The 258085-nt window shown below is 42.6% G+C and overlaps 4 protein-coding genes and 1 long non-coding RNA gene across 9 annotated transcripts; all 5 read right to left on the bottom strand.

The window, feature by feature from the left end:
- Nucleotides 1-5686: 5686 nt before the first annotated feature.
- On the bottom strand, nucleotides 5687-44240 carry LOC146692565 (endothelin-2). The gene is made up of 4 exons (XM_085432698.1): nucleotides 43759-44240; nucleotides 26151-26307; nucleotides 8288-8407; nucleotides 5687-8205 (listed from the first exon to the last, which is right to left on the bottom strand). The coding sequence occupies exons 1-4, from the start codon at nucleotides 43817-43819 to the stop codon at nucleotides 8103-8105; spliced, it is 441 nt and encodes a 146-aa protein (XP_085288824.1). The 5' UTR covers nucleotides 43820-44240; the 3' UTR covers nucleotides 5687-8102.
- A 26355-nt stretch (nucleotides 44241-70595) lies between these two features.
- On the bottom strand, nucleotides 70596-72268 carry LOC146692564 (uncharacterized). Of its 2 annotated transcripts, XR_014915019.1 has the most exons (3): nucleotides 71877-72268; nucleotides 71677-71787; nucleotides 70596-70963 (listed from the first exon to the last, which is right to left on the bottom strand). It is a non-coding gene; the product is annotated as an uncharacterized LOC146692564 (long non-coding RNA). The 2 variants fall into 2 exon arrangements; XR_014915018.1 differs by having other exon boundaries at nucleotides 70596-71787.
- Nucleotides 72269-78194: 5926 nt separating this feature from the next.
- adgrg6 (adhesion G protein-coupled receptor G6) lies at nucleotides 78195-179755 on the bottom strand. Of its 2 annotated transcripts, XM_085432697.1 has the most exons (29): nucleotides 179501-179755; nucleotides 171746-171846; nucleotides 145319-145666; nucleotides 142540-142679; nucleotides 142041-142320; nucleotides 141366-141542; nucleotides 125386-125451; nucleotides 110462-110550; nucleotides 109551-109603; nucleotides 109100-109138; nucleotides 108842-108987; nucleotides 108508-108598; nucleotides 107360-107448; nucleotides 106362-106426; nucleotides 106135-106268; nucleotides 104685-104850; nucleotides 104455-104595; nucleotides 104269-104382; nucleotides 103850-103895; nucleotides 103274-103383; nucleotides 102928-103055; nucleotides 101689-101957; nucleotides 100961-101045; nucleotides 100256-100406; nucleotides 99864-99996; nucleotides 99565-99666; nucleotides 97884-98036; nucleotides 97072-97113; nucleotides 83399-83461 (listed from the first exon to the last, which is right to left on the bottom strand). In XM_085432697.1, coding segments are annotated over exons 1-28 (3438 nt in total). In that variant the 5' UTR covers nucleotides 179503-179755; the 3' UTR covers nucleotides 83399-83461; nucleotides 97072-97093. The 2 variants fall into 2 exon arrangements, with proteins under 2 accessions (XP_085288822.1, XP_085288823.1); XM_085432696.1 differs by lacking the exon at nucleotides 97072-97113 and having other exon boundaries at nucleotides 78195-83461; nucleotides 179501-179754.
- Nucleotides 179756-185660: 5905 nt separating this feature from the next.
- Nucleotides 185661-244074, bottom strand: vta1 (vesicle (multivesicular body) trafficking 1). Of its 3 annotated transcripts, none has more exons than XM_085432693.1 (8): nucleotides 243821-244074; nucleotides 229416-229510; nucleotides 221643-221770; nucleotides 216159-216234; nucleotides 209407-209521; nucleotides 198698-198949; nucleotides 196238-196315; nucleotides 185661-187378 (listed from the first exon to the last, which is right to left on the bottom strand). In XM_085432693.1, exons 1-8 carry the CDS (start codon nucleotides 243909-243911, stop codon nucleotides 187233-187235), a joined length of 981 nt encoding a protein of 326 aa, XP_085288819.1. In that variant the 5' UTR covers nucleotides 243912-244074; the 3' UTR covers nucleotides 185661-187232. The 3 variants fall into 3 exon arrangements, with proteins under 3 accessions (XP_085288819.1, XP_085288820.1, XP_085288821.1); XM_085432694.1 differs by having other exon boundaries at nucleotides 196238-196312; nucleotides 243821-244073; XM_085432695.1 differs by lacking the exon at nucleotides 196238-196315.
- Nucleotides 244075-251430: 7356 nt separating this feature from the next.
- On the bottom strand, nucleotides 251431-254929 carry gje1a (gap junction protein epsilon 1a). Its single transcript, XM_085433494.1, has 4 exons — nucleotides 254855-254929; nucleotides 254333-254515; nucleotides 253385-253582; nucleotides 251431-252194 (listed from the first exon to the last, which is right to left on the bottom strand). Exons 1-4 carry the CDS (start codon nucleotides 254927-254929, stop codon nucleotides 251997-251999), a joined length of 654 nt encoding a protein of 217 aa, XP_085289620.1. The 3' UTR covers nucleotides 251431-251996.
- Between the last annotated feature and the right edge of the window lie 3156 nt (nucleotides 254930-258085).

Raw genomic sequence — 258085 nt, 5'->3', positions numbered from 1 at the left:
ACTGTGCAATATTTGCAATATTTGTTTTTTGTTTTTTGTTTTGTCTTTTTTCTTGTATTTGACTGTGCAATAATCACTGTGCAATATACTCACTCAAATGAGCAGCCAGGGGTTTCCGCACCCGCTGGCCCTACAGCTGTGGCTCCGTCACCCCCCGCTCCCGTGCCGTCGCCTGGTCCAGCTTCAGCCTCAGCTTCTGCTTCGCCTGGTCCTGCAGCTGCTCCTCAGCCACCGCCGGCGCCCACGCCGCCTCCTGCAGCTGCTCCTCAGCCACCGCCGGCTCCCATGCCGCCTCCCATGCCGCCTCCTGCAGCTGCTCCTCAGCCACCGCCGGCTCTCACGCCGCCTCCTGCAGCTGCTCCTCAGCCACCTTCTCCTCGTCGCCAGCGTGGTCGACCACCGGACCGGCTCAGTGGCCGCCGCCGTCCTCCTCGCGGCCGCCCGCCGGACCTGTCCCATCTCGGCCACCGGCCACAGGGCCGCCCGCCAGACCGGTCTTTGTTTTGGACTCCGTCCCTCCGTCCTGGGCCCCCTCCGCCCGCCCTGTTCTGGTTTTTCTTTTCTTTTGGCCATCGGGTGCCGGCCTTTGAAGGGGGGGGGGGGGTACTGTCAGGGTTTCTGGGTCGTTGACCCAGTATTTTCAGTTCACGTTCACTGTTTATCTACTGCCTGTTCCACTTCCTGTTTTATTGTGTTAGCCTTGGCCTGTGTGCATTATGTTCAGTCCTCTTCCCATTTATCATTAGTTCATTAGGTTCAGCTGTTCACTCACCTGTCTCCAATCGTTGCATTGTTAGTCGTGTATTTAAGCCCTCTGTCTGTGAAGGTTCTCAGTCATCCAGGTCATCGTAGTCAAAGGAGCTTGCAAAGAAAAGCGTCTGGACTTCTTTAAGTTGCTTGAAGACGTTTCACCTCTCATCCGAGAAGCTTCTTCAGTTCTAAGGTCAAATGGTGGAGAGTCCCAGATATAAACCTAGTGGGAGTATTCCCCCACAGAGGGACAAAAGGACCCCCTGATGATCCTCTAATCGCCTGAGCCAAGGTGTGAAACTGGGTGTGGGTCCCAATCAGCCAGAGTTTCGGGTGTGTACATTGTGAAACCTGGCCCCACCTTATCATGCGAATTCCTGAGGTCAGATGGCCCAGGATGTGAGTGGGCGTTAAGGCGTCTGGGAAGGGATCTCAAAACTGGATTATAGATGGCAGAGAGTTGGTGTCGTAAACCACCGCCTCTGTTCAAAGATGGTCGCTCACAGTGGACATAGATGGCTTCTTTCACTCCTCTTTCAAACCATCTGTCCTCTCTGTCCAAAATGTGAACATTGGCATCCTCGAAAGAGTGTCCTTTATCCTTAAGATGCAGATGGACAGCTGAGTCTTGTCCTGTGGAGGTGGCTCTTCTGTGTTGTGCCATGCGCTTGTGAAGTGGCTGTTTGGTCTCTCCAATGTAGAGGTCTGAGCATTCCTCGCTGCACTGTACAGCATACACCACATTGTTAAGTTTGTGTTTTGGCGTTTTGTCTTTCGGGTGAACCAGTTTTTGTCTGAGCGTGTTGCTGGGTCTGAAATGCACCGGGATGTCATGCTTGGAGAAAACTCTCCTGAGTTTCTCTGATACACCGGCTACATAGGGGATGACAATGTTGTTGCGTCTGTCCTTCTTATCCTCCCTCGCTGGTGTCTGGACTTCTTTTCTGTGCCTCTTTGCTGACTTTAAGAACGCCCATTTAGGATAGCCGCACGTTTTGAGTGCTTCCTTTACATGTGTGTGTTCCTTCTTTTTTCCTTCAGGCTTAGAGGGAACATGTTCTGCCCGGTGGTGTAGGGTCCTAATTACTCCAAGCTTGTGTTCCAGAGGGTGATGGGAGTCAAAGAGGAGGTACTGGTCCGTGTGTGTGGGCTTCCGGTAAACTTCGATGTTGAGGTTGCCGTTCTCTTCAATGTGCACGACGCAGTCCAGGAAAGGCAAACAGTTGTCCTTTGTGTCTTCCCTGGTGAACTTGATGTTTTTATCCACCGCGTTAATGTGCGCAGTGAAGGATTCCACTTCTTGTGTCTTGATTTTGACCCAGGTGTCGTCCACATATCTGTACCAGTGGCTGGGTACTCTTCCTTTGAAAGAGCCAAGAGCCTTCCTTTCCACTTCCTCCATGTAAAGGTTGGCTACAATAGGTGACACGGGGGAGCCCATGGCACAGCCATGTTTTTGTCTGTAAAAGCCTTCGTTGTACTTGAAATATGTAGTGGTGAGGCAGAGGTCTAACAGTGTGCAGATCTGATCGGGTGTGAAGTTGGTCCTGTCCTCCAAGGAGCTGTCTTCTTGTAGTCGTTTTCTGACAGTCTCCATGGCCTCCATGGTGGGTATGCAAGTGAAGAGAGAGACTACATCAAAGGACACCATGGTTTCATCTGGATCCAGGGTAAGTTTCTGGACCTTGTCGGTGAAGTCGGTGGAGTTCTTGATGTGGTGTGGGGTGTTCCCCACAAGAGGAGCAAGGATGGTAGCAAGGTGTTTAGCAATGTTATAAGTGGCTGAGTTTATGCTACTGACTATGGGTCTGAGTGGGACAGCTTCCTTGTGGATATTAGGAAGTCCATAGGTGCAGGGTATGGTATCCCCTGGGTAAAGGCGGTGATATGTAAGGCGGTCAATAATTTTGTCCTTTTCAAAGTCTTGAAGGCAAGCTATAACTTTCTTTTTGTAGCTGCTTGTGGGGTCTCGCTTTAGGGCTTCGTAGGTATTGTTGTCACTGAGGAGAGTAGTGATCTTTGTATGGTAATCTGTAGTGTTTAGGACCACGGTGCATCTTCCCTTATCAGCTGGTAAAACAGTGATGTTGTGGTCTTTGCTCAGGGAAGCGACAGCCTTCTTTTCCTGTATTGTGAGGTTGGATGGAGGGACTTTGGCACTGGAGAGCGTGGCTGAGACTTTCATCCTGATTTGCTCTGCTTCTGTCTGTGATAATTTATTAATCCGTATGGCAGATTCTGTGGCTGTGATGAGGTCCACTATGGGCAACTGTTGTGGAGAAATGGCAAAATTGAGTCCTTTGGCTAATACTCTCTTTTCAGGTTCAGTGAGAATCCTGTCTGAAAAGTTCTTAACCCATTTCTCCTGACTGACTTCAGGTGTGTTTTCTTCTCTGGGTTGTGTAGGTTCAGGATGAGGAGTGTGTGTTTTTGAAAGCAAGGTGTGAAATTTCCTGCGTTGTCTTTCTTTTCCTTTAGAGTGTTGGGCCCGCTGAGCCTTGTCCACAAACTTGTAAACCTCTTCTAAGATTGGAGAGGGTAGAAGGATTTCCAGTTCCTGCAGGGTCTGGCTGATCTTGATCTGGAGGGCATCTATGGTGAAATGGACCTGTCTTATCCTTTTACTTAAAAGGTGATTTTGTGCTCTCTGTAGAATCAAGTCTGTTCTGTATCCCCTGACAGTGGATCCAAGGCGCAGGCTCTTAGGAACAACTCTGCTTTGTCTACATCTTAGGTTGAAACGGAGATGGTTCCTATAATCCGCTAGTTTCCTTGATTCCCTTTCATACTCCCGCACCAGTTGAAGGGTGTTCCTCCCAAAATGTACGGCAATATGTCTGTGAAGGTTCTCAGTCATCCAGGTCATCCGGTGGTCGACCACGCTGGCGACGAGGAGAAGGTGGCTGAGGAGCAGCTGCAGGACGCGGCATGGGAGCCGGCGGTGGCTGAGGAGCAGCTGCAGGACCAGACCTCTGCCTCACCACTACATATTTCAAGTACAACGAAGGCTTTTACAGACAAAAACATGGCTGTGCCATGGGCTCCCCCGTGTCACCTATTGTAGCCAACCTTTACATGGAGGAAGTGGAAAGGAAGGCTCTTGGCTCTTTCAAAGGGAGAGTACCCAGCCACTGGTACAGATATGTGGACGACACCTGGGTCAAAATCAAGACACAAGAAGTGGAATCCTTCACTGCGCACATTAACGCGGTGGATAAAAACATCAAGTTCACCAAGGAAGACACAAAGGACAACTGTTTGCCTTTCCTGGACTGCGTCGTGCACATTGAAGAGAACGGCAACCTCAACATCGAAGTTTACCGGAAGCCCACACACACGGACCAGTACCTCCTCTTTGACTCCCATCACCCTCTGGAACACAAGCTTGGAGTAATTAGGACCCTACACCACCGGGCAGAACATGTTCCCTCTAAGCCTGAAGGAAAAAAGAAGGAACACACACATGTAAAGGAAGCACTCAAAACGTGCGGCTATCCTAAATGGGCGTTCTTAAAGTCAGCAAAGAGGCACAGAAAAGAAGTCCAGACACCAGCGAGGGAGGATAAGAAGGACAGACGCAACAACATTGTCATCCCCTATGTAGCCGGTGTATCAGAGAAACTCAGGAGAGTTTTCTCCAAGCATGACATCCCGGTGCATTTCAGACCCAGCAACACGCTCAGACAAAAACTGGTTCACCCAAAAGACAAAACGCCAAAACACAAACTTAACAATGTGGTGTATGCTGTACAGTGCAGCGAGGAATGCTCAGACCTCTACATTGGAGAGACCAAACAGCCACTTCACAAGCGCATGGCACAACACAGAAGAGCCACCTCCACAGGACAAGACTCAGCTGTCCATCTGCATCTTAAGGATAAAGGACACTCTTTCGAGGATGCCAATGTTCACATTTTGGACAGAGAGGACAGATGGTTTGAAAGAGGAGTGAAAGAAGCCATCTATGTCCACTGTGAGCGACCATTTTTTAACAGAGGCGGTGGTTTACGACACCAACTCTCTGCCATCTATAATCCAGTTTTGAGATCCCTTCCCAGACGCCTTAACGCCCACTCACATCCTGGGCCATCTGACCTCAGGAATTCGCATGATAAGGTGGGGCCAGGTTTCACAATGAACACACCCGAAACTCTGGCTGATTGGGACCCACACCCAGTTTCACACCTTGGCTCAGGCGATTAGAGGATCATCAGGGGGTCCTTTTGTCCCTCTGTGGGGGGATACTCCCACTAGGTTTATATCTGGGACTCTCCGCCATTTGACCTTAGAACTGAAGAAGCTTCTTGGATGAGAGGTGAAACGTCTTCAAGCAACTTAAAGAAGTCCAGACGCTTTTCTTTGCAAGCTCCTTTGACATTTAAGCCCTCTCTTCCCTTCAGCCCTTGTCGTGTCATTGATGTTATGTTGTCGTTTCCCCCTGCGTTCAGCCAGCCAGCCATTGAGTCTTTCAGTCAGTCGTCCAGCCAGCCATTCAGTCTTTCAGTCAGTCGTCCAGCCAGCCAGCCATTTTCTACCTCTGTTCTGTTCACCCACTCCTTATAATAAACCTTCACCAGTCTTCACCTACCTGCGAGTCCTGCGTTTGGGTTCCTTCTTCCTCGCCTCCACACAACGCCTGACAAACCTGACCATTAGCTGAACTCACAGGTCCTCAGGTGTATGACAGGTCACTGCCTGTCATACACAGCTGCAGCTTACAGAGACATGTGTGTTTAAATGATTATTCATTGTTCTTCATGTGTATAGAAGAGCATCATAAAGGGTAAACATTTCTCTTTTACAGCCAAATGTGTTTGCATCACTTCTCAGGTTTTCTTTAACATGATGGAGGAATAAGTACTGCAGTGTGGTTTCATGCAATCACATGAAATAAAGGACAAAGAGAGTCTACAAAAGTATAAAGATATAGGTTATTATTCACATTCAGGCATCCATATCGAAAACTCTAACATTTCAACTCGAGTGAGTCCACCACTGTGCAATATCACTACAATATGTTACAATATGCATGTTTCTATGTACTGAGTATTTACTGCCATGAATTTTCAAATACTTGATAGGTGTAGGTACCATGAAGTATCTACTGTTTTTGTATTTTAAAATCACAGGCATTACAGCCTCAGAGAGAGCCAACAGTGAGCAGCACTTTCTGAGAGTGGAGAGAAGAAACTTCCTTAAACAGGAAGTGACCTCTGGGAGAACCAGGCTGCATCATTCCCTCACCCAAACAGGCTGTGGTGATTTCATTTGGGGTGCCGCTGCCACGACCAACCACAAAAACGGGAGTGAAGTAAAAGATGTTGGCAGATTATATTCATATTTGAATCTCTGTGGGTCGACCAGAACACCTGCCCAGCCTGAATCCCCACAGTGAAGAACAACGGTGCAAGTCAATGAGTCAAACTCCCAACGTTAGTTTGTTAGACCTGGGCAAGTATGATGACCTTTGCTCTATTTTAAGAAAAAATAGAGTAACACAAGAACACAGACACTCAGTTGAATGGAAATGGTGGTGACTTCCATTTAGAGGACTGAATCTGTCCCACATCCTCCACGTACACAGATTTCATTTATTTATTTATTTTTTTGCTTTCACAGTTGGCCTCGCTGCAAACGTGGAAATAATCATATGATGTTTCTCATTCTGTACATTCACCTTTATTTTAAAGGTGAATGTACAGAATGTTAATAATAAATATATAATAATAATGTTTGTAATCTGAACAGTCTATCATTGTTTTCGCACCTGCTCAGCTTCACTTTTATTACCTGATAGAGCACGGCAGTGACCTCACTCTATACCAAAATCTCACAACTCCAAAATATTAAAGAAAAACTGTTCATTTTATACTTTATAACCACATTACACAAAAAGAAAAACAGAGCTGTTCGCATATTTAACTGATTAGAAAGCAGACTCTACAGCTGAAGTTCAAAGCTTCAAAGTCAGACACATCGTTTCCTGTTAGAACAAACTGGCCACTCTGTGTGCTGAACTAAAATTATAATAATACATGAAAACACTTCACATTTTACACTTCATGATGTTCATAACAGCTCATTCGTAATCAGAGAGAAACTCTGAGAACAACACGAGGCCACGAGGAAGACTCCGACAAATCCAGGAGCTCAGGATTAAAGCTAAAATATGCTGCTTTGTTTTAAGATAAAAGTCTGAATATTATAAAGTGATGCTAAGTTGTGACATATTTAAGAATAAGTTAGCATTTTTACAAGAAGAGTCAAAGCATTTTACTGTTTTGCTGAAGTTCTGACATATTTCAAGAATAAAATTGTAATTTTATATCTGAGTCTTTATATTTTTAGATTAAAAATTTGTAGATTAAATAAAGTTTATACAGATTAAAACATTTGACTTTTTGATTAAACCACTGAAGCTGTAACTCAGAGTCATAACACTGTGAATATGGTGTTTTTGTCCGAAAGCTTTTAATCCACAGCTATTGTTCAAGCTGAAAGCTGCAAAAACAGGAACTGCTAACACAGACGTCTTGTGGTTGTACGAGTAACTGCAAGTAGTTTAGAATTTATCACCATTGTATCCATGGAAACAAGCTCATGAACTCATTTTTTGCGTCGTGGATTGCTGAGGTCGACACACTCACGGTTGATCAGATTTGTTGTGCTCATCAAGTCTTTCTCTAAATAATAAAAATTCACCACTTAGTTCAGTTTGATCGAATGAAATGACGACTTTGTTCTGACGTGATTTCATTGTGTTAAAATTGACCTGAAATTGAAGTTATCTCTTCTACTGGCCTCGGGGTTTTGCTTCATCGTTTTCTCAGATCGACCCAGCCTGAAACCCTCGTGAGATTTTATGATCGTATTTGACTGTTAAAAAAACCAACCAAATGAATCTACTTTAGATGACCCATAACCTCCTTCACAGAGGTAGCAACCCTATGTAGCTTCTGTGGATGACATATTTGAAACTCATTTGGAAAAACTCTAAACTTTGGACGATTTCAGAGATGTGAGGTTTACACACACTGGCCGGTCTGGAGCGGTTTCTGGTCCAGCCTGGATGGAGATGTGCTCCATCTTTCTGTGCTATAAATAAGCTGTAATCATCAGGTAACAGAAAAGTCAACTCCCTCAGCTCTAAAGAATCTGAGCAGGGCAGGATGCCAGCTAAATGTTAGAAAGATGAGCTTGTAAGTGATCAGCACTCCTGTCCTAACGCTTCACTGTTGTTACATTTACACAAACACACACTGTACATGTCCATGCCGAGTCCATTTGTTCTCATTCATAAATCAAGGACTTTCATCCAGAGGGGCTGGTGTCACTGGTTGGCCTCCTCTTCCTCAGGTCTGTCTGAGTGCAGGTCTGCTCCTCTTTTCCCAGAATGCAGTCTTGTATCCTCTCAGCTGTTTGTCCTTCTTCCTCTTCACAGGAGCGTTCTCAGCTCTGAGGACAAAGAGAGGACACGTCTCTGAGTGTTCTCAGTCCACAATGTGTCTTCAATAGTGTGTGTGTCACATGTGCTTACTTTGGTTTCTCCTGGACGCTGCAGAACTTCATGCACTCAGCATCCTCTGAATCCGTGCAGCGGCAGCGGCTCAACTCCCTCCTCACTCGCACCGATCCGAACCCGTAAGGCACCAGCTGGCTGGAAGAGTCAGAGTCAGATATTCACTGTCAGATATGATGGAGGCACTGCAAACATGCATTAAACACACTCGCAGTTCTCCTGTCCGTCATCAGATATGTGCAGAGTCTGTGCAGCGGAGCATGATCACGCCAGCAGCCACACTGGCTTCAAGTTAAATCACTGCCTGATGGCATTTCTGACATATTTTGGTGTTTTCTGTTCAGAGGGAGGAACTGATGATGTGCCCACAATCTTCCTATAAGACTGAGTAAACAAACTCCTAAAAGTTCTGGTTCCATATACATCTGCACCTTCAAATGTGCAACAGATAGGTCTGACACAGGAGGCAAGTTCTGCTGTCCTGCAGGAAGGACCTGCTTACAGATTTCCTTGTTTAGATTTAAGGGAATTTTTAGAAGAGAGGTTGAACAGGGTTTCATGCACTGGTGCTTGTAATAAATCCCAGTCTGTAGGCAGAGTAGTTAAAGCTAATCAGAGCCTTTGGATGACCGCAGTAATAAACATGCCGTTTACACTGCTCTCCAGGCAGCACGGCAGAAATCCACAGGCGACAATGTTCAGTCAGACTTTCATGGAACTTATCAGCATTTTGATTTTGAGCCGAATCAAATCCAAATAAATGTCACACTGAAGAACACATATAGTATAGACTGGACACTGAAAGCTCCAAGTCTGTATAGTCACATGGATTCTGCTTTGCGTTTTGGACTGCTGGTATGTTTGTAGAGAATATCACAGCCATTATAACAAATCCATCCTGGTATGGCCTCTTGAAGAGATGGCAGTTGTTAAGCTTTAGCATCACAACCAAAGTAAGACTGTGTTTCCAAATCTTACCGATACTTAGCGTCAGTTTGTTTTGATTTGAAGTGTGTAAGAGTATTTTTACTGTTGCAGCTGTTGCAGGTGAAGCTAAACTGAGTTAGAGAGTTTGTCCACACTAGTGACAGGTATCAAGCTCAACAAATTATGATATTCACTTAGTTCACCACTAAACTAACATGATGACTGAGGACGGTGATGATGGTGGCTGACATTTCCAGATGTGTTGGGAGCAGATCATCCTGTGCGGTCGTTGAGCAAGGTCACAGGTGAGAAGAGTAAGAAAGAGGTCATCCGTCGTCTTTGGTGAGCGATCTCAGTCGGTGACTCCAGCTTTCTCAGTGTATTATTTACTCTCTGTTATTTAAGAAAGGTTATTATTGTTATCATTGTCATTTTTGGGCACTTTTCTGATTGCAGCTATATTTATCTGTGAGCATGGTGCTGATATATAAGAGCCATAGTGCTTTCACACTTTGGCTTAAAGGATGCTGCCCTTTAGTTCTGTTTGTTTGCACTGATGTGTCTTCAGATTATTTACTGTTCGTCTCAAACCTTTGCTCTTACTGGCATGTGGCATGTGAGTGTGAACTCTGTGCATACATGACAGTGAGCACACCTCTGTCAGTTTTTTCTTTCAATAAACATGAACATTAGACATAATTGTACAAAATCTCTGGAAGTCGCACCTTTTATATCACTTTTATAATGAACATTATGCTATGACACGCTCTCTGTCAATACTGTCGGCATTTCACAGTAGTTTCAAAACTTCTGATGATGCCCTTCCAAGCGGTCGGAGGATAAATCTGCAAGGTAATGTGATAAATGAAGTCGTGGAAGGCAGACATGAATGTGATGCTGTGGGTGTTCTGACCTTGTGCTAAAAGTAGCTCAATTTTATAGTTTCGTGGATTAAGACCTCACTCTTCCAGGTGAAAGCTGGCTGTGTGGCTCGGCTTAATTTTTTTTGCACTTGTTACCTTACTCAGGCCCTGAAAAAATGACTCTCACTCCCTCTGTGGAACACATGCAGACAGCTGTTGGTACACTGCTCCAGAGTTCAGCTGTTCATAATTATCTATCACTGAAACAAACATCAAGCATCTGCACCACATTTATGGCCAAAGACACAACAATGCTGCTTTTTTTTAAATACGCATTGAAACTGATATATCTCTCCACAACCCTGAAATCCGATCAAATATGTGCGCATGTAACTTCCTTAAAAACGTGTTTCAGCCATTGTTTTTACTGTGCAACTGCTAACTCGTGTACAATAAAGGAATTAAGCAAAAACCACAAACAGTTAAATAAATAAGTCAGCAGTTTTTATACAGATGTACCATTAACTCGTGTGCTAATATTTTAAAGGTGAGCAATTTGATCAAATGTAATAACATATTCAAGTGTCAGTCACTCAGACAGTAGCGGACACGGCGGTTGCCCGGGGCGGCAGCGTGGTGGGGGGCGGCATCACGGGAAAAAAAAAAAAGAAAAATTACTCGTACTCATGCCGCTCCGACGTCATGCCAGCGCATATTGGGAATGGCATAGACACCGATCGGTTTTCTATCGCCCATTTGCTGTGAGTAAGGGCGCCCTCCGTTTGCGAGGTGCGCCTGCTGCTTGCGGCACAGGGAGGAGAGGGCGGGGCGGCGGGGGATTCTCTGGCTGGCTGGAGCAGCATCTAATAACCAACCCGCAAAATAAAACAAACAAACAAAAAAACAACAAACACGAAAACACCAGACATTATGATACAGACATATAATTTGCACCGATGGTTTTTCGAAATTCTATATAGTGAGCGCTAGAGCCCTCGGTGCGCCTGCTCGCTGCTGAAATCAAAGTAAACTTTATTGTCATCTCCGCTACATACAGAGAGACGAGACGACGAGGCTCCAGTTACAGCAGTGCAAGTAAACAAACAATGTATATAAGAAGAGTAAGAAAATAATATACACTTAAGACTAGGGGTAAAGGCATAGCCAGAGGAAGTGTTCGGCCAGGGCGCCAAACAGGCTAGGACGGCCACTGCGCTCAGATATGTGTTTGCTTGTGTGGAGTTTTATTCTGCAGCTCAGACAAAGAAGAAGATGACCTATGCTACACTAATAAGGCACACAGGTGAGATCATCACATACAGAGGCTGCAGAGCACAATGGTAATGATTCTCAACACAGCACACTGAGTTTATATCTGAAACTCAATACAACATTATAAAACTAAACCACGTACAAGTGGGCAAGCCCAACCTAGCCCTGCTTTCCTTTTGTCAGATTTTCTAATGCCCACCTGGCCTGGTCTGAAACGACCTGTGATTGGCCAGAATCTCACATCACAGGGTGCTCCCCCTGCTGGTCTAAAATCAGGGCTGGGAGGGGGAGCGAGAGTGTAGTCCCCTCTGAGACTGCTTCATTTACAATTTGCTGAAACACTACTGAGGATTTTGTCTGTCGAGAGATGCCAGAAATATGTCTGCTAGAAAAATGAAGAATGAAGAAACACAATTTCGCTGAAGAAATTTATGTTTGGTGTTTAGATTTGGGCCAGACTTTTTGCGAAACAGTGTATATTTTTAACTTTCTGGATCAAAATAAAATGGCACACGGAGTTAAGAGAGATATATCTCCTTTGTGGAACTAACAACAACCCACAGACGTCGGAAAGATGACAAACTCCCCTTCTAGTTCAGCCAAGAGTATGAATAGCTATCTTAATCTTTAACAGTTCAATCCTTTTTGAGGTTAAGCTATCAGGCAACGTTCACAGACCATCAGCCAGAGCTTCATGTAAGCAACCTGTAGAGATCAGTAACCACTGATAAATAATTCAAACAGATAAACCAGGGAGCATTCGGCTACAGCAGTGGTTCCCAAACTTTTTTTGCTGGGCCCCCCTTCGTTTTACACAAAAAACGTTTGCGCATTAACACATCCTCCAACCACACACACCCATATTTTGCTCCATTGCGGTTTATTTCACACCTCAAACATTTAGTAAACAATTAAGTAAATACAAGTAAACTGGTAAGCTGCAATAAATGACAGGTAGTAATAAAATAAACTACTAACTCTTTTACGCTGTCCGCACCTACACGGGTATTTTTGAAAACGCAGCCGTTTCATCCACACGTAAACGGCGTTTCGAATCACCGAAAATGGAGGATTTTTAAAACTCCTTTTTTGCGGATGAGGAATACAGGGTTTGTCTGGCAACGTCAAAGGTATGTGCCTCTTTTCACGTCAGGCTGTGCGCCATGTTATTGTTTACATGAGATGAATTGCAGAATGGCAGATGGAATTCTGTTAATCTGACTGTCTTCAGGTTTTACAAGCAGTTACTGTCCCTCCATTTACAAAGGCAGAAGCTTCTTATTTTACATGTAGTTGTTTTTTTTTTCTTCTGTGTAATAATTTTCAACATTGCTATCAATACATTTTTCAAAAAAATGCCTCTCTGTGCAAAATGGGTTTAAACAGCTGTGGGATACTGTTTGTCCATGATTTGAACAGGGAACAAATTGTGGCAGGATCAGCCTGATATTATTTTTATCTCGCTGTAACTTTACTGTATAAAGAGCTGACGTCTCCAAAATGTCAGGAGTAGTTAGTCATTACAACAAGTGTTTGTGAACTAAAAATCAAGAATGTGGGATCCTGTTTGTCCGTGATTTGAACAGCCCAGCGCTACTCTCAAGAAGGGAAAACCAATTCTGCAGGGGAGACCTACCTCGGCACTTGTGCAGGTGAAACCAAAGGGCAGATATGCTTCACCATATTTTCTAGTCTTTGGCTTAGAATGAAGTTGGTTTGGAAACATATTCAGCTATGCTTCATCTCCTGCTTTGCGTTTCTGTGGGCGCCCGTGTAGCGTCCAAGCGTTTTGTTTTTTTCCTTTTCATACTGCGCCCCCCCTGCCATGGCTCTGCGCCCTCCCTAGGGGACGGGCCCCGCACTTTGGGAAGGTCTGGGCTACAGCATGCACATTGATGCTCTGCGGTCAGAAGTGAGTCCCTGCTTCAGACCCGCAATCAAAATCCTCGTCTCTGCTGCTAGTTTGCTATTCGTTAGTATTCCCTGGGCATGTTAAACGTTTGGAACATATTTCCCAGCAATCCATCAGTTACTTCCAAAAATGTACTCTCAACCAGAGTTTCATTTAACTGACTTTCAGACCTGTATTACAGCCAGACCACAAACATGACTTCGAATGACTGAGGGCGTTTATTTTCCAATTATGTCCATGTTAGTGCCCCTTATTATGTTCCACGCATCTCGCTATTTAAGTAGCGTCTCTGCAAACAGCCGCAGGAGTTAGTTTTCCTGCAGTGATTCAGCCCGCTGCTCATCCGTCTGGTGCCAGCGAGACCGCCAAGACGGACTTCGGCTAGGCAGCAGGTTTGAGGAGGCTCTGCTGCTGGATTAGTGGCAGAATTAACTAGACCACTGGAGGAACAGCAAGCAGATGCCGGTGGCTCACCAGCAAAACACTTATCTCAAAACAAGCGGGCGCATCCGAAAATAAACCTTCACTGATGGTAAAAAACATTCTCTGTGTCTTAATATTACAAAGATTTGGATTTACATTTCAGTCTGAATTATCCTGACTGGAGACCTGAATGGCTTCCCCTTTTTCCTTTTCCTTAATTAAATGGCGACACATCTGGCTCTCGTTGCTCTATGTTACCCTTTCATCTCCCAGCTTTCCACTGCTTCTCGCCTCCTCCATGAGCACTCCTGTCTACTCATTTCTAAAATATCATTGACTTTCCTCTTTACTGCTTATTGACCTTCATGTTGTTTTTATGAGTCCGTTGGCTGCATTTGCTCATTTTTTTCTTTCCTTATGTGTCAAAGGGTTACTGAGCTCCTTTCTTAAGTTACAAGGATGAATAAATCTGAGTGACCTGAACTGTTGAACTGCTGCGATATGAGTTATGGCTCCACTGTTCTGCATACCTGCTGAACTCTTCTTTTCTACTTAAGGCTGTATTTATTCCTGGCTATCGATCATATAGATTCCCTATTGGCAGATAATGTAGTGCAGGTCGAAGGTTTTCTTATATAACTCTTATATAATAGTATATGTATTTTTTGATATTAGTAGTAGGGTCCAAACACTGAAAAACCTGCAATAACGCAACACTTCACTCTTGATTGCAGTGTTTGCTCACAGAGCATTCCTGAGTGTTTGGCTTATTTCTGCTGCTCCATTTCCCACAGCATGTCTTTGTCTTGTCTTTCTCCCCTCACACGTAACCAGTCATGGCAGATGGCCACCCCTCCCTGAGTCTGGTTCTGCTGGAGGTTTCTTCCTGTTAGAAGGGAGTTTTCCTTTCCTACTGTCGCCAAAGTTCTTGCTCATAGGGAGTCATGTGATTATTGGGGTTTTGTGTGTGGCATTGTAGGCTCTTTACCTTTCAATATAAAGCCCCTTGAGGCTGTGATATGATGCTATATGAATAAATCGAATTGAAAAGTGAATTAAGCGATTTAACTGTAATTTCTGTCATCATGTCTCTAAAACAAGCACCCAGTCTCCATACCCAACCTCTAATCCTCTCACTCCTACTTTGTTATTGTGACTTTCTTTATTTCTCTTTCAGACTTTCCCTCATGCACAGCATCTTCACCTTACTCCTGACTTTCAGACAGTCTCAGCCACGTTTCCATCTTCCATCTTCTGCATCATCACCAGCTGTCTCTGCCCTACATCACTTCAGCTTGGAGTCTAACCACCAAATACTTTATTACTCAATCTCTGAACAATTTCAGTTAACCTGTGCTTAAAACTGATTTAATGAAATTGTTAGACTTTCAGGTGTTTAAAAAACATCAATGATAACTGTTTAACTTACTTAGTTTAGTACAAACGTATGGAGGGAAAAGAATCAAGATTAAAACAATAGAAAGTTTCATTGCACTTTTATTTATTTGCATATCGCAGGCTCTGCTTCTGTGGCTGTCATTTGTTACAGAAGATACTTTTTCTTGAACAGACACCAAACAGCTTCTTGTCTGATAACTAATTCTTCCTGCATTATAAATCTGGAGGACATTTAGAGTTGGCGGAACAACATGTGCTTACATATGAAGTTTGTATTTCCAGATCTCATCACAAAAAGATGATCAAAAAAGTTAATTTTCTCAGTTTCAACGTTTGATTTAAAAAAAACATTATTTTTTTTTACTGTTCTTATTAAACACAGGTTTTAAATAATTTACAAATTAGTGCATTTTTTTGTACATTGAACACATGGGCTCAGTGTTTTGGTACATGAATTAATCTGTCTGGAGTCTTTTATTGTTAAGAAAACCAGATTTTACTTTCTTGTAATACTTAATGAGGTTTAGAAAGCCTCTGACTCTCCAGAAGTCCGTGAGTCCCAATTATCTACAATCTTTTTGTTCTCCAACTACTGGGAGTAAACGTTACGTCCAGATGGACAGAATCAACTTTTGGAGATTTACTTACCTGGATGATCAAGCATGCATCAAGACATCTGTAAGTGAAGCATAGAGCTATAAGTGAAGCAGAGCTATAAGTGAAGCATAGATCTATAAGGGAAGGTATTTGTTTTTACCCTGTTCAATTCATCGTGTGCAATAAGCAGCAATGATGGATGAACCAGAGAGACTGTCTTTGTTATGTTTCCCTCTGTTTTAGTTCCAATCACTCACATGTGTGGAACTGAAATAACAAGTCAGCCCTAAAATATGAGGAGTGGAAAGAGATGTTTGTCTTCAGGCGTAGGAAGTAAAATGCAGATTGGCTGAAATCTGTTGAGACACACAGCATCAGCGTTTCATGGCCCATCTGCAATGAAAGTGTTTGGTGTGTTTTGGTCTTCTCTTCATTATTAAATATCTTCTGATTTTCACCTTTCTGTATTCCAATAGTGTTTCAGTCTGGTGTGTTTAATGTGTTCCTGTTCCACTTCCTGTTTTATTTTGGTACAGTTCTGTCTTGTGTATATTGCGTTCAGTCTTTATTGGTCCCCTGCCTCACTGCTTCGTCTACACTTGTGTTGATTTGCTCTTCATCTTTGCTGTGACGTCTGTTATCCGTCTTCCTGTTTTCATCCCGTGTTACTTATTTATATTTATGAACTTTGCTTTCTGCTGTCTTCTTGGACTGGTGCTATGTCTCAATAAAGATTTGCCTTGTTTGAAAAAAAAAAATTACTGTGTCCTCAGCAGAGATGGGCAGTAACGCGTTACTTGTAACGCGTTACTGTAATCTGATTACTTTTTCAAGTAACAAGTAAAGTAAGGGATTACTATTGCAAAAACGGTAATTAGATTACCGTTACTTTCCCGTAGGAACGCTGCATTACTGCATTACTAAAACCGTGATTTTTTTGCTAGAATGTCTCATGACAGTGACGTAAGCGAGTGTGACGTTCGTGACAACAGCTGCGTGCAGATCAACAATGGATCATATATCGAGTGCGGAAGAGAGTATGAGCGTGCAGCGTTTAAAGCGTGGAAGTACTGACCTTACTTTAAGTTTGATTCCATAAAAAGTGACAAAAACATTAGTGTCCGTTGTGCGTGGGAAGAAAACTTCTTTTTACAGTGAAAAAAAACCCCTAAACTTCCAAGCAAGCACCGAGTGCGCTACGACGTAATGGGAAATTCACAGAGAAACTCGCGGATTCTTCCACTGACCGCCGCGGCACACCTGCACCAGGGTAAACCTCCGCTTACCCTACTCCTTCTTTACAGGTGAAAATAGAGCAAAAGGACCGCTAGTGTTAGGTTTTGTATTGTTGATTGTCATTTATGCTTAGAAATATTTAACCATATATGCTTAGAGGTGTATAATCAATTGTGTAGTGATAGGATGTGTGATCTGCAAAGGCTTGGTGTGCATTCCAGGAATGCACACCTACATCCTGGGAGCATGGGAAGAGGTCGTACCTTGTTTTATTGGTTTACGGTAGGATTAACGTAGCTATGTCAGTTTTAGACTAAGTGCTTTTTTACATATAGATGAACTGTTGGATTTTCCAGACCAGCAGGTTAAGGGAAGTTGTCTATGGGGCCACGCTCTGACACCCCCCCCCCCCCCCCCACACACACACACACACACACACACACACACACACACACACACACAGGCAAGGTACTCTTTGTTTGTATGTAGACGTCATATGTTAATGAACCTATGCATATTCATGTAACCTGGGGTCAAGCGAAGGAACGGCTTTTGTCCGGTTCTCTCCCGTGCACGAGAAACATGAAGAACTTTGCCTACTTCGTGTCTTGCTTGCTGTGTAATTAAATTGTCTTCAACGTTCCAGTGAATAGGTTCAAGCTACAAACCTATCAGCTAGTCTTTGACTTTATTTATTTTCTGCTGTGTTTTACTTGCATCTATTTGAAAGAGTGAGTGTAAACACACACAAAAAAAATATTTTATGTGCTGGAATGTGCAGAAAATAGGTTTAAATATTAAACAAATTTCTTCCAGTTAGAGAATGTTGCATATAATTAAATTTTTGCTTGATGCATAAAGTTAAAAGATTAAAACTAATAAAACAAGTTTTAAAAAGAGACTTTTCCATTTGATTACATTTTGTATGATGGATTATGTAGAAAAAGTAGAATTGGGCTGAAAGATCTATCTGTCAGGGTCCTGGGTCTCCTGACCCAGCGTTTTAGTTCTTTGTGATTTTTGTATTATTGTACTTGGTGTGAGTTATTCTATGGTTTCTAGTTTCGATCCCTTGCCCTTCTCGTTTCTCTGTGTCCCCTCTGTTCTGTAAGTCTGTGTCTGCATGTTTGAGTTCCCCTCTGTGTCTCTCGGTTCTTAGAGTCCTCTGCCTTATGGTTTATGTCTCTGTGTTTCTTAGTTGCTGTCTCCACTGTGTCAAGTTCGCGTCTCTGTGTGATCCTTCCTGTTTTACTTTGAAGGTCCGTGTCTTATGTGAATGTGTCCTGCTTTGCTTGTCTCGTCAGTTCTAATTTCCCCCAGCTGTGCTCTCCTTCTGTGTCTCATTCTCCTCGTTACTTCCCAGTGTATTTAGACCCTGTGTTTCTCTGAGTCAGTGTTGCGTCGTACCCTCAACAAGCTGTGTGTGTTTTGCCTCTGTGTTACCAGTGTTTTGTTTCCAGCTCTAGCTCCAGTTCAGTATTTCTGCTTCAGTGTTTTAGTCCACCAGCGTTTTTGTTTGTCTTTTGGTGAGTTTAGTTTAGTAAGAGGTTTTCCCAGCAATAAAGCTGTGCTTTAAGTTGAACTTCTGTGTCTGAGTCCTGCATTTTGGATCCACCACTCCTGCTTGCCCGCCTGCCACACAGCCAACCATGACAGAACGACGCAACCATCAAATGGATCCTGCGGACTCACGGTCTCAGTATCTCGCGCAGTTGTGGAATTACTGCCGGGGCGTAATCCACGCTGAGGACACCCCCAAGAGACTCATTCAGGTGGTCTTTTTTTGACAACTTTTTGTCGTCCACCCTCTGCACAGCTGGTTTTTTGGACATTAACAGATTAAAACAACTAATAACAGCTGTTAGGGCTAGGATTTGCTTCGAACTGTTTGGCATGGGCGGTCCAGGCAAGGAAGGGTCAGCTGCCCTCCTGGAAGCCCTCGCTGCCTGGTATTCTCAGCATCAGCATCCTTTCCCATCAAGATTGATCACTAAATCATTCGATCCTCCCTTAAGAGAGAAACTGCATCCTCGCTGCATCCTCCCCAGTACACCAGTGTCACCTGTGTCTCCAGTAGCTCCAGTGCCGCCTGTAGCGCAGGCCCCAGTAGCTCCAGTGCCGCCTGTAGCGCAGGCCCCAGTAGCTCCAGTGCCCCCGCTACCCGTAGCTCTGGCTCCAGTAATAGCGGTCTCACACATTCACTTTTTGCAGGGAGAAAATTTAAGGTCCAGTCAGGGAGTTTCTCGCGCTTTAGCTGCTTCAGCCACTGTTCTGCACTCCAGGGCTTCCCCAGAGGCTAGGTCTCGGTCCCCAGCTGATTCTGGACCCCTGAAGATTGAGCAGCCCTCAGAGAACAACTCCGTGTCAGTGCTGTCTGAGCAGGGCCAGTGCTCAGCACAGCACCCATTGCCTTCGTGTCTGCCAGAGGACTCCATGCCTGCTGGCTTTGTGATGGCTTCTGCTGGAGGGTCCAAGGGGCCCGTCCAGCCTTCATCTCGTGTCTCCGCTGGAGGGTCCGAGGGACCGCTCCGGCCTTCGTCTTCTGTTTCCGCTGGAGGGTCCGAGGGACCGCTCCGGCCTTCGTCTTCTGTTTCCGCTGGAGGGTCCGGGGGGCCCGTCTGGCCTTCGTCTCCTGTCTCCGCTGGAGGGTCTGAGGGGCCGCTCCGGCCTTCGCCTCGTGTCTCCGCTGGAGGGTCCGAGGGACCGCTCCGGCCTTTGTTTCCTGCCTCGTCGGCTGGGGGGCCCGAGGAGCCCGTCCAGCCGCCTGCTGCAGCTCCATCATCATCCTCGCCTGCTGCAGCTCCATCATCATCCTCGCCTGGCCCAGCCTCCGTGTCTTCAGCCCCGCCATCGCCTGGTCCGGCCCCGCCATCGCCTGGTCCGGCCCCGTCTGGTCCTGTGCCCACCGGGCCTCAGCCAGTACGCTTGACACTGGAGCGCCGCCGCTGCCTTCCGCGTGGCCGGCCCCCTGAACTGCTCCGTCGTCTCCTTCGTCGCCGCCGCTGCCTTCCGCGCGGCCGGCCCCCTGAACTGTTTGGCCTCCTGTGCTGTCGGCCCCCTGAACTGTTCTTTTTTGGACTCGTGTTTTGTTTTGGGGCTTTCTTGTGCTTCGGTGTTTTTGTTTCGCTTTATCACCTATTCAGGTTGTAAATCGTGTTTTTTTTTTTTTTTTTTTTTTTTAAGTAACTAAGTAATTAATTACTTTTGAAAATAAGTAATCAGTAAAGTAATGGGATTACTTTTTGGGGCAAGTAATTAGTTACTGATTACCTTTTTCAAGTAACTTGACCAACACTGGTCCTCAGTCTGCGTTTGGGTCCAGGCATTAAGATGGGCCAAGACTGTCCTGGCCTTTTGCCAAACTGTTTCCAAGTTCAGTCTCATAGATGCATCTGAAGAACGATCAGATTCATGACGAGCACGTTTTCTACAGCCAAATGTGAAGCTAGGAAATGACCAGTGTTGGGTAAGTTACCTTAAATTAGTAACTTAGTTACATTACTAGTTAGTTCTATCAAAAGTAACTCAGTTACTTCAAGTTACTCGTTACTTTCAGAGTAACTAGTTACTAGGGAAAGTAACTTTGGTTTTACTCAGAATTCTCTTAATGTGTTGCTTCCGTAACTAGATACCCAGCAAGATTGCTAGTCTTCTAGCTTGCTTACTTGCCACAGTGCACTGTGCCACCTACCAATTAAAGGAAAAGATAATGTGCACATTTCCACGAGAGAAATCCCACGCCTGATTCTATCCTAGCCTGCTTTTTACATCCAACACAAACTGCAGTCGTGGTGCTTTCGATTGTACTCAGAACTCGGAAATTCTGCCTTCTGAATAGGAAGATGTAGGTAACACCAGACTGCAGATGAGCTGCATACAGGGCTGGACTGGGACAAAAAAATCGTCCCGGGCATTTTGACTAGAGACTGGCCCACCATTATAGGAAAAATCATAAAGCCTTTGAATGAAAATAAACACTGTTGTGACAGTGATGTACACTGTTCTGATGGTATATATGCATTAATCTATCAATTGTTTGTTGTAAGATAATTATTTTTTAAAAAGTGAGACATTTTAAATGAGAATAAGAAAGTGTTTCCTTGTGCCCCCCTTTCCCTTTTAATGCCCTACATGGACCCTGGCAACACTTTGCTAGACCCGCCCCTGCACAGTTACCAGCTGTCAGCTACTTAGAAAAGGATCCTGGTGTTATTTGTCTCTCAGAAACAGTTCATAACTTCCCTTCAACTCATTCATGTTAACTAAAAGGTAAACATGTTTCTCCATCACAGCTCTGGTGATTCAGTAAGGACATCTCCTGGTTTCATCTTCATGTTTCCCTCTCACCAGATAACCAAACAGACATCATGACCAGCAGGTTTACAGCTGTGGCTCCAGCAAACATCAGCTGATACTAGAAATTAATATTAAATAAATTCTAACAACAGCTGATCAAGCTTAAAAGTGCTGCCATTGTTTACCGCGACATCGGCTGGTTTCCTCTTTCTGGCGCAAAGTGGGTGATAAATAAACAAGAGAGAAAAGCCAATCAGCTGATCATTGATCAGTTTCATGATTGAAGTAGAAACAGGAGAGGGAGGGTGAGAGGATGAGAGGAGAAGAGGCAGCTGTGCAGCAGAGACACAGAATAACTTCAGCTTTGTGTCCGGGACAAACTGTTCCTTTTCACCTCAATAAGAAACGCGTAATATTTTCTCTGAATACGAGATGATTCTGTTTTTTACGGAATGGTTGGCAACTCTAATAATTAACCTTATGAACAAAATAAAGTTCAACATCAGTAACATAGCACCCACCCAGCTGTATAGAAACTCCGTCATGCTAGCTAGCACCCAGTACGAAAAAGTCAGCATAACGAAAATAAACTCCACCTAAACTTGGTTCATATCTGACCCAGATGGACTGCAGGTTATAACTTCTTGTGTTCAGTTCACCTGACACTCGGCCCAGCGGCCGCTTCGGGTCTCTCCTCTTGCCTCCCTTTTCCTTCATCCACCTGCTGGCCTCCACCACTTGTTAATGTTATTGAATCTGTGGAAGCTCCGCGATAGCCACCACACGAAGTAACAGATAACGAGCCTATCTAAATCCCAGTAACGAGTAACGCGTTCCCGGTTTTGGCATAATAACTAGTTACCGTGCTCGTTACCACAATAATAACGTAGTTACTGTAACGCGTTACTTAATAACGCGTTAGTCCCAACACTGGAAATGACTGAGAGTGAACCTTTACTTTCTTCTTGTCTACACGAAGCTACACGACCAGAGTTCTTGCAGCATTAGACCTGGAGGAAGATAAATCCTTTATGATACTGGAGGTACTGAGAGTGATTTAACAGGAAGAAATATAAAAACAAATATCCTCTCATTCAGATGTTGTGCATCTGGCCTGTTGTGTTGTGCAGAGATCACGACAGAAGCAAAGAAGGATATAATGTGATGTTCGAGTGGATAGGAGGCTGGTGTGGACAAAACTTTGGGCTTCAAACTGTCACGGTCCTGGGTCGGTGACCCAGTGTTTTGTGTTATTGTTAATCTTTGATTTCATCATGATTTATCACTGCTAGTTTGTTGGTTTCTGTTTCAGTATTTATAGCTCCCTCAGTTCTTTAGGATTTGTACAGCTGACAATAAAGGCTCATTTTTTGTTATCATTCCACCCTTATTTCCATTTGCCTGCACTTGGGTCCCCAGTCTCCCCACGCCTCACCGTCTGCCTCGCCAGATGTGACACAAACATCAATCCCTGAAACTTTCAAATCATTCCCATAGCACAATTTTCTGTTTTCTCCGCGGTATATGCCTACAGGTCACGCGTGTGGAGGGGCGGCTGATAACACGTTACATTTGGACTTTTTTAAAACTTTTGAATAAAGTCTATTCAGCAGCACAACTCATATCTCACACTGTGTCCTCCCATTAAAATATGACCACGCCATCCCTGACAGCATGTCATGCCGGCAGGCACTGAGTTTGACAGTTAATTATTGGCTCATATTGTCAGTGACAGTGCCAAAATAATAATATGTTTTCTGTTGTCTTGCTGTCAAATAAATGAGTCCAAAAATGAGCAGATGTTAAATAAATTGCGTTTGTTTGAGTTCACTGAAGGTGGTTCTGATCCTGGCGTCTCTCTCTTTAGTTTGGATCACTGCCTTTTTGGATGATCAGACACATCCATCTGTAACTGAGAGGGAAACTCCTCACTGACTTCACTGTTTGTTTGAACACTTGCGAAGGTGAAAATCGGACTTTAAAAACAGCCTTTGTGCTTCAAGTACTCCGAGATTTCTGTTTTCTTCTGGTGTAAAATAGCAGGGAGCCAAAGGATGTCCTTTAAAGGTTACACTGGTGTTACTCGATATTTTCTCTTTAAACAATACAACACGAGTAGAAAAAAACCCAACATTATTTCAGCTTGTTCTGATCTTCTGTCTGTTGCTCTCCTACCGACAGTGTGAACCTTCAAGCGCTGTTCTCAAATGGATAATTTTGTTTAGGTCTACAGATGTGGTTATTTGCAAGAATAAAACATGTTGTTCACTCTGTCGCGTACATGTTAGCAAGGTTACATATTTTAAATGACGCTGTGTGTGAAGAAAAAGGAAATGCACTCGGGACTCCCCAACGCTCTTTAGTGGCATCATTAGTGACAGCGGGTGCTGGCAGTGCTCTTTAAAGCGTCTTTATAGTGAAAGCAGGAAGATTGCATTTTACCACATGGCTATATTTAGAGTGAGCTAACAGTCTGAGACGGTCCCACCACCACTGGAGCCGTTTTTGGCTAACCTCTGGAAGCTATTTTGGTGACTTGTCTTTTTCTACACCAATTAATTTGGAGTGTGACTTACTGGCATGACATGAAACAGCTTACAGTGCAGTAACCAATTCAGGGAAACACTGAACAGCATAATTGCACTTTATCAAAAGGGATGATGCTGTAAATACATATAGTAAAGCTCAAACCAGACTACTTTTTCCATTTTATTATTATTTTATTCTAAGATTTCTACACTATCTTCCACATTTTTACCTTTAAATCTTTTCATCTCATTATTTTGAACAGGGGTAAATTGAGTTATTATTATTATAACTGCGTCTCATTTCTAGAAACAGTTGAGGATGAAATGTCAACACACAAACTGGAGCAGGCTGTGAGGAGTTAAGCAGCTGTGGGCAGATAAAGGTCCGACCATGATTTCAGACTCTCTGTTGAGTTGGTGTTAAAGGGTTAAAAAAAGCTCTTTTGAAACACGGAGAGGAAACTGAGCAGAAACAACCCTTCTTTAGGAAAGGTGTGCTTTCTCATTAGCTCCACCACATCTAAGCGGTTACTCGTTGCTTGTGCATACTGAACTAAAATGAAGTTAATTGCTACCAATTGTGAAGGGAGCTGCACGCCTACTTCTTATTTGAGGCCAGCCATTTTAAAAAATATGAACAACTGGACTAGAAAAGACATTCAAGTCAACCCGACATGGCTGTTTCAGGGAACCTTTGTTACTCACTTGTCTCTTCACAGAGTTAAAGAAATGTAGTATTAGTATTAAAGCTCAAATAATCAGGCCCCATTTTATCTTAATGACCTTGTAGTACCATCACACTTGTTGTTTCTAGAGTATTTAAAAGTAGAATGGGAGGGAGAGCCTTCAGTTTTCAGGCCCCTCTTCTGTGGAACCAGCTTCCAGTTTGTATTCAGGACACAGACACTATCTCTACTTTCAAGATTAGGCTTCAAACTTTCCTTTTTGCTGAATCATTAGGGCTGGACCAGGTGACCCTGAATCCTCCCTTAGTTATGCTGCAATACGTGTAGGCTGCCGGGGGATTCCAATGATACACTGTGTGTTTTTTCTTCTCTCACTATGTGTTAATAGACGTCTATGCACTGAATCATACTGTTATTAATCTCTAGCTCTCTTCCACAGTATGTCTTTTATTCTGTCTTCCTTCTCTCACAGCAACTGGTCGCGGCAGATGGCTGCCGCTCCCAGAGCCTGGTTCTGCTGGAATTTTCTTCCTGTTTAAAGGGAGTTTTTCCTTACCACTGTTGCCAAAGTGCTTGCTCATAGGGGGTCATATGATTGTTGAGTTTTTCTCTGTACGTATTTTTGTAGGGTCTACCTTACAATATAAAGTGTCTTGTGTGTTGTTGTGATTTTGGCGCTGTATAAGTAAAACTGAATTGAATTGAATTGAATTGAATTGAAAGGTGAACCAGGCATTAATTAAAGACTTGTTGCAGTGGATGTGACTAAGGCTGAGGAGCTGTTCTGGGGGAACTCTGCCTTTTGCTCTGACCACCTCACATGACCCTGATGTGGATAAGTGGTTGAGTGTACACATGTATGCTCAGTAGGACGGGTGCTGCAGAGTCCGACTCTCTTAAGGAGAAATATGGAAATGAAATGAGAAATGTAGAGAAAATTTCTAGCCTCACCAACCATTCAAGTCTCTGAATGGTTGGTGAATGGTTGCTCCATGTCACCACTTTATCTGCTTCAGACTCAGCAGTGAAGCTAATGTGCTACTGTGCATGTCTTTGGTCTGAGGCAGAATAAGGGGAAAATCACTGAAAATTCAGAAAATCACTGCCTTGACAAAACAGTGAAAGTTAATCTTATTCATGGACTGAAGCTGCTGCAGAAGCCTCCCACCCACGGCCCTGCTAAAGCTGCACGCACAGAGCTTTGTTTATCCTTTGGACAGATTATAGACAACTTCTTTTCTCGGTTTTGTTTTGTCATCACATTTATGGCAGTAAACTTTATCGCAACACTCCAATGTTTCATTACAGAGGAAACAAATCCATAAAATGTTTAACCCTTGTATGGTGTTCGGGTCTGTGAGACCCGTGTTCAGTTTTTTTCAAAAGAAAAATTAAACAATTAATTATTTTTTCACGTGTAAATGTGTTGTGTCTTTCCACTCACTCCACTTGATTATAACTGATTTATTTATAACATTTTATATAAAAGAAAAACGAGAAGCACATTAATTCATAAATGTGATCTAACAAAGGTAAAGGGAAAAAATTAACCATGTTTGCTGTTCATATGTCTTGTAATTGGGATGAAGTAAACATCTGTTGAGTAATTTAACATAAAATTGTTTGACAGTGTTAATTTGGAAAGCCAAAACTCTAGCGGGTCCACCAGACCCATGAACACTGGCTGTGTAACAAAAATACGAACACCACACAAGGGTTAATTTTGTTCTCTCGCAGACTCACCTCGGGGTGTTGATCCAGACGATGCCAATGTGACAGAAAAAAATGCACTCTTTGTCTTTCTGGTTCTCACAGGAGCAGCGTTTCTCTCGCCGGTGAGCCATATGGGGGAGCTGCACTGGGGGGCCATCCTCCAGCACAGAGCTCGAAACAGAGAGGGCTGGAACACACAGGCAGGGCAGGGTTATCGGCTATTAATGATCATCTACTCAAGTATGCAGCGATTCTGCTGCTTTGTCATGAGTGGATGAATGAGAGATGTTTGCATTAACTTGAGATTTGAGTTCAGAATTCAAATTTTTACTGCCAATTCTGTTTAGATCAATATTAATGAAGAAGCCGTGTGAAGCAGTTCTCATCTAAAGCTGGTGTTGAGGAGAGAAGCAATCATATTTTATCCACATGTCAGTCTCTTTGTCTCTTTTCTTTACATTTTTGCTGATGATGATCTGTTGTACCTCGAGGTGGAAACATACATTAAAAACTGCCTACACAGCACGTGAATTCCTACAGGTATGTACGTGTTTCAAATGCAAAGAGACGTGAAGCATCAACAGGAAGAGTGGGAATACTGTGGGATCCTTACACTGTGAGCTTGCATGTGCAATTGCCACTGATAATTTGCAAATGCCTAAAAACAATAGACTGTATATAAAATCTGTAGTCATTTTAACAGGACCCATTGGGCAGGTCCAGTGCAAAAAAGCATACGCCCCCTAGTCTGAAATACGAGCATGTATTAAATAAGCATGGCCACTGGGACACGTCAGGAAAGTGTTTACTGGGGCCGTGTATCAACTGAGCAGTAGGGTCAGTTTCTCATAGACCTAAAGAAAAAATGGACATTGCATCCAACTTTCATTCCTATATACTTCCAGTTATTATATCCAGAAACTATAACGCCAGGGTTTGCTCACATCACCAGCCCTGGGGCAGATTGGAAAACTGGTAAAACATGAGACTGAAAATATTGGTTTTAAGATCTAGACTGGGTACAGATATTAATGTTTAAATTTGTATGGTGGTTTATTATTCATTTTATTTTCATTTGCTGCTAATAAGAAATGTCAACATAAATCAACAGGATACAAACGATGGATGGTGAAGACGGTAAACATTAAGAAAGTTCAGATACCCACCATGAGCAGCTTCAAGAGCGGCTTGCATGGCAGTAGAGCCGACTGCAGGATTATAAGTTAATGCATCAACAAAGAGATCCAGCCTGTTGGGGCCATGAATGCCTTTTAGAAATTTCATGGCAATCAATCCAGTACCTGTAGAAATAGCTACTCTTAACCTAACTAGTTCATTCACTCACAGGTTTTCCTTGGGTGCACAACAAAGGAAAGTCTGTGTGCAGCTTTTACTTTGTTAAAGTCGGAAATTACTTTATTCAATTTTATAGTCTCAAGATCTTCATCAACACCCCAGAAAAGCACATTCACAGCTACAGTCACATGACACCATGCCCTCCAACGGGCCTGGTGTGTTTCTGATAAGAGAGCCAGAGCCGTCATTGCCTTTGTTTTTGTCACCGGAGCGTCGGAACAACTCCCTGTTCCTTCCCACTTAACTTAACACAACTCCCTTAGCATGAATGACATGTAATATTGTACCTGAACATAGACTTACAAACACAAAGACACATGTTTAAAAGCACACGTACACACAGAGAGCCCATAAAGCAGGCAGAACCCACAGACGGCCTTTGATCTTGTTCTCGATGCGCATGGGAGAACGTTTAGGCGTCCAAGAGGGATTTACACGATTTACATGTGGGAGCAAAATAACACCTTTTCTCACAATAAACTTAGGTGTTGCTCTGTTCTTCACCCGGCTGTGTCCCAGAGAATCACATTAGGTTTTTATTCATGCACATTTTCAAAGAAAGTTCATAAAGGTTCACATTTCAACTAGAGATGGCACGATACCACTTTTTTATGTCCGATACCGATTCCGATATCATAAATTTGGATATCTGCCGATACCGATATGAATTCGATATAGTGTTTTTTAATCAACAAAACTGTTTTTTAATATCTTGCTGCATTTTGTATATGTTCATACTCAAGTTTAAAACAACAACTACACTAAAGCTATTCTGTTATACCTGTATGCAAAAAAAAATATTTCATAGTTCAGCAATACTGATCAATCTAATAAACTTAAACCTACACCATCCTCCCTATTCTGGTATTTTAAAGAGTACTTAGCGTAAATATTAAGCAACCTAACTAATAGGGTTCCAACTCCCAGCAACAACAAAAATAAATAAATAAAAAATAGGGAACCACCCTCCACCTCATGATGCTTAATCGACGTAATCAACCTTAATTTGATGTAGTGTGAAAAAAAATGCACAGAAATCAATTATTTCTCAAGAAATATTAAATAGATTCAACATCTTTCTTCAACAAAATTGCAGACTGCACAGATGGTACCTTCCCAAAGGAAAAAGTACTATAGCTTACTAGGGTATATTAGACTTAATAGTTACTATATAGGCAAGGCAAGGCAAGGCAAGTTTATTTGTATAGCACAATTCAACAACAAGGTGATTCAAAGTGCTTTACAGAGACATTAGAAACAAGAACAAATAAAAAGCATGATTTAAAATTGATTAAAACAAGCAAATAAACTAACTAACTAATTAACAAACAAACAAACAAACAAACAAACAAACAAACAAACAAACAAACAAACAACAGTATATAAAATCAAAACAGATAAAATCAGAACAGTAGATAAAATCAGTAGTTAAATGTAAGTTTTGAAATTTAAGCTTAAAGTGTGGATTTGGTGCTTTATTCAAATGCAGCTGAGAATAAGTGAGTCTTCAACCTGGATTTAAATAAACTGAGTGTTTCAGCTGATCTGAGGCTTTCTGGGAGTTTGTTCCAGATATAAGGAGCATAAAAGCTGAATGCAGCTTCTCCGTGTCTGGTTCTGACTCTGGGAACTGATAAAAGACCGGATCCAGATGACCTGAGGGATCTGGATGGTTCATACTGGGTCAGGAGGTCATTGATGTATTTTGGTCCTGAATCATTTCAATGTAAGCAGCTATCTCCTGGAAGTTTTCAGTCTTTTGAATATGTGGCTTTACAGCTGAAGGCCCCATCCAAAGTTGTGTTTCTTAATGTTTACAGGCCTCCCAAATACTGCACAGACTTTTTTAATGACCTCAGTGAACTGCTGTCTGTGATCTGTGTTGATTTTGACTGTGTAATTATTGCTGGGGATTTTAACATTCATGTGGACAACCCTCAGGACAAAGGGACTAAAGACCTGAGTAACACTCTGGGCAACTTTGGGCTGACTCAGCATGTAACAGAGGCCACACATAATAGAGGACACACTCTTGACCTACTGATCTCCAAAGGCCTGAGCATTTCAAAGGTTACTGTGTCTGATGTGGGCCTGTCTGATCATTACTGTGTTTTCTTTGAAAGTAAAATCTCAGCCCACACAAATATATCAACAACAGTGATCACAAAACGGTGTATAACTGAACACAGTAGTGCAATTTTTAACCAGGTCTTCCCATTAACACCTGACCTGCCCAGAGGGTCAGTCAATGAGCTCGTCAATAGCTTCAATGCTAACATGTTAAATGTAATGGACACTATTGCTCCCATTAAGGTGAAGGTTATCTCTGGAAGGAAAAAGTCTCCATGGAGAAACTCCACACTGGTGAAAAATGAAAAAAGAGAGTGTAGGAAAGCTGAGCGCAGATGGAGAAAAACAAACCTCCAGGTTCATTATGACATTTATAAAGAGAAACTTCACAATTATAATTTACAACTGAGGAATGCAAGGAGGTCCTACTTCTCTGACATCATCACTAAAAACAGCCATAATGCTCGGGTCTTATTTTCTACAGTTGACAGGCTAACAAACCCCCCTGTGTCAGTGGCAGCTGAACTTCATTCGACCATGGCCTGCAATGACTTTGCCAAATTCTTCACTGAAAAAATCCAAAAAATTAGACAAGCAATTGGTACATCAACAGCAGATCCAGGATATGTACTGTGTCCACCAAAAAACTGTTTAAACACCATGAAACAGTTTCAACCTATTAACAGCAAAGACCTGGAGGACATCTTAGGTCAACTGAACTCCTCCTCCTGCTGTTTAGATGTCCTGCCAACAAGTTTTTTCAAAAAGGTCTCAAAGACTTTAGAGTCAGACCTGTTACAGATCGTCAACTTTTCTTTATTATCAGGTGTGTTTCCAGAATCACTAAAAACTGCTGTAATCAAACCTATACTGAAAAAGGACAATCTTGACAAGACACAAATGAACAACTACAGGCCGATCTCAAATCTCCCGTTTTTAAGTAAGATCATTGAAAAAGCAGTTTCTCAACAGCTCAGTTACTTCTTAAAACAGAATAATTGCTACGATGCCTTCCAGTCAGGTTTTAGACAGAACCACAGCACTGAAACCGCTCTGACCAAAGTGTTTAATGACATATGTCTGAATACAGACAGTGGAAAAATGTCAGTCCTAGTTTTACTGGATCTCAGTGCAGCATTTGATACAGTTGACCACAACATATTACTCAAACGACTGGAGAACTGGACAGGTCTTTCAGGAATTGTACTAAACTGGTTCAAAACATACGTAGAAAACAGGAAATACTTTGTATCAATAGGTAACTTCACATCTGAGCAGACAAGTATCACATGTGGAGTTCCCCAAGGTTCCATCTTGGGACCCCTTCTGTTTAACATCTACATGCTCCCACTGGCACAGATTATAAACAACAACAAAATAAACTATCACAGCTATGCAGATGACACACAAATATATATCACAATGTCACCAGGAGACCGAGGCCCTGTACAGGCTCTTGGTAAATGCATTGAGGAAATCAATGACTGGCTGTGCCACAATTTTCTTCAGCTAAACAAAAACAAAACTGAGGTAATAGTCTTTGGCGCCAAAGAAAAACGATTACAGGTCACCAGAGAACTTCAATCTATACATCTAAAAACCACAAACCAGGCGAGAAATTTGGGTGTAGTGATGGATGCAGACCTAAACTTAGAAAAACACATTAAGACAATAACAAAGTCAGCTTACTATCACCTCAAGAATATATCAAGGATAAAAGATCTGATGTCTCAACAGGACCTGGAAAAACTAGTCCATGCATTCATCTTTAGTAGGCTTGATTACTGTAACAGCATCTTTACAGGTCTACCTAAAAAATCAGTCAGACAACTACAGCTCATTCAGAACTCTGCTGCTCGAGTCCTCACTAAAATACTATATACAGTAATGGACTTCTATTCCTTTTACATCAAATTAAAACTTTGGGTGTCAGATAATTATTTATTAAAAGCTCGACATTTTAAATGAAAATAAGAAAGAAAAGTATGTCTTTGTGCCCCCTTTTCCCTGTTCATGCCCTATCGGCCCCCCTAGCTAAACTTTGCTAGATCCGCCCCTGCACAGTTACCAGCGTCAGCTACGTAGAAAAAGATCCTGGTGTAAAAATTAATATTAAATAAATTCTAACAACAGCTTATCAAGCTTAAACGTGCTGCTGTTGTTCAGCCACTGGTTTCCTCTTTCTGGTGCAAAGTGGGCCAAAAACAAACAAGAGAGATGGACTCGCGACAGAAAAGCCGATCAGCTGATCATTAAGCCGTTTCATGATTGAAGTAGCAGCAAGAAGAGGCAGTCGCTTGTTAAGCTTAACGCAGGAATGCTTTACATTCAGAGATGGACTTACACACTTGCTTTACTTCTCTCGGGGATAACTTTGTCGGAGATGAAATGCCGGGTTGCTAGCGAAGCTCCACATGCTATCCAGACCACCGACAGGTCCCGCATGCCACAGCCGCTCTATCACGTGATGCATACTGCTCCGACGTGCTAACGTTCTGAGGTGAGTTACGGCGTGTTGCAAGTTTTGTGAGGTGCTTTCGTGATATTTAATGGATCGGATTACATTTTTTATTTTTCTCCGATATCCGATCCAGTAATTTAGGTCAGTATCGGACCGATACCGATACGTAACATCGGATCGGTCCATCTCTAATTTCAACTAACCCCAGCCGTCATCAGCAGGATGAGCATTCTCAGACACACCAGTCAGTGGAGGCCCTTTTACTACAATAAGCATCCCAGTAAAACACTTCTCAAGCAACATTTTCAAAATACTTTTGGGGGATGCTGAGATTTATAATCTCTCCAGGATTTTCTGGGACTACCCGGAGGTAAACCAGCACGGAAAACCTCCAATAAAAGGCAACATTAAATGGCTCTTTTTAAGTGGCAGATTCCAGATGCCAAAACTTCTTGCTCTGTATCTGAGACTGAGCCTAGCCCGCCTACGCTCAAATCTAATTTTGCGTCACATTTTTAACACATATGCATGCACTTTGCACTGATACAGAGCATTTTGTATATTCTGGGCAGCAGGGTGCTGTCATGGAGGAGTGAGGAGGTTTTATTTAGGCAAGTACAGACCGGGAACCACACAAAGCTACCTGCTGCTGTTTGCAACGTCATGTCGAAGTTATGTGTGTGTTTTTGCACACCTGAATGCTTCAGTGCCAGACAGACACATCTGTCAGCACAGCAGCTTTCTGCCAGACATCATTACGATATCAGACACAACACGATGAAGAGGATAATGGATCTCCTGTTCTGCTTTACTTCACAGTGCTCGGATCTTATTTTTAACCCACGGTCTTTGTGGTAATGCCAAAGTATATTCTGAAAAGGATCTGTGATAACTTTCTTTAAGAGGAAACCTTCGGACTGATTGAAACACTGAATGTGAATAAAATGCCTTGACAAGAAAACTCTACAAAATGTAAAATGATTTTAATCCCAGCTTAGCTTCAACTTCCTAATAGCACTTCAGGCTTGATCCAGACTTCCTGACCTCACAGTGGGGTCGACACCACAGATGTTTCACATCACCTTACTGGTTGGTAGAAACTGAGCTGAGGCGTGATCAGCGGAGTTTCAGTCAAAGCAAGAATGTCAAATAAAAAACTGAATCTTTGTTTAAAGATAAAAACAACTGTTAATCTGACAGAAGAAAAATGACCTGTAAAGTGTCCTTCCTCTTTATGTAACTGAAGCTGGTGCAAGTACACCAGGAATTATATTTATTATTAGTTATTAGTCAAGGTAAAATAAAAAATCAGTTCTGCTTCGGTTAAAAGTTTTTGGGAAACTTCACGTCTCAGTGTTTCTGCATCTGGAGTTTTGCAGCAGGAAGGCACATTAAACAAACACATTTTCCAAACTGGTTTGCACAGTTACTTCTCGGGCAGCCAAGTCCAACTCACCTGAACTGAGGGACTTTCTCGATACTGAGGCTTGAATCCATTTGGCATGGAGATTTCACACTTTTTATCCATGGTCCTCACATTTCCTCCTAAAAACACACATGCTTGAGTGTGACCTTTACGTACTGTACATAGACGAGGTTAGACAAGCAGCTTAGAGGTTTCAATCCTGGCCTGCATGAGGAAACAGTCAAATAATGCTGTCTCTCAGATGACTTCAGAGATTTGTCAGGTTAAATCTCTGTCATCAAAACTAAATTCCTCAATAAAGACTTTCAACTGCTTGAAAGGCCACTCATTTGCATCGAAAGCTAAAAAGACAATATGACACTAACCAGTTTCACATTTTGTGATATTGAATTATCATGTTCCTATTTAGTCATTATTATTCATCTTTTCCGAGGCTGTGCCAGAGGATGACTGAGTGAGTGTTGCTTCCAAAATGTCACTTTGGAGCACTGATGTCGAGTCCAAAGGCCAGAAATATGCCAGAAAAAAAACAAACTGGCATCAACGTCGACCTTGCCTCTCTCAGTTTGAACACGTGGCACCCAGCTGTGCGGTGGCTCGAGTTTCTCCATCATTGCTTTTATATTCTTTAACAGAATATATAATACACATGTTTTATGTGTATGTACAGCATCAAAGATTGATGTACAGATGCAACCAGCCTCGCTGGTTTGCATCTTTTGAACAGGGAGATGTCTCCATCGCTCATTTGTCCTGTAAACCTCTGATTAAGTTAAGACATCTGACTGAAGACAAAAGAAGCAGCTTGTTGTAATTACTGCAAAATCGGAGACATGGACACTGATTGAGCGGTCTGCAGAAAGGATAGAATAATACTAATAATGACAGAGTGCAGCGTGCAGATGTTTGCAGCACTGAGCGTATCGCGAATCCTCAAGTTTGTCGGGGGAAAAAAAAGTGAACTTTTCAGTGCCACCACCTGTCGGTGCCTTTCGCTTCATCCTCACTAACGTTTTGATTTCAGGGCTGAGATCTGTCAAGAAGAAAATTGAAATATCATTTATCATTTTTATTTTATCATCGCAGCCTTCTTTGAACTTATCACCTTATTTAATTAAATACTCCTTTTTGTATGACAAAGGCCAAGATTTTATGACTATATCATAAAGACAAAATGACCTCTGCTGAATGAGGTAAGGACAACCTCCTGGGGCAATTTTAGGCCACCTAAGGGTTATAGTTAGGGGTCTGATATTGACTGATGGTAGACACTCAATGGATCACTCACACTCACACTGGGTTGGTGCACAGTCCCAAAGACGTTTGTGTTAATTACAATGCTCACAAACCTGCAGAGACAGAGGAAATACAGGGACTGCTAAGTCTGCTTAGGCTGAGCATCTTTAGTTGATTCCAGATGTTTTTCAAGCCTTCAAGTTTCAGGTTTTGTTTGTCTTGGGCAGAAGCCAATGAGAGCTAAGCATCTAACTGTGCCAGAAATAAACGAACAAAAACTGGGTGGGCATCAGAGCTTCTCGTGTTAATTCAGTCACAAGCAGAAAATATCTAAGAGGAACGTGTCATAGAGAACAAAAGTAAAATGAAAAGACAATTTAATTCACGAGCTGGGTAAGAAGTCACATCATGTATCACAAAAGTCACGCAACACCACTTTGAGTTTATTCTTCCTGCAGAGCTCACTGTGTGGAACAAGGTGCCAAAATGTTCAGTCAGCACCTTGGGTTCGGTTCTTGTCTGGTTAGTGTCATTTCCAGAACCTGAGTTGCAAACTGATGCTTTCTGCCACTAAAACATCATAATGTGAGCTTTGAGAATCTTAATATCAGTCTTAGTAAACATTTGAATCGATAATTCAGATCCATCAGTCGTTTGCATATCAGGGAACATTTCAAAGCAGCTGTGACAGATAAAAGTAACACAAATACAATACAAAAGAGACCATGAACGTGATGCTCTTAATGAATGCCAGAACAATACTACTACTACTAGTTATAATAATAATGATAATAATACTAATAATAAGAAGAAGAACAACAACATATCAGACTGATCTTGAGCTCGGCATAATAAATTTTACACACACTATGGGGGAAGCACTGTCCCTGAAATCTTACTTGGATATTTGCCAGTCTTGTTCTCTATAGGAGCATGAGTGATATCAGACTTCAAGCTGAAAGTTGGTTCTTTATTGTTTCCTTGCCACAGGCAGTGAATTACACTTTATGGATGTAAACATTTAAACTTTTCCTGGACCTTATGATTTCGTCTCTGTATTTGGCACCCTTTCAGTCCTTTAAGCAGCTCTCAGTGTGATGCACATTTCCTTTCCCATAATTTGCATTTAGTATTTTGTGATCCTTTAGCACAGGTATCCACATGCCTGTGCATATGAACCTGCATACTTTACATACATGTGCAAGTATTCATGCAAGCTCGTGTGCTATTTTGCATCTTTGGCTTAAGAACAAAAATAAAATCATGGGAAATACCAAGAGGCAAACCCCCTGTTCAGGGTCCTGCATCGTGTGCGGACTGCTGAGCCAAAGTTTAATTTCTTGCCCCTGTTATGAGAGGGTCTGGTAGGCTCCGCGGGGTTTGACAATATTTGACAATATACACATGGATCAGCTGCTAATCCACGAGCTGGTTGTTTGGACTGGCAGAAGTCAGTGCACAGGTACAAACCTCTCAGCCAGGAAAAGACTGTAACATTCAGTCCTTTGAATTCTTCAGCATTCATAAACACTTGAAAAGAAACAGAAGGTATGCAGTGGTTTTGTGTAAGAAGTAAAACACTGTATTTAGTTTGAGCGCACTCTTGGGCATTGTCTCTGAACATTCTACCCTTGGCGGGCACAACGTTCGGAGATTATAAAAATGTACTGAGGCCAACATTAAAGCCAGAGTAAACTCCCAGCCTAATTTGGGGCCGTTGAAGCCCCAGTGTCTCCAGTTTTATGTCACGAAAGGCAGAATAAAATTACACTTGAGAGTTTAAAAACAAAATACACTTTCCATCAACCATCCCTGATGAAACTCTGACGTCCACCCTGGACATGTTGCTTTGTCAGAGACCTTCTGACCTCCCGACTGAGCACAGGTGAGCACAGAGCGAAGAACAGCGAGCATCAAGTTAGTGATTATGATGACACCTGAGCTCCAGAAGGTAGCCTGACTTTATCCTTGCGTTGACGCACAGGTTGCAGTTTGACGGAGAAATTAACCCTTTCATGTTATTTGCCAAAACATTAGAGATTTGTGACTTTTTGAAGATTGTCTTTGTAGATTTTTAAGCTTTTTACCAAACAGCTGTTTGACAGCTGATGGCTTGTTTCATTCCAAAATATTTGGGATAGGAAATGTAAACGAGGGTTACATAGTGGCATGAAGATTGTGTTCAAGGATTAGTAAAATGAATAAAATAAATGAAAAAATAAATTTTTTAAAAATTCCCAAATATTTTAGTAAAGTGTTGTGCCCTTGCTACCAGAACAGTTGATCTGCTCTTAGCTACTGACTGTCCAAATCTGCTGATCTCTGTTGGAGACACCAACACCATTCTTCCAAATTCTTTTACTTCATTTGTTTCATTCTAAAGTCAGCTGGCCTGAAATCCGGTGAGTGCCCAGGGTACAAGTCCAAACATTTCTTCCTAATCTAATCATTTAGTGGACTGGGGCATCATTATCCCAGGAGAGAAAGGTGATATGAGTTATTACTTTGCATTGATTTGCAGTGACCAGTCTCACTATAAGGAAAAATGGACAGGAACAGAAAAGTAGGGCTCAAACTGTAAGGGTCAGGGTTGTAGTTTTTCTTTCAAATTACCACCCATCTGCACATTTTCAACCAGCTCAGGCTGTTTCTGTTGTTATACAGGCTGTTAGGTTTTATTTAGTGTCCTCAGTGCTCGAAGACAAAGGCTGTGTCATGGTCCTGGGTCGTTGACCCAGCGTTTTGCGTTTTTTCTGATCTGTATTAGTTAGGGTTAACCTGAAGTTTGGTGTATTGTCAGCCCTACCTGTGTCTGTCCTTGGTGCTCTGTTCATGTCCCCGTGTTGTGTTGTACATCAGTCTGTTTCCTGTTTTATTTTGAAGGCTCGTGTTCTGGATTTCCTGTTCTGTTCTGAAGGTCTGTGTCTGTTATTGTGTTCAGCTTGTCTCCTCCGGTCCCCAGGTGTATTAGGTTCAGCTGTTCTTCCCTCCTGTGTGTGATTACCTGATTACCTTGTGTGTGTATATTTAGTGGGTGTCGGTCTGTGTTCGTTGTCGGCTCGTCTGCACTCATCCGTGTATTTCTGCGTATCTCTGCATTCATCTGCGTTCCATGGTGTCCTGTCTCTGCGTCCCTCTGCCCCGCACCCCCTTTGTACGGTCTCAGGTTTGCTATTTAGTTTCTCCCAGTTTAGGTTTCCGTTTGTAAAGTACTCATACCTCGTTGCCTGTTTTTGTCACCACCACCTTTGTAAATAAAACATCACTCGTATCATCAGTTTGCTGCATCTTGGGTCCTCCTTTTCCTCCACACCACACGGCTCCCTCCGCCAGCCGTGACAGGCTGTGGTGTTGTCTTGTGATTTCAAAGTGCTGCTTTCTCCAGCAATCCCTAATAAGGCTCAGATGTCTGGCTGTGATAGACAAATACAAAACACGCAGCACAGATTAAGACCAACGGGAAGGTGGAGATAGAGACAGAAAAATGGCAAGAAAAACGGTAGACAGTTTGGTAAGTGGAAAAAAAGACAGCGGCAGCCAGAAAAGTAGAGAAAGAGAAGGGACAACATGTTGACAGAAAGGTGCTTTAAAAATTCTCTGAGGTCCTCACGCTAACAAAGACTCTACCCAAACTATATTTGTTTAAGATGATGGAGGTAGCATGTACCCAGTAATTCAGTATGCTAAATATTTCATGGAAAAGGCAGCTCCTCGCCTCACCTCAGTCATAAGTAGTACCCTGTGACAGTAATGAGCATGCACACTGCTGAACAAGAGGAAATGAGTAGATTGAGTGTTGGTCAGGACACCCGAAACCACAAGTACTATTTCATAATGACGATTTCAACTGATGTAGAAACAGGAAGAACGCTGGTGTTTCTCAGAATGTGCTCACACTTTATGACAAACCTCAGTAATTCTTGTTTCATAGAGAAGATGTTCAGCCAACTTCCATTTATATTTTCCTTTTAACTGCACACTGCTCGAAATGATTACAACGGTTAGCTCTAGCTTGTGGTGTGTAAATGTAAAAGAAAACTTGCAACTGCAAGTAGCCACCCCGTCCCTTAACCTTTAAGATCTACCTGAGGATGTGGGTTTTCATTCAGCAACACCAAGAGGGTCATACTGTAATGCTGCACCAAATCCTGTTCTTACCAGGATTACACATAAATGTGCCCAGCTGTACTTCAGCTGGCTGGCCTGTGGCATGCTAAATTAGACTTGGTGTCAGGCTTCTTTGACACGTACTGTACATGTGACAACATTTTTATTATCACAAATATAAATTCATCATGCAAGAATGAGCATAAAGTATGATTTAAATTTGTTATGCTTGTAAATTCTTTTGAGAAGATCGGCTCTGTAAGCCATTGTAAGCACTGCGTGTGGTTCAAGCCAACAAACCTAAAGACCAAACCAGGAATGTTATCTTTGAGAACAGAGGGGTCACTGGTCTGCTGCTACCTAGACTGGTTATTCCACTTTATGTCTTTGGTGTTTCAAAAGTTTAAATGAGTTCAAATCACAAATAACTCTTTAAAACACCCGATAATGTGTTTGTCCTTCATCGCCTGCACCATGAAATGAGTCTGTTTGACAAACCATGATTTTTTTGCCAGTGTTTCAATTCAATATTTGTATATTAAAATAATTAATGAATTTTTATTCACTTTGTAGGCACCTTTATCAAGCCTACAAAGCTTTCTTTGTAAATGACTCTTCTATAATAGAAAGCCTGGTTTAGACTTGTGCAGGAAATTTAGGAGTATGAAAACACAACACAGCCCTGGTTTTAGAAATGAAAGATCCACAATCCAGTTCTGCAGGTAGACCTATTCAAAAAGTTAAATATCCCAGCCTGCTTCGATTTTTAAAGTTCCTGGCAGGCTCAAACTATACCTCGGGCTAATGTGAAATAATGTCCTTTTGTATTTTTTAAAATTACTTCTTCCTTCTGTGAGGGCCTTACCATCAAGGTTTCTGAAAACATTTTATTAGCTGCTTCACAAAGATATCTGGGGATTGAATGTGCTAACAGTCTGAAGAACACCTAAACCAGGCATTGTTACCCAAACTCAGCTAAAGACCAGATTATACCAGCTTTCATTAAATCCACAGTTTTACTTGACTCATCAGTCATTTGAAAAAGAATTAATTTTCAATGAAAAGGGTTTTACCGCACAGTCCTTAGCATGTACAGCTGTAAGACTTATTTCCTCAGCAGCCCTCAGGTATGTTAGCTGGAGGCTACAAGAGGTCGTTTTGTGTTCATGGTTGGATTTCTGTGTGGCTCAAACTCAGCTTCACAGACTAAATCGTCCCATCTTACCCGTCTATGGTGATTTTTCATTTTTATGGGCCAATGATTTTTTTATTTTTTTTGGTAACGGTATAAACAATGAAAGGTGGTGGATTGGCCAGATGCTGGCCGGTGTGTAAAAATAACTCAGTTGTTTGGTGGTGGCTATCGCGGAGCTTCCACAGATTCAGTAACATTAGCAAGTGGTGGAGGACAGCAGGAGGATGAGAGAAAGGGGAGGCAGGAGGAGGAGAGACCCGAGGCGGCCGCCGGTCCGAGTGTCAGGTGAACTGAACTTCAGGTAAGAAGTAATGACCTGCAGTCTATCTGGGTCAGATATAAACCAAGTTTAGGTGGAGTTTATTTTCGTTGTGCTGACTTTTTACAGTCAGTTACAATAACTCTTACTGCGTACTAGCTAGCATGACGGAGTTTCTATACAGCTGGGTGGGTGCTATGATGTTACTGATAGTGAACTTTATTTTATTCATAAGGTTAATTATTAGAGTTGCCAACCGTCCTGTAAAAACTGGAATCGTCCGGTATTCAGAGAAAATATTACGCATTTTGTATTGAGCTGAAAAGGAACACAGTTTGTCCCGGACTTCAGCTAGGATGGAAAAAGACACAAAGCTGGAGTTATTCTGTCTTTACGCTGCACAGCTGCCTCTTCTTCGCTCATTCTTTGCCCTCCCTCTCCTGTTTCTACTTCAATGAACATGATCATGAAACTGATCAATGATCAGCTGATCGGCTTTTCTCTCTCGTTTGTTTATTGCCCACTTTGCGCCAGAAAGAGGAAACCAGCGGATGTCGCGTTAAACAACAGCTGCACATTTAAGCTTGATCAGCTGTTAGAATTTATTTAATATTGGTGTCTTATACAGCACTCCTCTACTCAGAGCACTTTATATGGCTTGCCTCATTCACACGAAAACATCTTCTATGTATTCCCTAACTACGTGCTATCTATCTGTCTGTCTACCTATCTATCATTCAAACTCCAGTGCAGGAAACCTGGGGTTATTACTAGGGATGGGTACCGGTGTCCGGTGCCATGATGGCACCGGTTCTGACATAAACGGTAGTAACCAGACCGAAAAGCAGCGCACATTTCGGTGCTTTATTTCGGTGCTTTTTTTTCCTGAGCTGTGATACACTTTAGATTCTAGCCAATCATTTTACGTTTCCGAGGATAGTAGGCGGGGCCAGGTACGTACGTTCTGTTAGAGCAGAGCTACAGATTAAAAATGTCCAAGGCGAAGCGGTCAAAAGTCTGGCTGTACTTCACAGCAAAATATGCAAACTCAGCAGCAACAAGTGCTTTAAGTTGATACTGTGATACTGTCAAAGGAGGTAACACCTCAAATCCGATGAAACACCTGGCGACGCATAGCGTTTTTTTTAAAAGCCCAGAAATGCGCCGTATTTGATAGCTTGCTGCGAGACCTCACACGAGCACATCTACTGCGGGTGGGTTGCCTGTTATGCAACATCCCCCAAAAACACGAAGAGGAGAGTCCTGGCCCCTAGCCCTGCCAGTGTAGCAGAAATGATGACGGATGATGGTGGCAGCAGCCGTTCTTCTCTGCGTGAGTAGCTAATTTACGTTGAGTAGGCTAACCACGTTATTACATTAATGCATGTAAGGTGAACTAGCAAACATCATCATAGCTACATGCGGCTGTCCTCTTGTTTGATGGCAGATACTCCCTTCACCCTGGCTAAAAAGGCTAAAATGACCAAAGAAAAAGTGGAAAACAGTTAAACATGAGAGGTTTAGGACAAAGTTTGTGTTTTTTCCATTGTTTAAGCACTGCTTCCAGCCAAGAGTGATACCATATATGCCCCATAGCTGCAGAAAAGGCTAACATTGTTATATTTTTACAAAAACCAGCTGAACATGAGAGGTTTTTGGACAAAGTTTGTGTTCTCCATTCTTTAAGCACCGTTTGAGCACCGGCACCGTTTCAAAAGTACCGATTTGGCACCGGTATCGGATAAAACCTAAACGATACCCATCCCTAGTCATTACCCAAAGATATTTGGCATGCAGACTCGAGCAGACAGGGATCGAACCACTAACCTTCCAATTAGAGGGTGATCTGAGCTACAGCCACCTCCAAGTGAACAGCTCTCTGAACTGAGAAAGAGTGAACAGGTATGGCTTATTTATAAGGGTTCCCAGGAGAAAGCCTCTTCTGTAAAAGAAAGTACTTTGCTTGGAGAGCACTAACTGTGAAGCATGGTGGTAGAAGGGTGACAGTTTGATCTTGATTTGCAGCAACAGGCACTTTGCAGTCATTGAATCCACTGTGAACTTACCTACATAGCAATGTATTCTAGAGTCAGTGTGAGGCCTAAAGTTTGGACTAAAGCTTGGCCTAAAACAGACAGTGATCCCAAGCACAGCAGCAAATCTCCAACAGAATGTCTGAAAAAGAAAAGTACTGAGGTAATGCAATGACCCAAGGTCTGCAATGATCCAAAGTCCAGACCGCAACCTGACTCTAATGCTGTGGTGGGTCCTTAAGAGTGCTGTGCATGAATGAAAGCCCGGCAACTTCAAAGACCTGAAGCAAGTCGACAATATGCAAAGAAAGGTGAAACCATCGTGATGCTGCTCACTGGGGTTTCGTATTTTGAACCTACAGTTTATTCCAGTATTATTCTCATTGGTGTTTTGGTCCCAGAAAAGATCACATTTGGCGGTGTTTTACTATAACCAGACCAGCCGTTTTAAAACACAAAGCAATCCTGTGTTGGAAGATGGTGACGTTGGAAAGTTACTTTTAGTTCCAGTTTCATCAACATTGAAGAGTGAGAGAAGTATAAATGCACTTTTGACATTTTTAGCCTGAATTAGACATATTCTTTTTAAATTTGACCTCTATCATGTTTGAAGTGTGAGGCGGCCTTCCACAGCTATCTGTTCGTAGGACCTTCAACACAGGAATTTGCTGAAAGAGCAAGGGTATGATTATATACAGGTCACAGGGTGCCGTGACACTGACACTGTAAAACTTCATCATCCAAGAGCTAGAAAGCGACAACAGAGGGAGTCCTTACACGCTACGTGACCTCTGATTGCTTTTTGAATAATAAAATGTCACGATGAGCTCGACTGTGGAAACCAGAGAGCAGAGCGCCTAGCTGCAGATCTCATTATACAGCCTCACAGTCCTGATGTTGTTTCTGCTTTCAATTAAAATATGAATAATGTGAACATTAAAATATTGAGGTTGCAGTGCTTTCATGTCATGAAAAATAACGTGTAGTGCTGTGGATTTTTCCTTCATGAAAATGAATAAATTCATAATTTATTGACATCTCAAACACTGTTTAAATATTCCTAATCGATTTTTGATACTTGATTTGCAGAAGCTGTGACGGTATTAAAAATGAGCAGTATTTATGTAAGAGATACAGAAAAAGGTCATTATTTTTTATTTAACCACTTTTGTTTATTATTTTTGTAAGCTTGATAACTCTTTTCTACCTTTTATTAATTTCAGGGCTCCAAAATTAACAAGTTGCCATGGTAGTCCACAAACCTGTTTATTAACTCACTGGCTAATAAAATCAAACTGAGTCCTGAAAGGGGAATAAAAATTTATCAGCGTCTGGAGAAATACTTAGATCTCAAAGAATAACATATTCCTTAATTTGCTTAGTGATGCATTGTCTTTTAAGAGGATCATGTAAATTATACCATGTAAACAGAGTCCTTACATCCCACCCATCTAGTAACAAACATCTAATTGGACAGATATAAAAACGGGTTTACCTTCGCTGTGCTGGATCAACATTAGAGCCGTGAAGAGGAGACAAATGTAGGTGAGGTCCATCCTGTTGATCTCCTCAGCATCCAGGTGAGAAATCAAAGGAGCAAAAGCACCTTGGCTCCTCGTAAAGTTCCTCGCAGCAGCTGGAGGAGCTGAAGCAGCAGAGCAGAGGCTCCTGCTGAATCAAAACCTAACCTAAGTGTTTCCAGTGAGCACCTAAGAAGACGAAGAATGGGCTCCGAGGGTTTGTTTCAAATGTCCAGTCAGGTAACGCGCTGTGTACAGCTGCCTCCCAGGTGCAGCACTGAGAGGAGTGTGGTGCTGGGTTTAATCCCAAGGCTGCTGCGGTTTCCAGACGGAGGGAGGATAATGTGACGATCTGTTATGAGCTGCATCAAAACAGATGGAGAGAAGTGACTGCGAGAGGAGGAGGAGGATACAACGGGGAGGCTGGCTCTGCACTGAGACACCTTCACAGCTTGAATGTCATTAATCACAGCCTCCTCCTCCTGTGGTTCAGCCATGTCATGCTCTCATGCTTGCCGCGTCCCTCACTAGTCTCTTTCATCTTCTCGCCTCTTTTTTTCTTTGTGTAAGCTGAATTGTGACGCTCGCCTCCCTGGGATCTCCTCACAGAGTGCTCTACATGTGTGGAACAGCCCAGCTTGCTATTTTAGGCACACACGTCTTTATCTGTGTGGGGCAACACGTGCATACATGTATAGTTGTCATCCTGCCCCTTTTGCAATATTCCTTCACCCTCACTGAATTATTATCCCACCAGCAGCTGGAGTAAAACCTGCCTGGAGACACTGAGTGAAAACTGTAGACCTGAACTTTTAAGTGTTTAAGTCTTGGTTGAAAAAGAGCTAATCTGCCACAATGACAGTTCACCTGATGGCAATAAAATATTACAGACACAGGGGTTCATTTCCTTGTTTGCTGTAGCTGTCCTCTGTTCTCTATGTAGTGAAGAGTTAACATATTTGCCAGTTTCTGAGGCATCTGTCACACAGAAGCATTTAAAAGTTTTAGGCTGCAGACACGATGACAGCCTGTTAGTCAGTGCCCACTCAGCTAATGATGCACAAAGTCACAGACTATAAAAAAGACAGATGTAGCCACGGTGACCTGCAGCGATCATTTGAAACCAGGAACACAAAAGGAAACTGTTCACTGAGGTCATAAATTAAGCGAGTAGTGGGGTGAATTCTCAACTCTGGCTTCCACCCCCTGAACTTTTTTTAAACCAGATGCCGAACATGACTGAGAAACAACATGTCACACTCTATGTTGTTACTCATCAATCAGACGGGCAAGCCTGACCCAGAGAGCGTCCTGCTTTCCCCTCATTTTAATTAGCATGGGAACTTTAAACTCGTTTTTTATTCCTCACACAGTCCAGAGACAATCAGTGGGGTAAGGTCAACCAATGATTCAAAATTGTCCATAGGTGTGAATGTGAGTGTGACCAGCTGTCTGTCTGTTTTTTTTTACCCTGATAAGGATTAGCAGAAGAGAATAGATGGATAGATTCAAACTAGCAACTTTAAACTTATCAGGAAAATGTTTATTGAGTTCTTAGATCTACTGAGCAGTAAGGCCATTTTCTCACACCTCACCCACTGTAGGCCCTCAGAAACAAAGCTTACGGTACTTGCACATTAGCTTAATTTCCCCAGAAGGACACGTGTGATGAAAGAAGCAGGATTAAAAATCTTACTGCAGAGTCTGCTAAGCAGCAACCAGACAAGCATGTTCTGATCCAGACCCGGGCAGGGTCCTGCTTTGTGCTACTAGGATACTCGAGCTCCATTATTCATAGGGGGCATAGCAGGGGTACCAAGCGGCTCTGCATATCTGTGTGAGCAGATTATTATGGTGTATGATCTTCCTAAAACAACAAGGGACTTGTGTCTCCTCCAGTTTCATGTTATGGCGGGCTCATTCAGGGCCAAAGAAGGGAGAGCCACACAACAACAGTTTGTCAGCAAATTTACTAGGAAATAAAAACTACATGCTATCAGGATGTGACTTCAGTTACAGATGACTATAACACAATCAAACCAAAGTAGGAATAAAACAAAGCTGGGTGCCTGAGACATCGTGAGAGAAAACCTGCCTATACAGGCTGCCCAGCAGGTGAAGTCTTCCCTTCATTACACGGGAGGACCCTTTAATTAAGACCACCACCCAATACTGACAAGGCTGTCTGTCTCTCACATGTAAACCACTATCAGTATGAGCCACTCCATAGTAGTGCTAAAAATGTTTAATTCTCAGGTGTTTCACTTCCTGGTGAAATAAAGATTATATCAAACTCCATTATTCCCCTGAAATGTGTTCAGAATTTGTAAATTGATAAGTTATGGCACGCTACTCTCCCCCAATTAGCTGCCTGAATAACTTAATATTATTGGTACTGATATCAGCAATAGTGGCCCTGTATTTACTTGGTATTGGATCAATACTAAAATTTGTAGTGTGGCACAGCACTACTGTGAATGAGGGTAAGTGTGAATGTTGAATGTTTTTGTTGAAATGTCCAGGCAAATATATGCATGTTAAATGACAAGATATACGTGTTCAAACAGCGTCAATTAACAATTCAGGTTTTTTATTTCTATATGATAATTCTTCAATATTAAACAGTACGAACAAGTAGTCTGATGTCCTGTAATCATTCTGAAGCTGTAATTTGAAATACAATAACACATTAAGGTTTTGTACAAAGTATCGGTATTGGAGCAGTATTGTTGATACCACCCTGAATTTTACTTGGTATCAGATTGGAAAGGAAATCAGTGGTACTTGGTACATCACTATACATCACGTCTTCCTCGGTGACTGCTTTGAATATATTATCTCCCCCTGCTGGTACCACAACTGAAACATGTCTATTTGAAGCTTTGGAGAGGCAAAGTGTGAAACTGACACCATGGACTGGTGTTTCTATTACATGCTTTGCTGTGATTTTATAAAAATGGCTTGTAATATCTTTCATACCGATCGTTCTTTTAAAAACATAATTATGTACATTTTATTTGGGGTAACACTCGTCGAGCAGGAGACCCAAAAAAAAGATCTTGGCTTGGAAGAAATTGTGATTTTGCACCAGAACTGAACCTTAGCGTCCTCTGTGAGAAGCTTGTGATATCCTTCACCACCTAAGCAGACATCATCCGTCTTTTTAACTGCTAGCTACGTTTTTGTGAAACATAATTCAGAATCAGGTTTAGCTGTATGGAAACAATTCACGGGAGATCAGGCCAAACTGCTTCAAATATAAGAAATGCTCCAAATTCATCTTGAAATTAAAAACATAAGTGACTAAAAATGGTAAAAATATATGTAACTCAGCAGCATGTCATGTGACCGTCTTCCTCCATATGTCCAGATAAATGAGACACAAACAATGCAATAATGTTCCACATGTCTGTCTTTTGTGGTTTTGATAAACACTTTTCCCTGAAGGTCTTCTTCGCTCACAAGAAATGAATTTTTCAACTTTGTTCAAATCCCAGATCGCTGCTTTGCTTTCAAAGCCCATGGACACATTCATCTTTTTCCAAAGGACAGCTAAAAACACTGGAAATACCGAAATTTGTGGAGAGGCTTCTTGCATGAAGAAGACTTCAAACTTTGGCCATCTTATGTGCAGATTCATACATCATGATCCCCAACACTGGGAGGCTGTGGCTGTGCTCACCAGCATCCAGGTGCAAATGTGGGAGTCCTGCAATGGTGTATTAAACTGTAGCAGGAGATCCTGAAAGAGGACACTGAGATAAATAAAATGTGTATAATATTTCTGTCCTCCATCTATTACTTTAATCCCAAATGAGCACTGTTTTCAGCTTCCCTACTACTGGCAGATAATATTTTCTGCGTATTTGCTTTGGAATGAATTGCTGGGGAGTTGCCTGCAGTCGATTCTGAGGTCACTTGGATCAAATCAGTGAAAACTGAACAGGAAAACAACAGAGCTACAAAAGGTGGGCCCCAGTTTTTCTCTGTCTTCATATCTATCCTCTCTTGGGTCGGGTATGGAGGAAGCTGTCTCGCTGTCTTTCTGTGAGTTTAACCAAAAAGCAGTAAAGCATCTTCATAAGGAGATTAACGAGGACAATCCGAACATCTGCGAGCCAGATCATTTACTGTGTGCCACAAAGATGCTTTTGGTCGGGTTTCCCCAAAACTGCTGATAAAAGGAGCAAGCAAATCGCAAGCTCTGTGCAGAGGAAGTGAACACTTCACCACCATGGAAGAAAGAACGGATACGGGCAGCGTTTCACATAATGAGCACTGTGGGAAGCGGGAACATTCAGCTTGTAGCCTGCACGGCCACAGTGTCTTCAAACATGTAATTAAACTAAAATCTTTAAGCAAAAGACAAGATGGCACTGAAGCCTCTTTAGAATTTATTTGTACTCTATTTGCAGTCTACTGATGGTAGTTGAACACAGACAAACAGTCCCAGTACATCTGTACTCCACACAGAACTGCAGAGCAGATAGAAACTGAAAGCACATGCAAGCTCACAGTCACAGACTAGTATGATCATAAGAGAACATCCAGAGTCTGTTAGTCAGTATGTGTTGGGTTTACAACAAACATACAGTGGGGCAAAAAAGTATTTAGTCAGCCACCGATTGTGCAAGTTCCCCCACTTAAAATGATGACAGAGGTCAGTAATTTGCACCAGAGGTACACTTCAACTGTGAGAGACAGAATGTGAAAAAAAAATCCATGAATTCACATGGTAGGATTTGTAAAGAATTTATTCGTAAATCAGGGTGGAAAATAAGTATTTGGTCAATAACAAAAATAACTCTCAATACTTTGTAACATAACCTTTGTTGGCAATAACAGAGGTCAAACGTTTACTATAGGTCTTTACCAGGTTTGCACACACAGTAGCTGGTATTTTGGCCCATTCCTCCATGCAGATCTTCTCGAGAGCAGTGATGTTTTGGGGCTGTCGCCGAGCAACACGGACTTTCAACTCCCGCCACCGATTTTCTATGGGGTTGAGGTCTGGAGACTGGCTAGGCCACTCCAGGACTTTCAAATGCTTCTTACGGAGCCACTCCTTTGTTGCCCGGGCGGTGTGTTTTGGATCATTGTCATGTTGGAAGACCCAGCCTCGTTTCATCTTCAAAGTTCTCACTGATGGAAGGAGGTTTTGGCTCAAAATCTCACGATACATGGCCCCATTCATTCTGTCCTTAACACGGATCAGTCGTCCTGTCCCCTTGGCAGAAAAACAGCCCCATAGCATGATGTTTCCACCCCCATGCTTCACAGTAGGTATGGTGTTCTTGGGATGCAACTCAGTATTCTTCGTCCTCCAAACACGACGAGTTGAGTTTATACCAAAAAGTTCTACTTTGGTTTCATCTGACCACATGACATTCTCCCAATCCTCTGCTGTATCATCCATGTGCTCTCTGGCAAACTTCAGACGGGCCTGGACATGCACTGGCTTCAGCAGCGGAACACATCTGGCACTGCGGGATTTGATTCCCTGCCGTTGTAGTGTGTTACTGATGGTGACCTTTGTTACTTTGGTCCCAGCTCTCTGCAGGTCATTCACCAGGTCCCCCCGTGTGGTTCTGGGATCTTTGCTCACCGTTCTCATGATCATTTTGACCCCACGGGATGAGATCTTGTGTGGAGCCCCAGATCGTGGGAGATTATCAGTGGTCTTGTATGTCTTCCATTTTCTGATGATTGCTCCCACAGTTGATTTTTTCACACCAAGCTGCTTGCCTATTGTAGATTCACTCTTCCCAGTCTGGTGCAGGTCTACAATACTTTTCCTGGTGTCCTTCGAAAGCTCTTTGGTCTTGGCCATGGCGGAGTTTGGAGTCTGACTGTTTGAGGCTGTGGACAGGTGTCTTTTATACAGATGATGAGTTCAAACAGGTGCCATTCATACAGGTAACGAGTGGGGGACAGAAAAGCTTCTTACAGAAGACGTTACAGGTCTGTGAGAGCCAGAGATTTTCCTTATTTGAGGTGACCAAATACTTATTTTCCACCCTGATTTACGAATAAATTCTTTACAAATCCTACCATGTGAATTCATGGATTTTTTTTTCATATTCTGTCTCTCACAGTTGAAGTGTACCTCTGGTGCAAATTACTGACCTCTGTCATCATTTTAAGTGGGGGAACTTGCACAATCGGTGGCTGACTAAATACTTTTTTGCCCCACTGTAACAATGTGCTTCATTACATCTCTGAGCACAAATTTGTGGGCTTCCCTCTATAAACTACACAGTGATATGAAATGATAAGTTAACAGTGAACACACATGATGGATTTTAATGATGTTAGCGTAGCAGAACCACATCCATGTATTTTTCCCAGCTTATACAATATTATTATTATTATTATTATTATTATTATTATTATTATTATTATTATTATTATTCATGCACCTCAAAGATCTTGGGATGTGCATTAACTGGATTTCTCCAAAATTTTCATTACAGTGTTTGTACTAGGATATTACAGTAATTTACAATAAAATCGTGGTCTTGTCATATAAACCCCAAACAAAACCTGATTCTTCTAGAAAATAGAAGCTTTGGTTGTTTACTACTAAAGAGTCCAACAGTCCACTGAGATCCAGTTTGTTCTTTTGGCTGTGAATGACTCTGTGCTTTAGCACTCGTTTCCATGCTTGCATCAGCTTTTCTGGCAATTATGAAACATTACTGTACATCTGAAACCTTTAATAAGAGTCTAAAGTTGAAAAACTAAGTTTGCAGACTTTAGCAAAGCAAAGATTGTGATTGTGTATCACTGTGCAAACATATGCAGCCTTTTGTTTTGCAGTGGGCAGAACTACAGTATCCACTCTAAGCCACATTTGTACCGTGCCAGGAACAAATGGTGACATCCTTGTTTTTTATTGACATTATTCAACTGTCTCTGTGTAAAACGCTCCGATGAGTGTCAGTAGGAGAGGGGAAATGGTTCTAGCACTTCATGTTGTGAGAAGTCAATAACCTTGACTTGCCTGCTTTGGAGCTTTTATTCAGTAAAGCAGCTGCTTGATGGCCATCAAGTAATGAAGTGTAAGTTCAGTAATGTTGATCTGTTGATCTGTAATCACTCATCTCCCTGGTGTTAGTCTGCTTTTCTGTTGTCTATGTCACTATGACTTCCCCACACTGTCTCAATGATGATATCATTGCTGTAGTCCAATCATCTTCCTGCCTGTCTTCTTTGAGCCAATCAGCCTCGGCTTCGTGTGGTTTGACTCTGTGCTCTCGGTAATTCATGCAGCCCACGTTGTCCCGATCTCGAACTAACAGACACGTCAGTTAGATCTCCATCCAAGCCTCAATCTTCATCTTCACCACCACCAGCGTCCAGACTCCAGGAGGTCCTGTCCTAAATCCTGCCACCAGGATTCTGTTCAACCATGACGGGTCATCAGAGTCTGTTTGCCAAGTACATTAATTTCTCTGTTTGAATAAATCACGTTCAAGTGATCTCTGCTTATTGAACTGCTTGTTAGCCAATCTGGTCTTAGTTCATCATCATGTTTTAGAGACATGGATCATGTGGCTTCATCTGAGCTATAACTGGCAGAGCTGGTCAGACACAGAGCGAAGGATGAAGTCGTAAACGTTGGGAAACAGCAAGACGCCCTGTGGGGTCGACACATTCATATGCAGATATCTGTTTAGATATGGGTCAAAATGAGATGATTATTGTGATTGAAAAGTTTTATTATTATAGGAAAAACCCAGTTTATCCAGCACCAAGACCAGATAAACTATAAATCCATTCATCTTGGGCTTTAACAAAACTATTGCTGCTACTGGCCGTTCACCAATAGTTCCAATTATAACAACTCCTAAAACCACAAACTGACATTTACATGTTTCATGACACGAACTGTTTGTCAGGGTGCCGGGCAGATTGATTCTGAAGTTTTCGATATCATGGTTTTTTTCTTGCTGTTGTGAGATTTGTTTTTTTAGATTACAGTCAGGACCCCTATAGTTGAGAGAAGATTGTAAATCTCCATTTACACTTATTTAGATTTGGCATCAGTCTTCTTTGTGCAGATACTGCAAGGAGTGTAGGGCAGCGAGAGCATCGGCACACCCCAGTAGAGAGCTGGTAGATATGGAACTGAACAAGGATCGGAAAGTGGTTTCAGGGCGGCTTGTAGCATGCAGCATGTACACAGGGGACAGCAGCTTAAGCCGTGGGCTGTATATGAGGTTTGCCAATTAGATGCACGAAAACGCCTCTGCAGAGCCATCAGTTGATGTGCACTGGCATCAGCTGATCTGCTGGGATTTCAGCTGAGCTTGAGGTCCGTGTCCTCCCTGAAATAACACAGTGTTTGATTAGGTAGTGTGCCCACCCAGCCACACTGAGAACCTTATTCACAAAACTTTGTGAACTTTTGATTTTCAGTATGAGAATGTTAAGAATGTACAAGGCACACTTTTGCAAACAGTTTTCAGCTGTTGCTCTGTTTGTTTCTGCAAATGCTCGTCATTTAGGTGGCTGATTTCTTGTTTTCTGGGGAGATAATTAGAGAGCACAAACTGGAAACAACAGCCAGATGCTCCCATGGCCACAAGAAACTGCAATTATAGAGGTGAGATAATGTGGAAGAAGTGGACAAGAAAGAACAGAGAGGGGAGGAAAGGAGAAAGAGAGGTAGTAAAAGAGGAAGACAGAAACAGAGAGAGAGAAAGGGAAACAACAGAGGCAAAATACTGGCTTGAGTATATCTGAGAAAATAACAGTGTTAATGAAAAGATACGAGTGGTCTGGAGAATACATGCTGTGTGAAAGACAACTGTGAACTTAAGATGTGTTTTGAAAGTGCATTTGAGCGCAGCACAGCCCACATTCAAAACAGTCCGAAGTATGTATGGTTTGCATAACAGTGGTTTGTCAAGGTCAAGTGTGAGATATGTGCAATCAAAAGCAGCAGGCGAAACCCTTTTGCCTGCTGTTTGATGGAGTTGATGCTCAAACCTCTGCAGCAGTGGTTTAGCCTGCAGGGTCAACAAAACCATGTTGGCATGTTTGACGTGACGTGCCGGGAATCAAAGAGCTATGAAAACATATCATAAGCACCTAAATTTTAAAGCGTGCAAGAAATTACTGACTGTTTTTTTCTGCACGTCATATGCAGAGGAAGATATGAGAATGGGAGACTTCTGGGCACCAGAAATAAAAACCCGTGAAGCGTGCTATGAAGCAAAGAACCAGTGTTCTGTGTGGGCTTGATATTATTGTTCTCTTATTTGTTTGTGTTTTTAAGATGTTTCTTTTGCATTCACCTGCTATTGCAGTGCATCAATATCATAGACTGAAAGTTGGAAAAAATCTCTTTGTTTTGTGATCAATATCTTCTCTGTTTTCTACACAGTCTCCCGTCGCTGGACTGGTTAGCTTAAACTTTCTGAGGTTCCTGCTGGAAAATGAAAAGCTTACATTTCAAGTTATAATGTCCGTTCTCTGGCAAACAAAATGGATGCGATACGGCTCTCCATCACTAACAACAGACGGATTATGAACTCAAATGTCATGTTTTTCACCGAAACATGGTTGAACAACAGCTGCCCGGACAATGCTATCGAGTTAGCAGGACGCCACACACACCGAGGCAACGGGCTAGCAGATGACTCTGGCAAGACCAGAGGTGGAGGTTTGTGCATTTATATTAACAATGCTTGGTGCATGAACTCCACTACTACTGAGAGTCACTGCTCACCTAATGCGGAGTTTTTAATGGTCAAATGCAGACCTTATTACCTCCCCAGAGAACTCACTTCGATCATACTCACTGCCGTGTATATACCCCCCGACGCTAATGCTAGGTTGGCCATGAAAGAACTTTCTGCAGCCATTAACAAACACCAGAATAAACACCCCGAGGCTGCTTTTATTGTTGCTGGCGACTTGAACCACACCAACTTAAAGACAGTCCTCCCCAGATTCCACCAACATGTGTCCTGCCACACCAGAGGAGACAAGACTTTAGACCATGTGTATTCCAACCTGGCTGGAGCCTACAAAGCCACATCCCTCCCCCACATTGGACAATCGGACCATCTCTCCCTGTTCCTCACACCTAGGTATTCACCACTCATCCAACGTGAGAAACCTGCTGTGAGGACAATTAAAGTGTGTCCAGAGGGGACAGACGCAGTGCTCCAGGACAGATTTAAAAACACAGACTGGAATATGTTCACCCACACAGACCTGGACCAGTACGCCTCATCTGTACTGGATTACATCTCCGAAACCACAGACAGTGTCACCACCCAGAAACGGATCACCATGTACCCCAACCAGAAGCCTTGGATGAACCGGGATGTTCGTCTCCTCCTGAAGGCCCGCAACACCTCCTTTAGGTCAGGAGATGTACATGCCTACAGTACAGCCAGGGCTAATCTAAAGAAGGGCATCAAAAAAGCCAAACACCATTACAAAAAGAAGGTAGAAGAACACTTCTCCAACTCCAACCCCCGACGCATGTGGCAAGGACTCCAGACCATTACAGACTACAACCACCAAACCCTCCCCCGCATCCGCTGATGTCTCCTTCCTCAATGAGCTCAACAACTTTTATGCTCGTTTTGAGCATAACCCCACAACCACAACCGAAGCAGACCACCAACCTCTGACTCTCTCCCCCACCGATGTAGGAGCGGTGCTGAGCAGGATCAATGTCCACAAGGCTGCAGGTCCTGATGGCATCCCTGGGCGTGTTCTCAGAGCATGTTCTGGGGAGCTTGCAGGAGTGCTGACAGACATATTCAACCTGTCCTTGGCCCACGCTGTAGTACCGGCCTGCTTCAAATCCACCTCCATCGTCCCGATACCCAACAACTCCAACCCCATCCATCCATCCATCTTCATCCGCTTTATCCGAGGCCGGGTCGCGGGGGCAGCAGCCTAAGCAAAGTCCAACCCATCTTGCCTCAATGACTACCGCCCAGTAGCACTCACCCCCATCATCACTAAGTGCAGCTGGTCCTAGCACACTTCAAATCCTGTCTCCCCCCCACCCTGGACCCCCACCAATTCGCATACCGCCAGAACAGGAGCACAGAGGATGCAGTCTCCATCGCACTGCACTCTGTCCTCTCACACCTGGACAACAACAACACCTACGCCAGAATGCTGTTTATAGACTTCAGTTCAGCATTCAATACAATCCACCCCTCACAACTCATCAGGAAACTGACAGACCTGGGCATCAGTTCCCTCATTTGCAAATGGTTACTGGACTTCCTGACCAACCGCCCCCAACATATCCGGCTGGATAACCACTGTTCATCTACCATCACAATGAACACCGGTGTACCACAAGGCTGTGTGATGAGCCCTTTCCTCTACTCCCTCTTCACCCATGACTGCAGACCTGCTGATGGTTCCAACACCATCATTAAGTTTGCAGATGACACCACGGTGATTGGCCTCATCAGTGACAACGATGAGGCCGCCTACAGGGAGGAGGTGGATCGTCTGGCTGAGTGGTGCGACAGAAACAACCTGCTGCTTAACACCGAGAAGACCAAGGAGCTCATCGTGGACTACAGGAGGAATGCTGACCCACATCCACCCATCCACATTAAGGGGACGGCTGTGGACCGTGTGAGCAGCTTCAAGTTCCTGGGAGTCCACATCTCCGAGGATCTCACCTGGACGACCAACTGCTCCAAGCTGGTCAAGAAGGCTCACCAGCGCCTCTTCTTCTTGAGGACTCTGAGGAAGAACCACCTGTCCTCAGACATCCTGGTGAACTTCTATCGTTGCACCATCGAGAGCATCCTGACCAACTATATAACAGTCTGGTACGGGAACTGCTCTACCTCGGACCGGAAGGCGTTGCAGAGGGTCATGAAAACTGCCCAGCGCATCGCCGGAGCACCACTTCCTGCCATAAAAGACATCTACAGGAAGCGGTGTCTGAAAAGGGCTGGGAAAATCATCAAAGACCCCGGTCACCCATCACATGGACTCTTCACCCTCCTGGCCTCTGGGAGGCGCTACAGGAGCCTCCGGACTAAGACCACCAGGTACCGGAACAGCTTCTTCCACACAGCCGTCAGACTCCTGAACTCTGCCTCCTGACATCTGACCCACGTTAACTCATGGACTGAACATACACACACCCACAATGGACAACTGTACCCTCAAACACACAATAATAACATGGACTGAACCACCACTCACAACCACTAGCACTTTATATACCTCTGTAGAAACTATCTACACCTTCACTTATCTTAACTGCACTACTGTATAGCTCTGTGTAAATAATCATTCTGTACATTCGATAATTTTTAATCCTACAACTGTTTACAACTTGCATAGTTCCCATTTCTGTATAGCTGTATATCTCAGATTCTGTAAAGTTATTTATTTCATATTCTGTATAGTTTTTCATATTTATATCCTGTTCATATCCTGTACATAGCTTGTACTCACTACAGCCTGTACATACTTATAGTTATAGAATATTCACAACATACTTCATACTGTGTACATTATAACATACCATAATAGACCCATTTCTGTAATATACTCAAATATCTATATTATTGCTAATATATATTGTAATATATCTATATCACTAAAGCACTTCTGGATGGATGCAAACTGCATTTCGTTGCCCTGTACCTGTGCATGTGCAATGACAATAAAGTTGAATTCTATTCTATTCTAATTCTATTCTATTCTATAAAAATGATTCGTTGAACGCAGGGCTGGACTGGGACAAAAAATCGGCCCGGGCATTTTGACTAGAGACCGGCCCACCAAAAATGTGATGTCATTCAGGGGTAAAACCGCAAAGGATTCTGGGAACTTGTGGCAAAAGGTACTAGCGCATGCAGGCTTTCAATTGAACTCAGTTACACAGCGATAAAAAGAAACACAAAAAATGGCAAGAAGCTGTTGTATTATTAACTGCAATAGCCGGTGTTGTGCCAAAAAGTGATTGTCTGCCAAAAACTGATTTCTGGTATTTGCCAAAAACTGATTGCTCGTATTTAAATTGCTATAAGTAACTTGTTGGGCTATAATATGTGAAACATATGTCAAATGCATCTCTCATGGATGACATAAAGTCATCTCTCCATCTCCATCTCTCTCTCCTGCTCTTCTGTCTCCTCTGTCACGGACTTCTCCACTTTTGATGATAAATCAGCCTGGTGCAACATGTAAGGATTGGCACAATTTGTTAAGATTTTGAGGAGTTTGACAAACTAACCTTAAGCATAAAATAAAATTTACTATCAGTAACTTCATAGCACCCGCCCAGCAGTATATAAACTCCGTCATGCTAGCTAGTACGCAGTACCAGTTATTCTAAGCGACTGTAAGAAGTCAACACAACGAAAACAAACTACAACTAAACTTGGTTTATATCTGACACAGATAGACAGCAGGTCATAACTCCTCCTCTTGCCTCCCCTTTCCCTTATCCACCTGCTGGCCTCCACCACTTGCTGATGTTGCTAAATCTGTGGAAGCTATGCCATAGCTACCGCCAAACAATTCAGTTATTTTAACACGTTTGGCAGCGTCTGCCTGAAGGGCTTGTTTCTTTTTGGCCCTAATTTTTTCTGCACCTCCTTTCCTTTTTTTGTTCTCCATTTTCTTTAGTTCGTCTATAAGATTGCTAAACAAGGGGGAGGGTGTATCCGACCTCCTCGGCTGTAATTGGTCCAGCCCAGAGTTGATCATGACCAATTGGCCAGTCCAACACCTTTCATTATTTATACCCTTCCAAAAAAAAAAAAAAAATCGATCGGCCCATAAAAACAAAAAATCGCCAGCGGCCCACCGGCCCGCCCGGTATGCCCGATGGCCAGTCCAGCTATGGTTGAACGTGTATGTGGTTTTCCACAGTAAAAACATTTTTCCTACTCGGATTTATATTTGTATTATTTTAGATTAATTTTGTTAATACTATGTTTTAAAATGAAAAAAAACAAAAAAAAAAACAGCGTGAAATATTAAGGTAAAAGTAAAAACACCCAGTTATACATATGAAGCAATGTCTATTTATTAATTCAATGGAAATCTTCAGTTCTTTTAACTTGGGGTTAGCCTTAATCCATATCTGGATAGTCTGCTATATGTGAGATTCCTCCCCCCCCCCCCCCCCCCCCCCCAAAAACAAAAAAAACAAAAACAAAACAAAAACAAAAAAACAAAATAAAACAAAAAAAAAAACTCGAGTCATTATCTGTTTTGTGTGCTGGCAGCTGAACTGGCAGTGACATTATCATAAATAAAAGCATTTTGACCACCAGCAGCCGGTTCTTCCAGACATTTAAATTTCTGAGAATAACAGAGTTATAATTCCAGATGACCTCTGAACAAACACCAGCAGCTGCTCTGGAGTTTTGTCCTGTTCAGGACCACCATTTAGTTTGGTAAGCAGACCACAGCAATGAGTGTTTTCTGAATAGAACACTGTCTGCAGCTTCAGGTGACAAAAAGAGGAAGAGTGTGTTAATGCTCAACAATGTGGACTAATCGGCATGTAAAGGACAAAGGTGTTCACTCTTCCAGTGATGACACCGTGGAAAGAGCTGAACGAGGCCTCACACTGTCTGAACTGTAAGGTTTAAGAGTAAAGTGAAGAGAGATGCTGTTAAAATCTCATTTCATGATATTCTTAACATGGAAATATTTGAATAATCATTATGACTGTATTGTTGTATTCCAAGAGGATGAATCTCAAAGTATGCTAATACATGAATACAGATAGACAGAAATGTTAGCACAATGCTCCTGGACATGTCTTCTTCTTATACGTTTGTTCTTTTTAGAAGTTGTGAGGAACAGGTTTCCTGCACATCTCTGCTAGCCTTATTACTACTGTGTACCTGACTGCATCAAAGGCTTTAGGACAATGGAAGGAAGCCATTGAACTGTGTGGCTGCAGATTTGCTTTTATGAAATGTATGACACAAATTCTTGTGATTTTAAAGACAGCGAAAGTGACTTTACCTGAGCTTTGTAGCTGCTGCCATGTGCCATGAGTAACACCATCTGACTACTTACTAGCCAATAAGTGGTAAAGGTGCATTGTGGGTAATGTACTATAGCTACCAGATTTAGATCCAGGTAGCCAGAATATCCAGGCTTGTACTTCCTGTTGGTTCTGTATGTCAATGTTAATGAACACATATATATTAGGAAAGATTATATAACTGGATTCTCTTGGGCTGAATGAAACCAAAGCCAGCTGTGAACTCATACTACACACTTACTACAACCAGAAATCACACTGCTTCCAGTACCAAATATCTTGTCCTTGTTATGATCTACCATTTCCTTCTAGTGTTAATCTGCCTCTTTAACATCTTTCTCTCTCCATCTCAGTGCTGGTTGCCTATTTTCCAACTTTTTCTAACTTGGCTCCTTCTAGTCTTCATTGGTTCCTGTTTATAATCACCTTCTCCATTTAAACACCACTGCCAGATTGTTTGGCAGCTTTCTGGTAACAGTGTTCAAGTCTGGTCGTGTTTTTCTTGTGACTTCCTGTCATTTTTTGTTTTTTGTGCTTCATATCACTTCTTGTGCATCTTGTCTCATTCTGGATAAACCCGCCTATTCAATTCAATTCAATTCAATTCAATTCAATTCAATTCAATTTTATTTATATAGCGCCAAATCACAACAACAGTCCCCTCAAGGCGCTTTATATTGTACAGAAGATTCTACAATAATAAATACAGAGAAAAACCCAACAATCATATGACCCCCTGTGAGCAAGCACTTTGCTGACAGTGGGAAGGAAAAACTCCCTTTTAACAGGAAGAAACCTCCGGCAGAACCAGGCTCAGGGAGGGGCGGGGCCATCTGCTGCGACCAGTTGGGGTGAGAGAAGGAAGACAGGATAAAGACATGCTGTGGAAGAGAGACAGAGGTTAATAACAGGTACGAGTCAATGCAGAGAGGTCTATTAACACATAGTGAGTGAGAAAGGTGACTGGAAAGGAAAAACTCAATACATCCCCTGGCAGCCTATGCCTATTACAGCATAACTAAGGGAGGATTCAGGGTCACCTGGTCCAGCTCTAACTATACGCTTTGGCAAAAAGGAAAGTTATAAGCCTAATCTTAAAAGTAGAGATAATGTCTGTCTCCCGAATCCAAATGGGAAGCTGGTTCCACGGAAGAGGGACCTGAAAACTGAAGGACTCTCCCCTCCCATTCTACTTTTAAATTCTCTAGGAACAACAAGTAGGCCTGCAGTGCGAGAGCGAAGTGCTCTAATAGGATTAGGATTCATTCTCCTTCACTCAAAGCTACTCAAAGCCTTGTTACCCCCACCCAAGTTCACCATTGAACAATCTTGTAAATCAGCCTTTAACATTTTTCATATGCAGACAACTGTCTTTATCTCTTAAGATGATTTTTGGGGGGCATTTTTTTCGCTAGTGTAGCAGATATGTGCTGCAAAGGCCCTCCGGTTTGCTCAAAGCTGGGCCACTGCAGTCTAGCCATGAGACAAATGGTAGTTTGCTCATTCACTGAACTAAACTGAGACCTGAAGATAGATGTATTGTGTGCATTAACAAAATGGGATAGCACATGTTGGAAGACTAGAAGACTGGATTATAGAGATCATCAACAGAGAGGAATGGAAAAGGATGGCAGAAAGCAATGGTTGGGAAAAGGTTATGCTGCTTCAGGAGAAACAGGAAAATCACATGTGAATATGCTCGCAAAAAGATTGGTCTTATTCCTTTATGAGTAACCAGGTCATAATTTCTGGAAAAAGACACTGTTGCTGATTTTTTAAAATATACTTTGAGCACCAAAATGCAAGTGCCATCTGGTTCCATTAAATCTAAGAGAAGCCAGACATCTCTGCAGCCAATATCTCCAAAATTATTCATCACATGCTAAAACAATCTAGAAGGATAAATGGCGCTATGGGCCAAAGGAAAAAAAAATGTTTGATTTGGTGGTGAGGTGTCCCTTTAAATCTGTCTGAATTTTTAAACACTGTCATTAAAATTATTTTTAGAAAAACAAGTGATTAGCCAGAAAGTATGCTGGTCCAACCCAGCTCTGGTAGGGTACACGGAAGCAAATGAATTTGATATCAAGTTTACCGCTTACTGGGTGGTTTAACAAAGACAAAAAGGAGAATTCAGGAAAAATGCAATCCATCATTAATGTTAATGACATCTGAAAAAGATTAGCTCATCTCATTACAGTCCGAGTTTTTGCAGTTTAACCACAGGAGTTTTTCATATCAGTTGTAACTGTTGTTCTCCATTTTTCTCTCATCTTCAAGTCAAGTTATCTAACTCCAGAGAGGCCCTCCCTGCTGTTTCTGATTCAACATTCCCATCTGTCCACAGTATGGTGGTATGATATTGTGGACTTGGAGGAATGTCTGATTGATTAGCTCCCTCCCTGTTCCCTGGAGTGTGTGAGGATGAGTCAAGGTGAGAAACCTTAGACCAAATCTTAGTCCTTCATCATTATATTCTTCTATTACACAGGCTTAATTGTTCTGATAGAGCAACAGCTTTCCACTTCTACTCTGGCCTTTTTTCTGATGGTCATGTGTTTGTGGTGAAATGAATAACCCAAAATTACTAATAGAATGATTGAAAGTACTTTGGCTAGAAAATGTCAACCATCTAAAGTTACACCTGGTAACAACAGCTTGAGGAACTAATGCAATCCTGAATAATGCATGTGTTCACGACCCCTCCTCTCTTCCACTGTGTATTATCCCATCCAGTGTCTTATTAAGTGCAGGGACATGGCAGACTATACCGTACAGCTTTTTCATTAATCCACCCTCTGTCAACTTACATGGCACAAATATCCACACAAATCTGCTTCCCAGGTGCACTCTTGGCTTTTTAAATTTATTTTTGTTCATAAACAGGGCAATCTCTTCTTTGCATTTGTGCATAATATATAACAGCACACTAAAGTAGCTGTGGAGCTGCAGGTAAAAAAATGTTGGAATTTGTAGGGAGGACCAAAATGTGCACAAACTGCTGGGAAATGATGTGGAATTTAAATGTCTGTCTTTAACAGTCTGAGACGCCGGGGACTGTGACATTTACAGACTCAACCAGATCAAAATGAGGAACAAACTTTTTGAGATTCTGACCTGTTTTTGAAGTCAAATCCAAGCAGGCATTAGAGGAACTGCAACTCTGTCTCTTTAATTTAGTCACAAACAAACTAAACGACGGTTTGTAGTCATCATGACGTCACACATTAATTTCTGATTCTGCTTTAATCCAGTTTTTGTGTTTTGTTTTTTATGATGCCAGACGTTACCTCATATGTATGAAAAGAGGAATGCTAAGTTATCATCTAACATTAGCAAACCTGGCTAGCAAGCTACATTCATAAACAGTACAGGTGCAATGCAGAGACACAAATTTGTCAGTTAGTGCTAACAAACTAAATATAAATACATAAGAGAATTTCATTGACCACAGCTGAATAACAGAAATTAATCAGGAATAGCAGAAGTGAGGCTAAGCAGACACTGATTGGCTCCATTGTTCTGTGTCAGGATATCTGTTAATCAATGTGGCCACACCCCTAAATCTGGTATCCAGGGAGATAAGTTACAATACAATTGCAATACATATGCCTCATTTCCATTAGGTGTTTACCATTAGGTAGCAGTACCTGATCACAGGTACTTCTTAGTACCTACTTAACTACCAGAATTCCAAACAAACTGAGTGGAGCTGAAAAACAGTTTCAACAGACTGCATGCCACTGACTGACCAGGGAGTGAAATCACTGGATGAGTCATGACAGCAACTCCTCAAGAATCAAACCCACCTTTTTCAAACAAAAAGCAACAAAAGAAGTAAGATAAGATAAGATAGAACTTTATTAATCCCTCGGGCGGGTTCCTCTGGGAAATTCGGTTAAGTACTGCACCTGTTCATCTCACGCCCACAGTTTTCTCTTTTTCTCTTCTTTTACCTTACAATATAAAGCACCTTGAGGCGACTGTTGTTCTGGTTTTGCACTGTATAAATAAAGCTGAATTGAAACAAATTAAAAATGATGGATTTTGGAATCCCAGTGTTCCTATTATGGCCTTTATTATGTATATAATGAACACTTGTTCATTGTAGAACAACAAACAGGTTTTATTCCTGAGGAGGTTCTTTTGGAACGCAGCACGCTGAATGAAGTGAAATAAAACATACGATTTTATTACATGTTTAACAAAGTTTGGCACAAAGCTTTTTTCAGTCAGCTTCACATTTTTGCCAGCTTACATCTGATGTAACATTGAGGTGTCTAAAATTTGGATTTAGTATTCTCCATGTATATTTATTTTCTCCATTACTTTAAATACATCAAATACATTTTGGTTTGAAATTCCCCGATGATGAGAATGCACATCAAACTCATCTTGGAAAAAATGATGGACATACAGGAGCAATAAAAGCATGCTGTCTGCTTCAACTGGACACAAAGAAAAAATACACACAGGCAGATTTTATGAGCTCCCATGAACAGAATGTCCTGATCAGCTTTAGTATAAAAACCACCTAATTCTGCCCACAAATCCACCCCATATTTTCTGTCCACCAGTCAAAGACCGGATCAACATTCCTGAGAGACAAGCAGGGCATGTGAAGGATACAGGGTTGGATCTTTAATGAAACAGAAATATGAACTCAGTGTTTCACACATACTTTTTATTTCAATTCAATTTTATCAATAAAATAAAATTGAATTGAAATGTTCTTGCGCTGTTGAAAACAAGCCAACTTGAGCTTTGGAAATGAAAAAATCTTTGTTGAGCTGCGAGAAAAGGTGAGGCTGGCATCCAGCTCCAGCTGAAAATCCAAGGTCACAGAGCAAAGCTTTGAGCTGAATTTCACTCTGACAGGCACAAAGGATCCACAGGTACGTGATACTTACACATTGGTGTTCCTGACTCTATGTTGTTTAGATTGCTAGATTTCTAGTTTTGTGTTGTGTGTCAGATAGGGATGGGAATTAATAAGATTTTCACGATTCCGATTCCATCTTCGATTATGTTTAATGATTCGATTCTTTATCGATTCTCTTATCGATTCTTATTTTTAAAAAGCAGAACACTAAGGTCGATTAGCTTAGATCTTTGTTTTATATCTTCTCTTTGAACAAGATAGAAATTGAGGAGTAACATGGCCTTACAAACCCAACAGCGAGATCTTAAGAGATCCACAGACTACGGCTCTTCGATGGGGTGTCACAGGGTCCCCAGGAAAAAAAATTGTAAATGTAAAACAATAAAATCAATATTCTTCTGTAGCAATAACAAAGTATAACATAAATTATTCTGTAGCAATAACAAAAGAATATCCAGTAATGTCCCTGCCTACAATTAAACACATTCACTTACCGAAAAATTTGGTATCATCCTTTTCAGCACAACCTCACATGTCTGAATTTACAGTTATGTTTTCATTTTGGCATACTGTATTAACACAATTGATCTAAAATCAGAAAAAAACCCCCATAAAATTCGAGTAGAAAAAGTTATTTTTACTGTAACAACCACAAACATGTTTAATGAATCATATTTCATAACTTTAAATGCAAATATAAATGGCATCATCATATGCACAAGTTTTGCAAACAACAAATGTCATGTTGCCATATCGATTTTTGATGGGTTGACATGGTACATTTCTCAGTTCTGGAGGCAAAAAGATGTCAAAGCCATGAAACCCAGGTGTTACTAACACAGTGACAGTTGAGTGTAATCTTAAGTAATAGCTTACGGGTCACAGATTTCACTAAAGGAGTCGTCTTTGAACATTAAAGGATGTTACATTTTTCACTGTTTGTGAAACATTAGAAGATCCTTCCACTCTCTTTCAGTCTGGGTTTTTTCATTCTGGTGTCGGTTCTCTCTCTGTGGGTCACTCTAACTGTAATCTTTGTAGAGATGGAAATTAGCGGTCTTGAGGTTGTTGTGTTTATTTTTTCCATTCTTATGTTTTATGAAATGTTGGGTTTTGGTGTTTTGAAGTGTTTTGCACCTGAGGGTCACCAAACAAAATCCCTTATATTGACTGGTTCTCTTCAGCTTTCGAAAGCCTTTTTGTGTTGTTGTTCTGCTGAACAGAATCTGAATGAACTTTTCTGCATCAGAGACCTCCCAGACAGAGACATGTTCTGAATGTCCCAGAGTATTTGTCCTTACACTCAGTCAGATCAATCGTGTAGTAGTTGATGGTTGTTAGAACAGCGTTAATAAAACTGAGTCAGTGTGATCTTTGACTATTATAAATACAGATCTCAGTCTTGCCAGTCAGTGAGCATGTGGAGATGTGTTTGGTGATTTGGTGTAAGTCTATTAAAATTAACAGCTTAATTTTGGTTTCCATTTCATTTTTGTGTCCAATTCAGAGTTATTGAATCACCAGTTAACCTGATGCACATGGGGCTGAAAGTCTCTGAAGGACTAAAATTAACGTCCTTGACAGGCACAGCGAGACCTTCTTCCTGTGAGGGGACAGTACCGACCACTGCACTGTGTCGCCTGTTAATTTGGGTTATGATTTAAATATGAGCTCGTATTTTAAATTCATCTGCACTGCTGTTAAATAAGTGAAGGATGTTTTACACTGTCAAAGACTTCATTATCGATGTGATGTTTGGTTCGATTTGTCTCAGTTGTCTGTGCCTGTTTTTCATGTGGATCTCATTTTCTCCCCTCACAGTCTGATAACCATTTCCTCACATTCTCTCATTTTTCCTCACCAGTAAAGACTTTAACACACGGTGAAGATCAGTGAGCTGTATTAGAAGGATAAATTACTGCTAATTCTTCTTCAATGGTGTTCTGCCTGCATGATCGACCCCTCCTTAGAGGCCCAAACAGATGGGCTTTAGTGGAGAAAAACAACCTGTTCATCTCTCAGTTTGAATAATTGAAAGCACAGATGTACGCAGACTTGCACACAAATGTGTACAACAGTGTTTAAAAAAAGGGTCTGTGGTCGTCTGGCCAGGTCGACGGCTCCATCTGCGCTTGTATAATTACACCTCAGCACTTGAGTCGGTTTGCTTTGATTCAGGAAGCATTTTCTCACTTTGTTGTTGCTGTGACAGCCGTGAGCCGGTGGATTTGTGCTGGAGAAAACACCACATCATACAGTCTGAGTCTGGAAGCAGACGCTTCTGGTCTGAAGCCACTCCACTTACACATCTCCTGCCCTCTGAATACCAACCAACCAGCTAAACCCACAACCCACAACACCACCTCCGAACTTCCCAAAATGCCCCCAACTATATCAAGGCCCTCTGAAAGGAGCCAGAGTCTCTGCATCACAAAATAAAGAATCCTACTACACCTTTAGGTCCAACAGTGGCACCCCACCACATCTAAAGGTACATCAGAGTTTTAATCGTGGACTCTGATTTTGCAAAGACTGAGGTTTTTGCAGCGTCACTATTTATTTTGAGATCATTCTCCATCATCCTCCAAATGGAAATTTATAAAAGCCAAAAGCCAAAAGAAAACAGAAGCCACTGCAGAATGTGGACATTGTGATTCCTAATTTGAAAAGTACATATAGAAAATGTGAGATACTTCTCTCCTGCACTTACCTTTGTGTAGACTGTACCTGTAGGAACAGAAAAGGAAATTTTCTTTACCCCTACCTCCGACTACACAGTTCTGACCTACAAAGTCCTAAACTCCAACAGACCTCTGAAGGTGTCCTGTATTATTTGGCACCAAGATGCTAGCACCAGACCATTTGAGTCCCTATGAGGTGGAACCACAGCAGATCAGATTTGTTCCAAAAGATGACTGGGGTGAGGCCAGACGGGGAATTTTTTTTTAAAAACTGAGGCTCAGCAAGACACTCTAATAAGAATTCTGGCAGGCGACCACCACTGATTGGTAACGGATTGAGGCATTGTGTGATTAATTCTGGAAAAGGCTTGGTCCTCAAAGATCAAAACAGAGCTCTGACAGATGAGCCGGCAAAAGGAACTTGGGGAACGCAACATGTGGTTGTTCACAGAACAATGGAGACGGCTCGCCGTGGCTTTAAGTCGCACAGGGGAGACGTCTGTAACTGTTGTTTCTTCTGCACATTCTGCTGAATGATGCTGTTTGACACCAGAACACACTCTCTGGGTTCATTGCAAGTTTCTTTGAACTCACCTAATATCTGACATCATGACTATTTTGGAAACCAAACCTCATCAAACAGCAAAAACGTATAAAGGCTGCAAAGCAAACAAGAGCATTTATAAGCTTTAAACTAGGTGAATTTTTACATTTCTTTGTTGGGTTATAGATGCATGTTTTTACAGCAATCATGTTTTTACTCCATCAGCCTTAATCAATTTTAATTCTTCATATAAGAAACGAGCATGTTGTGGGATCAGGATCTGCCAAGTGTGGCAAGAGGGTTTTTTGAACGCAGCCTCAGGTCCCACAAGCTCCATATGCCAAGAAATCATCAAGAGCTGTTTCTTATTAGTTTGTTCCTATTTGTATTTTTCAAAAAGCTCTAGACCCATTAGCAGTGAAACTGTTTGGAGCTCGAGGGGGAAATGAATGATCATAACATTGCTAAAAGATAGCTCTTCACTGGAAAAAGTTATGTTCAGATGCAATATCAGAGCAAATAAACAGAAAAGCAGAAAACCAACTGCGGTGGAGATTTGATTTATTATGACTGGTGCTTGACTTAAATGGGTTTTCAATTTGTAATGATTTGGAAAAGCTGTAAATGTGAGCCTCAACAAGAGCTCACGGGGAACTTAACACGTCACTGGAGAGGAAATATGATGCAGTTTGCTTCCAGTTTGTTTGTTTTTTTTATGACAAAGGAAAAGAAAGCATCAAACCAGATGCCTTCATGTGAACAGACAGAAAATGATGAACCTGTCATAAAAGTGACAGCCTTGGTAAATCGTTACTTGGAGCGAGCCAACTGACATGTGATATCCTAATTACATTTCCTTTATTAGTTTTAATGTGAATTTATGGCAACCACACACTGATTTTGTCCTCCAGCTTTTCACTGTAATGCACACTTGAAGAAAACAAAGATTAATGTGTTTAAAAAGCTCAATTAATTCAATTAAATGTCCTCTATAATCTTGTGTGGTAGGTTGTTTATGCAGTGTTCTCTCCGAGTTCAAAGGTTTTTATAACCCACAAAATTGTTACCTGATGGCCTGCAGGTGTGTTTACTGATGAAGTAATTTGTTACAAAAGCCTGATGTACAACAAAAAAATCGAACTGCAGTTCTCTCCACAGATGTTTGTAACTGCACGTCAAATATTATAGGTATGTTGATATGTTTTACTACTCTCATACTTTACTTCAAAACCTTTATAATGAGGATACATCTGAACAGATAAACTGAACATTATTTATTACATTGTTTATGTGGTTTTAGTTTCTATTAGCATTGAATAACTAATTACTGTTATATAGTCAAAGATTAGAGTAGTGACGAGATGGGGCAGGATGCTGGCCTGACAACATGCTATTGTACTTTACCTATAACAGGACTCTACCTGAACGTGCTTGGCATCAAAGTGGCAAGCCTCCTGCACAAACCTCACAAAACCTTCTCCGAGCGCTGTGACTGGCGGTAACAGCAAATGTTTTTATCTCCTTCTATCAGCTGAGTGATCTGATTTCACGCTGCAGACTGCACGGCTCTGCCAAAAGCTGGAAGCAGCATCATGCTTGTTTTATGCCTAAGCGTGAAAGCGGTTTGTTGTTGGCTGGAGGCAGACAGATGCAACTCTTATTTGTGCTACTGCTGGTCGTCAGCCGGCCGAGGAGAGAAAGAGGAAGTCTCCTTTTCCTGGTGAACTCTGCTATTCCTCCTTTCGTGTTGACACATGGGTCATCCACATCCATTTATTAAGTCTTCGCCGGGCCAATTCTGTCCCCCGGGCCTTATCTTTGACACCCTTACCTGCACTACACAGATGGCCACGTTTGCAGGACCATAAATTACACTCACAGAGGGAGTCTCTGAGACAATGCAGGTGTGCAGGTTGTCATCTAACTGCTCACAGTGCCCCCTGCATCCCGTCATCAACGAACCATGTCTTGTTCCGTAAACAGAGTTTTGATGATTAACACAGTACACTTAGCATAGTGTTACCATAGCACTAACAAACAGTAGGCAACCAGTCATCTGGTGTATTTCGCTAGCTAAATATTGTTTATTTGAAATAGCAGCTGTAGGAAATGTTGGCTTTGCATGAGCAGGAACGTGTATTGATTCTAGTAGCAATCACAGACATCCAGTTCACAAAAGTCTTAATAAATACGAGTCACCTCAGTCATGCTCAGTCACCATTGTGTTACCTTTTTGTTGGGAGAGACCTATTAAGTAAACACTGTTAGATTACCTCCAAATGTTTGGTAGCTCTATCCCTGACTCCTGCACATACTGAACCTTCCTCATGCCAAACACGGAACTCCAAGTTGAGCACTTTGTTGTGTTGCTCAGTTTAAAGTGAGGCTTGTTTACCATTTCAAAGGGTTAATTATTGTAAAGGTTGCTATGGGGATAAATGACACTTTCCTTGCTTTTGTTAAAAAAAGGCGGTATGCAAATGTTGCCTGACCTACCACATCCATACAGCAGTTGAGCTCAGGAATGGACTCGGTTTACCTAAATGACTTCTAAGTGTAACCTTGCTGCCCCCCTCCAGCTCCCCTTCCTTCCGACCACACTTTATATATATGGTACGTACGGGTTTATGAGGTCTGATGTTTGGCCGACCTCATCCCTCCTCCTTCCCCTAAACCATGTTTTATGGGAAGTGAGAAGGCACCTCGGTTTACTGTTTCAAGCTCTTATTTCAAAGCAGAAAATCAAATGTTGGTCTGTCGTACTGAACGGCTGATGACCGACCCAGCCTGTTTTTTATCAGCAGCTCACTTTTATTTTCAATGAACCTAATGAAACAAGAAAAGGAGATGAGAGGAAAGGATTGGAGAGATAAGAAGAAAGGTGATTGAAAGGGAATGCAGTAAAGAAGAAACATGGGGAAGGGAAAAGAAACAGCATGTGATTTATTGTGTTCGAGCTTCAGGGGAGCCTGGGATTTATTACAGACTGTATGTAATCTGGCCCCATTTCTAAAACATATATATGCATAAGGTTCATCTGCTGGAGAAGTCAGGCGTGCACGTCAAAATGAAATAGTCTTCATTTATCCGTTTCAAATGTTATGTGGAAGCTGAAAAGTGGATTAAGACAGGAAAAAACGAATCACAGCCCAATTTCTTAAAAGAGTTTGGACATCGTAAAATGTAAAAAAAAAAAAAAGAAGAAAAATTACAATTTCCAAATCACTGGAAGCCTGTGTTGAACTGAGAATACTAACAGTAAATACTTGTTGTTATAAGTAATGTTTAAGGATGTATATTGTTTTATAACTAACAGTGGCACATATTGATTTTGTATATTGTGATTTATAAAACATAAATCCACAGTTATGATTTCATAATGACTCATTCGAGAGGACGGTGTCATTCTGAAGGTGTCATTTAAGATAAGCATGTTTTAGTTTCACCGTTCATTTTCACTGTTGGATACAATGTAAATCACAATGAGGCACATTTGAATCCGAATGCAATTTTTCATAAACCAAACTCAAACTAACAAAACAGCAAATGAGCATGAAACGAGAAAAACAGGTGAAATGTGATTGTAGCCCAGTACAGGATAGGGTAGGGGAAATTAAAGTAAGATGGAGAGAATGGGCCAATAGCTAGATTCGTAGGAGGGATAGTGAGTTGCGTGGAGCCACAGGTAAAGTTGCTATGAATTGTATTAAACTATTTAGCAACAATTTAACAGCATTTCATGAACAGGAATGAAAACATAAAATAAAATACAGTGACAGCAATAATAATAACAATCAGAATCCTATCTGAGCTCAGATATGTCAGTCTTGCCGGCTTAATAGTCAGTGTTCAGTCAAGTCAAATCCAACAGGTCAAAAGTTTGTGATTGGTGAGATTTCGTCCTACCGCACTGTTGCGATTGTTCGTGAGAGAAGAGCAACCTGCCCTTCTGGGCCAACTCGGAATGGCTGTGGTTCGGTTCAAAGGGAAAGGCTCGCCATCTTCCTCGTCAGGAAGAGATCCAGGTCTCACGATCCCATAAAAAAAACCTAGCCTGTAAACAACAGGACTATTACTAATTCAGTTCACACTCTAAAGATATACATGGCCATATGTAAATAATGTAAGTGCTATAACAAAACAAGCACAAAACATTAATTCTAATTTCTAACTATAGTCTATACAGTGCATCTTAATCATGAATGCAATCTTTAAATCACAATCAGCTTATTCTATCATCAAGGTGCACATTTCTATCAGAAATCAGAAATAAACCATAAACTATGGTAGATTGGTTTTTTACAGTATTGCCCTTTAACTGAATTACAGGAGCATTGCTATACACTGCATAGCAATGAAGCAATATATTATTTACACTCAATGTACAAAATAAAATTATGAAAAGAATATACAAAAACCCACAGGCTGTAGTTTTACAGTATGTGGTAACGTATCAGCACAGTAAGAATACACACGGACATCTATCCAGTGCCGCTCGAGCATCAAATGTAACAAAATAAAGTAGATTCATGACCTTTAAGATCAACATTAACTTATTCCATCATCTAATTTTAGTGCATTTAATATTCAACAAGTAATACTAGAATATCATCAGCACACAAGCTGAGTGCTCAAAATGGCTGAACTCCATGAGAAACCCCGTGTGTTCTCCCACAGTGAAAACGTGGTCAGCTACAGCTGCAGCTATGAGCATTAGGCTAGTTAGCTTTCAATTAGCCTGATTCGCCCAGTCCCAGTTTAACTCACCAGCACACTTCTAATGTTCAACTCTCAGAGAGGATCTTGTTCAACTCTCAGAGAGGATCTTGTTCAACTCTCAGAGAGGATCTTGTCCACTTCATCCGCTCCCGCGCAGATCTACAACATTGAAATTGGGCCATTATATTCCCTGTTAACTTCTTGTTAGCTTTTTAGCTTCAAGGTTACCTTAACAGCTTCTGACTCACCGCGATGGTTTCAAGGTCCGAAATGTTCACAATAAATCAGGTCCGTTTCTCCAAGGTCCATGCAGATCTCCGGTATGGATATTTGCTCAATTTATCAAGTTAATAGTTATTTTCCAGCAAAAAGCTTGGCGGTGAAAATCAGCGATGGTCTCCTGCACCTCCGTCTCTCTCTGTGTCTGAGCACGTGACGGTACAGAGCAGGGGAAGGCGGGGCTTGTTCCTTCCTAACCAGTAGGGGTGTTAAATATACTCTTTGGGTTTTATTCTTATATTTATAGTATTTATCTTTTATTATTGATTTATTTTTGATCAACTCAGTGATTAACAGAGTAATGATAAATCCCAATTAACAATAACATGTTGTAGTGCATTACTGAGTCGTGTAAACTCACTGGGTTACATGATGTATTCAGTCTCACACTTTTTAAACATTTCTGCACACGTCCTCATGATGGCTTGTATTAAAAAAATGCATCAATAAATTTATATCAGAAGTTCAGAGTGACCAGAATGTTTAATAGGAAAGTGTAACTGTAGATTTGGATTCCATCATCCACATTATGTAATGCTTTCATTAAAACATTGAAAAAAAACTCGAGAAATATCTGCTTGTAAACAAATACTGCACATCATGATCGTTAAAATCAGACATGATTTTTCACACATGATTCAGGAAAAACAAATAAAATGGACTTGACTGTTGTAAATTCTGTATATACCAACTATATTTTCCTTGATAAAAACTGTTAATATTATATATTTCTGTTGCATTTTGCACAAAATTATTGCTTCATGTTTATAAAAACAGAGAATCAGTTTTTTTTTAATGCAAACAGAAGTGAACTGACAAATAGAGGATTGTTACCGCTGTGGAATCAGCACCATTTGCTATATTTAAGATTTATTTGAGGCTAACTGTTCTTTTTTTTCCTTTACTAATAGCCTGCACACATGTGCTTGAGCAAGGCACTGAAGATTTACATTTGCTGCTGAGTCTTACTGAAGGGAAGTTCTCCTTTTCCCTTGGCAAAGTGAAAAAGAATTTGATTAATATTCATGGTCTGTTCACGTTTCACAGTGCAACAGGAAAACAGGGTGTATGTTCATATTCCAGATATTTATCATGAGCGCTCATCACTTCACGAGCAGGAAAAGGAAATGTCAAAGGAGATGTTGAAACTAGAGGAGCGGAGGGAGAGCAGTCAAGAGATGGGCAGTAAACAGCGATGCATCATACTCTGCTTATCTGGGAAATTCACCTCCAAACGAAAAAAGTAAGTCGTGAATTCTGATCCAGAAAACTGCAGAGGGCTGCAAATCCTGAACTGCTTCTGCGTCTCATTACAACAATCGACACTTGAAACCAGTAAAGATCCCACAAGGTGCCCAAAAAAAAATCTTTTTTGTTCCAGCCAGAAAACATCAGTTTGAATTTTAGCTCGGTCCAGACAGTGCTCGGTCTGGAAAACCCCCTGCTGACATGCCCTCTGAGGGCCTTCCATTCATCATCATTTACTGCCATAGATTTTACATTTTAAAAGCTAACCTGAAATTAGAGCATTGCAGATGTTTCTGACATTTAATTTCGGCAAATAAACTGTTTACTTTTTGAGTAAACCAGTGAAGATCTGCTTGAATGTGATCAGTCAAAGTACAACTAAAGCTTCCCGTCCTCTCCTCCAAATCCTGCATATTTCATAACTGAATGGAAGATGAAAAAACTACAGGATAAATCATAAAACTATGCTGCCTCACTTTTTAAACGTCAGGTGTTAGCTCTGTTGGTGATCTTTCTCTTGCTAAAGTTCTCTGAGGTTTCTGTAATCCTACAGGTTACCTGCTTGTGTTTACTGTCGACGCATCAGCACCCTGTTTAACGGGACTGTCTGGTTAGTTTGTGCAAGTTATACCTGTTCATCTGAGGCCTGGAATTTAAAGCAGGTTTTGGCTCGGTCCCTTATCACTCACATAACACACGATAAGGAGATATTGGGCTGTGTTCAGCTTGTTTCATAGCGCAGGTCTCTGGTGGTGTTCTGGTGATTTCCTGGTGAGCCAGGACCACAGAGTTCCCAGCAGATCATTTCACTTCCTTTGTCAGTGGTTTTCATGTTGCGGCTGTGCTCAGCCTTCCAGCCGTGTCTTCTATCTGCCTCTTTGGCTTTCATTAGTTTGGTCTTCACGTGTATATGAGCAAACTTTCAGGAGCAGTGTAGTGGTATGAAGGGTTATTCAGTCACATTAATTGGTTTCTGTTCATTTTCTGTTTTGATGAGATGATAAATGAGGAAAATTCAGAGCGGTTGTGTTGCCAGACCGCAGTCTGATGTAACCCCTGCAACAATGCAGCAGTCAGGTCTGTCAGGCTGAATGAAATAAATACACAGAGACAGAGAGGCTGGTTTAGCAAAAAAAAAAAAGAAAAAAAGAATAAGCCTTCCTTTGTTTATGAACCTTATTTTTACACTAAAGCAGCTGCCATGCATAATCACAGTAAAAGGACTGTTCTAGTCTCCTCATAATGCATCTTATCAGCTAAAAAAGAAATAATAATAATATTTGTAAATTAAAGAAAAATAAATGCTTGATATGAATATTTATCCAGTAAGTTCCTTCATTTATTTGAATTCCTGAACAGAAATGATCCTTGGTGGATGAATGTTATGCTTCATTGCTTTTCAGAGAACTCCAGTTTACAGGCTCAAAACGGTTACTTTTACTTTTGAAGTTCACAACAGATTTCGAAAATATTTGTGTTTTCCTGTTTTCATAACAGACGGTCTAATACATTTATTCTATTCAGTGCAAAAGTAAGGAGCAGTCAGTGTAAGTCAGTCTGTGAGCCAGCTGCTCAAACTGCTCTGAACACCTTCACACACCTGATCGCCTCGGCTGTGCACTGAGGCACTGCACAAGCGTGTCATTAAAAAAAGCTTATTTTTAACTGTGAATCCTGGAAAGCTGCTCTGTATGGAATACAAAGCATGCAGCTTCCCTTTCTTCATGGTCATTATTCCAACACAGACATTTTTCAGTACGGTGCAGGGCTACATAAACGCTCATATATAAGTTATGATGCATTTCAACATGGTATTCATGTCCACTTGGGCAACAAAACTGACTATTCGGCCTTCAGTTCAATTAAGTTCAATTCAGTTTTATTTATACAGCTCCAAATCACTACAACAGTCACCTCAATGTGCTTTATATTGTAAGGTAGGCCCTACAATAATAAATACAGAGAAAAACACAACAATCATACGATCCCAGATGATCAAGCAATTTGGTGACAGTGGGAAGGAAAAACTCCCTTTTAGCAGGAAGAAACCTCCAGCAGAACCAGGCTCAGGGAGGGGTGACGAGGGTTGCCATGAGAAAAGGAAGACAGGATAAAAGACATGCTGTGGAAGAGAGCCAGAGATTAATAACAAGTATGATTCAGTGCAGAGAGGTCTATTAACACATAGTGAGTGAAAAGAAACGCACAGTGCATCATGGGAATCCCCCAGCAGCCTACACCTATCCGCTTGTTCAGTGATGACGTGATGAATCCTACTTCCGGGTCTAAAGTAGTCTGCGTTTAATATGGCATTTGTGTTGTTAACATATTTAATGTTATGTATTTTCTTCTATTTGATCTCAAAAAGCTCCTAAAACAGTCAGCGATCACTGTTGACCTCCCTCGGCTTTTATTACCGCTAATCATTTATTTAAGCTCAGTTTTTAAAACCTTAGGATGTAACTACAGCCCAGCCCATGCAGCAGTATATGAATGACTAACCTCGTATTGTGGATGGATTATCTCAGTTGTTCTCCTGGCTGAAGTTTGGTCCGTTTACAGCATCCTGCCATGCGATTACATTTGTTCCTGACCACCGAGAACACTCACGGTAACTTTTATCAAGTGGAAAAAAAGTTAGCTTGTTTATATTATGCTAACATAGCTGTGTCGCTAGCGGTCACGTAGCACATCATTATATACCAGCTAGCCAAACTTCAGTAACCCTACAAACGTCACTGCTGTTTAGCTTTCTGTCTTCATTTATGTTGGAAGTGATAACAGAGCTGTACGTTTTAATTTGTTTCCAAAACCCCGCAGTCAGGACATGCTATATTGTATTTAGATAGAAGCTAGCGAGCTAACTCCCTGCTAACTTCTAACTCCGTTAAATGTCATAAATTCCGTTTTCATGGATGCCTGGATGTTAAACTCAATTGTTACACCTGGTAGAGCAGAACGCTGATCATTTTATTAAAGATGAAAGAATTTAGACAGTTTTTCAACTCTCAGTAAAGCCATAGTGATCGTTTGATATATGGACCTGCAGCGGAGTTTAGACCCAGACACGGCTAGTGACGTCAGACTGAACAACCGGATTGCAGCATAACTAAGGGAGGATTCAGGGTCACTTGATCCAGCCCTGAATCACTTTCCTTTATGATAAAGCATGTAGTTACATGCTTTATCATAAAGGAAAGTGATTCAGTGATCTGCTGCTTGGAGAAAAAGTGCAGCCCTGATCATAGCGCAGTACTGTATGTTTGTTATATTACATACTGTATGGTCCATATTTGTTTAGATCTACCACTATATATACGGTTTATAGAAATATGCATGCTCATACCTTGTAGCTGCAAATCATGAAGCTCAGTCTATCAGAACATCCAGATCAGCCAGGCAGACTGAAAATATAATCGCTACAGCTGCCAGATCCACAAAGATAAGAGCACGTACACTATATACTTCATATTTAGTTACTTTCTGTCTCCATATGGTCAGTTTCACCTCTAAATTCTATACATTTCAGATTTCAGATTAGATTTCAGAGTAAAGTGTGGCCACTGAACTAATGTGCACTTGAGTTGGTCTTTTTTCCCTTACAGGGCTGTGCGCCAGTCCAGGACCTCAGGATATCTCCTCCACCGTGCAGCAGCAGGAACCTCTCTAACCTCAGAAAAGCATCTACTCAGAGCAGCTTCCAAACCACATACTTTATCCAGACGCTGTGGCATTAAAATCAATTTCAGGAGTCAAGAGAGCAAAACCAGTGAATTCTGAGTGAACACTGTTTAGACTGTTTGTGTAAGAATGTGTTAACCACCTCATCTCCATGCACACTATGAGAAATGACCTAGGACGTCTTGTGTTTTCTCCCATTTGACTTGTGGCTAAGTTGATGAACTCAGATATCTACCAAGTAACCTTATAGCATGCTTTAGTGATGTGGAACAGTCCTCAGACATTTTTTTAAATTAATTCAATAAAATTTGAGACTTTACTAGTGTGTGACCTTTTATCTTAACTTAACCAGCCAATACTTGGACATTTTCTGGTGTATCTTTGCCAAATTACAAATCCTGATTCAGTTTGATGGCATGAAAGGTCAGAGAAAATTTCAGCCTCTTATCTTTTCATAGTCTTTTAGTTATTCCTGCTGAACAATAAAAAAAGACCTGAAAGCAGGTTGATGGACCATTTTTCAAAAAATATGGACAGCATTCATTATATATGTTCAATTTTTGCACCTTAAAATTGTATAAAACTTGTATAAGGCTGAGTAGAAGTAGAAGTGGATGGGAAAACCCACGGGCCTCGTGTACTGAAATATAAACACCTGTCTGTCCATCCACTTTCTCATCCAAGTCTGGTCATGGTGGCACTGTACTAAGCGAGCTACTTCAAACGCGCTTCCCAGCAGCATCTTCCCGATCGTTGCAGGAGATCTCAAGATGTGCTCGAATGAGGTGAGTTAACAACTCCAAGGCGGCTTAAGAAATCTTCCGTGGGTTCCAGGGGGCACCCAGGAGGCATCCTTATTAGAAGCCTGAACTGCCTCGGTTGGCTCGTTTCTAGGGCACAGCAGCAACTCTGAGGGACTTCCAGATGTTTTCTTACTTGAGTTTCTTTCTTCTGCCTCAGACCTTGTTTCTGCACAAATGATGGCACTGAAAGTGATTTTTAAGGGTGAATGTAAAACTGATGTCCTTTAATCCTTGCGGGATGCCATCACTTGGTAATCCATGCCATCGGCTGATCAGGTAGTGTTTGTCCTCTTTTTTTTTTGCTTCCTTCTCTTTTTAAATCAGACCTTGTTGGCTCTTATCTGCACTGTTGCAGCAGAGCCTCTTTCCTTCTTTATTTTCACCATCATTTGATTATGAAAGAAACAACAATTCATGATTTGGCTTGATAGAAATCTTTTCACTATACTATAGCAGGGAACTTCCTCTGTGTTCTTAACTGAAATGGATCACACTCAAAGTCATATGTCACAAAAAAATAAATAAAGAAGCAACACAAAAGTTTGACTCCGGCTCTGTAATCATGTCAAACCTTTATTCCCTTTAATGCTGAAACTAAAGCGTGCTTTCACAAAATAACCTCACAGAAAAACCAGGCAATAACGCAGCCGTGAAGGGAGGACAAGCGTTCACAGAATCATAGAAAAAATAGTACAAACGCTAAAACACAGCAAAAGCCAAGATGAGTTACAATCCTCTGTGAAACATCTGCATGTGATACAATATCCGTCAACTAAACATAGTGCAGGTGACATGAAGTATTTACATTAAATGCAACTGTACACACGTCATGTTAGAGGAAAATAGAGATGTGGGAGGACTTAACCTGTGAGTGGACGAGCCAGCCCAGAGGAAACGAAACGGGACTCGTAACGTTTACTGAGTTTGGATATCTGATTGAACAGTGACTATAATGCTACTGCATGCTGAGCTGCCAGAGAGCCGTTAGGGAACAAGAATTCTGCACAAGAGCAGACAGATTAAAGAACTCGTCTACAAACGGCTTCAAAAAGTTAAGGTGGGCATCGGCAGTTCATTAAAATAATTAATTTCTGCTTGATTAGAAACATAAAATGAATTCTGGCCTCTTCAGCCAAGCAGTGCGAGTGAGTTTAACTTTAAGGCTCTTTATTGGCCTTTTCTTGGCGTTGGGCAGAGTTTGGGTTCATCTGATTTTGTCACATGACTTTTGTTTTCAGCCTGTCTGGATTGAGCAGTCTCCTTACACTCTGTGTGTACTTTTTCATTTTGTTACCACACAAACATTCAGCCTTGTTCCAGTCAGGAAAATTCAGTTTGTGTGCACACCTGGTAATCCACGTTTGTGTGTGTGTGTGTGTGTGTGTGAGTGTGTGTGTGTGTGTGCGTGTGTGTGTGAGCATATATTCACATCTTTGTGGAGACCAAAAATGGGAAGTTTACTATACTTGTGGGGACCAAAATCCTGGACCCCACAAGTTTGAAGGCATTTTTGAGACTTAAAATGTGGTTTTAGTGCCAGGGTTACAATTGGGTTATGGTTAGGGTAAGGGGCTAAGGAAAGCATTACGTTAATTAGATGTCCCCACAGATTTGAAAACCTGACGTGTGTGTGTGTGTTGTCCTCTTTGGGCAGTCGTGCTTGATATGAACATTTTAAGGCATTTCTGAAGCCAGTCCAGTGACTGACAGGATAACTGAGCTATGCCCCCGCACGGAGCTGCCAAAAAGGCCTCGGCTCTTCTTTCACAGTCTCAAGGGAATTGTTTCTGAGTGCTGAAGAGTGCATTCTTCTGCCACTCTGGGCAAAAGAAAAAAGAAACAGGGGTTAAGGGGTACAATGTGTGACTACTACAATACATTCTGCAGTGTTGAATGCTGTTGGCTCCATGTAGGCAGTGGAAGTCCAGTTAGCCAACAGCTGATGAGTGGAGGTCCAATGAGTCTGAATACCAAAAAAGACCTCAGATAGGTCCCCATGTTCATCTTCTATGGTTTTCCCTTCCAGTAAGTTTAATTTGTGGTTAACCGGACACAGGAAAACATTTACAAAATAAATAGCATACAACACAATAAACACTGCTCAAAAGATGCTCAAAGCAATGGAACAGAATAGCACACATATTTGTTTTTTGTTTTTGTTTTCAAAAAAGGCTTCTATTGGAACAGAATGGTGCTTTTTCCCCACTTTGACAGAATTCATGAAATTTTATGGTGGTGACAAAAGACCATCATAAAACTGTTTGACTGATTGTCTTTTATTAATGCAACACCAAGAATGCTCCAGTGCTAATTGTGTAAATGGGAGTTAAAGTGCTGCCGGGCAAAGAAAGGTCTACTACTACGATGTCACTCACACACAAGTTATATTTTTCTAAATGTAACAGTGAACTTTTCAAATTTCATTACAAATTAACTACTAACTGAGCCTCTTACAGCTTTAAATACTGATACAATGTTACTACTTTATATATATATTTAACACGTGGTCTAATGTGCAGAGTGTATGTTTCTATTAAATTTGATTGATAAAATAAAGAAAAAAGATTACGTTTGATTGTTTGGTGGCAAATTGGATAACATTTCATGTGCAAGTCGTTAACCCTCTCATCAGCCACAACCCAGTCGCCAATCGGAATATTTTATTTCTGTTCTTCTTAAATTGTCTTCCCAGACAATAATGATTCCAACTGATATCAAAAGCTATTTACACTGCTTCCAGAAAATCGGAATAAAGGAACAGGGTTAGGATGACCACCTGTGATGGTTTAGGTCTCAGGGGCCTTAAAACATGGGAATTAGTTATTTTTAATTTGGTAGTAATTAAAAGTGAGTTTATCCAGCGGATTTGAAAGCGCAGTTTTGGTCTAACAGCAATGAGGAATTACATTTTCAACATTTTTAATTTAATAAAATATTGTATAAACTGCAGCCAGTTAAAAATGTCAATGCAGTGTGGCATACCTAGACTGACGATGTTGTCCATGATACAAACACAGTCAAACAATGAATATCACACTTGATCACTGCATGGTGGCTGCATGTGTGCCATGGAGTTTCTTTTTATATCTCTTTATTATACAAAGGAATTCTTATCAGGATTTAAAGTCTAAGGAAGGGAAGGAAGTGCTGACTTTCATGGCTTTACAAATTAAACCATATGTAAAAATGCTGCTTTACCTGTGTAGAAGGTGATGAAACAACATTAATATGAAACTGATATTGACTTTTTTACATTTTGAGAAATAAGTGTAGATTATTTTGCTAACTCGGTTGATTCTCTTAAAAAGAAAAAATGATACTGATGATTAAATTCATGGATCAGTTCAGCTGAATTACGAGAACAAAAATATCCTCTGTCACTGCTCCTGTTCCCTCTCGTTTTTCATGCTGATATATTTAAATCTCCTCTGCTTTAGATATTTGCCACCACATGAAAGGACTAGGATGGAATTCCTCTTGCACTTCCAGGACCGCTGGGTAATCTACAGACTTGGCTGTCATCAGGTTTCTCTTAAAAATATGTTCCTTCTAAAAGGAGGTCTGCAAAATACTTGTAGTAATTTGAATATCGGATATAAAAAGACACACTGATGCTGAGTTGTATTGTCTAAACCACAACATCGGCAGACTTAGCATTTTTGCTGGGATCTGGGTAAACTTATCCATAAGTCCTTTAGGCTATAATATTGTCATTCTAGCAGTTGTATTACCTTAAAAAAAACTATCACAAAATTCTGAATAAGAGCAGATATTAGAACAAGAGTAAGAAAACAAACCTCCAAATGTGAACAGTAAAGAATTTACCACTATGATTGCTAAACTCTGGCTGACATGCACAAGAAAGCTTCAACATCTTTTATCCAATAAACCACCAAACATGTGGGAAATATTACAGTAATTATATATGAGCACAACATTTTCAAAAATGGAGTCTGAAAATCAAAATATGTGTTGATAAACTCAAGCATTCCATCAATAGACATACCAAGTTTTGTTCATGATAATAATATTTTTAATAAATGTAAATATGTTAAATGAGTATTTGAAAACACCTTGATCAATCGGCCTTTCCCGGTGGAGATTATATTCTGTTCAATTCTCTTTTTGTGTGTGTCCATCCTATTTCTGCCCCTTTGGTCATCACAACTTAAAGCATGTATATAAAGCATAAAGTATGTACAGTTGCAGTGACCCTTTGAGGACCTTACAAAGGCATGAATAAAATCAACCATCCAGACAGATTTTCACAATAAAAATAAGGCACATAGAATACATAGATCTATATTTACAGAGGGTATGGCTCCACACACACGTGCACAAATGGACAGTTTTAATAAACATCACAGTATTAAAAAGATGCCAAACCTAAGAGTCTAGTTTTTTCTTTGATAACATCCTTTTTTTTTTTTTTTCATTTTTTTGTCTTTCCTCACCCCTCTGATCACTCCCCCTTGCTCCTAGTTTCATCTTACATTCTGGCAGCCAAGTCGGCCAATTTTGGTAATTTGATATGATACAGTAGAATCACATCAGCGTCACTGACCACCCTGTAGCTTCTCTTATCATTCTTAATCAGAATAATTTTGTTGACTGACTTAATTCTGATGAGTTCACAGGCTGCCGTTTAAGCATATTTCATAAAAAAAGCATATTTCTTGAAAAGCCTTTTGGGACTTTTGTACAAAGGAATTTAATCACGTTATTGCATACTCTGTACTGAGGAAAAATATCCAATCAAATTAGAGTACAGTCTGACAAACCGGCCTGCTCCTTGTAAATTTAACATAAATGAGAACACATATCAATAATTTTTGCAGATTGTTGAATTAATTGTACAAAAAACTATGTGCTCCTACAGCAAAACAAACAATTCACATGATGACACACGATTTAACAAAGTTTTCAGGGACATCTCTGAGGCTGAGACAGAATCAGAACGCTTCTAAACAGTTTGTGTGGGTGTTGGGCTTGTACAGTGTTAGGGGGCTATCTCAATGAATATCAGAAGAATTAAAAAACACACTCTCTGACTAAGGCTTTTAGAGCTCTGCACTGCTTGGATGAGCTCTACAATTCAAAGCTTCTCAAACCGTTGAGGCTCTGAGAGTTTTCGAAACACAGGGACTGTCGAATGTTGGAGATTTCTGGAACGTGCAAAAGTCTCAGGGCACTGACTCAGGCTTCATTGAGTTTATAATCATGTTCTGTAATTCTCAGTCAGCCGGTACTTGCTACAACCTTTCTCTTGGAATGAGGCTGTCACACAACTTTAGAATACTTGGATACGTTTCAAAACATCAAATTTTGCTCTCACAAAGTTCGGGAACATTAGGAAGATATCCAACAGACTGAACAGTTGAATGCTGAAATCCAGAAATGTTAGACGTACTTCCAGAACACAAAAGGTTCAATAATGTTCAGCGGCATGTACAGAATAATGACTCATGTTCCAGTGCTGCGCTTCATGTATGAACCTTTAACAGAAGCCTTTCAGTGAAGCTGTGAACAGGATGTTAAGAAGTTTCTAGAACAATGTGAGCAGGTCTAGAACATATTCTAATGGGGGGCAGCAGAAGTGCTGAGGGCAATCTAAAACCTGGTGCAGTGGGTGCAGGTGTCAGGCATGATGATGTTCTTGCAGAAGTTGTCAGAGTGTGTGGAACAGTAACCTTTCACCTTGTCAATCATCTGGCTGACAGGAAGGATGGAGGACGAGGAGGAAGAGGAGTTGGGCTCCACTTCTGAGGAGGAACAGGATGAGGAGATGCACTTTGGATTGGTTTGTTTGGAGTAGTATTTAGCTACAGGGATGAAAAACACAGAGGGAAACCAGGGTGTTATGACCTAATTATGGATTCGTTCCAGTTATTAGAAGGAAATCTGATTACATTGATACTGTCATTCACGCTGAAAATGTCAATCAAATTAAACATGTTAGCACTTGTTATTTAGCCTTCATGTATTAGTATTACTTCTAGTTAAAAGCTTTGCAAACAGGATACATTAATAAGGTATGTATTATGATCGGGTGGATCATTTGACTCATGTGATTGCTCATCACTTGTTTCTAAACATATGGTAAAACCAACCATTCGGACTGCACTGGTATCATGGTGAACCCTGTAAAATATAAAAACTATATAGACTAAAGGCAGAGGACGAAGAATGCTCTGAACACAAGGTAGAAAGAAAAGGAAGAGAAGACAAAGACCAAGAATGATAATCTGTTAATTAAATTCAAATAGATGTGGACAGACTACTTTCTGGGGAATGAAATTATAAAGAGTACAATCAGTCTCACTGCGATCACCATAATCAGCACAGAGATAGTGTTGTTATTTGGCATTGCCTAAACCCAGAACCTGACGTACACCTCACCAAGTACTTTTAAGCCTAAATCATAGCAAAGAGCAAATGAAAACAAACTGAAACCACAGACAAGCAGAGTGCAAAAACTGAACCCTCCAGCATGCTGCACTCTCCTGGTTGGCAGTATTTTGACTTTTAAAAACCACTGCTCTCTTCTTATGCAGACTTTGTTATTCAAGGGCCTAGTGAACTTTATAGTAGCCAAAAGAATGAGATTATGAAAGAAGTGGCCACACCTTGGCCAAGGGTTGAGGAAATTAAGATGGAGCTAGAAAATGGAGCTGGTGCGTAGTCATGCTGACAGGAGCCAACAGTGCCGTAGAATGCTATAAAATTTGTTGAATAGGTTGAAAAATCAGGAAACGCCCAAGTGCAACAGCAAATCACTGCTGACATGAGAGTTTAAAACATTGTGCTAAAATACATAAATACCAAAAGTTATTCAAGACCTTCAAGACTTTACTGTGTCCGCTGTTTCAGCCCGCACCACATCATCCAGGGCAACACGGTGAGCACATGCAGAGAGTCCACTTAGATCTCTCTGGGCTGCACAAAGACCTGGTGCTAACTTTGATTTTGTAGTTACGTTTACATTGTACCACTTTTCATTTCATCTTCTGCCTTCAGCCTTTTGCAGTACCAAGTACTCAGCCCACAGACATTTAATACTGTACTTCTTGCAGCACTCATACGATGCAATATCAAAATGCGATCTGCAAAAACTTGGAAAGCTTGAAGAAATGTAGAAACTTGGCAGTTGTTAAAACCTTAAAATATACAAGCAGAATTCCTTAGTCCAAGAAAAAATTAAGGATTTACATAAGTACAGCATATTTTAAATCAACTTACCAAGAAAATAAAACACAGCAGTGGGAGTGAGGTCAAAATGTCCAGGAGAAACACAACATATTTTTCTACAGTCATGTGCAATAATATCTGACCCTACCTGTGAAAACGATCCATGTACCACACTCATGATTGCCCTGAGCCAAAAGTATCTACATTCAGCATGATATTTGTGAAAACAATATCTCTTATTTGTCTTTAGACTGTTTTGGAACTCATAAAATGACATAAAATATGTTAAGTCAAACATGTTCTTGCTCAGACGTGACAGTTACATGAAAGTTGTTCATGGTCTAATTTAAACACTGCTCAGAACAGCTGAAGGTTGTCCTACACAGAGTGACAAGGAGGACTGCAAGAGTGAGGCATAATAGGTCTACGGTACAAAGATGGTGATATGAACACTGGCCAGACTTAAGCCAGGACCAACTCTGTTTATTCAACAGGAACTGAAAGAAATGCCAGAGTACAGCTCCCTCGTAGAACACATAGGTAGTGCCAACCACTACATAACCTGAGATCTTTGCTGCTTTATTTAACCATGAGTGAAATTCTCAAGATTAACAATCTTTTCTGTGCTTCTCTCAGCAGAGTTTATCACAAGTCTGGATGGGAAAACACAGTCAATAAGTTCTGATCATCTCACGGTGCTATGATGAACTCGACTTAGAGCAGATTATTTACCTGTCTTGCCAAATGTCGTCTGGTTTTTGTCTGGTTTTCTGTTTTGTTTTTCTCCATCTTTCTTTTCTTATTTGCTCAAAAACCTGCTTTTTCAAGGATTTTATGAGCCAGCAGAAAATATAACCGGGATACTCTGGGTCGTATCACATGGGGTCGAAATTTCATGTTGCACTCGATGCTGAGATCGTAACTCAAAATGTGTAGAAAGGGAACGGTGACAGTATGCGGTATATAATTTTGACCTAACCGCTGTTATCATGGTTTTAGCTGAAGATGTGTTTAAATCATAGGTGATGGGACTCATATAAAAAGATGTGCTGTACATTACACACGTCGTCTTCACCTTTTTTCACTCACTGCTTTATGTGTTTACACAACATATGTTGTTTAATTATTAGTTATTATTCATCTTATTCATCTTCCACAGGGTGTCTCTGTCTTCCTCACCTGCCACCAATCGTGGCGGATAACTTGGCTCTGCTAGAGGTTTTATTCCTGTTAAAAGGGAGTTCTTCCTTACCACTATTCCCAAGTGGTTGCTTATACAAGGTCATCAAAGCTGCATAATTTGGATATGTGCTTGGATATAATTTGTGGCCTCTCTGTGCTCCGGTTTTCTCCCTTATCTTTCTCTTCAGGCTCCAGATCAGTCGCAGCAGATGGTTGCCCAATTCTGGTTCTGCCAGAGGCCTTTTCCAGTTTAATGGGGGTTATTCCTCCCCACCACTATGTCCTTGCTCACAGGAGATCGTCTGATTGTTATGGTTCTTTTGCTAACATTGTAGGGTCTTTACTTCCATAATATAAAGCACTTTGAAACTAGAGCAATATAAATAAAACTGAATCAAAGGTTTCCCAAACATAACAAGCTGAGAAGAGTCGTTGGGGTTGACCCTCACTGGAGGGATTTCAAATCTTGTCTGACCTGAGACTGTCTCAAGATCCTCCAGGGGGAAAATTGGAGGAAACAATGCTGGGGACAACAACGACTGGAATGTACTTCTAAGTCTGCTACCAGATAATCTACTGACTCCGAACATGATGAACGATCAAAGAAAATGGGCACAAGAGGAAAAATGAAATATGAAAGTGTTAATATGCTTTGTCCGTGACCCTGAATTTAAGAACCAACCCTCTTATAACCTAACATACAGCTACCAGCAACAATGCAAGCTCCAGAAAGTTCACAAGTCCCAAATGTTGATGGGATTTTGTGAACTGCATGTTTGTTTTAGGTTAGAATTAGGGCTAACCGGGGAGCAAGTTATACATCAAAATTAGACCGAGAAGAATAGAAGTCCAAACACTAGTGTCAATGCTCTTAATGTGAGAATGTCTGGAAAATGTTCATTCAGTTACAAAAAGTGTCTTCATCAAACCTTCAGGGGTTTCCTTTTGTTCCTCATTCAGTCCAGGAAGACTTCTTAGAAGTTAACGATGCTCTGGGGCTCTTTACAGGTGTGGCAGTTTGAGACAATAATTTTGTCTACTTGTTAAAAATGTCATCCTGAATTCTGGATTTATGGTATAGATATACCAGCAGTCTTCACAGTTTCACATTTTATGGAACATTCTTGTGGACAATGGGCCAAAGCAATCGACTTAAATGTATGCTCTTTGAGCCAAATCAAACACATGCATATGTCTGTGCGCTGACCTCCTGGTCTGATATTGTAAAGCAGGGAATATTTGAGATTGCATCTAAATCACGCTGTTCAAACAAAGAAGCTCCTTCTCTATCGCTGCCTGATTAAACAAAGCATGGATTGATTGATTGTGTTGTCTTACTACACATTCAGCGATTATTCCCAACATCTCTTCCAACTGTTGTCCCTTTGCAACACAAAAAGCTTCAAGGTCAAGCAATGATTTCCTGCTGGCGTGGACTGCAGTCACGACTTCCTTTCACTGTGCATTATGACAGCGCTGATTATGCCGCTGGCCTCACGCGGTCATGTTGCAGCTGGTCCTATTCATTCATTTTGACTTTTAAAATGCCCCATGATGTCACACTGAGATGTTTTGTTTTCTTTCTGCATCTCCTCTGACACATGGACAACATTTTTACGGGGAATACTGTTTTATTTTTTTTAAATCCCTCAATTGTACACCAGAGTACACTTTGAGACAGAGACAGAAACTGTGAGGGGTGTTAGAGCTGAGCTGGTGTCATAGAAAAGGCGTTTGGGAATAGCAGGTCGGTCCCTGGTCATGATCTGCCTGCTCTGTGATGGAGAGATGCTCCGACCTCAAACATCTGGAAATGATACAAGGATAGATTGACACTGTGAAGACGCTGAGGAACTGTGAAGCAACCTCGTAGGAAACACAAAGAGAGAATTCCTCCTTCAGCGCAGATGACTTAATAACACGCTGTCCATTTCCACCGCAGGCCACGATCTGAATGAGAATGCTTACCACCCTCCTCTAAGGTACAAATAAAAATGCATTTTCTTCAGTACATGCTTTTATGTTAGAGTAAAGCAATTAGACAAACAAGTCTGTTTGCGCAGGCCTAAAGCATTCCACACAATAAAGCTGCGCTGATGAATGTTATGTGAAACACAGATGATCTGATAGTATCACATGTTAAAGTTTACACTTATGCAGTCGAACCCACACAGATTTTATCGTCCGATCTTTCCCGCAGCACGAGGTCGCAGCAGGCTGTTAAGTTTAAATGTCGCTCCAGGTCACGTGTAAAGGCAAAAGTCCTGTGTGTGGCTGTTGTAGCACAGTTCACCCCCTGCTTCTGCTGCCTCCAAGTGGCAACGCAAACAAATAAAAAAGCTAATGCAGCTCATCATGTAGCACTGTGGACGCAGCTTTTTGTCTTTAAAGACTTTTAAATAATCCACAGGGAGAATGTATGTATGCAAGCTTTGACTCAAACCAGGAGAGTTGAACAGTTTTAATTAATTTTCTTTGACTAATATTCTTGAGCACGTGTGATGGTTGGCCTGGGACTCCGACTAAAGACAGAAGGTGTCTGACCTCTTGCTGTGAGGACTATACTATGAGACTCCAGATTAACTTTACTGAGAAGATCAGTCACTGAATCTCTTTCTTCTTTGAATTCTGTTCATCATCTGCCTGATTTCCTTAACTGTGTTTTTACCTCATCCATCAACCCTGGTGTCCAAATGACACACTTGCAAATAAAAATGGCTCCTAACAAGACAGAATATTTCAGGGTTTCACTTTTTGGACAAAGCTTGAAGAAATTAACCAGACAACAACCAGATCACTTGGCAATGATTCTCCTTCTACTTAGACTCTGTCCTGAGCTCTATTGGTGCTTAGAAGTAAAAGACAGAGCGAGATACTGGAATGACATGCACAGCCAACACTGTGCAGCAAATCAGGCCTCATCTAGAGAGATGACAACAAGCAGCAACAAAGCTCTGATCTGAAGGCAAATGGCAAATGACTTCATGTGTATTCGAGTGTCAGTAGGACTCAGACATCCCATACTGTCTTTGCTGATTAGACCTCACGATGTGGCTCAGGCAACACACGAGACAGTACAAAGTAAAAATGAGCAAGCTGGGCATGACCATGTGGACAGTTTTGTGGTGTCCGGCCAGGATTTGTGTGTTTTCTTGCACTATTAGTTTGGCCAAACGCTGACACAAAACCAGTCAATATCACCGCCCTGTCTGACAATCTGAAACTGGCACAATCAGCAACTTCTTTAAATCAAAGAGTAAAAATTATTTTTGGATAAGCTTTTGACTAAAATATTTATTTTATTGTGGTGTCCAACACATTTTATGTTTTCATCTGCACTCCATTATCTTTTTGTTGGCCTCCATTTTCCTTCCTCACTTTAGAACTTTTTGTTCTTTACTGCAAATACTGTTAAAGAAGTGATTGTTGACTAAGAAACTGTCATGGTCCGGGTGAGCACGGGGTTTTTCCACTCCGCTGGGTTCTACCTTCAGGCAGAGACTCCAATCAGCTTCCACACCTGGTTCCAATCAAGTCACCTGCATATAAGACCAGCATTCACAACAGACCTCTGCCAGATCTTCTGCTAACCCATGTCAGTGCTAGGCTGCGAACCCCTTGTGAGAACCCTCAACTACTGCTTTTCCCTCACCGTGTTTTTCTTTGTCATAGGACCCACCTGGCAGTCACGTTTCCCGAACTACTCTCATCTCCGCCTGGACGCTGGTTCTGTCATCTGGTTTCTTCCTCTCCACCATCGGACTACACCTGCCTGCCTCCCTGCCAAGTCCCTCACTCCACGCATATTCTGGATCCTCTCTGGACACTCCTCACCCGGAACCCCCTGGACACCCCTTCCTCGCATGACACTTTAAACCTGCAACGCGTAAGCCCTAACCTCCATAGCCTAATCCTGCAGCTGTGATTCACTGGACTGCCACTGACTACTTGTCTCTTCTCATTATAGTGACTGCGTACCTCCATCCAAGCCGCTGCCCCTTTTTCCATCCGTGAAATCCAGCACCTAGCCATAGCACTCAGTTTCATGTTCACAGTTTGGCCTCACAGTTCACAGTTCATAGCATTTCATAATTCATAGCATTCATAGTCTCCTGTTGTGTAATTTCACTAGACACTTGTAAATAAAGCACTGTGTTCACGCCCGTTTGCCTCCCTCTGTGTCTGCATTCGAGTCCACACCCACAGCCGGGCCCTCTCGGCCGTAACAGAACCGACTCAAACTGTATCCCCTTACTCTGTCAGCATGTTTGTGCTTGATAACAAAGGTGTAATCCAGTTTCACCTGAAAAGGTACCCCTGGAGAGAACCTCGGGAAGGGCGACGGGTCAAAGAAGCTGATACACACATAAACATTTTAAAAATAGACAATCAGTGAAAAGTCCTCGAACTATGCGAGATCTGCAGTTCTTCAGTGGCTTGGACCTGGCTGAGACATTCTGACAATTTCTGTACACAACACTGCCAATAAAATGAAAAAGACGGTGGTTGGAAAGTATTTTCTGTTTTGCTTGGAGGCGAACCAAGTGTTGCATCCAAAGCTGTCCATGATTCGCCTGACGTGCTCATCTGAGTTTTAATCTCTGCACCACGTCTCACCGTATCCCAACTTTGTGGACTCACATGGTGCAGGCAGGACACAGTGGAGGTTTCCTATCAGTCAAATCTGACTGGAAACAGTAACAGATGCTTCACAAGCACCTCGGTTAATGGAGGATGTATGTATCATTCAGTAGTTCCATATGTTAGGTCTGGCTGAGCTACACAGCGATATCAGTGAGGCTATGAGGAAGGACGTGGGGTTTCAATTTGGCCTTCGCAAGATACCAGGCTGCCTACCTGGAAAAAGGAAAAGCAGCCTTCAAAGTAAATACTGGGCTTTAGTGCAGCAGGCAAAAGATGACGTGTCTGAGCTCTAATCTTAGTTCCAACTTGACAATAGATTTCAGATACAGGGTGACATAAGGTTACACATCAACCCACATTAAATCTGACAAAAGAGCTAAAACAAAAACCCTTAATCAACATTCCAGTAAAATTAGTCTCAAACACCAATCTGAGGGGAACCCAAAATCAACCGAGAGCTGTTCAGATGTCTGCAGATAAATACTTTTATAAAGGTTTTTAAAAATGGGAACAGAAAAGCAAAAAAGGTCATTTGGACCCTCAAAAGACAAGGATATCTGACACAGAGTGGTTTTTCTTTCCTTCTTAAAACTAAACTTTGTGCATATAAAAGAGTCAAAGCCAGCATTATAAAGATGTCTGAGACTTAAACATATTACAGTGTTTTGTCCCCATTTGGATGCAAACGTCTGGACGAGCACAGCGATGGCACAGCTGTGGAACACACTGAACATGTTCCCATTTGCATCCTTTACACTTTATGCAGCTTATCAGTAACATGCCACTCACTGCAGCAGTCATCAATGAGGACCAAAGTCACTTCAATGATTCTCTAAATCCCACTGCCAGCACTCTCACTGCATGACAAAAGACATCTTCCTTCAGCATAGATGCTCATTACTTTTGGCTAAAGTAAGCATGCACTAGCTAGCATAACTCCTGGAGTTATGCTAGCTAGTGCATGCTTACCATCCCAACAAAAGCTTGTGTTTTTAGAGAAAACACAAGCTTTTGTTGGGATGGTATTGGTTCCTCACAGGCTTTGAGGGTTTGTTTGTAGATTTGGGACTGACATCTTGCTGTTGGTTGGTTTTAATTTCATCAAGTGAGTCACAAGAAGAGAATTGTAGTGAATATATACAGTCAAGCCCATAATTATTCATACCCCTGGCAAATTTTAACTTAAAGGTACTTTTATGCAAACAGCAAGTGTTTTTTGACAGGAAATGACACAGGAGTCTCCCAAAAGATAATAAGACGATGTACAAGAGGCATCATTGTGTGAAAAAAAAAATTTCTCAGCTTTTATTTACATTTCAGCAAAAAGTGCCATGTCCAGAATTATTCATACCCTTCACAAACTGTCATAGTCTCTGGGAAAATCAAAAGTTCTATACCATTCCGAATAGTCGAAGCTGGTCTAAAGCATCCTAATTACCCTAATTAATTGGGAACAGCTGTTTTAATCAACTCAACAGGTAAAAAACAGCAGCTCTCTGCAGTTGGTTTGTGGACAGTCATGGCTAAGACAGAGGAGCTCAGTGAGGACCTGCAGCTACACATTGTAGCTGCTCACAAGTCAGGAAAGGGCTACAAGACCATATCTAAATGTTTTCAAGTTCCAGTGGCTACAGTGCGAAGTATTATTAAAAAACACAACATGTTTTGCACTGTGGAAAATCTCAAAGGACGTGGTCAGAAGCCAAAAGTGACACCTGTGTTGGCCAGGAGGATAGTGAGAGAGGTGAAAAAGAATCCAAGGATCATCACCAAGGCCATCCTGGTAAATCTGGGCTCTGCTGGTGGCAATGTCTCAAGGCAGACAGTCCAACGGATACTGCACACTGCTGGGTTCCACGGATGCAGACCAAGGAGGACGCCACTTCTCCAGAAAAGGCACACAAAAGCTTGCTTGGCCTTTGGAAATGCTCATCTGGACAAAGAAGAAGACTTCTAGTCTTCTGTGTTATGGTCAGATGAAACAAAAATGGAATTGTTTTGTCACAATGATGTTTCCTTCATTTGGCGTAAAAAAACGAGAAGCCTTTAACCCAAAGAACACCATCCCCAATTTCAAACATGGTGGTGGGAACCTAATGCTTTGGGGATGTTTTTCAGCCAGTGGACCAGGGAACCTAATCAAAGTAAATGGCACCATGAAAAAAAAAGCAATACATGAAGATTCTCAACAGAGCCAGAATCCTGACTTGAATCCAGCTGAGAATCTGTGGAGGGAGCTAAAGATCAGGGTGATGGCAAGAAGACCCTCCAGCCTGAAGGATTTGGAGCTCACTGCTAAAGACGAGTGGGCAAAAATGCCTGTGTAGACGTGCAAAAAAGCTGGTCTGCAATTAGCGTTTGATTGCTAGCCAATAAAGGCTTATGTATTGATTACTGAGAAGGGTATGAATAATTCTGGACATGAAACCTTTTGCTCAAATTTTTTTTCCACAATGATTCCTCTTGTACATCGTCTTATTATCTTTTGGGAAACACCTTTGTCATTTCTGGTCAAAAAACCCCTTGCTGGTTGAATAAAAATAACTTTAGGTCAAAATATGCCAGGGGTATGAATAATTATGGGCTAGCATAATAATTATGGTCATAGTAATGAAACTCCCGTTAGCTGGTGCTCAGCCGAGCTGTTCAAGGACATGGTTCACTGTGTTTTTCCAGTACTGTAAAGGAGAGACAGTGAAATATATATCAGGGGGTCCACACACCCGCAGGTTTGATGGCTTTAAACTTTGAAACACTGCCACTCCAAATGATTTCATCCTCTGTCGTGACAAATGTCTAATAACCGTTTTTTCTCTTACTGGAAGATAATAAAATACTGACTGCAGCACAGCATGATGGAGTGTGATGGGGCCACTACATCTCATTACACTGTCAGCTGTGATTATATAGTCAAGCATCAAGATAAGATGGGTGTGGGAGTCATGAACCGATTATCTTGGTGGAACACCATGCTCGTTTTGGGTCTGCTTTAGTCCCACATGTTCAGTTTTGCTTATTATTCTATTTTGAAATAATTGATTTATTTGTCCTGGGCTTGGTTTGAATCCAGAACAGGGTCCAAATTTTTCACCAGTGTAGACTACTGTGCACGATGACAGTATTTTCCAATATTTTCCAAGCGGTTTAAGGGATGATCTAATCGTGCAGGGACGCAATGAGACATATCGATGAAGGTCATAAATAAAAGGATTGGCAGCGTGCTGGATGGAAGGTTGGACTTGGCGTTTGACTCATAGGTCTGTAGCTTGCAAAGCATTTATGCAATAATGTGGTGAAGTGTGTAAGGGAATGTGTATATGAGATTTCAACCACACGTGTGTGTGTGACCATCACAGAGTGAGAGAAATATCCTGTTTGGAGCTTCCATGTGCATCAGTTCCTGTGGGTCAAACACACCAAGACAGATCACTACGCTGACACAAATGGAGCAGCATGATCCCCAAAGTACGTGTCAGGTCCCCAAAGTAAAGCACACAACCTGAACAGGAACCATGAGGCAACAGCTAAGGCAACATTCAGCATCATTCAGCATCATTCATGAGTGGATTCCCCAAAGCGTCTTCCATGAAAGATATTTGTTGACTGTCTGAAAGATGTTCCAGAAAGCACTTTTCCCTGAACAACAGTAACCTTTAAAGTGGCTCCATTCACTCTTCAGCTCCTGACTACTGGGGTTTAAATCATCAGCTCTGTTCTGCACACAGATTCAGCACGGACGGTTCTGAGTTCACCGCACGAGTCAGCAGTGAACTCCATGCAGACAACGTTGTTCTCCTGCTCGTTTTAGTAAGAAAAAGTCTCAGAGCCTCAGCTTTTTAAAACATGTTGCTGGCATTAAAGGGAAAAACTTCTTTTCATTCTTTCCATTAAGGCTCTGCGTGTTCTTCAGTTCCACACAGTCCCAGCTGTCTGTGGAGAGGAGGCTGGGAACGCTGGGAATGAAAGTAAGAGTACTAATTGAGCTCAGAGTGAATGTGGCCAGTTTGAAGGAGAAACTCTGACATCACAGCTTTGGCGAAAACCTCCAAACTCCCAAAGAGACTAAAGATCTCTCCTCACCTGTTCTCTCAGCTCACCTGGAGATATAATGCAGCGGCTGAGACACTTTACCTGTTCAACTTTACCCTTGCCATTCAGGCTGACTCTGACTGACACAATGGCCGCACAGGGAGTACGCTGTGCTCGAGAGAAGGGGAAGTCCAGATTTCAGGACTGCCAAATCAGCCCAGAGAACAGTGACATCTATAAAGCGGTCAAAACGAACCAGATTTTTTTTAATGTTAGTGGGAACAAAACAACATGTTGTGAAATTTGTTACAGACAAATTACTTCTCCTGTGGTTTTAAGATTGCTTTGGGTCTTTTTGTTTCACATGGAAACACAGTAAATTACTTAAAGATGGATTCAGTCCATAACACTAAACACATCATGTACACAGAGTTAAACTACAGCTGGAATTACATTAGTCATTCCTTTTGGCTGTCGCAGATCATGTGAGAGTGAAAAGTGAAAGGACATGTCCAACTGAAAAGTTTCCTAATCTTCTGACTGGCAGAGGGAGGGGTGGCACAGAGGGAGCATAAAATCAAACCTGTTGAGCATGCACGTTAGCATTTAAAGCTGCAATTGTGTAACATTAGAAAAAGGTGAACCAAGAAATTGGAAACTGAAAGCTTCCTCCTGCAAATCTCCTCTCTTTCCCCTCACTGTCCAAAGCTCCTCCTCCCCCACTCTCATAGGTTAGAGTCCTTTACTTAATCCTTACTTAATCTTAGTATCTGCGATGGACTTGCAGTTATTTTCATTCTGGAAATTCAGAAACAGGCGTGGCTCGCGTGTCGTGGAATGAACTGAGTTTTTGACGACATCAATAACATCAAGGCTTATGGATCTATCTGAAGTGGCCAACATAAAAAGTTTATTCATGTCACCTTTAGCCTCAAATAATCTTAAATGCAATGCCAGTAGCAAACGCAATATAAAGTTACTCCAAATGGCCAATATAGCTATTATAGCAGATATGTGGCAAGCTGACAGGGGTTAGCCTAGAACTGTAAACCACAGTCAAACAATAACATTAGAAATAACTTGATGAACTTGATGAACCTCGCTGTTTAACGTTATTGTACGCTCACATGAGTTAAGTCATCAGAGTCGGGCAGCCAAAACGTTACGCTTCTCTTGGATTTAACAAAGACGGCCAAGTGTTTCCATATTGCACCATCTTGCACACACCGATTTTTTTTTTTAGACACAACCAGTATAACCAGTATAACCAGACCCCGTCCATCTACTCAAACTAACCTGGAGTTAACCTGGAATCAATACATCATTCACTGCACCGAAGCCCATGTTAACCATCTAGGATAATTAGTTAAAAAACAAACATTAGATTTTCCACTTTTAAGAGTAAAAAAAACTGGTGACTGTAGTTTCTGTGACTCCTCTTGTAATTATATTACTGCAATTTCAAATATCGAGCTTGTTCTTTGGGTTAATTTTGTGTTAATTTGTGCTAATCTGTGGGTTATACTCAACTGTGGTTGTTCACAGTCTCTGTCACAGCTTAAATATATAAAGAAGTAATAGCTTTAATATCCTTAGAAAACACATTCGAGTTCTGCCTGCTGGAACGTGTTTATTCTACTCCATGGATGAGTGTCAGAGCCTTCCACAAATGGTTTGGGGATATTATACAATTGTGCCTAAAGTAATTAAACTAAACTGTAGGAAGTGTTGCACCTCTCTGATTTTGAGAGCAGATGTTTAATGTGATCACAATCAGTAAGAGAGAGAGAGAGAGAGAGAGAGAGGTTCAGTCTCTTTGGGAGTCAGTCGCATTGTGTAATGTTGGGACTCAAACAGAGTGTTTGACATCCTCAACATTTGGTGTTAATTTAATGAGCAAACACAAGAAATCACATCAGTTACTCACTCTAATGTGAACCACAGAGTTAGCCTGGTGTTACTGTGCTCTTATTACAAATTCGCACAAATCCAAAATCATTAAACACATTGCAGATGTCGGCTCGGAAGCAGCCCGACACGGCGCGCTTGTTTCTGCACCCCGAGGCACCCTGAGGCCAAAATATGAATGAGTGGATTGAGTTTGAGCTCTCACTTATAACAGAGTATCTCAGGGGTGGGGAACAAGGGACGTGTATGACATCATGGCAACCAAACAATCACAGCACAATCACAGTGGCTGCTTTCCCAAAATGTCTGCTAGTGAAACCTTTGAACGTTTTCCTCTTTTGGATTAAAGACACCAAATTAAACATCATCTAGAATTTGGATTTCCAGATTAATTTTAGAGCAGAAGCATTTTGGGAAACCCAGATCAGATCACATGATGCTGGAAGCAGGAGCACAACCCTCTAATCGGCTTAGGCTTTACCTCCACTGGTCCTCCATTCTTGTTACTGGCTGGAATAGCTGTCTACACAGCAAACACAGAGGCACACACATCAACATCACGTACCAGGAGATATTACACAGGCTTTCATGGTAACAGTGACAAACCTGCAACAATCACGGAAAAAAGGAACTGATCTTCAAGTGGAGTCAAGTTTGCATGCAGATGGGTTTAACTGGCACTTAAAGTCTTTCCTTCAAACCGAGTCACTGAACAACTATTATGGATCATCCCGTTCATTAAATAGTGAAAGTGATTTAAGGATGTTCTAATTTATTCAAGGAGAAAGGTGGATTAATAACAGAGATTGTTACTGAGCAGGACGTTATAATATATAACTATGATGGAATCAAACAGGCCTTTTTGCTTCGGGGTTGTGATAAGCTACACTAACTTCCACAGTAGGGGGTGATTCAAGTTCCTTTCATCTTCATATTCAGGACAGAAAACACTGGAGTCTGCATGCAAACTTGTTTACTACATAGTAGTGCTGCGCAGCATAAGGGGAACATTTGGTCCACGCACTCATGCCTGCCATAGGCTACATGCTAACATATACAAGTGTTATTAAAGCAGTAAAGCTCTGAGGCATAGTATGTGCAGCGGTGTTTTCACAAAGAGCAATGGACTTCAGACAAGCTGTCTAAACAGGGTGGTGGTTTTCTTTTCAGACTAACTCACGCTGGATGTTTCTCCTCTCTTTGCTTCCATGTCCTCTCGGTCTCACAGTCTCCTCTAAGTAATTACTGTATGAGAGCGTTTGTGCTGCGAGGGCCTTTCTGAGCGGGTCTCACCTGTGTTACTATGTCGTTTGAACGGGTTGAGCGTCGCTTTAGCTTTGGAGGTCCAGTTGGCGGTGGTGGAGCCAAAGGAGCTGGAGGACAGAGACTTGCCCAGGTTGTCTGAGCTCACCTTCTTGGTGTTGTTGGTAGCTGTCTTACTCCAGTCTGCACGCGAGAAACAATCAATTATCTCCAGATTTTTAGAGACGATATCAGTGGGACACAATGTGTTGTAGGGTTTTTTCTTCAATGTTAATGTTCCTCACTTTTACTGAAGTTCAGTGTCAGACACAATTACTGGACCTCTCTAATAATTCTCCACATTTTTCTTCTAGAGGAACATGTACAACTTTAGATTTTGACTAAACAATTCACAGTCAACATGAACTATATCTGCACTATTTCCATTTTCAGGATTTTTGCAACTGAAGTTTAATTTGCTGAGATTAAAAATGTTCAGGATGTTTGAATAACACACATCTTGTCATTATGCATATTTAACCTTTAAACATTCCGTTTCCAGCTGTTTAGAACAATTCCCAACAACACCTGTTTAAATTCAGCTGGCCTGGAAAGAATGTGGACAGGTGGATGAAACCATTACAAATGATTCCTTCCTTTTCCAGTTAAATAATTCTCCAATGAGGGAGAAACATAATCTGTGGTTTTGATAACCCATCCAACTGTTGCCAAAACAGAGAAAAGGAAAATCCTGTCCCATCAGACTGAAGAGTTGCCAGCAGAACATAAAAAAGCAGGTCTAACTTTTACTTTCACAGCTTCTCAGGATGTTTTTAGGGAACCTGAACTGAGAGATTTTGGCTTTAACACAAACATGTATCATGAACTCATTCCAACAAGTTTAAAAAGTCATCATAATCTGGATTTTTATCAAATGAAAAATAAATTAAATAAAGCTTCGTTTTGAGTTGTTTCTTTCCAAACATGTTTTGGCTGAAACATTCAGAGATGTTTCTGTATAAGTGAATAAACGGATCTCACACATGTCCACGTGAAAGATGTGTTCACTCACTGAAAACCTTCACATGTTAAAGCGAAGCAAGGGCTGGAGCATCCATCCTCTCTCTCCTTTCATAAAAGCACTGCTGGCACTAAAGTGGAGCTCTTTGGATTTGTGAGTTCAATCACGTAAAGAGGACTTTTCAGGACACGACTGATAACAGTCAGTAAATACTGGATCTTTCGCCTGCTTAAAGTCATGAATCAGTGTCATGTCTACACATGACAGACATCTGAGGAAAGAACCTGTTTTAAAAGAAGATGAATAGTATCTGCCTCTGATGTCCGAAACAGGCAAACATCCAGCTCTCCAGGTTGTATTTCTGTGTATTTATGCATCTATTTTCTATTTTCCAAGCAAAACTTTATCTGTGGTTGGAGACTTTTGCACAGTAATTTTTTGGCATCAAGTGAAACTCAGTGATTTCTCTTAAATGAAATGGCACCCGGACAGCACATCCTGAGACTGAGCGCACCTGGAGGAGTTCCTGGGTTTATCTTTTTTATTACCTATGAAGCCGTGGCGACTTAGCTTTTATATTTTTAATAAAACGTCCTTTTATTTCTTTTTTTATGCTGCCGTGGGAACCGCTCTGGGGTCCGGCAGACAGACCTGAGAGGGGAGACGTGAACTGGCCTTGACCTGAAAAAGGCAGACAGACAGATGGGATACCTGAGTTGTCTGACAGCTTGAATCGGCCACAGCAGAGGTATCTCTTCCACTGCTTCTGCACATTTTCTTTCAGGGCGCAGTGGAAAATAAATATGAAGAGGCCTGAAAACAGACAGATAGAAACAGAATGAGTTATTCTACCACAGCAGACCTGCTGACAGGTAAAAATAACTGCTTGGGTCACTTTACAGTTATCGCCTCTGCACAAACCTGCTCTATAACCTTTTATCTTTACACATAACACAACTCAGCACACGGATTAAACATGTTCACACTATCACGCTATGCGGTCACTTCACCTTGCAGTGAGTTGAAGATGGAGAAGAGGTACATGAACGTCAGCTTGACCGGTCCCCAGGCAAAGAAAGCAAACCCCCAGGTCATTCCCAGCAGGAAGGTGAGGCTGATGGCGCTCCGTAGGTTTCGGAGAACCTGGATCATAGCAGGAGAGAATTTTAAAGCGTTAAACGTTCCCTCCTTTCCTTGTCTCCTTAGTTTACTTCCTTTTCCAGAAGCAGACATGAGAAACTGACAGAGCCTTAAGGCTGCTGACACCTGTTATGATATGGTTGTTATTATATTGCAGGAATGTCAGGGTTAACTTTTAATTCAGAGAGTTATTACAACCGACAGAAAGTTTTTTTAAATCATGAAACAGTCTTAGTCCAGATCACTGGGCATGAGTACAGACCTCTTTCCGCAGCGTGTGGTTGCTGCGTTTGCCGTTGCGTCCGCAGATCTGCAGCATCACCACGACAAACATGGCCATGTTGAGCAGAAACACCAGGCAGAAGTAACCGACGCAGGTGGTGTAGAAGACGGCTTCATTGGTAATCCAGCAGCTGACAAGGAAACACACACATGCCCGTTCAAACTATTAAAGAGGGATTTAAGGTTTTTTCACACATCAGCCACTTTATTATAATGAAACTAAATCCAGCCTTAATCAATTTGAGATGCAGTAAACTAAAACGAAGTGAAAGTGCACTGGTCATCCCGTTATAGCAAACCCTGAGGACTGAGGGTTGCTTAAGGTGAGATTTTGTGCAGCTGTTCAGTTTGATCGTTTTTGCGAGTTTTGCAGGATAACAGACAGAATCAGCTGCAGGAGCTCAAGCACGTCAGCGCCATGCACACAGCAGTTTTTAACTCGAATCCTGAACAACTTGTTGTCCTTTCATCATAAACTTGGCACCGTGGAGCAGTTGTGCTAACGATGACGCCTGCATGTAACAAGGCTTTTCTTTTGTTAGCTAACTGACTGATTAAGCAACACTCTGATAAATGAGTTATTCAGTGACTTAATCAAATCCTGATTTTTCTGACAAGAAATCATCACGTCCATATTTAGTGACGTGGTTTGTAGACCTGTTATTGAGATTCTGGGCACACTTACAACTTTGACCCTCCTTTGTATTCTACTGCTTTGTATGCGTCTTTTTCCACCGCAGCGACAATCACAACCAGCACAGCAGGAAGACCTGGAACACACAAAGCACGCCGTCCGCACGTTAACGTCAGTCTCCCGGGTCTCTTATACTTGCATCACAATCACAGACTGAAATGGCATCAAACTGTTTTATCTTGTAAATTAAACCCACGTCCTCATATCAAGACAGAAAAGTATTCAACAATTATCTAACGAGGTAACGGCCTCCTTTTTTTAGTTAATTTTTTTGTGCATATCAGCGCCATTTAATCCCAAACAGCTCATAGAAATTAAAATTGCATCTCCAGTCTCAGGAGGATGATATAAATCTCAGAAGATATTTTCTCGGAGGAATGTTTGGTACGCTGGTGCACATCTGCTCAGGATAGTAAAAGGTTTACATGCACTTAGACCTGTCTGTAAGAGATTATTAATCATATTCAACAGGAATGATATGAAGCTGAAGCTGTGCTGTGTGTTTTTGCCCTGAGACACCCGCAGCTTCACAGAGTTCCCGACCAAATCCACCTCCAAACGAAGACTTGACTTGTGCACAACAGTAGGAGCTTCAGTAATTATTAATCATAAATTATTCTTGATGCAGAGAAATGCTAAACCATGTTGGACACTTTTACTTTATTCATGATCTTTTGTTGTCTTTGTGGGTCTGTGTGGATCATCAGTGGGCGACTCACCCCACCCCACGATGCAGAACTTCAGGATGTACCGGCGGATGTAGGTGTTAAAGACTTTGACCAGAGCGATGTACATATGGACCGATTCTAGCCCCATCCAGGTGAAGGAGGTCAGCAGAAAGTAGTGGAGAAAAATGGCCACAGCCTTACACAGCCCATCGTTTTTCATGGTGCTCAGCCAGCTGTCCAGCAGGAACACCATGTTGAGAAACAGCAGGGATGTGCTGAGGTTCATCAGGATCTTTGACGGGTAGTCACGTCGCAGTTTCCTGTAAGGACAAGAGGAGGAAAGCACAAATCACAAATTTCTGCGTGGTTACATTCTGATATTGTCGAGAAATATATTTGCTGCAGTTTTTTCCGAATATTCTCATTCAAGTCAAAGCCGCATGCAGTAGCTGAGAGTTTCTCAAGTTTCTCTCTGGTTTCCTGCTCCAAATTTTTCTGTGACTTTGAAATTTATTGGTGATTCACAACATTCGAGCTGAAAGCCTTCAGAGCACCGTGAGCGTGACCCATGTGCGCTCCATTTACCCAACACAGAGCTAAAAACACACTAAATGTCTTTATTCATGCATCACTGACATCACTGATAAAAGTGATAACAGTGATGCACGCAACCCTCTGTCCTCCACACCATCCCATGCCTCCTTTTCGGAGTACAGGTGTTCACACCTGGGACAACAGGCTCTGCTGATTAGTGTCGTTTGCACTCATGTAAACCTGGGAAAGATGACGGTTTGGGTTTAAACAGATTCTGTATAAACAGCCTGCACTTTGAACAGTGATGCTTGGCTCTGGGATTTAAATGCGAAGCCAAGAGAAACAAAGGAGTGGCATTTATATCACACTGTTTTAGTCCTTCTGTCTCTGCAAAGTGCTTTTACAAGCTTAATGCAGCTTTTTAAGAGCTGAAAGAGAGCGATCCATGCTGCTTTTACTGCAAACCCAGAGGTCACAGCACTGGAGCCAAAGGACATGTCGTGCACATCTGTGAGACACCATCAGCTCCGACAGAGCAGCGGTGTTTCACACTCTGGGAGGAACAACTCAAGGAAACTACAGATGATGGAAATCTAGACTGTCTTCCAACACTTTGTGTAGTTCTGCTTTAACAGACTGACTCGCTTTTGTCACCAAAAAACAATGACATCATTGATGGAAAACACGGATGAGGAGAGACGATAGCCAGGCACTGGAAGCTGGAGGGTTCATACTGCAGCCGAACGGTGGACTCACTCGAAGGCGATGTACGTGAGCAGCGTGGCAGCAGAGAAGATGGCGGAGATCCCGCAGCCAATGTAGCTGATGAAGGTCAGGATATTGTTGTTCTTTTCATCGATGGAGGGCGAAGTCTGAGAGATGTCCTTAAGAGAGAGACGGCAACGACTACATGAATGAAGGAAACGCACATGAACAACAAAGAAGGCCAGAGGGCAACTATGGAGACCATCATGACCACAACAAAAACATGAAAGGATCCACACAACGTGACATGTATGCGGCGCCCGTGCCAGGACGTCAGTGTGACAGGTGTGTGAGGACAGCTTGGACACACACACTCACAGGAACACGGCGGTCTTACCAGGAGGACACCGAAGTGTGTGAGGTGGTCGCACAGGCAGACGGTTTTGTTGGCGGTGGATTCGGTGGAGTTTTTTTTGCAGCCTTCTTTGCTCCAATCTCCAGTTCCATCTAGTGGTGACACAGAGGCATTACAGCAAAGTCACCTCAACACAAAATGAAAATGTGTAATTAAACAGATGAAAAGATTGATTTCTTTCTAATAATAAAATATAATATAATAAATGTGTTTTTTTTATAATAAATAAAGCACTGCTCGGGATTCAGGAGCTCGAAATATTTCTGCAAAGTTTGAGGGCGGCTGCTCCGAAGCCAAATATCTGTATTGAGATAAGACTGCGCACAAACGTCCTCTTCAGTAATTACTGCAGCACTTGAATCTGTTGGTAATACGGCCTGAAAAGCTGCTAAATTTACCAGAATTTTCTGCTGAAAGAGCAACCAGACCAGAACGTCAAAGTAAAAGTGCAGCAGGACGGAGGTGTGACGAGCTGTAACAGCTGCCGACTCCCTTCTCTGCAGATCTGAGGACCGGTGATGAACTTGAGGTGAGTGATGAGGCGACGGACAGACTTACCGTTCTTGGTGAAGTTCCAGAAAACGCAGTCCAGAGTCCCACGAGCCTGAGAGGACAGAAGAGCAATGACTCAGCAGCAAGTTCAAGTAAGCAGACAATCAGAGCCACTCGTGACCATCACACCTGGCTCATTTCTGCAAGATCTTCTGACACTGTCATTTCAAATCCTTCAGCACATCTCCAGGAACTACATTCTTACTGACAGTTTCAATAATATGGATTATTAATGTTAATAAATGTATTAATTAACCTCAGAAAAAGGGGAACATGAGAAACATAAAGGTCATTTATATGAAACAGACAACACAATGAAGCACAGGTCAAAGAAAGGAAGTGAAAAGAGTGACGCAAATATATAAATAATGTGTATAAAGTCCAAAAATGGAACAGAGAAGAAAGGAAAAAACGTGAACGCTCACCGGGTCAGAGCGATGAGCGATCTCGATCCTCACTGGGTCTCTCAGGTTGTGGATGGGGACGTTCACCACGCTGCTCGCCACCACGTAGCTGATCAATTCATTTTCTGCCTTTTTCTGAAAAACACGTCATGTTAAGACACCCTAAAACATCAGCCTTTGTGTGAACGTCACACCGTGACCTCTGACCTGGAAAAAACTGGGGCTGTTGAAGAACATGAAGCTGATCCTGGACGGTGTGTCGGCTTCGGCATGAGAGACTCTGGACAGCAGAGAGGCGGGAAGTGTGACCTGAGCTAAAGGATTCGGCCGCTTAGACTTAAAATCAATCTGAGAGGGGACAGGAAACAGTCAAAGCTAAATCAAAAAACACAAATCCACCTTCTACAGGAGAAAGTTTTGACTTTCCCAGCCGTTACCTGTGGGTCTGACTTATTTGGAGACATGAAGGCGCTGAGGGTTGTTTCGTTGAACATCGTCGTGTTGAGGGCCAGAATTCCCACAGCCAGATTCTTGGAATTGATCTGGATGGACGGACCATCAAACTGGATCTTCTGCACCAGCTCGTCCACGGTCTTCAGAGCTCTGCGGAGGAGGAGAGAGAAGCAAAGTATTTCTACGATGATTTCAAAGGGAAGCAAAACCAGACAGATATTGGTGAGAAACACAGAGGTGGCGTTTAACACGGCTGACTGAAACGCAGCTGAAAATGATCATGTTTGAAGGTGATTCATGTGAAACAGACTCAAACATGTGAGTCTCGTTTAAGTTTCAGTTTAATACTGAACTTTCCGTCCTGCCAGCAAACTTTGTGGCTGAGAGTTCATTAAGCGGCAGAAAGTTTCAACACTCTGACTACATGCTAGCTGATTGCTATCGTAGAAATGGGACACGGCCTCCGCGCAACTGAGGGCAACCTGTCGGTTCCGGTGATCATGCTGAACTGTTTTGCTGTTGGAGGTCAACTGTAAGTAGTTGTAGCATCAGCTGGTTGCCCAGAGGTTGAGCATGGAGCACTCTGCAATCTCCGAGTGAACTTTTGGTGGAAGGCGGCCTATGTCCAAACTGCTGCGGTCTCTCAGATAGGTTGGTGAAGCTTTGCAAATAATGTTCATGTGATTAATAAATACACACAAAACCATCACATAACAACCAGTCTGAGTCGGTCTGCACAACCAGTACAACCTGTCTATGGTGAAACTCGCTGCAATAGGAGGCTAAACTCAAGTTTTATTCCTATGCAAATGTTAGGTACTCATCCGCTGCTGTCACAGAGCAGTTAAATCTCCTACTTTCAGAAGCTACTGGACTCTGAATTTAAATGCTTAATGTAAATTTCAGTTTAACGTGAAAAACTTTGTATGGAGACAGCAAATGATTTGCAGTTTTCACCGATTTATTCCAGTTAATCATCAAATTATCAGAAACTGATGATCCAAACTGATAGCAGACTCTCCACCTTATTCTCAGTTTATCGTCATCCTGATGCTTCAAAGTTTCTTTGCTAACTGCTAATTTTCACAGACCTGGTGACATTTGCAGAATTTCTCCAGTCACCCTTTCTTCCTGGTGGTGTGTGAGTGATAACTTTACATTTTTCAGATGTTTTGGTTACAAAATTAAGATTTTAGCAGATCAACCATCACATAACAACCAGTCTGAGTTGGTCTAAATTGTGACATTACCAATAAGTTTGATGTGTCACATGGCCCTCTTCCTACTTTAAAAACAAAAGTTGTATCCAAGATGGCCGACTTCTAAATGGCCACCATGGTCACCACCCATCTTGAGGAGTTTGCCCCCCTCACATATACTAATGTGCCACAAACAGGACTTTAATATCAGGTGGGCAGAGTAAGAAGTCTGTACTTGTCTGAGGCTGCCGGGACTGTAGCTGAGCCACTCATGACGTTGGAGATGATGGTGACGATGCTGGAGGCTAACGTGAAGTTGATCTTGGATACGTTCACTAGTTGTTCCACCTTTGACACCACTTTAGACACCTGGACACGGAGGACAAGGAGGACAGGAGGACACGGAGTCACTCTCCTGGTCACAGGAGGCTTGAGCGAACAGATGCCAGTGTAAACACTCACCTCTTTCTCATTCAGCTTGTTGTTGGTGAACGCTTTGAGCTGCTCCGCTACATCAGATGCATTTTCTGCTCAAGCAACACACAAATGGTTCCATTTTGTCACTTTCTATCACAACTTTGTGATATATCACAGATTAAAACACAAATTCAGGTTCATTTTCCAGTTCTGTGTCATTTCTAGTCTATTGACTTATAATTCAGGTTTAAAATAGTTTAATGTATAAAGTCTTGAAACTGAACAAAAATCTATATCTATTTGTCAAAAATAAGTGAAAATTAGAGTTTCATACAGGTCATCTTAATATTTTTGTTTTTCTTTTACAAATGTCAGATTTACTCACAGCAGCTTTAAAAGTGAATGAATATTTCTTTATATTTGTGAATTTATGTTAAATTAATTCTGCATGTTTGATTTTGCAGGATTATGGATCCTGATTAAATGTTATTGGAAGAAAAGCTTTTATCTTTCATAGTTCATTGTGAGATATTTATATTCAAACAGGTGTGAAAAAACATGCTCAATTATGCTCAGAGACCGTATGTCAAAAAGAATAGGTAAATAAGTATTTGATATATGAAGCGAATTATTTGCAGAAATCATATATGTTACATATTTCAAACCATACCATTTTGGGGCAAATCAGAAACGGACGAGCAGAAAATATTGTAAAAATGTGACCCAGCTTATTATCTGAAACGCACAAAGAGTGAATAAAATGTTCCCACACTGGAAAATAACATTTTTAAATCTGTACTACGCTGTGGTCTCAGACTCTTTAACTTTGTTGTTAATACTTTTATTCTGAACTGCGGCAGTTGGAATAAAATAATTTAAAATCATGTATTTGCTTTTTTATTCATGCAAAAATAAAACAACTCAGATATTCAGCTGTCTATGTTTTTTTTACACACAAAGCAAATGATGCATTGTTAGAATCAACGGTGTCGGCACGCCATGTCTACAGTCCGCTGTCAGATTGACTTTGTGTCTGAGCGTACCTGCTGACACTTGGATGGAGTCGATATCAGTGCAGTTGCTGCTGTCTGGATCTGACCAGTACGATGAGTAGTTCATCGAACTGATTAAACTGGGAAAAGAAGAGGTTATCGATAAGACATATAATTACTCAGCTTAAAGAAGTAGTCCTAAGTAAGATAGCCGGCACTGCTGCAGGCAGGTTTTGTGGAGGAATGTGGAGGAAGTGCTTAAATATTCAACAGCTTAACAAACCCAATCCTGGTCGCTCCAAACACACAGTTCAACATGCAGTAAAGGTAGTTATAGCACTCTCTGACTTTATCAGCCCACCCATCCGCCCCGACCTCCTCCCTACACTAACTCTATGACAATAACATCGCCTACTTCCTGTTTTAAGATGGTGAAGTAACATTTAAAGGGTTCAAATGGGATTTTAGCCCTGGTGTTTGCGGTCCGGAGTACGTGTGCAGCAGCGCTCTTCAAAGGTCCGACTGCTTCGTTCAGACTTTATCATTGAGTCTGCTCAACAGAAATGCTGCTGTGGAAACGTGTGATAAAAGGAGAAGAATAACCAGAACTTTAGCCCCACTGACTCCACAGTTAACCCCACTAAGGACCACTTCCCTCTGAGAATTTATGCTGAGGCACTCGTGGGCGTCGGAAGATGTCCTGCTTGTCATACTAATAAATCATAGATCACCATGAGGTGTATAACATTACAGGAAGATGAATTAAGTCAATAAATCAACATCAAATGCTGTTTCACTGAACACCACAGTGTCTCAGAAAGATCTGATTAAAACCACAGACTCTAACAAAGAAAAGATATGAGCTGCTTTTACTGCTGATTTTATCACAGTGGGGGTTCTTAAAATACATTTTGGGATATATCATGCAGTCTTGATTAATGACTCTCCCCAGAAACACGAAAACCTCACAATGATCATGAGAACAAAGTGCCTACAAAAGATGGATATGAAATAAATAACAGTTCGTGAATATAAGTGCAAATCCTAATATTTGCCTTGAACTTGTGCAAACGTGCTAGTTGCAAGGATGATGAAGGATTATTGTCAAGTGGAAAATAAGAATATGGAGCTGGAAATATTGCAATCAAATATTCGTGTTTGGCTGCATTCAGCTCATGTTTTGTGTGTGTTCGTGTTACCAGGTCCTCCATTTCTTGTTGGGGAAGCAGGGCTGGTACTCAGTAACGGTCGGTCTGGTTTCAGGCCAAGGCGGGTCGTACGGGCAATTTTCTTTAAGCAGAAAAAAACAGGAGTGATTTCACAGTTTTGAAGCAGACATACATTCATATAATGAAACAGGAAAAACATCCAGGGCACAGAGTGATCAGAGAAGGCGAACAGACAGACTTTAGACAATAAAATCCACAACAAATCAAATCCAGAGAGTTGTGTGAGTGATGTGCAGAAACCATACTTCTTTATTATCTCCGGTTCTTATTTTTCTGTGTTTAGCGTTCAGTGTAACCTTCTCACCAATCTGTTTGACTTCCACAGAGGCGCTCTGGATCTCCACACCCTCTGACACGCTCCCCTGTCTGAGCCGGGCAGACGCATCATCGATGAGGCTCAGGTTCTTGTTGATGATCTCGGTATAAACCAGCAGACCACGGCACTCATAGCTGCAGCAAAAAGAGACATGCCAGAATGACCTACCATCCTAAACACCTGACTTCTATGAGGTGGTGAGCACATAATGACAGGAACCTGCAGAGTTAAACAGAGTCATGCTACCTGCTCAGGTTTCCTGCAGTCTGTGGACTCAGCTGAACACTGGAGAGGGAAAAGAAGAGAAGCAGCAGAGATGAAAGACTACAAATGATAAATGATGCATGAACACAGTAAAGTACCTGCAGCCAGGAGGAAGCACATAAGTCAGACTTTTACTGTTCACCTCAAAATATGACCCAGGAGCGCAGAGCCTTACTGCTCAGCTTCAAACACCTCACACATCTGCACTCGTGCTCACAGGAGCAGGACAGTAAACTTCATCCTGGCGTGACCTGTCGCTCTCACAGGTCTAACTGTTTCTAACCATTTCTTTTTTCTCTCCTTGGTGTAGCTCATCTTTTTAGCTATTGTGAAATGGCTGAAAACGAGCACAGACCCAAACAGCATCACCCATACAAAAGCACCTTTGCCCTAGGTCGTGTGCACTTTGTGTGATAGCTGTTTGCAGGATTACCTGATGTTGCCCACGTAGACTTTGTGGATCCAGTCCTGAAAGGTCTGATTGAGCTGTAAAAATAACAGATCGGGTTTGAAGTCTGCTCAGCACTGAATATTAAACTGCCGCATTGGTGTGAAGAAGAAACTTTATGTACCTGCTTCATGAGTAAAAACTGTTCCAACAAATCTAAGTCATCGCTTGTTCAGGTAAAGGTGAGTCTTGCTCCCGACCTCTGTATTCTCCTAATCTTCATTTCTTTAAGTTCAGCAGCTCAGAAATTTTTTTCACTCCCATGTTATCTTAATTCAGTCTTAATTAAATAAAATATGACTTTAATCTTGTTTATCATAGACCTGGAGATGAAGTTTGAGTTCTGTTCAATAATTCTGTGCCAGTGTTTTACTGAACTCATGTAGTGTGGCTGTTTTGTCTCCCTCTCCTGGCAGTGAGAGTAATTGCACACTTGATCTTTTTGTTTTTTAGATATTCTGACACTTTTTGTTGTTTCATTTTTATCTGCAGCATCATACACTTTCTGCTAGCTGCTGTAGCTACACCACCACTATGCCAGTCAACCAGAGTAACCAGTAAAACCATCACTGCCAGTGCAGGGCTGCTGCCACAGACATTAAACTATGTTGTACTGAGACTTCCTTTTGTTTCATTTAAGAAGATAATAACTGGAAGCGGTTCTGAAATTTTAGGTTTTTTCTGTGTTATGTTTTGAATAAAATACATTTTACACAGTTTTTTGACTTTGTATTGAAAATCATATTTTAGTATATTTCTACGTTTGATAAAGTTAAGCTGCTCAGAGCTTCAACTAATTAAAATTATGAAAGAAAATCTAATGAGGTCTGTCGCTGCTGCCACGGTTACGCTCACTGAGGTCTGGACATGGATGAATAAGTGGAGTAAAAACTCACCCAAAGAGCCACGGCTGATTTAAGCGTCTCCCGTGTCGTCTGCGATCTGCTGTCATCCACCACAAACTCGAATCGGTAAAACTGCTCATCTGCAGACCAAGGTGAGAGCACAGGAGAAAGAAAGAAGAGCACTTCAGATTCGATGTGCAACAGCTAATTCATACCGAGCCTGTGGCACATAGCAGGAGACGGCCCGAGCGGTTTGAGCTGATCGAGTTATGTAAAAATCTCATTTTGAAGTAAAATGATGAAAAATGGGAACACACCGCCTGACGGACAATAACGTTGGCGCTGAGGGGAGAACAGTCATTCCCCTTTCTTTTTTCAAACTGCACAAATCAAGGAGTTGAAGCAGGATTTGTGCAATTTGAGTCTTTCTCAGGATTGTTTGACCCTTTGATCTGCGTTCTCACAAATCCACCTTAAAAAGGAATAAAGAGCACAATTATGAAGCAGGTACGTTAAAGATCTGTGGAGAAATGTAAATGTTAAAGAGTTTTGGGGTCTGAAACTTCCTGTAAAATTAATTTCTTGTTACACAGACTCATTTAACTGAGTTTTTGTGTGTGTATTGATTTCCTTAAAAACAGATACGTGTAGAAAGTAACGACTAATGGAATCAAAACTGATTAAAGCTTATAAAAAAAGGGAAAAAAGAAAAAAACTTTTTAACGCATACTTTCGGTTTCAGAGGAGGCACATCTAAGCTCTTCCTTGTAGGGCCCTCCATGCTCCTGCTATGCTTGACACCGGCCACGAGATGTCTCTCTAATATCTCTAATTGTTAGTAAATGCTACTGACTGGAAATGAGACCTCCACTCCATCAGGTCTGGAGGGAAATCCTGCAGGCTGCTTATCTTTGGTTATAAATATACTTTTCAGAGTTTCAGAGTGCCGCTGATTGATTTTGAATATTTGATTTGATAGCAGAAAGTAGCATGCGGACGATGCGAAGCACCAAAGCAGGATGCCTCCACCAAGAAGCTGCACGGACTGAAAAATGAATATAAGAAAAGCAGAAAAACTATGTAATAAGAAAAGGTGTTGGCAGTTATCAGAGAGGAAAGGAAAACAGGCAGAAAGTAGACTACAATCCCTTTTTTCACTACAAGTACCAGGCTAAATACCAACATCTGATTGGTCAGCTAAACTCATGGTTAATGAACTACAATGAGCCAGAATCACTTTAAACCAATCACGAGTCTCAACTTTGATGGGAATCCCGCCCAATCACAGCATTTGTACTGACATCTATGATTCGAACTACTGACCTGCTCTGAAACCCAACCACCTGAAGTGAGTATTCAGTCTTAAAGTCTTTGTGTTTTTAAACCAATGCATTGATATTACAACTCAACCAAAGACTGACCCATAACTGACTGTACAACAGCTGAACATGTCATTCTGAGATTATTCTGATTATTCTATTATAAGATTATCCGTTACTGGCAGCCAGAGCTTGGTTTCTTTGGGCCAACAATGATATCAGCCGGTAAGGTCTGAATCACTGTCACCTCAGATTAGGGAGGAAGTTGAATGGGGACCAGTAATGTTCTTCAGAACCAAAGAGGGCTGGTTGAATGGAGTTGGTTATGGGAACACTGTGAGGTGGAAACACCACAAAAACACTTAATAATACGGACACAGGTGTCTGTATGCATTTGTAATGCTGCTCAAATCAAAACGTTCTGATTCAGATCCTTTAAAAGACTTGAAGACTAAATACTGTATTTCTGCAATTTTGTAATATTACTGATTATTTATTTTTATTTTCTATGACAACAAAGTTGTTGCTGCATAACATACTATTCCCCGATGGCAGTCCACACTGACATGTAAAAAGAAAGCGTTGTTTACACCGGCAGGGCAGTGTGGGCCTGATGGATGGATTTGCTGTTGGGGATCCCAGACTGGGGTGCAACGTGGCTTTTTTGAGGCCGCTGCTGCTGCCGGCGTTAGCTGATGGACTGAGAGCTCTGAATGGAGGTGTAGGAGAGGAGATCTTTGGGGTTATGAGATGCCAACCACTGGCAGCTGCTGGAGGCGTTGGGGAAAAGTTGAGATTGTTGTCTTTGATCTTGCCAGTGCCGTGGTCTTGGTTCACGTCCCCCTTCATTAAACCTCCTGAGCTCTGGTTCCTGCTGTGATTCGACACATTTGGACTTGAGTTCAAACCTGGCTCTGAGGCGGTTAAATTTGACTTTGCTGCTGCTGCTGCATTCACGAGCACCGGCACTGGCCTGCTGCCTGTCATACTGCCCTCCGACACATCCAGACTTCCTTTTTCTACGAGTGCACTAGCATCTTTAGCTGCTGTGATGTTGGTCATCGCAGCCGGCGCCACAGGAGAGTCTCGGAGTGCCACAGCAGTGGTTGAATTAGACTCAGGTATATATTTAAAGCCTGCTGTGATTGTGGTGTGGTTGTCTCTCCCAGGAGGTGAGAGCTCATCAAGCCCAGAAATGAAGCCATGATTTGTGATCTCGATAGAGAAGCCAGTGGGGGATCTGGAGGTGGAAGAGGGGGTATTAAGGTCAGAAGACTGCAGGGGGGTTGGAAGAACCAGAGCAACATTCGGTTGTGATGATGTAGCAGAACCAGGCTGATAACAGGATTCAGAAATAGGACAGGGAGTATTCTGCATATCAACAGGAGATGAGAGAGAATTCAGGGCAGATTGTGGAGTTACATGCTCATTAGGGTGATGGCCTGTTACAGCGCTTAAGATTACAGGAGCTTTGTTGCTCACAGGTGAGACATGCTCATTAGCAAAGTGTATCTTTGGAACAACATCTGCAGGGTTAAATGGAGCAGAGAGATGTGATAATCTCCCACCAGCAGTTTGCTTATTTGAGGCCTCAGATATCAAAACGCCGACTAACGTAGACTCATTTTGTGGCTGAGAGTGGTTTGTAAACTGTGATAAAACCTCATCCTGGTTAGGAGAAATAAGCAGGCGTGACTGGATGGACTCCATGGAAACTTGACCAAAAGAAAGAGATTGAGTGTTTGAGATAAACTCTTCAACTGGCTGTATGGTGGGTCTTTGTAAGGACTGTGCTGCTGTGGGCTGCAGGAATCTAACAGTAGGACGAGTGGGTGACAAGGACCCAATTTCTGTGTTCATCATGCTAGCAGGTGCTGCTGGCCATGTCGCCCGGCTGGGGAGGAGAAAGGAGGATGAAAGGGTGGAGACAGAGGGTGAGACAGGAGGATAGGTGTAAGACAGGTGCTGAGATGGAAGAAGAAGTGAAACACTTTCTACGAGAGAAACAGAAGATGACATGGAGGGCAAAAGGACAGGAAGCGAGGGTGTGAAGAAACTCAAGATTGGAGATTGCTGCCGTGGCCCCCTGGTGTTAGCCCCCTCGCTCAAATTGAGCCCATCACTCCTAAAGTTCTGAGTGTGTGCCTGACTGTTAGAGTGTGTGGGCAGCTGTGTGTGTGCTGAAATGTGTGTCTGGATCAGACGGCCGGGTTGTACAGTATTAGCTCGTGTCAGGCCTGAGACGTGTGCTAGAGCCATCCCCGGAGCGTGCCGGGGGGCTGTCACACCAAGCTGTGCACTTGAGCTGTCGCGGTGTGCCAGCATCTGGGACGGATTCAACAAAGGCGGAGTGGAGAGACTAAATCCACTGTCATAGCCAGCAGGGGCCTGCGAGTTGGTCCGAGTGCCAGCAGCTCCATTCACTTCTCCCTGGTTGTGTAAATGTGAGACTGCATGATGCAGCCTCCAAGGATCTCTGTTAACAGTCGGGCTGGAAGAATCTCTCTCTTGTGACCCAGACAAAGATTTCTGAGTCAGAACGGTTTCCTCTCCCATCATCCCCTCTGTCTCCCTGATGATGGAGTCGGTAAATGAAGGGATGTGAGAGCTTTGAGTTAAAAGGAAGACATTGGAAGATGATGTAGAAGAGGCAGAGGAAGAGGGCGGTTCTTGCTTTCCTTCAATATTTGCCCTGAGCAGAGCCAGAGTGTGATCATGGCCCCAAATACCAGCTGTTGGCAGCGAGGTCAAGCCAGTGTCAGTGTGAAGCACTGAACGAGTTTCTATCTCGCTCAAATCTTTCTGATGAGAATGAACTAAAAAAGGTCTGACTGACAGGCTAGCTGCATCTGAGGATGGCCACAAAACCACTGACAAATTTAGCTCTGATACAGGAAACTCTAATTGTGACAGGGCTGGACCAAAGTCCGGCACAAGCGCTGCAGGACTGGATACCAGAGCCTCCACAGATAATCTTGAGGGAGTTGGGTTAGTGTGACTAAAGGAGTTATCTGAAAAATCTTCTGCATGGGTTAATGTATGTGATCGAGTATCAGGGGACAGGTTGTGCACAGTGGAGGGCACTTCATTTCTGTTAGCTTTAGATAAACCACTAGAGGACTTTTCTGCAGAGTGGTATTCAGGGTGCAGTGCACTATCAACAAAAGGAGACTGAGCTGGGGCTTTAGAAAAGAGAGGAAATGACAACAAAGATGCTGTGTCAACCGTTGAGTCCTCAAAGTTCTTTTGAAGATTCGAGGACAGAAATGACAACACAGACACTGGCATGTGAGCAGTTTCTGAAAGCCTTCGCTCTGCAGGCTGGGAAGATGATGGCAGGAGGAGGGAGGGGTACCGAGGAGCAGCAGAAGGTGGAAAAGGAACCAGGGTGGGCCAAAGGGGATCAGAGGCCAAGGGAAGGGTGGGGCTGAGTGGGGAGTACTGGGGTATGACGGTTTGAATGGGGGAGGCATGGGCGGAGGTGGCTGTAAATTCTAACTGAAAGAGAGAAAAGGGAGAAGTAGGAGGTAGGATACTGGATGAGGAGTAGTGAGGGCTCTGGAATGGCTCGTGAAAGGGAGGAGATGGAGGGGAGAGAATGGATGATCGATGGGGAATGACGTGCACAGAAGACTGTATGTGTGCATGTGCGTCTGTATATAAATTGTTAACCAGACTACTGCTGGCTACAGCTAGTCCAGCTTTACTGCCCAGAGGGTTTAAAGAAAGTGAGGATATCTGGGCCTTGTCTTCCTTCTGTGGCACAAAAGAGGAAAAGATTTGTTTGGGGAAAACCACCTCGGCGAGGAAAGAAGGGGAGCTTAGATGTGCCATCGGCAAAGAAGGTGTTGGCTGCATGAAGAGGTGGGATGAAGAGGAGGGAGGAAGGGAAGACGGCATTGCTTGCAAACTCAGTCTTTCCAGTTGTGCATAGGAACTTTCCTCTTGTTTCTGTCCACTTGGACCGCTGCTCTTTGGAAGCTCGTGGTGGGTTTGAGCTGTTGTCAAAGTCTGATTAAGAGTGCTGATGGATGTTTCTGGTACCAGTAGGTCTGGTGAGTGATCTTTAAAAGGCTTGATGCCTGCTGCTAGGATGCTGAGCAGGCTTTCTGAGCCATTATGGAAATGTGTTTGGGTGAAAAAATGTTCACTTCCTCTTTCAGAAGGAGTTGAGGGTTGGATGAAAAGGTGGGAAGCACTTTGCGGGTCTGAGTTTCTGGCATCAGGTCCAGTATTGGGTTCTTTGGATAAGGCATCAAATTGATATAATCTATAAGGACTCCTTTCCCCCACAAGTTCAGTCATGTCATACATGAATGGCCCAGAGCCTGATGAATATTCATTATCCGGTATCTCCTGATCTGTCAGGTTACCCGCAGCAGATGTTTGGATTTCACCACCACTCATGTTCAGGAGTGACCATGATGAAGCAACAGGTTTGTTCTTCCTAATGCCAAGTGCTGATAATGATGACAAAAACAATGACGACGATGATGACAGTGGTGCTAGCCCAGCCGCAGCTAATGCCTCACTTTTATTCTGCTGCAGAGGTGACCCCTGAGGTGAACTTGAAGTATGAGATTCAGGAAGGAACTTTAAGTCCTGAGTGGTGGTAGAGACCTCCGTTTTGGAGGTTGACTGGTGAAAAGTTTTTGGTTGGGACGTAACAGAAGAAATATTTAGATGAATGGTTGCAGGCATCGAGTCTTTCAACCCATCTGTGTCTTTGAATCCAGTCGTTGGTGTGAATTTAAGCCTGGCTGTGGATTTGAGATCAGCTAATGGAACAGCAGGTTTTGTGATGTGAATCTCCACCCTAGGTGGTGCTTTAGTGGTAGCTTGATGTCTTCCTCGGTTTGGCCTCTTCCTCAAAGGGGTTGAAATGTACCCCAGGGAAATCTTGGATCTTCGATACCGTGGAGGTCTTTGGAAGGGAGCAGGGGGTCTGGGGCGGGTAGCTTCAGATGGACCAGAGGAACCAGGGACTGAAGCTAAGAATCTGGATTGATGAGCTGAATGATGGGGACTGGGGGTTTGAGCGGGGGGATTCAAAGGACTGGACGTAAGAGATCTATGAAGAGAAGCTCCTCCAGGAGGATTGCGAAAAAACGCAGACCTGGTTTGCCTGATTTTGTGGACTAAAGGAACTGGATGTCTAGGGGTTTGGGAAAAAGAGAGTGCAGCAACAGTAAATCCAGAAGTCTGTCTTCTGAGGTAACCAGCTGGCCAAACAGTCAGGGACCTGGACTTCAAGGCCATTGGCTCAGGTTGCTGAAGCATAATTTGAGTCTCCTCCACTGTCACCGGGATATGGCCGATCGAAGCAGATGTAATTATAGTGAAAAAGCAAGTTACATACAATAAATAAAGGTAAAAAAATGCATTTCAAAAATAAACCACTAATATAGGACACGATATTTTTACATAAGCCATCTCAACATCCTTCAGTCACAGACAGTATTGTAGGATTGTACAGTGATTACTATGTCTGTAACAGCGATATGAAACAAAGGAGTGCATGAACCATACGAGAAGAAACCAAAGCAAAAGATATGACATGACTATAACTAGGTTAGGCTGATTAAGCAGTTAAAGAGCTAAAAAAGGAGAAGGAAACAAAAAAGACCCCCAAAAATAAAGTTTCATGGGCCTTAGATCCTGCAGTGCAAACACACAGCTATTAGCAGAAAAGCCTCACATATTCCACAGGAATGATGAGGATTGGCTAACACTGATCTTGGTTTAAGAGCTAGACATGGAAGTGTGAATGTTACCCCAGGAAGAAGCAGCAGGAACAGCTATGTTAGTCTCTGGTTGGTTAGTAGTCATGAACTGCAGCTGGCCAGATGTTTCTGGAACAGTGTGTAGAAGAAGAAATGAGAGTAGGGACTAAAAGAATTAAACATGCTGGAGAAGAGTAAGAACAAATCAATGTATTATTAAAAGACGAAGCCCGAGGCCTAAAACTATCCTCAACAGTATATGACAATCAAGATCTTAAGACACAGGAAATAAAGGCCAAGTCCAGATAACCAGAATCAACTTTTTGGGGACACGTTTATGTTTATAAGAGCTGAGGCTGTGGCACAACAACATCCAATCATATACAGTTTCTGTATCTGCTGCATAAATACTACTGTTAAAAATCCATGCAGTTAGACAGTGACAGCATTATTCATGCCAGTTTTGGCAATGGTATTACTGTTCCTCTTACCATGCAGGGTGGGGTTAGTATCTGGATGGTTAGTGGTAAAAGATGAAACAGCTGCCGTGCTGCTGGTTGGCTGTTGGGCTACAGGAAGTAAACAATCACAGATTATCAGTCATCTGAACTGACACATGCTGTCGCTACATCGCAGCCTCATAGAGCTTCATATAGAAATGCCATATTTCTGATGTAATGTGGTATCAGTGATCAGTGTCACAAATAAACTAGAAACAAAGACAGTGATTAATATGAATACGTCTGTTGGTACATCCTTCCTGCTGTCGCCAAAAAAAGCGCGCATGATATATGTTATGATGCCAGCCGCTGCATGTTGTGACCACATTACATAAATCAAACTAAATTCTTTGAGCTGAACATAACACGTTAATGAGCATGAACACCAAACTCCACCACATGTGGAACAAACTTCCTTTGTGCTCCATTGGGCCGTCCTTGTACAGTAACAGGTGAGTGGCCCTGCAACCTGCAACCATCAAAGGTCAGACAAGCACAGGGCCTCACAGTGGACTGAACGCACCCAGAAAAGTTGGTGTGAACGTACCTGTGCACCCTCAACTGTAGTCACAAACGAGCAGGTCACAAAATATCCAACAACAGTAAAATAAAGTGTAAATATAAACGTAAAGTAAAGCTGTGTTTTGAGGCATGGCTTTTATTGTAAGGATTAAAAGGCAGCTATTGAATGGAGCTAGCAACATATGAACGTCTGTATTAGATGTCGTCGGGATGTTTGTGAAAAAGAGCTGCTTTTTGGAGGGAAAACAAAAAAACACAGTGACACTGACAGAATAACAACTGATTCAAAATGCTCACAGTGGACTACATCCTATATTAATGCGTTCAAAATGCATCAATATGAGAACAACAGCAGGTAAAACAAACCTAAACTGTGGAGACGTCAATACGATGCTGTATGCTTTATTGTGCTTTAAGTTGAATTTAAGTTTTGGGTTTTTTTTTTGATTAGTTAATAATTCAGTAAATCATGCGAAAGCAACTTCTCGCTTTGTATCTGTGAAAGCACCCACTCACTTCAAGGCAGTGAAAGGCCTTAAAAGCCACTTCTTCTTCTAACTACCCGTCATTACAGCACATTCATGAAAACATAAAAACCTCACTCAGTGACAATTTATACGAGTTTTTCCACATGTGTAAGTTTTCTCTCCTTATTCTAAGACTAATTTGAATCAAATCCATTACTGGATTGTAAAATATGACTACATAATTATTTTAGTTTATAAAAACTACAATATTTTGAACTTTGAAGTCACATCATTTGGGAAAAAAAGTAGTGTTTCGTGTGATGGTTACAAAATCCTGTGACCATTTACCATCGTGTCCACTTGGATTTGGGTTTTAGCAGCAGCTTTTTAATCTTTCTTTAAAAAAAAGATTAATTACAACAAAAACAGCTGTTAACAGAGTCATAAAGAATGGCAGCTACTGACAACACTGTATATGAAGATAGTGTTAGCTACCTTACCATGTGCTGTGCTGCTGGATGCAGAAACATTAGTATCGGTAGATGCAGAGGTAGGAGCTCTGGTGGTGGTGGTGATGGTAGTATTAGGCAAAACTGATTAGATCAGATTGGATTATGTCAGTAACACAAAAGTATCTTGGATTCAACGACACATTAATGATGCATTATGAGAAATGTGAAACTTGCTCACTGAACAGGTTATTCTAACACAAACAACTGTTACCACTCACTGTTGAGGTCAAAGGTCGACTGCCAGAACAATAACTGGTACAGAAATATTCTATCTATGCTGTTTATCTAACACCACAAATACCACTGATTAAAGATTAAATGTTATGTAGTCACAGGAGAGGTAAACTTTTAATGTTAGGAATGACAAGGAATTGAGTCGTAGAATTCACCTGCATGGTTAGCAGGTAAAGACTAAACTGTTGTTGTCCTGCTGGTAAGGCTGCATAAATCCTGTGAAGATTTTCTTCTTCATGTGACTGTCTGCAGATACAATAAGCTATGCGCCAACCTGAAGGAAGCCTATGATGAAACTTAGATGTGTAATTTTACTGGTATTTAATTTTACATGACTAGACTGGGAGGGGTCCACCTGAAAAGGTGGCAAAATTATTTAGCCTGATGACATTTGGGAGATAAAAGTCCTCATGTAACTTTCAAGTAACAATTTCTCTATGTACACACTGTGTACATGTGTTCTCTTGGAACCCATTGATTAGTCTTATGGATTAGCGTTTAGAGGTAACGGCCATTTTTGAGGCTTCCTGTTCAGCCTGTTTAATCGTAAACTCAATAGTTTAGGGGACACATTCATTTATTATTATCTTTGTTAGGTTTTGCACAGGAATCAAACATGAAAGCAGATGAAGCCTTACCAGAAGAGGAAGGGCTGGTTGCAGCGGAGGCGGTGGTACTGATGATAGAGGTTAGAGGCATGCGAGTGGAGAGAATGCTGGGAGATGGAGTGATGGTAGAGAGGACTGATGATGACAAATCAAAGGATAAGGCAGGACGAGAGGATGACACATGCAAAAACAAAGTGGTTTTAATGCTAGCGTGAGCGTGTGCTTTTTCCCAAAGCCCAGTTTGAGTGCAAATGTTCCAGAAGGTCTAAAACTCTCACATGCACATATTACAAACAGATATATATAATGTAAGCAGCACATATCGGTGCTTCATTAAAATTCCATTAAGAATGAAAAGTTCTTATTATCCTAATCAAACACAGAGAGCTGATTTTTCATAAATTCCTGGGAAAGTTCATTTAGAGCTACAACTTTTCAGTTGGAAAAAGGACGACAGAAAGGTTAATTGACTAATGAAAAGTTTGATGAACTCCGTCTTCAAACGCAGCATTAGATAATTTACTCGTCTGTCAAGCGGACGGGTTCATCAGAGCTGAATTAGTTGAGTATTCTCACAGGTAGTTAATGAATAAGAGAATGACCAAACTGATCTTAGAGGGGCAAAATAGCTTCAAGCTACTTTTCATGGCTTCCTGGAAGGTCAAATATGGCAGAGCTAAAAAGGTTTGAGATTTTTATGAGGGAAATCTCTCTGAAAACCATTAAGAATAACGGCTTTGTGGTGATGAACTATAACTGAGTTCCATAAAAAAGGTCTTTCTTTGTGGATGTTGGATGAACCCTAAAAAGTTTATCCTAAATTAGAGTTAGATGAAACAGAAGAAAAAAGGGGAAGCCTCTACAGAAAAGGTATTTGACTGAAAAATCCAGAAGCTTAAAACCAACCAAAAATGTTTAATAATCATTTAAAAAAAAGATGGAAGGAAGAAGGGAAAGTAGGGGGAGGAACCGCGAGGTGATGATAAAGCAAAAACACTGAGGGGAACAAAAATGGCACAGAGAAGTGGAGAAGGTGAAGATGGAAAGGAAGGACAGAGGCTGCATGAAGAGGAGGGTTGCTTACCGTGGGTGTTGGCATTAGTAGTGTAGATGGTGTTAGTGGAGTCAGTGGATGAGGTGGCAGGAGAGGAAACAGCTGGTGGTAGTGACAATGTGATGGGATGAGAGAGAAACAGATGCAAAGGATGATAAATGGATGTGATGAGGAATGAACATCTTAAATGTACACAGTAGGGGTATTGGATCTGGGCTTCTCAAGTGTTCTCAGCATCGTTAATAAAGAATGCAAATTATTCAACAGTTATGTAGTCATAATGATAAAAGCTCTCTTTTTTTAATCAAAGCTGACTGTGTGGGTCTGTGTACCGCTTACAACATAATCACACTAACCAGCAGCAACCAACCAATAAGTGATGTGGATTTAACAGCTGAGACTGTGGCTGCTGTCAAAACTTACCACACAGTCCGGTTTTTTATTTTTATTTTGTCCCGAGCTTCCTCTCCTGCCATCGTCAAGCTGACATACACAGCTCAGTCTCCAGAGTTTCTCCAAGCTCTTGTTGACCAAAGGGTTTAAAGCCATGAGACGGTTTACACAGATTAAGTTTGATTATGTCATGTGGAAAGGCTTGAGTCTAAGCATGGTCACAGATGAGGTTTTGAAACAATGAATTCTGTACCATCAAAGGGATTTCAGAGGTGGACTGAAACAAGAGGTGATAAAGTCTACTCATGAAAAGAAGTTTGTGCTTCAGAGTTAAAGTGAAGTCAAATGTGTTTGGGAAAAAAAAGACAATGCTGCTCACTCACTTGTGGTTCCATTTAACTTCTTCCACCTACATCTCCCGAACAGAAGTCAGAGTTATGTTTTTCAGGACAGCTACACCTGAATTAGCTTCACCCACTGAAGCACACCCACTCAGGCCTTCTTCACTCCTCAGACCACCACCCTAACTTTCTAACAGCTCTACTCTTCAGCTGACCATTTATTCTTTGTTCCATCGAGCTTACGAGTTATTATATTATCACCCTTTCTAATGGCTTGTTGAGCTGTCTGTGCTCTTAATTTCTATCCTGCAACACAAACTGTAGTTTAATTGGCTTCACTTCCATGCTCTCATGGCGCAATCGCACAAAAACTGACCTTTAGAAATACAGTATGTCCCTCTGAGGCTTCCATAGTTCTGGACAGTGTGAGAACTGACATTTCACATTGGGTCAATTGGGTCACATTACTAGTTGGCCCACAGCTACTGTTCTGACCAGAGCTCACTGGTAAGTCTTGGATCATGTGACCTCTTTGAGCAAAAGAAACTGGTGGAGGTCCATTTTCCTCGAGGGCCACAATCTGTGCAGGGACAGCATTCCAGTTTTAATGGCTATGGCAGCAGCTGAACGGCACCCTGGGGGATATAGCTTTAAAAACGTTATTTTGTTTCTTCGGGTATGATCTACTTTGGAATTAGAAAATGTAATTAACCGAGCATTCCTGGATAGATTCTTGGCAGATCCACGTAGACTGGTGAGAGTAGGTGACATGGGCCAAATGCCCATTTTTATTCTTTCCTCCTTTATCAGCCACTTGAACTTATGAAGGCTGATTAAATGAATAAAGCAGAGTGAAGCATCTGTCTCCATTTCAAGAATGTCCTCATTTGAATGAATCTTACTGAGATTCCATTCCCTTTTGCTTTCTTTTCTTGTCCAGGCTCATTAATGTCACATATGAAGCCCAAAACCATAAATCAAAGGGTTTTGCAATCTGCACGACTTTCTCTTTTCTCATATGTTTGCTTTAAATAAGAAAACTGACCCAAAATTCATCTTCTTTTTGTGTATTCACCAAATCTTCAGTGTAAATGTTGGAAATTTTAATTTGTAACTGTTTTCTTCATGTCCCAACTAACAGTTATGCACCAGTCAGTAACAGAAGGACCTAACAGCAAACACAGATGTGATGATCAGGAGGTCACTGAGGGTTTTCTGGCAGAAAAGCTTTAGGAAGTACAATAAACCCTGGACAAAGGAGTCAAGCACAGGCGTTTGACCCGGGAGAACGAGGTTTGTATCGCAAAAACTGTCAAAGTCAATGACAGCGTGAAGAAGTTCATAAGGTTTATTGCAGGTTTAGGTAAGGACAAGCTGTGCTCTTCAAATTATGCAGCGTTGGCTTCCAAATTCCAAAACTCTGACATCACCAGAATGTGACCGGCCTGCAGTATCATTAAATGCGGTTCTCTAGAAACACCACAAACAAAGTTGTTGATCACAATTATATTGATCTTCTCACCTCTTGCCAGATTCATCCTTGAACAAACTAGCATCTCTTCACTGTTCAGAGCAGTTTGACAGCACTGGGAATGCTTAAAGGCTAGAATATGTTCAGGGCTTTGGGGAAAGCCAAGGATCTCGATCCAAACCTGAGCCTGCTTTCATTTAGAAAGTTTTTCTTAACAGGATGTTCAAAATTCAATTAAGCGTCTTTCTCTTATGAGCACATTCCCAAAAAACCTGACCCTTAGACACTTCTTCACAAGGTGGAAAGCAAAGCTTGACAGAAAAAACCATCATAGTGTGAAGCTGAATAAGAAGTGTAGGCACCGATGCACTTGGTTTACCTTTATAAAAAGTTCATGTGGTCACTGAGGAAAACTTTTATATAGATGTCAAGGCTGTACAATGCCTTCTGTACTTGAACAGTTCAAAGTGTATACACTGCCAGGTTCAGCCCCAGCACTATAGCTCTTGTATATATTCCATTCGCCTTCAAACACTCAAACTGTCACTTTTTCATGGTCAAAACTCTTTTCCCTTCTTACTTCCTCTGAGGTCCTTACAGCCCTTGCATTTTTCACCAAACTGTAACACAGTGTGAAGAGCTGACTAAGAACAGAGACTAATAGATATTTGACAGTTTTGACAGCACTAATGTCAGAGGGAAAAGACATCAATGCAACCAAGGAGATGCGATGCAATGGCACAAACCCCATGTTTAAAGAACCCCATAATTTATTCTTGGTATCTGCCAATCAGCTGTTCTGAGCAAATATTTATCTGAAAAGGTTAATGTTGTGCTAGATTCACTTTTGTGTTCTTCACTTCTGTCTAAGCTCTAATGAACTTTGACTGGTGTGAGTGTGTCTGTCACTGTGATCTGGATTAAGCAACCAGATGTAACAGAAAAGGTAAAGTCAGTGACTCATTAAGACAAAATCTTACAGCTGATTTTGTTGTGAGACCTACGGAGACCTACCTGCAATAGTCTTTTACCATTTTTACTTCATAATAAAAATGTATGAAATTATGCAGACTCTGAAGCAATTTTGTGAAAAGATGTTTTCATTTAAAGGAAGAACTGATCAAAAATGTTTGTTGTCATTTGTGTTTTACATATGATTTCACTAGCTGGGCCCACGTCCTCATTTTAGGTTTGACAGTGTTTTGGTAGGTAAAAGTGAATGCTTTGACATGAATTGAGCTGCGGTTTGGGGAAGGCCTCGAAGGGGACTGGCAATGGCTCCCGGGCCTGGCAGATCCCCATACACTAAATAGAAATGAAGAAGTTAAAGAATTGAGAACAGGGAGGGAGGGTGGGGCACGTAAACAAGAATGAACAGCTTGCAGAACTGGGGGAACCTATATACAGTAGATGACAACCGGAAGGAGCGTGTTTGGAAGCGTGGTCCTGCTCCTGAAATTCCGATACATAATCTCCAGTAGTTGGCGTTACCCAACATACTGATGTTATCTGTAACTCCATCAGTTCAAAATTTCTGTTAGAAGAACAGGGTATTTGTCTTTTTGTTTCTGGTTCTTTGGTCCAAGAAGAAGAGTATGCATGACCACAGACAGTAATACATTATCGTTTGATAAACTTCGATTTAACAAACTAATTGAATTTACTTATTAAAGATTCCTGGCAACACTTTTTTCTTTACAATAAAAATGCTCAAATGCTCAGTGCAAGTCTGGCCGTGAACATCACACACAACAAACAACAACAGAGGACGTTCACGGGGGGAAAAGCGGTCTTTTCAGCAATTGTGTCAAAGAGTGTGATCGTTTCGTACCTGGGCAGCCCAGCGCAGATGGGTCACAGTTATTATTGAGGGTTGCGTTGCTCACTGGGAAGACGCCTGGGAGGAGAGGAGGAAAGATTTTTAGTCTGATAAACACAATGAAATCTTTACACTGGTTAATGCTTAAAGATTTTTTTATTTTAGAAAAAATAATCGCAAAGTATAAAATTTTTTTTCAAAATAAAGTAAAAGAAATGAAAGAATATATATTATTCATATAATGATGTCATATTTTAAGCTCACATGTCAATCTTTACACCGTTACACTGATCACAGTCTGATGTTAGCATGTTTCTGCGTGACTTATATCGCCAACACCTCCTGTGTGTGTGTGTGTGTGTGTGTGTGTGTGTGTGTGAAAGGGTAGAAATCCACAAAAAGCAGGAAAAAAGCTCTCTGAAGATGGTGTCCTGTTTAACAGGTACAAATAAGTCTGGAGTCCGAGACGGTAAATGTGAGATCCTCCAGCACTAAGCTACTTTGCCTGGTTGGTACTTCAGCTCCATACCGCAGATGTAAAATGTACTCTCAGGGTTGGAGTAACTCTGGCTTACTGTGTTTATGCCTGATACCAGTCTGACGCAGCAGACCTGGCTGCATCCGTCCGGCTCAGTTTTGGGTTTTTATACTAACAGTTATGTGATCAAGGTTCAACCCAAGTGCCTGAAGTGCTTATCCATTTCTGGCTTGTAATGAGCTGAAGCCTATCCCAGCATGCATTGGACATGAAGACATGGACACACTGAACAGAGTGCCAGACGAGTAACACAATCTTCTATTTCTCAAAGTGTTTGCTGCTTGTTTAAGAAAGTTTCCCACACCATTTTAATGGCGTGCAGATTTCTAATCAATCGGACTTTGAGGTCTGTGGTGGGTGCAGATTGGTTGCTTGCACAGATTGAGCCCTCAAAGTTATATTTCAGGGACAGTCTGTCTAACCAACTGTGTGCTTACTGCAGCCAAAAATCAAGCGCTCCTTAAGTACTTTGGCCATTTGAAATGTAACCCCGAGCCTGGCTGCAGCCCACACATGCTGCATATTCACAGACCATTCAGCAGAGTGGGTGGACGGGCAGACGGAGAAAGCTGAGACTTTGTTTGAGAGGAATGTGTTTGAGAGATGTCAGCAAATCATCGCAGCATTCAGCCGAGTGAAAAAGCAGGAATTCAGTAATCGTGGATAGCATGTGGATCAAAAGAGGTGAGGAGGGCTGAGGATTGTGCCCAGTCATAATCTACCTCCAGCTCTCTCCCTTCGTCCTCTTTTTTAACCTAACACTCTGACTGACTGTCACCTTCTCTTATGTTGCTTCGGTTTTTCAGTGCTGCCCTCGCTTTTACATTTTCTCCCCTTCCTGTTCTTTTCACAACCTCAGCACAACGAATCTCCCATTTTCTACTCCGTGTGCTTCTATTACCTCTTTTCTATTTTCCTCAGTGTACTGTAGCAGACAGATAATCCACGGTCTCTTTTTCACAGTACAGAAGTGAGAGGAAGAAAATGGGGGGAGATGGAGATTGGGCTCTTTAGGAACAGGATACCTCAGCCCACTTATTGGTCTGGACTACTTTTGTTGGTTTGGACAAGTTAGCTCCAATGAAAGGAAACTTTACTTCACAGCAGTATTCCTCTAAACCAGCAGTTTTGCCAGTTTGGTGTTTGTCTGAACCAAGTCTGTTACCTCACCCCTTTTCAACACCTTTGGCAGAAACCGGACCGTGAGCCAGAACTTAAAGCCTGACTTCAGTCCTAGACCTCATCAAAGCTCAGGTTTGGGAGTCAGCAGACTAAACAAGTTAGTCTAGGTGCCCATGCATCCAAAAACATCAACCTCCTTTGGGAGGATGTCACACATATCAGTAGATCCTGATCAGATGCCTAAATCCCCTTACAGTAAAATGAAAATGAGCAGTTCTAGTTTGAGCTCCTCACCCTGTCTCCAAGACCAGCCTGATGACCCTAACAGAACCAAATCTCCCACAGACAGCAAAAACCCTGAAAACCTTAAGCTCATGACCCTCTCCAGTCAGGCTTCATGTTCACATGTCCACTGCCTATTTCAAGTATGCGAGTATCAGACAACTTTCGTTCATGAGCTGTACTTTAGCCGTCTCCGTTTTCCAGCTTTGCGTTGTATTGTACTCCGTCTCATTTTGCAGTTGTTCTTATGTGTTATGTGGCTGTGCTGTCTCCAGTGTCTGACTACCAACAACTGAACTGTGGATGTCAAACTCTGCTCATGCCACCCGCCATCTGTTTGGACTGCAAATTTTTGTTCATTCTTTTTTATTAAGATTTTAACTTCTTTCTTCACGGTGTTGGACCACAACAAGGAATCAGAACAGCAAACTCCCATGACGCCCATATGGGTGGCAAATCATGCAGCCACACCTTGCCCCATCCTGACATGATAGGATGGGGCAAGGTCTCACAGTGGCTTCTGTCACGGATTGCCGGGGCAAGCCGTGTGGAATGTAGGAAGGACCCAAAAGGCAGCAGCTCTGGTGCAGGTGAGTGTTTATTAACAGGGGTGGGTAAGTACAAACAGCGGTGGCGACAAAACATGAAACTGGAAACCTAAACTGGGTAAACTAATAAGACAAACCAGAACGAGGATGCAGGGAGGTCCGGAGAAATACAAATGGGAAGACGCAGGGAGACCAAGGGGAAACAACACAGACGAACCAGCAATTACTAAGACAGAAAATACAACTTAAATACACTCAGAGAACACAGGGAGATTACACACAGGTGGGAAACACAGCTGGGAGTGATTAACATAACGAGACTAGGGAGGCAAACTGAAAACACTCACATAAGACGCAGACCTTCACAATAAAACAGGAACACACGGGCAGAACAGAGTAAACACTAAACAAAGGAAGAACAGAACCAAAATCGAAGAGAAAACACAAAATGCTGGGTCAAAGGGACCCAGGATCATGACAGAACCCCCCCTCAAGGGCTGGCTCCCGACAGCCCAAAAACAAAACAAAAAAAACAGAAAACAACCCGACCAGGGCGGGCGGAGGGGGTCCAGGACGGAGGGCTCGAGGCAAAACAAAACAGGAGCACCAGAAGGCCAGAAGACAAAAAGAAAAACAAAACACAAGTCCAAAACCAAAAGAAAAGCACACCAAAGCACAGGAAAACCGAGTCCAAAACAGAAAAGACCAGGGGGCCGGCCAGGGGGCCGACAGCACAGGAGTCCAAAACAGAAGAGTTCAGGGGGCCGGCCGTGCGGAAGGCAACGGCGGCCACTCAGGCGAAGAGGGTCCGGGGGCCGGCCGTGCGGAAGGCAACGGAGGCCACTCAGGCGATGGCGGTCCGGGGGCCGGCCGCGCGGAGGGCAACGGCGGCCACTCAGGCGAAGAGGGTCCGGGGGCCGGCCGCGCGGAAGGCAACGGCGGCCACTCAGGCGATGGTGGCCGGCCAGTAGCCTAGCCAGCGGTCTAGAAAACGGCCGCTTAGCTCCAGACCCAAACGAGGCCGGGCCAGGCGAGGCTGAGGCCACAGCAGGTGGAGATGATGAAGCCGGGCCAGGCGAGGACGAAGCTGAAGCCGAACCAGGCGAGGACGAAGCTGAAGCTGAACCAGGCGAGGATGAAATTGGACCAGGCGAAGCTGGAGCTGAAGCTGAAGCTAGACCAGGCGAGGATGAAACTGGACCAGGCGAGGCTGGAGCTGAAGCTGAAGCTAGACCAGGCGAGGATGAAACTGGACCAGGCGAGGCTGGAGCTGAAGCTGAAGCTGGACCAAGCGAAGCACAGGCAGAAGCTGGACCAGGCGAAGCACAGGCAGAAGCTGGGCCAGGCGAAGCACAGGCAGAAGCTGGACCAGGTGAAGCACAGGCAGAAGCTGGACCAGGCGAGGATGAAGACTCGGATGAAGCTGGACCAGGCGAGGATGAAGGCTCTGAGGCTGGACCAGGCGAGGATGAAGACTCGGATGAAGCTGGACCAGGCGAGGATGAAGGCTCTGAGGCTGGACCAGACGAGGCTGAAGGCTCTGAGGCTGGACCAGACGAGGCTGATGATGAAGCTGCAGCCGGCGAGGAGGATGATGAAGCTGCAGCAGGCGGCTGGACGGGCTCCTCGGGCCCCCCAGCTGATGAGGTAGGAAGCTGGACGGGCTCCTTGGGCCCTCCAGCGGAGACATGAGACGAAAACCGGAGCGGTCCTTCGGACCCTCCAGCGGAGACAGGAGACGAAGGCCGGAGCGGTCCCTCGGACCCTCCAGCAGAAGTCAACACTAAGCCAGCAGTCATGGAGTCTTCTGGCAAACACGAAGGCAACTGGCAATGCACTGAGCACTGGCTCTGCCCAGGCAACGCTGACATGGTGCAGTTCTCAGGTGGCTGCATAGACTTCAGGGGTCCAGAATCAGCTGGGGACTGAGACCTAGCCTCTGGGGAAGCCCTGGAGCGGCAAACTGTGCCAATGGCGGCTGAACCGCGAAAAGCCCCTTGAGGTGATATTAGACTTTCTCCCTGCATGGAGTGAATGAGTGAAACCGGGGATACTGGAGCCGGAGCTACTGGGGCCTGCGCTACAGGCGGCACTGGAGCTACTGGGGCCTGCGCTACAGGCGGCACTGGAAGGGACACGGGTGGCTCTGGGGCCTGCGCTACAGGCGGCACTGGAAGGGACACGGGTGGCTCTGGGGCCTGAACTGAAAGGGACACGGGTGGCTCTGGGGCCTGAACTGAAAGGGACACGGGAGACTGAACTGAAAGGGACACGGGAGACTGAGCTGAAAGGGACACGGGAGACTGAGCTGAAGGGGACACGGGAGACTGAGCTGAGGGGGACACGGGAAACTGAGCTGAGGGGGACACGGGAAACTGAGCTGAGGGGGACACGGGAAACTGAGCTGAGGGGGACACTGGAAACTGAGCTGAGGGGGACACTGGAAACTGAGCTGAGGGTGGCTGCCAGGGAGCTAACTGAGCTGAGGGTGGCTGCCAGGGAGCTAACTGAGCTGAGGGTGGCTGCGAGGGAGCTAACTGAGCTGAGGGTGGCTGCGAGGGAGCTAACTGAGCTGAGGGTGGCTGCGAGGGAGCTAACTGAGCTGAGGGTGGCTGCGAGGGAGCTAACTGAACTGAGGGTGGCTGCGAGGGAGCTAACTGAACTGAGGGTAGCTGCGGGGGAGCTAACTGAGCTGGGAGTAGCTGCACAGGCGATACACAGCTCGCGTTGACATCCGCCACACAAAACACAGCCCCTGAATGAACAGTCACGTTGTCTGGAAAAGACACAGAGTCCTCACTCACCACAGCCGGTAAATTAGAAGTCCGAACGTCCGGCTGTGGGGTGGCGCGTCGGCGGCGCGATCGGCGTTTCCTCCCCGCAGACGGCTCCGACGGGCCGGGCAAGATCACATCCGGCGAGTCGGGCAGCGAGGCAGGAGTGGCTGAGAGAAGGTGAGGTGTGTGCTGGAGAAAAGCCTGCATGGTCGGAGGAAGCGATTTTAGAAGCCATGGCAGGCCGGAAAAGAGCCGTTGTAGCCGGCTTTCGACGGTGCGGCGAAGCTCCTCTGGAGGGTTTTCAAGCCACAGCCCGAGGAGAATCTCCACGTTATATGTAACGTCGTCCTGGAGCTCCTCGGACGGATTTACTGCTGCTGGGTCCATGGTGGCTGGTTCGTACTGTCACGGATTGCCGGGGCAAGCCGTGTGGAATGTAGGAAGGACCCAAAAGAATAGAATAGAATAGAATAGCCTTTATTGTCATTGTACAGAGTACAACGAAATTGGAGTGCCACTCCCTTGGTGCAAGTTTCAATAATAAATATAAATGTAAAATATAAAAAGTACAAAAAAACCAATCGTAAGTACTCAAACAATAGTATGTACAATATATACAGGATAGCAGCATTAATATAATGACAGTATGAATAGCAGCATAATATAATGACAGTGACGGTATGGAATAGGTTCAATTGTTTTTGTGCTTATTTACTACGGTGATAGCTCTGGGAAAGAAGCTATCCCTGAATCTGTTTGTCCTGGTTTTATGTGACCTGTACCGTCGGCCTGACGGTAATAGTTCAAACAGTTGGTTGCTGGGGTGAGAGTGGTCCTTGATGATATTGCCAGCTCTGCTGAGGTACCGAGAGTTTGCAGTGACCTCCAGGCTGGGCAGAGAGCAGCCAGTGATCTTCTGGGCTGTGTTGATGACCCTCTGCAGTACTTTCCTGTCTGCAGCTGAGCACCCTGCATACCATGTTGTTATGCCGTACGTTAGGATGCTCTCTATGGTGGCTCTGTAAAATGTCACCAGCAGCCTCTCCTCCAGGTTGTTCCTCCTGAGCACTCTCAGAAAGTGGAGACGCTGCTGGGCCTTTTTAACCACCGCTGTAGTATTTGCAGTCCAGGAGAGGTCATCAGATATCTGCACGCCCAGAAACCTCATGGAGTGTACCCTCTCCACACAGCTCCCGTGAATGTAAAGTGGGGCCGGGTCTGCTCTGCCCTTCCTGAAGTCCAAGATAAGTTCTTTAGTTTTCGTGGTGTTCAGTTGGAGGTTGTTAACTGAACACCACTCAGTCAGTCTGTTGACCTCATCTCTGTAGTCCGACTCATCCCCCCTTGAGATGAGTCCAACCACTGTGGTGTCATCCGCGAACTTTATGATGGTGTTTGAGAGATGGGTAGGGGAGCAGTCGGATGTGTAGAGCGTAAACAGGAGGGGACTCAAAACACATCCTTGTGGAGACCCGGTGCTGAGTGTGATAGTGCTGGACCGGTGGGGGCCGAGTCTGACAGACTGTGGTCTATTTGTCAGGAAGTCCTTGATCCAGAGGCAGATGGGGGTGGAGAGTCCCAGGTGAGACAGTTTCTAGACCAGGATCTCCGGGATGATATGATTGAATGCTGAGCTGAAGTCCAGAAAGAGCATTCTCACATAGCTTCCTCGGTGCTCCAGGTGACTCAGCGCAGTGTGGAGAGCTATGGTGATGGCGTCCTCGGTGGAACGATTTGTCCTGTAGGAAAATTGGTGGGGGTCCAGAGTGGGAGGCAGACCGGCCCTGATGTGCTGACAGACCAGTCTCTCAAAGCACTTCATCACTACAGGCGTAAGTGCAACAGGCCTGTAGTCATTTGGGCTGGCCACAGCTGTCTTCTTGGCGATGGGGATGATGGTGGAGGTTTTGAGGCAGGGCGGGACGGTGTTTGATGACAAGGAAAGGTTGAAGATTTTAGTGAAGACTCCGGTCAGTTCGTCAGCACATGCTCTGAGAACCTTTCCATGTATTCCATCAGGACCTGCCGCCTTCCTGGGATTCACTGACCTTAGAACACACCTCACTTGGTGCTCCCTAAGTGTTAGTGTGCCAGTGCTGGGGGCGGGTGGAAGTGGTGTGGCAGCTGAGGGCTTGGTCGTCTCAAAGCGGGCGAAGAAACGGTTTAGATCCTCAGCCAGTGAGGCATCAGTCCTAGATGTTGCCTGGTTATTGCTTCTGTAGTTGGTAATGTGATTGATCCCCTGCCACATTTTTCTGGGGTCGTTGTCAGCAAAGTGATCTTCAATCCTCCTCCTATAGGCAGCCTTAGCTTTCCTGATGCCTCTACTCAGGTCTGCCCTGGCCGCCCTATACGCAGCCCTGTCCCCTGACTTGAAGGCAGTGTTGCGGCTTTTTAGGAGGGATTGCACTTCGCTATTCATCCAGGGTTTTTGATTTGGAAACACCCTGACCCTTTTGTTGACGGTGACATTGTCAACACAGTTCCTGATGTACGAGAGTACAGTGTCCGTGTACTCCTGGAGGTTGTGGCTGGAGAATAAATCCCATACAGTTGTTGAGAAGCAGTCCTGCAGTTGAGAAAGGGCTCCTTCAGGCCAGGTTTTTATTGTCTTTGTCTGGGGCTTTGTTTTTCTCAGCAGGGGGGTGTAGGTGGGGGTGAGGGTGAGGGACATGCAGAGGTGGTCAGATCCAGCCAGGTGGGGGAGGGGTGTCGCTCTGAAAGCATGCCTGATGTTTGAATAGACATGGTCCAAAGTGTGTTCTCCTCTCGTAGCAAAGTCCACGAACTGGACAAATTTAGGAAGCACAGTCTTTAGGCACGCTTTGTTAAAGTCGCCGGCGACAATAAAAACCCCATCGGGGTGGGCAAGCTGTTGTTTGTTTATGGTGTTGAGCAAGAGGCTGAGAGCCGTGCTAACGTTAGCATCCGGCGGTATATAAACAGCTATCACAATAACTACTGTAAACTCCCTCGGGATGTAAAAAGGTCTGCACGAGACTGCCAGAACCTCCAAATCAGGAGAACAGTGTGTGTGAATGATCCTGCTGTTACAACACCACTCGTTATGCACGTAAACACATAGCCCCCCTCCTCTGCTTTTACCTGAGTTGCTGTTTCTGTCATGCCGGTGTAGCGTGCGGCCTGCTAACTCGACTGCAGCGTCGGGAATCAGCGGGTGAAGCCACGTCTCCGTAATAAGAATAATGCTGCAGTTACGTGCAAAGCTTGTGTTGGCTATCTGTAACTCCAATTCGTCAAGTTTGTGGGTGATGGATCTGGCGTTCGATAGGAAAAGGCTCGGAAGTGCTGGCCGGTGTGGATGTTTGCGTAGCCTAGCGTCTGAGCCCGACCGGCATCCCCTCTTCTGCTTTCTTTCCCTCCGTCGCCTTCTACGCTTGCTGGGCGGGCAGACCATCCACGGTGACCCTGGCGGTCTCGCTATCTCCACCAGGATGTTGTGTGTTCGCTGATAGTCGCCAGAAACAGACAAACTATATTTAAAACCTAGATCAATTAGGTTCTGGCGACTGTAAGAGATGGCGGCGTTGCAAACATTCAAAAATATCCACATTAAAAGTAAAAACGAGCACCAAACTGGAGAGCTAAGAGCCGCTGCACCCGTGCGCGCCGCCATCTGCCATCTTGCCGACATCACAAAAGGCAGCAGCTCTGGTGCAGGTGAGTGTTTATTAACAGGGGTGGGTAAGTACAAACAGCGGTGGCGACAAAACATGAAACTGGAAACCTAAACTGGGTAAACTAATAAGACAAACCAGAACGAGGATGCAGGGAGGTCCGGAGAAATACATATGGGAAGACGCAGGGAGACCAAGGGGAAACAACACAGACGAACCAGCAATTACTAAGACAGAAAATACAACTTAAATACACTCAGAGAACACAGGGAGATTACACACAGGTGGGAAACACAGCTGGGAGTGATTAACATAACGAGACTAGGGAGGCAAACTGAAAACACTCACATAAGACGCAGACCTTCACAATAAAACAGGAACACACGGGCAGAACAGAGTAAACACTAAACAAAGGAAGAACAGAACCAAAATCGAAGAGAAAACACAAAATGCTGGGTCAAAAGGACCCAGGATCATGACAGCTTCACCCGTAAAACCCTAGTGATGGCAATGACCCACGCCTTTTATCACACCTCGGTTCGTTATTTGATAATAGTGTGCCAACCACCACATGCGTTCTGTTTAGAACTTAAGCGTCATGGATCAAAGGTGGAACATCTTCACAAAAGTCCAACAACTTTCTTTTTCCATCACGTGAATCTAAGAGAGAAGATAAAATCCTGGCTCCTCTGAGGTGTGCAAATGTTCTTCAGCACTAACTGTGCTGACAGTGATCGTGTCCATGTCCTATATTTTATTTTGACTTTTGCCTCTTGTTCTGTTTTCTGATTCTCCTCTTGTCTCTGTGCAGGATGTTGTGATTGGAGATTAAAAGCAGCATCGTGCTGATAAGCAGGTATGCCGAGCCCGTTAACAGCACAAAGTGTTGGGCCAGAAAGAGTGGAGGCAGATGAAGAAAGTTGTCACTGGTAATGAGCTTTAATTTAACTTGCTAGACAACTAAATTGCTTTGCCATTATTGTCAAAATATATGACAGGAAAAAGCACGAAGAGATTCACAGTTATTTTTTCAGCGACGCTTAATCAATTGTCCACATGAAGCATATCTGAATTTGAGACAAACAAAAACACAAGCGATCTGTTCTCATAGCAGCTCAAAATGCAAATTTCCTTTCGTTGTCAGCAAAGGCGCTTATGTTCGCCCCGTATGGCTTCATCAGGGCGTCGCCGTGCTGACAGTAGCTCATGAACTGTAATTAATATGATGACTCGGCACAGGACAGCGCACCATAACTCACCGTGATAAGTGGAAAACATGTTTATACTCGAGAGCTGTTTGTCCATATTTATGGGCGCCAGATGCGGTTAAAGTAATATTGTGCAGCATTTTCATATAAACCAGCAGTTGACACTTGTAATAACACTGTGGCATGTTAACCAATATTCAGCTCGTTGAAGCTTTTCCATGTGAGTGCCTGGCTGGATTTTACTTGGGAAAAAAAACCCATGTTCCTCTCTGAGCTGGCAAAGATGAACCGAGATTTAAATTCTCTCTCTGCGGTCTGGCAGGATGGCAGATGACTTCAAGGCATCCTGTAGAACAGCTCTCATATGAAGCCGTGTTTTGTTTCTGAATATTTCCCCAATGAATACACATAGCTTTGCTTTTGCCACACTGCACTTCTAAATTAATGTGCATTATTTTCAGGCCATAAAACATACGGTCCACTGTGTCAAATTAAAAGAAAACCACTCCGTGAATAAGTCCTTGTAGCAACACGATTAGCAGCTTGTAGGTGTCTGCCCCCCCAGCATCAATAGGAGATGAAAGGCAAGCTGACGTGCAAACACACACACATGCACATGCATGTACAATATAAACTGTATGAGCACATAGCCTCCATCACCACTGGCCTCATTAACAGACCAGAGAGCCACATAAACCTGGTTTGGCCAGCGGCTCTCTGCTAGGCTCATAAAAAAGGAAAGAGCCTTTTCAGGTAAACAAAATCAACAGCACTTTTCTCCGGGGAGACATAAACGAGTGTGAAGTGTACTTGGAACAAAAGCGTCCCCGCAGACATCATTAATACAAAATATTTAGTTTTAGTTTAACAGTCACCATTTTTATGCTTCAAAGGACAGATCATCCAGTTTTTGTTTCATTATAAAGTTTTTAGATAGATGGATGGATGGATAGATAGGTAGATAGATAGGTAGATAGGTAGGTAGATAGGTAGATAGATATCAGACATACATTTCTCCCACTTGATACACAGACTTTGTTTTTTTTCTGTCACTTGTTACTAGGATTTCTTGGATTTCTAGGATTGCAGCCTGGATTTAAAGGTTAGCTTTGGTATTTCCACTGCATCCTCCAAGTCTGCATTCTGGGTCCACCTTATCCATTTCTACACATGACAGAGATATCTTGTAGAAGTCGCTTAAGGTATGAAGTAGAGATGGTGATGGCAGTTTATTGCCTTTGAGTGTATTTCTTCATTGCTATTGTCACTGACAGTACAGCTAAAAAGTAGAAAAGAAAAGAAACACGGGAAAAACGCAGGTAAAAAAAAGGCAAAGCCAAAGATGACATCATCAAATGGTGATGAAAACCACACAAAATCAAAGTCCACTGAAGCTCTGGCAGGTAAATCCAGCACTCTGTGTCCACCAGCACTGGCCACATACTAAAGGCTATATGAACCCTCCTCCTAAAGTGGAAGAAAACATGCTACAACACAAAAATATAATTCAGGGTGAACTGTTCATCTGAATAGGATGGGCACCAACAAACTGTACCCTCAGAAGTGAGCACACAGTCAGTGAAAACATCATTACAGAGGACCGTTTAGTTTTAGCAGCGTGTCTAAAAAACTGTTCGTTTGCTTACAGCTCAGCAAAGATGGTTGAGACTTTTTTTTCTTAATACCTTTAGCTCGTTAGCCAAACATGCAAATATTAGCATGAAGCCTGCGTGTTTAAGAGCTCTGCGACCTTCAGATGGGACCTCACATGTCTGCTCTGATCCTTTCCTGTGCATCTCCATCGGGCTCAGACTAAAACACAACAGTTCGCTCAGTTAATCCTTAAACTGTGGCTGCTGATCAGAAACACTAACACTCCAATGCTCAGTGACTCTCAGTGTTCCCTCTCTGGACAGTGTGCACGGCCAGCATTACTGCACGCTGTCCTCTGTTACACAAAGACGTTTTGAGACCTGTTTGAAGGACTAATTTCATTTCCCCAACATACTGGACCAAGTATGAGAGTATGATGTAAATCTAACTGCTTCATTCCACTTCATGGAATGAACTTTTTCTTTCCAAGCACATACAAAGCGCTTTTTAACTATATAATAAATTAAATGAAGAACACGGAGGCGGGGGGTCAACGGGCGGCCAGGGCCACTTTCACTTCTAAGAACTCATTTTAAATGATTATTTATTTAAATAATAAAACACAGCTTTGTGTGGAACTGTGTCTCTCTGGGAGTTCACAAACAGTTTTTAGTGTATACACCTAATTATTATTTATTAATTATCAATAAGCTTTATCAATACAGAACAATCAATTATTCCTGACTCGCCTCAAAAATGTCTAATTCAATGACAATTAAAGATCACATAACTGAAATTCCTGAACATTAATTAAACTTAATAATAGTAAAGACATTAACAGAGAGGTCACTGCAAACAGCTGGATCACCACCAAATAAGGACAGATGATTTAAAATCTGGAGCTCAATAATTATTCAGTTTTTAAGCAAAAATTTAAAATATTTGCTTGTTTTGTCCAAAAATCTAAAGACGCATCACATTTTTCTTCAATGAATGACAGCGAATGAAATTAAAAAGATTCCAGGGCTTTTTCAGACTTTTCCAAACCTTCCCACTGCTGTTACTGCTTCTGTGTAAATGGCATTTATGTGTATCTGAATCCATTCGCACAAGCTGTGACCTGCATTTGAACCTCTGCTACACAAACCTGTGAATGAGTGTGACATCAAATCATTTCTAATCTCCGAGCAGCAGACATCTGCGAATGACTCCCAACATATTTTATTCTCCAGACTAATCCTCTGTTTGTGTTTCCTCCTGCTGCAATTATCCAGTTTCCCTGCAGGGACCAATTAAGTTCATGTCATGTTTATTTATTAATAATTCTGCTGCGATTGCTGCTGAGCAAAATGCGGAAGGCCAGCTGCAGCAAATGTGATCATCTAGGGATACGAGCAAAAGTTACTTTCATTATGAGTTGATATGATACGATTACTGATGTTTAATTTATAATATGTGAAAGAAGAGACTTTAATGGTGTTTTAATCCTGGGAACCTGTGGATACTGATGATGAAATGAAAAAAAGTGTTTAGTTTATCTAACAATGCATTTCTGTATCGCTGGATGATTCGGCTGCAGGGTTATGACAGTATTTAATGCACAGAGAAGAGATGCGTGTTGCATCTGTACAGTATATGGATGCGGATTGCTTTAATACAGGCCAAAAAAACATCCTGGTAAAGTCAAGGCTTCAAAGTGCATCCGGAAATTGATGGAAGATGCCACAGAGCATAATCTACAGCTTTCATACACAGCTGATAATGTGAACCTATAATAATCTGAGAATAACATATACAGAACCTTTAAATAACTGCTGCTGGGGAAGATCTTTTGTTTTGTGATTATGTTTTGCTGATTTTTCTACATTAAAGAAACATGAATCCAAAGGCTACCGTATTAGAATGATAAAAGGAGACCGTTACATATCCCAGTTCATGCATTAGCACAAGCCAACACACACATAAACTCACACTCACACAGGTGCACACAAGGTGTTAGCAGCACTCACCACTAGCTGGCGCAGTAGTTGTTAAGTGAATACAATGAGGGTAGCAAACTGTGAAGAGAGGGACAGGTTAGTGGGCATGAGTTCCAAAACAATACAGGCAAGAATCATTGGAGAGATCTGTAAATGCAAATGTGAGGTTGACACACTTAATAAACAAAAGACAGAAAGTAAGTCATCAGTCACTCAGGCAGCGTTTAATCTTCAGCACATCAGTCAAACCAGCGTAGGTGGTCTGAAGTTCCAGGAATTAGGCAGATCCCTCAAAATCAAAAGTGCGTGTCTGCAGATGTGTGGAGGTTACCCGAAATGGAAATGCCTGCAGTCTTAAACACTTGTTGTTGATGTCGCTCTGAAGCTTGTTGTGCACTGTGTGCTGCACCATGTCAAAGCTGTAACATGAAAAACCTCACTCATGTCTCGGTCTATAAAGTCTCTGTATGTGTGGATCTCACAGATAAAGTTTCAGGTACAGCTAAAGTGAATGCCCCCACCCCCCGGAAAAGATAATGTCAGCTTCTTACTGTAAGCGCAGGACAATATGGAAGGTTAGTGCAGAATCATGCATTTCTGAAAAACCACCACAAGTCTCAGAGGTAAACAGGCATGCACACACACACACACACACACACACACACACACACACACACACACACAGAAGGCTCTTTCTTCAGTGGGTACAGTGTTGGCTGGAATTTCACTAAAACCGCTGTGGCTAACCTCCTGTGGCTATACGCTCGTTTACAAAGCTTTAACTAGGAGGTACTGCACTGTCGGTGCGCGCACACGCGCGCACACACACAAACACAAATGTACACGCAGGTTTGTACCAGTGGGTGTGTGTATGTGTGCAAAACATGTTAATAAAAACAGTGAGAAATCTTTAATAACTGAGTCATTTAAATGTACATGCCTCCATTCGGAGCGGTACAGTAGCACACATCTGTGTCTGTGTGTTTCACCAGCCAAGTGGGTTTGTGGACCAGAGCAGGAATCACAGCGATTTCTGATCAGCAGCCAAACAGGTTGCTGGAGCTGATTAAGTCACCAGGCGCAGCTAAAATCTACCAGAATTTGGCTGAAGTCTGGTTCTAATTTTCCACGCTGATAGCAAACAGACTGAAGTGCTGACTGAAGAGTACCTGGAGGTGTGTGTGTGTGGGAGAGACATGCGACTTCTTGGTGCCACAGTAAATGGGAAGAAAAATGTTTTCATGGCAACGTTTAGTGTGCACACTCAGCAAATATGATGTGTTAGAACGTCTCTCGGCTCTTCCTGACTCCTCTGTGTGGACCGCTGGTTCCAGCTAAAGAACAGAGTTTGAGTTTTTTAGTTTCTTCTTCGTGTTTCAGCTTTTCCACATTTGCTCAGTTTAATGTTGTAAATCAAAGAAACGTGTCAGCGTGGCTTCTCGATTTAACCGCCTTTTTTCTGTGTGTTGTGGCAGGCTGTGGGTAATGTAATGCTGACAATGATTCAGACCTCTGGGTCGGACGCCACCGCGGTGACGCAACCCGGTTGACTTGAAACACAATGCTTCCTAGTGTGAAACACGAGGTGTGAGCAGAAGCTTACGGGAACGCTCGATGCAAATGAAAAGCCTCATTTAAATGTGCCTGCTTTTAGCGCCGCTGCTATTCTTAGAGTCCCTCTGTGATGGCTGCGGGATCTCTCTAAAAGTGTCAAACTGGTCATCATTCAACTTCGGTTTTATTTTTCGGGAAGTGGGCAACGATGCAGGGAATCTGCCAAGCGGTTTAGATCGTGACTGAAGATGGCGATGTGTCGGTGCAGCCAAAAATCTCCTTCACAGTAAGAGTGCTGTGTGCGCAGATACCTCAGGGGTCTCATTCATCGCAGAACAGCCAATAAATGATTTAAAAACATGGCGATCGTGCTCCTGCTCTCACTCATTGCTGTGGGGCTCAGAATGTTCCGATCCTGGCATTGATCCGTCATTAAAAATTTTGATCGTGTTCGAGGTCTGTTTAGATGGCGAAGTGTCAGACTGGACTACCAGGGAGTGATCTAAGATTAGCAGCTGGATGTGCAGAGAAACAAACTTTCTGATCGGTGCTCATGCAGTAAAAAAGTCGAATAAAAAAGTTCTCTCCTTTTTGCACATTTCCATCCAGTGACCCAGTTCAGGCCTCCTGGCAGGTCAGTGTGACACCCCTGACCTGCAACACACGTGGCTCTATCACAGCCCATGCAGCACACCCTCCTGTTCCCGCCATCGTGCTTGTTTAATCACATTTTGATTTCTTTCCTGTACTCACTGCAGCTGAGCGAGGTGTTCGTCTGGGCCAGAGAGGCCGGGATGGTCCAGTAGCTGTTGTCCCAGTCGATGACATTCCCCACGTGGTCACACTTTAATGCGCTGAGCTCCTGAATGGACATGGCGTAATTCCACAGCCGCAGGTTGTAGATGTTCCCATCGAAGCTCTGCTGCTGACCTGAACAAATCCCAGAAAAACAGCACTGAGCATTGCAGAAATGTATTAATTTATTTTCCTCTAAGATCACAATAATAATTCTACATCCTCAAAGTATGCAGTTACATCAATGTCTGCTTAGGTAGAAGCGGGTTAGTAATGAGCTCAGCACCATAGAGCAGGGCTTGAGACTTTCCCGCTTACTAACAGAAGTGACTGCATCACTTATCAAACCAAGGTTACTGTATGTGACAGCACAGGGCGCCATGAAATGTCACGCAGAGAATCAGCATTCCAGGTTTTTTTTTTTTTTTTGCTTTAATATTCTGTCTACGAGTGTCTTTCATCCATTTTATCCTTTAATGCACACAGTTTCACATCTCATAATCCCGCAGATCCCCAAACCTGTGATTACCGGGTGGTGAAGTTTCTCTGCAGAATGTCTTTAAAGTGGTTTGACACTTTACGTGCACGTCTAACAAAATGCATCAAAAACATACAACTCGTATTGGAGCTTACTTCCTATCCGGAATTCTCCCCCAGCCTGCACGGAGTGTCCGGTGGAGCTGGAGCAGGTCTTGGCCAAGTAGTTCCCATTGAAGTAAACAGCCACACGTCCATTTGATGATGTCCAGAGGACACAGAAGGACTTCATGGAGTTAGTGAAGTCAGATGGTAAGATGATGTTGTCTATTGGACAGACCACTCCATCAACCACCATCTTCATCCCCGTTCCATCGGAACCAAGACTCAGCAACATGGCGCTGCTGTCTTTGGAGTAAGTGAAGATCCATTCTTTCTGTTCAGGGAACAAGAACAATAGCTAACACAAACTTGCTCTGGTGGGATGAATAATACACATGTGCGTATAAATTAAATAATTTAAAGCCCCTAAATGGGTCTATTTTCTTATGATTTGACTTACTTAAGACTGAAGCTGTAAAAAAAAGTTAATGAAATAAAGAAATAAATGACCAGATGGAGTTTAGTCAAATCAAAAAGTGACGTTTATCCAGACCTGTTTCAGGCTGGTGCGCTCCACCTCGAAGCATATGGTCAGCTGACTCAGCGCAGGGATGGAAACAGAATTGGCGACCTTGGTGATCTGCCCGACACCGCTGCTCATCTTGATCTTCTGGTTCCTCAGGGCCACAGCAACTAAAACGCAGAGAAGGACATCGAGAAGAAGGAAGGACGAGAAGTAAAGACAAAAGACGAGAAAAGTAAAAAGGAGGAAAGAAACAGGAAAAAAGCAAGCAACAGCAAAAGGAAACAAGGTGAAAGAGCAAAAAGAATAAAAGAAAATTCAGGAAAAATTCAAGATTCAGGATAAAAAAGGAAAAAAGACAGAAATGAAATAAAAGACAAAATTCCAGAACAAAAGCACCAAAGAATGAAAGAGAGTAAAAATAACAAAAATAGAAAGTAGGAGAAGCAAAAAATGTAAAGAGATAAAAAAAAAAAAAAAGAAATCCAGAAATTCAATCAAGGAAAGAAAGAAATGTTTAAAAAAGAAAAAAAAAAAAGGACAAAAACGGGAGTGAAAACTCAGAATCACAGAAGGGAAAATTACCGAGTCTTTGATTGGTTTTTCAGTTTAAACAGGTCAAATCAAAACTCGATTTCACCCAACAAAGCTAATTATTATTGTTCAGATGTGATTTGGTGATAATATTTGCTTCATGTGCCGAACTTTTTAAATGAAAGTTTGACTGAAAAAAGCAAAGCAGTGATGATGAGTCTGAGTTCGACTCTCAGAAAACAGACGTTTTATCCACAAGCAGCTCCTAACCAGGACCTCAGCCTTTCTCAAGCGTCACGTCAAACGACGTTTCTCAGCAGGAGAGCGGCTCTGGCTGGAGCTGTCATCTCTCACTGCTCACTGGAAAAGCGCTCAAATATACACAGCAAACATGCAGGAAGGCAGGTACACACGGTGCATCAACACACTGCAACAGCGTTGGGTCAGTCGGTGACACATCGGACTGTCTGTGACGTCTGAGACGCTTCGGTCTCTTGACTGCACGATAACCTAAAAACATGCACCTTCAGTCAGACTGTGCATGAACTCATACAGCTAAAGTCAAGAGGCTGGCCTCCAGCGAGGAGACAATGTAGTTTCCAAGTCCAATTCAGCCTCTCATACAAACCAGGAAATTGATTGACTGATTATACTTTTTATCACTGATGAAACAACTGGTGTGGAAACACTTCCCTCTGTTTTTAGATGATAGATGATAAATGTTTCTGATTTAGGAACAGCTTTGTTGTCATGGTGTTAAGCTGGAGCTAGGAGCTGTACACAGGCATTGATGGCAGGTGTCTTAACGTGTTGGTGAATGAAGAGCAGGGAGTGCAATGACACTGGACACCTGGTACTAAACAACAAAGCCTTTCCACTCTCCAGTCCAATGTCCAACATTTCCTGGGCCAACAAACTGCCCTGAAATCCATGCTAAGCTAACGCTATATGTTATCTGCACCTGTTGGTTCATTCAGAGACCATAAGGCCTCTTCACATGATTTAAGGCTTTATGCCAGGGGTGTCAAACTCATTTTACAGCAAACTTTGACCTTAAGTGGGCCAGTTATGTGTTTAATTGATTTCGTTCTTTGCTGTGACAAAGAAAGAAATCTGTCAGCGCAACTCTTTGGACTTAAACTGTAAGAAATAAATATGTAAAATTGGAGAAAAAGTTCTGCTAGCCCATTTTCGATACTGTCCATTAGATTTTAACTTAAGTCTTAAAAAATAGATTTTTATGGTAGAAAGTGAAAAGCAGAAACCTTTGTTTTTCACTGAGGTTTTATTAGAGACAAAGCTACGTGTTTTGTTATTTGGCAGAATTTGTGAAAGTTGAAATTTCTTCGGAATTGAACAGCAGAAATGAGGTTGCAACATCAGAATCTGTGAGACGTCAGCACTGATGGTGTGTCCACGTATACGCCATCAGGTGAACGCGCCATACTTTGTGTTTACATCTTTTTGCAGAGTCTGTTTACCTGTTCTTTCATCGTTTGCTGTTTCAGCTGTTTGGTGGTCGTTAAAATGGTTTTTTGAGCTTTCAGCTGAGATTCTGACGTTCCCGTGGATACCACACACGTCTATGTTTAAATAACAGATCTCTGTACATCACATTAAACCAGATGTTCTCCCTCTCGTCTCCGGTAACGGGGCATTGGGGTTCAGCAGGTTAATTGTTTATCGTACTGTAAATTACTTTGTGCAGTACGAACAGCCATAAGGGAGTTTTTTTTTATGTATCATTCCTATCAAATTAAAGTCCCGCCCCCGTCCGCATGGATTCTCAGCAGGGCTATCAATAACTGACATATGAAATTATCTCATGGGCTGGATATAATTGTATGGCGGATGTGGCCAGCGGGCCGTACATTTGACACCCCTGCTGGTTTTTACCAGTTTGAAACTTTGCAGTATGCTGCACACATACACCCTCCATCTGTGAGTACATAAACACTGGCTGGTTGTTGGACTGCTAATGGTCGGCTGCAAAGATTTCACATGTCAGCAAACCAAAGTGGGTTCACACCTGCGTGAGAAAAACCTCCTGGACCAAATTCTCCTTGATTAAACACTGTGTGTTACATGTGACAATGGTGCTTTTGGTCAGAGTTTAGTGAGCAGAGCATTTGTAATCCTCATGCTGTAACATCGGCCCTTTGATGTAACCAAATGAGCCGTCCTTGTCACCAAACCCATCCTCAAACTCTTATTGTTTAATGCCTGACTTAAGACACAGCTGAAGATCAGGACCCTGTTGGCGGCTTTCACCTACCATGTTGGAAGCTAACTCTGAAGCCTTTCTTCTGCACACTGAAGTCGGAGGTAAAAGACAGCACCATCTGGTTCCCCGTTGAGTTTAGCGTCAGCCCGTTGGCCGTCAGACCACAGAACACAACTTCAGCGCTGCCTGTATTCACCTTCACCCAGTCATAGATGCATCCCGGCGCCTCCTCCAGTTCAAAGTCCAGGAAGGACAGCTGGATAATGAAGCCGGTGGGGGCCTGCATGATCCACCTACAGTTGTACGAATTGGGGTATCTCTGGGGATAGCACGGTGATGTGATTTCTCCCTGGGCCTCCGTTAGCACCAGGTTACAGTTTGTGGAGGCGCAGCCCAGTACTGGGGGTGATAAATTCATGAGTGTTCACACTGTGACAACCTTCAATGAGGCAGCAACATAACGGAGACAGGACGCTTAGTAAACAAGGACATGGGGATAAGAATGAGACAAAGAGTACAGGACTACAGGGCCATAAGATGTGAAACAGACAGGGAACAGACATATTTCATACAATCTTTAGAAGTCAATAGGCAAAGTAGTTCTCACGGACAAACGCAGCCCAGTCAGCCAGTCAGGGATCAAGAAAGGTTTTCAAGAAGGACTCAGAAGACAAACCCAGTATGTTTTATTGCTGTTTACAGGACAATAAGATAAGATGCAAGAAGAGTAGTTCAGGAGTAATCTTGGAGCAATTGCACTTCAGTTATGAGCCAGAACAACTCGTGCAGTTAATCCAGAGTGTAATCAAACTAGCAGACTGACACCACAACCAGTCTCTTGCAAGTTTACATTGAAAACACACAAGCATGCACATGCAAAGTGAGTGAGTCACCCTTGTTTCAAGAAGCAGTCAAATTCTTAAGTTTTAAACAAAAATGTGAAAATCTTGGCAGAAAATAAAAAAACAAGAGCAGCTGTGTTCAGTTCTCTGAGATCCAAAGAAAACCACTTTCATTTAAAGGTACCGATACATGCTGCACTTCGGCCGGCTGAGATTCCATATTTAAGTTAATATAAAGTCATATTTCACATTTTCACATCCCGGTAACGGGGCCACGTATAGCCCTATCCACCTCCAACCGTAAAATGTTGGCTGTTAATGAAGTTTGATATAAAATTTTCTACACATGAAACATGTTGGCCTTCATCGCCCTTAACAACAGCTGGAAACAAAAACGTTTCCTGAGGAAAAAAAAAAAAATAACAGACAAGAGCTGAAATGGAAAGTGGAAAGAATGGTTTGCTTCTCTCGCTCGGGGCAACAATGGCCTCCGTTGATCTCAGGCTCGGCCTTTGCGGCAGCCAAAACCACAGCCAACGTCAGAAACGCCAGCATGCACGTGCACGCGTCTCAGAGCCCTCGTTCCAATAAGAAAAGCTTGGCGGTGTAACATTTCTCACAGTCGTCTTATTTCATATTCATATGTTTTACTGCAGAAACTGACAGCTCCGCGCCTCGCTCATGGGAACAGAAGCAGATGAGGTGAAGCTCACGCATCGTTCTGGTAAATGTTATTAACCAAGTGCAGCAGACTTCAAATTACGAGCGGCTAAAACAATCGTGGCATGTTGCCAGATCCTGAAACGCTTTCAGGCTTCTATAGCGCTGCTTAAATCAAAAATAAGGAGACAGCTGCTCAAACAGCTAAATCATGGCCGTTAATCCTTTGAGCCACCAGGACGAGTCATAACATGAAAAAGGAGTCATTTAAATGCATTTAAATAAGCAAATAAACCACACATTTACCTCCTTTCACAAATATTTGTACGTATGAGTGACCTGAGGAAGGGGTCAGTGTTTCTCTGCTAATGGAACATCCTCGACATGATGCTTCTTCACAGATTCCCAAAAACACACATAAGGAGTCTTTGCAGTGCTGTGTTACTGTTACTCAATCAGAGTAGGTGTTCCCCAGCCTTCACATCCAATTGGTCAATCAAATGCACGAGCCTAGCTCAGGCATATCCTCGGACACGCCTACCATCCACAGCAATGGCTGAGGAGTATTTAGGAATCTCCCAGCTGTGTCCTTTAGAGACCTCTGCCTAAGAAACCGTGATCACCTTCGTGCTTCATGTTTTTTTTGATTCAGGGTTTGTTTACACTGTGACGAGGCTATTTGCCTATCTGGTGATTGGTGATTTCAGAGGACACGGAACACAAAAACCTGCACATACACAATCACCACTCACGGGTGGTGACAAACTCTTGCTGACTGTGTCCCAAAAAGGTTTTAAATGCTTTCTGCCGCTGTAAGCCATACTCCTGCTGTGCTTCTGCCTTTTAATGCACCTGGCTTTGAAATGGCATTGGCTGAATTGAAAAGTTCAAACCGTGGAGCGTGAGGTTATATCCCCCCATTTATTCCACCCCTCTTTCCTTGAGTCATTTATGTTCTACAAGCAATTTACTGAAAGCATGCTGAACATGTCGGATCAACAGAGGGTGATGTAGGATTTCTATGCTGACAGAAATACACATGCAGACTCTGACTGCACAGGTGCACGCAAACACATTCACAGCACACATGGCAAATTTATGCACAAAAATTCCAATCCTCCTAAGTGTGCGTGTGTGTGTGTGTGAGTGTGTCTCAGCTAAACCTTTTGCTCCCATTAAAGTTGTTCAGCGTGAAATTTTAGGAACATTTGGATGTAACATCAAAAAGCACCAAGCTTTTTTTCCTCCCTTCCACTAATGGAAAAGCTAGACGCTGCCACACGATTCAGAAAACAGCTTCACTCTCTCTCTCTTTCCCAGCTCTGCTCTGCTTCTCTCTCTTCCTCTCTCTCACTCACACACACAAAATGAGTGTTTCCCCATGTCTCCTGATTCCCTGATTTCATTCATTCAGGGTAGGCTTTGTGTCTGTGGAAGGGGGGGCATTTGTAAGTCGCACAGTTCATCCCTCAAAAGCCTAAAAGCTGCCTCTCAAGTTTCTGGCAGTACAACTTCACATTTCTCTGGATTCTCTCGTCTCCAGCCGACCCTTCTGATTGATTCTAATGGCTGGACCCTCATCAGCCAACATTTTAATATTCAGCCATAATATTTTTAATAATATTCACTAACTGAAAATCTCACCAACTAGAGAGCGTCAGCATCTTGTTAGTACAAGATGCTGACGCTCTCCCTGAGTGCACTCTAAGTGTCCAAATACCATTGGTCTGACCAGTCCTGCGTGCTTCTGTTTGACTGCAGCTGGTCTGAGTGTCGATATCTTCAAGATCAGAGCAGCGAAGGCAGGAAAAAAAAAAGGTTTCATGTTTTCAGCCTGAATATCAAACTACAAGGCTCACAGACTCTGACGCTTCTCTTTCATGTCACAATGCCTGCACAATGTGCTGGCTGAATATAGCAGGATGCCCTGGACATTGTTTATTCAATGGATTTAAAGGTGCTGGGTGTAATTCACTTAGTCTGGCATAATTAGTCATTTCCTGTCCAAATGTTCCTTCAGTTTCCCAGATCAAAGACGGCAACATCAGTGACAGTCAAAATGTCTTTCAGCTCCAATAAAACAGTCAGTGAGGCTGGTCTCTTTAACATCCAGGCGTCCGTGAAACAGGGCTTGAGCAGAGTTAGGAGGCAGCAGAAAGCCACAAAACTAGCTGATATCTCAAGATGTTACACCATGTTTTCACTTTACTAAATAGTATTACTAAAAAAAAAACAAAAAAAAAACTATAGCACGAGTATAATCAGGGATGTCACCAAAACCAATATTTACATTACCTTTCAGTACTAAATTTCTGAAAACATGACAGTACTTTGGTTTTTGCCAGATAGGGTTTTGTTAAAAGAGAGTGATATTTGGGTACCAATAAAGATTACTATCAAATTAGATGCTTTTCATTTCATTCATTTTCAACAACATAGCCATCTTTGTCTCCTCCATCTGACACACAGCCCCTCCCCCCACTAGCAGCTGAACACATGGGCAACATCTTAAATACAGATACTCTGGTATTTAAGAGGAAATTCAGTAGTCCACTGTTACGTGCCAAGAGATGTGGCTTTGCTTTTGTGTTCTTTTTACCTTTCAGGTGTCAAGCCTCCACCTATTGGCTAGTTCAAAGTTGACTGTCATGTGTCTATTGCCTGGTCTAGGCACAGTGGGCCAATCAAATTCAAAAGAATTATTAAATCCGACCTTGTCCTGATTGTCTCGTTAAATTTATATCATCAGGCTGTTAGTTCTGTGGTGTGTGGAAGAAGATGGGCAAGGTGGCCTGAAATTCCCCAGATGGGTCATTATTTTAACACAGAGGAGGGGCCTCAATTAATTAACACAGCTGCCTGCTGCACTCATGGTGTCACTGCTCTGCTAAGCCAGTGGTTCCCAAACTTTTTTTTGCTAGCCCCCCCCCCTTTGTTTTACAAGAATAATGTTCGCCCCCCCATTTTGCTCCATTGCGGTTTATTTCACACCTCAAACATTTAGTAAACAGTTAAGCAAATACAAGTAATCTGCAGGTAGTAAATAAATAATAAAATAAACCACTAACTCTTTTACGCTACGTCCACACCTACACGGGTATTTTTGAAAACGCAACTGTTTCTTCCACACGTAAACGGCGTTTCGAATCACCGAAAACTGATAATTTTTTAAAACTCCTTTCAATCAAGAATGTGGGATACCGTTTGTCCGTGATTTGAAGAGCCCAGTGCGTGCTCCCAACAAGGTAAAACCAATTCTGCAGGGGAGACCTACCTTGGCACTTGTGCAGGTGAAGCCAAAGGGAAGATATGCTTCACCATATTTTCTAGTCTTTGGCTTAGAATGAAGTTGGTTTGGAAACATATTCAGCCATGCTTCATCTCCTGCTTTGCGTGTCCGTGGGCGCCCCATGGTAGCAGTGTCCAAGCGTTTTGTTTTTTTTCCCCTCTTTTCATACTGCGCCCCCCCTGCCATGGCTCTGCGCCTCCCCTAGGGGGCGGGCCCCACACTTTGAGAAGGTCTGTGCTTAGCTAACATGAACATGAATAAAACACAACACCAGCAAATGAGCTTTGAACACCAAATTACAACAGCAGTCTCCTCAAGGCACTTTATAATGTAAGGTTAAGACCCTACAACAACACAGAAAAAACCCAACAATCAAATGACCCCTTAGGGCAAGCACTTGGCAGCAGTGGGAAGGAAAAACTCCCTTTTAACAGGAAGTAAACTCTGGCAGAACCCAGACTCAGGTTCTGCCAGAACCAGAATGCCGGAATCTGCTGTGACCGGTTGGGGTGAAGGGATCCCAACACATCCCAATCCTCTGCATGTCCTCCTTCACCACATCCATGAAATTAAAAGAAAAAAGAAACCATTCTTATCCGGTCTTTAAGTCTGACGTCATTAGCCATGTCTGGGCCCAAACTCCGCTGCAGGTCCCTAAATTAAACGAACACTGCAGCATTACTGAGTTGAAAAACTATCTAAATTCTTTCATCTGTAATAAAATGATCAGTGTGGCTGCTTTACCAGGAGTAACAATTAAGTTTAACATCCAGGCATCCATGAAAACAGAATTTATGAAGTTTAACTGAGTTAGAAGTTAGCAGGGAGTCAGCTCGCTAGCTTCCATCTAAATATAATATACCATGTTCTGACTGAGGGATTTATGAAACAAATTAAAATGTACAGCTCTGTTATCACTTCCAACATAAATGAAGATGGGAAAGTAAACAGCATTGATGTTTGTAGGGTTACTGAAGTTGGGCTAGCTGGTATATAATGATGTGCCATGTGATCACAGCTTTGTAGCACAATATAAATAGTGAACTTGGACGACGAACGCTATCGAACGGAGGGCTTTTTTCCACTCGATAAAAGTTAACGTGAGGGTTCCCGATGGTTAGTGACAAATGCAATCGCATGGCAGGATGCTGTAAACAAACCAAACTTCAGTCAGGAGAACAACTGAGATAATCCATCCACAATACGAGGTTAGTCATTGATATACTGCTGCATGGGCTGGGCTGTAGTTACATTGTACGGGTTTAAAAACTGAGCTTTAAAATGATTAGCGGTAATAAAAACTGAGAGAAGCCTACAGTGATCATTGCCTTGTTGAGATAAAATAGAACAAGATACAAAGCATTAACCTCCTAAGACCCAAACCTTTCCACAGCATGCATTTTTAATTTCTCTTTGATATTTGGGCATATTGGGGCCCAAGAACATAAAAACAAAGAATTACCAGATTTATTTATTTGTTATAAGAAAAACAAGAGGATGAGGATATTTGTTTAAAATTTTGATAGAACAGTAGCAGTATAATGTCCTCATAAGTGGATATCAGGCCCTTGTAAAGCAAAATTGAGTATTTTGGTCTAAATAACCCAAAATGTGATGTCCACATATGTGGACGCCAGGTCCTAGGACATAGGTGTCAAACTCTGGCCCGAAGCCATACCAAATTACTATTAGAGCTGGCCTACTGGTATTATACAGCTAATATATATATTGTTTAGTATTAAGCTTTGCTTGTTCCATATTCAGTTTTTCAGCTAAACTTGTTTGAGTCCATAAGAAAAGATTCATTCCTATATCTGGAGGAAGATTTTTTTTTTTCAACAAATATTAATGTTCCATTTTGAATTTTGGCCCACTGTGTATTTGAGTTAGACACCCCTGTCCTAGGAGGTTAAAACATGTAAAAAACACATCAGCCTTATTAAATTCAGAGTACTTCGGGCCCAGAAGCAGGATTCATCACGTCATCACTTAAAGACTGGATTGTTTTCATGTTGGGCTTTTATTGTGAAATATTTGCAGGCGTTGGGGTTACTTTTAAAAGTGCCTGTAAAAAGCTGTGTTGCTGTGTCGACCACACACCCCTCCATTATCCGAGGCCCGGTGGTTTTTATTTGAGGAAATGTGCTAATTGTATTTTTCTCCATTATGTTAATATAAAATGTACTCTAGACACAGATCTTCTTTTAAACTGTTTTATTTTTTTAATTGTGCTGCATAATCTAATGACATGGTGTTTTTTTCATCCTTTTACTGTGTCGGCCGTTTGCGTCTGGCACTTCCGTCAAGAAGTTGTGTTGTAAGTGTGAAATGACTTTACAGGTACAGCCTTAATATTCAAAAACTGTATTTGGAACATTTCTGTTGGCTGAGGTGGGACAATAGGCCTCAGTGTCAGCCGGTGTGTACGTACACAGTCACACCTTTGTAGGTAAACAGATTCACACGGCTCTGAATCAGACACCCTGGGACAACCTCAGCAGCTGGATCATCCATCCATCCATCCATTTTCATCCGCTTTGTCCGGGGCCGGGTCGCGGGGGCAGCAGCCTAAGCAAAGAGGCCCAGACCTCCCTCTCCCCAGCCACCTCCTCCAGCTTATCCGGGGGAATACCAAGGCGTTCCCAGGCCAGCCGAGAGATATAATCTCTCCAGCGTGTCCTGGGTCTGCCCCGGGGCCTCCTCCCGGTGGGACATGCCTGGAACACCTCACCCAGGAGGCGCCCAGGGGGCATCCTTGTCAGATGCCCGAACCACCTCAGCTGGCTCCTTTCGATGTGGAGCAGCAGCTGCTCTACTCTGAGCCCCTCCCGGATGGCCGAACTTCTCACCAGCTGAATCAATCAAACCTAAACTCTTTCTCTTTTCTCTGCTTGCCTCTTATTAATGTGATGACATTTCTCTGGCAGCTCCATGCAGCTGATAAACCCTGACGTGTGTGTGTGTGCGTGTGCGTGTGTGTGTGTGTGTTTAGTGGTGGGTGTGGGTGTATTTGCCAAACAGGAAAAAAAGCAGAACAGCAGACAGGAAGTCCACCCATGCAAATATGACTGTGCTGATAAGCAAATGTGGGAAATGAGGAGAGATTTGTTTCACAATAATCTGCTAGAGTGATACAATGACTTCAGGGTGGGAGGGGCCGAGAAGTGACACACTTCACTGCGCAGCGTTCTTCTTCCTGTTCGTCTTTGCTGTTCTTACTTCTCTTTTTCCTCTTTTCTTCTCCTCTTGTTTCCTAATTTCTTTTCACCCCCCTCTGTCTTATTCTCCCTTCTACTCTTTCCTTTTTTCTCCAGTCCATCCATCTTCCCTTTTCCTTTTCATCTTTTTACTTTTCTTGTTTCCCTTTCTCTTCTTCGGTTTCCTCTTCTTGACTTTACCATGCTTCCTCTCTCGTTATTGTTTCTTATTCAACTTTCACTTGTTTTCCTTCTTGTTTCTTCACTTCTTCTCTTCTTCCATCCTTTCCATCAGTTTCCCCTGTTTCCTCCTGACTCCTTTTTCACCTCTTCTTGTATGCTTTCCTCTATTTTTCTCATTTTACCTTATTTCTCTTCCTCTGCTTTCTATGACATCTTTCCTCCTGTTTCATCCTTTCTTTATTTCTTGTTTCCTTTCCCCTTTTTCTCTTCTTTACTGTCCCTTTTCCTTTCCTTGCTCCCTCCAGTTTCTTCCCCTCTGTTCATCGAATCATCTCCTGTCTCCTTGCTTTAATCTGGTCAGTCCACTTCTTGCCCCCTTGTCTCCTTCTGCTTGTGTTTAGCGATGTAATAAAACAAACGATCTTCGGGTCTCTCCGTTAGAGGTGTGATCTGCTGACTGTTATTTCAGCGGTAGCACATTAATGCCTCCTTGCTGGCTCCAAGTCACCTTCACTGCTGATAATCAGAGCAGGAGGAAAACTTTACAGCCTCCCCCTCGTTCATGATGAAGAGGACGCTCTGCAGCTCGACTGTTAACTAATGATGTGAGTCAGGGAGAGAGAGTGGACAGGAGCAGTCTATTTCCTGCTAATGTCTCCTTAAATTTCTGTCGCAGTTAACGGAGGAATCATTAGGAACGTGTGTAATGAGCGGAGGATTAGCAGTGGCACAGCTGTACGCATTTACATTTAGATGGGTGGTTGGTTTTGGCAGCAGCTTGTCACACATTGAGAGGTGGATGATTTCACCACTACAGAATTAATTTGAAAGGTTAATATTTTATGATCCTGGCAGCATTGAGTGTTTCTCTGTGGACTGCTATAAATTTCACCCTGTGTGTATCAATTGGATTAAAGCAAGAGAATCAAAGCCAAGCCAAACAGAATGAAAACGGGATTTATTTACAGGAAATGTGACGGAGACACAAATTATCAGCAGATTCTGCTGACAGAATAAAAATTGGGACTGAATAAAATAGTTTATTCATTTTTACCTATAAGCCGAGAGCTGACAGTGAGCCATGTTCTGGGTCATCCCAAGGAGATGAGAGGAAATAAGAAAAACAGAAGGAAGCAAAAAGGAAGCATCTTCTGATCAGGACGAAGACAAGAACAGGAAGAGGAGAGAGGAGGAAAAATGAAAGAACAGAGAAGGGGAAGCACAGAGGACAGAAAAAAGGAGAAAGAGGAAATGACGGATGGTCAGAGACGTTGGATAAAGGAAATCGTTTGGAGAAAGTAGATAAGAGAAAATAAGGAAAGGAAAGGACGAAGGAATGTCTCAGGGGTGTACGTAAATAAATGGAGACAAAAAATATTAAAAATAATCAAAGGAAAGGACAGCAGGGACAGCATGTGAAGGAAAGAAAGGTGGGGAGATTGAAAATATGCCAAAAAAAAAAAAAACGTGACAAAAGGGCAACAAATAGAAGAGAAGTGACAGGAAAGGAAGTAATTAAAAAAAGAGGGCAAGAATGAAAAGGGACTGGTGGGTAAAGGAGAACTGCAGAGAATAGACAGGAAACATGTGTGTGTGTGTGTGTGTGTCGCTGTGTTTCCTGTTAAAGATAAAAGGTCATAATGAACCTTCTCATGTCTTTGGGGAGGCTTCTGTCCCTGTTTGGCAGAGAGGACTCGTATTCAGCTCGTTAGAGGCAGAAAGCTGATGAAGTAGAAGTCAATTTAAAACTCCACCTCTCATCCTTTAGATTGAATAAATACTTAATATATTTGCATCAGGAACAGGACACAAACAACCGGTGCACAGTGTGTTTGTGCTCTGCTCCAGAGAGGAGATAGACATGCAGGACTGCTGTACCGGCAGGCTGAAACATCAGCTTCAGCAGCAGTTCAACTGACTGAACAAAGCACACACAGAGACACACACACACACACGCACACATAAACGAGGCTAAAAAGCATTCAGTTAACTCAAGTATTACATATTTCTTTATTTCAGTGAGACTGTAAACAGCCTGTTTGTACAGAGTACAGATGACGCAACACACACACAGTTTTAGTGTTTCCACTCTGTGTGTGTGTGTGTGTGTGTGTGTGTGTGTGTGTGTGTGTGTGCTTCACACCTTCATTCACTCCTGCTAATTCACCCTCCTGAGTTTCCTGACAGCCAAAAAAAAGCATGTGACAAACAACATACAAACAACACGTCGCTTTAATTACCAGCATCCACGCAACCAGGCTGCAGGGCCGAGGCTAATGACCCGCAGCAAGTGTATGCTGAGCTGCTAATTACTGGCTGTGTGTGTGTTTGTGTGTGTGTGTGTCAGAGGCTTGCCTTTTCCCAACACTCTTCATTTTTCATAACTACAGACTTTACACAATTTGAGCCCAGATTCCAGCTCAACACGCTGTTCCACTGGAATCACTGACTGAGGAACATTTATGTAATTAATCCTCAGAAATATTTTTACTCACTTCTTCCACAGTACAGGTGTGTCTTCACAAACTGCTGCTAATGTCCAAGATTCTCTTTCATGGTAGATTATCAGAAAGGTCACAGACTTCCTGCTTATTTAGATTTATTTGCAGAGGAGATGCCCAAGTTTGTAGTTCATGCAGGATTCCGTTTTTTGAACGAGGTCATGCCTGAACATTTTGCATGCATCGTGTTTAAATACTTCTGTTTGATGGTTAAGAGGAAGAAATGATCGTACGATTTACAAATGACAAAGGGAAGCAACACACATCCTGGGTTGTTGGGTCACGATTAGCTGAGGTATGGCCACACGAGTTCATCCCTCTTTGAAACAGAGCAGTCCAGAGAGGGTTAACAAGCCTGACAATAAAGACAATACATTTTTTTACTGTCTACATACTTTTAGGTCGACTGAATATTAGAATTACACAGTGTTATGTTTGGCAATACATGTGTCTACTTTGCTGTGTGTCTACATTTACGTTGAGAGACGTCTTCCAGCTACTGACCAAAGCCTGCCACATTGTGCTCGGAGAAATTTTTAGATGAAACAAAGTCGACATCTAGAAGATGTTGTTTCCTGCAGCAGTTCCCACACAGAATACTGAAACCAGTCCTGACGGGAAGCCCGACATGTGGGTACGCTTCTCTGTCAGAGCTACAACCCAGAGCACTGTTCGTTTAGCCCATCTGATGGAGCCGAAAACAAAAGGCCTTTGTCTGGGAGCTAGTGTGGGAGACGGGAGGCTGGCTTTGCTGCAGTTCTGCCAGAGTGGATTTTTTAAAAAGATGCAACAATGAAGAAGTGTAGAAGAGTGCATTTTACTCACTCAAGACAGATTTACAACATTTTAATTATGGAGAGGCAGCACGGAGGGGTGTGGGGTGAGGTGTGGGGTTGGGTGGGGGTGTGTGGATGCAGTTACTTATTAACTTTGTAAGCGCTGGTGACGGCTTTTGTGAGGGCTCAGTTTGTTGAGTATAACGCCCAACTCATCACATACTGACACTTTTTAACATCTCCTTTAAATCACTGCCTTTTAGAATGACTGCACAGTCGCTCCAACAGGCAGACGAGGCCTTTATTTGCGAAAGGATGTAAAAATATTGGAGGCTCCCCATGACTTCCCTCAGCCTCCGAGTAGAAGGCAGTAGTAGGCATTCACCAGACTTTCAGAAAACCTGACCTCTGACCTTGACCTTGACATCTAGGTCACTGAAATTCAAAGCCGTGCAAGATATTTAGTAGCTGCACCAATGGTACAAATTTCAAAATCCTACATTGCCTCTTTCACCAGTTATCACCTTCACAAACTTGGAGTATTTGTTTGCCTCCACAAACACTTGGTTAGGTTTTAGAAAGAAAAGGTTCACCTACTGATAAAGTTAAGCTCATGTCAGAAGACAAATATCCAACAGGAGAACGCCTGTTTCCTAAACTGTGGTGACTATTGCAACACCAGGAGAGAACATTTGGGGACACTTTGTAAAACAAGGAACAAGAACATCCACAGCCTGCAAACCTACAGCAACTCCAAATCTTGTTTAGGGTAAAAGAGGAACAGCTCTGGCACAAACGTCCTGGTTTCCTGATATTCATCATCCCTCTGTCACTGTCTCTGTTAAATAAAGGCATAAAATGAAAGAAATTTATATTTTCTGAAGTTTTAAGTTTTCTGAAGAAAGACATCCAGCCGACCTCTACATCTGTCATGGTCTGGGTGAGCAGCTGGGAATTTCCATCAGTGCCAGAGCACCCTTGGCTCCGCCCGTGGGCAGGACTTCCTCAGCTTCACGCATCTGGAGCTAATTGGGGCAATCAGGCCAAAGGGGATTTAAGCCCTGCGCTGTCATCTCCTCCCTGCCAGTTCGTCAGTTACCTGATGTTGGTAACCGGCTCTCACATTCATGCTGCTATTCTCAAGTAGATTTACTCGCGCTGTTTCTTGTGCTTCAGGACCTTTTCTCCAGTGTCGACTGCTGCTCACCACTTGGATCTCAGCTTCTTTCCACCTCACTGGGAAATATCTCCAAACCTCACCTGCCTGCCCTCCTGCTCACTCACCACTTTGGATCCAACGAACCCCAGGTCAGCTATTTCACCTTTTTCAAACTCCGAGGAAATCCCTCACCTCTCCCTCAATACCACACCTCCACCTCCTGCAAGTAAGCTGGAAAAACTGTTATACTTACCCTCTCTGGTAATCCACTTTAACCCAGCTCTAACTCCACTCTCCTCTCTCCCCAGTGTGACCAATACTTACCTGCCTAGATCTAGTTGTCCTCACGTTCATGCCACGCTAATAGTTCCACGGCTACATTTCCACACCACAGATGCCACGTCCTTGTGTTTTCACATATATTATATATTCACCAATAAATTGTGTTAAAATGCTCTCTTGCCTCCGCCCTGTGTGTTTGCGCTTGGGTTCTATTCAAGTTGCTGGCCTCCGTCCAGCATGACAACATCACAGCAGTGGCAGCTTTCAGCCTCTGCCAAAGTCTGCATTACATGAAGTGAATTATAAGATGGTGGCTCAACTAAAATTCATATATTTCCTCATACTTGGCTGTGGCTTTTCTGTCCACTATAATAATAATACTTAAGTGTGTGTAGAAACACCTCAAGTCTATTCCAGTCAATGAAATTCTAATTTAATAGTTACAGAACGATGGGTCATAAAACCATTGTGTGCTCTGCTTCACTCTTATTCACTGTAAGTTCTAAGTGAAGTGAATCTTTCATTATCTTCCACAAGCAGGACTGTTAAACTGTCCTTAAAAAGTTAAAGAAGAGCTGCACACAGCCGAGGACTTCCTAATACTCTCTGAGATAATAGTATAATGAGAATTCAAGACAAACCACATCAAACTGTAATAACTGTTCATTAATGATGCTGTATTCACAACATTTCTGGTGTGCTCATAGTATCAGTGGTTAGTCAGCCTGATCATAATTTACATCATAGACTTTAGCTCTTGTTGCATGTTCAGCACCTTCTCTGACCTGATATCAGTCCACTCATGCTAGGTCGTCATCTGCAGTATGTGAACGAGGTCAATAACGATTCGGTGCTCAATCACTAGTATCCTATTCAGTCTATCACAGTAATACAGTAGCACAGAGACTCACATTTACTATTTAAAGGCTGACCAGTGGGTTTGAACATAACCAAAACACCACTGTGTGGGCTCTGAAATACTGTGCGTGATCACATGGTGTTAAAATCCAGAATCCGTAATGAGCATGCTGACACAGCAGATACCACCAGAGATAGCTGATGTTGGCTAACGTGGCTGATAAACTGCTGTCGTTGTGAAAGATAAAGATAAACTTCTGTTTGTTGCACCTTTACAATCAGGACCAATGATGAAATACAACAAGCAACTGAAGGAGCCTTTTCAGTCTTTCTTATCGGGCTTACTCAGAGCTGCTGGTGTGAGTCTGTAGTGAGTTTGGTACAGCATCTCTGCGTCGAAGAGAAGAGCTTATTTAAAAACTAATTTTGCAAATTTGTTAATGCACCAGTGGTGCCAACTAACCATGTCCTCAGTATTAAAACCTGCCCACTCTGATAACAGATATGAGAGACCTTTCCTTAACCCCCAAGATCTTAGAAAATGACAGAATGAGGAAAGGTCAGAGAGGATTTTTGAAATAGGAACTTTCTGGCATCATTTCTGTTATCAACAAGATATCAGTGCACACCTGGTATTTCATTGTGACCCAAGGAGCTTAGCCAAACTTCATCTTAAATTCTCCGGTATCACAAATACACTAAAAATAAAAGCCCCCTCTGCCCCTTTCAGCCTTTCTCCTGAAAATAATCCTATAGATGATTTGGCTTCCATCAACCTGCCCTTCTCTCTTTTCACCTCTCTGTCCTTTCTAGCATTTCTCTCACATTCTTTCATTCGCATTCCTCTCTACTCCTTCCTTCTTCTTCAGGCATTCACTGTTATCGCTCCATTGCTTTCCTCCTTTCCCACCTACAAATTGAACACAGTTCAGTCCAAACACCGTGCACACTTCTTCCAAATGAAGGCACAACAGCCTACCATGCTGGATGAAATGTAAGAATGCCTTTGTGGTCAGTATCAGTCTGCAGTATAGAGGAATCTGAATCATGCTTTGTGAAAATTAAACTCACTTTAAGAATCTGTGAGAAGTTCTTCAAATTACACACGGGACAAAACTTCAAAAAGGTTTGAAATTGAAGTCGCTTCCCTCAGCGAACACTTCAGATGTAGCTTTTTAGAGACAAAACTTTGATAAATGCTCAACAGGTCACAGGTTTTTCCAGCATGGGTTCAGTTTTAGAACTTGAAGTGTTTTTTTTGATTACAATCTAAGACTTTTTAAGATCCGACTACAAAAGAGAAACCCAATCAAGCCTTGGGTGCGCTTGAAAGGAACTAGTCATTACAAGACCATCTCATAATGCAAAGCTGTACCAGACACCCGTACTTACAGGCAGATGTCATCGAACAGACAAAGAGACAGGATTACTGGCAGGAAATGTTGAAGCGGTCTTTCTTCATAAGCGGTGATGATGTAGAGAATAAAAACAGAGAGCTTGTTTCCATCTTTTTGAGAGTAAAACCATTCTTGGCCTGTAATATTCAGATATTAATTTGTTACTCAGGTTCTTGGTGACTTCATTCAGAACATCAGACGATAGAGTTACAGCGCTGGTCCTGATGTTCAGACACATTTTACTACAGTAAAATGTGTACAGTCCTTAACTGCAGACTTAGTGAAGTGCAGCACTAATTATTATGTTTTATTATGTTTTGTTTGAGCCAACCTCCAACACTAATCCTCACTCACTGACCCACATCCAAACAGATTTACTTCCAAGAACTGATATATCACAACCGTGACGTTCCCCTTGATCAGGAGTTCCTGAAACTGCTGATAATTTTACACCTTAATCAGGTATTTTTCCAGGAATAAACAGACCTTATCAGAAGTGAATTTATTGCCTCATTCTACAGTTTAAATTCTTGCACAGGAACTGAGATCCTTATAAGAATTTCTGTAATCTGAGGGAAGGTCCTGCGGTTGAAACACAACAACAAACATGGCAATTACAGAAAGAAACATTTGTTGGCCAATCATCGGTCAGAAACAGACTTGCCTCTCCTCCAAGAAATGATGATTTACAGCTCTAACTAATTTGACTCTGAGCATTTCCACACACATAAAATATAGTTCTTTAATGATCTCGTCCCCATAGAAAAATTGTTTACAGGAGACTCAGATATGCTGGTTTCACCAGCTGACAGCCAGCTGACAGACATAATCTCTCCGGTGTGTCTGGGATCGGACATGCTCAGAACACCTCGCCCAGGAGCTGCCTCTTCCAAAGAGGAAAATATTGACACTGCATACAGAGATATTTCAGACAATATTGAGTCAACACAGTATGTCTGTTTCAGTTTGACACGGTATATGAGCTCCATAGAAAACCCTTTGTTTCCACTTTGCTGTGAGAAAAGTCAATTATTCAGCTGGACTAGTTACACAATGACTGCACTTACATGATGCCTAATATTTTCCATAATTTGGACAACCTATCAGGGTCTTTCAAAAGATGCAAACAGGGTGGCTAGCTCAGACCCCGGATTTCAATCCATCGACAGCTGCTCTCTTCCAGCTTCAAACATGAACGGCACACACCTGAAGCACTGAAATGAGCACAGATAAGCTCGCCCGAAGCGCAATAATTACATAGTGAAAGAGGAATTTTACTTTTTTTTTCCCCCCACGTTTTCTCTTTCTGCAGGTGAATACTGAATCACTCTCCCAGGTGTTCCTGCTCCTCCCTCACATCATCCTCTTGTCTTTCACTGGGAGATAATCAAGACTGGCATCCGAGAGTTGGGGGGGAAGGTAGAGCTGACTGAAGAAGGGATGATGTGTAAAACAGGAGAGAGGACAGAGTATCGCCTTGTTTGCGCTCAACAAGAAAATTGAAGGCCAAAAGTGACATCATCGTCCAGGTTTTGTAACTGGGCTCAAGTAAACCTTCATCTCTGCCCAGCTGCTTTTAAAGCAGAGACGAACACAAAGTAAGAGCTTATTCACACGACTGAAGAAAATACATACCGCTAAAGTTTACAGCACAGGACATTTGGAACATGTCTCTGGTTTGAAACAGTAAATAGCACCACACAGCAACAATTCAGTTCATTTCACTATTAGTTATTTAGCACCAAATCACAACAGTCACATCAAAGCCCTTCATATTATACGGGAAAGACCCTACAGTGATACAAAGAAAACCAAAACAATCATATGAAGCATGCTCAGTAGGAGATATATATGGATATGCTCCCGTGAAGGTGGGGAAACAGCCAGCTGCTGAACACCTCATCTCAACTCCCACCAAAAACCATCAATCAGAGAGTCTCATGCCAACCAATCAGACTGAAACTGAAAACTATCAACAGAATACATTTGGGTTTTCTAAGATGAACAAACGGATGTGAAACAGATATTTTCATGGCATAAAACTGGCTTTTCTTTTACCGATGCTCGTGTTATATGGAACAAACTTGCTGGACTCTCTGCAAACTGAAAGGCTTCACAGCAACACAGTAACTCTTTAAAAAAAAGTGTGGCATCGTCTGTGCTGCTGGATAAAAATACTTAGAAATATCTTTATTTTGCAGTACTCAGTCAATTTCATAATCAGCACCTTTTGAGTTTGAATGATGCATTTTCAGTAGTTTCATGTTAACGGTGCACATTCTGCTGGAACCTTTAAAGATCTGTAATGAAGATTAGAAGGGGCGGATGTAATTTTGCTCAGTAATGTATCAGCCCACTATTATGCTCATTATTTCCTCTGATTATTATTGGAAAAGAGTGAGAAGAGTGTCCAATAAACAGCCTCAAACTGACGATTAAAAACAGATCAAAGAGGAAAAACAACAACTTGTCACGTCAAGTTAAGCTGGAAGCGAAACACCGTTCATTTGTTCATTTTCTGGTCAGATTTCTTATTTTATAGTATAACCAAGCATCATATTTTACACTGGTTAACTGGTTACTGTAACCGTGAAATAAATATGTACAGCACAAAAGGTGTAAAGTAAATGTACTTAGTTACATGTGCAGAAGAGAAAACAGAAAAAAAGTGAAGGTAGAGATAAAAACTGAGGGATGAGGGGAGGACGCCAAGCTGGCTGATAAAATCTGGACCGTCCCACAACCACACACCCACATCATATTATGAAATATGTAGGAACGACCCTTCCCCGGCCTCTCGCTGCCTCCAGAGGAACGACTTAACCGAGGAGGACCGGAGGATCTTATTTAAACGCGATTTCTGAGCAGTTAAAAATCTTCTTTTAACACAAACGCTACTTCGTGTCTTTCATGTCTAATAATCTTTTCTGTGATTATGTGTATTATGAAGAACACAGCAAGATGTGTGCACAACCTCAGCTGCTCCTTCTCACGTCTCATCGGCTGCGTTGCATCGATTCCTTAAAACCACACACCGAAATTTAATAATAATAATGTATACTTAATTGATCCCCCGTGGGGAAATTCCTCTCTGCATTTAATCCATTCACACTGTGAAGCAGTAGGCAGCCATTAGGCGCCCAGGCTTGAAATCATTTCCTTACTGTCTAAAAAATTCAGTACACCATAATTATGATTAATTAGCAGTGTTGGTGGAGGGTGACATTAACAATTTGCGGCTGCTGATCCCTGATAACGTTCCGAGCCCAGACGGGACAAAAACTAATCACAGCGAGTCAGCGGCAGGAAGGAAAAAGAAATTCTGGTCAGGGTGGAAAAGATTTTAAACGTTGTTCAGATGCCAGCAGGATGCTGGAACGCACGGAAACGTTAAGAAAAAGAAAACAGAAGAAACAAAAGGCATGTTTGTGGGAAATGAACTATTAATTAATCATATTTTGAAAAACTTTTTGGACTTCATGAGACTTGAAACTCTTTTTTTTAAGATGAAAGCTCCAATATCAGAGCACACTCCTCACTTCAAAGAACAAGTTTTTTACATATTTTGCTGACTAATCATTAAAACAGGACCAGATTTTTTTTTTTAAAAACTGGATTTTATTTCGTGAGTATGAAAGGTTGTCTGTCTCTGTGTGTTAGCCTTGCAGCAGCCTGGCGACCTGTCCAGGGTGTACGCCTCTCGCCCTACGGTATGGGCTCCAGCCCTCCACATCCCTGAATTGGATAAGCAAAATACAATAAATGGATGGATGGATGGATGGATGGATGGATGGATAGTTTAGGAATCAGTTTAGGTGATTCAGGCATGTCATGCTGGGAGCAGACGCGGGACTCGCTGGACAGATTCCATCTCTCTGCAAGACTGGAAATGACCGTGCTCCCCCAGATAAGCTGGAGGAAGATTTCAGGATAAGTGCTTATCTTAGATGGCTGCCCCCACAACTCAAATCCAGACAGGCAGTAGAAAATGGATGGTTTGAAACAAATCACCAGCAACTCAGGAAGTCTGAGCATTATGTTGTCAAACGTTGTGGTCATACTGTGAGATCTGGGAACTGGAATCACAGTCAGAGTTGTGTTTGTAAGGTCGAGTGTAGATGCTCCGCTGTCAGGTCAGTGACCGAGCTGAGCAGCTAGGAAGGCGTGCTGCTTTTAGTTTTGGCAAGTGACAGAAAGCACATTTCTACAGCTTCTGGTTCCATCTCGATAAAGCCCCATGTTCACGTCATCAGATAAAAACAACTCAGCACTGTCTGTCAGCCTGTGCATTTCACTCAGGCTTCGTGTTTATCAGTAAGAAATGGGGAGATAATTGGTAAGAGCAACGTCCTGATGGGAGTTGCTCCGTGAAGCTGATACGTTGCATCATTTTCAGTCAGTGCAATACTTTGGTTCTGCAACAATAGTTGTACTGTGGTGCAGCACTCGGAAGACTTGCGCTCTGCTGAGTGTGTGGAAACTTCAGAGCTTCAGAACAAACAGCAGAATACATTTACTGGAACCTCACCAGACCCACAGCTACAGCGTTAGCTTGTGTTTGGAGGGCACAGCAACTTTAAACAGATTGGCATGTGACCCTTAACGGACTGACGTGTCAGAGAGGAGAAGGCCCCACGCTGCTGTCAGACCAAAGGTCTCTCTCTCTCTCTCTCTCTCTCCCCCTCGCTCGTTCTCTAATATTTACAGCTTCCTGTGTGATTGGTTCAGAGCTGCAGTTTATCAGCCGGTCAGCAGCAGCACACACATGTCGGTTATGTGTTTGTCACCAGAAGAACAGCGACCACCGCTAACCCCTGTGCACATGTGTGTGTGTGCTGTGGTTTAGGACTGCTGGGAACTTTACGAGTGTGTGTGAACCTCGCGGTTTGGCTTGCAGCTGCTGATGAGGTATGGAAAATGCATTAAACGTACTCTCTCCCCCCCCCCCCTTCACCTCTTTCCTCTTGCTCGCCCCTCGCTTTTCTCTCTCGATCATCCGTCCCTCTGTCTCTCTCTCACTTGGAGTTTGAATTTTTCAGTTTAATGAGTGTTATTGGCAGAAACATGGAAAACATGGACAGCCAGCAGTTCCCTGCTCTCGGTCCTCCACTCCTGCATTTCTCCTTGAACACTGAAATCTAAGAAAAACACTCACATGGCCAAAAGTCTGTGGATGCCCCACTTTTCCCACGGCTGCCGTGCAAGAATTTGGCCAAACTTTGGTCCCATCCGATGCCACTGGCACCCAGAGCCGGCGCTGTCAGAGTAGTTTGAGCGTGCATGTTTGTCAAACCCTTGATAATAAGCTTGCAATGACTGTATGCAGTCTGTACTGGGTGCACGTTTCTGAGGAGACCCAGCGGTTGCGGCCATTTGTGCTTATTTTGACTCGTGAACATGAAATATCTCTTTAAATGAAAATTAATCCATGTAATTTAATGCTGTAGAAAAACAAAGAAAATCCTTTCTCTCAACTCAGTTTACACGCCGTTATAGAACTACGTCCAGGTACAGTGCTCTAATGCAAGCCACACTGATGAACATAAACAACTTTCATTTCTGCTGAGGTAACCTTCTGTCAACATTTCCAATGGAAATAAAATAAAAATAATAAAAACAGCAGAGTCGGGCTGACAGAGCCCAAACCTGCACAGATGAGTCTGTGGGCACCACCCACTACACCTTCATTCAGACACAAGCTCTGAAAAAAGCCATACAGTGAGGAGAAAAAGAAAATACACTAACAAACCAAGTTTCAATCAAACTGATCCTCTGAACAAATGAAGTAACCAGAAAGATACAAACGAAGCAAACAACCAACAAATGTTTGATTAGTTCATTGGCCAAAAGCTGAACAATCAGAGGAAAACATAACTGGATTACAGGAAAGTGTTGACAAACAGAGGATTGAATCAGAGTACAAAACACCAAAAAAAACCTTTCCAGAGCTCTCCTCTGTTTTTAAACAGAACCATAAAACCATGGAAAAATAACCAAACTAATCACTAAACACACATCATTAAACACAGCGGCTTTAATCTATAAAACGAAACTTTTTAAACTCCGTTAGGCTTCAGAACAGGTTTCTGGCCCAGTGTTGTCTAATTTGGCTCCAAATCGAACGTGAAACTGATTCCAGGAACCAAACCTCCCTCACACCACTCACAAACATTGGGTAGGTTAAAGTAAAAAACAAAAAGACGTCTGTAGGTGTTAGAGTGATGCCTGCGACAGAAAGACATGCATGGATGTGAGAGGATGAATTTCTGACCTCATGGGAATGAATGAATGAAAGCATCAGAGCATGATCGCTGCTGACATGCTCTCCACGGAATAAAAAATAAACCAGATGGAAAAGATATCTGACTGCAGGCTTCAGGAACATGGCGGGTGGTTCTCGTTAATGGAAGCATGAAGAAGAGGAGGCATGCTCCAACACAGACATGGAAAATATGAAAAAACAAAGTGGGATGAAGCGGGACGCAAACGATGGAAACTCGGGGAGAAGAAGAGACAAAATGAAAGATCACTGCTGTCAGATGAAAACGCTGCATCCCTGGGAATGCCGGTTTTCCCATAGTTTAAGCTTCGAAAGAATCTTTTACACGTGGCTCATTTCTTTATTCAGAGGAACGTAGAGCATGAGCACTCCCTCAAAAACGCAGCGTCTTTTCCCAACAGCAGCTGAACACAAAGAGAACATGAACAAAGCAAAGAAACACAAAACGGTCATGTCCACGAGCCTTTCACAATAAAAGGCATTTTCACAGGGAAAGGAAATGCAAGCAAGCCCCATGTTTAATTAAAATAATCACACAAACAACTGAAAATGACATTTAATGGATGATTTCATGTCATTAGAAGCACAGATTCATTGTAATTAAAGCAATTATCACAGAGCGAGCAGCTTTAATCAAGGAAAAACTTCACATTCATGTTCACTCCAAAGATTCAACGAGTGAACAAAATGAGACTGAGAGTGAAAGCAGACTTTACTCCGCTCTGAAACTCTGACATTTAATCATTGTGCAGTCGCTCTGACGGCTGCTGAGGGCCTTTTATCGTTTTGCTGTGTCAGAGGAAGAATTTTGTGCTGCGTTGCCCTCACAGCTGCGAGCATTCAGGAAGTCCTCCACAAACACTGAATGATTCCGGTGTCAACTGGAGGAAGGGTGGTCAAAACACACACAAAGATCCATGTTTGTGTTCTACACCTGTGAGCACCTTAATGACATCAAACAGTCTTCACTGCCACACTTTCGTGTTTCAGCAGCGGTTTCGGTCTCAGGGAGGTTCTCTATGGTTGCAGCGACGTGCTACTGATGAACATAATGAGATTGAAATAATCTGTAGGTGCAGCTTCATTTTGATTCCTTGAGCTTTAGTTTCTCCTTTTCTGTGTGTTTGCTGTTTTCTTGTTATGATTTACCAGTTTTATTTCATTATCTATGATTACTTTCAGCTGTGTTTCCTGTTCCCTTATTGCCTCCTGTATGCTTTAAAGCAGCGATGGGGAACTCCAGGCCTCAAGGGCCTGGAGGTTTTAGATGTGCGTTTGATCCAACACAGCTGATTTAAATGGCTAAATTACTCCTCAACATGTCTTGAATGCTGTGTCCGAATTTAGGGGAAGGATGCTCATAAGGACACTACCTACCTACGTCACAAGGTAGTGTCCTTAGATGGACAGGTAGTCAGGAAGTGAGCAGCTGTGGACAGCCCCCTTTTTTCTCCATAGAAACTTTATTGAACAAACAATGAGTATGCAACAAAACAGATGGGCTGTGGACAGCCTTTTAGCCTTCAAGTCTGCCCTTACTTCCGTGTTTTTATGGTCACTAGCGCCACAACTCGAAAACTTTAAAATGGACCCAGAAATGTCGCTCCGTTTTTTTTGTACATTTGTAATTCTCGAGGAGCTAGAAAAACCTTATCGTCGTCGCCGGCACGTTTTGTAGCTTAGGCTCAACAGAGACAAACATATGCAGGTAAAATAATTTCCTTTAATCTACACACATTTAGGAATTACTCAGCTAATTACATGGATAATTGAATCATTGCCGGTGTTGTGCCAAAAAGTGCCTGCCAAAACTGATTTCCAATGTTTCCGTGTGTAATATCTTTATGTATGTTGGTAAATAGACTTCGGTGAACAGGGTTCACAAAGCGGTTATATAATTTAAAAATGACCTGTTTTTCAAGTGTCTTTATAACTCTGTGTTATTGTACCGACATTATAACCAATCTGATCTTTTTTGTCCACTTAAAGTATGTTTACAGAGCTGTTGATATATTTGTTGCGCTGTCTGCTGTCCACTTGACCAGATTACTCATAAAAAAAAAATTTTCAATGTCAACATTTTTTTTTGAACTGGATAAATAAAGGATATTTAAAAGTCTGCCAACAACTGATTGCAGCTTCTACCTTGTTACAGGAATGTTGTTTGTGGCTCAAGGTGACTTGATATCATTCACGAGGGATACATTTGACATGTGTTTCACGTATTATAGACCAACATGTTATTCATAGCAGTTTAAATACGAGCAATCAGTTTTTGGCAGACTATCATTTTTTGGCACAACACCAGTCATTCATACACATGTACTGTATTGTATAAAATATATAAACCAAAGGTCTTTGAAACTTATAGAATCTAATCTTTGGTTTCTTTTACATAGCACTTTATCAAACTGTTGTCTGCTACAGAGTTACAAGTATTATACTAATAATTTAGCATCCACCATCTCCTGCTTGCATATTTTTGAAAACATCTTAGTGGTGTGGCAGCCACGAGTGAGCCAGCCTGCAAACCCTGTGGATGGACAATGCAGTGGACAGTGGGAGGAAGCATCCTAAAGCTCTCTTTGCAGACCACCCTGTGTGATTCTCCACTCGCAGACCAGAAAAGACAAACTGCGGGTCTCAGTTGCAGCACCCCATCCATGTCTGATCTTGCTCGGGCAGATTCAGCAACACTGCCAGAGACTTCCTGTAATCTATTACAGTTGTGAAAGAAACCGTCCAGGAACAGGTCACTCAGATTAATCCTGTGTGAACAACTGAAAATATTGTTTTTTCATCTTTAAAACTGTTGTTTAATTCTTGTTTAAAGCTTTTTGTTATTTACTTTATTGCTATCAAATAAATATCCAAGTACTATTGTTCAAAGTTAGCATTATGTTCATACATGTTACAAATACCTGTAAATCAAATTGAGTTCAGTGACAATTACTGTTTTAATTAATTAATTTATTAATAACATAAAACCTCTACACTAATGCAACACATATAACAATGTAACAAATATATCCAAATAAATTAATTTCTTAATGCATAACTCATTTTGGAACTAATCTTTCTAGAAGTGAAAACAGTCTGTCCATCCTCTCCCTGCTCTCCTCTCCTCAGCCTCTGCATTTTCAGGAGAACGCTGCTAATAAAGTTACACAATTACACAGTACATTCACGTTTATTATTATATTTACAAGATACCACAGTTTTTGTCTTGGTTGGACCATTTTATGTGGTTGTATTTATCCGCGACACCTTAAAGGCTCCGTGTCTGACATAAACCAGTCTGTGGCGCAAAAAAGGTTGGGGACCGCTGCTGTGGGGTAATAGGACAGCATGAGGGTTAATAGGACCGTATTCATATGAATATGATGTGTAAATTGATTTATTCTTGTACCTCCACGCCATAGCGGCCCAATTCTTCACCCCAGTGAAGAGGTGATCGTTTTCTCCTCATTTTAATAAATTAAGTCGTTTGGTCTTTGTTCCCCATAACATGTCACCAATTTAAAAAAAATCTAAATTAGCTGTATGTAAGCGGCAATACATGAAAAACTGCGGGACCCACCATACAAGCTGGTTTACGGTTATTTAAATAAAATTAAAAAAAAAAAAAGTCTATGCAGATGCCCAAAGCTTAACAACACGACCGCTATAACAATTTAACTTTTGTACAACCAGATTTTCATATACTTACATTTGAAAGTGTTTTCTGCTCCCGCTTCGACCCCCGTCGTTATCAGAAACAAATCTCCTCTATGACCAGCAATGAATCCTGGGATATGGTAGGACACGAAGGATACATCGGACCCATCCTTAAAATTTGTGGAAAAGTAAGACGCATTTGTCGCCACATTTTGAGTACTCTTTGAATTCGGACAGCCTTTGTCGCGTTGCTGTGACGTCATTGCCTCCAAATATGGCATTTTAAGCATCCTTCCCCTGAATTCGGACACAACCAAAGTAATGAGGCCTGGTAATGAACAAATCATTTATTTCAGGTGTGTTGACCCAGGGTAATATCTAAAACCTGCAGGACACTGGCCCTTGAGGCCTGGAGTTCCCCACCCCTGCTTTAAAGCCTCAGGTTGCTGGTGTGCCTGTTCATGCCTAGTGTATCCACAGCCCCTTTGGACTATTGGGTCACCTGAATAAAGGTTTGTTTACTGTTAATTCATTCTGTACCTGAAACCAACATCGTGACATGAAGCCCATCCTCCCTGCACTAGCTCTGTGTTTATCAAAATCCTGGATCTAATCCTTCCCCCTACCTTTTTCTTTCTTTTCCCAGGTTGACACAAGCATGAAGTTTTATATATTGTATCTGTGTTCACGCTGTGAGGTTTTCTACTTTCAAATAGTAAAAAGAAAAATACAGCCTTCTGGGTCGTTTTGCCCCTCGCACCAAGGACTGCAGCTCAACTCTCAGATGGACCCGATGATTTTTACACTTCCTCGTATGTTAGCTCCAAAGTCGAGCTGACCGTAACTCAAAGAGGTGATGTTTGCATTCACATACACAAACAAATAAATTCAATTTTCATGATGGTTTCGTGTTTTGTCATCAGACGGCATCGCTCTGTAACTGAGAACACTGATGCCTGTTCCTGAGCCTCTCCTGCAGAGGTGACCTGCAGGCGTTTTCCTTGTGTTTTAAAGTGCGAGTGAACGTATTTGTCATGTTCTCCATGTGGGTGCTGCTGTGGCTGCAGTGGTGAACTCTTCAAAATATCCACGCTGCCCAATAACACAGCAAACATCACTAAAAACATGTCATCAGGAAGTAACCCAGTAACTCCAACTACTGCCTGAACACACACTGCAGTTGGAGTGTCTTCAGTATTCAGATGATTACGGTTTTATTCCTGCTCGCGGTTTAGGGGTTGAAGGTTTATTTATTAGAATATGTGTGATTTTTTTTTCCTGTCAGTGTGACAGCTGTGAGGGCAGCACGGCTTTCCTGCTTCAGTGAATAAATAAAAGTAAGATCTATTTGTCCTGGATTTTCCCATTCAGGCAGAGTTAAAACCATCGAGTCCTACCGTGTCTGTGCAGGGTCATCCACAGCAGAACCACCGGGACAACGTGACGAAGTCTCCACCTTCCTCCTCTTCCTCCTCCACCTTCACCTCTAAAGGTCTCCCTGGAAAAGCAGACGAAGAAGGAAATTTTCAGCATAGTGCATTCCGACTTTTTCATATTCTGAACATGAATCCTGTTTTTCTTGGATGAAAACTCCACATTTTATGATTCATTTGCTCTCTGAACCATTTTCAACTTATTTGCTGTCATTTTTCAGTCCGAGCAACAGAAAAGCATCAGCGGGAACAAAGAGCCTTCCACTTCGCTCTAGAGTGGGTGGAGTGCAACTTGACCTGATGCAGATTTACAAAAAAGGAGCTTCAAATGCTTCTCACCAGTCACATTCAAATGTGTCCTGCAGCCCTGAAACTGACGAGAGACCTGTGAATAAACGAGTGACTGCAGATCACATGTGTTTGCGTGTCAGACAATCACACCCCCGGGGAACCAATCAAACTGCTCCAATGCAGAGAGAAGCTAATGAGAGGACTTGTTGTATCAAAGAGTTTCACTTCAGCAAAGTGAAGCAGCTTTAAAGCAAATTCAAATCTTATCTCAGTTCATTCATTAAGTTTTCCGCAACAATGGCTCAGGACCTATTAAGGGTCACAGAGGGCACAGGAACAAGCCCGACCTATGGAGACCCCATCGACAACACACAGAACAAAAGCATCAGCTGACGTCCACGCCCCAACGGGTCGGAGGTGTTATAGAGGAGTGAGAGTTCATGAGAAGACTGAAGGTAGTTATCCCAACAGGACTGACTTCTATCCTTCAAGGAAATGTTTAAATAAAGCCGACATCAGTGGGTTAAACTGTTTATATTACATATCTTCAGTCAGGTACCCATACTCTAGGCTTGCTCTCTGTGGCATTCTTTGCAGCATAACATTATTCAAAATCAAATTTAATATAATCAAAGAGTCACTTGATTTGCAACTTAATGAAAAACTGTGGAAAGTCTCCAAATTAAAAAAAAGTCCAATAACACATCTGAATGTGTCCGTTTGGGAGTATTTCAGTCCCACACAGGGATCCAAACTAGTCAGCCACATTCAGGAAGATGTTCCAGGCACAGCGTCAGCACACCTTTGTTTCATGTTTTATTCACCCATCAGCTGGATCCTGCCAATCTATCACACACACACAAACACACACATCCACTGTCAGCCATCTGACACCTCTTATTTTCCTGACGGCTGTGAGGTCGGGACACTTTTATCTCAGCACAGATGAAACCAAAAGGTCGAGCGAGGCTGTCATCTATACTTTATCAGGGTTAACCATCCAGTGATCCAAATCTCAAAGGCCTCTGGGAGGAACAGCGATGTGGAGACCCAGCTCGTCTCTTCCTGATTTAGTCTCTTCCTGCAGTTGAAACGAATGTTTACATTACTCACACACACACACACACACACACACATCGGGCGGGGGTATCTAATTGACATAACGCTTTCCCTAGCCCCTTACCCTAATCCTAACCATGAAAAATGAATGCCTAACCCTAACCAAACTGTAACCCTGCCACTGAAACCACATTTTGAGTCTCAAAAATGCCTTCAAACCAGGATTTTGATCCCCATAATCGCTGTTGGTAACACACACACACGTACACACACACACATGTATACACACACAGCAGTGCAGGATGCTGAAACCACAGTCACAAAGGTTTTCTACCAAAGTCCTTTCCACAGACACACACAGTGGGTTTGTGGAGGTTTTGTTTGTCGCCTGTGTATAAATTATAAATAGTAATAAATACCCGCAGCATCACACAGACAGTCTGCTTATTAAAAGCAGGATCTTATAATCTGCTCCTTCCACATATCCAACTCCAGGTTTGCTTGAATCACTGCTAATGAAGTTTCTCTGGATAATTCCTCACTTAATCAATTATTATTAATTATTAAGAAGGCTGATAATTAACTACTCTCATTATTAATATGTATATTAATATGTATTTATTTGTTTATTTTTGTTTACGATCTACCAAAATATCCTACTGCTGTTTTTTTGAATAACTTGAATAACTTTTAATGCACCTGGGCTCAGCAGACAGAGGGCCAAGTGGCAGATGACAGAAAACATGAAATTACAGCGGTTTCAAGGAAGGAAGTGACATCATCTGTGCACTATGTGCTTAACGCAGTGAAGTGAATCTAAAGGTTGTTTTCGGTGTCTCGGACGGTCCCTCATGACTCTGGCTGAGTTGATTTGATTGTATTTTGTTGTCTCTGTTGTCAGGAGACTGTAAAATGCAGAGAAGTGACAGCTGTGCTAAAAACTGAGCAAGAGCATAAACTCGGCTCCTCTTTCATGGTTACTGAGTTATAAGATCACGTAATACTAAACTATGAATCACAGCAAAAATGACCCGAAGACCGAGAAAAGTTGTTCACAGCTTAAAAATTCCGAATGTCTTTAAGTTTCAGAAGAAACCACGGCATCTCCACAACAGCCTTCAGGTTGTTCTCTCAGCTGTTCATTAACCCATTGGACACTTAACGGCTGGGACTGCTGGGATCTTTTTGTGGCTCATATTTATCAAAAACACTTAAGAAAGGTATGGCCCCCAGGTCCTTGTGTTTTCCTACCAACTCCATGATGTTAAGACCAGAGCTGTGTGGGAGCGAGTCCTTGTGTTTCTATTGATACTGCATGTATCTGCCAGTGATTGGTGAATTCCTTGAAGAGGCCAAAGCCGCCCAAGATACACCCACCGCACTCCTATATATGCTTGCCATGACGGCACATGTAGCCAGCATCCTCCTGAACTTCACTCAGGCAGTACTGCCACATCTGCACCGATCCAGGAGGTAGAAGTGAAGAAGGTTAGCATATTTAATGATAATGGCACACACACTTTGTACTGTGTGGTCATTTTGGCGAAGACCAACATGTGGCTAGCAAACCTAGCATGGTCTCTAGAACAGCTTGATGATCAGAAATATATGAAGCCTGCACGGCACTTCATTCACTCTGTGACTGAACTGATTAGGACTTTGGTATTGATATCCATCCCTGTGCGAATCCAGAAAGAGTACGCTGTGAAAAGCCTCGATCACATGGTTGATCCCAGCTACTTCAAAGTTTCCTCGTCTGTCTGTGCACAACCAAAGACAAATTTTTTCTCACGACAAATTTGGCCGTTGATGTTTCCAAAGGTCCAGAATAATGTGGACCTGAGCTGTGGACTTTGCCGAAGCTACACATTCAGTGAATATTCAACGGTTTAACGCAGCAAAGTTTTCTCGTCGTCACCCTGTCTGAGCTTAAACTGCTAAGTCCTCATGCTGAAACAAAGTCACGTCTCTATGTGCGAGGCAGCAGATGGCCTGAGCGGTGTGTTTGAACAACTTTACATGGCAGCTGCACACTTCCTCTGTCTCCGCAGATCAAACCAGTGAATTATTCAACACACTAGGAAGAAATGAAAATTGTACAAGGTAGAGAAAGCAAAAAGACGAGCAGAAACATTTCGGTCTCTGGGAACTTTTAATTAGAATTTTTTTCATCATTTGATGCAAACTTGGCCGTCCTACTACTGGGAACAGTTCCTGCATCATAAATATTTAGAGCAGAGAGAACAGAGCTCGATTTTAATTTCATTGTTCAGCTTTGTTGTGTCCAGTGCTGCAAATTCATGCAGCTCCTGACATTAAAGAAAACTCGCCTCTTTGTCAAGTCATGCGTCTTGTTTTCTCGGTCCTCCTCCTCCCAGCTCCATCTCCGCTGTGGAAATGGGAGTGAATGACAAGAAGAGCGAGGTCAGCGAGCAAGGCGGTAGAGGGTGGGGTATGCAGTCCTTAAAAACACTCCTCTGAGACCCAAACACCTTTCAGACATCATGTAAGACAAAGTCTGGATCTGTGTGAAGACCTTTCTGTAAGTCAGAGAAAGAAGTATGGATTCTCTTATGAAGTAAGAGAAGGTAAACAGGGACAAACTGTTTGACTCTGTAGATGAGTGTATTATATTCTAGAGATGTTAATCTAAGATATTTGTGCTCTTTATTCTTCTGCGTTGGCGTGGCGCTCAGATTTCTGTGTCGTGCATGTGTAATCAGTCTGTTAAACAGGCGCACTTGTTTTCTATTCTGTCGGCTTTGGGGGTGGAGAACAAAGTCATTCAGGATTAAATCTCCATAGCAGCACTCGTCTCGCTGCAGTATCCCAATATTAACAATTCTTCAAACTTGGTGGAGGTCTGAAGCCCACACAGGAACCTGTCCTTTCAACACTGCAGCCAAGTTCTTGTCACGCACACGGTTGTAAATCTAATTTATTGTGAGAAACTGCTCTAACTGCCCTCCTCAAACATGTGTACAGAAGATCAGCTAGAGCTGCCTGACGCTTGATTTATGGCCCATTGTTGTGTCCGTCTGACCAGCCTGCATGGAGAGGACGACGCACACTGAGACGCACTTAAACGCAGTCCTCCAGCAGAACAAGAGCATGACGCCTCTGAGTGATGACGCTTTGCATATTTTGAACTCCAATTGGCTGAAATTTTAGCCTGAAGCAAAAGGGAAATAACCACAGCAGAGATGACTGTGAAAAGGAAGAGCTGCCGAAAACATCAGCGCTGCCCGCAAGCGCAGATGCAACGCGCTGACCGGAAACAATGCCCTCCAATGTGGAGCCGTTATTTCTGACACAGACGCTCTTTGTCTGCTGTGAAGACGGCAGAGGCGAAGCTAAACGCACCAACAGCAGCACGGACCAGAGGACACACAATTCAGGCTGTGCAACACAAGTGTGACAACAACAGGTGGACGATACCTGTGAAGGAACCACGGGGTGACCAGGGTGACATGTTTAGCAGTTTTTAATCCAGCGATGACATATTTATTTATTTATTTTATTTACAACAAAAATGGGTAGCTCTTAACTCTCAGAATTTACTGCTTCATTTTCTTTGTGTAGTTTCCATCATATTCAACCAATATGCTTCACTCTTTAATAATGGCATTCATAGGATATTCAGAAAACTTGATCTCTGACCTTGAGGTCACTGATATTCAAAATCATCATGAGATTTTTAGTAAACGGACAACAACATGGCGTGTCTGATATTCCCTTTGCTTTTAGCTCCGCTTTGGTCTCTGCTCGCTCCTGGAAGCTGCGCTGTTTGATCAGCTGCACTGCAGTGATGTCTCTCTGCTTTATGCAAACACGTACAGATGCAATGGAAATGTGCCGCAAAACCAAAAATAGGGCCTAAAGCACACTAAATGTTCCAAAGATCTGTCAGCTCGGTGCTGATCCTCAGGGGGCTCCATGCTGGTGACTGATTCTGCTGTTGTATTTTAAGCACAATCACAGCACTTAGTGTGGACAGCTAAAAAAAACCTACGCTGCTCATTCACAGCATGGAGCTCTTTTTTGACATTATGACTGTTGTTAATTACTGGAAGGCATAAAAACATGTTTTTGGAAGTGGAAGAGTTTTAAGATGTCCAAATGAATTTCACACATGATGAGCTCATCTTCATAACTCGGTGTAAACAGCTCATTATGATTTATTAGGCACCAGCATAACATTTTAAATGAAATTAGCCTTCAGTGCCGAATCCGTCTTTGACTCGGTCCACTGACACAAGTACTCATCACAGGGATTTATTTTTTCCTGTTTTTTAATGCATGTGTGCATATAGCAGTTTCTAGGGTTTAAAAAAGGAAGCGACTTAAACCTGTATTCTTTCTCATGACCAGCAGGGGGCGACACCTCTTCCTGCACAAAGAAGTCTGTCGGAAAACAAGCCTCCCAGTCTCACCTGGGACCTCGTTAAACACGTTCCCTGTGACTTTACTGTTCCACTCACTCATTTTCACTTTTATTATATAAATCACAATGCTTAGTTTGTAAAAGTTTGTGCGCCCGTTTCACGACGAAAAGGGGAAACGAGGCGAGCGCCTCTTTCTTATCCTACCAAATGTCACCAGGCTCAGACTCACGGTGCAGGTGGAGAGATCAGATCTTCCCCTTTAGCTTAATTAAAGCACATTCCTCTCTGCTACGCCTGACCGCGAGCTCGTTCTCGCTTATCGCCGCCGTCTGGATTTCATTCTGTTTGAACATAACTTTCATTTTAATATGTACATGTATCAGGGCTCCTCAGTACACCTGGAGGATTGGTAACTTCACCTCACACACAGACACACACTTCCCGTCATCAGAATGTCATTTGACGTCACCTCGCGCCTCCGTTTAAAGGCGGCCTGTTCGGCGCTTCACCTTCTGGGACCCTTGGTGTGTTTTTGGCCGTATCGCCTTCGCAGGTTGCGTAACACCTGGCAGTAAACAAGACCCTAAACAAGACGCTCTTTGATAAAGTCAGAACTCGATAAAGAGGAATCCTCTCCCTGCAGGGGACTGCGGAGGCTCTGAGGACCTGTGAGGATGCATCTTTCATTTCCTCGAACATCACTGATTGGTTCTGGAGTCACCGCCGTCCCATCTTCACAATGAAACACGTTACTAAGGCACAAAGCCTCCACAGCTCCTGTCATGCTGTGACACACAAACATGACCCACACCAACAGCATGCTGGTGCAGCGGTCACCATGCTCGTCTCTCTGGGTTCAAATCCAGCCCGGGGCCTTTCTGTGGGGTTGGGATACCCACTGACTGTAAATGCCCCTCGGGTCTCTCTGCGTTAGCCCTGCCACAGACTGGTGACCTGTCCAGGTGGACTGGGAGCTGGGATAAGCTGCATGGACAGACAGCATCATCTGAAAAACAAACTACTTCACTGACTGAGCCGGCAAACAGAAACTTTCTACACGGTGCCTCCAGGGTCTTTTGGTGCGTTTTGCTTTCATAACGTGTGCGCTGTCAGACTCACACGCACACCTGCACATATGAAGCACGGGTGCTTATTTCACTCTACACAATACAAAAAAGTCCACAAAGTAATCAAAGACTCTTCACAGACTAATCTTTTATAAACTGTGGTAATTTAAAAGCAGTTTTATTAAAGAAAAACAAAGTTTCCGTTTTGGTTCCAGTCACGTTTCTACACTTTTCCATGGGACTCTGTTCACAGTCCGAGATTTTCTGATTCCTAAACAAGATCTTAGTCCAGTTTATAATGATCGATCTAAGAATTGAACTAGTTGAAGTATAATCGAGGTGTTTTAACTGTTTAAGCCAAGGTTTAAACCCGGGACTGTCCCAGCTGTGCTCGCAGAGTTTTTACATGTTTCAAACATCACGTCTTGTTCCTCACAGGACTCAAGTTACGTGCTAGACCTGGAGAGGTCTGATATATTAGGCCTGTGTAGTCTGATCTCAGGGTTTCAGACAAAAGAAAAAAGAAAAGAACCCAGAGGAGTCTGTGCGCTTTCTACACACACTGACCCGCTCCCGCGCGCACTCCGTCTCTATCACCATAAACATGTGCACACATCTGCAGTCAGCAGCATCATGGAAACAGATCTGCTCATTTTCCACAGGAGAACTCAGCTCAAAGAAAAGCACACATGATTTTCCTCATTAACGGCGCGTCCATCAGAGCTGAAGACTCAGCTAACCAGGAGCCTCTCCACGGAGGCTGCTGTGGATCCACTCTGTGGATGTCTCACAACCGGGAGGCAAAAACACAGAAACACTCAAAGTGAGTCTCTGAGAAGCTTTCAGAGCAAACACCAGACAGCAAACCCATCCTACACGAGTCTGCAGCTGAAACAGCCTCACACTTTGTGACTTACATGTTTCACTGGAGCGGCAGCTGGTCCCCCCGCAGGATCATTCTCCCTGTCCGGTGTCCGAGGGAAGGTCTTCTTTCCTCCTCTTTCTTTTCTCCCTTTTTTCCTCTTTCCCTTTTTCTTTCTCTGCTTTCCAGTTTTTTCTCGCGCTGAAAGTTTTCAGACTCCAAATCAGCAAATCCAGAATGCGCCCAGGACGCGCAAAAGTCTCCAAAGTTTAGAGAGTGAGAGGGAGGGCGATGCAGAGAGAGAGGCGGGGAGAGCGAGGGGTGACTCGCTTTCCTGACCCGGACTGCCCGGCGAAGGAGCGCGAAGACGTTTCAGCTGAGGAAAAACACAAGCACGGGCTTTTACTTCAGCTCAGGCTGGAATTTATACGATTAATCTTCCGCCCAAACCATCAAAATAAAAGCTGTCTGACAGAACAAACAGAACAATCAGCTGTCACACTGAGCACGGCCCCACCCGCAGGTCTCACCTGCTGGAGCAGATCCTGGAAAATAAAGTACAGAGGAGACCATCAGGCTTTTATTGTGAAAAACACACTGCGCGCGCGCGTCATCCACAGGTGGTTCACACATGACAACAACATGAGAAAATAAAAATAAGAAATCTGTCTGTTACACAAACAGGTGACCTCTGACCCCTGAGACTCAGCTGATCATCAGTGCCATGGTAACAGGAGCCTCATCCTGCCTGTGAGCTTCAGGGCTGTGTGTGTGTAGATGTTCCCTCAGTGTTGGCTAGCTCAGTTCCATCTATTTCTTTGTTCCTGACAACTTTTAAAGTATTTTAATTCTGCTTGATGTCATTTCCAGCCACGCATCAATTTCAGAGCTGACCGCTCATTTTAAACCAATGTTTCAGTGATGAGGTTAGAGTTTGTGCTCCAAACAGCCAGGCGCATAGTTTTTTTTTTTTGCTCTTGGGTCCATATGAGATCACAGAGGGCGAACTGAGCAAGCAGACGACACAGCGTTCATTTCTGCATTTTCACTTATTCGTTAATGACTTGCAGATAAATGCTGCTCATTACCAGCATGCATTGTGATTACTCGCCCTTCAGTGGTCAGAATGTTCTTGGTCAAGGGAGGACAAGGAGCGCGTGCAGATGAGTGGAAACAAAGAGCTGCGCGCTGCATCTCATTTGCCTCTAAATGTCAATCAAGACGAACTTCCTGCCTGATAAGAAGTTCGGGAGCTGCACGGATTTGCATTCTGCTGGAAAAACTCCTGAGGGAGGAGATCCCTGAGGGCCAGGAAACGCGTCTGATGGAGTCGGCGCACAGACATGATGACGCCTGACGCAGCAGCAGGTAACCGCCCTGTCCTGCTCCCAGCTGCATCCTCACTGAACCAAACTGGACCCACATGAGTCAAAGAACTCCATCTGCTCTGCCCACTCTTTCTAAAATGTTCTCTTAAACGTGCTCCGAACTCGAGTTCATACCACAGATTTTTCACACAGTTTGGGTCTCAGTGGTCTTTAGCTCTGGTAAAAGTTTTCATGCTGTAGTTCCTGCTGCACAAGCGTACACTTTACCTGTGTTGGTACTAGACTTTGTTCCAAAGGTCGGCGGAAGCTGAAGGTGTAAAGGCACAAACACCTGTCAGGCCCAAATTTAAAGCTTTAACAGGATCAAAACAGGTGAGTTAAAAAAAAAAAATGTTCTCAGATATTTCTGCCATGAAGCTGGGAGTCTGGAGGGCGCCTCAGGTGGACATTAGAGGAACTGCAGCACACCCATCTGGCCCTACTGGCTTTACGTTTCAGTCCTGGAGGTCTCACGTCGACAAATATCTACAACAGCGACTCACAGCTTTCAAAGTGGGGCCCTCTTATGAAAACATCAGCTTCGGGCTCACAAACTCATGCTGCCGTTTAATGAAGTAAGAAAGTTTTCTGAGAGCAAAGAGACAGAGAGAAAAAAACGTGAAAAAGGAGCAGGCTTATATAATATTAATAAAAAGGAAACAGTTTGTTCCTGGCAGATCCACCAGAAGAATAAAAGCACTTTTATGACAGAGGACAGAACAAGAAGTACAGTGACTGGAATCGGCATGAAAAGTTAAAAACAAGTCTTTCAGGCTTCAGTCTGTTTGTCTTCCAAATATAGAAGCAGCAATGCTTCAATACAGAGAGATTTAAAAAAGCAGATGAAGACATATGAACAAGGAATGAGGAGGATGCACTGATCACAGGTCTGATTCTTTCCGAATCTTCATAATAATCAACAACATGCTGAAACAATAACGATCTCGGCATTTAAGACTTTTCAGGTTTGAGGAACTTCACCTTCAATTTTTACCATTAAAGAAAAAACTCAGTGACTCAGTGTTTTATCAGAATGATGATTAGTTTGATAGAGAAGTGCATTTATGTCTGATGATTAAAGCGTACTTTCATCTCTCACCCTGTCTCCCCGTCTAAAACAAAACTCACTCTTCTCTTCCAGTGACAATCTTTATTCGTGGAGTAAGTAAAGTAAAACAATCGGTCCTCCAGCTTTAGTGATCTAACATACAGGAGGCCTCTCTAATAAATCTTAGAGGAAGCGGCTAAGGCAGGTTTATGTTGACATAGAGGAACTCTTCCTGTTATAAAGAAGCCGGTGATTCAGGTTCTGGAGCAGCTGTGGGTAAATCAGACCGTTTGAAACAGAAATCAAAACAGCGTCTGCTTAAAGCAGGGGTGGGGAACTCCAGGCCTCAAGGGTCAGTGTCCTGCAGGTTTTAGATATCACCCTGGGTCAACACACCTGAATGAAATTGTTCTCCACCCTTTCCTTTACCTACCAGACCCTTGTACCGCAGGATTAACCTGAGTGTCCCAGTCCTGGACGTTTTTTTTTGTTTGTTTGTTTTTTTTTAACTGGGAGGATCCCAGGCCTGATTTTTGTTGATGTATTATAAATGTTCTTGTTTTATTGTTATTTACTTTATTCTCATTAAATACATATCCATTTGAAATTTCATGTTATGTTCATACATGTTAAAAATACCTGCAAATAAAATGAGTTCAGTGACAATTACTGTTTGTTTTAATCAAATTATTGATAACACAAAAGTTAAACTAATGCAACACATATAACAACATAACGAATATATTCAAATAAATACATTTCTTCATGCATAACTCATTTTGGAACGAATCTTTCAAGAATTGAAAACAGTCTGTCCATCCTTTCCCTGCTCTCTTGCGCTCTCCTCTCCTCAGCCTCTCTTTGCTGCCTCATGTCCTTTCTGATGAGGTCTAGCAGCTCATCATCCCTGTGTCTTTTCCTCTTTCTCCTTGTTGTGGGTGGCTGACTCACTTCCTCATCACTTTCGTTTTGGTCACCCACTGCTGAAATTAGGACAGTAGGCCTAATGGAAAGCCTTTGTCCTATCACCTATCACATTCATGAGGACACTCCAGTGCCAAGTACCAACAGTGAGCTTCCCACTGACTCCCTCTCCTGCGCCTGGATACTTGCAATCCTAAAGGCAGAGGAAATCAAAAAAGACAGTAGACAAATAAAAACAACACAACGACTCTTAGTAATTGCACATTTATTAATGTGCGTTCTTAAGAATTATCTTCTTGATAACACGCATACATACTTTGTATTTTTCTTTAAGATTTCCCATTTCTTTCTGGCCTGCAAAGGGGTGACTTTCCCCTGCAGGTCCAGCTTCTCCAGAACTGCCCTGATCACACTCAAAAAATAAGAGAAGAGAAAAAACCATGGCAACTATGTTAATCTGTAAATCCAAAAGTTTTCACAGCAGAACACAAGAGCTGTGAAATCTGGACATCACAGGTTCTGTACAGCATGAGGGTTAATAAAACTACTCATATGAATATGATGTGTAAATTGATTTATTCATGTACCTCCAATGCCACAGTGGCCAAATTCTTCACCCCAGTGAAGAGGTGATGATTTTCTCCTCTCATTTTAATAAACTGAGCCATTTGGTCTTTGTTCCCTAAAACTCATCACCAAAAGGTTAATTTGAAAAAATAAAATAAATAAAATAAATAAAAATTAGCTGTATGTAAGTGGCAATACATGAAAAACTGCAGGACCCACCATACAAGCTAGTTTACGCGCAATTTTTACGAAGATTATTTTAATTACACAATAACCATAAGCAAATGCCAAAGCCTAACAACACAACTGCTACTAAAATGTAACTTTTGTACCACCAGACTTTCTTATACTTACATTGAAAAGTGCATTCCTCTCCCGCATTAACTCCCGCTTCGACAGCAATTGTTATGAGAAAAATTCTCCTGTATGACCCGCAATGAATCCTGGGATATGGCTGGCCACAAAGGATACACCTGACCCATCTTTCAAATCTGGGGAAATGAAAGATGCATTTGTTGCCACATTTGGAGGACTCCTCAAATTTGGACAGCCTTCGTCGCATCGCTGTGATGTAAATGCCTACAAATGCGGCCATCGAAGCATGCTACCCCTGAATGGAGACAACAGTTGAGGAGGTAATTTAGCCATTTAAATCAGCTGTGTTGGATCAAGGACACCAGCCCTTGAGTTCCTCACCCCTGGCTTAAAGATGTATTCTCCCATTTGTCCACCAAGGCATCCTCCCTGCGCCAACTCTGTGGCTCTAAAAGTTTTCACTTCTAATTTCCAGTGAAAAGGTTGTGGAGACATGAACATTTAACTGTGACAGGTTAAGCTGGACATAACTCAGAGATTAGTATAGGTAGACATGCTGAAGTTTTGACGATAAGCTGGGACACCTCACCTCTGACCGTCCCCGGCTGGTTCCTTTGGACTCTGCAGAAAACATCGTTGTGAAGCAAAGTGAAACCATGTGTGGCCACATGACACAGGAAACCCATCCATAACAGCCTCAGCGAGTCCTCAGGAGGATTTCTCAGAAAGGAGAGACTGACCAGAATCAAACACTGGTTCAGTCTTCAGGACGAACCCTTCTCAGCAGTTGTGGCTTTGCAACACGATCTGCTTTACCACAGATGCTCTATGTCAAATTAAATTGTGTTGGGCACCGCTTTAACCCAGACGTATCAAACTTGAATGTGTCTGCTTCATCACAGGAAGCTACTTTCCTTAGTGCTGCAGTCACAGTTGAGAAAGTGGCTGCTGACTGCTACAGGCCCTGAATCATTTTACCTGAGCACGGACGAACTCGTAGTCTTGTAGCCGCTAAAGATCTCCAACCACTCAGTTTTTGTCGTCTTGGTGTGTCACTGTAGCAACAAGATGGAGTCAGTATTGGTAATTCTATGAAATCTGCCTACAATAATAGTTAACCATGACAAATCAGCAGACATCACAGGTCCTCTACACAGTGACATCGTTTTTTTACCTGCAAAATGGAAAAATGAAAGTATCACCAGAACCCAACCAGCTGCAGCGCTTCCGACAATCCAGTCCTGTAGGAAGACGTGTTGAGGACGAGTTGGACTCATCGATGCAGAATCATTTTCATTACTATCTGCCTGCATCTATAAATGAGCTGAGAGTGACATCATCAGTCCCACCAGGAGACCTGTCTGATCAGCACAGGATTGAAAATGAGTAGAGTGTTGCTACTAATATGAAAAAAATCAAAGCAATCATCTTCCTACTTGCAGGAAGTTGTGGTCTTATTTTTACTCTGCTGTTACCGAGCCGTGAATTATTCCTCATTTTCTTCGCTGTAGATTTGTGGTCAATATTTAGACGTGTCCTCGAACCTGTGAGCGGACATGAACCTGTGGTTGGTCTGCAGCCCTTTGGAGCGGGTGTTTGGAGTTGTTATTCAGTCACCGGCAGCAGATTAAAAGACCTACGCTGTTGAGTTGTGTTGCTGCTCTTTGTGATGGTTAGCTAAATGAGACTAATAGTAGAAGAAGCCGAGAGCTGCTGCCTCCTTTTGAAGAAATGGGTCCTCCCCGAGGGGCGGCTCAGAGACGACCACAGAGCACCGTCTGCAGGCTTCGAGGGTTTTCCTTCAGTGTTGGAGGATCTTTACAGCGCTGAGCTAATAGCAGGATCCATCTGGTCCTACTATAAAGATGCAGATTTCATTAACATGGAGCTCATTCTGCTGCACGTCTGTTGGGCTTGAGCTACACATGCTTTCATTTCCAACACAGTGACATCAGTTATGAATAAAACACAAACAGGAAGAATCAACACTGCTGCGCATTTCCAACATTTTATTCAAATTGCTGTAAATCACTGATTCTGACAGAAGCTTCGTGCAACTCTGAAAACCTTCAAACAAACCAAGAATGATTAACATTAAATAAAGAGAAAAGAACTAAAGCTGAAACAACAACTGCCACCCCCCATCTCCACCAGCACACACACAGTGATATGTCAACATGAAACAAGCTTTCAGGAGATAATCCTCCGCCTCCTCGGCCACACGACGAGTCAGAAGGCCGACAGCCACGCTGCCCCAAGGCCTCGCCGCCTCCATTTATTCTGCATCACTGAATATCAGGACAGCGTCCGTTTGACAGTGACACAAATGAGACAGTTTTCTGTTACAGAAGAGCAAAACGCCAACAGCCAAAACAATCACAGCGAGCAGTCGCAGACATCCCGACAGCAGTGATTCAGACACAGACACTTTTTCCTTTCTGATATCGTAGAAGAAGAGAACCTGAAGCAGGGAGCTGAAGGCCGTCTGAAAACGAGCATAGCTCGTTCAGCGTCTGTCGCGTGTCATCTCACACTCTTGGCATTCTGAGGAATACTCTTATTAGTTTTATTGTGTGATGGGAAGATTGACATTTAGGTTGTTTTTTTTATATACTTGTGTGAAGTTCGAAGCTGCACTTAGAAGATGAGCTGATCGAGTCCGAGATCACTCAGCGCCCTCCGTCGCAGTTAGAAAAGACGTGACATGGACTCACTCGTGAAATCTCTGATGATTCTGGGTAATTTTGCAGGAAAAATGGCAACAAAAAAACCCCCCAATTACTTAAATCTAGCCGCCAATTAATTTAGTTTGGCCCCTGAAACTCTTACAGTTGTTATTTGTCATTAATGCTGTGTCAGCAGAAAAAAGGTTGAATGTTGTGACCTTAAAGTTACTTCGAGCTTCGAGTTGAACATTTTTTTTCTCACCATATACACAGAACACAAACAGAGCCTGCTGCACTCAAACCAAATATTTCCGCTGTTTTTGTTGTGTCGATCTGCGAGTTCCTAAATCGTCGTTCTGCCTGTGACACAGTTTAGTGTCAGGAAAGCAGAACATTTTCATTTTCTTGTTTATTTCTCTTTAAAGTTTGAACAGAATGATTTCAGACTTATTTTGTACTTTTTGTAAAAAGTGATGTTTCAGAGATTTGCTTTCCATGGTAACGGTTTACCGATGCGTACGCGGCGAGCTCCGTGATGTTAAATGGCAGCCCGAGGACCTTCTGCTGTCTTCTCAGACCAATGATGAAGCTGTGATGTGCGTCAGTCGTCAGAGTCGCCGTGTTCTGCCGTCGGACTGTTGTCCTGTCAATCAGTGCGACTCGCAGCCACACACAGGCAGCTATTGTTGAACGCTGATTTCCATTGTGTCCTCGTCTGATGGCGAGCTCAACGGCCCTCTTCAGTGTGTGTGTGCGTGTGTGTGTGTGAGAGAGTGAGCTGCATCCTCAGCTCGCTGTTGGGCCGGATCAGTGACGGATAGAGTGGCGCTGCTGGAGTGAAAGGGGGGGGGGGAGAGAAAAGAAGGGATGGAGGAGTGGGCCGGCAGGAGGACAAGGGCCTCATTCTTTGCCGGTGGTGAGGAGTTTCAGGGCTTTCTGGAGGTTCTGGATGGCCGTGCCCACGTCCTCGTACTGCAGGGCGCTGCCGGCGTACTTGCAGTATTTCTGGGCTTTGGTGAAGTCTTCCGGGGAGAGTTGGATGCCGCCTGGAGGGAGGGAGAGTGGAATGACAGGAGGATAAAGGATGGAGGGGGGCAGAGAGAAGGAAACTAGTGAGATCAGATATAATGTACAACAACTACAAAGCAATCAGAGCAGCTCTGAGGGCCGATCGCGCTTGAAGACTGATTTACTGAGAAACACAAAGGGGAGGATTGATGCCAACCATGGCACATTCCATCAAACGGCAGACAGACAGATCTGCACAAGCAACTGTTGAGTTTCCTTAGCTACAGGTGGCTTTAGGAAAGGAGACAAAAGAAAGGAAAACAGCAAAGGATCCCTTTAATGTAGATAACATCAACTCTATGATCACACCCAACATGAAACTTTATCTGTAACATGGAAAAAATGTCCCACAAGTGTTACAGTGACTTGAAGTATTTGGTTATTACTTCTGATGCTATACAACAAAAAACCCTGAAAGTTAAAGGTTACAGATTCATTTTACAAATTTCTTCTCATATAACAATACTTGTGTTACTGCCACTGTGTGAGACACAGGATGGATGGATGGATAACATGGTAAATGAACGGTTCTTCTCTTCTACCCCTGCAGTCACAGCTGTTTATACCGAACGCCTCATTTACTCATACGAGCACGTCTCTGCACTTCCTGTCTCAGCGATCAATATCTAAGCCACAGAAACATGCAGACTGCAGCAGGAAGGGTCACCTCCTGAGCTACAGCTGGGCCTACGATGGATGAATGGATGAATTCAGGAATAGCTGGAATTTTTCTAAAGTTTCCAGCAGCTCCACTCAGTTTTGTTCAACTGCTGCTTTGAATAAAGTTTCAATGATAAGAAAAAAAAAAATTTTCTGGGGGTTATAATCAAGCCGCTGTCATCCCATTTTACCAATTTCCTGTAAGTTTCAGTTGTCGTCCGTTTTGTTCTGACCTGCTGCACAAAAAAAGTGTGTTTGATTGTGAGCATTGGAGAAACGAAGCACAGCATGAGTCTTCTGCTCTGCTCGGAGTTTATTTCTGACTTAAATTGCCTTTAAAACACTCGAAGTCCCGCTGTGATCCGCGTCAGCCCATCACTGTCTGTCAGTGTCAAGGGGATTGTGGGTAATTCATCTCTGCGATCAGAATGTATTTAAATAAAGACTCATCAGTAATCGGCCCGATGAGGGGAGGCGTCAGGGAGGAGACACAGCGTCTGTGTGTTGTTTAATAAAGAGATGTGAGGCTGTAACAAGTTCATGATCCTCGGAGATAAACCGCTCCCTGTGAGATCATCATGTCGCTCAGCCTCTTGCTCTAAACTTGTCCACGATCTTTTGTTTTAAATCTCAACAATTAAAGAATCAGGTTTTTCTTATCATCTTCTCCCGTCCTCCCCTCTTTGTCGTTTTACCTAAAATATTAAAAATGATGTGATGTTGACCGGTTTTGGCCCAGCTCAGTTTAGTTTTATTCTGCGTAGCAATTAAAGAAAACACGAACAAAAGAAGTGTAAAAGTGAAGATCCCGACACTCCTGAGCCATTTAATCTAAAGTTTTACACCCTGTGTACAAACTACCAAACAGCAGGAGGTAGAAGCTCAAAACTTATCGAGACCGACTGCTTTTCGTCAAAAAATAAAGAAGTTAAAGAAAGATTTCAAGCTGAGTTACTCTCACACTGAGACGGCTCGATCGGAGAGATGAACATTTCCCATATTAAAGTTGAACACGAGCATTCCTCTCAAAGTCAGTTAATCTAATAAAAAGTAAATTTAACGGTTCACGGTTTTATTTATAGTCTTTATAGCTGAAACTTCATAAAGGTTGGCTTTCTTATATTTTTCCTGAGATATGAGTAATATTGAGTATCCAGGATCATTTGTAAATTCTTATTTCAGATGGGTTTTACTAATTTTAATATTTATACTCCGTTTCACAGTGGTGGAATTTTTAAGATTTCCAAATATTGTGAAATTTTATGACATTCTGTGTTTTGTTTTAATTAATTAATTTTTAAACAGTCAAAGAACATCTTCAGATAATTTTCTACTTCATTCAGAGGTTGTTCCACGTTATTTCCCTGGCACACTGGTGTGTGACATCGGCAAACAATATGACCTTCAATGACTTTGACATTGCAGCCATGTCATTGATGTACAGTATAAAAAGCAGTGGCCTGATGACAGATCCCTGAGGAACCCAGCAGAGATTGATTGAGCTTCCAAGATAACTGTTAACCTATACACACACATGTCGTGGGTTAAGTAAACAGTTGTGATCGACTTTCTAACAATGATTTTTTAGATCTAAAAATATTTTCACAGCTTATTCTTTGGTTTCATTTGTAGGTGTTACTGAATCTATAAGGTCAAGCCTGCAGTGACAAAAAGATGTTTGTTTTTTCTTCTAAAATTCAAAAATGTTCTCTAACCAACAAGAACAGTGAAAAAAGGCAAGCTGGGGTTTTATTTGCAGCATATTCCACTCTTGGCCCTCCACCCATCAGAGTCTCTAGGGGCTCACAGCTCAGCCTGAAGAAAACACAGCTCTTAATGTGGGTGTAACACTATAGGATACATAGACCCTCCTTCACATACAGGACTCCAGAGTATTCTATAGGGGAAAAGAAAAAACCCAACCTTGTAAAGACCCTGCCTCCAGGAAACTGGATCATGAGCTCAGAGCATGTTTCTCTTTCCCTTACCTTTATTGCCCTCTTCTACTTGCCCCTCTGATGCTTCCTCCCCAATGTTTAAGCGCATGTTTTGATTGTTCCAGCTAGGAGTAACGGTTGTTTGGTTTCTACCTCTCTGACGATTTTGGAGCTTGGTCATGGACACGGATATGTTCCACCGTCTGTCCCTGCTTACCGGTTACCAGCAGAAACTTTGGTCCTTTAGCACTGCTGTTGGAGCTGTGCTGCTGCTCTGGAAAATTAGGTTGATGTTGTATTGTTAAGAAACCTGACCACACAAATGTAGGGTGAGCAGCTGATATCAGACTGAAAGTTTCTGTGAGGTTTCAGACTGAAAATGGCTCAAAGTCGCTGCTCCAGCTGTGAGATGGGTGGAGTTCAAGTTATTAACTTAAAAAAAACAAACTTGTTTTTATGAAGTATGGGGTCACTGTGTCAGCACGAAGCAGGGAAAGATGGAAACAACTGCAGAGGCATAAAGATTTGACTCTTTGGACGTACCATTTCAGCTCTATGAGGACAGGTTACAGGTCATAACAGATCAGTGACCAGTCCAATTAACACATACTGTACAAACTGCCTCCAGCCATCAGATTCATCCAGTTTTAACTATATTCTAACTTTCTTCTCGTTCATGATCTTTTGCTTCTTACCTGTCTATCCTTGATTTTACTGTCTATCCAGTCACAATTCATTTATTTTTGCAAAATCGGTAGACATTAAAAAAGCAAGAAATTTCAACACAATAATACAAATAAAATCTTGAAAGAATCCATTCCTAGAGTCCCTGACATTTATGTAGAGTCTTTGCTCCCTTGTTGATTTGCTTTCTTGTTTGAAACTGTTCCCTCCTCTCTTTGCATCTACGGGTGGTCGATTGGCTCCTTTGGAGTCCCATCATCTCTCTTCTAGCCTTTACCCGATCATTCCATTTTTCCCTCTTTCATCACTCTACTTGTTCAGGATGTTTCACTCCCTCAGTCAATCCTTCCCTCCTCAGAGGACACTCTTTAATGTAAACCAGGCCTCTGCTGCGCTCTCCTCGCTCTACGCTTTGCTCTGCAAACAGACCACGAGACGTGGTCTTGGACGGGACACGTCTCCAAGCCACGAAATGACTGACGGCGCAAAATCGAATCATGTTAACGCATTCTGATGAATAATATTCAGTCTCACTGCTGACAACACGAGCAGGTTACTGCAGGCTCTGAATGCTGCAGACAGAGAGTCAAGACTACGACCTCCACTCCAGGGACCTGGTCTGATTCTCTTCTTCTTTTCTTTTGTGTTTGAAAAGTAAATATCAACATTACTTCAAATGAACACAGCACCTTGGTTGTTTTTGGTGCCACGTAATATTCAGCAGAATTTTCTGGATTTTGCTTTTTAAACACGTTTACAGATTCTACAGGTGACTGACCGACACTGTTGACATCACAATGATAAATCACAGTCCACAAATGTACACGAACGTGTCCATACTTGCCGAGTTGGGCACGAGGCTCAAGTCATTACCATACCATGGTAACAAATCCAAAGATGATCTAAGATGTGCTACATATTTCTGTTAGACAGTTCGGACATAGTGAACCTCCATTTACAGGGTGTTTCCAGAAACCAGGTTTCTCTGAACAATCCTCAGACGTGACAGTGAGCAGCTGTCACTGGATCTACTTTGTACTCATAAAACAGTCTCACAGAAAAGCAGTGATAAAACATCCAACCATCTGCACAGTCTAAGGGCGATAACTGTCTCTTATGGACAAAGAAAAAAAAATCAATTTAACAAACCATAAAACATGGTGAATGAGCAGATTTCACTTGGAGATTCCACTCAATTCCACTCTTAATAAAAACGGTTTCTGTCTGTAGTTCACTCCCTTCGAGTTTCTTCACAAGTGGAAAATGATGCACATCATCTGCATTGAGCGCCTGTCTGAACACCACTACCCACAATGCAAATCTCTGCAGCTTTTCCTTCCCACTGTTGCCACAGCACTTGGCTCGTATGGGTCATGTGATTGTATTGTAGGGTCTTCACCTTACAATATCAAGCACCTATCTAAATAAAACTGAACTGAACTGCATTAAATGCATCCACCCTCTTCCTGTCACATAAAAGATGAAAACTAAGATGGAAACTGTCCTCAGCAGTTGTCCTGAAGGTGGCCTCCTAAAATCCTGCGTGTAGATAGAGTTTCCTTAAACATGAGAAAGTTAAACGCTGAGGTCACTTGTGTATTTTTGGGCATACAGACCGCAGCAAGACTTTTCTTCCATTAAACAGAGGGAATAAATCTACAGATCCATCCAGCTAATGCTTCTTCTGCACAGTTAATGTGTAGCATATGAAACAATAATAACACCAAATTAGTTTTCTACTTTAACATTAACATGGTGGGCGCCTCCATAAAGGACCTCTGAGAGTCTCTGACAAGCAGGGCAGGCTGAAAGAACAGATCAACAGATAATATCTCTCTTGGCTCTGCGGCTCTCGTAAAACACGCTCCTCTGCTCTTAAAAGTGTCCTGGAGAAGAACGGGAAAGAAATGATTGAATAATGTTTCACCATAAGCTTCTAATCCCCTGGCTGATTTCTCTGAGCTGGGAAAAGACTGGGAAAATATGCTGACTGCATATACTCCACAACTAGAAGAGCCTGAGAGGCAGAGGAGGGGGAAACGTGGAAAAACCAGAGACCACAGCGCTTAACGTGGAGGGAGACATTTGAAGAGGGGTGTTTGGAGAGGTGGTCGAAATAAGAAATGATCTCAGGAGTCATTAACTGCAGGATTGCTTGAAATAAAAAGAGTAAATGAAACGAGCTGACAGCTTTCATAATGAGAAATCAATTAGTTTTCAGAAGGTGAGCCAGGAAGGACCCCAGCTGAAACGTTCCTGTTACTGACTGACGCCGTTTCTAGATCTTATTATGTTTCTTTGTTCCTTCACTGGTTTTGTTTTCTGTTACAGTGACACATCTTTGGGGTGTTGTGAATTCATATTATTTATTTACATTTGCAGCACTCTGCTCTCCCAGAGTCTCGTCCAGAGGGTTAAATCAATGAAAACTGAAAACCAGTGCAGATATTCTTTGTGCTTCTCATGCTGCTACCTGTGCACAATGGTAAATTCTCACAATCGCCCTGCCCAGCCAAAGAGCCACGCAAACAGACACCAACCAGGAGCCATAAATCACACACGGGAGATTACTGCTATGGAAACTGGCATGAATGGGGATGTATATGGATGTATTAGTCCCTGTGCTCATCGGGAACGACTGCGTGCTGTAAAATCTAACGCTGGTGCATTTACAGAGGCCCAGAGTAAGTAAATCTAACGCTGGTGCATTTACAGAGGCCCAGAGTAAGTCAGTGGAACATAAAAAAATCTAGCTGATAACTATACAGCTCTGATATCTTAATGGCATTTCAACGCTGCAGTAAAACTCTCGTACAAAATCATGCCAGTGGTCAAATAAATGAGTGCCAGTTTGTTTAAGGGTTCAAGATTAATGGTACTCTGTTACATCACACGTAAACTCAAAGAAAAAAAAGAGGAGACTGACTGAATTAAAAAGTTTGAGCCGGCTGCAGGGGAGACGCTCAGGGCTGCCGGAAAGAAACACCTGCTTCTTCACCGCATCTTCATTTCAGAGTCTTTGACGAGTTTTAACGGAGCGCTACGAGCTCCATTTTTCTTCATTATCTGCCTGGACTGAGGCTTAATGCGCTGCATCAAAAAGGCTTTTTCATTTTAATTATAACAGCGATTGGACAAAAGTTTAACTGCCCGAGTCACACGGTTTATTCAGAACATCTGAACTCACCTTGACAGAAAACTGAAGTTTGAATGATTCAGTGATTTGTCATAAAGTTGCTGCTGAGCCGGCCGACTGAATATTTTTATCTGAGGAACTGCGTGATGCTAGTTTATGCATGACTGGCTGACTAAGCAACCTGCTCAGTCTTTAAGGTTATATGGTATAATATGCTCTATGGCTGCACTGTGCACACTGCAGCAGCGTACAATTCCTCTGCAAACATTTTACTTTTTGCTTGCTGCATGAATGACACGTAATCACTGACTGTATAAAGGTGGGCAGGTTTAAGCCTGTGCACCTGCTTCATTTATCCTTGCTGGTAGCTATGCCCATCGTTTATGTTGAGTCAGTGGTCTTCATGGTCTCAATTAAATTTCTTTATGTATTGATGTCACAATAAAGCTGGTTAATCTGCAGCTCATAAACACAGTGATGTGTTACACATTACACAAGCATATATTAAACACTTTTCTATAATCACGCTGTGTTTGCACTGTAACTATCATGAACAGAGTAAAGCAGAAGGCCGCTGTGTCCCTTCTGAATGCATAAATACATTAGATACAAACATTAAACACGTCCCACGTGAGCCATTGTCATATGTAAAGCCTATTTTTCAGCTGTTCTCAGTTGTTGTCACAGGTTTTTCTTTACTGAGAGCCTTTGTGAAGCAGTTTTTTTTAAACTTTGTGGTTCTTCTGTTTGTGCCATAATAGCAGGTGAATGGAAACACTGAAGCTGCTCAGCTCAACCTGCTTGTGCTCTGCCAGCCGCTGAGCAGCTTCTCTAAAACAATTTGAAACCACGCGTTTAAAAACAGCAGCAAAGTGTGAATTACGGGAATGATGCTCACCCTGCCCTCCAACCACGCTCCCCCTCTCCCTCTCATTCTGCGGCTGACCGCCAGCAGCTAATGACAGTCTAGACAGCGGCGAAGCGGCGGTGCTGAGGTCGTAATGATGTGTTAGATGGCAGACAGACGGACGAACGGCGCGAGGTCCAATCAGACAGAGGCCACCATCTCCTCGAGTGCCACTTTCACTGGTTATCTTATGTCTCCTGGTGCTCAGGAGGAGAAAGAGGAAAGCGCCGTTTCTCAGCCTGGTAATGGAAACTGGAAAACGATCCTTCCATCATTTCATCAGGCTCAGTGTGGCAGATTAGCTGCTGTCCTCTTTTTAATTGAGAAATAAATATGAATGGCTCTGCCATCAAAGTCCTGATTCATCACCAAAGTACTCGGCGGGGTTAATGAAACGCTCCGACTCATTACACTCCAAGGCTGTGAGTGAATCTCTGGGAATCTTGTTAGATGTTGCTCTTTATAATTCGCTCTGTGTAACATATTCATGTCGACGGCGTCTGAAGTCAGTTCCTATCATTAAAGTCCATTAAGCTCCTTAATGCGAGTCCTCTTGTGCTACTCATTAACCACATACCGTTAGCTTCCCACTCACTCTCTGGCTCGCCATGTTCGCATCTTCCTTGGTTTATACTCGAGGCGTCTTTCCATCAACAAGTTTTACACATGTGTTTATAAAACGTTTAATAGGCAAAGAAAAATCCAACAGATTCAGTTTAAGACTCAGCAGCAAAAACGTCCTGTCTGTTTGCAGCGGCGAGGACAAAGGAAAATGAAACACATGAAGTTCTAAATTTCTATGTATTAAATTAAATAACTATAATAGTATAAATTATACTTTGTATGTGTGCACAGAACAGAGGAGGAAAACAAAGCTTTTACTATTCTGAATAAATTCTTTGGGACATTTTTGAATGATGTGTCAGGCCTTACTCTCCAACATCATCGAAACAGCAAATGAAGGAAAGTTACAGGTGAACGGTGCTCATCCAGAAGAGTTCAGCTCACACTAACACACTTTACCTTTGATTTTTTTTATTTAATTTGTCAGCTGTGCACAGAAATATGATTCCAGTGGAGTGCGGTGGAGCGACAGACAGAGACCATATGCAGAAACTTTTTTTCATCCTTATATTAATACAATATGTCTGGTAGAGAGCGCTAAACGGAGGCCACCGGGGTCTCAAACTGGATTTAGAGGCAGTCAAAGTTTGGAAACAGTCTCAGGAATTTATTCCAACTTCACATTTTTGCATTTTCACTATAGGAACATTCGGTATCCAGGTGAGCGTAGAGAGCAGCAGGAATGGTTGTTGGCCTTAAACCAGTGAGACGTCTTTTACGAAGCAGTTTTTAAACCAGTTCAATGTGAAAGCAGGATTACCTGCAGACACCAGAGAGCCTCTGACTCAGGTGAACCGCCTGCAGTCTGAGCTTTGTGTTTATAGGGAGTTGGAAGGAAAAGCAGTTGTGTATCGTGTCTGCAGTCATCTGTAAGTGTGTGTTTTCTTACCCTGCTGCTGGGCGCTGAGCAGTGTGGGGTCAACAGTGGGCACTGATCGGGGCATAGGCACAGGTTTAACAGCTTCTGCTGGTCAACAAAAACACTTCAAATTATGATTGTGGTAAATATTCAAGGAAATACTCAGTAACGAATGGCCAAAACTATATTTCTAATAACTATGCCAGTTATCAATAATCAGCAGCACGGTGGGGGGATAGGTTAATTGGATAATCCAAATTGCCACTAGGTGTGAATGTGCGAGTGAATGTGAGTGTGAATGGTTGTCTGTCCCTATGTGTTAGCCCTGCGACAGACTGGCGACCTGTCCAGGGTGTACCCCGCCTTTCGCCCTATGACAGCTGGGATAGGCTCCAGCGCCCCCCGCGACCCTGAAAAGGATAAGCGGAAGCGAATGGATGGATATATCTAACACCTGCGTTAGAGTGCCAGAGATGGACAGGTCAACATCCATCATCTTCCTGACCTTTACCCAGCAGGCCACAGTATTTCAGCCCCAACATACCCCCATTAGATTATTGGATGCCGTCCTATTTTTCAGTCTGTACATCTCTGAAGCCTCAATCTCAGCTCTGACTGCACAGATATGAATATTTAGTGACAGCTAGCAGAAATCCAGACAAGAAACAACACAATCAAGCGTCTGAAAATGACCAAGCTGCCAACAGATGCTTCACTTTGGATGCTCTCCTAGTGGAAATGAACGAAACGTCACCAACAACACGCTGCGTCACTGCGATCAGGTGGTTACCTTGGAACGAAGCTGCTCTGTAAACCTGTCAGATTTCAGAGCTGTCCTCTGAAAAGTCCCCCTGAGCGTTCATCATCAGTGAGACAGAACTAAACTTTCCACTCAGCCAAGCATGTGAGGAGAGCCCCAAACTCTTTCCCACACACCCGGGCTACAGCCTATCACATGGGTCTGAGCAAAAGCTTTGTTATCAGCAGGGTTCAGTCTCTCCTTGTCTGTCAGCAGGAGCAGGTCCACCTCTGCCGCTCCTCTTTGTGCAGCGGTGACGGTGGACCGATTGTGTGTGTGTGTTTGTTTTTGGGGAAAGTGTGTTTGGACGGTGTGTGCAGCTCTTTCTGCAGAAGCTTGTGTAATCTATAATCACCTTGAATTACTCGAGGTTTCTGCGTGAATGTTTATTTTTCTATTGTGCCCCATCACTCTGCGCAGGAAGCAAAAAACTAAACACCCAATCCTCCACGCAGATCTATGAGGTGGCAACAGTGCCTAGACAAGTGCTCTTATACAACATTTTGCCTTTACGCTGTTTCCATAAGGGAACAATTACATCTCACTTTGGAGAAGTTTTATCTTCTTTATATCCTCCAGAGAACATCTGCAAACATCTGCGCCAGCAAACATGTGTACATGCGTCTCTCGGGGAGGAGTGTCACTGAAAGCGTCGCCGGTAAATTGCGAGGCCGTCACATACTCGGTGTTATCAGGGGAAATTAGCAGGATTACAGGGCGGGTGACAAGAGAGGCAGCTCTTCTAGTTTAGACCTTTAATGATGGCAGAACAACAGCACGCTGGAAACAGCAGTCAGGTGATCATGGCATCATTATCGTAATTCATTTATATAACACAACGTTTTTTGTCTATAATTAATCATCCACGTTTCAGTGATTGGACAGACCTGGACCCTCACTGAGCATGTGATGAAGCTAGACCACTAACATCTAAACAGCACTGTGTGTGTGTGTGTGTGTGTGTGTGTGTGTGTGTGTGTGTGTGTCTGCTGCAGCGACAGTCTCTTTAAATAAAGTGCTCCATGTGCTGCACAACACAAGTCCCATATTCGACAAATTACAGTCTCTCAGACTCTGAAAGTCAGCTGCTGTAAATGACTCTTTCTTAGAAATATTGTACAGCACAATATTATTTACTCTGTTTTAAAGCTACAGAATTTTAAATTGCTGCTATTATTTCATGTTAAACCTCGATGTTCAGAGGCACGGCGGGCCCAGTGTGCTCAGAGGAAGCAGGATTTAATACTGGCGTTTTAAACTGTTTGCATCGTAACGTAGTGACCTCAGAGAGGTGTGGCAGTCACGGCGGCAGGCTGATACGAGGTGCGATCGACGCTCGGAGTTTGGCTCACTACGGTGGTGACCTAGTCTCGAAACAGAGCTGAAAGCTGTTTTCATGTGTTTGCACACAGATTTCCAAACACGGACAGATCTGATTGGTCCTCTGAGCTAAATGCTGCCGTGTGACAATGACATAAAACCACTGTGAGATTTTCGAAAGACAGCAGAACTGTCTGCGTGGAGCTGAGGCTGATGGACAATGGGAAGTGAAATGTTTTGCTCGACAAGGACACATGTGTCAAACATGGAGAGCTCAGCACGTACACTCAGCTTGCTATAGACTAAACCGAGTGACCAGCGTGTTGACATGTGGCCACGCTGTTTGTACACACAGCCAACCTCTGTCGTACCTGTAGGCGGCGGCAGCTCGGCCGGCGTGTTGGCCGGAGCGTGGGCTCCTGGTGGGATGTGGATGTTGTTGTAGTTTGTGGTCGGAGGACCCGATGGGGCTGATCCTGGACCGGAAGCAAAACCTATGCCAGGGGCGGGGCCTGGAACCGAACTGTGGTCCTGGTCTTCGGAGGCCTGTGAAGGAGGACCGCCTCTAAAAGAACCCCCGTGGGAGAGGCCCAGGCCGGAGAAGCCTTCAGCACCAAACTCGTCTACCAGAGGGAGAGAGAGAGAGGGGGGGGGGGGGGTCATTAACTGTGAAACAGGAAGATTTCTTCAATGGACAGCAGCTCCAATAAAAACTACTGGAACATTGTTTATGGAAACTCATTTTGCTTTCACACTTGTGTATCACTTCCATATCTCAGAGTTTCAGTGGATCATGAAGGAATTTCTGTTTTCACTGGCACGCGGTTTCTCAGCCGAAGAAACGTGAGAGCAGTGTGGCCGGGATCAGATCCACCCACCTGATTTCACCACTTTCCATCCCGTCACTGCGCCCTAATCTCTAATAACTACATATCTGTCCACACAGGGTAAAATGGAAACACAGGGATAGAAGTGTAAGTGACGGATCGTGAAATAAGAAAAGTCTTTGTAGCTCACATCAGCCTGGATCATTTACAACCAGTGCCTTTGGTGCTCATCATGCTGCTTACCCTCAGACTCGGTTCAAGTTTCTGTGTCTAAAAGTGAAAAAGGACATTTTTTTACCACACATCAGGATGCAGGAGGTGAACAGAGAAGCTTAAAGCTTTTGGCCTCACTTGGTTTCAATCACACAGTGAAAAAGGGTTCTTCATCAAAAGCACATCAGGTGGAATCCAAAAATGAGTTTGGGGAAAATGATTAGAATTCATGAGAATCTCATTAAAGTGAACAGAAAGGAGGTGTGTAAATCCCACAGATATTACATCAGAAATTGGTTTCAGATGGAGTGTGCAGCGGGGCATGTGTGAGCATTTGATGGAGCGACTGCAGGACTGCAGGTGACTGATCGCCCTTGTTTGTTGGTATTCTGTTGCACTTTTAAACACATCACAGGACTGGGGACGTTACACCAGCCACTGACTCCTCTGATTACATTACACCAGTTTATTTTCTGTTATCGACCCGTTAAGCATCATTTATTCAATATGGAAACACAGTTTACAGCAGACCTTCCCAAAGTGTGGGGCCCACCCCCTAGGGGGGGCGCAGGGCCATGGCAGGGGGGCGCGGTATGAAAAGAAAAAAAACCCAAAATGCTTGGACACTGCTAGCACGGGGCGCCCACAGAAACACAAAGCAGGAGATGAAGCATGGCTGAATATGTTTCCAAACCAACTTCATTCTAAGCCAAAGACTAGAAAATATGGTGAAGCATATCTTTCCTTTGGTTTCACCTACACAAGTGCCAAGGTAGGTCTCCGCTGTAGAATTGGTCTTCCCTACGTCAGGAGCAGCGCTGGGCTCTTCAAATCACGGACAAACAGTATCCCACATTCTTGATTTTTAGTTCACAAACACTTGTTGTAATGACTAACTACTCCTGACATTTTGGAGATGTTAGCTCTTTATACAGTAAAGTTACAGTGGGATACAAATAATATCAGGCTGATCCTGCCACGATTTGTTCCCTCGGTTCAAATCACGGACAAACAGTATCCCACAGCTGTTTATGTTTTTAAACCCATTTTGCACAGAAAGGCATTTTTAAAAAAAAAAATTTGTTGATAGCAATGTTGAATATTATTATACAGGGGGAAAACTACACGTAAAATAATCACACCGTGAGGCCTCTGCCTTTGTAAATGGAGGGACAGTAACTGCGTGTAAAACCTGAAGACAGTCAGATTAACAGTAACAGTATTTCGTCTCTATCTGCTATTCTGCAATTCATCTCATGTAAACAATAACGTGGCGCACAGCCTGACGTGAAAAAAGGCACACGCCATCATGTAAAACAAAGGGGGGCCCAGCAAAAAAAGTTTGGGAACCACTGGTTTACAGTGTTTACGCATCACCCTAAAGCTCAAAAGTAAAAATCCCCTTCATTTTTCAAGAGAGTTAAAAACAACAACAACAACAGACACAAATTATTACACATCACTGGATCTAAGTAACATAGCACTGAAGGAGTTAACACAACAGATATATGTGAAAACTGAAGGTAACACATACATCATCATACACCATCATACACCATCAAATCTGATGATGAAAGAGCAGAAGTACAATAATGGAAGTTCTGCAGAAAATGGAAAATGATACAAACACAAGGCACTATGTGTCTGAATGTCCCAGCACCCACATTTATATTTAAACACACTGTTCTCACACAGCAGACTGTTAACAACATTACTGCTTCTTCATACACTGAAGCTCTACATGAACATGGAATATTTATTACTACAAAAACATCCTAAAATTTAGTAAGACTGACATAGCTGGGACCGAGATCCTCTTCACCAAAACAACAGGCTTGGCTTTTATGAATGATGATAACCCTCTTAATGCTTATCAGTCACACAAAAACAGCGAGTTGAGCTTTTTTTTTTTTTACCATGTTTGGTAACTTTTGTAAAACAGACTCTGATGTCTGCGCCCGGCCCCTGACCTGTGACGCGTGCTTAGTGAAGAAGAGGTTACATTTGTACCCGATCATCTGCTGATGGTTTCTGTGTTAGCAGAACATTTCCTTTATTGAGTTACTGACAGTTTAAGTGACTTCACCATTTATTTTTTTTTCGGTAAATGCTGTTTTCATTGTGGCCTTCGACCTTCGAGCCCTCACTCAGTGGCAACAGGTACACTGAGGTTTGTCACACCTGTACACTCACGTTCAGAGTGGAACTCTGGGAGGTAACGTCATGAACAAAGGTGTCAGAGTTGAACATGCAGCGACAGAGAGTAATAATAATCCTGAAACAAGGACAGAGCCTTGTGAAACACATGAGACTGCAGTGATTTCACGTCCTGACTGCAAGCCCGCAGACTCAGCAACCACACCTAACACAAAGAAAACACTTCTTGACAGCCAGAGATGTTTGCAGAGATTAAGCTACTGGGCTGGATGTGCAGACACAGGCTGGATTCGACACCACGTTAGAGCCCAGCCTGTGTCATTACTGCATCAGAGACAAAAAGGCAGACGGGCATGAAGCAGAGATCTGACACTTTAGCTGGACCGCTCCATCTTTCATTAAGTTGTTAAACCGTGAACGTCCACACCCCTTCATTGTGGCATGCACGCACACACACACTTTCTCAATGCTCAAATATTTGTTACGATCTGTGCATCAGACTGAAAACTATATGAATAAACTATATTACAGTCTGTAAGTTTTTTATCTCTTATTTGTTTTTTGTTGGTACACCTGTACGTGTACAACTGTGTGTGCACCTATGCCTGTGCTCCAAACAGCTCAACACTCTGTTAATGTTCATGTACTTTAAATTTTATTTCCCCAGCATTAAAGGTCCAGTCAGCGCTCAAGCAGCAATAGCATGCTACCAGGGCTATGCTGGACTTACAGAGGAGACATTATAGGACTGAAATCTATAGGAGCCTTATGCAACAGCATAGACAGCGGGAGTGTGACCTCTGGAGGAAAGTTTCCTTTCAAGGCAATTACAGCACTTCCCCCCGTCCTTTATTTTCTTATAGACTGATGAGTCTGTAAATGCAGCAGTTTTGGTACGCCTTTAAAATCATGCACGAATACACAAAAGCAGGAGCCTCCTTAAGGAAATCATTAAATTGAATCCACAGCTGCATCAACTCGACCACAGTTTGCCCCACACCTCACCTAAAGAACACACACACACGCTATGATTATTCAGGGAATGATTTTGGGTTTCAGCTCGAAAAGTCTGTCAGACTGACTCTTAGTTCTTTTTTTAGTTTGTTATTTGTTTATTTTGCCGTTTGATGTTTGTAAAACTGCTTAAACAGCACTAATAGCATCTATCAGATTAATTACTGTTCACCCCTCGCTGCAGTACTGGGATAACAAATAACTCTTTCTTCAAATAGATTTTACATTGCATCAGTTAAGTAATATTCATGTTTGATATTCTTTCATGTCACTTTGTGAGTTTCAAAGAATATGATTTTGTGGGTCAACTGAAAAGTACACATTATTATTTTCACCCTGGACATCAATGAAAAGGTCAAACATGAAATCCGAGACTCAAAGTTTTCTGTGCTCTCAGAGTGTCAGTTTGCAAAGTCACATCAGATCATATTAATTAAGGTGGAACTGCTTTTTCTCCTTTTTATAACTGCTTAATTAGTGATAATCATCTCGCTGTGAATGGCAGTGGATCCTGAAAGGCACTTTTCCCCACACTACTGTAAGGTTTTAGTGGAGCTGTGTGCCATGAATGAAACATAGTGTGAAGTACAGCATCAGCTTTTTTGCCAGCAGGAGATTTTCTGAAGGTCAGAATGGAGACATTACAGATTTATGTGCAATCATAGAGAAAGTATCGACTCCATTTACAAACACAGTATCAGGCGTGTTAACACTGGGCAGCAGCTCATTATGTGGTTATGAGTTTTTGTCTATATCAACAGAAGTTTCACTCAAAGTTCCCCTGTTTACTCCCGTCTTCCTTTCTCTGCTCTCCCTAAACCACTGAATGATAAACACCTGGCAGCCATGACACCTGTAGCTCATTCAAAGTGTTCTGTAACTGAAACCGAAGAGCAGACAGGGAGCTCACAGCAGCCAAACTATGAGCGCTATTAACTCTTACTGCTGCCCAAATCACACTCTGAACCAAGTCACATCATCATCATCATCAATATTATCACCATCCCCTTTTATCGATCTAATCAGGCTGGTACAAAACTGGTGAGTGAGCTGTGGGAGTAAATGGAGATTGTGGCCAGTGTTCTTCCTGCTCTGCTTCCTTGTTTACAGCAGTGGGTGAGTGAATGCCACAGCGGCTGTCCTGCTGCCGGACGCTGTGCAGCTCTGTGGTATAAAGATTGGCTCAGTGTCTTGCCAAAGGGCACTTGTTAAAAAGCAGTTTCTGAGCTCGGCATAGCTTCAGACAGACCCTCAGCCCTCCAGCTGGCGTCGGGAGGCCGGTCGCTGCTCTTAGGCACTACTTTGAGCCCTTCTCTGCTTTTGTCCCTTATGATATTCTTTTCATTCATTTTATTTATTTATTGCCTTTTTCTGTTGCACTGGATGAAATATGTTTTCCCCTTTCTAAGGACCTGTACATCCCCAAACTCATTTCCACCGTGGACACCAGCCAAAGCCACGAGCTGCTGTAGTCCTGCTTAAAACTCCTGACCAGTTGTTGAGAGAAATTACACTTCATAGTTTTCATGCCTTTAAAAATCATCAAAACAGCACCAGTTTCATTATCACCCGCTTTCTATGAAAATCTTATCGACAGTGAGCCATTCAGCTGCTTCTGCCTGCCCACAGCTGTTGTTCATCTGCAAGCTGCTTAGCAACCCACATCCATCCCAGCTCCTTTCATGGCTTTTGTGACTTTATCAGTGGGATATCAGTTCTCATTTATTCTGACTGTTGTTTGCTTTTAGCTGATTGGAGCATGGACCAAGGTCCCGGGTTTGCCTGTTGTTCCCTTGTTTTATTCATTCTCTCACTTTTGCCATATAATACATACATAAAAATAACACACAAGAAGTTCTCAAGCATTAGACTTCCAGAAAAGATCCAAAGAACAGACAATGTCTTTTCTGTGAAGGTTAAAGAGGTGAGGATCACATTATTTAGACACGATTCACAGATTGAAATAATCCTCATTTATTTTCTGATGAGCATTAGTTAACCCAGAAGCTGTTTTGGCCCCTCCCCCTTTCATCCAAGGTTCTTCTGATTTGCTGCCTGTTGATCACAGCAGGAGGTTGTAGCTGACGTTGTCTGAGAAGACCATATTAGGGTCTGAGAGCCTGAAACAGTGTTTGGAGATGGAAACTTAGGGAAAGCACAACAGCTCCACTTTGATTTAACCGTCTCTAAATTTACTTCACCAACCCTCGCAACGCATCAAAGAACCACTGTTGACTTGAATCCTTCATAGGAGGGATAATGGCCTCTAACCTATAAAGCTCTTTAATAACTGTGTCACTAAGGCTACGTTCACACTGCAGGCGAAAGCGCATCAAATCCGATTTTTTTGACCCTATGCGACCCATATCCGATCATGGTATGACAGTGTGAACGGCGCAAATCCGATATTTTCAAATCCGATCTGGGTCACTTTCGTATGTGGTACTGAATCCGATACATATCCGATGTTTTAGAAAGCGACTGCTGTTTGAATGGTCATGTCGCATTAAATCCGTCTTTTACGTCACTGACACAAGACAGACGCCAATTATCAGCTCTGGAGAAGCGCCCGATAAGACATCGCGAACGCTTCCTGGCCATCCAGTGTAGATGTCAGTGAAACTGTTGGGAAGACAACGTTGGAGAAACGTGAACATTTTATTTGTACTGTATAATCTGCAGATTCTGACAGAAATCTGCAACTATCCTTTGAAGCACCGCTCCTCTCTAAAACAGCAATAAGGATAATTATGAGGTTATTTACATTATTATGTAAATAACAAAATAACTTAAAGCAAAAATTAGGAAACATAAAGTCCGAAGTCTCTATATTAAGGGCCATCAGTCAAACAATACTGTTTGCTCTGGGTCTAAACAGAGCGCGTTGTGTGTGACGTCTTCTTTTGCGCATGCGGGCCGCTTTGTGGGTTCACACTAGAGCGCGTTTGCTGTCGCATTTTATCTGTAGTGTGAACGAGCAGACAAAAAAAATCGGATTTGATCAAAAAATCGGAATTGAGCATTAAGACCTGCAGTGTGAACGTAGCCTTAGTATTATACACCAGCCGGTCTGTCAGAATGGATTTGTGGGCTTCACAGGGCCTTAATTTTAAATCTGTTTATCCAACTGTCACTAAGGACCCCCCTTACACACACCGACCTTCTGTGTTGCTCGATTTGACTTTAATGTTTATGAAAGTCATGTTTCAATAACTTTCACCATATAAAGCATATTTTCAGGTCACAGAAAACATGCTTTATATTTTTAACAACTCGGCACGGGACATTTTCTCCCTGTGCCCCACACCCACCCCCCAAAACCTCCACCCTTTCATTCCCTCCATCCCTTCCTTTCCTCTTGCTAAATACATCCTCCTCCAGCCAGCAGAAAGTCGGCGCAGGGCTGCTGGGAGACAATGATCTGCCTGTAATGACCGCTTGTATACTGGTGTTCTGCTGTGTGTGTGTCCAACTACTCTCTAGAGATCAATTAAGCTACTTACAGTGGATCAGTGGAGAGTCCGGTGCCTGCTGTCATGCATGTCCAGCAGCACGGGGACACACAATTCTAACATCACAGACTCACAGGTGGAGTCTCCATGTAATGATAAAATAAGGTCCAGGATCATCTCCTGCTAGCGCCTCAGAGACAGCGGTAAAGGGCTAAGAAGCACGATGTGATCAGGATTTGTGTAACACTGCTGTGAAACAGACCATGACTGTGCTGGCGGGCGAGTCTGCTTTAATAAATGAGTTTGACGATCGTATGGATTCTTTTGTTCAGTGAGTAAAACAGAGGAGCATTTATCGGTTTATTTTGTAGGTTCGCTCCAAGAAGTGATTCTTTTAAGGTAAATAACAGCTGTGATATCATAACCTTTTGAGAAATCCTGGGAAATGACACAATATATGGAGGGATTTGTGAAAAACATCGCATGAAATTTAACCAGCTGTTCCAGACGAGGCTTGTAATTGAAGGCTCTGATCTTTAAAGGTCAAGTCCGTAATAAAAAAAAAAAAATGTAAACACGTTCCTTTGTTCTAACAACCTTATCACATGGGAAGTTTCCCCTCTGTTCCTTGCCCTGGGTGAAAAATTTCTGAACTATTGAGATGTGGAAATAATATCTCACAAAGTTACCACGACAACAGTGCAGTAAATAAACGACGCCTGGACAATATATGGGGCCTTTGTTAATCACTACAGCTGACATTAACAGCGGGCATTCACTCGGTTCGGCACACCGAACCCAAAGAATCCACGTCCGAGTGTTCCTAAAAGTCAAACGTTTGATTTCTACTTCATTTGTTTTAGTTTACCACCCTGTGTGATCTGAAGGCAAAGGAAACATGTGGCGATACAGACATAGTTTATTCTTGGGGGAATCCCCCACAGCAACAGAAACAGGTAGCAGCTAAATCAGTTTTTTATTAACCGTGTGCATAAGTATTTTTTATTTGTGCACAAAAGCTGCCACTGACCCCGCCCACCTCTCATCAAAGATTAATTCAACTGCCAACAAATCACAGAAAAAAAAATAGATTCTTTAAGCTGCAGACAGTCACAAAGGTTTTAACCATTACGGTGAAGAGAGCGAGCACCCTGAAGTTCACTCTTTGGAGCCAGCAATGGCTGACATGTTCGTCACAGCAGGAGAAACAGAGAAACAAACTCCACAAATCATGTTGTATTTGCAGGAGTATCAACAATAGTAATAAATCAAAAGTGATCCTATCAGAAAGGAATGCTTTCTGATGGAGAGACAGATGTGCTCACTTTCCAACACACACACACACACACACACACAGAGCTAAACTAAACATCTGGGCTGTCTGTGAGTCTGTGAGAAAGGACAGAAAGAAAACAGACACACACACACACACACACACACACACACACACACACACACACACACACACACACACACACACACACACACACACACACACACCGTAATGGTGTTGGAATCTTGATAAAATCCTAATGGAACAAAAAACCCCAAAACAAAACAAAAAAATACAGTAACACTGGAACACACACACATACACCATCCATACGTGCAGGGTGGATGATATCGCTATCATGATGTCATCACTGACACAGAGACCCCAACGCCGCAGGGAGAGGAGGAAAGCGTGAAAATCTGTGGCAGACATGGTCGGAAATACAAGAAAAAGTAAATGTGCTGTGTGTGTGTTACATGCGAGTGCAGATAAGTGCTCTTTGAGGTGATGTCACGGTCGAGCACGCCCGCGTGTATGTGGACTGAGCAGGCGTGGCCGAGCAGATGGTCGTTTTTGTAGCGAGGAATTCGTCAACATCACTCCACTGACATGAAAACTACGCTTCGAGTTTCCCCTGCAGGGACGGGAGACGTGTGCAGGCCCGGAGGTGCTCATGTCAAAACACACTCGTGTTTTCTCCTGGGCCTTTTGATGCAATTTCTCGCAGTCTGAGTGCAATCTGAAAATGAGTCCAGATGGCGTGGTATAAAATCGACTTGTAGATAAAGTCACCAGAGTTTAGGAATTATTAGCATAATCACATAATGCTCCCAAGAGATGTTAAGACGCCGAGCCACACAATCGCACTTCGCTTGTCCGATTCCTTCTGAAGGACCTGAACTCATCGATCACAAGCACATTTTCAAAGAGAAAGTATACCCCTCACATCACATAAAAATTAATTAATTAATTACAATTAAGAATGTCTTTCACAGAGAACTGAGCAAGTCTGCAACAATCAAGCAAGTTTCTGAAGGTGAGAGAAACCATGAGGCAAGAACACCAAAAACTGTTACCATAAAATGTATCCTGGATCTGTGAGTGACCAATGCTGCCGTAGCATGTCTAATTTAACGTACGACGTACAGGAATACAAGGAAAAACGAACTTTTGTACCAGCGAATGCGCGCATGTTGCCTGAAACATGGAGGAAGTCCGTTCACATGAGTAGGGGAAAGAAAAAAAGGAACAGCTCAAACCATTTCTATTCTGATGTTTAGATTTAACCCAGAGAGGCAGAGAATTACCACTTGCCAAAAGACAAATGCTGTAAGTTGCAGGATGGTCTGCAAATTGGACCACTTAAAAAGCCACTTGAGCAAAAACTATTATTCGGAGGTCGTAATCTATTGCAAATCCCATGTCAGCAGCTAAAGTGGCGAACATTAGAAAAAGGGTTTGTTTCCTTCCCTACATTTCTGCTTTTAAGAACAGGGTGAACTTTAAAGGCTGCTGTGGTCATTTTGTTGGTGGACTAATTCGGTCAATCTCCCCAGGATCTCATGGCGTTTTCCCCCATGCTTTCTTTCTATTAAAAGGTTACGTTTTATGGTGCAAGCCTGGCATCAGCAGCCAGAACGTTACAATGTGACAAAGGTCAGGGATCTGTGTTCAATATGAGGAAACCGAGAGTAATAAAATAAATATCAGCTCATTCTCATGTATACACGAACACAAAGATCCGGCACAGCCTAGCGGCACACGCGCACTCAGGTGCATTTTCACACACATTTTCTTAGTTTTCTTAGCCAGACTGTGCTAATTTGAATCATCATCACACATAAGCACAAACTTACTGTGGATGTAAGAACAGACCACATGACTAATCTACTCTCCTCACTCCTTTAATCTCACGTCTCCAGTTTCACCGCATGACTTTCCTGCTACAGCCCCAGACCTGATAAGGCAAACAATGCAGAGCCAAGGTTTATACACACACACACACACACACACACACACACACGCACGCACACACACAAAAGGAATTTGGCCTCAGCATTCATTAAAGAGAACTCACACAAGAGAGGACTGTTTGGTAACGGGGAAAGAGGGGTGTGTGTGTGTTCCATATCAGTGTGTCCCACCTGCTTCCTCGTCCTCACCCATGCCGATGGGCCCGGGCTGAGGCGTCTCCCCATTCTTTAGACAGTTGTGGATGTAGGTGGCCTTCCAGCGGGCATACTTCCTGTGCTGGATGTTCTGGTGAAGGCGAGAATAAACACACATCAAGGAAGTTGTAACTGACACAGGGAGATATATTTTTCCACAGCTTTTACCCCAAAAACTAACTGCCGGTTAGTGTAACACATGCGATATGGTCAAAGGTCGAGGCTGCTGAAAGGTATGAATTTAGTCACTGTAAAGGACTTGGAAGTTCAAACTGAACTCTCATTGATTGAGGTTGTCAATCATTAGTTCCTAATGATGTCATAATCATTAGTTTCCAATTCTCCTTTAATGAGGTCTTCTGAAAAATAAAAATGTTTGTGGGTCCCAGGGTGCTCCGTTCAAAAGCACCCAGTTTCACCAATCTAATTTTAACAAGTGGAACCATTTATTCTGCTCATGTTTACCATGGGTCCTAAATTCATTGTCATACACCAGCAATGCAGGATAGGGGCTCTCTTTGTTAAAGACGTTTTGCAGCTGCAGTCATGATCTGGATGAGGAACTTTCCAGACTGGAAGTCACTGGAACACTGTGGACGTCACCGGATCTACCTGAGACAGCCAGACTGTGACCTGGGCACTCGACATATAAAAAGCAGAGCTAGTACTGCTATATTGGAAGTCCTAATCCAAGTGGCACTTGACAAACGTGTTATGTTCGGTCCCCAAACAAAGAGAAGAAGGCAGAAATTGTTTGCTGCACCTGTCACATGCCAGCGTGCTCTGAGAGTGAGGCAAACTGTATAACTGCATGAAGTGTGAGCTTTGCTTAGCTTTATTAGTTTCTGGTCCCAGTACAGCTGTACAGGACTGGGTTTACACCGCCAACAAAAAGTAAGACTCATTCTTGTGAGGGCTCTGCTTTATCAAATATTCTGTTCCTAACTCTTGGACAGACTTGGACACGTGGACAGGCACAGTTGAGGAGTGGAGGGTGTTAGAGTCAGGATTTTATCTTTGCTTTTGCTGATGACATGGTTCTTTTTGTCGGGTGCTGACCTCTACCTTGCACTGGGGTGGTTTAAAGGTGGGATTAACACAGTCAAAGCCACGATTCCTCAGCTAGAAAAGATGGAGTACCAACTCCGGGTCAGGGATGAGTGTCTGTAGGTCTTGTCCATGAGTGAGGTGAATGGAGCTGAAAAGACTGACAGATCCTTCCTCTCACCAAGTGCTGGAATATTTATTCAGTGTAGCAGGGAGTGGCTTGCGGTGCCATGCAGGGAAGGCGGACGCACCTGCACGGCATCCGCAATCATGCCCCGCCGACTTAAATACGGTACTGGGTCCTGCAGGATGGTGGTTGTTGTCAGTGTGTGTGTGGTTGGCAGTGAGATAGAGAAAGCTGCAGCCAACAATGTGTGTGAACAAGCAACCATTAATAAAGAGATGCTGCAGAGCATGAAAATGCACCGGGTCTGCTGTGGGTTTGTTACAGTGGTGTCGAAACCTAGGATGAGGACACAGCAGACCTGCAACTAGGCCAAATGTGGAAGGAGCTGACCCAAATGGTGGCTGAGATGGTGGCTACACAGCAGGAGCAGGCGGCAGTGTTGCGGCGCCGGCAGGAAGCATGAACATGCACTGGGGTCTGCTGTGGGTTTGTTACATTCAGGTCTCATTCTGTTGGCTATCCGATTTCCATCAGTACTCTAGAACATGGACCTAATGTGAATCAGGTTAGCTTTTAAAGCAGGGCCAGAGAAAGGAAGGTGTAATTTATTCTATGATAAGTAGAGAAAAGATACCAAAACTGAGTCTGAAACGAAAAAAGCATTACTGGTTTAATTTGAGCCAACTTTTAGGACCTGGATTTTAAATGGGAGGGTATAACTGCTGAAGGCCTGAAGACAAAGAAGCAGGTAAGTAGTTTTGAAGGGTATAAAAAGGTGTAAGCTATTTGAATTTGAAGTTAAAGAAAATAAAAATACTTCAGTCCCAAGGTTCAAGGTTCAGGTACTGAATAAAGTTCCATCCATCCAACCCAGAAAAGAAAACATACATACACTGTAAGGCTGTTAGAGGTATTTATCCAGTGGCTCAGTCCCCTATACGACTATAGAGTCAGAGTAACAAAGTTCTACCAGTGGGGTTAACAGGTACTAAGTTGGGCACTAAACCTCAATTATACACTGGTTTGCACTCAGGTGTGAGTGATGTAAAATTTATGATCAGTGCGCATCTGCCTTTGCTTGGAGTCGTCCACAGAGAATTTACATTACAATTCATAAACTGCGTGTCCCAGGTCCTCGGTGTCAGGCAGTGAATGATCACGATGTACTACAATGGAGGTGTGAGGAGACGCAGTAGAGTGTTAATGGGGGCACATTAGAGTGAATCAAGGCTGAAGGATCTTTGAAATATTACAATAGGAGTGACGCTGATAAGACCTGTGAGAATTTCCTGCTTATTCCAGTTAAGTGCCAAATTCACAGAAGCAGCTCAGAAACAACACGGAGAGCTGACGCGTATTTGTTTAGCCTTAGCATTACCATCGCAGATGGATGAGGCTCCGGTTATTTTAATCCCTGGAAAAACACTTTTGAGATATTAAAGCACGCAAAGGGAAAGACAGGAATGTAACCGCTATAAAAGTTTCAACAGAAAGGTCACACATTGTAAAACTCTCGGTTAAACAATAACTCATAGCAGAGGGAAGCACATGCTCCCTCATGGGGCAATTTGTTGTCTTTGCATTCATTTAACACCTAAACAGGACTTTTGTAGAAGGCAAAAAGACTCAACAATATCATAAAGACAAAAAACTATGTTCCCTCTTCGGACTGTGCCTGGCCAGGCCCCATAGACTACTTGGGCCTGGCCTCAGGCGCTCGACCTCGGGCATCCTCCCTGGGCCTGGCTCCAGGGCGTGGCCCAGTTAACCCCATCCCGGGCAGAGTTTGTTCCTGGGTGAGGGACCAGACAATTCGCCATGGATGACCCTACCATAGGGCAAAAGCCTCAGATAACATACCCCCTGGGATCCCAGGGACACACAAACTCCTCCACCACAATAAGGTAGCAATTCACAGAGGGAACCACTGGACTTTAAATCTTCATTTGGACATTTGGTTGGTAAAACCTTAAACGTTTCAAGATATGATGAACCACGAATGCTTCAGTTCTGAATTACTTTCAACATATTTGTTGGAAACATCATTATCTTCATGCAGTCATGTGATAAAGTTTTGTGCACAACTGTGAAAACTTTTTCATGACTGTATAAAAAAAAAATCCAGATTCTTTTATATTCTAGGTGATGATCCGATTTTCAAAGAGTGACTCAGGAACATGTAGTTTCCCCGGCTGCTGACTCTTTTCTGTGAAGTACCACGATTAGGGTCACAATGCTTTCAATTCCCGTAATTTGTTAATGTAAAATGCATTGGCTGACAATGTCCCCAGGTGGGCTCATGGCCTCATGGTGGAGAGACATAATTATAGTCAGAGGCAGATGGTCCACGCTGCCTTTGTTAGTAACAATGTAGTGCGGTGACAACCGGAGTAGAAGAAGTACGCATATGAGCTTTCTGCTCGTGTAGATTTTTATGTCCAGTGCACGCTCTCGGCCAGGCACAGCAACAAGGAACTAACTGAAGAGGAAACAACTGGGTAATAATTCCAATTGATCAGGCGTAACAGCGACTCCTCGTGTAAAAGCAAAATTGTATTTGTTATATCAGGCCTGAACATAAAAACTCAACAGCTGCAGGAGGAAAGAGAAAACAATGGTAAAGTTAAAGATCTGGCAGCTTGATGCAGTTAACATGAAATCACACAGCCGTGTCTTCACATCTGAATATGGATGCACATCCAATTAAATGTACTGGAGGGCTGGACTGGGGCCAGATTGAGGATTAATGGTGTTCTTAATGAACAGAGATAAAAGGGAACGATCTCCTCTAATGGTGTCATCTCTCTTTTCAACTTAAAGTTTGTGGCCACATTAACAAATAGACAATACAATTCTAACCAGCTTCAAAATCTGCATTAGGTACGACAAACTTAATTCTTCAGTCTGAGCTCTCTGAGCTTTCTGTCATTTCTTTAAGTATCTTCAGGAAAAGATCTCCAGGATTTGTGAAGAGTATTTGAAGCTCTTGTTTAGAGGTTTTCTGCCTGTTTTTCCATTTCAGATATCCAGGAAAGAATCTCCACCCTGTGTCACAAATGGCTGCAGACTCTCACTGTTGGACCTCCTCCTGACCTCCTCGTACATACTGACCATGATGTGGATCCATCTCTCCATCAGACCTGTTCATGTAGTTTTCATAACTCTGCCTTTTCTCCCCGTTTCCCTACATTAAGAACTGCTTCCTGACAGCCGTCCTTTCAGTAACTTTCAGATACTGTTTATTTGCTACAGGCAATTGTTTTGGTTATTAATTTCTTCTTCAGTCACCTAGTGTTCTAAAAAACACACCATGCTGAGATATGGCAAGGTTTCAGTCAATAGCTCTGTGGGAATCACCTTGTTGGTGTTAACTTTGTTATCCTAGGCAATTTTTATAGATTCACCTAAAAAAATAAGAACAAATTATGAGTTTTTGTGAAACACAGGCTGCTCATAACAAAAAGCCACAAGATTCCATTTCAAACTGGTTCCTGAGTTGTCTGTTTTGTGTGAACAGCACTGGTTCATCCCTTGAGTTGGCTTTTTATTCTTGAAAATAAAATTAAAATAAATAAATAAATAAAACAACTGATTATTGTTCAGAAACCCTGGAGAGCTGCTGCTCAAGACCACTTTACAGGACAAACGGGCTCCTTGGAAGCAAAAACATCAATAAATGACGGGTGGTACCTGCTGACAGGCAGGACATCACCTGACATCTGAGTGCTTGCTTTGAAGAAATGTGTGACATTAAATGTGTGCCAGCCTCAGTTACAAAGGCTAGAGTCATTTTTGAAAAGCACTTCTGAAAATACTGAACTGGATAGTCGTGTTTTTCAAAGTCACTGACTCACTTGTCGGGTTCAGAGACTGTTACACGGCAGCTACAGATTCGGTTTCTCTCTCAGAAACAAGTCAGTGGGATGAATTCTGACACACATGGGAACACATTGAAGGCATTCACGAAGTATAAAGGTCCCTGACGGTAACAGTGTTACATAAGATGGTGGCAACACTGCTGAAAACCTCTTTCTGCTGCCTGAAACTCAGTCACCAGTGGGTCTCAGTGTGGGAACATGACAGCTCACCATACATGAACTAAGTGCCCCATCATGCTTTAATGGTTTCTGGGTGATCTGGGAATCATACACACCAGGTGTTTACAGGAACAGAGCTAAGCAGGACTGTGTTCATACCTCACTTTCACAGTAAAGATTCGTACGCGGTCAACTTTAAGCACCTTGTTGTTGTGATTTGGTGCTATACAAAGAAAATGTCTCTGCAGGGTTTCCTAACGACAGGGTGAACTTTTATAATTAATGGTAGTGAAATATATTTGGGGACATACTTTGGCCATTTTTCAATCCATCTGGGAGAATCTCATTATCTGTTGTTAATTCACTGAGCCATAAGCCTACCCACTCTTATTTTGAAAGTTCAGTCACTGTCTGGGTGTCTGATCTCAAGAGGACCTCATCCCACAGCTGAACTCCAACATGATGGTCTGCAGTAGTCGATCATAACACCTCTATGCAGAGCTCAGCGCCCCTCAGAGGGACGAGCTGCAGGCTGACGGTGGAGATAACGGGCAGATGGCTGCAGAGACATCTACAGCTCCGTTATGTCTTCATCACAAACGCTGCACATAAAATGTTCAGAGCAGCGGCACATTTGAGCAGAATTTTTAATCACTTTTTTTAGAAAGCGTGGGACTCCTGCACCACACGTACTGTAATTTGAATCTGTGGGAAACGCTGCGCTGTGTTTCACACCTTAAGGCACAAATAACTCCCAGCCACTGCTAATAACCACTAAACTTAAACCTTTGCTTCCAATGATGAAGCTTTAATTTGCTCAGACTCTGATGTTCACACAGACTCTGTGGTTTGTTGTGTTGTGGCTGCACCTTCTCATCAAATGGAAATATTTAACGTGTTTGTGCATCTCTTCCCTGAAAATTCAGCATGGCACATTTGGGATCTTTGAAAATTTTTGGCTGCGAAATAAAATAAAGTTCTGTGTTTTAACAATGTCGGGCTGTGCGGCCAGTCTGTAAAGGTTCGCTAATAACTGCAGATTAGCGGGAGGATAAGAGCACAAATTTACACAAAGTCTGTTTATCTGCAGCACCCTGAATACATCGCAACAGCTGAGTCAACGCTTGGCCTCACAGCAGCTCTGTTATGAAAACAACAACAATGAAATATCAGAAGGAAGGGATTGGAGAATGACCTGAAGTCTCCTTTAATGACATTCCCACAGTGCAGTGACCTGATTGATGTCACGACTGTGTCACTTTCTCGTGTCTGAGTCGAAAGAAGCAGATGCATGACTGCTGTCAGGATCTGGCTAAACAGACAGGCCTCGGCAGCAGGATGAATGTTCTGTTGGTTTTGGTCTCTTTGGGGATTATTGGATCATTTATAAATGATTAAATAAAGTCGGCATCATCCTTCAGCCAGTTAACTGATAAATGAGCTTCCTATTGGGGTTGGTCATCATTATAACTCTGCAGAGATCAAACCTGGGACTCCCAGCAGGGTCTTTATCTTACCTCCTCTGACAGCTCCCCAAAAACAGACAAGACATCCAGCAGCAGACTTGAAGTGTAGAATGACTTGATCATGTTCCTGGAGGAAGGAAAGAGGCAGAGGAGGGGGACAGACGGCAGGAATTATGGGATATACGAAGGAGGAAAGGTTGGAAGAAAAGGGGGTTGAAAAAAATGGGCAGAACAGAAGTGAATGAATAAGATGGAAGAACGTCCATTAGTCTCTTACTGTCTCTTACTCCATCACTGAGAGAGCCTTGTTTCTACAACAGCGATTTATTTATTTGCCCATGAGCAATTTTGCCAATAATGTTGGTTGAAGCTAAGAGAAGCAGTCAACGGAAAAACAACAAAAAAAAGAAATAGGGCCGTTTTAACGGCACCGTCTGCCAGCAGCTTTAGCGTGATTTGGTGCATTTCAAATAAATAAATTGTTAAGGTTCAAAATATTGGGGATGGAGACAAGAGAAAAACCACAATAACAACACTGGTCCGGCCGGGTTAAGTCAAACGATGATTTTAATGAACACCCGCGTGGGAGATGGACACCGTATGCAGACAGCCTCAGATCTCAAAATGGTGGAGCATTGCTCAAACTCTTATAGCCTCTGGTTCTCCCACCTTATCATAAAAGCCTAAACATTCACATGCTTTTCTCTCACACGGCGCCTAAGCTACGACCTTGGCTCCCCGTTTATCTGCTCCTGCTGAGTTGGGGCAGAAAACTCCAGCATATTCTGTTCTCTTCTAATCAGACAAATAAGGCGATGACTTTCTGCAAACAGTATTTCTTATAACATCATAAAACAATATCATTCATCCACAATAAATCAGCAGTCTAATGTAATGCAAATCAGTTTAACGAATGCAATAGTTATCAGCTTCTTCTAATTCAGGAGAATAATGCAAACTAAAACTACATAATAATTCACAATCTTTAGTTAGGGGTATAACATGGCATAAAATAATATTATAATCTAACAAAATAAACAAATAATCCAAAAGTAGCTATATTAGCAAAAGCACTTTCGATAGAGCTGAGGAAGCTGGTGATAGCCTAGCATACTCAGCCGGATGGTGGACACGTAAACGCTCATGCACGTTAGTCGTGTTTGAGTCCTTTGCTGGCACTATGCGTCTGCACAAGCGGCACACCCCTTTGGTTACATCCTCAGGTTTGCCTCTTTGAATCTTTCGGTTTGAAGCCAAAGAAATCCCAAATTGGTGACTTTGTATTTTTTTGGGCAACTAGTTGCTCCATGTTTGGACTTCTGTGTTCTAAACGCGCAAATCAGTCTGTGCATGATTACATTGCTCCGCCCATCAAAAAGTCACCTGCACGAATATATCGCCTATCGTCATTTATTGGACTCATTAATGTGGGTTGGAAAAATTTCACATATCGGCCAGCCTTAATCAATACCAACTAAAAGTGGTCCAAGCTACAAAGGAACAAACCACTGGAGCAGCTGCAGGCTCAGCACCACAGGACCGCTCCAGCGTGCTGTAGAGCACAGAGCACGCAACACGCAAACACGACACAAACTGTCTCCTGAGACATGTTGGATTCAAACATGCATCAGTGCCAGGACACTGTATAAACTCACTCGAGTTTTAAAAGTGTCTTACAATCACATGAACTCAGATATGTCACTGTTCGCATAAAACGGCGTAATATATATTGGCTCAGAGTTATTACATTTGGATCATTGTTTTAAAAAAGAAAGCACCTTTAAAACTTTGGCTGGTGCAGGTCGAGAGCCAAACATTTGTGTTTTGAGGATTGCAGATTATCTTTCAGTTATCAGCATTTTTGTTTCCATTACTGTCCCACCCACATGAGCTGGGGCAGGGGCTTAAAAATGCCACTTAGACTGGAGGGGATGGATCTTCTATTTCTGTATAACAGCATTACTCATTTTACCTCTAACGTCACTGTAAACCTTTACTAAGCTTTTATTGTTGTTTATTAAGCTAACGTATACGTTATTACTAGTTAATTATTTGCTTAGTATTGTTTACTTTTTGTTTACTTCTTTATCTGTTATCTGACTCTTGGTAAAAGATTTTAAACAGCATGTGCTTGTGTAAGATGTTGATCAGATGTTGAGGCTGGCCGGGCCCTCTGGTTTGAAGAGTAGATACGTTTGGTAACCACAGCAACCCATCATCACACACACACACACACACACACACACAGGTAAGGACAAAGAATGGGCTCCTTGTAGTGCAGAGTGGGAAGTTTTCAAAAAACATTCAGCTGTGTGACTCAAAATGAAGACATGTAAACATGTACGCATTTACACCTCTGTATATCCGTGTGACTGTGTGTGTGTGTGTTCAGGAGTGACATAACACACGGCTGAGGCTCGTGTGTTATATCCGTGTATATCCGTGTGACTGTGTGTGTGTGTGTTCAGGAGTGACATAACACACGGCTGAGGCTCGTGTTGGCAGCAGACCGCTGCTGCTTGTAAAACCGCAGGCGGGTTTGCTGACCAGCAGCAGAACAGAAGCTTGAGTCAGTCCTGCTTCATATACCTGCTGGAAACAGCTTTTGGGCTGTGTTTACACCACAAACAAATCCAAAGACACGTCGCCTGCATCCATTCATCCTGCATGAGCTGCTGCAGGATGACTGACAGAAAGGGAAACCGACTCTGCACGTTTCTCCCATGTCAAAGGTCAAAGTGCAGAGTCTCCAGAGTTCACAGAGGAGACGTCATGCAAGTTTCTGTCTTTTTAGCAGATCTGGATGCTACTGATATGCTATTGAATTGAATTGAATTAAATTGAAATAAATTGAATGAAACCCCCTTTTAACAGGAAGAAACCTCAGGCAGAACCGGGCTCGGGGAGGTAATAAAGTGTGGAGTGATAAAGTTGCAAACTTGCGGGATGTTGGAGCGGGTGTTTTCCTTAAGGATGAGCAGATTTAATTACTTTAATGAAATAATAACTCCTTTGGTTTCTGCTGTGGTGATGATGTCACTGTATTACTGATGACTATCTTTCTATCGGCTTCAAATTCTTTTAAAACTTTATTAATACAGCAGATCTTAAACAATGCTGCTGACCAAAGCTTCTCCTCGGACATGCTCACACCGCTGCATTGTCTACAGCAGCTGTGTTCATGCTGAGACTTCATCAACCTGTTCATCCATGCTTCCTATTGGTCAGAAGCATGGATGGACCAGCACCGCACCTATCATGTGAACGTGCAAGGGAAACTCCAGGTGAACTCACAACCAGATAACCAGCTCAGCCCGATAACTGCTGTTGGGTACCTGAATCCAGGTAATGGGAGGATAAGCGGGTATCTGAAGTCACTTTGTCATGCAGGCATGGTGGATTTCTTTGTTTAGTTGAAAGGTTACAGCAGTTGCACAGAGTTGCAGGTGCTTCTGTTTTGTTGTTCTTTGTCTCATTCCTAGGAAATGGTGTGTCTGAGTCAGACACAGGGTCCAACTTTTTAAAGACAAAGCAAAGAAAAAAAAGATTGAATTCCTGACTGAAATATTTGGCCAGCCTCACTTAATGTACCATTAGAAACGCAGATAAGACAAACAAAGAACGCATTGAAATCGTGTGGAGAACGTATAAACACTTCTGATTATTTCCAAGGTGTTTCCTGTCGGGCAGTCTCATTCCAGGTGATAAACTGGGGGAAGGAGAAATTACAAAGGAAAAGAGTAAGAAACACACATTTTCCAGAGAAATCCCCCAAATCAACTGTTCCAATAACCTGGTGTCATGTTATTCTTCCCCGTTAAATATGAGGATTTAACACAACCAGAGTCACTAACAGAAGAGTAATGATTACAAACTAACGTTTTTGGTTTTAATCCGACTTCATTGGTTCAATTAGCTCCAAAGGTTAAAGCTGTGATGGGTGTGAACACTGTGATTAGCAGCAGAAACATCTCTGCTAAAACACTCTCAGCTGAACGCTGAATGAAGATCAACAGGCTGAGGTGGTTTCCTGACCTAAATAGGCAGCATTATTCCACATGATGCCTGAGTTACTGCTTCCATGGAAGGAGATGTGACCGGCTTTCCACCAAACGGTCTGGAACTGGATGTACGGACGCAGAAGTCCCCCGAGACCAAGACCGTTCCCAACAGGGCCGTCGACCATCTGATGGTGACGGCAGAAACTGAGCGTGCACTACAAGGAGCAGCATTCCTGAATATTCCTGAATATTCCTGAACATTCTGGAAAATTTCCCACTGTGACACTGTGACGCCTAAAGGGGGGCAGCTGTGCTTATTTTCTGCCATGAATTCTGCTCCATTCGTGTAAGTTCATATTAAAAACACGGGCAGAGTTTCAAATAATGAGCTCAGTGTGCAGATGTGAGGAATTCAGCCTGCTCTAAACTCTCTGCTTCACCCAGGCCTTTCTACTCTTGGCTCTCGCTGACATCACTGAGTGGGGATAGCCCTGATACGGCCCCCTCATGCACGAGTGTGGGAGGAACCTAATATTGTGTTTCAGAGTGAGGAAAGGCTGAGGAGCTGCAGTATGAAAGACATAAAGTGTTGGGGTGTTTCCAACATGTCTCCTGTCAGAGGAAAAACATCAAGACTCAAAGAAACTAATAAAAGAAAAAATATAATTATCCAGTGAAATCCTCCAACAAACCCTTCCAGTGACCCGGTTAGATACTGACCTTCCTCGTGAATGATCAGATTAGAGAGGAAGGTCATAATTAAACCATGTGTGAATAAAACGTCAGACCGTCACTAATCGATTTATTAATAATTACAAACTTTCATTCTTGGATGGGCGAGTAAAACCTTTTGGTTCAAAGCAAGGATGAGCTGCACTGTGGCCCAGTATGAGTATAAGAAGAATTATTTTGAACACTGAATCATGCAAAGCTGGTCTTATAGAGCCCACAGTATAAGTAACGGGTCTAACTGGAATCTGAATATTACCTTTATCTGAGAAACTGAGTTTCTTTTGACAGAAGCTGTGCTCACATTTTCAAAGTCACAGATCGTATTGTTGTGGTCCACAGAACACCAGTGCACCAGGTAGTCTGTGCATCCCGCTTATTCACTGAGGTTTGAGATATTTATTTGAGCAGAGAAACAGCAGGACTGTGTGGTTCTGAGGGCTGGGAGCTGCTCTGTGTTTCTTCCTGCAAGACGACTCCTTCCATGAAGTACTTGTACTCGTGAATACAAATCTCATATCAAGTCCTTTGTAATGGCAATCTAATGTTTAGACTCCATCATGAACTGAAGGTTTAAATACCTCAAAGTTTCTAATTGGACTAATCAGAGCATCATTCAATGATTAAATCATTACACTGACAAACCAGTTACGCAGGGCCATTACACTCTTCTGGGATGTTATGATTACAGGCCAAAGCCAACTTCAAAGTCCTGCTAGTAAGTGCGCACACACACACACACACACACACACACACACACACACACACACACTCTCTCTCTCTTAAGGAGTGGCTCGGTTCTCACTTGTGGAATCGTCCTGCTCTGTCCTCGTTGTCAGCGTAGAGGAATAATTTTAAGGCATAGTTTTCGATGTGGGCGTTCCCAACCACCTCCTGACTGATGGACTCGTTATCACTCAGCTCCTTCTTCATCTGCAGGAGAAACAAAAACAACGACACATGAACGGAACCGTGTAAGCTCTGCAGAGAAAAGCAATAAATCTGTTTTAGTGTCAAACTTTGGTTGTGAAAGGTGTAATACGTTTTAGCCTGAAACTGATCAACAGATCAGAAATATAGAAGAACATCTGCACACGCTCACGTTTGCAAATGGATAGACCTGCAGAGCTATTAGACCAGGTACTGTTTTAACTGCTGAATCAGGTGACACACACTCAATGCATTCACTGTACGAAGACCAACACTTACACACCAGTGCCCACAAATTCACACAAAGCCATCATTAAAACAGGGCCTCTCTTTGACCAGCTAAACCCTTTTTCTGGAGTATTCCATCTACTGGATGTACTTATCCCAGTATCTGCTTTATTTACAGTTTTTAAAAGTTAGTAGGACCTGCAGATGATCCTTTAAACATCCAGCGGAGGCCGGAGAAACTAACCCTGATCCCTGGATGTGTCGCTTTTGGTTTGGTGCACGGAAAAACACTTCTGACTTCTTAGCTCAAATGTTTTAACTCAGGCAAACACGTCCTCGCTTCAGCGGGTGCCATCTAGCATGATGCTTGATTAGTCTCGCTCACTCTGCTTCGCTTTGACTAGGTTTGCTCCACCTGTAATTGCTCCTCTATATGAAATGCCTAGCTCTGTCCATTACGGCGTCCAGCAGGCTTCGGGTTTCTTGTAAAAGCACTAAAGCAAACACGCAGGTTGCTTCCAGCAGGTGGACCCTGGCCGGGCTGAATAGATACTCTGTTCGCTGACTGTGAGTCGTAGCGGAGGAATGTAAAAGCACTGAGCTGAGCGTAGGACAGCAGAGGACAACTGGCCTGGGAATACAAGAATGTGGGATGAAAGGAAAGTCGCTAAACTCAGCCATGACTCTCAGGCTCGCTCGCTCTGGTTAGGTTTCCGTTTGACAGGCGACCAAACTTAAAGTGAAGCAGAAGAATTAGCGCCACTTTTTAAATGTAAACCTGGACCAGGTTAGAGCGAAGCAAGCCTTTGATACGAGACCGTGACGCCTTATTGACTCTGGGAGCAGCGAGTGTGACGCACGGAGGTGCAAACCAAGTCCAAACCAACAAACCGGGGCCGCTTCCCACAGAAATCCACACATGCACAGCAGTGTGCATGAGCGACGGGACGCCCAGCCACGCTTTCATGAGCTCTGTTAATAAATGAAGACCATAAATATGTGAGTGACAATGAATCACAGAGACTCCAGCTCCAACACCTCTGACTGCAGCTGATGCTTTATGCTCAAGTCTGCAGCCTCGGCCCACCTCTTCCTTTCCACTGTCGCCAAAGTGCTTGCTCATAGGGTCATAGTACGAGTGTTGGGCTTTTCTCTGCATCTATTATTGTAGGGTCTACCTTACAATATAAAGAACCTTGAGGCAACTGTTGTTTTGATTTGGTGCTGCATAAATTAAATTAAATTAAAATCAATTCAAATCTAAATTCTAGTTGCAGTCATTTGAATTTTCCTCCATCATCCGCTGAGCAGTGTTCATGTGTCTGAGCTTCAAGTCAGTGTCTCTAAACTCAGAAAGCTTTGAGTGTCTGAGATCAATACATGTTTCCTTGACGTTAGTGAGGTCTTAACCCTTTTTGAACCATGAACCTGGTGGTCCGTGTAAAAGCACGCTTTACTGTAACTCTGTTAATGTTTGTGTTAGAGACGAAAATCAAACGGTTTTGGAAAAAAGAGAACCTGTGCTCTGCAGTGATAGTTGGTGTACCAAGTACTCACAGAGTGGCATGAAAAATCAGCTCCACCGGGATTTTACCGTAACTCCTCGACCGCTCAGGGCTCAAGAGGAAATTCAAATAGCTGGACACATGTATCCATCTGGGTTTGGGTCTACATTTCTGAAAACCTTACACTCTTCAGTACATGATGTGGTTCTGATAAAGTCCATCTTTGTTCAGATGCGCGTAATTCCCACAGTCACAGGTGATCAGAACCACCACAGACTCATCGAACAGGCTCCAAGAAATCTGAGTCTTTGTACAGTATGTTTGATAAGGCTGCACAATTGATTGAATTATAACCTCAATCATTTTGGCTTCTCACCCTTAAATGAACACGACTGAGCAACAATAACAATGTGTTCTCTGCCAATAAAATGCAAAGTAGAAGCAAATCGAGCAGCTTGTTAATCTGCTTTACTTACAGAGCCAGAATTAGCCGCATTACTCATTCGCTCACTCCGTTCGTAAAGCGGCTGAGCTGATTTTAAACTGCTGTGTGTTTTACCTGATAAACTCTGCGGGTAAAACAGATTGATTAAGTCACAGAAGAAGGACCACCTGTTTGACCACCCTGATCTCCCCGCTGTGAGAGACCACGGCGCTCATCCTCAGTGGCTGCTGCAGGAGACAAAGATCTAAATTTAGCAGCATCTACCATGACTGGCATCTCTGAGGTTTCCCATCCTGCATCACATGAAACTGATTTTCAAACAAGTGATCTTCCACCGTCCCAGTGAAAGGCTTGAGCTGGCAATGACAGTGGAAAATAAAAGTCCAGCATGCCTAATGCCTAGTACGTACGAGCCAGGTCAGTGGGGAAATTGGGGGGGAGGATTGGGGGGGGGGGTTTAAATCCTGACTCAGAGCGCTGCAGAATGAGTCACAGCAACAAGCAACAGTTCATTAAGGAGTGGAAACCTCGGGTGTCCCCGTGTTTCACAGAACTTGTTCGGGCTCCATCTGGACAATAGCAGCGCTTCCACATGATTAATTGGGTTTGTGCTGGTGTGATCACAGTCTGACTGCAGCTGAAGTTTACCGAGCAAAACCAAATCAGAATAAGACGGAGCCTGAATCAGGTCCGTGTTTGAACCACTCCTGCTGCCTGCTATCAGCCTGGGAAACAGTTTTGCAACAGGTTCACAACATGACACCAGTTCTCTCTGTAAAACCTGAAACCTGCTCTGAAAGCTGGCATCCGGTTGTTCAGTGATGACGCGACGAATCCTACTTCCGGGTCTAAAGTAGTCTGCGTTTAATATGGCTTTTGTGTTGTTAACATGTTTAATGTTATGTATTTTCTTCTATTTGATCTCAAAAAGCTCCTAAAACAGTCAGTGATCCCTGTTGACCTCCCTCGGCTTTTATTACCGCTAATCATTTATTTAAGCTCAGTTTTTAAAACCTTAGGATGTAACTACAGCCCAGCCCATGCAGCAGTATATGAATGACTAACCTCGTATTGTGGATGGATTATCTCAGTTGTTCTCCTGGCTGAAGTTTGGTCCTTTTACAGCATCCTGCCATGCGATTACATTTGTTTCTGACCACCGAGAAAACTCACGTTAACTTTTATCGAGTGGAAAAAAAAGTTAGCTTGTTTATATTATGCTAACATAGCTGTGTCGCTAGCGGTCACGTAGCACATCATTATATACCAGCTAGCCCAACTTCAGTAATCCTACAAACGTCACTGCTGTTTAGTTTTCTGTCTTCATTTATGCTGGAAGTGATAAGAAAGCTGTACGTTTTAATTTGTTTCCAAAACCCCGCAGTCAGGACATGCTATATTGTATTTAGATAGAAGCTAGCGAGCTAACTCCCTGCTAACTTCTAACTCCATTAAATGTCATAAATTCCGTTTTCATGGATGCCTGGATGTTAAACTCAATTGTTACACCTGGTAGAGCAGAACGCTGATCATTTTATTTAATGCCATAGTGATCGTTTGATATATGGACCTGCAGCGGAGTTTAGACCCAGACACGGCTAGTGACGTCAGACTTAACAACCGGATAGGCCCTGATCACTAGGGCTGGGCCATATTATACCGTTCACGGTAATACCGGCATAATGTTAGGCAACGATAGGAAAATGAAATATCGCGATAGAATGGGAGTAAAACGCGCATGCGCAGTGCCTTTGTTTTCATACGCACATGGCCGATTGTTGAGTGAAACAGATGAACCAGAATTGGTTTGTAAAAATGGTGCAACTTCCGTGATGTGGAACTGGTTTGGTGTTTGTCCGTCAGATACACAACAAAGCACATTTTTTTGCAGAACATGCAAGCGGCCGTTGTTATTGTCGTATTTGTCGGACTAAGATGCTCTTAAATCTGGGAGTAATCTGGGTCCTAAACTCCTTATACTTCAGGTCAAACAACACTGCAGCATCACTTAAGAGTTAAAAACTGTCTAAATTCTTTCATCTTTAATAAAACGATCAGCATTGCTGCTTTACCAGGTGTAACTATAAAGTTTAACTTCCAGGCATCCATGAAAACAAAAGTTATTACATTTAACGGAGTTAGAAGTTAGCAGGAAGCTAGCGGAAGTTAGCTCGCTAGTTTCGCTAGTTACCTAAGCATGATATTGCATGTTCTGACTGAGAGATTTCTGAAAAAAAATCAAACGTACAGCTCTGCTATCACTTCCAACATAAATGAAGACAGGAAACTAAACAGCAGTGACGTTTGTAGGGTTACTGAAGTTGGGCTAGCTGGTATATAATGATGTGCTACGTGATCGCTAGCGACACAGCTATGTTAGCATAACATAAACAGTGAAGCTGGAGGACGAACACTAACACTTTTCCACTTATAAAAGTTAACGTGAAGGTTCTTCATGGTTAGAAACAAATGCAATCGCATGGCAGGATGCTGTAAACGGACCAAACTTCAGTCAGGAGAACAACTGAAATAATCCATCCACAATACGAGGTTAGTCATTAATATACTGCAACAACATGGGAATAGAGCAGCTGCCAGAGAATTCAACATTAATGAATCAATGGTACAGAAGTGGAGGAAGCAAGAAGAATGAGTTTAATAAAGTTTGATTTATCTGACTGCTTTGTTTCGCTTAATGTGCCTTATAATCCCGTGCACCTTATGGTCCGAAAAATGCGTACTGCACACTGCAGTTTAATGTTGCAAAGCACCTCTTTTTAACTTCAGTGGATATTATACATGGTTATGCTCAGGATATGTCAGCCCATTTCTACTGGAAATGCCTTTTGGTTAAACTTTCAGCAAGGAATTTGCATTTGCACTGTTACATTTTTATAAAGCTTTAATGTACATAAAAACCAGCTTCTTGTTTAAGTGAAAATAAATGGAAGGTTGTCTTTTTGCGCTAGTAATGTTGTGGAGTTGTATTTTGTCTCGCATCAATTATATCGTCGGTTATATCGTTATCGCAAATTTTCAAATATATATCGTGATAAATATTTTTGGCCATATCGCCCTGCTCTACTGATCACAGCCTTATTTGTGGCCATCCTCACCTGCAGTCTTCTCCTAAACTCTTGCTGCTCCTCAGAAAAAAAGGAAATTAAAGTTTTCTTTTCTTTACCAGATGTTGCATCAGCTTTCCCTCTCGGACTCTCCTTGCTCCTGCAGTGATGCATGGAGACGTCTCAAGCAACCGACCTGCTTGCGTGAGTGGGGGTTAAGATAACCCACAACTTACATCATCAGGCCTTTGCTCTCATGTGAATGACTGAATGTAAAATCTCTGATCAGAGGTTCAGGCTGAATGGTATGTGAAACAAAACCTTGTTATTGTTAGATTTATATATCGTTCGTTATCAATATAAATCTCAATATAAATCAAAGGTTGTTGATTACCTTGTTGTGGTCGGCTTACACTCCCCGGCAGTGAGGCTCAGGACTGTCTTAGTGAGGCATCTGTAAATATGTGCAACTTGACCACATATCCAGAGTGACAGTGAGGTGTGGCACAGCTGTCCAGCTGTCGCTCTGCACTCTGTGCCATCTGAGAGAAATGTTTCTGGCCCGCGAGTCGCTAACGAGGGTCAGTAACTTAAATGACGCTTAAATCCGACATTCTCCTGTGCTTGTACACACTTCAGGTTCAGAGCGCAGTGGCAGGAAATGGGGAGAACATTGTCTGGGTTATCACTGGGTTTACGTCTTATTGTGCACAACATGACATTTATTTTAGAAACCATGTACCCGTCAGAGTCAAAAAGAAGGCTAAAGCGGTGCATATTTCAGGATGGTTTCCTTAGATCCATACTTCACTCACCACATCTGCTTTTGAGAAAAATACAACAACAGCTAAAATGCCAAGTTCAAGGAAAAGTTCAAGAACTTTAGATACCAGTGTGTGACATCACATTATCTGCAGCCATCTTTTATGTACAGTCTATGGCTTAAACCATCTTTAAAACAATACAGGCTCAGAAATAACAGGCTCAGGCTCATTGCGTGACATGGCACAGAACGTACTGATGAAAGTGTTCGTAGTTCATACATATATGGACAAATTGAAGGAAAACTTGGAAGTATTATGACATTACCTGGCCTGCAAAGTATGTCTGCTAACAGACCTTTTGAAGGCTTTACTGCATTACTTATGATATCTTGCTGCCCAGCAGTGCATGTGACCTGTAGGGGGCCCTCTGGGGTCACTGGGACCCCAGCAGTATTTTAACCTCTCCGAGGAGAGAAACCTCAAAGCTCTGAGAGGACCTTATGCAGTGAGTGCAGCCTCTGATAACCAACAGGTAAATGTCAAGCCTTTTAGAGGGCTGCGTTGTGTGTGTGTGTGTGTATTCATATCTTTGTGGGGACCAAAGATTTAAAGTTTACTATACTTCTGGGGACCAAAATCCTGGTTTGAAGGCATTTTTGAGACTCATAATGTGGTTTTAGTGTCAGGGTTAGAGTTAGGTTATGGTTATGTTAGGTTTAGGATGAGGGTTAGGTTTAGGCATTCTTTTTTCATGGTTAGGGTACGGGGCTAGGGAAAGCATTATGTCAATTAGATGTCCCCACAACATAGTAATACCTGACGTGTGTGTGTTTTCTAAGAAAAGAGCCATTCAGCCGTGTGCTGCTGAGGTAGAGGCGGTGTACAGGCAGCGGTGCAGCCAGCGTCACAGGCTCGGAGCAGGAGTAACGAGGCTGTCGGCTGGACCGTGCAGCTCAGCAGGAGGTCATTGTTCTTCACGTAACACGTCACTTAAAATCTGATGTATATGAAATCCAACAAGATTCTTATCAACCCTCGAGATACTTCTATTCATATCTCTTATTAATTTACTAAACCTGAGCTGTACAGCAGGGGCAGACAAAAGCTCCTCAGACGTCCTCTATGAGCCTCGGTTTCTTACAGATAAATAAAAATAAACCGGGCTGATTTAATCTGGCAGATTTTCTCGATGCAAAGCTTAAACTTCAGTATAAAATAAATAAATAAATAATCCCAATGAAAGTATGAGCTGCAGCCTGGATGGCCTCGAGGCCTGCACAGAAACCAGGGACCCCCAAGCCCGTGTGTCCTCTCCACAGAGGGAGAGGGAGTCCAGAAAAATCAAGAGCATGTTTATGAAACAAATGCAATGACCATCTCATCTGCGTGTTTTTGTTCTCTTAATCACTTGAAGTCAAAAGCAGGAATGAAAATCAGACCCAGCGAACAGACCCAAATTAATCTTTCTCATTTAGATGCAGTCAGCAAGCTCCTGAAATACTGAAGCTCCTGGTTTGAGATGATTAAGCTAATGCGCTTCATTTACTCATTATTCAACGTGACACAATCAGCAAGAGAGAACTAAACAGGAAAAAGGGTCTGCACTGAAGGAGGAACAGGACTAAAGGGAATCCAACTCACCGTCTCCAGCTGGTCCATGAGTTTGACCAGGAACTTTCGGCACTCGGGTGTTTTGCTGTCCAGCTTCATGCCCGTCTGCATGGCGTAGAGTCGACCTGCGGGAGAGCACGGGGAGGAGATAAAAAAATTAAACAAGTCTGTTCTTCCACAGCTTCGCTCACACAAGACACGACACAGAGTCCTCTTCATTAAAGTTTCACACAAGAGCTGCTGAAGATGTTTTCTTCTCTTCCAGGAGGAGGAGGGAAAGATTTCCACCTGAGACGAAGCAGGCCTGTGTGGACACACTCATGATCCCTTACCTGTCAATTATTTCTATTCTTCTCTAACATGATGTAACCTCACACCTGAGCAGCAGCACCGGGCCTGCAGGGATGACCTCCAGAAAAACTCTTAGAGAACTTGGACTGGAATTATTTTCCAAAAATTATAAAGCTAGTCAGAAAAAAGGTGCTGGTATGATAAAGTGTTTTCATATTACTGTAACGGAGGTCAGGGAGGGCTCGTGTTTCTGTGATGTACCTGCAGCTCTTTACTCAGTGTTCAAAAACTGTTATGAATATGACAGATATGCATTTACTGAATGTATCTGCTGGTATAGGGACATTAAATCCAATGTTATTTGAGCCAGAAAAATACACAAAACATTCACAAGGAGTGATACAACCTGAACTCCACGTTCAACACCACAGACTGTATTTAAAAGATTGCCCAACAAGACTTCACAAACAATGAAGAGACACTTGCTCACACAGTCTATGCTCACAACACAAACCTCAGAAAGCAGACTGAGAATGATGTGCACAGCTGTCACACAACACATTTTCAAAAACTGAAAAGAGCTCCCCATCAACAATACACACACACACACACACACACACACACACACACACACACACACACACACACACACACAGAATTCAGCTGTTTGTTGTGTGGGTATCCAGGTTTCAGTTCAGGGGTGTGGCTCGTACACCTGAAGTCCGTCACTGTGCTTCGGTTTGCCTCGTGGCTACACAAACCATGACTTTACACCCCGTTAGAGAGTTTGTGTGTGTAAACGTTTTATGGAACCATGCTGATGCCTTCCTGTAGATTCTGGGCTGAACTGCACTGCAGACTCATCTCTGTGTGAATCAGCCCGGGGTTTGTTAACCAGATGGATGGTGCACTGTGTGTGATCGCTGTGCGTGCACACAGCTGCTGTCTCGACCCATGTTAAAAATGATTGTCTTTAACTAAAATGAGAGACACTTTGAAGCGCACACCGCTTCCTCCTCCATCAGCAGGAAATACAGACGCTGTGTCTGCAGGATAAACACCTCACAGTCGTCCTAAACCGGCAGCAGAAAGGCTTTTCACACTCTGCTCACTCTCACACAATCACAGGTGTGTTGGAGTAAAAACCTCCACCTGTGCTGACAGGCACGCAGACATTCCTCAAATCATCTCTAATCCACAGCTCTGTGTGTGTGTGTGTGTGTGTGTGTGTGTGTGTACACAGGCACAGTGAGCAGACTCAGCGCTGCACTATCAGTGCAGGGTGAAGTGGCCTCAGAGTTCCTTCTCTGCGAGGATTACCTCAGCAGATTGTGCTGTTTGTGTGGAGGCGGAGTGCGGCGTGCAGCACAGAGCGATGAGATCAGCGCGGATTTTACCCTTTGCTGAAATTCTCTCTTTTGAACGTGGACCTCATTTTGGAACGTGGAACCTTGTCGTGTTCTAGAAATTGACGGTTTTATTAAAAATCACCAACGTTTCAAATAATAAGTAATCTCTGTGAGCCACGTGCTCAGGTTGTAGGGCATCGCAGCCCCACCCACCTGCTGTTAAAACCTTCTGTCTGTGAGGGGCAGCCAATCAGAAGACAGCTGGCATAAAGGTGGAGGAGCCCAAACTGCTTGCTTCAGAGTGACTGCAGTAATGCAGCATCACATAAATAAAGATTACTGTAAATTGTAAATCATGCAGAGCTACTCTAGTAGAAGAATATAGAGCTGAAAGCATGTGGAATGGTGCACGGTAAGAAATCTGAGTAACTAATTATAATTATGTTTATAATTTAGTTCATTAATTGAACAAAACTCAAAGGTTGCAACTTGTCTGTTTTGTTTTATGCCTTTAATTTGAAAATCTCTGGGTTATAGTTTGCTGGTCAGACACGGCCGACATGACATGAGCTGGAAACGTTAATAAACATTAAAACATAACTAAATAAAATTCCACCTATTGATATTGCTCCCACAATTACTCTACACTTATTGTACGTTATCTGAAACATGCACAGGCTGTGCTCAGAGCGTCTGCTGCAGCGGAGAGAGAAAGCCTGAATATTAAGCAGTATTCCAGCGTGGACGGTCGGGCCTGTCGAGTTACCAGGAAACCATAAACATCGTGTTGTACTCTGCATATATTTGAGTAATCCGTTTCCACCTCATGTTTGAGTCACAGCCCTGCGCAGCATCAGCAGAACAATGGCCCATTTCACAGCAGCAGAATGGCGGGGAGCCTCTGTCCAGCCGCCAAGGCCAGAAGCACTCAGTGTTTCCAAAGAGCGGCACCAGTGTGACACGCATGTACGCATGTACGCATGAACAAGAGAGCAGCAAGCCACACAGACAGCGGGTCCTCCAGCAGACTGACAAAGGAAGGCTTTGTGTCATCGCGCTGTACAACACAACCCAACACAGTTAGACTGCAGACACACACACACACAACCAGTGCTGGAGCCCCCTTGTGGTGAGTGAAGGTGCAGTTTGTTTCTGCATAGGAATCATTTTTCATTAATTTGTATTTTGTTCAGTTTATTCTTCTCACCCTGAAAACTACATGTAAGCATCAACAGCTCTCTGCAGCCCAGTAAAGGACAGCAGCTACCAGTGTCACTGCAACACATAAATAGTAGTTTGTTTTAAAATGAAAAACACTCAGAATTAAACAAAACATCTGAATTTGATAAATTACATTAAATTATATTTAATTCCATCTTTAAACCAGCAGTGTAGACTTCAGCTGCACAGATATCAGCACACAGGAGGACTTTAACTGATCTCAGTGACCTGCATTCATCTCACAGGAAATAAATCATCCACATCAGCTACCAGACATTTTAAACCAGGCATCGCAAGTTAAACCTTCGATGCCCCTCCGGTCTGCAAAAAGCTGCAAAAGCCTGAAAGCACGCCAGCTGGGACACATCCTCTGAGGAGACGATGGCTTCAAGTGTTAAAACCTGTCAGGCTTTTGTTTCCTGCGATTATAGGGTCTCTGACGAGCTTCCCTCTCTGCTGGCACTCCCAAAAGTAAGTAGGGTCCAAAAAATGCTTTTAGCTCCGGCGTTTGTTTTTCAGAGGTGATAAGCTTCAGTGGAAGGGCTGCTGCTGCCAGCTCACGCAGAGGAAAAAGTTTGTGAGAAAGGATGTGCACTGAAGGTGTTAGACGAAACACTGAACAAATGCAGTGAAAAAGCAAGAAGCTCCATTTCCAGAAAGTTCAGCTCGTGACTGGCAGCAGTGCAGCTTTCTGACTTCTATGTCTCTGAGGACTCTGATATCGGTCTAATTTGCCTCTCTGTGTGTGTGGAGGTGAGCTGGATGCAGGGACTGTGGTCAGAGAGCATCTTCGGGATGGAACAGTGAGCCTCTCGGCCATCGGTGCCTGACGGGATGGTTTACTGCTGATTTGTTATGACAGTGCATTCATTGGGTTGCACAGCACATAACTGAGCACGTCAACACCAGTCAGTACGATGTGAGCCACATCAGGTAGACCTGTGATGTGCTGCCCAAGTTTTCTGCAGAGGCTTCTACAGCAGAGATTTCACGTGTACAGACACTAAACTCTGCTCTGTCAACACAGCAGTTTCCCCAATTTCCTCGTTTATCTCTTGGCGTGACAGTGACTGTTGTAAGAAAATATATTTAGCAGTGAATAATTAACCCTCCCGTAATGGTGCTGGCAGGACGCCGCCACCGCCTCGATGCAATTTTTGACATTCTGTGCCAATGTGAACGTGGGCCAGAGCAGTCTCTGTGTCATATGAATGACAAGGACTTCATTATGGAGAATAGCTGAGTCGCTCTGTGTGTGTGTGTGTGTGTGTGTGTGTGTGTGTGTGTGTGTGTGTGTGTGTGTGTGTGTGTGTTTGTTCGTTCAGTGTGACCAGAAGACAATCGAGGCCCACAGAGTGAACACACTGCCACAGATTCTGGAGGTTCATTCCAGCACAACATGCTGTAAAGCGTGACTGCAACAGCGAACACAGAAACCGAGCACGACAGGAACAGATCATTAAGAACAAGAAACTCTGTCATATCTGTTCTGCTGTTCTCACAGCATTTCTTTGGTTTTGGTATTAAAAGCAGCTCGGCGTAACCTCCATTGTTGTTCCCATTTCTTCATTCAACCTTATGAAAAATGCCAAAGATAACATAGTTTGACAGCATAAAATTTAATTTTTGCACCAACAAGCTGAAAACTTGGCACACCACACAGTGTGCAGTAAATCACTGCATATGAAAAATGCCACCCATTACCCATTTTCCTGCAAAATGTAAAGAAGGGTGTAGCTCAAGACTTACTGTATAACACCCTCAGTTTTATCTAAATGTGAGACAAGAAAATTACAACATCCAGGATTTTATTCTTTAGAGACAAGGCTGCAGTTTAACTGGCTTCACAGATAGACCATCTGCATAGCAATGAGCTTTTGAACAATACTGCCTCAAGGAAGCATGTATAATGTAAATGCAGTTGATCCCAGCACTCCATGACTAACTTCTATGTGTGGAGAAGAAGCCACATTTACATGCACAAATAATGTTACCAAGCAGTAGAGTTGGCTAGCTAGCTTTAACTTGGCTGCGTGGATGAATTCGGTGATGGTTTGGTAACGTTAGCTGACGAAGTGATGTGAATACGGTCACATCGCTTTATCAGATCAGCACTGGAATGATTTAGCTGACCTTATCCACTCAGGACAATATAGTGACAGCGTGTAATTCACAGAGGTAAGCTTGAATCAGGTTACATCAGCCAGGAGAATCACACCTCACAATGAATTCTGTCTCGGATGTCAACGGTAATTTTCCTCAGAACTTTCCATTTCGCCAGATGGCTTCATTTGTTAAAACTTTAGGGAAAGCTGGTGGGAGCCAGAACCAGTCACACACTGTTCTGTTTGAACTTAGTTGGAAACTAAGACTAAGTTATAAATCTCTAGTGAGGTCATGTCTTGTACTACAGTAAGGGTCATTAAGAAAATCTAGACCACTGTCACCACACTAGTATCATTCCCTTCATGCTGAAGAGATAATCATCACGTTCAGCTGCAAACTCTGAAATCGTGTAATTATAGCCAGCATGTGGATGCAGCGACGGCTGAACTGGCACAGTCTGCCACTGTGCCCACTTCCCAGGCAGTCCAAACTAATTACATGGTAGGTCTTATTCTTTCTAAATGTTTTAAAGCTCGGCAGGGAGAGGATGGAGGATTGAGTGTGAGACGTAATGGTCCCAGTTTCCATCAGGTTACTCAGCAAAGTCCTGTTTATCAGAATCCAATCATTCTGAGGAAGCCAAATAATCACAGCCAATCAGTGCAGTAATGAATAAAACAGTGAATTAAAAAAAATTTAAGTAAAAAAAAAAAAAGAAGCTGCATGCATGTTTGGATATTACATACAAATAAAAGGAGGAGTGTGTTCCCCTCCCGCAGACAGAGGGATGGTACCCGTGTTCACCCTCTCCTCATTTATAACGTCGACAGTCCAATCAGTGTGAAACGGCATTTGTAACGCTGCCAAGTGCTGTCGGCCGGGGGAGCTGCAGGTGAATTATGTGGCTTCATTACAGCTAAACAAATCATGGCGTTGACTCAAACCTCCATTGATTGGTCTGTTCTGGGGTGGAGGTGAGGTGAAATATTGCCTGGCATTAGCTGGCTAATTTAGATCGACCTGCTGATGTGGAGCTGAGGCTGAATTAGAGCTGGGCGATATGAGATTTTTTCATATCACGATATGTTTTTTTCATTTCAGGCGATAACGATATCTATCACGATATAAGCCAAATAACTATATTTGTAAGATTTAAATGTGCCGTTGCTCACAAGTAAAATGTGAAATAATCAGCAGCTTGTTTTTATTTAAATATTTATTTCCCATAATAAATTCAACAGGGTAGATGTACTTAAGGAACATGAGACTTTTTCAGATAAATAAAGGCAAATATTGCAAACTACACAAAAGGCAGCCGCTAAAGCGTTTAAGTTTCAAAATAGAACAAACGAAACAGACTAAATTGTCAATTCCACTTAGAAACAAAATATTAATTCTAAAAATAAATCTTAGTTTGTTTTACAGAAGAACAGACAAAACTGACTAACTTTTGTCAATATCAAATAAACTGAGAACTAAAAGGAAATTCTCAATCTCTCCTTGTTGTATAGCTGAGCTTTTCAAACAGTTTTAACAGTTACTTTAGTCTGACAAAAGCCGAATGACGAATTAGCGCTTCCAGTCAGAGACTGAAGCTACGTCCACACGTACACGGGTATTTTTGAAAACGGAGATTTTCTGTTTTCGTTTTAAAAAATAATCCCGTCCACACATAAAGGCAGAAATGAAGGAAAACGCTGCTATGAACATGCCAAAGCAGCAGGTGGCGCTAGATTCCTAACCGTGCAGAAATGTTGGCCAATCAGAAGTCTAGAAGCCTCGGTGGGAAAAAGTAAACAAAGCTGGGGCATAGAAGCAGAACCGAGTCGTAAGTGTGGAGGGACAGTAACTGTGTGTATATGTAAGCATTTAAACACTGCAGAGAGTAGAATTAACAGTATTGTAGAAATTCATTTCACCGAAACAATAACGTGGCGCACAGTGTGACGCATGCACCAGTTTATTGTATTTCCAGACTTGCTTTCGGCACATTTACAGTGCACGCTACTCTGTTTTTGTCAGACTTGAAATAGCCGAAATACCTTCACACTACGGAACTTCTATGGCTCTTCCGTTTGACAATCTCTCCGGCATTGGAACCATCATCTGTTTTCTCTTCGGTCACGCTCGGTTGATTTTTCTAGTCGGCACACTCATTTCCTCCATTACGCGCTGGCTCCATTACCCGCTGGCTGCTTCCCAAACAAACACACGTGCGGCTTGGCACTTGTGCTGTACGTAACAAGTCACGCGACGTGACGCTGCGGCTGTGATTGGTTCGGCTCTGCGCTACTTAATTTGGATTGGCTGACCTTTTTTTTTTTTTTTTTTTTTGAGGACAAGAGCGGCGAGGTCTATCGCGATAGCTTAATTTCTCTATCGAGTAAAAGTTATATCGCGATACATATCGTTATCGTTCTATCGCCCAGCTCTAGGCTGAATGATGGTAAACGCTCTAGCAGTCAGACAAAAAGGATGGAAATAAATCTCTGCGAGCCCTGGCCTCATCAGACCCACATGATGGACGGCTTCCCTGATGAGTTATTTGTGAAGTTCTGCATGTTCAGATGTTTGCTCGCTGAAAATATACTCTGCACTGCCAGTCATAACGCCTCAAAGCACCTCGAAGAAGCACACCTTTACTTTGGTACAATTAATTGAATAACACAGACACGCACGCACACACACACACTCTCTTTCTGTTGGAGACAACTGTCAGATTTCCAATTTATTGTAACATTTATTCCTTCCCCTGGAATGCCAGATTTGCAACCATCTGTTAGCCAATTAGCAGCAGTTTTCAATTTGTTTCAGTGATTGAGAAAAAGAACCTGTCAGAGAAAAGAAGAAGCAGCATTATCACCTTAGTGTGAGCGGAGGTGGGGAGTAAATTGTGTTTACTTCAGGGATGCACACTTATAAAAGTCTAATTAAAAGTCTGATTTTGTCACTTGTTAACAGGAATGACTGATACGAGGACCAAAATGCAACTTGAAGCCATCAATGTGGCAGATAAGAGCTTCAGTTCCTCTAATGGCCACTTGATGCTTCAAAAGTGAGGCAGTCTCCATAGACATGTTCATATTTCCAAACTTTGTTTTCAGCCTGATACAAAATGGTTTTGGTTTTTACAGCTGCATGACAACAATACACGCAGGTTACCGTTTTAATGCAGAAAATTATGGATGCAACCACTTTGATGTGAGTGCCTTTTAGAGTACATGAAATAATTTTTTCCTCATATGTCTTTTATCAGCTCTGTGTTTGTGCGATGCACTGTTTTTCCCCACCTGACCAACTGGTCCAACAGTCAGTCTCAAACCAGCTGCCCTGTTAATATTAATGCAGTATTTCTACCTCAGTATCTTCCCTGTAGATAGGGCTGTGCGATATGACCAAAATCTCATATCCCGATATAAGAATTCTATCGTCCGATAACAATATAAATCACAAAAATGTAACATTTTCTGTAAATTCTGTGAATCTCGGGCAGCTCGTCTTGCGGGAAGCGTTTCCAGCTGCGCGTCATGTAGCTGGAGTCGAGTGTTTAACCGATGCATGAAACGATACATTTTTAGACATAAGTTGTAACGGCCGCTGTTTTCTTTGCGAGTATTTATTACACGGCGTGCTGCAGGGAAAAGCCTGTTCTAACGTTTGAGTCGAAGGTTTATTGGCGGCTCTTTTTTACTTCTCATCCGTAAATAATCTGCTTTTACACGTGATTCAGTTTATTTTGAAAAGTCTCAACAGGATCTTGAGCTTTATTGTGAAAGGTTTATGTGGAACATAAACAAGCAGACACACGATGGTGTTACCATCGTTGTTGCTAACCACAACGCATAAAAACAGGTGCTTGTCTGTCTGTAGTGTGGTTATATAAAATATAAGAGAAAGAGAGAACTTTAAAAAATTTATATAGCCACTACAGTGACCATCAAAACGATGAAAAAATATTGCCGTAAACAGTTTATTTTGTGACACCACGAAACAAACGATAGCGTAAAATGAAACGATAGATGTTTTTATATCGTCATCTGATATATATCGTTATATCGAACAGCCCTACCTGTAGAGGGAGTTGGAGTAAAATCAGTTCAGCTCACAGTAAATCTGAGTCAGAGACAACGGGCAAGCTGCTGGCCCAAAGAACAAGAGCCAGGCCGAAGACTGAAACACGAGCAACGGGCTGTAAATGTGGGTTTCTTCACAAAGTTTTGCCTTCAGCAGATTCTGACGGTAACAGATGAGAGTCTCATTCACAGTCTGCAGCGCAGTAAAGGTGATGAAATCCTGCGTTATCGAGTCGCAACTTTAGTCTTTTTCACCACCTGCTGCTCATCTCTGGAATTTTTTTTCGCTCTTTTCCAGTGTTTTCCACTTGGCTGGTGTTGCTGTGTTTTCCTGCAGGAATGAATAGAGTCCTGGAAGACTCTTGTGCCAGTCCTTTTATTAAATTCAACTGTTTTTCACTCCTCTTACTGGCAGTTTGGCAGAGTTTGCAGCGCACTTTTGTTGAGGTCACTTAACCAAGCATCTCCAACCAGTTCACATTTCTCATGTATGGGTTTCTCATCACTGAAGCCAATAACCAATACAATAGAGTCATTTTTAAACTTTAGAACTGGTAGCCATATTTGTTGGGTGGAAATGTCTCTATGTCCATTTCTCTGTGACTCAGATGACTTTTCTGGCCCAGTTGCTAGTTTCAGGTCACACTGACTTTTAAAAAAAGGATCAAGAAGGATGGTTGTCCATGACAGGTTTTTGGTGTACAGTTTCAGTCAGATCCATCCATTTCAAAATACCAGCATAGTGACAGCTAACATGCTCATCTCAAGGTATCAAAGCCTTCATAATGTCACTAATCAAAGAGTGACATCAGGGTAAAACCTGCAAGCATGCCTGGTAGGAACTGTACACTGATTCTGAATGAATGCAGTCGACCAGTTTAATTGTAGACCTCGCAGACCCCTATAAAGGCCGACAAGTGTTGTTGTTTTTTTGGTTTTTTTTTACATATTTCAAAGCTTCCTTCTGCCATTTCCTTTTTTCCTGCTACCAAAAACATGCACCCAACTCCAGACATGGCCGACATCTGTTATTCCAGCTCTAGTGTTATTGCTCCCATAATCAGTATACATGAGCATTAACCTATTTCTATTCTTTTAAGCCTTGCTTCACTCATCACGTCACATCTTATTCTTAAAAACATCTTCTTGCTAATATGGTGACGAAACACACTCATAGTCCACTGCTCCCCATCCCTTAAACACACATACGTTCCCTGTTAAAGTTAGTGTACGACCTGCCCCTCCCTCTCTCTCTCTCTCCCTCTGAGGCCCAGACACATGGTGCTGCTGACCTCCAGTGGTCTGACTGGGTCACTGGTCCAGCACACATCCACACTGACGGGGCCACCTTTCACACCACAAACACACACTGAGTGCAGGCAGCTTGGGCTATTCACCTTCACCCTCCTCGGACTTGTCCGTCATGTTTATCTCTCCGCATCAACTTGAGTGATAAAAGGCTGCTGTTGCTGCTTTCAGATACAGTTAAACTGCTTATCTGCTCCGTCAGTCATGTTCCCAACATAAGCAGTATAAAATCCATTAAGCACTTGACCAGAGGACACACACAACACTGACAGGTAACTGGGCTCCAAATACAGACTCACACCTGAACTGCAGACCACACCCACAGCTGTACCTGCTGATAAACAACCACGAGAAAACAACAAACATATTGCATGATTAATATCAGAATTAATATCAGAATCAGAATCAGAGAGACTTTATTTATCCCAAATAAAGTCTCTCTGTAACTATTTTCAATTAAAAAAATGTTTTTTGTTTTCTCAAACTATGGATCTGACATCTTACTACCCTTTAATGGTTGTCTGCTGAAACCAGACTTAGCCCATATTTTAGGTCCTGTGGGGTATCCAGAGGACATGCAGGGCCAAAGCTGGTGTCTCACAGTCCAAATTCCCCCAAGAGATCATCTGGTAGAACATTCATCTAGTGTTCACAGGGTTTTGTTTTTAGGCTGTTTGCACTGCACAGAGCAGCTCGCAGCAAAGAGACCAAGGAGGCAAAAAAAAAACAAAGAAAAAAAAAGAATAAAACAGACTGGAGAGGTGAGTCAATTTAATCGTCTAATATGAGCAGCAGCAGAGTGTTTTTCACGTGCCATGGACAGAAGCGGCGCTCGGCAAATTAATAACCAGAAACAGCACAAAGAGCGCCGCCACCCCCAAGGAACGATAATGACCGTCCCTGGGAGGTATGGTCTAGTAGTCTAGTAAAAGGGTCAGTGTTTGGACCCGCCGGGGGAGATTCAGAGTGACAGAATAAAAATAGCAGCAGCGCTGAAGTATTTCACTTTCACAAAAAGATGACAGGTGGGTGAAAAAATCAGCCAAATTTAAAAGAGGAAAATCTGGTTTGATGATGGTGGCGGATCGCCTGCCATCATTTTGAGCTCAGCCACACACGCCATCGTGTACATCCACAGGCTGGTAAAGGTGAGCAAACACAGGTTCAACACAGAGCAAAGCATGCCTTGAAAACAGTGATGACCATGACCGTCCCATTTCCCGTTCTGCCTGTTTGAAGCAAAACGAGCTTTTTAAAGCTGCAGCCACATTATGAAGATGTGGCCTAACAGCTGTTTCCCAGAAGCTTCACCTCAGCTGTCACAGGAAGCACACGTCTGTCCGTCTGCCTGTCAGTCAGTGGGCTCCTGGTTTTGATCTGACTCTCTTTTCCTGCGTTGATATACCTCTTCGTGTGCATCTCACTTACATCAGCTCAACTGGGTCAGACTCAGTCCCTGCTGTGCCCTCTGCATCACCAATCAGTCCTTTTACACACTCTGCCCTACTTAACAGGAAACAAGGCTGAGGACTGGGCACCTTTCTACCAAAACGTTATCTTTCAATAGAGCATTTGAAATAATTTACGTGGACCGCTGATGACTGTGATGTGATATTCTGACCAACACTGACCCAAAAAGGTGGATCAGACATCAGAGACAGTGGGACGATGCCTGTTAGCAAAGGATCAGCAGTCTGGAGGTGCGTCAAGACAACAGTTTTCTGTGTGTGTCCAAACTGTGAGTGAGTAACAACAACACTTTGGTTTCTGTCTCTCTCTCACTCGTCTCTTCACCGATGCTGGTTTTGCTCGATCAGCGCAGATCAGCACCTTGAGCACACCTGAGAGCGGCCTCTGGTTGCCAGTACATCACAGGCCTAACACAGAGACACAGAAAACCTCACATTCACGCCTACCTCCAGTTTAGAATCCTCCAGTTGGTGCTGTGGCATGAAAACCAAAGTACCAAAGAGAACCCAAGCAAGTACAGGGAGAACGTACAAACGGCACACAGAAAGAACCCAGCAGGACGGGTTTTTGTGGTTTATGTTGTACGATTTTCAACATCTGTGATAGTGAAGGAGAGAAATGAATACCATAAACAATTATAAATTACTGTTAATACTTCATCACACCTGCTTTTAATGTGCACAAAGTTAGTTGTACAAATCTGTGAAATGGCTGATTTCAAAGTGAATATAAATCTAATAAATCGAAGCATACATAGTTCAGACTGATAAAAACATGTCAACACGACACTTTGCATAATAAGGAAAATAACACACATATACACACACACATATATATATATATATATATATATAATTTACAAGACTAGCTCTTATTACTTGGTGGTTTCCTATTAAATGAAAAATAAAAACAGAATTTTGTGGAACAGCTTATCTGTTCTCAGAGTAAATATTGAACAAAAGTGTAGAAGTGATACGATCCCTGAAACTTAAGCATCATATTGGTTTAAATCACCAGGAAAAATATGGAAGTTTTATGCAGTCACTTGACCAAACAACAAACCAAAAACCACCTGCAGTTTTTCTCTTTCATGACCATTAATACCCCCCACGGCACTTTTACTTTGGTGTGGAATGAAAGACCGGGAGGCACTGGTGTTTGAGTAACATACTGTAGATGCTACTGTTACTGCCCGCTCATTAATCCAGGAAATCCCAGAGAGTAGACTATGTTCAGTCACAAGGATGAACAATGAAACGTTCCATCTGCTGAAAATGAACAGAATCAACGTTTTGGGAATATTGGCTGGATGTTTTGCATCTCACCAGAAAGTCGTCAGCCTAAATACATCTAAACACTCAGCTATAACACAGAAGTCAATATCTCACAGACACCAGGATTTGACGTAAATACGGTCAAATCACTGTCCATCAAATCAAGGTTTCAAAGGTTTTAAGGCATCTCATTAATTCAGAAGAAAAAAGAAAACAGGCCAATTTTCATATTCTACTTGAGATCGGAGATACAAGCATTTTCTTGGAATTTCTGTCCTTGATTACAATACTTTAAACAAGCTTTCTATTTTTTGTTTTTTCTCTCTCCCATAATTTATTTGTGTTTTGGCCTCATCCCTCTCCACTCACCCCCACCAATCAGTTCCAGTTCTGCTGGTGATATTTTCCTGTAAAATCTGAGTTCTTCTACACCACTATTGCCAAATGCTGCTTATAAAGGTTCATAAAATTATGGGATTAAAAATAGTAATAATAATATTGTAGGTTCTTAATCTTGCCGTCTCAAGTGTCCTGACAAAATTGATGTTGTGGATTGGTGAGGTATACTGAATATATAACTTCTCATCACGCGGCTGCATTATACTTCTGTAGAAAATACTGCCACTGTGTAAGGAAAGTGCGACTGGGTTTCAGCAGGTATGCACTGGTGTGAAACATAGTGACAGACTGGTAAAAAAAAACTCATGAGTCATGTGGAGGTGAAGTATGCAGGCAGTGGGGTGGAGCCCATTGTTCACAGCTGACTGTGAAGGCTCATGACTCTGTGACACACAGCAGGACAAAGAAGAAGAAAAAAAAACTAGCTGGACGAGGACTTCACGTCAGACTTTGAAGCAGCCCTGGAACGTTCTGGCCGGTACTTCCTGTCTGCTAACTCCAGACCTCACTGGCAGCTAGCCAGGTACGGTTACCTGGACAGTTTCTGGGTTGTTCCAAACTTCAGCTAAATTTAGCAGGATGAAAGCAGAGCAGGTTTACAGCCTCACAGAACGGAATCTGGAGGACTTTCTTTATCTGAGTCAGTGAGGGGAACAGTTTATGAATTTCCCAAATGGTCCCTGTTACTAAGGGAACGTTAGGAGGCTAATGAAGTTGGAGGTGTCAGAGCTAACGCTGTGAGACGTTCAAAGAGCGGAGTGATTTAACGCCGCAGTTCGGCGACTCCTTGAACATCTCACACAATCTGTAAGGACTTTTACTTTAAACTTCCCCTCTGGATAAAACGCTTGGGTCCTAAGCTCAGGCGGCTGTCAGCTCTCAGGTAAACAAAGCTGTCATGCTAACAACAGTAGCTGCTAACGCCAATCAGAACACACACTTACAGTAATAAGTCACCACCGGGTCCCGTTTCTCGTGTTCCTGCGCGGTCCGCAGGTGGTGCTGGATGATTCTGAACTGAACCGGCAGAGCCATGGTGGAGTTAAAACCGATCCAGCGAGCTCGAACAAATCACCAGAATGGACTGTTGTTGTTAGCAAGAGTTCCTCCGTACTTCCGCGTGTTTGTCCAATAGGAGCGGCCGCCCAGACGGGACGATGACGTCACCATCTCGCTGAAGTATTGGGTGAGGGTTTGAATCTCAAGGTGAGGCTCATTAAACCAAAGAACTACAGGTGAAACTATGATATAATACATATTCTATGAGCCTGAATAAAAATATATTATTGGTGGAAGATGTCAAAGAATTTTGGACAACAATAAACTGAAGAAAACTAGCAATATAATATCCAAAAGTTGATTCTGTTCATCTGGACGTAACGTTTTGTGGGAGAAACTTTTCGTCACTCATCCAAGTGACCTCTTCAGTCTCCAAAACTGAAGAGGTCACTTGGATGAGTGACTATATATATATATATATATATATATATATATATATATATATATATATATATATATATATATAAATAATCAGTTGGGATCATATTTTCTTTTAAGAAATGTGACACCAGACAGTGGCCACTGGAAGAAAGTCATGGCAAACGTGTGTTTAAAAACAAGCTTTAGTTACTTGGCACAATTTGTGTGTGTGCATGTGTGTTAGACAGATTCAAAATAATAAATTCCATGTTTAAATTCTTTTTAATATTCCAATATTGTCCCAAAAGTCAATCAAAACAAATGAATGTTAAAAAAGAATCAGCATAGTATTACACCTAGGATATTTGGACTGAGGTCAAGTTAAAGCCACAAACTGAGTCTGAATTCAGGCGATTGAGCCAAAGCATATTTGCAACAAAGCAAATGAAGTCTGATAATAAACGGTGTAAATCAAAGGGAACAATGATGTATTTCCAGGAAATTGGGTGGGCTTGGAGCAGAGAAGTCCGTTGCAGTGAGGGGAGTTTATGGGCCGTGGTAAAAACGAGAGCTTGGATCTGTTTGGTTCTTGTGGTCAAATGATCCTTTGACCTGGGAGGCTCAACAAAGAAACAGCATGACAGCTTCTCCGGGTTTCTCCCAAAGCCTGCCATGTGTTGACCTTATTGAGGCATGTCTGCTGGGTACCAGGTTTTCTTTGGTCCATATGCTGTTGTATGATTAAATTTGGTGTGTTAAGCTTCATGCTGCCCAGTTCCCACCGAACCTTGAGCTGGACTGAAGTCCATGAGGTTTGGAATGCTAATGTGGTCAGGGCTTTGGGTAATGAGGTCGTGAGAATCTGTTGGCTGACTGGTCGACTCTGGTCCAAGCCCACCCACTCCCTTGATGACTCAGTTTTGCACTTTTTGGCTCCGGTTATACTGTATTTTATTGGGTTTTTTTTATTCATGGGAACTGAGGAGCTTAGCTGCAAGGCTGCTGCACACAAACAGACTTTGAATCCAAATGTAGCTTGGATTTGGATGAGGCGGTAGTAATTGATGATGAGCAAAGCTGTATTTATTATCTGCAGCCTCCCTGGATGCACGAAATATGTTCTGAACAGTCGGCATGCAGACTAGCAGGTAAAATTCTGGACACAAATCATGAACTTTTTGACTCTAGTGAGGCCGTAGTTTACAAAAGAACATCATGTTTCGAGTAAGACGGTAACAATTCAGTTTGTAAACTCATAAGAAAATGTTTGGTGGGGTTACAAATCAAACCATCAGTGGGTTAATTTATTTTGGACTAACGTGGACAGAAAAAAACTGCATGGTGAGGATCACCTTATTTGATTTGTCAAGTAAATTAAATGTGATGCAGCCACTGCTGCTGAAAGAGAAGGATGTCAGCGATCCACTTTCTTGTGGATCACTGACTACCCGGCAGGCCAGTGTGTGAGACTCTCTGATTTGGAGATGTACAGTACGGTACAGGAGCTTCACAGGGGCACTGGAGTGTCTCCACTCTGATTCACCTTCTGCACCTCTGACTTTCAGTATCAACCTGGGTCATCACACCTGCAGTGGTTGGATGCATTAGTGATGGGCAGGAAGTGAGGTACAGAGCACTAGACTTTATGGTGTGGTGAAGATTTCGAATCATCTGCTTCTGAATATCAATAAGACCAGAAAGACGGGGAGCAGCTTCAGAGGGACCCTGTGTCTGTCCTGTGATAGGATACTGGTGTGGTGGAATACAAGTACCTGGTAGTACATATTAACAAGGAGAGACTGTATACAAGAAGGCAATGAGCAGGTTCTGTTTCCTGAGAAAGCTGAGATCCTTTGATGTGTGCAGCAAAATTATGATTTTCTATCAGTCAGCTGTGGCGGCTGCAGTGTACTTCAATCTGGTCTGCTGGGGGAGCGCCGTTGGAGCTGTCGACATCAATAGAATGAATAAACTGATCAGGAAAGGTGGCTTTGAGATTGGCTGGACACTTCTGAAGATGTGGTCTGGATAAATTAATTGAACAAACTGACCACCCTCTGCATTACGCACTGGATAGCCAGCAGTCCTTCTCTAACAGACTGACTCAGCTCACTGCCACAAGGACAGATTCAAGAAATCTTTTATACCACATGCTATCACCATTACCATATAATAGCTGGTCAGTCACCTCTGACTCTGAGTTCGATAAGCATAAAAACAATGAATCAATGGAAAATAATCTTACAATAATGATCGTAGGGTATGCATGTGTATATGTCTGAATGTACCTCATCACCTCAACGGGTGGACCAACGTGAACCAAAACCATCCATCATAATATATACAGGGAGTGCAGAATTATTAGGCAAATGAGTATTTTGTCCACATCATCCTCTTCATGCATGTTGTCTTACTCCAAGCTGTATAGGCTCGAAAGCCTACTACCAATTAAGCATATTAGGTGATGTGCATCTCTATAATGAGAAGGGGTGTGGTCTAATGACATCAACACCCTATATCAGGTGTGCATAATTATTAGGCAACTTCCTTTCCTTTGGCAAAATGGGTCAAAAGAAGGACTTGACAGGCTCAGAAAAGTCAAAAATAGTGAGATATCTTGCAGAGGGATGCAGCAGTCTCAAAATTGCAAAGCTTCTGAAGCGTGATCATCGAACAATCAAGCGTTTCATTCAAAATAGTCAACAGGGTCGCAAGAAGCGTGTGGAAAAACCAAGGCGCAAAATAACTGCCCATGAACTGAGAAAAGTCAAGCGTGCAGCTGCCAAGATGCCACTTGCCACCAGTTTGGCCATATTTCAGAGCTGCAACATCACTGGAGTGCCCAAAAGCACAAGGTGTGCAATACTCAGAGACATGGCCAAGGTAAGAAAGGCTGAAAGACGACCACCACTGAACAAGACACACAAGCTGAAACGTCAAGACTGGGCCAAGAAATATCTCAAGACTGATTTTTCTAAGGTTTTATGGACTGATGAAATGAGAGTGAGTCTTGATGGGCCAGATGGATGGGCCCGTGGCTGGATCGGTAAAGGGCAGAGAGCTCCAGTCCGACTCAGACGCCAGCAAGGTGGAGGTGGAGTACTGGTTTGGGCTGGTATCATCAAAGATGAGCTTGTGGGGCCTTTTCGGGTTGAGGATGGAGTCAAGCTCAACTCCCAGTCCTACTGCCAGTTTTTGGAAGACACCTTCTTCAAGCAGTGGTACAGGAAGAAGTCTGCATCCTTCAAGAAAAACATGAGTTTCATGCAGGACAATGCTCCATCACACGCGTCCAAGTACTCCACAGCGTGGCTGGCAAGAAAGGGTATAAAAGAAGAAAAACTAATGACATGGCCTCCTTGTTCACCTGATCTGAACCCCATTGAGAACCTGTGGTCCATCATCAAATGTGAGATTTACAAGGAGGGAAAACAGTACACCTCTCTGAACAGTGTCTGGGAGGCTGTGGTTGATGCTGCACGCAATGTTGATGGTGAACAGATCAAAACACTGACAGAATCCATGGATGGCAGGCTTTTGAGTGTCCTTGCAAAGAAAGGTGGCTATATTGGTCGCTGATTTGTTTTTGAATGTCAGAAATGTATATTTGTGAATGTGGAGATGTTATATTGGTTTCACTGGTAAAAATAAATAATTGAAATGGGTATATATTTGTTTTTTGTTAAGTTGTCTAATAATTATGCACAGTAATAGTCACCTGCACACACAGATATCCCCCTAAAATAGCTAAAACTAAAAACAAACTAAAAACTACTTCCAAAAACATTCAGCTTTGATATTAATGAGTTTTTTGGGTTTATTGAGAACATGGTTGTTCAATAATAAAATTATTCCTCACAAATACAACTTGCCTAATAATTCTGCACTCCCTGTATATTCCCCTTATATATACACACTTTTCTCTATAAATACCGTAGTCTGTAGTACTCTGTAGTCAAGTCAATCAACAATGAAACAAAGACAATTGTAGGACTTTTTAATAATCATCTCAAGACAAAACAAGTCAGAATTTACTGGTCACCTTCAGTAAACTGTAGCAAACAGATTTCTGTTTTAATATGGATGCACTGGTTGTAAACTTTGCCTCTTTGACAAAATATTTTCATATAGAGACAAACAGTGGTCAAAAATGTAATAAACCTCAACTCAATTTTAACAACTAACATAACATCACTGGTAAAAATCAAAGATGTATATAAAAAAATAAAGATGAATTTGCATTGTTGTGTACTCTGTGTGCCATACCTGAATTTCCACAAATGACCCTGATACTAGTGGCCAAAAGAAGTAAATTAGCTTACAGTGGTGCTACATAACCCATATACCTCCCTACTTTATGCTGACGCTTTGACTTCTTTTACATAAGTTCATTAAAAGAACAAGCTGAGAATTTGTGGCCACCTTTTTAATAACTAGATTATATGTTTAATATCACATATACCCCCCAATATTTCCAATCTCTCCAGTTCTGTTAATTATCAGTGAATCAGCCTTGCAAAAATACAACAAGCTCTGCTTTCCAAGTTCTTCTAAGTTAATCATTCAAAGACAGATAAACACAGCTTCATGTACAAATTTGATTAAGCTCTTAACCAAGACTAGCCCCGAGGTTTGACCCTGCCAAATTAGCTTATGGTAAAAGCTAACAAGTGAACGCTGAACTTTGGCCAACCTGAGCAAAACATTTTCTTCTTGTGGATTTTAAATGTCCTGGGTTTGTTTTTCAAAATTACAGCATGAAACTAACCTGTTAGCTTGGTCACACCAGAAAGATTGACACAACCCTCTGAAATTACTAGAGGCTTAAAACCCCCAAAAGTTGATTCTGTTCATCTGAACATAGCGTTTTCAGTGGGAGAAACATTGCGCCACTCATCCAGGTGACTTCTTCAGTTTCAACTGACTACAGATTTCCCCAACCTTATAAACAGTACCTTTCACAAGGACTGAAACTAGCCCACTAAATGAACAGAGGCTTAAAACCTATAGAAATGTGATGTGCTCTGGCAACTTGCTAGCTAGTGGACAAAGAAGCATGAGCTGTTTAAGGTAGCTGCATTGCTAACTGCAAGTAAACTAGCCAGCTTGTCTGGTAACCAGAAAGTAAATGTGTACAGTCTAGTAAAAGAAACTGACTTCTCCCTCAGAAGTTCTTTTCTTAACATGCAACAGGTGCCAGAAGCAGCTTAGGTGAATGTTACACTAGTCTGTGTTACCTTGCAGGTGAAAAAAAAAGAAGAAAGAAACGATTTGCACCATTGAACGGAAGCAGCACCAATGAGAAAAATGGGACTTTCGGGGAGTGTTCCAGGTGTGGTTAACGAGCCGAAACTATGGATCGTTGTATCAGGTGACTACTGTGAAGGGGACGGTAGCTACATTTAAATCAGGTATGGGTTTTACTTTTATCACCCTAGTCTCTGAATTTTTTGGATAGCACCTCGTATACCTGAGCAGTAGACTGAGATAGACCACTGCTATGGACTTAAATTAGTTTTATCCCATTTTATCCAGTGAGATTCCTGGATTTGTTCATTATTTGCACCACCTCGAAACCTTTTATCCTGCCAAATTCATCTGCAGTTGTTAATTTCATACAAACCAGGCCTTAGTCTTGGTGACAGAACTTTTAGAGGCAAAATTTAAAACCATCGTCCAGTCACAGATACCAGAACGCAGACAAACCCAAATCACAGGAGTCACATACCTGGTTCAAACCCTTCTAAATCCTGCAACTGGAGTGATGACACAGAGAGAGGAAAAGGGTTAAGGGTTTAAAAGGGTTCGGAAAGAGCGTTTGATCCACTTTTGTCGTGTAATGCAATTTTGTACCTGAGATGATGAACAGATTGCTGAAAACTTCATAACAAAAGTTGGATGGATGTCTGATTAAAAATAAAACATTACAAAACATGAGAGGTAATCTTTTTCAAAATACATGGACAATGACACCAAAGGAAAATATTACAGAAAGTATTAATACTTCAAGCAAAGAAAAAAGGGTGAAGCAAAGGCGGGGGACTGAGGACACCTCTTCTGGTGTCCCAGAACGTTCAGAACCATGAATGGCTTGAACCTTCTCCAGCTTGGATTTCAACAAATCTGCCAGTAGGATTTTATTAAATACCTATTAACAAAAAATTAACATATGAATGTTCTAAATGGAGCTTGATGCTTTGTTTCAGAAATTTCAAAACCATTACAACTTTAGTACTACTATATAACTGAAAATTTTTCATTTCAACACATTTTTACAGCCAAATGTAATTGTAACTTTTTAACTCAGATTTTTCAGGTGATAGATTTTGATAAAGTTTTTTTAAAATATACATTACAAGGTGTTTTCCTTTTCGTAGTTCATTGCATCAAACCCATTTCATAATAAGTTGCATCTTTGGGCAGATCTTTACCTTGAAGAGTAAAACACTACATAGCAACCATTTTAGCAATGGCATCTTTGGTAAGACGCATCGGTGGTCTGAAGATGCCTTTTAATCTCACTGAGGTAAACTCAAGCATATGTTTAGGCTCAACCAGCACATGAGCTTGATGATCAAGTTGTTTAAGAACTACCATCCTATATGAAATGACAACAAAGTTGTGGCGCTTGTGTTGATTGAAGTGAAGGTCAAAACAGACCTTGAGCAACATCAGACACACATTGTAAGCGATAACTGTCACACATACAAGTGTCAGAAGCAATGGCACCTGCAATTCACTCGCCCATGGGTAAGGTTACTGGATGACAGTTTCTTATGCATGGCATGAGTGACAATCTGTGGCCAGCTCTGCGATGTGCCTGTCACGTTTGGTGGTTGCCACCTGAAAGGCAAGCTAGACAGTTACGTTCATCTGCACTTTATACAGAATAATGTGACTAGCTCTTCAGTTAATTGCATTGTTAACAGTTACATTACATGAAGACCTTACGCCTTCCAGTCAGATCTTTTTGCACCGTAAGAAGAACTGTTTAGGTTGGCACTCCATAAGTGAACAGAGTCCACAGAGGATGCATCAAGTTGGCTCGATGAACCATGATGCATTTAGTGCATGTTAGGCCCTTTAAATGGTAAATGGTAAATGGACTGGTTCTTATATAGCGCTTTTCTACTCATCTAAGCACTCAAAGCGCTTTAGAAAAAAATGTGTGCAGCTAATGCTTCTGGGGTTTCTTCTGTATAGTCAGATCTGAGGTACAACTCCAAGAAAAGATTGTTATGGGCCTTTGAGGTGTTTGACATTGGGCTGTAATCCATCTGGAAAGAGTTTTTAGTAGCACCATGAAGTCTGTCATTCAGCCATGTCTTGTAGGAAAAAAAAGAAAACCAAAAGTCTTTCTAGTCCATCCCCAAGTGTTCAGTAAGAGGTAACTATTGGCCACACAACACCTTTGGACACAACCAGTACAGACCCACTGATATCTGATATACAACCAGGGATCATCACTCTATAGTTATGGTTAAACTCTGGAAGTTATTTCAGACTTGCCAGCTCTAACATTGTTGGACTGTCTCAAATTTCTTAGTGCCACTTACTCACGATTGACCACAGGTGAGGTTTTGGTCTTCTGTTCGCTCCCTGTTTTATAAAGGTCCAGCCGTAGCCGGCAGGAGCCCGGTATAACTGGCAGATAAGGTGTCATACAGGTTTACCACAAGTCATTTTATCTGTGCACTTGTGTCACTGATTGTTGAGATAGCCCAGTCGTCGGCAGAGTATTTCAAATATCTCGGCAATACAGAGAAGTATGGTGATTACGGTGAAGGTGTACATGGCACTGAGGAAGATGGTTTTCTCAAAGTGTTCAGGTACCATGCACTTTGTCACATTAAAAGCCTTTTCCAAAGCACTGGCATCACACATGTACAGTGGGTGAACCTGGGGAAAAAGAGAGAAATGTGAGGCACTGAAGCTTCCATTCTTATCTCAACTTCTAGCCACTGGCTGCTCAAACCTTACAACTCATGAAGACAGGAATTTGATCGGCATTATTGCCAATGTATCTACTCTGGCTGTACCTATTATGTGCCGGACCATTTAAAACAGAGTCAAAAAGTACAATTACTACGTTTTCACACAGGAACAGATCCATGATCAAAGTAAAGCGGCAAACTTCCCTGGTACGTCATGCCTAAAGAGACTTATCTTGTACTGTAATAAAGGTCAATTTACCAGGTAGCAAAATCTGACCTTTCTGCCATCATAATAATGACATTTATATACCAATTATATTTGCATGGTGGGGCGGTCAGTAGCCTCACATCAAGAAGATCCCAAGTTCGATTCCATCATCTAGTCCATGAATGTGAATGGTTGTCTGTCTGCTGCCCTGCCTCGGGTGTGCCCTGCCTCGGGTGTGCCCTGCCTCGGGTGTGCCCTGCCTCGGGTGTGCCCTGCCTCGGGTGTGCCCTATGACAGCTGGGATAGGCTCCAATATCTTTTCTCATATCAGTGGATATCATCATCTATCACAATATAAATCAAATCACTTTTTCTGTCAGGTTTAAAGGTTCCTATTCACTACTGCTTCACTGGGTGAATGGGTTAAATGCAGAGGAACTATTTCCCTATGGGGACTAACACGCACACTTTACTTTACTTGTAAATTATTTGTTTTCTATCAGAAGACAAACATGATAAATAAACCTACATTCCTGAAGAGAAAAATTAATTGTGTTTGCATGTCATGTTTGATTCATTTCTGACTTCTCAGAAGAGTCCAGTGTGCTGGTTTAAATTTGGATATCAAATGTGAATCGAGTTTATTATTTGCCCAATAAATAATATAATTTTTAAATTTCTGAATTTGTTTTGGACAGATGTTTAAATATTTTTATGTCAGATGGACTAATAGGTTTGTTTACATTGTAGGTATGTATAATAAATTTAAATCTTCATTCTAAACAGTTATAACTATTAAAATTGGGTATTAATACAAAATAAAATGTTTAAAAAAAAAACTATATTCCAGACACAGTCACAGTTCTCATTGTTGCCATCCTTTGGTGTGAATATGGGTGAACATATGAATAAAAATATTTATCGTGTCACATTTCTCACCGACTGACCTGAAAGCCAAAGAGATGACTTTGTAGCCAGAAGGCGATGACTTCCAAAATGATGCGCAGGAGAACAGAAATGATGTAGAAGACTGTGTAGATGGGTCGCTCGAGGATCTCCTCCTGGTCTATGTTCTTACAGGCGGCATAAAGGTGGAATACTGCTCCAGGAACTAGGACTGTTACCAGCTGTAATGCCCAGAAGACCTGAAGAGGGGAGGAACAACGCAGGGGAAGTGAGAAAAGCTCATGGAAGTAAAGTTGATGGATTGAAGCAGGAAGAGGACTTCAACAAGAGCAGCAAGTCAAGGATGAAAATCGGGGGAAGGAGAAAAAGGTTAAATAGGGATAGAAAGTTAAAGAACAAAGTAAAAAGAACACAAGTCCATTTATTGTGCATGACTTCAGACACTGCTTTTAAATTGGCCTTCCAGATGGTGGAAATCAGTGAAATATAGGATTTGTGTCTCTGGAAAAGCAGCAGGCGGGAATCTGGTCATTTGCAGTTCAATGTTTGCTGAAATGTTCTTTCCCAAATTGACTTTTCCACCAATACGGAAAAAAGCCGTTCATGCTGATAACCACCTGCGACCGTTTTCTGACTGCAAATGCTTTTTATTGGATTGGACACATCACCATCTGTCCCCAAACATGCCTCAGCTGGAATATTGGAAACTTCCCTGATTCATGCATGACACTGTATTCTTCAACAGAATTTATCCAAACTGATAATTCACAACTGCTTTTCTTCATTGTACACATGCGATTTCTCAGAACTCAAACTCAATATGATCTGTAATGGTGGTCAACATTTACAGACATTTTGGGATATTTAGAATTGTTCGGATGTTTTGTAGCATTTACTTCGTGTTAATAAAAGCTGATGGAACCTCTAAAAGCTCATTCTGCTTTGGTTTGTGACATCAGAGGGATGAAAGTTTGGATGACGACTCCTACCTGCGGTGTTATGGGCCTAAACTGGTTGTAGCAGTAAAGGTTGAGTTCTCGGCGGTCAGGGTCGCAGCTGAAGTGCAGCGCCTCATTCCCATAGACGGCGAATCCAAGGACGCCCAGGAAGAACATCCGCACGGAGCCGAAGAACAAGGTGTGGAACTGGCCTATCACTGTAGGAGGCCTGAGCTGGAACACACACACACACACACACACACACACACACACACATACACATAAAGAGGAAAAACATCTTTTGTCAGCCAGATAAAAGCAGCTGCTTTGGAGGCCCTGAGCTCTGAAGGCTAAAACAAAACCCACTGAGAGGAAACATTTCCCATCTCATGTTTATCAGAAAAGGGCCCAAATGGCACTCACACAAAGCAGAGAGCCTCTTGGCTCACAAATATGTTGCTCAGCTACATAAAGACTGAAGCAAAATGAAGATTGACTTTAATTTTTTTTTTTTAATGTCTTTTCATTTTAAGCCACGGGAGGGACGTGTGTTAAGCACTGCTTCTCTCTAACTGTCAAAGCTTTGGTGAGGCAGGCTCCGGTTAGAGGAAGAGCCTTCCAATAAGTCTGAGTGATGTACTTACGCATCCTTCGTAGAAGTTTTTGATGTAATTTAAAGACATGGCTTGCTTCTCGGTGTTCCCCGTTTAATTGTAGGACTGCTCTGGGCCCTCATGGCCTGTCTGCTGCCGGCTCTGGGTACAGGCCACCAACAGTAGGTCTACCAAATCTGCCACTGACCCTCTGCCTCTGCCCCGCTCTCTCTCTCTCTTGAAAGCCATGTCAGTGCATATTTTTGGCCTTTTATCCCTCCATCAATTGACTCGCTCAGTAGAAAGAGAGACAACAGAGACAGAGGGGCCAACAATGGGCCATGAGGGCATGTGCTCCCTGCATTATAATCCCTACAGAACTATGTCAGCGAAAAACACTCCCCTGTTCAACACAATGCAGAGAGAGATGGCAAACACGCAACTAAATACAAAGCACACAGTGCGCTAAAGAACCCGGGAGCTCCACGGGACCTCAGAACTTACACTTTCTAACGGTCATGCTCACGATCTGGAACTTTATTTTGAAAACCCACTGAGCTGTAACATTTTCACACACAGGCTGTTGTATTAATGAGATTAAATAGAATTATGGACTTTATAGAACTTAACTAAAGCATCATTTTTGGTTTCATAAAGTTGAAATGGACACATGATTAATCAGCTCTGAGAAAACATTTTGTCGAAAACAAGAGTGATGACAACACACCCTGCACTGTAAATACTTGTGGAAGAGCATTCACGGAGCGGCTGTGGTCCCAAATACAGTCCGATGAAGAGCCACGAGCGAGCCACACAGAAAGAAACCCGATCAAAGTTCAAATCCCCCAAAACCAAAAGCGGACAAAGTGAAATAAAAGTCCACACACCAACCGTAATCCTGGCGGCGTGTTGTTCATTCCCCCCTCTTTTTTCCACTCACGGATCCTAAACTCATGCCAGCTGCGGGATTTTGCGGGACAGAGAGCGCAGTCAAGCCACACGGATAACCCTGCGCGACTTCCGGTCCCAGCTCTGAACACATCCAGAGGTGCACGGAGGGAACAGAGGGATTAACAAACACCTGAGGATTAGTCAGAAATATGAGTGAAATAACTGCGATTCAGAGCGAGTATATGAAAAATAAAACCACAAGAACCTCATAAAACACTTGAATATGTCTGAAATACATCATTAAATAAAAACGGGCAAATATAAAAAGAAAAAATCTTTACAGAAAAAATTTCTAAATAAGTAAAATAAAAACCAAAAATAGAAAGAAAGAGCTAAAGAGCAATGCTTTATAAATAAAAACTATATTTAGCATGATTAAAAAAAATCTAAAATACATTAAAAAGAATCAAACTAAGCTCTTCTTTATACACAAAGAGTGAAGCTTAAAAAGGCTAAATAAATATTTGGAGACTTTTTAATGCCGCATTGTCTTTTTGGCGATGTTGTGCTTTTAATTTGAAGGTCCGTTCTTGGAGTATCCGGCGTTACCCGTCCTAACTATGTGAGTTTTCCACAGCCAGGTGTGATACCTGGAGGAGGACGCCGTGCGTAAAAGCGCGTGAGCCACTGTTGGTACCGGGCATGCGCAATACAAACATTCTAATAATAAAAAAAAAGCTCTGTATATAAACGTTTAAAAGATTTGAGAGATTTTAATAAACCTCCAGTAATTAATGTACCATGAAATAAGATGTTAATATTGTTAATAATATTTATTTATTTTAACTCCAAAAGTTCGACTCAGACTTTGTTTCCCAATAAAAACTGACAATGGACTTTAGTGGATTCTTCTTTCTTTTCTCCAGAACCACAAAAACAACACAAAAATTATGTGAAGGAAAATGTTTCATAAGAATAAATGGAATAAAAAATGTAGCTTTACTTTTATTCTGCTGAAGCCACTTTTTTGCCTGTGATGATGGTGGTGTGCCTCCTCAGTTTTAATACCTCCTGCGTCTCCATGTTTTATTCCAAATGCAAAGTCTCTCACTCAATATCGTCCTCTTTATGAGTAGCGCTGATATGTTTGTCGGCCTACTGCTGAAAGAAAAAGCAGGAACGCAGTGAAGGGGGTGTGGATGTGTTTCTTGGGAGGTCACGGTGTTTCATGTTGTAGGTGTGTGGTGTATATCACGTTGTCAGTCATGCAGCTGATATTGTGTGTTTGCAGTGTTACATTGGTCAGGTCTCCATTCTTAGAGATTCAGTGGGACATCCTGGTCAAATAATAATGATAATCATCATCATCATAATAATAAATGTAGAGTGGACGGATGCTGAGATGAAACTGATTGTAACAAGAATCGATGGCGTGATTAACTCAAACATTGACATGGTTTTTGAGGTTAGGGGCGTTGATTCACAAAGCACAGATCGTGTAATGATGTTTGTGGGAGCAGAGAGTGAGATGTAATGCTGAACCATCGCTCTGAGGGGAAGAGAGAAACCCGTCCACAGTCGACTGTGGCAGCAGACTGCAGGTTTCCTCTGCAGCAGAGAAGTTTGTCAGAACGACTGACAGCCCGCTTTCAGTGCTTTCCAGAGTTCTAACAGCAGACGCGCGTCCGCATCAGCCGCTGACCTCGTCGCTCACAGCCTTCACTGTGGAACTGGGACCTGCTGAGATCTGGGCGCTTTAGCTTCAGTCCAGAGGTGTTTGGTTACAGCTGCCGTGTTTTTGCGAAGACGAACAGATAATTCCTGGATGACTGTTGGGAACAGAGATAATTTTACTCAGAGAATCTCTTCCTGATTAAACATCGAAAGGTTAAGCACCAGGCTGACATCACCAGGTGTGCTCTCAGCTGATAAGAGTCATTCTAGAAGCTCATCAGGTCACCAGGTCAGCAAGGTCCCAGAAATTTGAACCCCTGGAAAATGAAGCCCAAAATGATGCCTCCATTGCAATCACAGTAATAATAATAATAATGATGATGGGACGCCGCTTGACTGAAGGTGCTGCTGGCTGCGTTTTTGTAACAGCTACAGAGAGCTGAGGAGGAATGACCTGCATCTTTAACAGTTTCTGCTCTTAAAAGTGATCTCAGAGGAAAATAAGTCAGTCGATAAAAGGCTGGGTTCTAATTACACCCACGCGTAGTTCGTAATTATGCGAACCTGACATGAAAGCGATCAGACGACAGATTGGCTCTTTTAAAGAAAATCACATCGGATCAAATGACTCTGCAGCACTTCTGAC

Source organism: Copadichromis virginalis, linkage group LG15 (genome assembly GCF_057382275.1).
Source record: "Copadichromis virginalis isolate Kocher_CV1m ecotype Utaka linkage group LG15, C_Virginalis_male_GT1.1, whole genome shotgun sequence".
NCBI lineage: Eukaryota > Metazoa > Chordata > Actinopteri > Cichliformes > Cichlidae > Copadichromis > Copadichromis virginalis.
The sequence above is the reverse complement of the archived record's forward strand: the minus strand, read 5'-3'. Positions and strand labels throughout refer to the sequence as shown.

Excerpts from the sequence above, each read along its gene's own strand:
- vta1 (XM_085432693.1), bottom strand. The coding sequence starts at position 243,911 with ATGGCTCTGCCGGTTCAGTTCAGAATCATCCAGCACCACCTGCGGACC. Across the intron at positions 216,235-221,642 it reads AGAGCAGGACGATTCCACAA|GAACATGATCAAGTCATTCT; the intron begins GTGAGAACCGAG and ends TCCTTCCTCCAG. Across the intron at positions 187,379-196,237 it reads GCTCAGCGCCCAGCAGCAGG|GCGGCATCCAACTCTCCCCG; the intron begins GTAAGAAAACAC and ends CCCTCCCTCCAG.
- adgrg6 (XM_085432696.1), bottom strand. Across the intron at positions 108,599-108,841 it reads TGTGGAAGTCAAACAGATTG|AAAATTGCCCGTACGACCCG; the intron begins GTGAGAAGGTTA and ends TTCTGCTTAAAG. Across the intron at positions 104,851-106,134 it reads GTCCCGGCAGCCTCAGACAA|AGCTCTGAAGACCGTGGACG; the intron begins GTACAGACTTCT and ends CCTCCTCCGCAG.
- gje1a (XM_085433494.1), bottom strand. The coding sequence starts at position 254,929 with ATGCGTAAGTACATCACTCAGACTTATTGGAAGGCTCTTCCTCTAACC. Across the intron at positions 254,516-254,854 it reads GCCTCACCAAAGCTTTGACA|CTCAGGCCTCCTACAGTGAT; the intron begins GTTAGAGAGAAG and ends TGTGTGTTCCAG. Across the intron at positions 252,195-253,384 it reads GTCATCTCTTTGGCTTTCAG|GTTCACCCACTGTACATGTG; the intron begins GTCAGTCGGTGA and ends CTTTTTCCCCAG.
- LOC146692565 (XM_085432698.1), bottom strand. The coding sequence starts at position 43,819 with ATGGACCTCACCTACATTTGTCTCCTCTTCACGGCTCTAATGTTGATC. Across the intron at positions 26,308-43,758 it reads GTTGATCCAGCACAGCGAAG|CCCTCTCTGTTTCGAGCTCT; the intron begins GTAAACCCGTTT and ends TGTGTGTTCCAG. Across the intron at positions 8,408-26,150 it reads GTCTGGATCAACACCCCGAG|CCAGCTGGTGCCTTACGGGT; the intron begins GTGAGTCTGCGA and ends TGACTCTTCCAG.